At 41.9% G+C, this 247,318-nt stretch overlaps 5 protein-coding genes and 1 long non-coding RNA gene across 11 annotated transcripts; 2 read left to right on the top strand and 4 right to left on the bottom strand.

Moving 5' to 3' along the window:
• Positions 1-5,004: 5,004 nt before the first annotated feature.
• On the bottom strand, positions 5,005-9,981 carry NHLRC1 (NHL repeat containing E3 ubiquitin protein ligase 1). The gene has a single exon (XM_045003209.1). The coding sequence runs from the start codon at positions 9,810-9,812 to the stop codon at positions 8,610-8,612; it is 1,203 nt and encodes a 400-aa protein (XP_044859144.1). The 5' UTR covers positions 9,813-9,981; the 3' UTR covers positions 5,005-8,609.
• A 4,453-nt stretch (positions 9,982-14,434) lies between these two features.
• Positions 14,435-31,693, bottom strand: TPMT (thiopurine S-methyltransferase). 3 transcript variants are annotated; one of them, XM_045003019.1, is made up of 9 exons: positions 31,591-31,693; positions 28,828-29,054; positions 27,120-27,212; positions 25,367-25,499; positions 24,445-24,497; positions 19,806-19,880; positions 16,674-16,759; positions 15,712-15,756; positions 14,435-14,812 (listed from the first exon to the last, which is right to left on the bottom strand). In XM_045003019.1, the coding sequence occupies exons 2-9, from the start codon at positions 28,965-28,967 to the stop codon at positions 14,691-14,693; spliced, it is 747 nt and encodes a 248-aa protein (XP_044858954.1). In that variant the 5' UTR covers positions 28,968-29,054; positions 31,591-31,693; the 3' UTR covers positions 14,435-14,690. The 3 variants fall into 3 exon arrangements, with proteins under 3 accessions (XP_044858954.1, XP_044858952.1, XP_044858953.1); XM_045003017.1 differs by lacking the exon at positions 31,591-31,693 and adding an exon at positions 31,001-31,141; XM_045003018.1 differs by lacking the exon at positions 31,591-31,693 and adding an exon at positions 30,503-30,797.
• KDM1B (lysine demethylase 1B) lies at positions 31,175-69,394 on the top strand. The gene is made up of 22 exons (XM_045003013.1): positions 31,175-31,237; positions 31,759-31,823; positions 35,257-35,359; positions 36,328-36,452; positions 38,212-38,301; positions 39,489-39,600; positions 40,500-40,616; positions 41,879-41,917; positions 43,061-43,265; positions 43,917-44,095; positions 45,245-45,421; positions 46,467-46,541; positions 49,733-49,870; positions 52,357-52,528; positions 54,254-54,381; positions 55,911-56,042; positions 57,961-58,035; positions 59,369-59,485; positions 60,467-60,592; positions 63,159-63,281; positions 65,263-65,415; positions 66,598-69,394. Exons 3-22 carry the CDS (start codon positions 35,270-35,272, stop codon positions 66,679-66,681), a joined length of 2,457 nt encoding a protein of 818 aa, XP_044858948.1. The 5' UTR covers positions 31,175-31,237; positions 31,759-31,823; positions 35,257-35,269; the 3' UTR covers positions 66,682-69,394.
• A 1,823-nt stretch (positions 69,395-71,217) lies between these two features.
• On the bottom strand, positions 71,218-106,757 carry DEK (DEK proto-oncogene). 2 transcript variants are annotated; one of them, XM_045003016.1, is made up of 11 exons: positions 106,588-106,757; positions 104,444-104,583; positions 101,202-101,303; positions 100,511-100,620; positions 89,637-89,731; positions 85,621-85,741; positions 80,696-80,884; positions 74,851-74,986; positions 74,202-74,356; positions 73,238-73,306; positions 71,218-72,104 (listed from the first exon to the last, which is right to left on the bottom strand). In XM_045003016.1, the coding sequence occupies exons 2-11, from the start codon at positions 104,565-104,567 to the stop codon at positions 72,093-72,095; spliced, it is 1,113 nt and encodes a 370-aa protein (XP_044858951.1). In that variant the 5' UTR covers positions 104,568-104,583; positions 106,588-106,757; the 3' UTR covers positions 71,218-72,092. The 2 variants fall into 2 exon arrangements, with proteins under 2 accessions (XP_044858951.1, XP_044858949.1); XM_045003014.1 differs by having other exon boundaries at positions 104,444-104,578.
• Positions 106,758-119,834: 13,077 nt separating this feature from the next.
• Positions 119,835-241,059, top strand: RNF144B (ring finger protein 144B). Of its 3 annotated transcripts, none has more exons than XM_045006375.1 (8): positions 119,835-120,195; positions 197,457-197,655; positions 209,897-210,001; positions 223,000-223,060; positions 229,937-230,141; positions 232,963-233,107; positions 234,817-234,906; positions 235,059-241,059. In XM_045006375.1, exons 2-8 carry the CDS (start codon positions 197,491-197,493, stop codon positions 235,197-235,199), a joined length of 912 nt encoding a protein of 303 aa, XP_044862310.1. In that variant the 5' UTR covers positions 119,835-120,195; positions 197,457-197,490; the 3' UTR covers positions 235,200-241,059. The 3 variants fall into 3 exon arrangements, with proteins under 3 accessions (XP_044862310.1, XP_044862309.1, XP_044862311.1); XM_045006374.1 differs by lacking the exon at positions 119,835-120,195 and adding an exon at positions 170,745-171,024; XM_045006376.1 differs by lacking the exons at positions 119,835-120,195; positions 197,457-197,655 and adding an exon at positions 209,434-209,507.
• Positions 209,707-235,140, bottom strand: LOC123364333. Its single transcript, XR_006577072.1, has 3 exons — positions 235,015-235,140; positions 211,939-212,054; positions 209,707-209,986 (listed from the first exon to the last, which is right to left on the bottom strand). It is a non-coding gene; the product is annotated as an uncharacterized LOC123364333 (long non-coding RNA).
• Positions 241,060-247,318: the final 6,259 nt, after the last annotated feature.

The raw sequence follows: 247,318 nt of genomic DNA, 5'->3' as shown, positions 1-247,318 counted from the left end.
CTGTCTTCCTGTCTGCTACAGAAAAAAAGTAAACTATGCCAGGTTGATATCTGGTTGCAGATGGAGCTAAGGCTCTGCCCTGCCTATTCTGCCCACTCTTGCCCAACTGCATAAGGAGGGTGGTTGGGCTATAGTGACTCTGCAGAGCCTGCCTGAGGTGACAGCCGGACTCGCTGGCCACAATTGGACTTTATAAAATTACTTCTCAATTGTGCATACAAATATGTTTCCCTGTTTGTACTATATGCAAAACTGTATATACCTGTACAATGCAGTGGATAAAGGCAACTATGTTGCTTGGAAAAGATCATTAAAGTCATTCATCAAAAGATTCCATCTAAACAAGCTGAATAAATCCTTGGCTTGAATAGCAGCGTAAGAGGGGGAGGGGATTCCCTTTGTTAAAAAGTAAGTGGGGTCCTGATCTAATGTTCATTGAAGTCAATGGAAAGAGTCCCATGAACTTTAATGGGTTGGAGCAGGCCCTACATAAGTGCACACAAAAATGTTTAACTCATTAAAATTAGAGGGTCATGTCTCTCTGGAGTAACTTTAATTTTACTCTACTATATTAAAAATGATAACATTGCTCTGAACTGTTGCAAATGCTAGTTGGATGTTCATGAATCTGAGATTAGATAAAATCAAAATGTCTAGCAGCCTTAAACACAAGTCCATGCTCTACACAAGAACCAGACCCTGCACAGTTTTCCTTGCACAAAAAGTATCCTAAACCACCCCCCATAACAGGCCCTTCCATTCTCCTCCTCTTCAGAATTTGCAAGAGCAGGCCTGGTATTTATCTTCCACTGACTGCAATTGAGTCAATATAGTCCCCATCTGTTGGTTGCTGAGCAACTACACATCCAAAAGTGAAGATATTCTACTGATCCACCTTAGGGCTGGGTGGGCTACTGTGACCAAGCCAAGGGTTTGTTATGGTAAAAAGGGGAAATGCATAATGAAAAATAAATTACGTTAAATATGTTTGGTGAAATTTTTTTGAATGTTACAATAAATATCACAGCACATTAGGCATGTAAGGATACAAGTAACTGTCCCCAAAAGCTTAAATTCTAAAGCTTGATCTCTGCAGTAAGAATTGTGTGACTTCAGTGACTCTAAAAGTCCAATCCTGGAGTATTTACATATGTGGGTAGTCCCATATGGGGTACTAAGGAGTATTTATATAAATACAGAATGCGGAATCAAGCCCCAACTTAGACAAATTACTGTAAAGAGTTAAAAACCTTTTTAGTAACAGCTCTACAAAACGATGTTGTAAAATTAATGAAAATTGGAGTACAGTTAGCAAAAGAGCTTGTGATTTAAGAAACATATTCTTACAGAGATTTAAAATAATCTTTCCCTAATCTTTTACCTCTCCAACATCTTTCCTATAGATCTCTTAGGCTTGTCTCAAGATATTGTACTTCCTCTTAGACTATCTATGCAGATTCCTTCTACGATTTATGTGCTGTCATACCATACAAGACTTCCCTTCTGCATTTTCTACTTCAACCACACATTACTGAGCTCCATGGAGGAGTCATTGGGTTAAATTATATATCCCATGGTATGCAGGAGGTTTGACCAGATTATCATGGTTCCATCTGGCCTTAAATCTATGAATTATTTATTCTTGGGTACAAAATTTCAGTGATCCACTTATTACAAAATACTTTGATTAAATAGATGTGATAGTTCTTTGCAGATGGCCTTTTGTATTACATGTTTCAAAAGTAACTTTTACTATAGACATTTCACTCTTCTTCTATTACATATTTATAATTTCCTCAAAATAGATTCTGATCAATATGCAGAGTGTATAATATATTGTCTATCATCTGACTACTCTCTGATTAAAATTTTTTAGTTCTAATTTTCCATAGTTAAAAGGGACAACTATATTTAGGCCCAAAATTTATATCAGAGATAAATAAAGGTTTTACAAAGCCTCATGGCTAGAAACATTTTCATTATTTAAAATGTTTAGTGGAAACAGATTTTGTATTTTCACAATACATTACATTGTAGAAGCAACGCTAAAAAGGTGTGGGGGCGGGCGGGGGTTGTTTTTGAATACTTCATTTTTCTTGAAGGATTGTTTATATGAAGAGTGTGTAACTCTAGGGTGCTTACTCTGTCCAAAAACTTCAAGGCCTACACCTTTATTATTACAAATGCTAAGTTGAAATTGATTGATAATTCTCTTATTACTGCCTGGAAAGTGCCATATTCTAGCTGTGAAGTCACACCTGCTCAAAAGTGGGCTGTCCAACTGCCAAAATTCAATACTAATTTAAAGGACAGAGCCCTTATCTTGTCAATTTTCCAAACTGAAATACTTCATGTCTTAAGAATGTTTTCCCTTTAATGGAACTTGGACTGTGCTTTGAATTGATATTGGCCCCCTTGTGTTTAAGCAATGAACATCTATTCACTTAATCTTTCACTCTTCTTCACCTTAAATCAGTTCTCCTCTCTTCCACCACAAAAATAATTAAAAAAAAGGAATTTGCTCACCAGAAAGAAGTTTCACAGCAGTACATCTCTTTAGAGTGCATTCCAAAAATTTGTATAGACTGTGCAGACTGGGAGAGTACAGTGGCTCCAATTATCTTAAAATGTAACATTGTAGAAAGGTATTAATTCACATGATTAAAGGATTTTCACCAGTGAATACCAAAGGAATTAATAATGACAAGATCATTAATGAAATGTCAAACCTCCTTAAAAACAGCAAGGCAGTTTCCAGACAAAAAGATAAGTAACCACAAAATCTTCCTCCCTTTTTTAAGACATGAAACATGGAGCTGGGAAATCTGGATTCTAGTCTCAAAGACTTCCTGTGTAACTTTGGGACAAACTCTGTGCCTGTAATGTGGGGCTCATAATATTTACCTCCCTGCTTACCTCACAGGGATGAAGAATTAATTTATTAATATTTATAAACCTCTGAAATTATAGCATGGAAAATGGTATAAAGTGCACTGCATCATCCACTTTCTTTATACTTCTTACCTTGGATAGCTATGAAACCATCCAGAAAAGCCAGGGTTGTGTTTTATTGAGAAAGCTCTCTATTGAAACCTACATTTTTGTTACCAATATCACTTAACTCAAAGGTTGGAAATATAATACAACATTGTTGAAACAGCTGGCACTCTATGATGATGGAATATCTAGAACTGATAATTATTCCTTCCAACTTATATTTTACCAAATTAGTGTGCGATGGGGGGAGGGAGGGATTGCTTTGTTCTTTGAAATACCATATTTCAAGTTTAGAGGTCTGTAATTATTTAATTTTGTGTGTGGAATTTTCATACACTGTAGGCTGTGGTGTGGATACAACTGTTGGACTGATGAGGCTTCTAAGCAATGAAAACCTGGGCTGAGAGTCATTGGTGGCAGAAAGTTTGTTCAAAGGGGTACTGAAGAAGGGGTAAACATACACAGAGGACATGAACCTACATTCTTTTTTGACAAAGTATAAAATCAAACAAGGCATGTTCTAAGGATGCACCTAAAATTGGCATTTCTGAAACTCCTCGAGGCAAATATTTTACTGCCACATACTGTAAACATACCAGAGTGTATGTTTATATGCAGCTATAACATGAAATCAGGGCTCAAAATAAAACCAAATAGAAGTTGCACAGTTTGTGTGTCAGACAAATATATGGGATCTATCTACCTGGGAACCAAAGATCTGAAATTAGAGAGTAGTGGGAATTCTGCCACTACATTTGTTTGGAAGCAAATTGTTAGAGTATGTGGTTCACAAAGGACTGGACAACGTTTTGTTTATTTTGTTTTTTTTAAATACAAGCAATGGTTATTGAAATGAAAGAGTCTGGGAGAAATAACCAACTAACTAACTTTTAGAAAGACATTCCATATGCTGGGACACATTAAGTCTACGGTTGTATAAAGAAGATGAAACTATGGTTTACCCTATGATACAGTTATATTTGGTTCATATGGACATCTGAATTTGAATTCTTTTCCATTGCCATTCCTCTCCCACAGAGCCAAATGTTTATCCTCTGTGTTAAAACTCCAACTGATTTCAATTAATGGGACCCGTTTTTGACCATTAGGCCTTTGTAAAACAACCATCGTTGTGGTCTCTTCTTTTAAACCAATGGAAGACTGTAGCAGGGTGGACCCTGCTCCAGGGTTTTAAGGGGTTAAAAGTGGCCTGACAGAGCTGAGCTGATTGGGGAAGTGGCTACAGCTGGGGGCCATGCCCCAAACTGAGTAGCAGGGCCTTATAAAAGGCAGGGAAGCTAGGAGCCCAGACAGTCTCTCTTCTGCCTTCAGAGAGAGATGGGCCTAGCTGCTGGGGAATAGAGACCAGGTACCTGAGTGCATCAGGGCTGGGGAAGGCTGAGGAGCCGGGGAGCTCCAGCCTGGAAAGCCCCAGGCTGCGGCCTAGCGGTGGGCCGATAGGTACTGTGGGTCGCAGAGGGCGGCCCAGGGGTAGGACAAAGCAGCAGGTCCAAACCCTCCTTGCCAGGGATGAGTTGGCTGAGACTGCAGTCTGCCCAGAGTGGGGGGCTAGACAATGACTGGCAGTAGCCATACGCTGAGGCAAGGTAGGGATAGAGGGTGAGGGTTACCTAAGGAGGGGAGACCCAGAGAGACGGGGGTTATTGCCAGGGGGCAGCACCCCAGAGAAAGGAGCACCGGGTCCAGGGAGGGACACGGGGGCCAGACGAACAGGTGGATCACCGGCCTGCAGAGGGTGCTCTGGCGCTGAACAGAGTAAGTTCGGAGAGCAACCAGCAGGAGGTGCCGCAGGGGTGAGTCTGACCCGTTTACAAAGACATATATAAAACATGCATGTGACAGTTCTGCTCTATGTATAAAGAAAAAGGAAAACACATGAGAAACAAAATCAAGGGCATTTCAGTTAATTACCTATACAACTGACACCTAATCTCAGGATATACTTAGTTACTGAAAATAATTTACTTATGATCACAGAAAGATTTCTGCCTATTCCTGCATTTTTCCTAACAAATGGAACAAAAATCCAACACCACAGAGGATTTCCCCCCTAAAAAATAGCATTTTATTAATTTTAAGTTTTAGCACACATTTACAAAGAATAAAAGAGCAAACAAGAGGAGAAAAATGTACTGCAGTCATATGGTTACACTGCCACCCAATAACTCAGGCCAAAAGTTCCAAACATGGATGCCTAAAGTTGGTCACCTACATCCATATTTATGCAGTTTCAGAAGTTAGTGGGAGCTGCACGTAGTCAGCACTTTCATAGTACAGGACACTTATTTAGGTGCCTATATTTTAGGCACCCAACCTTAATAACTGAAAACAGAATTTTAAATAGTTTCTCTGCCCAGCGTTTTACAAGGGAAAGCAATGAGATTCATAACACACACAATATATAATTAATCATTCAACTAAAGAACACACATTTGACACAAGCAAAAGTCAGTGTAGTCTGCAGCATTCTAGAATAGATCCTTCTGTCCCAGCTGCCATCTTCCTACTACTGCAGGTTGGGGACAAAAGCAGTTTGTTTGTGAACTCAATCATCAAGCTATTTCTATTATCTATCAAAAGAGAAATACAGTACAAGGACAATTTGTGTTTTGTGCTTGGCTTTTGTGTTTGAATTTTAAAATGGTGTGCATTTATTTAAAAATTAAGTTCAGTATTTCAGCTCCTGGCTAGTTACCATTGTGGCTCTAAGTGATCCAACATTTGTTCATCCACGGGTTAAAGAGTAAGGACAAACTCTTACTCTCTGTTGTGCTGGTGCACAAGAGAGTGGGGTTTTGCAGAGGTGGGTGTGGGAAGGGGTTATGTTGGTTGAAAGGACAAGTCAGTTGATGGATCGCAGCCTAAACTGTCTAGCCCCCTAAACTGTCAAACTGTCTAGCACACTTCATTATTTTACATACGTCTAAGGTACCCTTCCCATGCATTTAGAAGTACATCAATTCTCTGAGGAAGAGGAAGACTGTGTCCTTCTCTCTCCTCTATCAAATCAGTTTGGTATCCTCCACAGACACCACAGTTAATAGTAAGCTCTTGCTGGCAGCAGGTAAAGAGAATCTTTTTCCTACTCAGAGAAGTAACAAAGTGCTCCCTGCATTAGCGTCCTGACCCACAGAGAAATCCCGTTGTGGCCAGCAGAATTCTTCTTATGGAGAATTCAAATCTTGTCACCCTCAGACCCCTTATTGCAGTGGTGCCCAAACTTTTCCTGTCACGCCGCCACTTACCAGTAATGGAATCTGTCCGCGCCCCCCATTACTGCACTGTTGGTCAGCAGAGGAGCTTGGGCGGAAGGTGGAGCTGTTCTGAGGAGCGGAGAAGGAATGAAGGCAGAGCTGGGCTAGGGATGGAGTGGAGCTGCGGCTGGGGCGCACTCCATCCCCACCCGCAGTGGGGGCTGGCCTGAGCCCCCCCACATGCCCCACCAAACGTTCCTCTGTGCCCCCCCAAGGGGGCACGCCCTACAGTTTGGGAATCACTGCCTTAGTGTGTGGCGGGTGGGGTTGGAAAAGATCTACAGTCCAGATCCATAAAATCTCTCATATAATATAAAGTTTCTCTACAACAGATCTAGTGATACCAAAGAAAAATGAATATACAGAAGTAAACTAACAGAAACCCATAATAATTAAGTGCAGAAACTTCATGATACTGTCCAACCCCACCATTATTAATATCCTGGTATGTCACTATTCAGGAAAACTTTTTGAAAATAGCTTATTTAATGGAATTCTATCACTTTCAAACATTTTAATACAAGACAGGTACAAAGATTTATTCAGTCTGAAATGAGGTGCTGAAAGTGCACCGGTCCTGTTTAAAATAAGGATCCGTCAGTTAGGGTAGGGGGTACAGTATTATCTAGTAATTACATGCTCTAAAAGCCTGATCAAGAGCCCGCTAAACTTAATGGAAAAACTCCCTCTGACTTGAAAGGGCTTTGGTTCAGAGCATGTGGAAATACAGAATCTCTTATTCACAGTCTGTGAGGCCAAATAAGAATAAAGGAAAATAAGAGGTATTTATACTTATATCAAAACTGCCGCCACTGTCAAACTACTTAATAATTCAAAGTTATTAAACAGCCTCTTTTTAGCAGCAGAGAAAGCCAAAAAGGTTCAGTGAAGAGTCCAACTAAAGTAATATTATAATCCCTATGTAAGTCATACCAATGTATCTTCAATTTTTGCTATCCAGAGAAGCAACAGAACCAGTGACAAGACACAGCCGGACTGTCTTGGATAAAATAAGAACTGACCCAAAATCTTTTTTGAACCTGGGGTGGGGGGGAGAAATGAGGTTAACCTTCTCCATCCCTTCTCACCCACATCTACACTTAGTTCTGGTTAGGTCTGGAAGCAGAAGTGCTAATATTTCATTAGAAAGGTCACCCAGAATCACAAAGTACTAGAAATCTCATGAAGGTCTGTTTCAGTTTGCAGAGCTGAAAACAAGTTTTTGACCAGATAACTGCCTAGACCTTTGAGCCGTTGGAGTTCTGCCACATCACTGTCTATATCCATGTGCAGAAGCTGCCTTTTATTCCACTATCATTTCATAGCTAGGGTACTGAAATGCAAGCACTCAAACTACAGTGATGAGGTTAGTGTAAGAACCTATAAGAATTCATACAAGCATGGCAAACAGAAAAATGCATAACTGTGGTCAAACATTAAGACACTGTCTTTGTTACAAATTTTAGAACTTTATTTTTAGAAGCAAAGTTAGTGTTAATGAAGAAGTGGTGCATGAGGGAAAACTGACCACCAGAAAATAATTCTCTATAAAGAAAATGTATGGCCCAGACAGTACAAGCTTCCAAACGCTGCACCATCACTATGTCTTAACTCTTCGATGGGTTTACCTCTAGGAATGAGATGGTGCGTCAGTCTCTAGGCCCATTCAGTCACAGTCATAATAGCAGACTTCATGGTGGTTTTTGTAATGTGGAGAAACTACACTTTGACCACCCAATTCATTTCATCCTGGCCATTGAACAATGATCATTACTTTGTCACTACTGATCTCAGTTGGATTAAAGTAATCTTGAAGTGAAATGTTCTACTTCCAGTTACCAGTCCCCTGAGCTAGAGAGTCTCCCTTCTAATAGAATTTCTGAAAATTACTGCTTCTTTCTCATGAGATTCTCACCTTATCAAAAAAACATTTTGTAAGTGAGACTTCAGTCAAGATAACCAAAAGGTGCAAGTCATTCTCTGCTTCATAATTGATCTAGGATCGTCCATTAACTAACACAAAACTATTGTTCATTTTAAGCACACAAAAAGAGAGAGAGAGAGAAATAACAGTCGTATAATAGTTTAGAAGAAATGCCAAGCCATCTGGTTGAGGTCTCTTTGTCTGGTGCTATTTAGAATATGCAGTTTGTCTCTCACACATACTCAGAAGTCAGAATTGATGAGCAAATGTCAACGACCATACAGGATGTCCATAAAAATGATAAGTTTCACACAAAATCATGGCAGAAAAAACCCACACATGCATCCGCTAAAACCATAACAACTTCTTTTAAAATCTGAAATGGAACGAAATTAGTAAGAATCCAAAACAGTTCAGCTAGCAGTATATATTTTAATTGAATGATCACCACTGTCTAAGACAATCAGAGAATTGTTTGCTGTGTAAGTTAATGCCACAGGATAAGAAAGCCCATGGGTAATTATGGGCCTTAAGACAGGAAATTCCTCAGGTTTTCCCAAGCACAATACAACTTGGTTATAGGCATCTGCTACTATTATGTGTCCCTCTCTGTCGAAGGCCAAAGCGGTGGCATATATTTTGGAGGGAAACACTAGGTTCAGACCAAAGCTATCCATCTGGCCAATGAGTTTCATGTCAGCACTGAATATCTTCACTCTTGTGCTGCTGTAGTTTGGTTCCTTAGCTATCAGGTGCTCTATTACAGCGATAATTCCAGAAGTCTGAGAAACTGCCACCTCTCTTGGGTGGCATAAGTTAGACTGGATCTTTTGAACCTTCTTTAGTTCTCCTTTTCTAAAATTGGCTGTCAAGCGAGAAAGAGCACCTGCCTCTGGATCAGACAGGATAATTTCATTCTCTGGGGTGGTATCCAAACCCCATGGTAAACAAAAGGATTCCCTGATAATTAGCTTGCCTCTTCCATTAAAATCAAACACTTTCACAGAGTGATCTCCGCTGTCTGTGACAACCACGTGGCCATCCAATGTAACTGTCACGTCAAGTGGGTATTTAATATCATTGCCTGCATCTCCTCTTTCCCCAAACTGCTGCATACAGCTTCCACTCAAGCCGAAGAGCTTAATCCTTTTTTTGCCATCATGTGCCACTACTACACAGTCAGACCGCCGACACATTGCAATCCCAGTCGGATTGATCAGCGTCCCCCAGCCTCCGAAAGAAAGGTTGAACGTTAAGCCTAGAGATGCTGATACAGCTGCTTCATCACCTGCCCCAGTTGTTGTTCCTGAAGCTAAAGGAATATTAGTTGCAGGGCTTAAGATCTCTATCAGGTGCAGCAATGGTAAGCAGTCACTTGTCTCTGAGGATTTGCAAGCTCTTCTACAGAAAGGGCACTCCAACCTAAAACTCCTTGGGTGTGCTAGAGAGAATACACACTCCAAGCATATAACATGTCCACAGGGCAAGTTCTTCGGCCGGTGTTTCTTCTTCTGGCTATATTTTTCAAAACACACTTTGCATTCAAGTAGACTGACCTCAGTTTCGTTCACCAGTTCTGTCATAATCTGCATTCTATCAGGGGCCCTGGCAGACATAGTTGCAGCTTTAAGAGGATTGTTGATTATACTGTGCTAGCGATGTGACGCTGCCATCTGGTCACATTGGACAGTCACAGGACTGTGTTACATCAGAGGCCTTCCCATAAATGCGGATGGTATGTTCCATTTCAAAGCATTTGCTGTAGTCTCCTGCCCTCTAAAGGAAACTTGGGAAAATGCAATGGGCTCACCAAAATGTATTTTTAATATTTTCTTCTTATCTTCACTTTTTCCTCAAATATTTTGTTTAATTTCATTTGGCATGAAAATATATCTAAACTGTAAACTATAAATCCAGTCTCATATTTCAACCATGGTAATTTAGCATACCAAGAATGGTTTCATAGTCCACATCAGTTTTCAAGAATCAATACGTGATTAAAGTCCAATAAACCACCAAGGCTGCCCAGAGGATTCAGGAGGCCTGGGGCAAAGCGAGGGAGCTGCGGCGCTTGTACTCACCTGGCGGCGGTCCGGGTCTTCGGCGGCGGGGGGCCCTTCAGTCGCTCTGCGTCTTCGGCAGCACTGAAGGGCCCCCCACCACCGAAATGCCAGCGAAGACCCGGACCACCACCGGGCCAGGGCTCGCAGGGCCCCTGTGGGGCCCGGGGCAAATTGCCCCACTTGCCCCCCCCCCTCGGGCGGCCCTATAAACCACGCAAAAGCCAGAGGAAGGGAGAGGAAGGGGGTAGTGGACAATTGTGGGGTAGTTATTCAGGATGCAATGAATGAACAGGGTTATGTTTATCATTTTCAGGAACCCAGGCAAGAGCAGGAATTCAATCTGTTAGAGAGGCAGTTCAGACCACTGGTTTCTTCCACCTCTTATCCTGCTACTAGAGAGGGGCTGGGAAGTTAGACTAGGTCACAAAGACTTCCTGTTCTGACCTCTTGCTGTTAACATTCCTCCCATGCCCACATTGCCCATCCAGGAGGGCCCTTCTCCACATGCTCAAAGAAAGTTAAAAGGTCTTTGGGGTTCTGCTGGAAGTGGACTAAAGCAATTAGAAAGTCTACCTACCTGTTCCTTTTAACACCATTTTACTGAACAATGCGATGACCAAGAGAACCATGTTTAATAATATGTCTGATTGCATTTCTCATTGCTATTACTTGGCTGACCTGCAACTAGAGGCCAAGTCAAGATTCACTCAGTCAGGAGCAATGCGGCCACTGCTGCCTGCCTCAGGAGTGTTTCTATCACAGATGTATGTGAAGTGGCTACATCATGCCCTCTGTATGCCTTTACAAAAGTACTATTGCTTGGATTCAGCCTCCTGGGAATGTTGTTTCAGGACTAGTCTACACTGGCAACACTAAAGCACTGCCACGGCAGTGCTTTAATGTGGCTTGTGTGGTCGCAGCAGAGGGCTGGGAGAAAGCTCTGTCGGCGCTCTAAAAAACCACCTCAACGAGGGGTGCGGCTCCCAGCGCTGGTGCACTGTCTACACTGGCGCTTTACAGCGCTGAAACGTGCTGTGCACAGGGGGGTGTTCTTTCACACCCCTGAGCAAGAAAGTTGCAGCGCTGTAAAGCGCCAGTGTAGACAAGCCCTCAGACTCATCATGTTCCAGAACTTGTTTCCAAGGTAGATGGGATCAAACTTCCCCCATGCCCACAAAGTGTTGATTTTTCTTTAGGGATGTCTCTTACATGGCTTACACAGCCAATTTTTGCATTGATTTTGTCCCTGATTACTGTCTTTTTTGGCAAACTTGAATGTTTGGTCCAACCCTGGACTTTTAAGGAGTAACTTGCTGCTTTTTGTATTTTATTTTTTAAAACCTCCTTGTTCACACTATAGGCCTTGACCTTATTACTGCTGCTCACTTCAGCTTTACTTTCATTTTCATTTTCAAATATCCCTTGAGCATCTCATGGCCCAAGAGTGAGAATCGCACAGAGATAGTATCATTGGAGAAGAGAAAGAACTTCCTTCAACTTCTTCTCTGAAAATATCAAACTGCAGGACACTCACTTGCCTGCCTCTCCTCAGTGCTTGGAGGTTGCTTTTTGAGAGTTGCTTTTCTCTTGATCCTTGTAGTTTATTATTCGCCAAAGCACATTGTTGATCCTCTGTAGTTGGCTTCTCTTTCTGAGAAGAGTGACTCTCTTGCAAGCCAAGGAACTGACTGGGATGCTGGGAGAGCAGTATTTACATAGCCAACCAGTAGGGGTCCTACTTTGCTCTCTATCCTAGGGTTGGGCAAACTTTTTGACCCGAGGACCACATCTGGGTGGGGAAATCGTATGCAGGGCCGGGGCAGGGGGTTGGGGTGAGAGAGGGAATGTGGGGTGTGGAAGGGGGTGCGGTGTGCAGGAAGGGGCTCAGGGCAAGGGGCTGGGGCAGAGGACGGGTGCAGGGTGTATGAGGGGACTCAGAGAAGGGAGTTGGGGTGCAGAGTGTGGGAGAGGGCTCAGGGCAGTGGGTTGGCGTGCAGCAGGGGGCTCAGGGCAGGGAGTTGGGGTGCAGGGTGCAGGAGGGGTTTGGGCTCCGGCCCAGTGTCGCTTACCTGGAGCAGACTCTGGGGTGGCAGTGGCGCGCACAGGGGCCAGGGCAGGCTTCCTGCCTGCCTGCCTGCCCCGGCCACATGGCCCCTGGGGGAAGAGCAGGGAGCGGAGGGCTCCACGCGCTGCCCTTGCCTGTGGGTACCTCCCCCAAAGCTCCCATTGGCCGTGGTTCCCCATTCCCGGCCAATGGGAGCTGCAGGGAGAGGTCCCCACAGGCGAGGGCAGTGCACGGAGCCCTCTGCTCCCCACCACTAGGGGCCACAGGGACGTGGTTTGCTGTAGTTTCCCCGTGAGCTGTAGTTTGCCCACCCCTGCTCGACCCTGTCACCATCAACTTCAAGGTTTAAAAAAAACCAACAACAAAACCTTTTCATTAAAACGATCACTCACTACTGGCTACAACTACAAACATCCTGAAAGCATCAGACCTGAGTCTGCAGCTCTTTGAATACAATGTTTGCAATGAACATCAAAAGCTTCACATAAACAGAAATGGAGGGAAATTACCATGTATTTCAAAAGCCCTGCTAATCTGCGGATATCTGCGGACCATGTTTGCAGAGCACTGATTGGATGTGGATACAAATACACTTCAATGCCATATGAATGCACAGCTAAATCTTTTAAACTGGATAATCTCAATATTTTAAAATAACTGTTTTAACTAGCTCAGTGGTTTGAGCATTGGCCTGCTAAACCCAGGGTTGTGAGTTCAATCCTTGAGGGGACCATTTAGGGATCTGGGGCAAAAATCCGTCTGGGGATTGGTCCTGCTTTGAGCAGGGGGTTGGACTAAATGACCTCCTGAGGTCCCTTCCAACCCTGATATTCTATGATTCTACTCCCCCCACCCCAAAATAAAAAAATAAAAAAGAGCAAGAGACTCTTGATACAAGACATTGCTTCTACTTCCAACTCTAATATTCATAACCCCTGGGTGAAGGGGCACATCCCCATCCCAATCAGGAGAAGGCTAATGAGCTCCTCTGGGCTCAATCCCTACCAAACAGACGTGCCTGCAGAGCCTACGCCAGCCGGAGGAAGCAAGCTTAAAAAGGAGAGCTGCTAACAGGAAGGGGCAGCAACCAGGAGGAAAACTGCTGTGTCTTAGAAGGAGTTGATTCAAGTTATGGAGTAGGTGAGAGGAAAACATCTGACAAGACTTCACCGCCGAAAGACTTCCCAAAACACTTTTGAAAGGGGAAAAGGGCTTTGAAGCTGCCTGAGTGTGACCCCTCAGGAAAGCCTTACCCATCACACGCTTTAAATGTCATGGTGTAATACTGTAAATCAGCTTTGGTTTCAGAGACCCTTCTCAGCATAAGGTAATGGGGGATAGAGAAAGAACATTAGACTGTGTCAGCATCCTGGTGGATTTTAGGTTATTTTAAAAATTAATCTATTATTAGTGACTCAAAACTAAAACTCCCTTTTGCAAAGTTGTAATAGTGTCTATAAACTAGAGATGGGAGACTCTCAAAGATTTGAGCTCAGATAAATATCCTAAAGCTCATATGCTTATCCAAACCGCAGAAGGGTCTCCATTAGGGCCCACAATCCACATTCCCCATACAACCCTTCTTCCTGTGGCCGGACTCATAATTGGTGTACTGAGGGGGAAGAATATCACAGTTATAGAAAATTTCAGGAGGCATCTACTCCCAGTGTCTTCTGCTCTCCTCTCAGATGATTCACTTTCCTTACCCCTCTTGTACATCTCTAGTTGCCTGTGTCCCCCTCATCCAGTCATGGCTGCTGCTGAATATTCTGCTTTGCTCTCTGCCAGCCAGTCTCTACTCTGCATAACACAGAGCAACGGCAGTAGGGAGAAAAAGAGAGCAGCCACCAAGCAGCCTCCTGCCTCTTCTATCCAGCAGCCACTCGTGGCAGGAGCTCAGAATTACAAAAAAACAAACAAAAAAGCTTTTCAAGCTGCAGCTGGCAGCACTGCATAGTTCCTGGGTCACAGGTTGGAACTATGAACAGCTGGGATGGGACTGCAAAGCTACAGACAGACAGCTATGGAGAATGGTCATTTCTTTATATATATATATATATATATGACTTTTTCATTTTAATGATTTGAAATAATACAGGAGACAAAGGTACAAAGTTAAAATGATTGTTTATAAAGAGTTTCAATGTGGTTAAGTGCTACACATCTTAAAATACAGATACTGTAAGTCAAATCAGCTGTACAGTGTAATTGACTTTGAAATCATAAAGTCTTCAAAAGACAAAGATGTTCCATAACCCAGTTTTCATACCCTGAGGTGTTTCAGAATTCCCAAATATCCAGCTCATTTCCAAGTGAGATCAATATAATTCTTCCCACCTTGCTAATAAATTTTGTCTCTCGTTTCATCAAGGAACAGACTTTAAGGTAAGCAGATATGTTACCTCCAGAAAATAATCTAGTCCCCAGGCTCTGTGCTGATCCGAGAAGTCATCGACCTTCTCAAGACACTTAATTTCACAGACTTTTCCTGAAAAGGAAGAATAGCAAGGTAAAGATATGATGAAAGATGAGTATAGTTTGTTTTGCCTTTTTTAATCATCAATTTTTACGCTATTAGGAAAAAATCTCACTGACTTAACTCATTTGTAGACTAGCATAAATAAGGTGAGCAGGATTTAGCCCTCTCTCACAGTTGTATGCCACTGTTAATTAAGAATAATTCATGGTGTAGACACTTCAGAGGTTTCAAAAGGGTGTAAACTACAGGAACTGTAGTACCAAAGCTTAATGTAAGGCATATCAAGGATGAAATGTCAACCTTAACTCAATTTTCTTTTTTCAGTAGCTTTTGATCTTTAATTCCCTTAACACAGTGTTTTCCTATCATCATACCGTTTTTCCTGCAAGTTAAATTTGGTTTCAAAATTATAGCAGAAAGCACACAGGTGGTGGGGAAGGTTCCTGTGTTAAATCTGGGTAAAATGAGCAGATAATGGGGGTTGGGGGGGCAACAAACCAAAATGTTGGAACAGAAAGGACATGAGAAAGTGACTACAGGAGTGAGAAGCTGTGGGAATAAGAATGAACACTGGGACCTAGTTTGAATTATTGGAGACAAAGCGTAGAAAGTAACCTCGGGCCAAAAAGGGACGGTATATGTCTTACTGGTAGCACAGGTTCAAATTTCTTTAAAATGTGTATTTAAACAATGAGCCTGTATGCCTCTTTTCCCTGATATCAATAACCCTGGCGTGAAAAGGATATTTATTTTCAAACTATATGTCTCTCCAGATTTTGTACACGAAACAAACAACCTTACAGGCTTCCCTATCATTTGCCTCAGGATGAGTTAAAACACTACAATATAAACACATTTGTCTGCCACATGTTTTGAGAAAAATCATAACTGCAGTGGAGATAACTTACCAAATAAACTTTTAATTTCAGCATCAGGAACATAAAATGGTGGACCTGTAAAGAAAAGGGAAAGCTGATTGGCAAAAGTCACAATGACCCTTCTAATATGACAATGAAGCAAACATTGACCAAATACAAGGGGAAATGTTAAAATATAAAAAAAGAATGATTATAGGTTATTAATTATAAGACTTTCTTTCAACAACAATTAGAGTAGTTCAAAAAGCAGTGGAAAATTTATTTGTATTAAGTTAATAATTATCAAAGAAAACTTAAGGAGCTTCTGGGTTTAATGCCAATAATTAATCAGCCTGATGTAATGATACTTAATGCTTACATAGAGCTTTTCATCTTCAAAGCATTTTACAAACATTCATTAATGAATTATCATAACACCTGTGAGGTAGCCACGCTACAGTAAATTGGGCAATAATTCCTGATTTTAGGTCAGGAGGTACTGAAAATCCTGAGTTAGTATCCATCAGAAATATAATATGATTTTCAGATAATGAGGATGCAAGTGAGGGAGCAATGCTAGGGTAGGGGAAGGGTACCAAGGAGGTGGAAACAGCAGAAGGGGATAAACAGGACACTCTGTACATTATACGAAAAATAGTGAGGGCAATGTTGTTTTGCATTTTGTTTCACAATTCACCGCCCCCCCCAACACAAAAACAACCCACAACCCTTTGAATTGAGACCAAGCATGAAAAATTTCTGCCTTGTAGGAATGTTTTTCCAAAACTGAGAAGCAAGTGGAAATGGGGTTACAAATCCACCCTCAAAATCACAAATTTTTGCTACTGTGAATGCCAAAATATAGTTAAACAGAAAAACATACCAAATCTGAGCACCAAGCCTGTTGACACGAACTGAGGCAATATTGTTCCCATATATATATAAATTCATTAGCATAAAGGTAAAAAGTGATTTTACTTAACTTCTAAACAAAATGATTCAAAAGTTCTTACCTTTATGTTTATTTGAATCATATAAAACAGTAACCAAGAGATAACAACAGCTTCTCTCCATTAGAGACAACATCAAATCGGCATAGCTAAAAAGAAAAAATGAATATTTGCAATTGTGATTATTTTGTAAATATATGGTACATAGAGTACTCAAAATGTTCAGCAAAAAAGAAAAGTAATGTATTCCTATGTAGAACAGTTCAAATGCACCCTTGAACTGCACATAAACTAATTTAACTGAGGTACTTCTAATGTAAAATTCCATGTGGTAACATGCAACCTATGAAATCCTAAATAAAATTAATAAAAATCTACCTTATACACATTCACACACACACCATTTTTTATATGAACAAAAACAAGAAAACGTAAAGCTGAGATAGTATTTAAGTCTGCAATAGTCTATAGTTACTGTACAGTGGCCTATACAGTATTGATTTTGTTAATTCATGGCTTTTTTTTTTTTTAAACAAAGTAAGGACCATGTATTCAACTTAACTTAATGTCCAGTAGTAGGGGTAAGGTAAAGAGAGAGGGTCATGGGCAGGGGTGAGCTGGAGCCAGTTCGCACCGGTTCACGCGAACCCGTTGTTAAATTTAGAAGCGGTTTTAGAACCGCTTGTTAACTAGCTTCCCTGCGAGGGAAGCTTTGATGGGCTCTGCCTGGGAAGCCTGTAATTCCTCCTCCCGGCCACCGGGGGGCGCTGCGCTGTGCTGCGGGAGCCATGTGAGCTGCCTCCTGGCCCTGTTGCTGCTCCTGCTCTTTGGACCTCTGGCCCTGGGGCTCCGGCTGCTGCTGCCTGGTGAGTCCCCGGCTGCCTCCTGCTGCTCCCAGCCCCCCCCCGTGTGAGTATCTGCGCCCCTCCCCCGCCTTCCCTGCCCCCAGCCAGCCCCTGCCCCCAGCCACCCCCAGCCGCCCCCAGCCAGCCCCTGCCCCCAGCCACCCCCCTGCCCCCAGCCAGCCCCTGCCCACAGCCACCCGCAGCCAGCCCCTGCCCCCAGCCGCCCTCTGCCCCCAGCCACCCCCTGCCCCCAGCCAGCCCCAGCCACCCCCTGCCCCCAGCCGCCCCCCGCCAGCCCCTGCCCCCAGCCACCCCCTGCCCCCAGCCAGCCCCAGCCACCCCCCTGCCCCCAGCCGCCCCCCGCCAGCCCCTGCCCCCAGCCAGCCCCAGCCACCCCCCTGCCCCCAGCCACCCACAGCCAGCCCCTGCCCCCAGCCACCCCCATCCACCCCCCTGCCCCCAGCCACCCACAGCCAGCCCCTGCCCCCAGCCAGCCCCAGCCGCCCCCAGCCAGCCCCTGCCCCCAGCCGCCAGCCAGTCCCTGCCCCACCCCCTGCCACAGCCACCCCCCTGCCCCCAGCCAGCCCCAGCCACCCCCCAGCCACCCCCGGCCCCCAGCCAGCCCCAGCCACCCACAGCCACCCCCCTGCCCCCAGCCAGCCCCAGCCACCCCCCTGCCCCCAGCCAGCCCCAGCCACCCCCCTGCCCCCAGCCAGCCCCAGCCACCCCCCTGCCCGCAGCCGCCCTCTGCCCCACCCCCTGCCCGCAGCCGCCCTCTGCCCCACCCCCTGCCCACAGCCACCCCCTGCCCGCAGCCACCCGCAGCCAGCCCCTGCCCACAGCCGCCCTCTGCCCGCAGCCAGCCCCTGCCCACAGCCACCCTCTGCCCGCAGCCAGCCTCTGCCTGCAGCCCCTGCCACAGCCACCCCCTGCCCGCAGCCCGCCCGTCTGCATCACCTGCCCACAGCCAGCCCGTGTCACTCCCTGCCTCCAGCTAGCCCTGCCCCACGCCCCTATCTGCAGCCAGCCCCACATCCACTGGTGCCCTGCAGTTCCCAGGGCAGTAACCCTGCACACCTGCTTTAATGAGGGAGGGGCAGGGAGCAGCTGGGACCCACACACGTGCACACCCTAGAGTGACCAGACAGCAAGTGTGAAAAATCGGGACGGGGGTGAGGGGTAATAGGAGCCTATATAAGAGAAAGACCCAAAAATTGAGACTGTCCCTGATCACCACCCACACATGTGAAACGGAGCTCATTTCTAGTTCAGCCCCATCTTTTTAAAAAAGAACTTTAGGTAGGGTTAAAATACATCTGTATTTTCCTGGACATGTCAGGCTTTTCGGTTCTTAATCACCTCCTGGGAAAATATGGACATATGGTAACCCTATTGGTACAAAAAATACATGCTGTCGCACATCCCTTAAATCAGAACTTTTTATAGGGAACCCGTTGTTAAATCAGAACTTTTTATAGGGAACCTGTTGTTAAGATTTTGGCAGCTCATCACTGGTCATGGGTAAGATTGGAGAAGGGAAATAAAAGGGGGAAAAAGGAGAATAAAGAGGATGGAGTGAGGCAGCAAAGGCTGAAAATGGTGGAGAACAAAAAAACAAACAAATATGGAAAGCAAAGAGTAAAAGGTAAAATTCAGATCTGCATCCTGCACTATGCAAATCTGCTACTAGATGGGAACAGCAGGTTTAGGTATAGAACATAATAAGCAACATACAGTAGAAGCTCAGAGCTCCGAATGAACACCTCGGGAATGGTGGTTGTTCGTAAATCTGAAATGTTTGTAATTCTGAACAAAACGTTATGGATGTTCTTTCAAAAGTTTACAGCTGAACATAGACTTAATACTGCTTTGAAACTTTACTGTGCAGAAGAAATATGCTGCTTTTAATCATCTTAATTTAAATTAAATGAGCACAGAAACAGTTTTTTTATCTTATAAAAAATGTTTTTAAAAACTTTCCCTATACTGTATTTGCCTTTTTTTTTTTTTGGTCATCTCTGCTGCTGCTTGATTGCATACTTCTGTTCCAAATGAGGCGTGTGGTTGACTGGTCAGTTCATAACTCTGGTGATCTTAACTCTGATGTTCTATTGTACTGTCCTTATGCCAATGGTATTGTTTGCATTGGTGAGACCATTTCCGGAAGGAAACACTGTGTTTCAGAACACAGTGTTTAGTAACTCTAGTTGCCACACGTGGCAAAGAAGGACTGGCTTGGATTACTCAGGGTTTAAGCTAAGCAAGGAATGGCTGATTAGTCAGTGCCAGGAAGATAGGCTTTCACAACATATCAGAAAGAAAACAGTCATAAAATAAATACATTACTTACTGTTCTCTATCACATGGGTTAATGGCTACTAGAGATCCTCTGTCCCAAATCCCATCAAACCTGCCAACAATTGTGCTACAAATAGGGGGTGGTGGAAAAAAAGATTTTATATTAAAAACTAAAATGATCTTGTTTTTTATAATTTGACTGAGATACTTTTGAAAAAGAAGTGAAAAATCTCTGATACGCTGTGCATATACATAGAGGGCTGATATGCTGCTATAGTCTGGCCCCTTTATGCTAAGTCTTCATTTATTCACTCTAACTTAAGGTTTTGCATGCCAGTAATACATTTAAACATTTTTAGAAGGTCTCTTCCTCTAAGTTTATAATATATAACTAAACTATTGTTGTATGTAAAGTAAATAAAGTTTTTAAAATGTTTAAGAAGCTTCATTTAGAATTAAATTAAAATGCAGAGCCCCCCAGACCGATGGCCATGACCCAAGCAGTGAGTGCCACTGAAAATCCACTCGCGTGCCGCCTTCGGCACACGTGCCATAGGTTGCCTACCCCTGCTATAAAACATTTCCTGTGTAGAGGCCTTTTCTGGGTGGCACAGAAATGGTGGAATGATTCTGTTGCCCTTTGGCAAGGGTGTGCCGGGGCAAGAAGAGATCTAGTTTGAGCACCACTGTTCTTGGTTATAAGGCAGTTTCAGGCAGTCATAATTTATAGAAACTCTGGGGATACCACTAATTTATGCCAAGGACTGAAACAATCCTTGGGCACTTCCAGATCCAAGAGGGTCACAGAGGTGGTGCAAAGCAGTTCACTCCATTCTCCTCAATGTGAACTAAGCTCAGTTCACCTGCAACTCAGAATCAAGACCAAACATATGCCCCAGAGGTTTATTCCGAGGTATCTTTTCACTTGAGAAAAGCTAAGACTCATTGCTGCTTGCTTTAATCCAACAAATTGATCAGGACTATTTACGTTCCTAGTGGTGTTGGCTGATGTGGCATTGGCAGCCAAATTCAGTTTGATTAAAGTCTACTGCTAAAGAGAACTGTCCTCATTAGTTGCCGGTGGGAATTAGCAGGGTGACATTAGGTAAGTTTTCCTTCAGGTAATTATGAAAACTGTGATTTAGTGTGCTGTGTAGCAATGGAGTAAGTGACATAATTCCAAAGAAGAGTTTAAAATAAATTTGCCTTAAAACAAAAATATGTGGTGTCCTGAAATTGTGCAGCACTTTCCACCTGATACTGGGCTTCATTTCAGAGTCCACTAGCATCAAAAATCACATTTTCTTCTGTTGTTGTTTTAAACGCAACGTCATTATCAAGTTTTTGGCTTATGACCTGTAGCCCTGTCCTGTATTTCTCTGTCTGATGCAATGAGACATGAAACATTTTAAAAGCTTGTTTTCTTTTAAAGGTCTTCTAGGAGAGGAGATCACACCACTTTGCCATCTACATGCACTTACAATTGGCTTTTAAATAGAACATCTCACAACCAAGACATGATATTTAAGAGCCGCCAATTTAATCCTAGATTTGGATTAATGAGATTTAGGTTCCATTTCCACCTTTGCCACTGGCCTGCTGTATGGCCTTGGGGAAGCCACCTCACCTCCCCGTGCTTCTGTTTTTCCTCCCACCTCTTCACTGTACTGTCTCTTAGACAGTAAACTCTTTGGGGCAGGTGCTGTTTCCCACTGTGTTTGTACTGCACCTAGCTGTGCAGGGGGCTCTGATCTTGGTTGGGAATTCTAGGCACTGCTGTAATACAAATGATAATAAATAAAACAATCGTTTATATCAGGGATGGGCAACTTTAAGGCAGTAGAAGGCCATAAAAACCACTAAAACCCTTTGGGATGAAGGGGTATGTGACACAGGTGTGTGTGTCGTGTCCTGTGCCACCCCTGGAAGCTCTGATGCGGGGAGGGGGAAGATGGGTGAGGAGAAGAGTCAGGTCAGGCCCTGTCCCTGGAGGCATGTGACACAAGGGTCTTGGTGGTTGTGGGGTAGGGTCCTGCCCCTGTGTGGTGAGAGGCCCCAGAAGGGTGGGTTGGAGAGTGAGCCTGCCCTCCACTCACCCTGGCAGAGGTGGCTCCCGTCCCACAGGGCTGGGCCTAGCTCCTCGCTTCAGCCCACTGTTCTTGCCACAATGTTATGTTATGAACCCCTCCCCTTCCTGCCCTTGTCTCTGCTGGATCTCCTGCCCTAAGCTGTCCTGTGATGGGCCAAATGAAATGATGTGGCAGGCCAGATGTGACTCCTGGGCCATCTCTGGTTTAAATATTGTCTTTAGGCCCAATCCTGGAGATTACACTCAAGCAAAAATCCCATTGATTTAAGGCAATATTTGCCTGAATCAGAGCTCGGGACTGGGCCCCATGGGTGTGTTTAGCAAGTACACAGATTATAGCACTCAGCATTGTTATGAGCCACAACTGATTGTTTAGTTTAACTTCTTTAGATACAACACAGCATTCCTGCAAAGAGTAATAATTCCTGTTACTCATTAACTAGCAAAAAAAAGTCTGAATTGTCTCATTCTGACACAGGGCATGAACACATCTAGGTTCCCCTGCCCAAATTATGTTCTGAATTTAGAACAAAAGTGACTGATCACAGGCCAGCTGAGGCAAGTGTGAAATAAGTTTAACTGCCAGAGTTACTAACTGAATATTACCCATACTGTGTGTGGACAGAAGCCACAATAGTATTGATGCATTTCTATACTCAAAGGAGTCTTCCAGTTGTATTGACAGAAAGATGTTCACACTTTCACCACTCTTTTAGAACATTGCATAAGAGCATCTTATTAAAAAACAAAACAAAACAGGAATGTAGAGAAAAATTCAACACATGCATGTGACTCCAGTTTATTTTGTCCTCTGTCGATAACAGACCACATCTCCTCACTATTTGGTCTAGTGAGTCCCACTGACAGCACTGCTAACGTGTTACATATTTTGTTTTACTTTGAAATATAATTCCATATTGGTATGATGGAGGTTATACATTTTGCCATGTTACTTACAACCATATTTAAAAATCATTAACCTTTTGAAAAATTGCTGACAATAAGCTTGAACATTTCCTGGCTGTGCATCCAATGATAGCTAAAAAGTTTTAAAGGTGCCTGTTGTGCAAGCGGCAACATTGCCTAAATCTTTTTCTGTGTTGTCACTTTGGAAGGAACAGAGATATTTTTTATATTAAAACTTTCATTCTTGCAAGGCCAGCTTAATCACACAAACAAAAGAGAATCAGCTAAGTCAGCAAAAGGTTTAGAGACCATCTGTTATGTTAATAACTTTGGATATTTTACCCAAAATATAAAATATCTTAGAGCCAACACCACATTCCAGTCTCCAAGTCTACAAATTATGCCTTCTCTCTACTAGCTCTAACACTCTTATCATTTACAAAGATAAATGATTGATTTTTCTAATAGTTCTGTAAAGCTATGGGTCAATACTGTTCATATTAACAGCTTGCTCCTGTGCTTCATATTGAGACAAAACTAACCAAGCCTAGAGGGAGTTTAATCTAAACAAGACTGGGACTATCCTGCAGATGCGGAGTGCCCTTAACTCCCTATTGGACAGACTTTCTGATCTGGCTGAACTGTATTCAGCACATGATCAGAGGCAAGGAAGGTGGTTTTAAGATTCCTTTGTATCCCTCCCTATGCTGAAGTCTGGAAAGTGGCATAGGTGGCTTTGTATGACCCAATAATTCACTGGCATGAAGGAAAGCCTCCACTGGCTGGATCTGGCAGTTCTGAGCCAGAAATCAGGTGCAAAGCCCCCTTAATAGACTGGTAAATCTGGCCCATTGACTGTTCTGGGTACTGAGAGCATTCAGCATTATGAGGGACTGGGCCTAGTCAGCAGCAAGCAGGCAGGGCTTGATTCTGAGAGATGCTGAATAACTGCATCTCCCACACAATAGCGTGGTGGGGCAGATGACATGCCCCACTCCCACTGACAGGGCAAAGTTAAGGAACTCCTGTGGTCACAATCAGCCCCAACCTCTCACATCTGTGAGGTGGGTCAGGCCTGGAGGCAGGCCCTTAAAAGGGAGGAAATCAGTGCAGTAGAGGTGGCAAGCAGAGCCAGGGTACAGAGCTCCCAGACTGGGAGTCCTGTAGCACTCACTGTGGCTTTCATATGCTGCCTGCTGAGCCCTCTGGAGAAGCAGATGGCCTGGGCTGGTTATCTTTATTACAATTCCATCATGAGTAAGCCCTAACCTTTACTCACATTAAGGAACCAAGAATGCCTGTAAGGCTTGAGAGATTACTTCCTTCTCTCTTGCACAATGAAGGGGGAGGAGGTATCAAGGAAGTATTTTCCTTTTGTATGGACTGCTTTATAGCCCCTGAAAGGGGGTAGATTCATACAAGGCACAGCTGCAGGGCTGTACTCTGTACCCCGGAAACAGACCACAGGGTTGTGGCTGTCTGTAGAACACAGAAGGTAAGCAAGGTGCCTGCTCTCACCCCTAAGGGGCAACCTGGAGATGTTAGCCTGTGACAGACAACAGTCAGAGTTGCAGATGCTCAGTGCTTCTTATAATTTGGTCTGTACTTCTCAAATGTTTTTGGCTAGTTCAGACAAAACATAACCTAACAATATTTGTTTAAAATGTGATTGTCAAAAAATGCTGTTCATTCCTACCTGGACAAATCATAGATACTGCAACAGTACAGAGAAATGTTCCCAGAGGTACTCTACAATGAAAAGCAGGGAAACAGCTTTTAGTGAACTACATATTTTAATATAGATATATTTTAAAATAAAAAACCTAAGTAGGGGAGGAATTAGTAGGAATGTTCTTTCACTTTTTCCTTATTGATGTATCTCAAGGCCCTGTGACTGCTGCTTCACCACTGTCATGTGGCATGGGCTTAAAGGTTCCAAGAGAGAGAAAAGGTGGGTGAGGTAATATCTTTTACTAAAGACACTAGATTTATGGCTTGTTACAACAATCTGTAATCACTAACCCCCCTTTTTGTCCTACTACTACAGGTGTGTTAACAGGCCACTTCACCTTGACTGGTCCCTTAGATGATGGGCTAACTACTTATGCTAAACTATCTATTTGATCTTGTATTTAGCTGTGACACTGGGAGTACCTTTCCCAGACCTGAAAAAGAGCTCTGAGTAGCTTGAAAGCTGGTCTTTCTCAACAACAGAAGTTGGTCCACTAAAAGATATTACCTCAACCACCATCTCTCTCTAATCTCCTGGGACCAACATGGCTACACCACCACTGCATACAACTGATTCATTAGGGCATTTAAGCAAGTGTCTAATTTTAAGCATGTGAGTTGTCCCATTGACTTCAAAGTGTTTAAAGTTAGGCACTTAAATGTCTTGCTGAATGAGGGCCAAACTAAATAACAGCTTGAGAATAATTACCCAATATACAATTCAACTTTAATGCTTCTCTCTCTGAATCCTCTTTAAAACAGGTGAAAGATGAAAGGCAGGGCAAAGAAGCTCTAAATGGCTAAAGAATGGTTTGGCCTGCTCAGCTACCCCTGAAATGCATCCTTAAGTATACAAAAATATTTGACTATGCAAGCACAAAACAAACCTTAAAAACTTTGGCTCCAGAAATCCCTGGGATTGTTTCTTCAGAATAAGAAAGATCGTGTTCTGTGAAAAATTCCTTCACTGCACATTCGCTGAGTTCCACACCAACTACATAGTGTCCCATGTCAGCTAACCTATGCACGGCAATAAAAGTTTTCATGTTTACTTGTGATTCATAGTTCTTATTACATAATTTTGATTTATACTCCTCCATTCTCTACCTCAAGATGGGGCTTTGGTACATGTGTTTTCTCCTACAGAACAGTGGTTTATTACAGCAGTTTTTTCAGAATCCAGGCTCTTGTCAGATAGGTGTTATCTAGGTATTTTTAATCTTGCAGTTTTCACACTTTATTGGAAAAAACACAGTACCTGATTTTAATGCAATTTTACATGGTTAATTGAGTAGATCTTGATATGAACTAAGGAATGCAATTCGTGTGAACTTGATAAGCTTTACGTGCAATTGGTTATTTATTTTTACTATATTAATGGAAAATATGGGGGCCCTACAATGACCAATAATAATACTTCCCTCCCATGGTGGATGACCAAAGGAATCAGTCACCCAGTGGATAAAGTGTTTGATAGAGATTTCACATCCTGTTAAAGTTATTATAACATCAAGGTTTGAAAACCTCAAACGCTGTTGAATAGTAAGAAACTTTCTCTGGCAAGCATGAGGAGCTAGACCATCACTTTCTCAAACACTTAGGCTTTCATTTCATGGTTATGAAGAAAATTTTCCAAATTTGAACTGAAGATGGATGCTGACCCATGCCAAGTGATAGAAGTGAAATCTCTAGTAACCGTGATCCATATTAATACATGACATGAGTTTTTAGATAAAGAGCAATCAACTACTGCATGCCTGAATGACTCAGCATTACTACACTTTACACGTTACTACTACTATACTGTTCTCTTGCATCTCAAGATACATAGCTCAAGACCTATGCTGCTGCCTGGCTTTGCCAAACAGCAGCAAAATGAAATTAACAACACACTGGTCAGGTTCACTGTGCAGAACTCTGTGCAACAGTTAAACTGATAAAAATCACATTTCTTTTCACACTGCTACTAACCAAGAGGCTACCTTGGTACAGAGTAGTAGCAGAGACACTCCCCTCCCCCAATTTTTTTTTTGGAGGGGGGGGGAAGGGAGAAGAAGGGCATGAGGAAAGTAAGCAAAGACAGAGCTTCTCCTCCCTCCTAGTCCCCAGAGATTGAAAAGCTTAAAGTTAAACAAACATCTACTAATCAGCAGATAGTACATACTCTGGTAGGAATCCTGGCATCCTCCCACTTCCTAGCAGCCAGGATGTGGTGCTAGGCTTCTTAACAGGTCATTTTCCTTGAAGCTCATTGGTGCCCACTCTCCCTATTTGGATAATAGGTGCCTGGCAAACTTTTCTAACTCTCAATCAACTTACCATACCAAAAATCTTAAAGAGTTTACTCTTTTGTAACCTAGCTGCTTTTGTAGACAAATTTTTATACAGCTGTTATTTTTCCTACATGAATGTTTGCAAAATGTTTGTTACTATTACTTCATCACTGGAAAACCTGGAAGAATTAAATGCTGCCTTCTTTTAAAATCTCTAGTGAGCATGTAAATGCAAAGGAACTATATTTTATAGTGAAAATAGAGGAATAACTATTATATTCACTTATTTACAGATATGTAGACAGGATAATATGTTTTCCAAGAAAAATAACTTAGAAGATTTCTACTCCTAAGGGCTGTTTTTTACCATTTCATTTCTACTGCTTTGCCACAAAGTGGAAAAAATATCCTGAGTCCACTCCTGCCATTAAGAAGAACATCCAGGTACTTCCTTAAAATCCTGCAGAAGAAAAAGAAATAACTATTTAATATTGGAATTGTTTCATGTTCATAGCTGAAAAGCAAGCATTGCCAAGGATAAAAGGTATAAGGTATTTATAGCTATAAAGGTGAAATATAAGTATGAATTAATGATGTAAACATAAGGCCTACAGGCCTTTGGCTGTAAAATATTTAGTTTAGCCAAATTAGGCTTTAGGATAAGTTATGCTAACTTATCTTTATAATGGAGCTAAGTAAGCTACAAATAAACTTGCTGAGCTTGTGTTTGTTTGTGATACACTGATTTTTTTTAAAGAAGTGCTGAGTTTGGATAAAAACGTCTATGAGAGCTCAGTAGATATCGCAAGATGACCATTGGCAGCCTGGGTGAAATGTTAGAGACTTTCTGTTACTATGGTGATAAGGTGACGTAAACGTTAATGAGTATAAGGGGAACTAACAAGTTAGCCTATGGAAAATGCAACACCCCAGAAGTAGTGAGGTATGGAAAGTCAAATAAGGAAAGGGGCTCCTAAAACCATCATAAATATGTATGAACCCCAGTGAACATCAGCGCAACTGATTATAAAAGCTGCATTGTGGCCTACGTGCCTTGGGTGGGGGGCAGAAACCAGGATGATGACCACTGGTGTGAGGATGAGGAGGATGACTAGCACTTCAGGTTTTTCCACAAGGCATGGTGTTAGTAATGCAAATACTATGTGTTTTGTATTGGTCTCTCTCTCCTTTAACAGATTGCAGTGTATGTATTGTTGTTTGATTGCTAATAAAAGTAATTATTATAGAAAGAGCACTATGCAGACTCTATTATTCACCTTGGGGGTCCTCTTTCTACTGATAACCTCTCTACTGTAGTCATTCTTGGGGGCTGAACTTTCAGAGATTATTAATAACTCACCTTAACTGATCACTCTCGTTAGAGTGTGTATGGTAACACCCAGTGTTTCATGTTCTCTGTGCATATATATATCTTCCTACTGTATTTTCCACTGCATGCATCCGATGAAGTGGGCTGTAGCCCACGAAAGCTTATGCTCAAATAAATGTTAGTCTCTAAGGTACCACAAGTACTCCTGTTCTTTTCACTCAACCCAAGTGTAGTATACTTTGGTGTTTCAAACTGTCTCCATTAATTTACAATGTAACATCCACTTTTTAATAGACATTTAATTACACAAAAAAATGTAAATTCAATTACCGTTATAAATCGGCACAGCCTACTGCTCAGGCAAAAGAATTCCCCAACTCTGAAAGGGCTACTTTAGATTATTAAAACTGAATGAACCTAAAACATCTGAATTTACTCTAACTATTTATTTCTTGTATTTAACTGTAGAAGTGTTTCACATCAGAAAAAACACACCATATATAAGTTTCGGGGCCTAAAGATCTCATTTAAGATGTAAAAGTTTGACAAGCAAGGTGCTCTTTCCATCTCTCCATTATCCTTTTGATGGCAGCTTAAACAGCCATAATTAAAGAAGCTCTGAACAAGGCTAGTACAAAACACTTTGATATTTGTACCCAGGCTGCATTTTTATGACGGGCCTTATGAAAGTCAAATTATTCCATTATCATTCATTACAGCTTAGGTAGAAGAAAGAGTTACATACGGATGTCCTTGTTCCTTATGAAATCCAATTTGTCTCACTTTCCATTTCTGCAGCCATTCCTCTTCAGTCACCACTCTGTCCTGTTGTTGCCCAATATCAGAGCTTTCTTTTATTCTTGGTACATCTGTAAAACTTTCCATGGTCTTGTATACTTATGTTTTCTGTGTAGAGGGTAAAAATATATATTCCCCAACCAATATTTTGTACCATGCACAGAAGTCCTGATCCTGCAATCAAGGAGAACTTTAATTAATTGTTATTATTAGATTCAATTGGAATTTTGTCTGAATAAAAACACTATTAAAAACTAGAATTTAAAAGATCATGAAATTTTTTTATTCATATCAGGTTTGCCTTTAATTTATTAACAGAATTTAAATGTGGGTCCTAACCTATTGACAATATTTCTGTCACCTCAGATGACATTATTTTGAGCAGATATCATCTATGGGACGATCCAGAATTCCTGCATGGGTAGATGTTTAAGGAATTGTGTTCTATATTCTTAAACAAATCTTTACATACCATTTTATGCATTACCCTTATGTTCCATTCATGTGCTGTATAACACAGTAGCAATGAGATTCCAAAGAAATACCCAAGGATTTAATTGAGATTGGTTGAAATGTCTGAAGATAAATTTCCACAGCTTATTTTTAAATTGTCTTTTCACAACGCTGGTGGGACTGAAGGGGGTCAAGAATGGTTTCCATTTTCCTGAAAGGAGGTCAGCTTTCAGATATGTGGAAACCACTAGGTTTAGGAAAATCATTATAAAGAATAGAAAGCATTATAGCAGGGCTGCTCTTCTCAAATTTTTCTCCTTTTTCTAGGTGTGGTCCCAGAAGTTTCTCAAACTGTACTTAATTTCAGTTTACTGGACAGGGCTCTGTAGGAAACAGCTCTATTTAAATGGGGGGCTAATATTAAAAAGGGGACATTCACCCATTTCCCCCATTGGGGAGAGAGGGAGATACTTTTACACTGATAGCTTCCTCTCCAAAGCACAGCTACAATGCCCTTCTTCCCTGCTCAGTTCCCCAAAAAAGAGATTTAATAGCTTACTGAAATCATGCCAAATAAATTAACATGCAAAATCATATTTAATGCTATATTAATGTTGAAAGCTTAAAATATACAAAGGTCATGAAATTAATAACATAAGGTTTCAGAGAAAAATAACATCTAATTTTAAATTACTTTTTAGTGAGAAGGAAAAAAGTCAGTTTTGATTTTTTCCTTAAAAAAAAAAAACAAAAAAAACTCAACAACAAAAAAATGAACAGCAAATGAAAGTTCCGGATTGTAGCAATCTTATAAACAAGAAGTTAAATAATTAATTGCTCAAAGAGTGATCCAAAATACCACGTGAGCAAGTGACCATCTCACAATGGGAAATTTACTAGTAATTTTTCTTGATTTTTATTTCAGTTAGCAATTTCATTCACCTACTTTTTTCCCGGGGGGAGAAGGGGCAGCATCCAAGGAAATAAAACAGTCAAAAAAGAACAGAAATAAAATAAAACAAAGCAGGAAGAGGAGAGATTGAGCTGAGAAACTGTATACTGTATAACGCTACGAGACGATGAGGTTACACAAGCAGTTAATTTGGCTCCTCTGAAGCACGCCACCCTCCTTTAATGCCTTAGAACAATGCGATTTCTCCACACCTCACCTGGTCCCCGGTGCTGTAAACATGTTCATGCTTAATTTAAAGCCCAAACAGTGCCATGATGGACGGCAAGGACAGGAAATTTACTCTCCTGTCTAAAATAGAGCAGCCGCTCAAGCGTTTGCAGGATCAGGGCTTGTCGGTACATGGAGGCTTTAACAGCAGAACAGGAGCACGCCAGGGGACAGCCAGTGCCAGGGCGATGGAGGCTGCAGAGCACCCAAGGGAACCCCACAGAGTGACGCTTTTCTGTAAGCAGGGCCAGGCTGCGGAGCCAGACAGGCCACCAGCGCCCCCCGTGTGAAGTCCGGCCCGGGCTGTTGGCGCTCAGCCAGCCAGCCAGCCCCTCCCCGGCTCCGCGGGGCAGGACCCCGCCCCCCGCAGCGTCTTTCCGTCTCCCAGCGCCAAAGCCCCGGCCCCGGCCCCCGCCCCCGCCCCCTGCCGAGCCCCGGCCCCCGGCGCTCCACGCCGGGACTGCCCGTGCGCCAGCCCCGCGCTGACCTGAGCGCGGCCCGGGAAGCCCCCAGCCGGACAAGCCGCCTCCAGTCTCCCGAGTGCAGCCGGCCCGGCCCGGCCCGGCCCGCCTGGCCGCGGGGGGAGGAACCCGCTGTCTCCGCCCCCTGCCCCGCACGCTACGCGCCGAGCCGAGCGGAAGCGGCAGCGGCAGCGGCGGGCGGGGGTGAGAGGTGAGCGGCAGCCGCCCCGGGAGGAGGATGGTGGGAGCGGCGGCGCCCTGCGGTGAGTGCCCCCGGCCGGGGAGGGGGTCGGGCGCTTGGCCGCGGCAGCTGCCTCCCTTCCCCGGGGAAGGCGGCGCGGCTGGTGCTGCGGCCGCCCGGGGCGGGGATGCGGTGACAGCGCCGCACAAAGCGGACCCGGCAGCCCCCGAGCGGGTCTTTCTTTTGGGGGGGCCCCTAAGGAATCTTTTCCTGTGGGGGGAGGGTCTGGGCGCGTGCGAGCTTAGGCGCGCGCGTGGGATCGGGGACTTGGGGCTCCCCGGGGGTTATTTTGGGGGTAGGATCTGTGGGATTTTTATCTGGCGCGGGGGGAAGGGTAAGGAGGGGGGTGTATCTGGGAGTCTGGTGGCTTCCTACCTGGCAGGCCGTGGGAAGGAGTGTTTCTGTGGGGAGTAGGGAGTGTCTGGGTGGGAGCACCGCGCTAGAGGTGAGCAGGTGTCCGCAGGTTGGTCTCCAGAGTGCAGCAGGGATTATTTCCAGGGCGGGTCTATCGCTTGACCTTATCATGGTTTCTCTTTATTGCAGCTCTGGTTGGAAGTGCTTTGGACACATTAGTTTAATATCCAGCTCCTGGGTGATTTGGATCCAAGGTGAGCAGAAACCAGCTCCTGCAGAGCATAGATAGATTTCTCTTCTTGCAGTTCCCACCTGTGCTCTGTAGCTTCCGGACTCTTTTGGAGCCTGTGGGACCCCAAGATTTAGAAGAGAAACCTCAACCTGGCTATCCCCAGCTCTGGTGGTGATCCCTTGACACATTGCCTTACAGCTGCTTATGTTGTCATGTGTCTAAAAGGAGACTTGTCTTACAAGATACTTGCAGATAATGACATAAAATGTTAAATACGCTAATTTTACCATTTTTTGGTTAATGGGTTGAAATATTCTGTCATGGTTTTGTTGACATGTTTTAGTTAAAACTTCATTTCAACGTTTTTCATAAATAGTTTATTTTAAAAACATTTTTTCAGCAATGGATACATTTAAATATGTGCATGTATATAAAATTTTTGATTATCCAAAATCTTATATTAATGTCATGATCCCCATGTCATTCAGATGAATTAGTTGTTACTGTATGTTTAAACTCTGAAATATTTTCCCATGTAGTAATATGTAACACATTTTGTCACATCATGTGACATTTTTAATGTATCATAAATGTTTCTCTTTCAGAGTTACTTTAGCAGCCAAAAGGCTACTATTAATAATATTAAGATAAATGTAAAGTCTAGCATAGAATAATAGAACAATTTGCTACTGGAAATGAAGTTTTAGTTTTTTTGGGGTGGGGGATTCTCCCTCCACCCCCGCAGGATCCAGTAGTGTAGCTGAGGATAATCTGTTTACCCACTTCTCATTGGGGAATAGGAGTTTAGGATAGTTTACTCACTTAAAAAAAAAAAATCACCACTGGCAGGAGCCAATAAGCAGACTGTTTAACCAGAAATGCCAGTTCTCTGTACATCTGAACAGATTGCTTTTTTCCCTCCTTGATACTTAGTATAAATAGGCCAGCCATTCTATAACAGTGACCTTGTACCCTTCAGGTGTGAAGGGTTATCTGTGCCCTAAATGGTCTCCCCAAACAGTTCAGCAGAGGATAACTGGAGCCGCCTTCTCCATGTCTGTGACCCTGTATACAGAAAGAATTACCTTCTCTTCTCCTCGGCTAGGTCTACACTGAGCGGGGAGTCAACCTAAGATACGCAACTTCAGCTATCTTAGGTCAATTTACCTGGCCGTGAGGAGGGCGGCGAGTTGACCGCTGCCGTTCCCCCATCGACTCCGCTTCCGCCTCTTGCCATGGTGGAGTTCTGGCGTCGATGGCAGAGCGATTGGGGATCGATTTTATTGCGTCTACACTAGACTTAATAAATCGATCTCCAGTAGATTGATCACTACCCGCCGATCCAGCGAGTAGTGTAGACATACCCTTTGTCTCTTCTGGTCCACTAGTCAGCAGTTGTCCAGCTGGTAATAGTCAAGTACCCAATTCAAGTGGGGTTCAGCAAACTCAATGTGTATTGGTAATTTTTCTTCCAGATAATATAGTTTATAAACAGACATGTCTAGCCACGTATGGCAAAAGCTTCTCTGCTAAGGAATTACACTTTGTTACCAAGTAAGACTGTACAAAGGATATACAAGTTACCCCCGCTCCTGAAAGCAGGTTGCAGGAAAAAACAGCACCATGTCACAGAGAGGTGTGCGCATGCCTAGGAAAAGCCCCATAAAAAACAGACTGTGTTTTTCTATATGCAGGTGAGATGTTACCCAGCTCAGTACATCTGTGGTGTGGTGACATTGTTCTTTATTCAATACACTACAGATCACCATGCTTCTATTTATCTTATTGTAATTGATTAGGTTAGGCTACATTTCTACATAAACAAAAGGAGGGTAATATGTTGGTTTGTCTAAACTCCCTTCCCTTTCCATTTCTCCCCCCCCCCTCCACTTCAGTCTAATCCTTTCACCTCAGGGTGAGGTCAATGTGTTGGTTTAGTTGATCACATCACATTCACTTGGTAATAAACAAATCTCATTGTATGAACACCCATTATCTCTTCCTGTTGTCTAACTAAACTTTCTACTCTGCCACTTTCAGTGCTAAAATTTTAGTCATTCAGGGGTGTGAAAAAACACCCCCCCCCCCCCCCGAGTGACAAAAGTTTTAGTGCTGAAAAGCGCCAGTATAGACAGTACTTATCCGGCAATAAAGCTAACACCCCTCCTTCGGGTTTTTTTTTTTTATCGCCAGGAGAGCTCCCCCCGCCCACGATAAAGTGTGACTACATTGCCTGTGGCAGCGCTGTAACATGGGCAGTGTAGACAGACCCACAGCCTTAAATGCCTTCCCAAAAGGAAATTGCTATGAGAATTTCAGTAGCAATTAGTGCTTCATAATAAGATACAACATAAAAAGGGTAGATGTAGAAATGGCGGTGATTGATTATTGGAAAGGCTCACAAGTATAGATACTATGAACTGCATAGGATTATAATTGATTGTCACTTTTATATCTCAATAATACAGACTGAGTTCTCGGTTCAGTGGATCAGTATAGATGTGTCTCTTTCTTTTTCTGTGTTCTCTCTTGTTTGTACTTCACTCACTGGAGAAAAGGACATAGCATATTTTTAAATCTTTTGCAGCATGTTATTATACACCAAGATCTGCACACCTTATAACTTGTGCAATAAATGGTGGTTTCTTCCCCACTTCCAATCAAAGATTTGATCAGGGAGAATTATAGTGAAGCCTCAAGTTACAAAGCCTATTATTTTTATAATGTATGCTACAATACATTTACTGGTAAATTATGAAGTATCATAACTACATATAATTAAAATGCAACTACAATTGTCTAGACTGTAAATGAACAAGTACGTTCATAGGAAAGTGTGCAAATCTTGGAATACATTTAATTTTTCCTTGACTTTAGATTAAATAAGAGTTCAAATACATTATGTTAAAAGTTGCTATATAATCCAAATTCCTCAGCCCTCCCCATAAATTAATAGGTAGTACCAGTGTCACTGAGAGTAACAGTATAAGGCTTGCATTATGAGCTTATGCTTATTCACTTTTTGAACTATAATTATCAGCTAAGTCTTCAGGTGGTGCAAATCAGCTTACATCCAATGAAATCAATACAGCTATAGAAATTAAGGGTTGAAAGGGACCTCAACAGGTCATCTAGTCAATCCCCCCGTGCTGAGGTAGGATTAAGTAATGCCTAAGTAAGACCATCCCTCTGCTGATTTACACTATTTGAGGATCTGCTCTTAAACTACGCTCAATGTGAACGTGTAAAATAAAGTTACTGTTCCTCTTTCCTGCCCACCCACTTTTTCTTTTCTTTTTTCATTAATGGATATGACTGAACGTAGCTTGACTAACTAGCTCTGACCAACGTGGTGGTGATGGGGATGAATGTTCATGTAATATCAAATTAGTTCACTCTCTCAGACCAAACAATTTTGTAATGTTACTTAACAATCTTCTGACTTCATTTTGCAGATCCTATAAGACAATGTCAACTGGAAGGGTACGAACAAAAAAAAAGTCATCCTCTTTGGACCAGTCTCCAGATAACCTTCCTTTGAGGAGTTCTGGGAGACAGGTACTTAAGTGTTAAAAATTATATATTTAAAGCTACATAGAAATAATTATTGGAGTATGTATTTGTTTAACATTTATTATAAAAGGACTCTGCTGTACTGCCCAAAAGGGTTACACCCAGTTACCACAAACAGAGGAGAAGTATTTGGAAGTGTCCAAAGAGAAGGTGAGAGCATTTTACAACTCCAGAAAAAGACAGGAAGGGGGCACTTATAAAGTATTGGACAAGACAGAGATGTAATTTAGGCAAAGGCCCTGATGTTGCAATGGGCTCCACCTCCATGGGGGTGGGGTGGGGATGGACCAGACTATTTTGAGTTCATCCACTTGTAGTAAAGATGTTTGAATAATTACTGGCTATATTTTGAAAATAAAGTCAATGGGTCTTTGGGGTACATCCATACAGAGTAGTTGGCAGGATTGAGGCCTAGATAGACCATATAAATTGGACACACAATGCCCAGAGTGACCAGGAGGATGGTTCTGTATTGGAGTTTTGTTATTTTAAAAATTAATTTATAAATTTTAAGAGCCGATGACAATATCTTTATTAATGTATATTAACATTGATTGGCTTTGTGCAATAAAAGAATTTTAATGAGAGATTGGAATGATGGTGCTAGAAACACTGGGATCCAAAGGAATGTAAATATTAATTTAAACTGGAAGCCCTGTTTTATAAATTATTTAAGGGTGTCAGTTAAAAGACTAAATCAAGAAGCCTTTAACTTAAATGAACATTGCTAAGATTGTTGGATCTTTAAAAGTGACCTTCCTTGACAGTTGTCAAGTTGTCCCACGCTGCTATGGATTCCAAAGATCTGATTTATATTATTTTAGCCATTCATTGCTGTGCTCTGAATTATGAAACAAAGGAATCTTTGGGTGTTGCACTGTAGAAAATTCAGCGCCATTGTCATTTCCAGTGACAGATCCCATGAGAGTTCAATTCTAACTATTCTTTATTAGGTGAAGAAGAAGGTGTCTGAAGCGGCAGAGGATGATGATGATGCATCAGAGAAGAAATATAGAAAATGTGAAAAAGCAGGGTGTACTGCAACATGTCCTGTTTGCTTTGCAAGTGCTGCTGAAAGGTTTGTCTTTCTGTACTTACATACCTATGTTTTTGACAAAATCTCTTAAATCTACAGGCAAAACTGAGAGGTACTAGTGTAATGCTGGTTGTAGTGCTAGTGAATCATCGCAAACAGCATCTCTTGCAGATGACTTTTTGCAGTGTATTGCCAATAACATTTCTCAAGGATAAGGGTTGTCAATGCAGTGTGTCTGCTGTTTCCTGGCACAAATTTTGTTTCTGTGAAATTAAAGGCGTATTTATGAAACATACACAGAAGAGCTTCCCTTTCAAAACACAAAATGAAACCATCATGTACTATCCTATACTACTTCTGTATTGTTACAGTGTTCTGTAATCTCTCGTTAATATGCTGGGTCTGCAAGATTGGCTCCGAAGCCTTACAAAACTATTTGCATTATAACATCCTGTTTTCACTCAGGACCAACTTCCTGTTCAGCTTTTATATGAGTACTTTTTTATTTTAACATTCTGAATTTAGAGGTATGCGAAGTAAAGCATTACTATATCGGCAGGGCTTATAATATGCAGCATGTCAATCTAAATGTATGTGGCAGTGTCCCCTCCCAGTCTAATGTTGTGCTATTAATTTGGCTATGATATACAAATATTTTATGCTGTCTCCAAATTTTAAATTGTGTATGCATTGCATCTTTTTATATTGGGAGGAAATTTCTGCATTATAAAAATTGTCATAGGAAAGCTGGAAGTTTTGGCAACTGAGTACGTGGCATATGGGACTTTTGATACCCAGGAAACCATGGGAAGTGATTTTAAATGTTGGTATTCAGGAGGCAGTTAAGACATTTTAATCATTTTTAAGTCTTATTTTGTTGGTGTTGTTTTTTAAAAATTCTTCCATATGATCATTTTATTGGAAATTAGGTCATTTCATGGCTAGCCAGCTCAGCCACCATTGTGCTTTACATTCATTAGATGAAGCAATTAATCCTACACACCTTATCCAAGCAACAAACCCAATAAAGTCAATTAAATATTGACTTTATTGGGTTTGTTGCTTGGATAAGGTGTGTAGGATTAATTGCTTCATCTAATGAATGTAATCCTTATATATATGTGACAATAAAAGAGAGTGAACACTTGTAATGTGTAATTATATAGATTTTTGTTTTCGGTTAAAATAGCAACCAAGTCAGTAATTTTATATAATTGAAAATAATTGGACAATAGATATTTCATATATCTAGACCTAGCGGCGAGTTGTTCTATATTTATGGTTTAATCAACCTATGAATTTGAGAAGAAAATGTCCCATGCTTTGCTTTTTAATTGTAAGCTCCTTGAGGCTGGGACTGTTTTCCTGTGTGTAGGTAAATGCGTGTTGCCACAGTATAAATAAGAGTGAGAATTATCAATATCCAGCAACCTCCTCTGAGATCTGGCTCAGGGCATGCACAATTGACCATACTAAAGAGAAGCTGTTGCAATCTCAGAGCAGTACATGACATACATTTTGCCACCTTTGCATCTTGTATTGCTCCTGATGAAATATGAGATCTTTGACACAGTTAAAATTATTTTTTAATTATTATTCCTACTTTTGTTACTGTAGTGCTTAGAGGCCAGTGCTCATTGAGCAAAGCACTGTACAAACATAAAAAGAAACAGCGGAGTATCAAGCTCTCTTCTCCCATGCCCTGGCCTTAACATTTCTTTAAATTTTAAAATGAAGCAGAGTCCATGGGATTTTTTTTTAAAGTGTCATAATGCAGTGTACATGTTTTCTTGTGTCGTAGGTGTGCTAAAAATGGCTACACATCTAGATGGTATCATCTCTCCTGTGGGGAACATTTCTGCAATGAGTGTTTTGATCACTATTATCGAAGGTATACTTACTGAGACCATATCTTGTTTACAGAAGTCCTGGAGAGATTGACTGGGTATTAAAAATGTGAAATCTCGTTTATTGAAACAAATATTTTAAACTTTCTCCTCTCTACTGACTTAGACTTAGAGACTGCTGAGTGTAAGTTGCACAAACTGCAGCTGATGTGTGGGCCTTCCATCAACCAAAGAGTGGCAATCTGAGCTGCATGTCAGTTTTTCTGTGACTTATTAAAAAAGTGTTCAGGGCTTTTTGAAAAGAGTGTAAATAAACAGAACAAAACCAACAAGTAATGAATTGTGAGCTGTTCTTTTGGAAAATAACTCAAAAACATCCTTTTTTAAAGGTACACTGTAGTCTTGGAAGAATTAGATTTTTATTGGTAAATGTTAGTAAATGTCAATTTCACTATACACACACAAATCGATGATTTGTTTCCATCAATGAGCATCAAAATTTACAGATAGGCAAAGTAAGAGACATGCTGCTTGAGAACTTGTTAGAGTTTGATTTAAAAGATATTTACTTTGTATATTTTGACATGAGCTGTTAAAACACAAATTGTCAAGTTATAAAGCTTTAACTTTTTTGAATCTCAGTATCTGCTATTAATTAATTAATTATTGTCTGACCCTCCTATAATTTCCCACAACTGTGAAAATTTAAACTAATAAAAATAGAAAAAAGTACTTAATAAACATTGATATTATCTGTCAAAATTACAAAAATAACTAAATAATAGACTTGAATTCTGCCAAGCCTAATTATAAGCAAGCCCAATTTTAACTTAAGTAAGTACACTTGGAGTAAATCTAGATTAGGGTGGTAGGAATTTGGTTTTACAAAGTGCCTCTCAGATTCAAAGTATCCCAAATCAGTGAAATAATTTGATGCTCGAAGTTAACTGCCATGTTAGTCTTTCTAGTCAGTAATGTGCTGAGCTGTAGTTTACCTCAACCTTGCATATTAGCCCCTGTATTTATTATCGAAAGGAAATGTAGGCCTACACACTTCCCTGATTGCTATCACATTTGTTTCTTTAAAGAAGTGCTATCCTCAGCCTTGTGTGTGTCTCTCTCTCTCTCTCTCTTTTTAAACATGATTTTTTGGAATGAGTATTGTACTTTAAAATAGACTGGATCAGTCCACTTGCTAACTGCTTGCCATTTACTTTAACTTTCTTCTTAGTCATAAAGATGGTTATGAGAAATACACTGCTTGGAAAAGGATTTGGACGAGTAATGGTAAAAGTGAGCCCAGTCCTAAAGCTTTCATGGCTGATCAACAGCTTCCTTACTGGGTAAGGAATATAGTGCTGTGTGTGTGTTTTGAATAGTTTCTAGTGTTTGAAGATCAAGTAGCAGGTTCTGCTCTGGGACTCTAGGAGGATTTCTGGTATTAGGAAGGTGGGATAAGGCAGACGCCAGATAATAATCCTGATCAGTTTCTCCACTGTCAGAAATCTTTCGCAATCCTTGGCTAAGTGCTCTCTGTGCAATACTCTGTTTCTCAGTCTAATTATTGAGGCAGCAGGAAGCATTTAGGATGTAGTTCAGATGGAAGCAGATGTCCGGAATGGGCAGGTGGTGATGGCGAAGAGGATGGTAACACTAGGGAAAATGGAGAGAGAGGGAGAAAACCAGCCATAAGGGAACAGAGGGTGAGTAAAATGAATGGGAAGGGAGTATACCTTCACTGGATGGGGATGGAATGGAAGGGAGAGTTCAGGAAGCAATGGACAATATAGATTTAATCCTGAGACATACTGCTTACTTTCAAACCCCATTGAAATAAGTGGGAATTGTGTGTTCAATACATCATAGAATTAAGTCCTATGAGTGAAATTCATCCTCATGCAGAACACCAGCAGAAAGTCAATGCGCAGCTTAAGTCTTATTTACACCCTGTGGTGTTAGGTGGCTCATAGGCCTTGTCCTAGCCATCTGCATAAACCCATAAGGAGTAGGTAGGCTTAAACTGTGCATAACCCTTGAACTGGTCCTCTGCATGAGGATGAATTTCACCTTATGTGAATAATGTATTTAACAACTCCCTTGCATCTTCCTTCTTACCTACCCATTAGTTATGGTCCCAAAATAGATTTCCTATCACATTCCCTTGCTGCTGTTTGTTGCATCATGTAATTGATTCGGATTACAGATCAAGCTCAGTTAAAACATGTTTGTTTTTCACTTCTAGGTGCAGTGCACAAAACCAGAGTGTGGGAAATGGCGTCAGCTGACAAAGGAAATCCAGCTGACATCGCAAATAGCAAAAACGTACCGATGTGGTATGAAACTGAACAATTCTACTAAGGTAACAGCAACACTGTTTGTCCCTACTTAAGCTGCAGTTAAGGTGGTTCTTTCGTTATAGTCATTAACTATGCTTATTTTTTTTCTTTTAACATTTATATTTGTTAGAATGATGAGTTGAATATCTTAGGAGCTGCATAGTTTGTATTCTACAGCAATTTAAACGTTTCCCTCAGGAGAGTGATGAAAGTGCAATATCCAAAACATCATTTGTAGAAATGCCCATGCAATTAGTTGTAAAATCATGCTTCAAAATGCTAAGAGATCAGTCTCCATGAAAGTCACTGCTTCCAAAATGTGTGTGCCTTTCCAATATCCTTTTTTGGTTTGATTTTTTTTTACACTAATCAAAACATCTGAAATGTCCAATGGCTCTTTTTTTTAGTTATTTAATGTGCATCTGTACTGGACAACTGAAATGAAAGGATTCAGATTTAATAGGAAGACAGTAAACTCCTAAAAGTCATTGTAGTATCTTACTAGCAGTACTAGCGTTATGGTTGAGGAAGAACTTTTGTTGCGAGTCTGCTTTCAGACATTTAAGGTGAAATTCTGGTGCTACTGATGTCAGTGGGGTCAGTAGTTCACCCTTTAATTCTTTGGTCAAGAGAATTTTCTCATGGAATCTTCCTGGAATATCTGATAAAATTACATCTGGCTGTTTTTTTTTTGTTTGTTTTGTTTTGTGGAATTTTAACATGAAACAGTTTTTTCACCTGCTGAGACACCTTTAGATATCACTGAAATTGCTATTCAAATAAACAATTAACTTGCTGTTGACATATTTCTCATTGAGGACAAGTGTCTTTAGTATGCATATGAAAGTAGTATACTGTGTATGCACAGGAAGTGATTTTATTGAATGTTTGTACAATGCTGCAGATACATGCATATGTGAAGAGGCAAGTATCTAGATTGCTGAGCACTGAAATGCAGTGTAAGCCGAAACGCATTTTCATTTCCACTCAATCCCCCAGCTAGGTATATGTTAATGTGAGATCATTAGATAGCCAAGACCATTCAGTTCAATCAGCCAGGAACTTTATCTGTGGTGTTTGGCTTTTTAGTATTTTTTTAATATGTACTGTAAAAAAATAACCAAAATACTGCGATATGGTAATTATCTGTGCTATGAAAGATTAAAATAAAGCACTCTTTTTTTAAAATACATTTTTAAGTTGAAAGGAGTTGTATCAGAGTCTGATTTGCTTCTTTTATGTAATATTCTTGTGTGGCTTTAGATAGTTTAAATTTCTCTTTTAGATTGAGGGCTCGGACCAGTGTTCCATGCCTGAGGATCTGGTGAGTTGCCTGTACATAGCTGTTCATTTGCTCTATAGTGTAAAAATGGAATTAAAACATGGGAATGGGGTAGGTGTGTTTTTTCCCTTTCTTAGCCAGAGATCACAACTGCAGCGTCCTCTTTTGGCATGAGTATGTTTCAGCCTCAGGAATTGAGATTACATATGCCTCATCTGGAGGAGGATCTGTTTTAATAATGGGCAAGGGCCGACCCTTCAACCTTCTAATCTTTCTTCTCTCTTAGTATACATGTTCATGTCTCTGACTTGAGGCCCTGATTCTAGGTCTATTCCTGATTCTAGGGTCTGATCAGGCAAAAATGGCATACATTGCCTGCACTAACCATCCAGATCTGGGCAGAAAATTCCCTGGGTTTTTTGGGGGAATCTCCATTTTCTTTCAGGCTGGTGGCCTATTTCGTAAACTGTCTCCCTAAGTATGTGAAGAAATAAACTAATTTTTCCTAATTATTACGAAGGTTTGACAATTTTGAAGTGTGGCATTATATTTTGATTAGACTGGGATGCCATCATGAATGGCATGACAGTGCATTGCAGTTTCTCTGCACAACATTGTGTGCAATAAACTGAAGTTGGCAAGTGTACGAACAGTTCCTTTATGCCACACAATTTGTTTAGGTTAATTCTTGTTAACACTTGTGTGAGTTTGCCTATATATTTAAGCTTTTTGATATGTATTTGTTTTGCATTGTAACTATAGATCTGCAAGACGACAAGGTTCGTTGTTGCAGGAAGGGAAGAATATAAATGAAATTGATCAATTATGTATTGCCATAAGCCTCTTAAGACAGCTAAATTCAGCTGTTTTGAATCAGAAACTATTAAAAATGCCTAGTCTGGACGAGGTGATGAAGTAATTCTCATTTTTTTTGGTTTGCAAAATGGATGCTATGTTTGTGGCTCTTGGCAGCTTCATTTCTGCTGCACATGGCAACAGTTCAGGCTTTCTAAGTCAGGCACAGGAGGGAGAGAAAGGGAAGAAAAATGTCTATGTGATTTAAACTGTCTTGTCTTTGGGGCTGGTGCTTTTAGTGCTCTCAGATTTGAGTTTTGAGGGGTAAAATGGACAAATGGGTTCAGAGTATTGATGCTTGTTCTCTTCTGCCTTCTCTCCTCCATCCAGAGAGTTGCTGAAGTTTCAGACCATTGGTGGAACTCCATGCTCATCCTCCCTCCTTTGCTTAAAGACAGTGTGGCAGCTCCTTTGCTCTCTGCGTACTATCCAGACTGCGTGGGCATGAGTCCCTCCTGTACCAGCACTAACCGATTACTTGGTGAATCCAACGCTGTGAAGTTAGAGCACATAAAGAGTGCACCTAATGTAGCTGGTAAGGGTTGTTTCTGTGTCTGTTTCAGGGATTCTCAAACTTCATTGTACTGCGACCCCCTTCTGACAACAGAAATTACTACACGACCCCAGGAGGGGGGACCAAAGCCTGAACCCACCCCGGGTGAGGGGGCTAAGGCCCAAGTCCTCTCACCCCAGGCAGGGGGACCAAAGCCAAAGCCCAAGGGCTACAGCCCCAGGCAGGGGCTGATGTCAGAGACTGTCTAGCAACTTACTCTTCTTCAATGTATTCTGCATTTCAAGGCGATGTTTTATTTCAGAGAGAACAAAGAATTATATGAATGTCAGACTAGAACATCTATTGGTCTTGATTCCTTCTACTCCATCCATTTGTCCCACCTGTGTGTGTTACCCAGAGAGCCAAAAAAAACCGCTCTAACCTGAATAGGTCCAGATCTCTTCAGCTGGAAGGACAATGTCTGCATTGCAGGACTTGGAGAGTGGAGGAGGGAATAAAGCAGTGAAAACTTGGGACAATCCTTAGAGTTGTCAGAGGTTTGAGGACTTCCTCACTACCACCCCGAGGATGGTCATTGGGCATGCTCAGTGTATAATCTTAGAGTGGCCAGGAACAGACTAGTCGATACAGCAGAGTACAACTGATTCATGGCCTGTCTTTATTCCATTTCAGGGATGAACAGATACTTCCAGCCCTTCTACCAGCCCAATGAATGTGGTAAAGCACTTTGTGTGAGACCAGATGTCATGGAATTAGATGAGCTCTATGAGTTCCCAGAATATTCACGAGATCCTACCATGTACCTAGCTTTGAGAAACCTCATCTTGTCTTTGTGGTACACAAATTGCAAAGTAAGCAAGGCTGAGAGTTAATGGCATACTTTTATATTTACAAATAATGTGCTCTTAGGCACTGCCTCCAAGAAGTATCGGAGTCTGTGTTCTACAAAGAATCTTCATTAGACAAAGTAATTGCACTTTAAAAATTGTAAAAAAAAAATAAAAAACAGCACTAAACAAAAAAATTGCTTATACTTAATAATGCCAAGAAACTTCCTTTAAAGTGATCTGCAAATGTTTTTGAAACATTCCAACTTTAAGATGAAAGCCCTGTACAAGCTTGGTAAAGGGAAACTTCAGAATATGTCTAAATGGCTTTTTAGGGCACTTCAGTACTTTTTGTTTATGTGAAAGTTAGATAAGTACTGATACCTGGGTAAACATGAGAACAGGCTCATGACAAAACTATAGCTGAGGATGACTAAGGAGGAAAAGTAGAACATCACAGCTTCTAGCATCTTAGAAACTTAGTCCAGATTGAGCACGTTATTTGCAACACAAACACCATGTAGAGAATAGGAGTCTTTCAGTCACCTTCTAGTGTATCTGCAGGGGCACAAGTGACCCCAGACATGGTTGTGGGCTTGATTCTCTCTTTGTTTATACTGATTTAACTCGGTTATCTTCACTGGAGTTACTCCTGATTTATAGTAGTATAAATGAGATCAGAAGCCCTATTGGTTTCCTCAAAACTAAGACTTCTCAACTTGGGTCTCTTAATACAAGATTTTTGAATATGATCCTGTTTTTACTTTGGCTGGAGTAGCGTACAACTTGCACAGACCTCTACTGGGTGGATCCAGAGGGCATTCAGTGGAAAAGCTTGAATATCTAGCATTGCTGCAATATCAAAATGTGTGCTTGACAGGCATCATGGATGTAGCTGAGGTCCATTGTACTCTCATCTCATTTGTTCTGTGTTAATTCACTCTGTTTGGTTATGGGAGAATTGGAAGAATCAAATGGCCTAGAGATTCTCTTCCTGCAGTTGGCTGACACACAAAATTGAACTTTACTCTGTTAATCTCTCTTAGAAACCTGTTTGATTAGAGGTTAGACTTCAGCATCTAAATTACGGTTGAAATATGTTTTAAGCCTGGGAAAGCATGGAACATTTTGTATGAACATGTCTTTGTTTTGTTTTTGTTTCCCAATATGCAGGAAGCTCTTACCCCTCACAAATGTACTCATCGCATCATTGTGCGGGGGCTTGTGCGTATTCGCTGTGTCCAAGAGATGGAGAGGATACTTTATTTTATGGCAAGAAAAGGGCTGATTAATACAGGGATTTTGTCTGTCAATCCTGACCAACATCTTCTTCCCAAAGAATACCACAATGTAGGTAACCATAATATTAATTAGTAGATAGAATATGCTGCTGCTTAATTTCTGTTTTCATGTTTGGGCTCTTGTTTCATTCTGTAATTTCAACCGTATTAGCCAGAATCATGTTTAAACCTAGCTTAGCTCTTGCTAGCAAAGTGTTAACTCCCATTGACTTCAGTGGACGCATCAGGCCTATGGTTTCCGTGGCCATTATGGACAGGGATGAACTACATTGTAACCTGTTTTCTAAACCCATGGTATACACTCTGCTTTCCTCCATGGCCTAGCATAGTAATTCACCCCTGTTTACCCAGGCTAGAAAACATGGCTTTCAAGAACTGTCGTCTTCTTAGTGTATGCACAACGTGCCTCAGGTGGCACGTGACCAGGATTCATCACCAAATTTGGTCTGCTGGTTGGATCATTAGCTTTCCCAGCCCGGACCAGGTACTGACAGGGAGCGTGACATGAACGCTGATCCATTTCCCACCTTCAAGAATTGTGATCAATGGGTGTTTGTATGTGACTGTCAATTTGTGTGACACAACACTGAAATGTAGATCAAAAATGAATATGTGCTGTAAGGGCCTGTCTCCTAGAAATACAGACAAGTACAATTTTATGCTACATGTAAATGAAAAGTGTGTGTATTTTAAACTAGTTTTCATTATTTAACGGCTTTTGTGATCAAAGATTCTTACAAGATACATGGTACGTTTGATCTAGGTCACTTAACTTGCTTGACTTTTTTATCAGCACTGTTTTAGTCTAAGTTAATTGAGACATCTGCTTTTAAAGGCCTCAAATAAACCAGTTAGTATCCCCAAAGCAGTAACTGGCCTTCCATGGACTCTAAATGAACCCTAACAAATCATGCCTTTCAAAGTTATCATTGACTATTTTAGAGGACACAGGCCTTATCTCACACCACTGAAATCAGTGGGAGCACAGATGTCACCCATAATGTGCAATGATTGATTTTTGGTTTTGCACCGACTGATTTCTTCTATAAGAACATTTGCTACTTTCCTTCTCTCTCTTTTTTAAAACACAAAAGAAATCTGTCATTATTGTTGGGGCTGGTCCAGCAGGATTAGCAGCTGCAAGACAACTGCACAACTTTGGAATTAAGGTAAGAAGTTTTAGGATAAATACTTTTTTTTTTTTCAACATGTGCAAACAGCAGACCTCCAACTTCATAGGATTTAGAAACTTGTCCTTCAGTAGTGGAAAAATAATATTCCTAATACAGATGCCTCCATAGAAGAACCCAATAAATGTACAAAATCTAGGGTTTAATTAGGTTAAGTAATATCTGTTGGTTGTTTTAGTTCAGGTCAAACAACAAAGCAAAACAGCAGTACGTTTAGTATGTATTTTACATGCTATTTTAAAAAATGACATATGAGAACAGTGTCCAGAACAGAGGGTTGACTGTGGTTCTTAGGTGCTATCATAATGTAAATAATAAGGAAAAATTAACTCTTGTTTATTAAGTTAACTTTACCAGAATTAAAAATAATTGGCATGATCTCTTTATAATAAACAAGTGTACATAAATTGCATATATTTGATTGTATCCCTGTTCCCGCACTCATCTTGATTCTGCAATACTTTGCACACATGAGTAGTCCCATTAAAATCAGTGGAAATACTTCCATGTCTAAATGTTTGCAAGATTGGAGATTGAGTGGGAGTTGAGCACTTAGCTCCTTGATTTCTTTTGAAAATCCTTGTGACCAGATGCTTGGATGGGCCACACTGGGGAGGCCACGCTCAGGGGAGACCCCAAGAAATAGGGCAGACAATCCCCAAAGCTGGTGGTTTACTCTATAATTAGATTCCCCAAGCTATTTTAAAAAATAAAAAGCTTCTGCAGTACCACACTGGTTAACCGGAAGCCAAACACAGTCTCCTTTGGGCATTCCAGCCCTGGGCTCCCATCCAGACAATGAAGTCTAATATAGTGAGAGATTACTGAAAACCTATTTCAGCATATGTGAGGTTCTTACTGATCCCAAAGGATCAGATACTTACCCCAGATCAGGATGTATCTGAGATCCTACCCAAATATGCTGTCAGTCAATCCTTAGTAAACGAACTAAGGATTGATTAAGAAAAGAGAGTTATAAAGGTTAATAGATCATATACATACAAACGATTGCAAAGTCCTTATATCAGGTTTGTAGCAGTGATGGAATAGATTGCAAAAGTCTCTCTAGTAACTTCCAAAAGATTGGAAGGGCCTCAGACCAGAGTTCAAGATACTCCTTTTAGTTGTAAATCCCCAGTCCAAGGAATTAGAGCAGGAAAGAGGCAACCTGGAGGTGTCTCGGGTGTCTTTTATATCCTTTGCTATGGGACAGAAAATTTCCATGCACAAGATGGAGTCCAGGGTCACATATCATTGAATCATAGAATATCAGGGTTGGAAGGGACCTCAGGAGGTCATCTAGTCCAACCCCATTTCCCAACTAAATCATCCCAGCTAGGGCTTTGTCAAGCCTGACCTTAAAAACTTCTAAGGAAGGAGATTCCACCACCTCCCTAGGTAACCCATTCCAGTGCTTCACCACCCTCCTAGTGAAAAGGTTTTTCTTAATATCCAGCCTAAACCTCTCCCACTGCAACATGAGACCATTACTCCTTGTTCTGTCATCTGGTACCACTGAGAACAGTCTAGATCCATCCTCTTTGGAACCCCCTTTCAGGTAGTTGAAAGCAGCTATCAAATCCACCCTCAGTCTTCTCTTCTGCAGACTAAATAATCCCAGTTCCCTCAGCCTCTCCTCATAAGTCATGTGTTCCAGCCCCTTAATCATTTGTGTTGCCCTCCGCTGGACTCTTTCCAATTTTTCCACATCCTTCTTGTAGTGTGGGGCCCAAAACTGGACACAGTCAACTCCAGATGAGGCCTCACCAATGTGGAATAGAGGGGAATGATCATGTCCCTCAATCTGCTGGCAATGCCCCTACTTATGCAGCCCAAAATGCTGTTAGCATTCTTGGCAGCAAGGGCACACTGTTGACTCATATCCAGCTTCTCGTCCACTGTAATCCCTAGGTCCCTTTCTGCAGAACTGCTGCCTAGCCATTCGGTCCCTAGTCTGTAGCAGTGCATGGGATTCTTCCGTCCTAAGTGCAGGGCTCTGCACTTGTCCTTGTTGAACCTCATCAAGTTTCTTTTGGTCCAGTCCTCTAATTTGTCTATGTCCCTTTGTACGCTATCCCTACCCTCCAGCGTATCTACCACTCCTCCCAGTTTAGTGTCATCTGAAAACTTGCTGAGAGTGCCATTATCACATGTTCTCACATGCTTTGCTGACTCATGCAGCTATTTGCCATATTCTTTCCAAGATGTCCACAGGAAAGGCTTACTGGGCAGGATGAATTTCTTTAATGACCCACTGTGAGCTGAGTGTCCTTAATTGGCCATCACACATAGCTGTCTAATCCTGATGTAAATCTACCTGGAGGGTGCCACCCAGGAACAATACACATATTGGAGATACAAATACACAACATTCGTAACTTTGGATACAAAGATCATACGTGGATTTAATCAGGATAATCATGTTTGACAGATTGTAACTTTTCCATTTTGACACCTAACATGATACACTTTGTGCAAGACTTATGGAAATTGTGTAACAGAGTAACAATAGTGTTATAAATGGTCACCTTTCTTATGCACAGCATCACAATCCAGAAGGCTGGAATTCTGCCCCATTTTCAACCCATTCCATGATTGCTAAATCACAAATGCACGTTGTCCTCCATGTGCTTTGTGTCAATCATGCAGAAATCTATTTTGCAATGAATTATATTAATATCAAACAGCAAAAACAGTTTGAATTGAAAATATTGCTTATCTCTTTAGAAAATATGTATTTTCAGTACAGGAAATGTACATTAAATGTATTTTAAAAGAAACAGCAAAAGGTCATCATATATTGACTTGGACAACTGGAGCACCTTTCCCTAAACCTGAAAAATTGGAAGTTTTTTCACCTTGTAGAAGTTGAAAAAAGGAAATGATAATATGCTCAAGCCTAGTTCTATTAAGGTATTAATTTTGGCTAAAGTTTAAATGAGCCCTTGTTTTATAACTGTGTGTATGTATCTCTTTAAAGTAACTTTAAAATTACAATATGAAAAACATGAATAGAAGGTCTGCTCCATTAGTGTTCATTTATCAACAAAGTAAAGTATTACGCTCAATAACATAACTAAGCAGCTTAATTTTGTCTTTATCCTGGAACCTAGATAAATGTTTTTAAAATATCTTCTCTGACAACTTCCTAAGCTATATTTGTGTTACAGGTCATTGTGCTAGAAGCGAAAGACAGAATTGGCGGGCGTGTGTGGGACGATAGGACTTTCAGAGGAGTCACTGTAGGAAAAGGAGCACAGATTGTGAATGGCTGTGTCAACAACCCGATAGCACTAATGTGTGAGCAAGTGGGTTTCTTCCCTGCAATGGTTATGCATTATTGTTAGTGAAAGTGGTCTAATTACAAAGCCATGTAGGCATGTATATATGTGTGAGTGCCATGGTTTTGCTCCACGAGTTAATATTTTTTAATATAAAAGTTACCTTCCAGGAATTAGGTGGGTCAGCCTCTTATAATCAGAGCAATGATTGAGCTAACCTTAAAATAATTTGTTTCTTTTAAAATATCTCCATTTTAACATTAGTCACCTTAAAAAAAAAAAACAACCAATCAAGCCAAATGATCCCTCACAATAGAATTCCTTGTGGTAAGGCTGCTCTTATTTATGATACATTTAAGTCCTTTATGAATTCTAAAGTATAGAAAAAATCCTTGGTTTCAACTACTACCTTTCAGACAGAGTACTATATATGTATTTATTGTCTTGAATGGCTCTTTAAATACAGTTAAGTTTGATCTATGCCACGTTTTAACTAGAAATGAAGCAAAAGACAAAGTGCTTTCTGAGTGCAAATTTTTAATTGAAGATCTTGCAGCACACAATTCAAATGAAATTATTGTCCACTTTGATTCAGGAAAGGAGGTGAAGAAATAACTAGCTCAGAGATATTCTGCTCAAAGTATCTGTAGTCCATCTCTTAGGTGAAACAAGTTAATAGAGAAAGTTCTCATCTTAATGAGTGAGAATAAGAGATTCTGATGAAATGCTAGTCTAACTCATAGCAACCAAATTGACCATAGAAAAACATCACTTTCATAACCATCCTTAGTAGTACTAATCCATATACGGAGAAATGGTCAGTCTGTAAAGCATAAGAGTTTATCAAGTTTGAGAACTTTAGGGCTTATCTGTATTGCAATAAAAACCACATCTGGTGACGCAATTTATGACATGGTTGGTGTGATTTAAAACATAAATCTGCCTTGTAAGTGATAGCTGTGTGGTAACCATGTCTTTGATTAGTGCTACAGCCTTGGACAGAGCAGGGTTTTAGCACAGTGTCAGGTACATTGCTAAACTAAAAATGGCTAGGCACCAGCTGCAAGAAGAAGCCATGTTTTTGCCTGTGACTGCAGATAATGTTGTGACAGTCCCCAGCAGCTTGGTGGTTGTAGTATAGATAAGCCCTTAAACTGGAGTTGGCAATAGTTTTCAACTGAAAGCCCCAACTGACCTTAGTGTGGTTTTATGGCATTGTGGAGATTCATGTATATTGTCTCTCAGTGAATTCCAGATGAAATCCACATAGGCTACCAGTAAAAAGGTGTTTTTTAACTGCCAACATTGCAAACTCCAAAGCAGCTTTATGTTCAGATCCAAGGCTGAGTTTTTGCAAGTGAACTTAGCTAACTAGTCTGCTGGAGACCAGGAGAAAATCCAGCTCATTTTCCTGTAACTGTCCAATGCTCTATGCCACTGGGAAGAATAATGGGGAAAAATAGCAAAACCTTATTTTAATCAGAAAAGTGAGAAGGAATGGCTTCTGAATACCCAGAGGGAGCTCATATGTTGAGTAATAGTGTGTGATCATTTATTTAGGGTATTTTTTACTTTTTTTAAAATAGAACTGTATTTTGAAAAGAGACCTGCAGTGGGAAGCAGCCCAAGGTCTCACAGGATAAGTGGGTAGAATGGGGAAATCTTAGGCCATATCTCTGACTAGGTAAAAGTGCACTGAAAAGAATTTGTGCTACATCTCCAAGTAATTGTTTCACTTGGACTTTGTAAAACTTGTCAACTCTTTATGTGTGACTTTTAAAAAAAGAAAAAATACTGACAGTTGGCCAAGCAAAGCAAGGTTTAACACTCAACTCAGTGGCATCCCTCTGTCTCTCTTTCTGTCTATAATGCAATAATTATTGAATTATTGAACATCTGATCAATTCCAGAACATTCAGGGAATGTTTTAGTCCTCTATGGGCAGAACTATATTAATATTGGTGAAAACTGGAAGGGGCAAATGGTGGAGACACAGAGCTCCTGGCTTCTGGTTGGCAGACTCTGCAGCATGGAGGACACACACAGCCCCTGGCATGAGAAAAGGGGCCAAGAGGTTGCAGTGAGTCTCTGAAATAGAGCGGGACGGAAGGGTGGGACACGGAGAGTTTGCGGGATGTATGTGGAGGAAGGGAAGGAGCTCCTGCTGTGTGCAATGCACTCTGCCTACAGAAGCAACAAAGTGTGCAACTCTCTAGTTTCACCATTTTCTAATCCTTGTATTTTTGTACTGCCTTTGATGTATTGTTGCTTAAAAATCATAGGCTTGGTTTAACTGCTGAGTGTCAGGTTCCATTCAGAACTAAATTTTTGTATTATTTTAAGAGGTTGAGATTCATGTCTAACCTGACCAGTTGTTTAAAGTGTGCAAAAACTCCATGTTCGCAACAGTGCCTTATTCCTAAGGATTTACCCTTCTTTTTAAAATGTACTTGAGCAGCTTATAAAGTGAATTTTCCCCATAGAAATTTTACTCTTATTCATTTCTTTTGAAGCTTGGCATTAAAATGCACAAACTAGGGGAGAGATGTGATTTGATCCAAGAAGGTGGAAGGATAACTGACCCCACTATAGATAAGCGCATGGACTTTCATTTCAATGCCATCCTGGATGTTGTCTCAGAATGGAGAAAAGATAAGACCCAGCATCAAGATGTTCCTCTTGGAGGTAAGAGAGGCGTTGTCCTGGACACCAGAGATGTTGACAATGTTCATAACCATAAGACTAAGGGGGCTTTTATGCCAATTTGCTTTTAATTTCGTACATAATTTGAGGATTCTGAATATTTGTATGTATGGTTGGCCTTAAACTTCTAGGCTCCATTGAAGTCAATGGGAGCTTTGCCACTGAATTCAGTGGAGCCAGGATTTCACCCCTAGATTGTAGTCCAGACCATATCTCATTTGAAGAGTAATTTTTTCCTATATTGATGATAACATAGGAGATTGGTGTGACGAAATGAGAATGTTCTTAAATTTTTTCACTGAATACTGTGTGGGTGCCTCAGTTTCCCCTATGCATTTCTTAAGTATCTAGGTGGTGGGATAAGGGTGTGCGATTGTTGCAGAGCCCTAGAGGGCAGGGGTGTGCAAGGGTCTGCACAGAGAATGGCCGACACCCTGTTTCCTGGCAACTAATGGCCTGGACCCCTCCTCTGCAAAGGTGCCAACTGAAGGTGTTGGAGAACAAAGAGATCAGGTGACCTCCTGGCCTGGAAAAGAAACAAAGGGAGAGGAGGGGCTGAAGAGTTTCAGTTTGAAGCTGGCTGGGAAAATGGAGGGGAGGCCAGACAGACCTCCTGGCCTCCCCTGGCCCCCAAGATGGACCTGACTAAGGGGGTCCTGTTGTTTGTACCTGCAAGACCTGTCTTGGACTGTGTTCCTGTCATCTAAATAAACCTTCTGTTTTACTGGCCAGCTAAGAGTCATGGTGAATCGCAGGAAGCCGGGGGTGCAGGGCCTTGTCTCCCCCAACTCCGTGACAATTGGATCAGTTGTTTTCATAGTTTGGCCATTTTTAATACACCTGTCCTTGGGCTTTGGTACTACCACTAGTTTGTCTCTAAGGATATGTCTACACTGCAGTTACACACCCTCGACTGGTCCATGCCAGCTGACTTGGGCTCAGGTTACGGGGATTTAATTATGGTGTAGATGTTCAGCCAAGTAGCTGAAGCAGTTTTGGTTGGATAGAGATGGTCAGGGCAGCTGTGATTTTATTTTTTAAATTACATTTTCAGAATATAGTTCTGCTCCTTTTTTCTATGATGAGTACACAGAGTAAGGGCCTGATCCAAAGCCCACTGGAAAACAAGGAAGAGAATCCATTGTTGAATTGGGCCCCAAATCGCTCAAATCTTTTGCTTATGTGAAAATTAAACAGAATTCTATAGAAGGTGGCATTCGGAGTAGTATTCATGTTTGCTTTGGGGTTATTTTGTTTTTGTTTTAATTTTTTTTTAATGAATTAACCTTGGGGAATGAGTGTTATTTAAACCACATCACTGCAGCATGATGTACTGATGGTAGCTGAACAATGAATTTCTCTGCTGTCTATGTTGGTTATCCCATATGGCTCCTTTTTTTTTTTTTTTAACCAGACTTTTTTTTCTGAGGTTGACAGTAATATCTACTCTTTTTGAGGGCAGTTCTCAACATACGCTGCCTTATCTATATCTGAAATCAAATTATTTTAATCCTAAACCAAATTAGGGTTTCATCTGATCATATGTGAGAGATCTTGCTGGCATATATTCTGTAGCAGCTTTTTCACTAAATAAGAAATACATTTGAATGAGTATTAATAGCTAACTTACAAACTTGTGTGATTCAGAGAACAATGTACTATGATCACCTGTTTCTACATTCTTAATGTAAATCTGTTTCTGTACAGAGAAGATACAGGAGATCTATAAGGCTTTTATTCAGGAGTCAGGTATCCAGTTCAGTGATTTGGAGGAAAAGGTACTACAGTTCCACCTCAGTAACTTGGAGTATGCCTGTGGCAGTGACCTCCATCAGGTGAGTGCATGATTGATTAAATATGTGATGTAACTTAGAAACAGGTCACACATCACCTCCATATTGGTGCACATAACAAAATTCATTCCGCACATGGAGGTAAAAAATTAGAGGGAACGTTGTTGTGTGGTACTGGCAATATATGTATGTGAGTGCAGGTATGTATTTACATGTATCATTTTACTTGCAGTAGTCAGTTTTCTAGTGTTGTATTAGTTGCTGTGAAATATTATTGGATAAATTATCTGTAGCCCTTGAGAATATAATAGAACCTCAGAGTTATGAACACCTCAGGAATGGAGGTGGTTCGTAACTGAAATATTCGTAACTGAACAAAACGTTATGGTTGTTCTTTCAAAAGTTCACAACTGAACATTGAGTTAATATAGCTTTGAAACTTTACTATGAAGAAGAAAACATGCTGCTTTCCCTTTTTTTTTTAGTAGTTTACATATAACACAGTACTGTATTTGTTTTTTTTGTTTTCTTTTGTCTCTGCTGCCTGATTGCGTACTTCTGGTTCCAAATGAGGTGTGGTGTTGACTGATCAGTTCTTAACTCTGGTGTTCATAACTCTGAGGTTCTACTGTATTGTTATGGTAAAAATGATAATCATGAACATAGCTGCTGCATTATATTTTTACTATTTTAGTAGTAGAATACTTTCATTTTCAATAGAAACCCTATGGATGACATACCTTTACTCTTAGTTCCTGCCCAGTTTGCTGAGAACCATTTCAAACCAACACCTTCCCTCCCCCTAGTATTATTCAGCCATATGTTTTGGGAGTTTTGCTGTTGACTTCAAAGGAGTCAACAATTTCACCCTTTGTTTTTAAATCTCATGTAATCATGCTTGTTAACTTTGTAGTGGCACCAATCTGCTGGCCTTAGAAACAAACCCCAGAGATTTATTTATTACCTCTCTTTGGACAAAGTTTGCCGTTTCAAGCATCTTTCATATTTGATACGAAAATGGCTGTTAGAATCGCACACTCACATTCTGTTTAGCTTTTCACTCTGCAGGCAGGCCCACTGATTGGTGCAAAGCCACAAACAAATGGAGCAACATTTTGAACACTCCCAATCTTTTCTAAGAAAACTAGAACATTCCACGGAGATGGGGGGGATCTGATGCAACTCTTTATATTCTGTTATCTGAGTACTAATGCTTAAAAACTCTTATTGGTATAACAGCATTGTAGCATCTAATCATTTGAGAGATTAGATAGCTGTATACCCTTGTTTTGGACGGAAAACACCTTTTACTGGTACCTAAAATGTGCAGCAGGGTATCGCTTAGTAACCTATCCAGACTGTGTCATTTTGCTTAATTAGACAATTTGCATAGTGTAGCCTCATTTAGATAAAGATTTTGTCTGTCTTTCTTGATATTGCCATGCATCAGGTGGCATCTGATCCCCTGGTATGGAGGGAACCAGTTTGGCTTCCTCTACATGTGTGGCTTTTATAAAGCTTACACATTGTCTCCCGACTGGTAGACACAACCTATTGTATTCTTTCCACAGGTATCTGCACGCTCATGGGACCACAATGAATTTTTTGCCCAGTTTGCTGGAGATCACACCCTTTTAACACCAGGGTATTCTACCATCATAGATAAACTGGCTGAAGGGGTTGATGTTCGACTTAAGCTTCCGGTGAGTTGTAAAATGATGGTGTCAGGGGATCAGTCAGACTCATAGCATCATAAGAGGCACAGCTCCTAAGCTACAACCAAGGAGAGGGAGAGAGGGAGGGGAGAGCAGCTAACTGGAGAGAAAAATGGTAGCCATGTTAGTCTGTATCAGGAAAAAGAACGAGGAGTACTTGTGGCACCTTAGAGACTAACAAATTTATTTTCGCATAAGTTTTCATGGGCTAAAACTCACTTAATTGGATGCAAGCAGTGGAAAATACAGTAGGAAGATATATATACACAGAGAACATGAAAAAATGGGTGTTGCCATACCAACGAGACTAATCAATTAAGGTGGGCTATTATCAGCAGGAGAAAAAATCTTTTGTAGTGATCATCAGGATGGCCCATTTCAAACAGTTGTCAAGAAGGTGTGAGTAACAGTAGGGGAAAAATTAGCATGAGGAAATAGTTTTTACTTTGTGTAATGACCCATCCCCTCCCAGTCTTTATTCAAGCCTAATTTCATAGAATCATAGAATACCAGGGTTGGAAGGGACCTCAGGAGGTCATCTAGTCCAACCCCCTGCTCAAAGCAGGACCAATCCCCAGACACATTTTTACCCCAGTTCCCTAAATGGCCCCCTCAAGGATTGAACTCACAACCCTGGGTATAGCAAGCCAATGCTGAAACCACTGAGCTATCTCTTCCCCCACCCCTGTTTGCAAATTAATTCCAATTGTGCAGTTTCTCGTTGGAGTCTGTTTTTGAAGTTTTTTTTGTTGGAGAAATGTGACTTTTAGGTCTACTCCTTGTTCTTTTTGGAGAGAAAGAGGCTTTTGAAATGCCTGTGCTAGCTTAAATGGGGGAAGAGGAGCACCTGACAACCAATCAGCTGGCTTTGCCCAGCCAGTGGCTAAGCAGAGGACTAAAGAGGGTATTGAAGGGAGGCACCTCACATCCTGCTATACATATCCTCTGGGTTTCTCTGATTCCCTGCTATACAGTCACAGTTGTCCCCAGTGAATGTGACTGGGTATTAGCTTTGAAGCATACAGACGCTGCCTCAGTTACGCAAGCCCTGACTTACACAAATTTGCACTTACAGAAAAAGTTCCATAAACCTGAAATAGTATTTTCAAGTTGTGGAAATTTTTGTATAACGTACGGGTATACGTTTCCGACTTACGTAAAATTCGAGTTATGCAAGGCTTTCTGGAACAGAATGATTGCGTAAGTTTGGGGGTGTCTGTACAAGCATCTCTTCATATTCCACAGACAGATCTGGGTTTGAAATAACTATAACTAGTTTTGATGTGACGGAAGAGGAGGAAGCTTTGTTTGTTTTTTTAATTATTTCTGTATAATTTCAGTGTTGTTTAGATTTCATCTCAATTGTCAGCAAGTGATTCTATTTATAGCAAACCTATGATACTGGAAATGTAGGTGGATATCTGCATCCTAGAGGCATAGTCTAAAATTTATGACTAACCTAATCATAATATTTAGCAAGTACATAAAATTCAGTCTTGAAAAAGTCACTTTTGTAACTAACTTGACTTTAAAAAACATATATTTTCCCTTCTTTCATGTGTCAGACTCCTTAGCTTTAGCATCCTTACTAATGAACTGTTTGACTTCTACCCTTACCATTTCTGGGAACTCCGCAATAATCTTGAGAGAACTGTCTATAACATCGTTATCCCCCTCCTCATATGAAGAGTTGCTTCATTTGAACAGTGAACTTTTGTTTCAGGTTCCCTTTTTCCACCGTGGCTAGTTTTTCTGATGTAATGTGCCCTTCTGCATCAAATATGGGAGTTAACGTATCGGGAGGTGAACTTTATAGACTTGTAATAATTTGCTGTCCTTTGAATGTGGATTGTATTATTTCATAGAATTTTTGGTGTATCACTATTGCTTTCCCTTTGTAAATCAGGTACACAGTGTAGACTATTCTGGGGAAGAAGTCCGGGTCACTACAGCAGATGGAACTGTGTGGACAGCACAAAAGGTAACCAGCATGTTTCAAGTTTATCTATATTTAGATCATAGATTCTTTAGAGGTTTAAAAAAAGCTGTATATTTTTACAACTTAATTGTTCAGTGACCCATGTTTGGTTGATATAGTGACCGTTTTTCACTGGGCATGTTTGAGTTTGGAATGCTAATTTATATAGACTGTGGAAACTCGCTCATTTGAACTAATGACCTCTTCAGAATTACCTGAATTTTGCAAGTGAAACAAACACAGTTTTAAAAATATCTAAGATTAACGGATGATGAAGTGTCCTCTGCTTATTTTGATGATGGTTTTAATTATAAAGATATTTCATAATGCACTAATAAGACTAGTATATTTTTATTTAGCCTTAAACAACTATTTGTAAGAGTCAATCCAATATTCTGATGTGAGTATTAGGACAATATAAAAGAGACAAGATGAAAATCAGCTTGCTTTAGTGAGGGTGGCAGCTGTTTGGTTATAATCCCCACTCCCACGTCCCTCCTATTTTTATGTTATCTAGCTTATTTACTCCTTTTCTCTGGGAGTAGGTCTTTACCCTTTACTACTGAATCGCCCCTCATTTCCTATCACTCCAACTGCTCTAATCTGCCCAGTCTTGCTTCTTCTCAAATGTTGAGGCCGTGTGCAGCTTTGATCAAGGCTAAATTTACACCTAAGAAAAGCCCAGCAGAATAAGACATGAAGCTGTTGTGCAGGGTGTAGAGAAAAGTAATTAAAAAAAAGCCATTTAGAAACGCTAGAACTATAACTATCAGGAAGCATTACTACTGTTAGCATCAGGGGCGGCTCCAGGCCCCAGCACGCCAAGCGCGTGCTTGGGGCGGCATGCCGCGGGGGGCGCTCTGCTGGTCGCTGGGAGGGCGGCAGGCGGCTCCGGTGGACCTCCCGCAGGCGTGCCTGCGGAGGGTCCGCTGGTCCCGCGGCTTCGGTGGAGCATCCGCAGGCATGCCTGCGGGAGGTCCACCGGAGCCGCGGGACTGGCGACCGGCAGAGCGCCCCCCACGGCGTGCCGCCGTGCTTGGGGCGGCGAAATTGCTAGAGCCGCCCCTGGTTAGCATAGTTCCTCTCTGTGATGTAAGTCACTCTGCAGACCACATCTTGAGAACAACTGTACTGAGGAGTCTCTTCTCCCCTGAATGTGTGATATGGCTGCCATTAACGTGTAGTGACAGTAGACACCAAGTTGCCCTGGGAGAATTGTGCCTCCTCATCTTTGTTCTGTTACAAGAACGATGGGTACTTACAATGAGAGATTAGTCTTAATTGCTTTGTAAAGCTTTTGCTATTGTTGTGATCATGATTCTTTATTCTTCCATAGGTTTTGGTTACGGTGCCACTGGCCCTTCTTCAGAAAAATGCCATTCAGTTTAATCCACCACTGCCAGAGAGAAAAATGAAAGCCATTAACAGTTTGGGAGCAGGAGTCATTGAGAAGGTACATAATTAAAATTACTTTTTAGTTAGAGGAAAGAAAATGAGCATCAAGTGCTTTGAGCCTCTTAGTAGGATGATTCTGACTTGCATCTTGGAGCATAATTTCCTTTCATGCTATAAGCATAGAGCTGCTGTGGTATGCCTGGGTATGTATACTGTGGAATTTGCTTTCATAATTTTTTTTTAACCTGCACAACATACATTTAAATAAATAAAAAAGCATAGAAGAGCAAAATGGTATCTGGATCCTGTATGTTCATTTTTCTTTCTCTTTCTTTTTCCATCCTAATTTAACCATGTTTTTTTAAACAAATTATTTTGTAGAAAATCACTGCTGGTCTTTTGATCTTTGTGCCTACATTTGAACAATGTGTATGGTAGTGTACTAAATCTAACAGACGTAAGGGGTGAAATCCACCCACTCCAAGTCCTTTGTCAGGTAAAAGGGTCAGAGTGGCATAAAGGGACACTGAAAGACCCACATTTGCCCTGGGGAGGGTTCTCCCTTCCCCCACTAGTGTGTAAGTCAGACATAAGACTATCCCCTCACATTGACAAATCCTTGTGTGCTGGGGGTGGGGCTGGCAGGAGGACTTTGCCAAGGGCACACAGCATTGCAGAAATTCCAGGCATTGCTGCACCCTATAAGGCAACCGTCCCTCCGGGCTATGAGTTCTGTGTCATGCCTCATAAGAGGTACAGCACAGTGTCTTGCCCAAGGTTTTCTGTAGCCAAATTGATTGGCAACATTACTCAGATTGTGCTTTTTTAAATCTGAGAGACAGCAACAATTTTATACCACTCTTCTTTCTTGATAAACAAAAAGACCCAAATATCCTACTCTGAGGAACCTCTAGCATATTTGGGTACCGGAGGTTGAGGGGAAAGAGAGAGATACATTTTAAATACAGAGGTACAAGGCAGGTTGCAAATTTTGTAATGTGAAATTATCTCTGACTGAATCTTTTCTCTCTCTCTCTAGGTTGCCTTGCAATTTCCTTATAGATTTTGGGACAGCAAAATTCAAGGAGCTGATTTTTTTGGTCACGTTCCACCTAGTTCCAGCAAACGTGGGCTTTTCAGTGTGTTCTATGACATGGATCCACAGGTACCATATGGGGTGGAATGTCAGTATTTTCAATTGATTCTTAAAAAAATTCAGTTTGAAACCCAAGTGCAAGAATTACTGAACAATGGAAGTTTTCTTTGCTGTTTGCTCCCTTGCTATTAGAAAAACGGCACCAGTATTTTTCTGTAGGAAAAGAACAGATTGTGAATTGACAACACTCTTTGTAAAGCATTGTTTTGTAGTAAGTAGGAGACATTTTTCAAGACTGGATGCAGAGCGATCCTTATGCAACTAGGATGTCCTTGTTTTAGGTCTGAAATATTTGGGCTTCTGGGGTCAGATGAAGGCACTGGGGTGATATATACCGTATTGTCCCGAGTATAGGCCGCACTTTTTTCCCCTAATTTAAGTCTTTAAACTAGGGGTGCGGCCTATAAGCGGGATCTTGCCAAAAAAAAAAACCAATAAAAATACTTTCAATCCCAGCCGCGGCGGGGAATCAGAGCGCTCTGGGCTGCCTGCCGCGGCGGGCAGCCCGGAGCCCTCTGAGTCCCGGCCGCGGCTGGGATTTAAAGCGCTCTGGGCTTCCCGCCGCGGCAGGCAGCCCAGAGCGCTCTGATTCCCCGCCGCGGCTGGGATTTAAAGAGCTCTGGGCTCCCCGCCGCAGCGGGCAGCCCAGAGCCCTCTGAGTCCCGGCCGCGGCTGGGATTTAAAGAGCTCTGGGCTCCCCGCCGCAGCGGGCAGCCCGGAGCCCTCTGATTCCCCGCTGCGGCTGGGATTTAAAGAGCTCTGGGCTCCCCGCCGCGGCGGGCAGCCCGCAGCCCTCTGATTCCCCGCCGCGGCTGGGATTTAAAGGGCTCTGGGCTCCCCACCGCGGCAGACAACCCAGAGCCCTCTGATTCCCCGCCGCGGCTGGGATTGAAAGGGCTCTGGGCTCCCCGCTGCGGCGGGCAGCCCAGAGCGCTCTGATTCCCCGCCGCGGCTGGGATTTAAAGGGCTCTGGGCTCCCCGCCGTGGCGGGCAGCCCAGAGCGCTCTGATTCCCGGCCGCGGCTGGGATTAAAAGCGCTCTGGGCTCCCCGCCGCGGCGGGCAGCCCAGAGCGCTCTGATTCCCCGCCGCGGCTGGGATTTAAAGGGCTCTGGGCTCCCCGCCGTGGCAGACAGCCCAGAGCCCTCTGAGTCCCGGCCGCGGCTGGGATTTAAAGGGCTCTGGGCTCCCCGCCGCAGCAGACAGCCCAGAGCCCTCTGAGTCCCGGCCGCGGCTGAGATTTTCTTTAAGTTAAAAAAAGTTAAAAATTTAATTTTTTTAAAATAGCACCAAACTTTAAGGGTGTGGCTTATAATCAGGAGCGGCCTATACTCGGAACAATACGGTACTGGCTGAAGTGCTGTAGAAAGCACGAGGAATTCAGTTTCCATCTTAGGAACACAAGTCTTGGTTCTCTGTTTTCCCTACACCTTGTGTAATCATTTTAAACCAGTACAGGGGATAGAGAATCAGGCTCATAGATTGGACCCATAGTCTGGCACCACTGCAGTTAAATTGGCTTTGCCCATAACAATAATAAGGCTGTAAGCTCAGTTCAAAAGCTATGGATTTTAATACCAACTCCAGCCTGTGATTGACAGCAAGTCTTTCTGCCTCCCTACCCCCCTTCACTCTCAGTGTACCTTGCCCTGTTATCTACTACTTTTTGTGAACAAGTAAAGAGCTTTCTGTAACTTGCTGGTTTTTCCAAGAGACCCTATGAAGACAATGTCCTGTAATCATGTGTTCCTGGATGGCCTTTAGAAAAGGCATCTGCCAGTATTTGAGAAGTTACTCCTGCAGAAAGATTCAGTATGCTCATAGCGGGGGCTCTTGAGGATAAATGGGAGCTTCTGGTGTGATTCTTAGGTAGCAGATTGTTCTCTAGCTTAGTAAATATGGTATATTAATTGCCCCATAAAGATGAGAGGGAGGAATGGCATACTGTGAGCGAGATAAGGCCTTCTGCAATATTCTGTAGCCACTGCTCTTTCACTTTTGAAACTCCTGATAGCTGAGTTTTGTGGTAACAGAGGTAAGCAGGACCACAGCAGGTTTAGGGCAGAGCACTTGGTGTCTGAGCCAAAACCCAATTAAGTCAATACAAAGACTTTCATTGACTTCAGTAGGCTTTATCTCAGGCCCATAATGACTAGAATCCTAGTGGGGCCTCTTCTTGTTTCTGTCTCTTGAAGTTAGCAGTGGAGCTTTAGCATTGAACAGGAGATTAGATCTGGCACTGAGAATGTGACTTGTATGTATGAATGTAAGCATGTTAACATCCTTTGTGTATTTAGGCTGACAAATAGATGGGTTCCAGTAAATTCTGCACAGGTATAAAAAGGACTAATTCTACCCAATGAGGTTCTGTATTGTCCTGACTTTCTTCTAGTTTTTTCATATCTGAGAGTAAAAACTACAGAGGATAAACTTTCTTAGGGATCATAATTGACTTGGTCCAAAAAAAAGTTAATTTCCCCCACTGACTGTCTATTGGGGACACTAGTAATTTAAGTTACTTTCTAGACATTCTTAGTATTTCTGAAATGATATCAAATGTTAATGTTTTGATTCTAGGGTAAATATAGTGTTCTAATGTCAGTAGTTACCGGAGATGCTGTGACAACCATTAAGAATTTAGATGACAAACAAGTACTACAACTGTGCATGACTGTACTTCGAGAGCTGTTTAAGGAGCAGGTAAGAGAAGTGTTTTTCTGTCAAACAAGAATTAACTTGCCACAGATTTAAAGAGGGACTGGCAAAGAATTAAAAAGTTTGTGCCCTTTTATTACTTCACTATGATGTAGAAATAAGACCTGAAATGTGGTGGGTTTTTTTTTTTTAAAGTGTGTGTGGGTTTTTCTGCCTGTCTTTTGTCTGAGAAATATCAGGAATGTCAAGTCTGATCTTCTGTGATCACGGAAATGGGAAGTGGGAGCTATCTTGGGCCTGAATTGAAGAAATAGGGGTGTTAATTTGTAAACCAAATGGGAGTTTTTCTTCTACATGTTTTGGTTAGAGGCATTAACAAAAAACAAAGTTTAAACAGTCTGAGTAAAAATCACTTCCCAGTTAATCAGGTGTCATGTCCTTGATCTTTCTGATGTTATCATCCCACTAGTTCTCCATCCATACAGAAAGTTGTATAGGCTAGACAAGAGCTGGCTTTCTAACGTGAAAACCAAGCAGAATAAAAACTTTTGTCTCCGCCCTTTTCTCCCTTCCCCCCGCCCCCCAAAAGGGCGAACCTTCCTTGTATATCTGTTGGGTACAAGTCCTCTTCCCCCTCTGTCTCTTGGCAGGTCACCTTTGAGATAATAACTAATATCAAAGTTTATTATAAACACTATTGTCAATTCTGGGGAAGCAGGAGATCATTACTTAGCAATACCATTTGCACCCAACCCTGGGGGCTGTACTTTTCCCTCATGATATTCTAGAGCGGCTCTGATTTTGAACAGCTGGATGCTAAGGAAGACTTAGTAGCTATACTGACCTCTGGATTCTTTGAGTTGATGCGTAAAATAAATGTTGCTGCTGTTAATGTCGTATTATTTTGAAATGTGGATCTTGTTTGGAGCTTTCTGTTCTGAATTAGCCATATGCAATTCCAGGAGTAGTGTAATGCATGATGTACATTGGTGGCTCTAATGCTCTGAGTGAGCCCTTCCTAACAGTTGGTGCATACAGAGTCCATGCTCACTTCCAGCCACCACCCCTTTGATGGGAGAGATTTTAATGAAGCAGGCAGACACCGGCAAGGATGAGGCTAATGGCCTCAACAGAAATTACACTAATAGCTAACTTTTAAGTGACTCACCCAAAGGAATCCTGAGTTTTCAGTTGTTCCTCAGAAAATATACTTGCGTGAGCAGCTGTTATAACAAACTATATTCATATTAAAAGTTCACCTACTTGCTATTCTGACCTCTCAAGAACTTACAGGTGGCAAATTGATATTTGGTCTCCATGCCTGTCTGATTGTTTTATCCCCATCTTATACAGCCAGAAAAAGAACCTCCTACAAAAAAAAATATATCTGTAAAACTTCTTTCAAAGTGGACCAGTTACTACAGTTTATAAAGACAAGATGCACCAGGAGTGCTTTCTAAGATGTACCCCACTATTGTAGAAATCTCAGCATTATTTCACAACATTGATCTTTAGTCTCTTGGTTGCAGAAACTTTTGTGCATAATATCGTTGACCCTGAGGTTATCACTGGTAAACTGATGCTTCTTGTACCTGTTCAGAAGAATATACAAAGCATATAGACTGAGGGAAGAAGAGTTTCTTCTTCTCCAAATATAGCTGTATGCAGTATTACAACCCTTGTATTATGCAGACTCTCAAATTTGCTAAATTCAAAGCTGCATAAGTATATCCTGAATATTTCAAACATTAGGTTAAACATTTTAACAAATATAATTCTTCACTGGAGGTTCCTAAAAACTCTGTTGGGGGGTAATATGTTTCACATTAGAAAAAATTACCAGGAATTTAGGCAAATGTGCACATCTCCTGAAAGTGTAGTAATAAGAGGTTATTAAGTGTACACTCTAAACAGGAAACATTTAATCTTGTACAGGAAAACTAGAAGAAGCTGTGTTAATGGAAGAAAATTATAAAAAATGTGTGTTCTTCATTATACTGCATAATTTATTTCCTTGATAATTCAGGAAGTTCCAGACCCAGTTAAGTACTTTGTTACACGATGGAACAAAGATCCCTGGATCCAGATGGCATATAGTTTTGTAAAGACAGGTGGCAGTGGTGAGGCTTATGATGTTATAGCTGAAGACCTACAAGGAACAATCTTCTTTGCTGGTGAGGTAAATGTCATCATTATTGTCATTCTAAAATTGGTTCAAGAACTTAGTTTTTGTTTGTTGTAAAAAAGAGATTAAGTGCTGGGTAAAGAAAGACATAGAGTGGACATACATTTTGTAAATATCCCCATTCCCAATGCACCTTGATTTTGACCTACAGCACTTCCTGGCTTGTTGAGCTGGCACTGCCAGTTGTACTAAATTGTGGTGTGGCTTTCTGGAGTGGATAAATGCAGACTAGGATGAGGCCACAAAATCTACTTACATTTTTTATCTAATTGCGATTTGAACTTCTCTCTGCAGAAGTGTGTGTAGTTGTAATCTGTCTAGCCATATGAGCCAGAGCCTCTAGTTTTGAAAATCTGCACCAAAATTTATAGCCAGAACAAGCTGCAAAATGGAAAACTGTTATGTTGGCGTGGATATAACTGACTTCAGTCCCTGTGGACATGTTTTTAGGGATGTACAGTAACTATGATCTTGCCCTATGGAATACAGAAGAGCAATAGGCTCTTTAAAAGACAAGCCCCTGCCTATGCATGGAGGAATGTCACACAAGTGGGTAATAATGATAAATTGTAGTTTTTCAGGCATGTCCATTATTGTAGTTATGTTTTGCTGGTTTTGCATAATTGTATTTGGATACATATGGTCAGTTGCTGATTTTATAAACAAGACAAAATGCATGTTCATATTGTAGATTGAGACTCATAATCGCCCACTGCATTTCAGATGGACTGCATAATTGACTCTACTTCTCCATTGGTCACTAATGCAGCTGTAACAAACTCATGCCCTTGATACTATTGTGTATTGATATATGAAAGTGTATGAACAATCTCTCTGAAGTATTGTTCAAACTAGCAAAAATGACTACCTCTGCCAAGAGTCAAACTTCTTAGCTTTAATGGATGTATGACAATTTCAGAGCTTACCTTTCTGCTAAATGCAATACTTGCTTTTTTTTTTTTAAAAGGCTTTTCTTGGGTTCATCTTTTTAACAAGCTATTTTTAAAATTTGAGAGTATTTAATAGTTTGAAAATTGGTAACTGCTTTAGAAAATATCTGTGTAAAAACATGTATCAAACACTCTTGCACTACACAGAACTTTGTTTTGAAGCAGAATTTTATTTTTGTTCTTCTATAGCTGTTTCAGAAAGTATGTAATTTTTATTTTATTATAGGCCACAAACAGGCACTTTCCACAGACCGTTACTGGAGCTTACTTGAGCGGCGTTCGAGAAGCAAGCAAAATAGCAGCATTTTGAATACTGACATTTGTGTCTATATATTTTTTAATTGTTTTCTGTGGGTAAGACTTTCTTCAATTTCCCCTTTGCTATCATTCCCCCAAGTGGTACTAAAAACAGTATGTGGTATTTGAGGATAAAATCGTCATCTTTAATTTTCTTTTTCTTTCAAACCCTGGTGCTACATGAAGTCATAGTTTTTCCTAATGTCATTTTTCCAACAAAGATATTAGTAACATGTCAGCACTGACATTGGCGTTTCTTGCTACTGTGGCATACACAGGTCTACTAACAAAGCCTGCTGTGTGAGGCCTTTTTCTATATGGTTCAGCCCACGCTATTGTAGTAAACCACCTGTATTGAAGAAGTTCAGAATAAGAGAGCCATTGATTTCTATACAGTATTAAAACATGGTGGATTATGGTGGGGCTCCTAAATTCATTTTGTTCTCAGGTTGATCACGATCAGAGTAGCACTTGAACAAACAAGCCAAATCATGGAATGACAATGGAGATGGTTGTAAGAGAGAACAAAATCAGTTCCATCTCCCCCCACCAACCTCTTCTGACATTTTTCAGTGTACTTACTGTCCACCAGTTTGGCTTTGGCATCTCAAATGTGTTCCTTTTTAAATAAAAACTGCTGGAACAGTTTATAGTGCAATCAAAAGGTTATTGAAGCTAAAGGATTTTTCAAAAGGAAAAAAAGCTTCTATGTTACGGTAAAAATGTCTCTGAAATGTTCTCCGTGCTGCATATTCAGAGTTGTACATGTAGAGGAATGATCTTTATGATAAGAGTAAGTTTAGGTTTACTCGGTATTGCTCATCATGTAAGTAGAGTAGCGCAAAAAAATTGTATGGGTTTAGATGTTTTTCCTTTGAAAGTGAACTTCCAAATTCACTTGAGCTAAGTAGGTGAATCACTTACACGTATAATTGAGAGCTTAACTGGGGATAAAGAGGGTGTAAGTTATTAGTGGCTCATTCAGCTTTTGTATTTAAAATAGGTGAAGATGAATGAGGTAAAATATTCATGCTTTTTATGAAGGGCTGAAATAAAGTGGCTTGCACTTTGATTTAGTTTATTATTTGATGGTAGTATAAAAAAAATGACTCTGGAGTAATTCAGTAAAGGATAAGCAGATACCTAAGAAGTTTTTCCCACAGGGGAAGGCAGCAAGAAATAAAACACACAGCATCCCCACCTGCCTTAACATCCCATAGAACAGGGTAAATGGAAAATGTTTTAAAATAAAATTTAAAAAAAATATATTTTTCCTCCTGTGATGTTACTGCAGAGTTCTGTGCGATTCTGGAAGGAAAATAAGCACTTAATTATTTTTCTTAGTCTCAAGCATGCACTCTTTAGAATGCTCTGTGTGTGACAAAGCAAACCTTCTTGAGTTGCAGGGCCTAACTCCAGAAAGGTTACCTTTGGAAAAGAAGCCTGCTGAAGAAAAGCAATTTTTTTACTCTTCTTCAATACCTAATTTGTTTTCTAGGGCAGAAGTGATGTTCAGATGTTAAATATTTTTATTTAATCTTTAATTTACAAGGTTGAAGATGTTTATATATGTAACTAGATCTGGTTTTCAGCTAAATATTCTGTTTTAAAATTGAATTGAGGATGTGACTGAAAGTGTAAGTAAGTGTTCATTCTTTTTTTGCTCTAAAGAATGCTAATATTTACAGTTCTGAAATACTTCCAAATACTAAATTGTAACTGGCTTAAAGATTATATAGAGCAAGGCTTGAAATCCTTTGCTTATAGAAGAAATGGTAATCAAGGTTTACATTTTGCTTTTGTTAAATCATTGCTACTTTGATAATTCCACATTTTATAGACCAATTTATAATGGAAGAGAGAGATTTCAATGGGAAATTAAAAGCATCCATGGTGGGCAAAAGTGAAAGGAAGAGCTCCCTGCCTCTCTCAATGTACTATACAAGACAGCAAAATTTTAATAGGAAAGCAGCTTAGAAACAGAGTTAAATAAAAGAATAATTGGTACAAGCTCAGACTATAAATTTTATTTACAGCCCACATCTACAGGCCTTGGTCAAAGCTCCAATCAGCTTCATCATAGCATGGAAACAGTTAAGAGCCTGACCTTTCAGTTAACCCTTAGTGTCTTAGATCTTAATTCAGCAGTCTATCCCTCTTCAGCAAAGTATTTCTGTACATGCTGAACTTTAAGCATGGGCCCAAATCCTGTTGACAGCTGCATTGGAATTTATATACATTCTTAACAATAGGCACATGTTTAAATGCTTTGCTGAATTAAGGCCTTATTAAAAAGGCAAAAAATGAGGGATAAATGCAGAGCATTATGGTAAATTTTAAACTGTTTAGTCCATTCTAAATGTCTGTTATTACTTTGGTAATCAGGCATTTAGAATGTATTGTGCTGCACTTCAGTTGTGGAGAAACAAGCATAAAATGAGTGTTCCATTTTGTTTATACTAATTTAAGACTTTAAAAAAGTTAAACCTTAAAATTGGTCTGACTTAAGTGTTGGAGAAGTTCTTGGGGACTAATAATGTCAAATTTAATTAAGCATGCCAGTTTTTCTAACTTATGTACCATTTATTCCCTGTAAACAAAGCCATTCTCCAGTTTAAGTAAATTTGTTTAAAATATGACCAAAATGTCTGAAGGCAGAGCATGATCTGTTACACTTCAACTGTGTGACTGTGTTATGGCAGCAGAATAAAACTGGAAAGTGTCCCCTGGATGTTGCACATTGTTTTTGAAACTGATGCTAAGGATGTACTGAGCAACATGACACACTTTACTAATATCTAGAGGTAGAATCTTATTATAGTTGCTGTTCTATAACTGTCTTTCAAGTGCAAGTCCTGATTCTATTATATATACAGTTATGGATCCAGTGTCTTTCAAAGGATCACAGAACACTTCACAAACCGATAGATTATTTCCTCACCAAGCAGTGACTGTGGTCGGGTCAAGAGATGATACTCTACACACAAGCTTCACACATAGACCATACCCCTAGTTAAGAACCAGGGGGGTAGAGTTAGATCATAGCATTAACACTTATGCACTCCAGCTTTCATTAGCATTTTCCTACACAAGGATGAGGAAAAGCATTTGAGGAAATTCAATAACTTCTATCTTGTCCACCTCATTCAAATAAGGTGGTGACTTGGCCACAAGTGTTAAGGTTTAGAAGTACAATTTAAAAATAACCTAATGTAACTATTGTAGTACCACCCAAGGACAAAACAAGATTCAGTGACTAGTAACTTACTGCTTTACCAGGATTTTGAAATTGCCTGAATGCCTTTGGTAAAGCTGGTAAGATTGTTCAAAGCAATTGCACAAGGGTCATTTGCTGTAGTCATATTTTGATGGCATGACATGTTATAGCACCTCTAAAGCAGAGAAACCTTTTCCAGAGTTTTGAATAGCTTCCTCTAGATGACTAGGTATACATCTGAGACTGTAAAATTTCACTGTACAGGTAAGTGAATATCAAAATTGATTTAAGTTTTTCTGAAAGACATTTATTGAGTACAAAACTGAAACATTCAGCCTTTTTTAAAAAAGGATTACATGCAAAGAAGTCATAAAAAGGTAAAGGTTAATTAACATCCTGACTGGCTGAACATTCAGAATTTAAATTATCTGACTCCTAATTTTGCAAATATAGAATACTAAAATTTAAAAAATGTTTTGCTCTTGAATACTGGAGTCATTAGAGGATTTGTTTTTCATAGCATTGATAGCAACACTTTGTTTGGCCTGTTAGTATTTTACATAAATTACAAATGTGACTTTCTATGATAGGACAAAGGTATATGGTGCACAAAAAGACCTTACATGAAAATTTCCACTTTGAACCAAAAGCAGTTGGCTAAAGTTTGAGATGTGATTCTAGAGTACCATAGTTCAGAGTGGTAGCCATGTTAGTCTGTATCAGCAAAAACAAGGAGGAGTCCTTGTGGCACCTTAGACTAAAATTTATTTGGGCATAAGCTTTTGTGGGCTAAAACCCACTTCATCAGATGCATGGAGTGGAACATATAGTAGGGAGGTATAAATACACATCATGTGAAAAGATAACTCTTTCCACTCCTTGTCAACTGTTGAGAATTGCCTACTTCCAACTTAAGCTGAATTGGCTCGTTAGCACTGACCCCCCACTTGGTAAGACAACTCCCATCTTTTCATATTCTGTGTATTTATACCTCCCTACTGTATGGTCCACTCCATGCATCTGATGAAGTGGGTTTTAGCCCACAAAAGCTTATGCCCAGATAAATGTTAGTCTCTAAAGTGCCACAAGGACTCAAACAAAAACACAGTAGTACCATAGGCCATATTTAAGCTCAGATTTAGAAAAGCATTCCGATTTGGAATAGCACTTAAGTAAATGATTAAGTACTATCCCACTTGGGCTCTTAAATTTGAGGCATGATTTTCAGTTGTTAAGCCTGTCAGGTGTTCATCACTTTAGGCACCTACTTCTGAAAGTTTTGGCCATAAAGTCCAATATCCAAATAAGCATTATCAAGTCAGTTACTTTTCCTCCCTATAGCCTTCACTTTGAACTTTATTAATGTATTAGGTCAAGCCATTGGAACAAATACAGCTGTAGCCTTTTATATAAAGTTAAACACTGAAAAGCTTAAGTATAAAATTACAGGTAAATCTTCCTTACAAGGCAAGATTGGACAAACAGTAAAACTTCAACTCTTTTGTATAAACTTTTATGGAGCCTCCCACTTTTCATCCCAGCATCACTGCTGAACACTGAAATGTCTTAAGATAGAGATTTAAAAAACTGATTTGCACAACAGAAATCTGCAATAACTTTATATACAGAGTCTTTAAAAGTACAAAAATAATATCTGCTAATTAGTAACCATGCTTTGATGGTTCTCAGTGCATACACATGCAAGACAGTAATGTAGATTGAGTATTCTGAATTTATAGCATGTAAATCAGAATATAAACACTAGCTTGAGATTTTCAGAATGATGTATTCAATATTTGTATAACCCAATACTGCAATATTCCAGACAATCTCTGCATGTATATGTGCAAACACTTAGACAACTTTTATCCTACTTGATTCTTAAAAAAAAAAGGTAAGGTATTAAAGCACATTAAAAGCTATGATGTCTTAATGAATCTACTACTACAAAGCAATTCAAAATGTACAAAACTATAAAAAGGGAACATTTATTGCCATGCAAAAAAAAAAATTAAGCAAGTTAACTAAAACCTGCATCAAATGCAATTATTAAAAAAGGTACACAAAGCAATTTACACTGATACTCGGTCCGCAGAATCAGCGCTGACTAAACATAATATATCAAACATTCTTTTTGCTGGTGTCTATCATCTTCAAATCCATGGGAACGTAAGTCAGCAGTTTTCATTTCCTCCAGTCAAATTAGATCATGAAATCAACTGAAATGAGACAGTTTCTTCTTTAGCCGTAATCAATTCCACACCAGTCTAATATTAATATTTTTGTGCATGTTCTTGAACAGTGTTTATCTTAATAAATATTTAAGATCATTATGCTCTTCTCTCAACCATCCCATTTACATGGTAGTGCCACCACAAATAAAATTCTTCAGTGCCATCTTGTGATAGAGTATTCTACTATATTTTAGCTGGCATACATGACATTTGAGGTATGTGCATTATTTTGATTCATCTGTAATTTGGATTAGAGGGTTTGAAATAAAAGAAAATAACTTACAATTTTTCTGCATTCTTACTAACAGAAGTACTGATTCCCTTACTTCATCCCATTTTTATTTTAGGGAGAAAAAATGAATGCACTTGAAATTATTCTTAATCATTACTAGCTATGGACTGGATCATAAGCTCTGCATTAAGGGTGGCATATTGCTGTAGCAACTAAAGAAAGCAAGATTGCAATTCAGGGAGTCAGTTTCCTTCCTGTTTCCCCTACTGCTGTGAGGCAGGAGTACGAGGTCTACATCAGATGCAGTGTCCTCTCTTCAAGGCAGCATCATAACTCTCCCAACCAGGTGTGTGGCTGGGGATATGTCCTGAGCCACAGCTCAGCCTGCTCTCTCCCGACTCCCACACAGCTGCATGGAGAGGGGACTAGCAGTTCCGTGAAGCTTGTGTTCTCTCCTGTGCTATTACCTATGATGCAAGTAGCTAGTGTTTGGATCCCTAAATTGCTGTGTGGCCTAGGCCACGATTTGGCCCTTTCAGAGCTGTGCATATTAATTATGCTAGTTAGATTAATAGAGGCCATGGTGGCTTTAGTATTTTAGTTCTTCCTCAATAGTAACTCATATTTCCTGAAGATAAAGAAATTATTGAATCCACATGTGAGTGGAGTTCAGGTTTGACTGTTAAGAAAAAAAGAGACTGTACCAGCTTTTAGATGAAGAGCACATAGGGCAAAGATCCAGCTCGTGAATCAAGGTTGGCCCGAAAAATGTTTTTGGTCACTTCCCATACTAAAACCAAGCTTTTTGAAACTAGTACTATATAGTGTCCCAACTTCTGATAGAGGTTTAAAAAAATACCATTTTTTTTTTCAGATAAGTTTTTACCTCTTTAACTGTCTTTTTGATGAAATCTTTCCTTTCAGACAAGTCATAACTGGGATAACTTTCATATACCTAAAGCAAGCAATACAAAAGAACTAGTGTGAGTGAGAAGTCTGTTACTTTTAGAACATATTAACTTCATGACTTTAGTGCAGAGGAGATGGAGTTGTATAATCCAAATGTAGGCTGTACAATGTCATTTGAAGTGTCAAGCCTTAGTTCCCACATTTTGCTTAAACTCAGTTTTTGAAAGTTTGTGTAGCAGTTTTAAGTCACAACAGTTTTCATATTAATAAAGCACAGTGTGTGGGTGACAATACCCTGGGGTCAAGCAACTCAGCTGTTTTCCAGTGGGTGCGTTATATTCTCTAGACCAGTGGTTCTCAACCTTCTCTCATTTGTGGCCCCTAAGAAACTTTGAATAGAGATGCAGACACACACGGCACATAATGAAATTTGTTCAGTCAGTTTTCAAAGTCAAAGTCTTTCACGGACCACACATTGAGAACCACTGCTCTAGGCTGTCAGCAGCATTCCCTGTAAGTATGAAAGATACTAAAAGAACAAAGACCAGGTCCACAGTAAATACAGTTCTGGGTCTTTTAAATCAATGACATAGTGCTGTTATTAAAAATGGATACTGTTTTACCACTATCAGTAGCCAAACTGTGGAAAAAAGTAATCACTAAACTGGCAAATAATGGATTTTTCGACTTGCTGGCAATTCTGAAAAATTGAAAGTTTAGTTTCAGGTCCAGCTGAAAAAATTTTTTTGGGCAAGTCAAAAAATACTTTGACTCAATTTTTTGTTTTATTTTAGGCATTTTGACAAAAAGCAAACAAGGACTAAATTCACAAAAGGGCCAGGGCAGGTGTGTGGGGTAAGGGGGGCTGAGGGGAAAGAGGCACCCTCTGTTAACCAACAGAACTGCTGCTTTAAACAAAGCTGTAGAATTATTATACATACCTCTTTGCAAATCTGTTTCATTGTTACTTCCTCCAAATTTGCATTGGCCAATAACTTCTTGACAGTTTCCTTAAGATCTTCATCTGTAGGTGGTTTCTTCAACTTTTTAATTAAAGGTTCGTCATCTGAACTATCCTCAGACTCACTTTCTAAATCTGGAAGATTTACTTTATTAGAATGTTTGACATCTCCCTGCTGCTTCCTTCCTCCAGAAAAGAACACAGGACAGTTATCTCCCACAGAACACCATCACCCTGTCCCACATTATTCCTTGACAGTCTGACAGAGCATGTTTTGCTGATTTAGTTTTAAACACTTTGTTTATGAAATACCATCTAGTATTAATTTCTGCCCTAACCCAGAATACTGCAATTCAGCTTCTCCCATCAATCAGGCTGAAGTATTGCTGCAGACCAGGTAACAAGATTCTGTTAAATCACTCTACAGGTCCTGTTAAAGATCTTGCAAAGGCCCCCCAGCAGAGAGGGGGGGTCTCAGCCTGATATTTCAAATCTAAATTAGCAAAGCAAACTTGTGATTTCTACATCAGAGAAGCAGTAAAAAGTATGCAATGTTTTGCTGGACAGTTAACCTTAAGACTCATCTTCTAAATGAAGCAACACAGTAAAAACAAGACTAAAGCCTTTACCTTTTTTCGAACTGTTCTGATTCTTCTTTGTAGTGCTACTATCTGCTTTCTTGACATTAGCACTTTTCACAGCTTTCTTGTTTTTCGAAGTCATCTTTTGCTTAGGTTTTTCTTTTTTAGATGCTTTCTTCGGTTGCTGTAGGAGGGAAAAGAATGGATTGAATCCTGACTTCTAGCACAACAGCTCTCACTCCCCACCAATATGCTACATGGGTGCAAGAAACATGTAATAATTCAGTTTGCAATGACATTCAGATGTAAAATACTGGCAAGTTATAGCTGTGTACCATAGTTGATAGTAGTGAGGAAAATGCATAGGTACTGTGAAATTAAAATCTGGACTCTTCAAGATTAGATTTTAATTTTGCATAAACTCTGGAGCTCAAACCAAGACAATCAAATTCTTGACTGTTTTAACAAACAGCTAGAACTTTTTCTAGCCTTCTGGGTGATTGTGCTAAGTATCTCCATTCATAATTATGTCTGATGATATTAGAGGGCATTTTTTCCCCCTGGAGGCAGGTATCTTCATAGGCCTGGTTAAAGTGCAATTCTACTCTGAAAAGGGACTACAATGGGAGAGGGTTCAATGGTTATTGTAACCTGAATTTATCTGTGAAGCAAGAAGCACTTTCTAACCTCCAATCCTACAAACATACCCAGGACTCATTCCACCTTGGAAAATCATGAAAGCTACATTTTTTTCCAGCTCACAGCGCATCACCAGTAATAAAGCTTTTGCCAGCCAAATTTCCATCCCCACATACCTGAACAACTCCATTAGTCTTAAACAAGATTGTATGGGTGTAACTGAGGATCTAATTTGATATACAAAATATTTTATTGGTGACGAATCACCAGAAGGAAAGAATCCTGGTTACATTTGTAGGTCTGGCAGTTAGAAAGTGACATATGGGATCAGTTCACACAGCGGTGGCTCCAGGCACCAGCACTCTAAGCGCGTGCCTGGGGTGGCAAGCTGTGGGGGGCGCCCTACTGGTCCCTGCGTGGGTGGCAGTCAGGCAGCCTTCGGCGGCATGCCTGCAGGAGGTCCCCCAGTCCTGTGGCTTCGCCGGTGGGTAAGCCAAATCCGGGGGACCTCCCGCAGGCAAGCCGCCGAAGGCTGCCTGCCTGCCATGCTTGGGGCAGCAAAAAGGCTAGAGCCGCCCCTGAGTTCACAATAAATGGTAGTCAGACACTGGAATTAAAGGTGCCATTTTAAATAATTTTAGAGTAGAATTGCACTTAATACAATAGTGTCCCATCAATGAATATTCCAAAGCAGATTCTATTTTTCCTTTAAGTAGTGACTATCCTTTAAGACAAAGCAAGTAGTATGCATAATTGCTCCAGTCTGCCAAAAATAAGCAGAGGTGCTGCACCTAGAAGGCATTCCGTTAGTAGTGGATTGCTTACTCCTATCCCTTCCACAAGGTTATACTTACCTTCCTTTTACTTTGTCAGTTTTATCATCCCAATACTTCAGTCAATTCCTTTTAGAGGAGTACCAACCACAATGCTATGTCATCTGATTTCTAGAACACCCTAGGCACCATCTGCCCTACTACAGACCCCTTGAGAGTCTGATTAAAAACTAAACAAGCAAACCATGGTATTCTATAAACAATCTAGTTTGAGTTTTCAACCTTGCCCACAATACTGCAACTTAGCATCCCTTCTCCCTTCAATCAGGCAGAAGTATGGCTGCATGGCCTCTAACTATTATACATGAGTGAATTTTTACTAGTAGAAATGAACTACATTAATGAATGCAAACAACTGGCTGAGTTATGATGCTTTAAAAATAGACAAACTACAACATGTTTGCTGAAGTCAAAATCAACTGAGTGAATAGAAGATACATGATACACAAACAATGTGTTTGCTTTATTTACACAAGTTAAACATGTTTTAGGATCAGAGTCTAATAGCCAGCCCTAAAAAACTCCCTCTGGAAGTTACTGAGACAAGCATGGAACCCCACAACACTGTTTAGCATCAAATGATACTGCAGAAATAAGAACTTGGGAATTTCTCAAAGGAAAAATCAAAAGTTAAGCATGTGATGAAGTCCTGTAAATTGTAACTAGTAATAGTGCAAAACAATTTGATGCGAGTCAAAATCCAGTTTGGTTTTTTTTTTTTTTTTCACATTACCAGTAACTACTTTCATTTACACCTGTGCAACCCATAAAACTTAGTTAATTGTGTTGGCGCCCCAGTCAGACTAGAATCCAGCTCACTGCTTCAGAGCTGTTGGCTTTGCAGAGGCAACAGAAACACTGAGAACTTTGTCACTGTAGTCAGCAGGAAATACACACAGATCATATCCTTAAGTATCAGAGGGGTAGCCGTGTTAGTCTGGATCTGTAAAAGCAGCAAAGAGTCCTGTGGCACCTTATAGACTAACAGACGTTTTGGAGCATGAGCTTTCGTGGGTGAATACCCACTTCGCCGGATGCATGTAGTGGAAATTTCCAGGGGCAGGTATATATATGCAAGCAAGAAGCAGGCTAGAGGTAATGAGGTTAGTTCAATCAGGGAGGATGAGGCTCTCTTCTAGCAGCTGAGGTGTGAAAACCAAGGGAGGAGAAACTGGTTTTGTAGTTGGCAAGCCATTCACAGGTCTTTGTTTAATCCTGAGCTGATGGTGTCAAATTTGCAGATGAACTGAAGCTCAGCAGTTTCTCTTTGAAGCCTGGTCCTGAAGTTTTTTTGCTGCAGGATGGCCACCTTAAGATCTGCTATTGTGTGGCCAGGGAGGTTGAAGTGTTCTCCTACAGGTTTTTGTATATTGCCATTCCTAATATCTGATTTGTGTCCATATCCTTTTCCATAGAGATTGTCCAGTTTGGCCGATGTAAATAGCAGAGGGGCACTGCTGGCATATGATGGCGTATATTACATTGGTGGACGTGCAGGTGAATGAACCGGTGATGGTGTGGCTGATCTGGTTAGGTCCTGTGATGGTGTCGCTGGTGTAGATATGTGGGCAGAGTTGGCATCAAGGTTTGTTGCATGGATTGGTTCCTGAGTTAGAGTTACTATGGTGCAGGCTTGCCAACTACAAAACCAGTTTCTCCTCCCTTGGTTTTCACACCTCAGCTGCTAGAAGAGGGCCTCATCCTCCCTGATTGAACTAACCTCATTACCTCTAGCCTGCTTCTTGCCTGCATATATATACCTGCCCCTGGAAATTTCCACTACATGCATCCAACGAAGTGGGTATTCACCCACGAAAGCTCATGCTCCAAAACATCTGTTAGTCTATAAGGTGCCACAGGACTCTTTATTGCTTATCCTTAAGTAGTTACTGTTCAAACTAGAATGCTTTGGTGTTGTAAGTGTTTGGCTACAGAGCAAGGTTAGAAGTTTAAATGGAACTCAGTCTGCCTTATAACGTATGAGAAGTGTTTTTTCCTCAGATCCAGATTGTTTTCTTGAAATTGTCTTTGAATCCTGATAATTCTAAGAAGCTGTCTTTTTGGAATCTCAATCAAGAGAAGCATGCAGGTGTCTGCATCTGTCCCAACCACTCCTCACCCATGACTCCAACAGTTAGGCTATTCTGCTCTCTGTTGAGCTATCTAAATGAGGGCCATCTAGCTAGTTCTTATTGTGCTGTTAAGCACACAGCAAACAAAACAAACAAAAATACCCACTTTTGTTGTTGTTTTAAATATATAGGTAATTCTTTCCTACCTTTTGCCACAACTAGGCTAAAGAGACATCCAGTTTCAGTTGTCAATAAGCTTCTGTTCCAAGCAGGTTCATCATTTCAATTTATTTTCAGTAACTTCATACATTATAGCCTCATTCATCTATAGACTGTTTGTGAAAATTTACAATCAACTTGAAGATCAAACTAAGTGTCTGACTTCTCACTGTCTGGGCAGCTCTGGTTTGAATCTCATGGAATTTGGGGTAACTTGAGCGTGTTTACTTGGGTCTGGTCTACATAATGAAATTCTGTCAGTATAACACTGCTCAGGGGTGTGAAAAATCCAGTTAAACCGATCTAACCCCCAGTGTAGACAGTCTGTTGGGGAGGTGGATTACCTGTGCTGACAGGAGAACCCCCCCCCCATCAGCATTTTAAATGTACACAAGCCCTTGGTTTGCTGAAACTTTTCCTTTAACACCCTCAATCAGCAGAGTTGCCCATGCAGGCCATAAGAGGTAGAATGTTTTAAAAGCAGAGTAGTTTTTCCACAAGCTAATCAAGTTTCCTTTGAATTTCTTTAACATTATAATCCCTCGCAGGTGGGTCTGTAAACACTCCTTAGGAGTGTCAGCCATCTAAAAGTTTTCAGGTTTTGCCTGACAGCTTGGAAGGAACAGAGGGTTTAACTCCTACCTCTTGAAGAAAGGCAAAAAACTGAGGTGAGTGGGGCTTACCTATCTTTTATAGGCAGCTGAGCTCTTGGAAAAAGGATTTCTAAAGAAGACTCCTGCCACAGAGAGCCAGATTCCTCTCCTCACAGCAGAAAGACTGTACTGGTGAACAGATGAACAAAATATAAAATTAGCTTTTAATACTCTAGCCCTCTTTCAACTCACCAGCTGTGAGTACCACCAAAAAGTGGCAAGTTAAGAATTAAGAATGTGTAGTTCCAATCTTGTTTTATGGAGACTGGTGGTGGAATATCATTTGCCATTTTATGACTTTCATTTTGAAGTTATATAAATTTGCCTTCCAACAAAAAGTTTTAATGATTAACTACCTTCCATAGCTCAGACAACATATGGCCTACCACACTTGTAAATCATAAATTTGGGTCAGTAGTGGCTGAAGTTTTATCATCCCCTGTAGTTCAGTGGCTTACATGAAATGCTGGTCTCAGTCCTGTAATTAGTGAATTGGTGTCCACATCACAAAACCCATAGCCATAACTGCCAGTAATAAACGATCTCATCTAAGAAATCAAGATGTCAAAGGATACGAAGCCTGAAATCTCTTCACTGGTATACTGGAGGGCTGAGTCAATGTGAAGATGCTTGTATTGCCACTCCACATTTTGTACCTTTTCTGAGAATAGGTGGAAGAAAGGGATGAGGGGAAGCTTAAGCTGTGAATGTATGAGGAAAAATGCTAGTGTTTGAAGAAAAAATTTAAGTTCTGAAAATAATAAACAAAACCGTAGAAAATTGAATGTAGTGGGACTATCACCTTTTGAAATTTTGAAGAAAACCATTTAAGGTTGCTTAGTTTTGTACTAATATTTGAGGGACCACTACAGAACTATACAAGAATCTGGGAACTGATGTCCCAAGACCAATGCTAGATAAGTAGGAGTGACTTTACTTACTGAATTCTACAATGCTTACTTCAACTGTAGCTCACTAACAGTAATCCCCAGTCCAGCAATAGTGTTTCACCATAAAAATGTCACCAGGAGATACAGGAAAGGCAATGTTTAAATTTCTACCCTGGGTCACACTGCTTGTTAGAGATGTTTAAAAAAAAAAAAAAAAGTCCATCACATGCAGCAACCGATTTTACAAGACCCACATAAGCATCTGAGATCAGAACCAGGTCCTCTGATTTCTGTTTTTTCATCCCTCAAAGTTTTAGTTCTTGGATCACACCATATTTCTGACAGTGAAAGAAGTCAGCTCTTCCTGACATATAGTACCTTATGAACTTTTGTCTCAAGTTGTCCACATGGGAAGCAATCTTTTCAATTAACTATAGCTTACTTTCCACCTTAAAAAAAACAAAAACACACACCACCACCATAACACTATATTGAAACCCCCTTCCAGTAACGTAACCAGTTAGTTACAAACTAAGCAAGACAAACTCATTCATTTTTTCTTGAAAAGGAAGTTTTGTTATATTTACCTCCTCTTCACTCTCTTTATCTTCTTCAGAAGATTCGGCCTTCTCTTTCTTTTCATCCTCCTCCTCACTACTAGATTCATCCGACAAAATCTCAGGACATTTGGTGCGTTTTACTTTTCGTGCAGTTCCTGAGCTACTGCGTTCTTTTTTGCCGCCTTTACTGGGTGTTTTTTTGGACTTTGGCAATGGCTGTTTAAGATAAAAAGTATGGGTTAAAAAAGTAATAACATTTCATTAGAATTTTTTAAATTTCAAATTCAGTCAAGTCATATGAATCAAGAATAAGCAAAGCTAGAGCCACCATTGACCCATAAAAAACTTAAGTATGTGCTTTTGCCAACCCAGACACCCGTTACTAGGGTCCATCATTTTAAAGTGAACAGTTTACACTACTTTAAAAAATTCAAGCGATTGGTTTTATTTAAGTTCATGACAAAAACCACAATTTAGAGCATAATGAAACACAATTACATTAAAATTGTAGCCACATAGTGTCCACCTGATTCCCCCAAACCACAGGCACCGACAACGGAGTTAATAGTTTGTTGTGTCTATTTCCTCCCTGTCCCCCCAAAAAGACAGTGTCATTCATTGTGGATGAACATCTTGCCCTCCAATCACTTCAACCCATTATCTCAAAAATGGACTCAAATTAGAGGCATCTCTTTTCAGATTTAAAAAGCGAGACTCTTAATCTTAAGTATTGCTCCATTATTTAAAAATACAAACATTTTTGACAAGGGCACCCTGGATTCTTTCAGTCTCTCCACCCCTACTAAAATGTCTAGATGGCTATGGCCTAATTTTTTTCTGCCAATCATTAAAAAATGATACATCTTTTTCTTGCCAATAAAGACATTACCAAGCATACTGGCTCATTCTGGAGGTGAGAAAGATATATAGTGTACTGTATTTTAGAATTATTGTTGAAGACCATTCTGAAGCCTCAGCTAATATAGACTGTGATAACCCTCTTGCCTAGAAGGGGGTTAGTATAAGCACAACACACCTGCACTTCATTTGCTACATTGAACTTCCAGCTGATTTAGATGCAAATCAAAATATTGGTTATAATCTAAATGCCTAGACTGATTGTGAATTGGCATTAAAGACTGCCTCTCTGAGTCACAAAAACAACAGAGAACCCTGTAAGCCTTCTGCTGACAGCATTTAACTGTGACACTGACAACATTTCCCAGACTTGAAGAAGAGCTCTGTGTAAGCTCAAAACCTTGTCTCTCGCACTAACAGGAGTTGATCCAATGCAAAATTACCATCTCACCTGACTTGTCTCTTTAAGTGCTCATAGAAGGATTCTTGAGCACCAGAGATGAACATTTTCAGTAGATGATCCCCTAATTGTACAATTCTCCCTCTGGCAGTCTGGTCAGCATTTAATAGCTTTCAGAGTGTTGTGTAATCCTCATTTTTAGAGGGAGCTTTGCCTGACAGGTTTAGGTTGGGGTGGGCAAACTATTGCCTGCAGACTGGATCCGGCCCATCAGGGCTTTGGATCCAGCCCACAGAATTGCCACCCCCATGGAGTCACGGGGCTAAGGCAGGCTCCCTGGCCCCGCGCTGCTCCCAGAAGCAGCCAGCACCACATCCCTGTGGCCCCGGGAGGGCTGGGGGGGGGGGGGGAAGGAGAGGGCTCCACATGCTGCCCTCGCCTGCAGGCATCGCCCCCCACAGCTCCCATTGGCTGGGAACAGGGAACCGCAGCCAATGGGAGCTTCAGGGGAGGTACATGCAGGTGAGTGCAGTGTGCGGAGTCTCCCCCCGCAGACTCCGAAGCAGCGGCAAGGCCAAAGCAGGCAGGGAGCCTGCCTTAGCCCCACTGCCACCCCAGAGCCACTCAAGGTAAGCGGCGCCGGGCTGGATACTGCACCCCAAACTCCTGTACCCTGCATCCCAACCCTGAGCCCCCACTGCACCCCAACCCCCTGCCCTGAGCCCCCACTATACCCCGTTGTCAGAGAAAAACTCAGTTATCGCTTTTTCGTTTGGGTGCAGCAAAATAAAATACTTTATTATTTCTCCAGTAATTACAATGGAGGGAGAGAGTGCCATAGGACACAGGGTCGCCCCAGTCCCGGACAGGTCTCTCAACTGGTAAACAATTACAGCAAGCCTTTATACTTTTGTTACAGACAATAACTAGCAATAATACAGACAATAGAGAGCAACAACTACATTTTGTTTATACATAAGCCATTCTGCTATCTTATTTGTCTCACTCCTAGGAAAAGCAAGCCTGCATATTTGGTTATCAGTTACAAGGTCGTAATAACTTTGTACACAGTTCTTTCCCTCTGCCTCACACTATCCTTGCTTCTAGAAGTCTCACGTCATTAGGGTTACAGCTGGGCTAACTCTTGCTAACTAACTGACATGCATTAAGATCCCCTTCAAATCCTTATTAATTCTTTCCCTGCTTCCACACCGTACCCCTCCCTGCACCCCAACCCCCCCTGCCCTGAGCCCCCCTGTACACCTCACACCCCTCCTGTGCCCCTTCCTGCACATCACACCCCTCCAGCACCAACCCCCTGCCCCAGCCCTACATTCATGGCCCTGCATGCAATTTCTTCACCCAGATGTGGCCCTCAAGCCAAAAAGTTTGCCCATCCCAGTTTAGATAAACATTTGTATTCCCTAAGAATGTGTTACTGTTGCTGCCTAACATGAACAGTTTTAGCGCTTACGTTTGGTGAAGCTACTTTGATGGGTGTTGCTGTAAATTATTTTACCACCTACACATTTCTTCAAATATGTCCATCCAATAATCTACATTAGTGTTTCTCAACCAGGGGTACGTGTACCCCTGGGGGTACGCTGAAGTCTTCCCGGGGATACATCAACTCATCTAGATATTTGCCTAGTTTTACAACAGGCTACATGAAAAGCACTACTGAAGTCAGTACAAACTAAAATTTCATACAGAAAATGATTTTTTTTTAATTTGTTTGTACTGCTTTACATTCTATATCAGTGTTTCTCAACCTGGGGGTCATGATTTTTTATAATTATACAGTAAAAATAAGAAAGCAAGCAATTTTTCAGTAATAGTGTGTTGTGACACTTTTGTATTTTTATGTCTGATTTTGTAAACCAGTAGCTTTTAAGTAAGGTGAAACTTGGGGGTATGCAAGACAAATCAGCCTCCTGAAAGGGGTACAGTAGTTTGGAAAGGTTGAGAACCACTGAGCTACACTGTAGAATCACATGCAAACAGCAGTATGTGTTGGCTATATAATGGAAGTTCCTCATGTTGGACAAAACTCCAGATTACATATTTTACCTATACATATTCCTCCCCCTGCAAACTGAGTCAAAGTTAATTTAATTCCTCAGCCATAATTCTACAAAAGCCCAACTTCAGTTATTGTTGAATTTTTGTTCTCACTGTTAAGACTAACAAACTTCACAATGCCTGCCAACACAATGACACAAACCAGCTCATTTAACAGTGTGTAGAAAGATGTCAACAGGGGAGGGAAAGAATTTTGATCCCCATTAATATGCAGACCTCTAAAGTTAAGCATTGTGAGGTTGAAAGTACACACAGTACATTTTAGTGATGTGTGCTTCATTTTAGATTAACCTCTTCAATGTGTCAAAAGACACTTGTCTTTGAAGACTACGAACATGGTCATTTAAAGTTTATTAGGAAGAGCTCCATATTTTCTGCTTTGAACAACAAGCATCTCTGTATGGGGCACTAAAGTATTCTCTCCTTATTTAATTTGTAATCCCTTCTAGTGTGGTTCTACCCTGGAAAAGCAACTTTGAAAATGGTATTGGGGGATTCCATGTTTCTTTTAAAAGCCTTCAGTGTAACTGCACAAAAAGTAATTCAAAGCAGATTTCATTATTATTATTATTACTACTACTACTACTACTACTACGGGAGATGATGCACAAGGAGGAAAGAACCTAGACTGACTTGTAGGTCTGGAAGCTATTATAAGATAGATTTAATTTGCTCAGTTTATGAAGCGTGGGAAACTATTGACAAACAAACATTAACTCCCCATTGAAGATAACTTATTGAAGTGCTGTTCTATCCTGGAAAGTTAACTGTTAACAGAAATGGAGCTGTCTGGGTTGCTTCCCAAACAAAAAAAAGCAGCATAGACAGAGAGATTCCTTATTCACTTCTGTATATGACTTCAAAATTTGTAGCAATTATGATAAAAGGACATTTGATAAGCAATGACAGCCTTTGACTATTTCTGTATTGCTCTTAGGTTAAAAAAAAAAGGTGGAACAGCAGGAGCCTAATTAAAGTATTTTGTGCAGCTGGTTTTAGTGCATTGTTACACACACCAGTTCTAATAAAGCCGTGATCTGGTGATCCCCTCCTTCCCCTCCCACTTTGTGATGAATGGGTTGAAGGGTGTTTCCACCTTCAATGAGCCCTCACATCATTCCCTGATACAGTTGCCACCCTTTTTCTGTCCATTCTCATCTTCCTCCCTTCCCCCACCTCATTTCTATTTTTTTTTTTTGGCTCACATTTCACAGCTCCCTTTCTGTTCCTCAAAGCAAAAAGGCTACATGCTGCTTGGGTAGGGATGTCCAATGGTAACTCCATGAGCTGGATACATATGCTTTTCCAGCCTATCCAAGCATGATGGGAAAAGATAAAAGAAGATCAAGCTTGTGGCTTCTGCCTAAGCCTGCAGCCCTATACATGTGATCTGCTATGGTCAGCTACATTGAGTCACTATGGGAGCAAATTTAGAAAGATTCACTTTTGAGGAGCCACCCACTTTTTTAGCTATGGTAGCAGAAGCATATTTAGGAGGAGCAGCATACCACATAAGGCAACATTGTATGTCCCCATTGGTTTTTTTCCTACCCACATCCCACCCCAAGTTGGAATCATAACAATGAATAAGCATAATAAAATTTTGCCTCACCTTGCCTGAAGGTTTTGGATGCATTAAGAAGTTTAAGATTCTGGTAACCAGTTCATTATTAACTCCCGATCTTTCCAAATCAAGAACCTCACAGATACTTTTCAACATGGCATTCCTGAATCTGAACAGAAACAAAATTTAATTATCTTAACAGGTTATTTAAAAAAAAAAAAGTTAACATTTAAGTATTGTGAGTTTGAGACACTTTTGGTTAGACATTGATCCTACAAACACATGCATGGGTAGGCAACTTAAGTCCTCCTATTTGCACGTATACCTATCTGTAGATGTTTACAAACACAGGTTACGTAAATAGGTCAGCATCAAGAATAAATGAAAGTAAGTCTCCCTTCTCAACAATTTCCCTAAACCCAATTCAGACCTATATACTGTGGGATATAAATACATCTACAATATAAGCAGGAGAAAAAAAAAAAAGTTACAATGTAAAGAACTTTTTTTCCAGATTTGAAGTTATCCACTCCAGGGCATGGTGAACATAACTTATTAAAAAAAACTTGCAGGCAAGCCCCACCAAAAATGCCTCTACTATTTCTTCTGATTGCTCCTGCCTTTCCATCCAGCAGTTATACATGCCCCAAATATACAGTAGACACGAACACATTGTCTACTTTATCAGCAGTTTTGGATAAAGAGACAATAGAGCTGGGTGTCATGTTACAATTTAGGGTTTGCAGGATCAGAATGTTTTGCCTTTTTTAAACATAGTGGTCAATGAAATTTTCTATCCAGAAATTGCAACTAGATTTATGCAGAATAACCAGAAAGTGAAACTCATTGTTCTAGCTTCATTGTACAAGATGAGCAAAGAGAAGAGTAATAACCAATGAAGACAGATTTGAGCCGAGAATTTCTTTGAACCTAACAGGGTCCTTTTAATTTGGCTCCCAAAGTCCTTAAGGCAGGGTAGGCAACCTATGGCACAGGTGCCGAAGGCGGCACGCAAGCTGATTTTCAGTGGCACTTACACTGCCTGGGTCCTGGCTACCAGTCTGGGGGGCTCTGCATTTTAATTTAATTTTAAATGAAGCTTCTTAAACATTTTGAAACCTTATTAACTTTACCTACAACAATAGTTTAGTTATATATTATAGACTTCTAGAAAGAGACCTTCTAAAAACATTAAAATGTATCATTGGCACGCAAAACCTTAAATTACAGTGAATAAATGAAGACTCGGCACACCACTTCTGAAAGGTTGCCAACCCCTGCCTTAAGGTAACAGGAAAAACAGTATTATTTCCCACTATACTTACTGAGTTTTGAATGACAACCAAGACTAGATCATGGCTAGATCATACTGGAAGAGACAACAGAAAGTGTCTGTTTCTACCTTTGCAACATTCATTCCAAATCCTTCACCCACCAGACAAGATGGTAAGTAGATACAAGTATGCACCTAGCTACTAGTGCTGACAGCATTCCAAGAGTTTAGATTATCCCTGGTTTAGAAGTATTAGTAGTAGCCCCAGCAGCTATTTTTTTGGGGTCAGGGTCCACATTTTTTGGTGAAGATATAGTCAAGGTCTAGACTCCAGAGAAAACAATACAAAAAACTACAAGATTTTTTTGGTCCGTTCAAAAGCCTCTGATGGTTTGGATTTGGCCCCCGCTCCGCCCATTGCTCTAAGCTATCACTACAGAGCTAAAGAGAAGTATATTTATGACAGGGTTGACTTAAGTTCTCTAGTTGATACACTGTACTGATAAGGAAAACATGAGTAGATACAGCTTAAATACACTTGTTGCATTAGTGTTGATTTTTTTAGCCTCACAATAGTTAGAAAACTGATGAAGGCTTCTATGGCAATGAGCAATGTTATTGTTGGTATGCATTATATTGGAGCCTTTCATGATATGATCAAAAACCTCAACAACATATCGACAAATATTTCATCAACATGGGATTAAATGGTCTGTTATGAAATGATTCTGAATAAGTGTAAACACTTTTAATGCAAAACTTCCACATTACTTATTAATTACATAACTCCATATAAGTGTTTATACTGTACTGGATAAAGTAATTATGTTTGGTAGGGTGCAAGACAGTAAGTATTAAAGTGCAGCTGTATTATGAAGAGTGTTGAAGAGGTCACCGAGATTCTATGCTCATTTGTGTCAGTACCTTCCATACCAAGTTCAGCTTATAAGTAAAAACTCCAGTTGCCTGTACTGTCAAACTCAATGTGCTGTTTGAAGCTCAAGCTCATTCTTTCTGCTTTGCTTTACCCTTCTTCACCATATGAAATTCTGCAGACCAAATATTGTACTCAGTTATGCTTGTCCAACCCTGTTGAAAATAGCAAGGTTGCAAAGGTGTACAGAAGGCAGAGTTTGGTCCTGCAGTCAGAAGGTAATTAATATTACAGTAGAATTTCCCCACACAGTTGTATGTATAGACTCTTCAGTGCTGAAGGGTGTAAAAACATGTCAGTAGAGCAAGCAGACAATCAGATGTACTTAGACCTAAAATAACACATGTGCAACTGCTTTTTCAGAGGAGGATTTTAAGAATTAACATGGAAATTTTGTTGAAGAGGATTAGCACATCAGATCAAACGTACTTCAGCTGCTTTTCATATTAGTCACGAGTGTGAATATGCAAAAGTGTTTATACCCTATAATATTTTGCATATCTAGGGTAATGTAAATGTTCTCCAAATCAACCTGTTAAAGATTAAGATTTTCATCTTTAGAGTTTGCCATGATTTGTTATGTAGGTCTATGAATATTTGATAAGTACTAACTTTTAAAATTAAACTCTTAGAAAACTGCATGTCCTAGGGAACAAGAAATAGAGAGAGAACAAAACTCTGCAAGTTAAGGGAGTCGTTCCACTGATTTTCTGCAGACCGAAGAAAGTAAAGGGCAAAAACTTTCAATTTAAAAAGTCTGCTTGCTCTTTCCACTTACCAGAACTAACTTCTAAATATAAGCCAGTAAATTGTCTTGAATTTGAAGCCAGACTGAAATAGCAGCACAAAGTAGGTGTGAACTTCTCCCAGTCTTAACAGAGGAGTTATTACAAATTTAAGTGTTAAAAATCAATCATTTTACAGTTACATTTCTAGCAGAAACATGCAGCTACTGTTCTTATTTGCACATATTTTCAGGTCTTGGCATACATTTGAAAGGAATAAGGCTTCAATTAAATATGCAAATAACCAGAAATGTTTTTTAGCCCTGAAAAGGACTTCCCCATTCAGACACAGAAGGATGAATGGCGATCCCTTTGGAGCCAAAGGAGTTCCTCGCTCAACTATAAGGGCTAGTGAACAATATAGGTGTACCCCTTGTCACGAGTTACATGTGGTGCCCTCAAAGCATTTTGCTTAACCTTGGGAATTAAACCTGAGTCTCTCACTGGTCATACCAACATGCTACCCACAGCAGTCTTGCCATTCCTCGTGAAATAATTAAGTGGAATGGAGAGCACTGGGGCCAACTAGACCTAGAAATGTGGGGGCTGCATTGTCCAAACCCAACATTTACAAGTGGTACAGCGAAAGGAAGATCAGAGCTACAGAAAACTAAGGATGGCAGTTTTGCTTTTTGGTAGACATTTGCTAACATCCAGAGATGACATAAAATACAAGAGGAAATTATTTAAAGCCTTCTACATGAAGTTCAAGCCACTCTGGTGTTGAAACTTCATTACGTAATTTTTTTCTAGAGATTAGAAAAAACATATAATACGCAACAGCAATTGTTTTTCAGTACAATCCTACACCATTAAGATTAAATCTGAATCTGAAGTTAAAGAGAGCGCATGCCTAATGAAACTAGTTCTTTAGAAATGTTTAAATGTGATTTGAAACAATATTTAGAACCTATTAAGAAATCAAAATTGTTTAAGCTGAGCTCAAGGACAAAAAGCAGAGCTCTAGAAAACAATCCCTCATCCTAAAATGTAAATTACCTGGAGCAAACCTTAGAAAATAAGTGTAACCAGCATGATTTAGCTATATTAAAATAGTTATAGAAGTCATTACTTTTTTAGCATTTCTTCCTTTTTTTTATACTGATCACTTCCTTTTTCAAATGGAAACCCGCTGAACTGACCCACGTTCTTCTTTAGTGAGGCAACCTAAAACAGAACACATTATGTCTCATTAGAAACAATTTAATAGATTACATCCAGCAATGTTTATTCAGCTAATTGTTATTACTATATGAGAAAGTTTGTTCAGATGCTTACATTCAAAAAGGCACACAGAATTAGGACATTATGATCAGCCATTGTATAGTGTTGTAAAATGTATGAAAATACTTGAGTATTCCTGTATTTGAGACAACGTGAGTGAGGTAATCTTTTATTGGACCAACTCCTGATACTGAAACAAGCTTTCAAGCTTATACAGAGCTTTTCTTCAGGTCTGGGAAATTTACTCAGGCCAGGTCTACACTACACACTTCTATCAGTATAACTACGTCGCTCAGAGGTGTGAAGCTATGCTATGGCTTATGTTAGAGGAGGTCAGATCAGATGGGTCTGATGGTCACTGCTGGCCTTCAGCTCTATGATATATGGAGATATACCTATCTCATAGAACTGGAAGGGATCCTGAAAGGTCATCAAGTCCAGCCCCCTGCCTTCACTAGCAGGACCAAGTACTGTCCCTCACAGATTATTTTGCCCCAGATCCCTAAATGGCCACCTCAAGGATTGAACTCATAACCCTGCGTTTAGCAGGCCAATGCTCAAATCACTGAGCTATCCCTCCCCGCCGCCAATATGCATCTCCTTGTATAGGCACCAACTCCAGAGCTGGAGCTACAGGCGCCAACTTTCCAATGTGCCGAGGGGCGCTCACTGCTCAACCCCTGACTCTGCCACAGACCAGCCCCCACTCCACCCCTTCCCACGCCCTCTCCTGATCCTGCCGTGCCCTCACCCCGCCCCCCACCCGAGACTCCTGCACACCACGAAACAGCTGATCGGGAGGTGCGGGGAGGAGGCGCTAAAGGTAATAATATAGGTAATAATTGGAGATATACCAATCTCCTAGAACTGGAAGGGACCTTGAAAGGTCATCGAGTCCAGCCCCCTGCCTTCACTAGCAGGACCAATTTTTGCCCCAGATCCCTAAGTGGCCTCCTCAAGGATTGAACTCACAACCCTGGGTTTAGCAGGCCAATGCTCAAACCACTGAGCTATCCCTCCCCCCTCGGCACGGCTGCCAGTGGGTGGGAGGTGCTGAAAGTAGGGTGGGGGGAGTTGGTGGGGGGCCTGCTGACGTATAACTGTGGCTCTTTGGCAATGTACATTGGTAAATTCTGCCTCCTCAAGCTCAGGTTGGCCACCCCTACTCTACACTCACACTTAAACAACTACCCAGAAAGAATACACGTGCAATATGTAAAGTGTACAATGTACATAAAATGTACAGCCATTTTACAGAATGGGTGGTATGATTCTGCTTGAGCTAGCATGCTAAAGATCAGTACATCAAGGATAGCACAGGCGGTGGCTTGTGGTAGCCACTTGAGTACAAACCCACCCAGACCTCCTGGATACGTACTTGGGCAGCTATCCTGATCAGCTGCCTCCGCTATTGTGGTTATACTGATATTTTTAGCATGCTAGCTTGTGTACATCTACGTGAGCTAGGAATCAGATCTCCTGCCTCAAATGTAGATATACCATTACTGACAGGATACCATCTCAATCTACACTTTCACTTAACCATCATGACTTAATTGCCATCACAAAGACTTGGTGCGATGAATCTCATATTGGAATATTGGTATAGAGGGGTACGTATTGTTTGGGAAGAACAGGCAGATAAAGAGAGAGGTGCTTTTGCAATATACATCAAGTATACATAGACTTGTTCTGATATCCAGAAGGTGAGAGGCAGACCAGTTAAAAGTCTCCGGGTAAAGATAAATGGTGAAAAAACAGAGGTGACATCATAGTAGACATCTGCAGACCCTCAGAACAGGAAGAGGAGTTGGACAAGGCATTTCTAGAACAGACAAATATCCAAAACACACGATCAGCCCTCAGCTGTTTTCTTTGGAGTAATATGGCCTTTGCCACTTTATGAGTTGTGCAGGCCTGATCTACCCAATGGGACTCAGTGCTCAGTCTAGAAGATACCATCAGAGGTGTATAGTTTTGCAGTTCTCAAACTGTGGATTTGTGTCTCCAGAGATAGCATGCTTGTTAACAGCAAAAATGGTTTTAAATAAATAAATAATAGAGGTGAGAAATAACAGACCTCAACCCTATTGTCCCTCTGTAAATTTGTGTACACAGAGTCAATCCCTTTCCTCTCTCAAAAAGTGCAAAGTTTCAAAAAGTTCAACAAACAGAAGATTGTTGGGGATGGAATAGATCTGGACAAGAAGAAGTATGGCAATAAATGTGAGAAGGGAGGGAGGGACAGGCAGTAGAAACAAAAGTGAAACTGTTTGAGCAGCATATTCCAGAACTCTTGAGATCTTTCTGAGCGTAGCCTTCATTGATTTGAGATCTACCATACCATTCTCTCACTAGAGGGGAAAACCTATAATGGCAGCGGGCTGTAAAAGAGACCCAGTTTGGGAATATTTTAATGAAGTTCCTCTACTTGTGGGTAAGACAGGCACACATGCAAAATGCAACAAAGAAATGCAAGCCCTGGTTGCCCGAATGAAAAAACATCATGAGACGTGTTCCTTCTTAGGAGGAAGCTGTGTTGAAGATGATGAAAGGAACATGTCTGAACACGCATGATCTTCAGGTTGGTAAACTTTATTTCATACTTTTTTTTCCCTTAAGGACTGCCTGTCTTCCTTCTGGACTATTCTTGAATTCTCATGTTTGAGCAAAAAAATATAGTTGTTACTCTATGGTACTATCATTTTAGATGCAGTTGTGATAAGAATCCATCCTCAACAAACAAGACTATACACCTTCAAGATCACCATCATTTTCTATAGTTTGAGTTATCTGCCAATGATAGTGTTTCAGTCACATCATGTAGGTCACATAGCCACAGTATATCACTTGTAGCAAAAAAGAAAAAAATCTCCATCATCCAGAAACAACCTTAGATAAGTGTGTGATAAGAACCAGCAGATTACAAAAAGGAGGTAATGGATGAAAAAAACTGCCTAGTTTGTTTATGCAACAAACTCTCCTTTCTGTATGAATGAGAACTCACACTTCATTAACATGGTTAAGTCATTAAGACCAGGATACAGTCCACCCAACAAAGCAGATGTCACAGGCAAATTGCTGGATAAAGTGTATGAAAGAGAAATTGCGCAGTGTGCAAAAGGTCTAGAGGGTGAAATTGTTAACCTGAGTCTTGATGGGTGGAGCAATGTCCACAATGATCCTGTTGTATGTGCTTGTGTGGAATGTCTTCCTTACAGAAACAATTGATACATCAGGAAATGCACACACAGCAGAATACTTACAAGTAGCAGCAGTAAAAGCTATCACAAACTGTGAACAAAAATTCAAGTGTCTAGAATGCAGCTTGGTCACGGACAATGCTGCAAATGTATCCAAGATTAGAAGAAATTATTTAGAAGAGAGTCCCAAGCTAATAACATACGGTTGCACCTCCTAGCCAAAGACTTCAGTGTTCCAGAAATAAAGGCTAATGTTATTAAAATTGCAAAATACTTCCGTAACAACCACTTTGCAGCCACTGCTCTGAAAAAAGTGGGAGGAACCAAGCTAAACTTTCCCACAAGACGTGCAATGGAACTCAGTAGTGGACTATTTTGAGCACTATATCAAGAACTGGCCTAATTGGATGACAGTTTGTGAATAAAATCGTGAAAAAAAAAAAAAGATGGCATTGTCACAGCCAAAGTTTTCAAAGTTGGGCTTAAGAGAAATGTTGAACATATGCTGAGTACCCCGAAGCCTATTTCTGTAGCCTTGAACAAAATGCAGGGAAATAGCTGTTTTATTGCTGATGCTGTTGAAATTTGTAAGTAACTGAGGGCTTGGCTACACTTGCGAGTTACAGCACAGTAAAGGAGCTCCAGGTGCACTAGCTCACTACTCGTCCACACTGGCAAGGCACGTAGAGCGCTCTGACTCCATGGCTAGAGCACTCCTGGTACTCCACCTTGGCGAGAAGAATAATGTTTGATGCGTCCCCGCTGGAGTGCCCCAGCATCAGTGTGAATGGAGTGTTGCATTACTGCGCTCTGATTAGCCTCCGGAAATGTCCCATAATCCCCTTAAGGCAAGTGGCCACTCTTGTCATTGTTTTGGATATGCCCTTTGAAAGCTCCATTTGACAGCCGGCATGCTTATCTGCTCCGAGACAATGCAACCATTACTGTGGAATGCTGTGTGAGAGAGAGAGGCGGGGGGGTGGAGAGGGAGAGGTCTGCTGCTGTCTGAACTTACAAGACAGCATGCTGACATGCTCTCAGCCCCCAAAAAACCCACTCTTTCCCCCCCAGCATACACACAACACACTCCCAGTCACACTCCACCCCAGCCCCCCATTTGAAAAGCACGTTGCAGCCACCTGCATGCTGGGATAGCTACCGCAATGCACTACTCTCTGTGGCCGTTGCAAGAGCTACTAATGTGGCCACACCAGTGCACTGGCAGCTGTCAGTATGGACAGACTACAGAGTTTTCCCTACTGCGATCTACGAAGGCTTGTTTAACTCAAAGCGCTCTACATCTGCAAGTGTAGCCATGCCCTGAGTGAGATCTTAAAAAGAGAAATATGCAATGACAGAGTTAAAATACAGGCATTAAAAAAACGAATGGGACAAGCACTATCTCCAGCTCATTTTCTTGCAAATATTCTCAATACTCGGTACCAGGGTCAAACCTTAACTGCTGAAGAAGAGGATTTCGCTATGACATGGACATCCAGCAATCATCCCTCCATAATGCCAACTATAATGAACTTCAGCGCTAAGGGTGAACCATTCAAGAAATACATGTTTGTTGATGTTTTAAAGAAAGTCACACCAGTGAACCGGTGGAAATCACTTAAACACTTGGATTCAGAGACTAGTGAAGTGATGATCTCACTTTTAACACCAGTAGCTTCTTCTGCAGGTGTAGAAAGAATATTTTCTTCCTTTGGACTAATTCATTCCAAACTGAGAAATCATTTGGGACCTGAAAAAGCAGGAAAGCTTATTTTTCTTTTCCAGAACAAACAGGAAAATGAAGGTGAAGATGACTGAGTTAGCTGCAGAAGCCAATATTTTAAGTTTCTCATGTTGACTTGGTTTACATAGTCTATTTAATTTGTTTGGTTTTTTAAAAAAAAATTCATTTAACTATTTTAGTTAAGAACAAATTTTAACAAAAACAAACCTGATTTAAAAAAACTTGAATGTTTAAATAAATTCAAAAATTCATATGCTCGTTTTGCTAAAATTTTATGTTTGCTGTTGAAGAAAAAATCCAAAATACAAAATGTTCTTTTAGTTAAATAAAACAATTTAAATGTCTGTATGGTGATGTTCTTCTCCTGATACAGCATGGCAAGAAAATCCTCCAAATATTAATGATTAACCTATTGAATTGGAGATAGTTCACCTCCCAATGACTTCATAAATATCTGCTTCAATTACCTTTGGTAAATGAAATAACCAATCATTCATTTTCTGATATAGCTGTAAAACTAATCTGAAAAGTGTTCAAAATAAATCACTTTAAAAATGTGTAGAGTGTACCTTCTAAAAATGAAACCTACATCTATCTCCAAGCTGTAAAGAATATGTTTTAAGGTTACAACAACCAACAAGAATGCACTTTTATGTAGAAATCCATGACTAAATCGAGCCTTCCTGACTAGTGATTTAAATCAAATCCACTCTGAAAGAGAAGAATAGTAAGAGGTCAATATGGCTCCATGGGCCCTCTTTAATAACCTGAAAAATCAAAGACGAATCCTACAAAAAGTGGAAACATGGATGAATTGCTAAGGAGGAGTACAAAAGAATAGTGCAAACATAGGCACAAAAATCAGGAAGCCTACGGCACAAAGAATTATACCTAGAAAGGCACATAAAAAGCAGGAAAAGCTTCTCTGAATACATTAGGAACAAGAAAAAGATGAGAGAAAGCACAGGTCCTCCACTTAGTGGGGAAAGAGAGTTAACTGATGACATCAGGAAGGATGAAGTGTTTAGTGCTTATTTTGCTTCAGTCTTCACTAACAAGGTTAACGGTGAACAGATACTTGACAATTAACAATGGGGAAGTATGACCCAGGAACCTCTTGATGACAATTGGGAGAAGGCAAAAGGGATGCACAAAGTTTTACAGGGACCGCCCCCCCCCCCGACCCGGATCAGATATATGAATAATAATTCACGAAAGGGTGGCATATGAGGTTTCTACCAAGAGCCATTTAACAACTAGTCATCATAATCACTTGTGAAACATATGTATGGATAACATTTAAGTCGTTACATCTCTAAACTGAAAATTATGTTTGTAAGGCAGATAAGCAAGTGAAACCTATCTAAGGAATGTTCGTTTCAGGCAGGGTGTAACAGATATTTATTTCCCTATCTGGTGTAGCGGGTATCTTCCACCTCACAATTCATGTCTATTTGCATTCTGAGCCAAAGGCTAATCAGGAGTTTGCAATTTCAATAAGATATGAAAACTACAGGAAAACACAAGAACGTGCTCCTGTCGACTCCAGAACTCCACCACCGCAAATGGCGGTGGCGGAGTCGACGGGGGAGCCGCAGACTTCGATCCCGCGCCGTGAGGACGGGTAAGTACTTCAAACTAAGGTACTTCGAGTTCAGCTACGCTATTCGTGTAGCTGAACTTGCGTACCTTAGTTCGAACAACCCCCCCCAGTGTAGACCAGGCCTAAGACACAGAAGTATCTAGTCAGCATTTGAAACTCTATATTTTGTTAAGTAAACTTTACTTGTTTTCATTACCGAATATCTAAGTGCTGTGTGTGTAAAACAGAGCAGTGATCGAAGATGTAACTGGTAAGTTGGGTTGTACTATTCCCCTGGGAGCTGAAAATCTGTAAATATTATGAGTGTCCAGTGGATCAGGGGCTGGACACTCAAGGGAGACATTTGGAGGCTGCCTATTGCTAACTTGTAAAGGGCAGTGAGGTCTCTGTAGGTCTAGTTGGAAGTGCTTGTGTTGCCTGTGGCTGCTGGAGTTGGGAAACTGACACCCAGCAGGCAGAGACAAGGCTTCCTCATGATAAGGGTAGGTGCCTCACAGCTCTGGGTACCCCCCAGGAAGCGTCACAGAAAGGAACGCAAGCTAAAATAGGGAAAGAGCAAGTTTTAAATGATATGTAGATAAATTAGATGTATTCAAGTTTGCAGGACTGGATGAAATTTATCCTAGGATACTTAAGGAACTAGCTGAAGCAATCTCAGAACCCTTAGCAATTATCTTCGAGAACTTATGGAAGGTGGGTGAGATCCCAGAGAACTGGAGAAGGGCAAACATCATAACTACCTCTCTTTAGAAAGGGGAACAAAGAGGACCCTAGGAATTATTGAGCAGTCAGCGTAACTTCTATACCTTGAAAGCTACTGGAAAAAACTAAATCAATTTGTAAGCGCCTAGAGCAGGGGTTCTCAAACTGGGGGTCAGGACTCCTCAAGGGGTTGTGAGGTTATTACATGGGGGGTCAGCAGCTGCCAACCTCCACCCCAAACCCTGCTTTGCCTCCAGCATTTATTATGGTGTTAAATATATATATTTTAAAAAGTGTTTTTAATTTGGGGGGCAGGGGGACTGTCGCACTCAAAGATTTGCTATGTGAAATGAGTAACCAGTAAAAAAAAGTTTGAGCGCAACTGACCTAGAGGATAGCGTTATTAAGATCTGTCTAGAAAAAAAATATGCCAAACCAACCTAATTAACTATTTAGCAGATTACTGGCCTAATGGATGGGGGAAGGGGAGGAGAAGCAGGAGACAGAGATCTTAATTTTAGTAAGTCTTTTCACCCAGTCCCACATGACATTCTCATAAACAAACTAGGGAAATGTGGTTTAGATCAAATAACTAAGATGGGTGCACAACTGATTGAAAGTCCGTACTCAAACAATAATTATCACTATCAAACTGGAAGTATCTAGTGGAGTTCCACAGGGCCAGTCCTAGGTACGATACTATTCAATATTTTAATTAATGGATTTAGATAATGTAATGAAGCGTATGGTTATAAAATGTGGTAAAGACACCAAGCTCGGAGGGATTGCTAGCATTTTGGCAGACAGGACCAGAATTCAAAACAACCTTGACAAATTAGAGAAATGGTCTGAAATCAACAAAATAAAATTCAATACAGGCAAGTGCAGAGTACTTCATTTGGGGGGGAAAAAATCAAGTGCATAATTACAAAATGAGGAATAACTGACTAGGTGGTAGTACTGTTGAAAAGGATTTGAGAGATCACAAATTGCATACAAGTCAACAGTGTGATACAGTTAGGAAAAACACTAATATTCTTCAGTTTATTAACAGGAGTGTCGTATGTAAGACAAGAGAAAACTGTCCTGCTCTACTTGGCACTGGTGAGGCCTCAGCTGGATTACTGTGTCCAATTTTGGGCTCCACACCTTAGGAAATATGATAGCCTCCAGAGGAGAGCAACAAAAATGATTAAAAAGTTTAGAAAACATGATCGATAAAGCAAGATAAAAAAATTAGGCATGTTTAATCTTGAGAAAAAAGATGACTGAGGGGGACTTTCAAATATGTAAAGGGCTATTATAAAGAGGACTGATCGATTGTTCTCTATGTCCACTGACGGTAGAACAAGAAGTAAGGGGCTCAATCTGCAGCTAGGGAAATTTAGGTTAGGGGAGGTTCTGTAATCTCCATCGGAGGGTTTTTAAGAATAGATGGTCCAAACACTTGTCAGGGATGACAGGGTTTACTTGTCCTGCCTCAGCACAATGGGCTGCACTTGACCTCTCAAGGTCTACTCCAGCCCTACATTTCCATGATCATTAAAGCATTATAATCCTTTCATATTCCACCAAACTGCTGACAATATAACTTTGTAATAAGAGATTTATGCCCTACTACTGATATAATGCACAATTCTTTACTGAAATTATCCATACTGGATCCTAAAGGTAGACATACAGCTCCTCTCTCAGAAGGTGCAATACACAGATTTCCTCATATAATCACAATTCTGTCAAACACCTCAAAGTAATCCACAAATGTCCTTGTATCAAACACACTTTTGCCAAGCAGGCCCAACTAATGACTCCATCATTCGCTGTAGGTACTCCTAACACACTGACTGCACCTGTAGTGTATGCAAATAAATCCCATTGGCTACTGCCAGCTCCAGGGGACCAGAAGAAAGATGGTGTGGGCAACCTCTACCCTCACCCACTTTTTGTGCTTTAATGATGTTAGATGGAATCCTGTGGGTGAAAGTGAATGGGATGTAAAAGGCAGTGAAGGATTTGCACGTTTCAGCAACTCTGGATTTGGCAGATTAAAGGTATGTGTGTTAACAGGGTGTATTGGGACATTGCTGGAAGAAGGCAGAGTTAAGGTGGCATGGACAACCTTAACTTTGCATTGCCTGATCTTCTGTAGTTTGAGTTTTGCTCAACTCAGCGTTCTGCAAGGGATGACATACCAAGCAATCTTAAGTCTGTGTTAATGCATTTTTATGCCATTTAATGATGGCAAGTTTTAGACTTTTATTTTTCGATTCCTGGATTCATGTAAGTATTTTTCACATACTTTCTTGCCCTTTAAAATAGCATTAAGTTTGACTTTCAAACTTCCATCAATAGCCTTGTCTTCACTAAGGAATTTTTGCAAATGTTTCCCACCATTGCTAACACCAGTTCAGCTACACCATTGGTTACAACATTGAGAGCTCTACTTTAGACCAGAAGCTGGTCTTTTAAACATTTGGTCATCTACATTTGCTTGAAGCAATTGTAGTCAACTACAGCATCTTGTCCACACTAGGTCTCCTTCAACATTGCTACCATCAATGAAGCTGACTCCAGTGTTAGCAACGATAAGAAATCTTTGCAAAAATTTCCCCAATACATGAAGCTTAAGAATAAGTGCTTCTTCCATATCTCAAAACATCTCCTTTAGAAATAAAGTCTAAAGTATTAGATTGATCTCCCTTCTTATGGGTGATGCTCCCCACAACATGAGCCATGACCCAACCCTCTTCGCACCCCCACATAAAAACTGAATGTATGATCATTAGCACATAAATAGTTCAGAAACAAATTTGCTACTGATGAAAGTTAAGATCATTTGGAACATTTTCTGCACTAGCAAATTATTTTTCAAATTTCAAGTTTATTTTACTTTTGTATTTTCTCTCTTTAAAGAGAGTAGTCATGTAAATTACATTAGTTTAACGGGGTAACATCAGCTTGAAGTGTGATCAGCCTCAAAAGGCAAGTTAAGTTGTTTCAGGTACTTCATCTACCCAAGTCCTGCAAGTTTTTGTGTGTTTTCAAACAATTCTTTGGGGGGGGGGGGGGGGGAAAGACTAGGCTTTTGTTTTGTTTTAAATAAAAAAAGTGTCCTCTTCCCCTCAGTTGCTGTATGAAAGTGTCACAAAATATGCAGAGACCACAGTGAAACCAACTATGCATGTAGTGCTCTCAAACGCATGGGGTAAACAATTTGAAGAATTGAGAAAAAAATTTCTGTGTTCGTAATCTTAGATGTTATTGTAACAATGGTAGATAATTATAATTATGTGTGAAATCCTTTAAGTGACTATGTACCTTAATGCTAACATTCTGTGGGCACGCATTGTAACTATGTAGCTTTTAAAAAGACACACATGTCCACTTGGAAAAGCAAGGATACACTATACATGTTTTACTCTACCAAAAGAGTGTTAATATCATGCAAAAGATGGACTTAAAGGACTTACTGTGCCTGGCCTGTTGTAAAGGAGTTTGTGTAGATTTCTGAGTTCATCTGTTTTCTTCTTACTAAAAAAAAACTGTATCCTTTCAATTTCGCAAAGTTTTTGTCCCTTTCCTGAAAGGGTTAAAGCAAGTTATGTTGTGTCTCTCATTCATGTTCTTCAAAATGACATTTGTTTATAACTTGTAGTATCTGTTTTAAATACAAGTGTTTAAAATTGAAATATTTGAGGTAGAGGAGGAAAGTTATTTTACTACTAGACCAAAAACTTCAGATGGCAGATGACTGCCTGTTTACCGTGTCTATCATAATTAAATAACTTGCTAGCCACCTTTATATTATTCCTTTGTTACCCAATGCTCTGTGTCTAAATAGAGGTTACACACACTTGCACATTTATTCTCAGCAGCTCTTGCATTCACAAATGGTGGCTATATATCATGTGCCTGCCTGAGATCAGGTAAAAATTTACTTTGTTCAAATATTTCAACATTGTTGATGGACAGTTACACAAACCTCTCCACATTGGTAATTTTAATAGTCACTCTTTCCATAAAAAGAAATCAACACCCTATTTTAAGATTTACGGTGGCTCAGTTATCTTATCTATGATTCATAATTTAGTCAACTTAAGAAATTTCACTATTCACTATAGTTAGAACAATTATAGTTCTGAAATAAGTGAACAAACTTGCCTGGTGCAATTGTAAAAGGTTCCCTTTGTAACGAGGATACCTGCATGGTCAATCTCTCTACTTTTTTCTTCTCTCTCTTCCCTTCAACAATGAGACTCTTTTCTGCAAAAGACAATTTCCCTTAAGTATAACATTTCGCAAATAGTGAGACGAACACTGCAACTGCATTGCTATCATATGGAGAGAAGGAGGAGAATTTCAACATATCTCAAAGTATCAGCTATAGTATCCTAACATGCAGTAGAAGCACCTAATTAACTTAAGAGAGAGATTGCACAAAATTTTAGTGTAAAATGCTAGTCTGAACTAACAAGAGCAGCCCCAAACATCATCTTATGATTTACGTAACCAAGAGACTTTACAGAACTGATTTACAACTAACTGGAGCCACACAAGCTGAACTATACATACAGATATGATAAAAGTAGGTTTGGATATAATCTCTTTACAAGCCTATTGATGAGATCTTATTTTAATTAAGTTGTAGCATCCCAGCCACACCCCAGGATTTAGACTCCATCTTGTACAGTAATTCCTCACTTAATGTCGTCCCGTTAATGTTGTTACGTTGCTGATCAATTAGAGAACATGCTTGTTTAAAGCTGCGCAATGATCCCTTATAACGCTGTTTGGCAGCTGCCTGCTTTGTCCACTGCTTGCAGAAAGAGCAGCTCATTGGAGCTAGCTGGTGGGAGCTTGGAACCAGGGTGGGCCAGCAGCCCCCCTAAGTTCCCTGTGTGGCAACCTCCCGGCAGTTCAGGTGTCTCTCCCACCACTGCCACGTGCTGCTCCTGCTCTCTGCTTTGGAGCTGCTCCCAGGAGCCTCCTGCTTGCTGTGCTGTCGGGTAGGGGAAGGAAGGGTGCTAATGTCAGGGTGTCCCCCTTCCCCTGTACCCCTTCTCCACAAGGCAGGGAGGGATGGACATGACAGGGCTCGGGATGGAGGGAGCTTGCTGGCAGCAGCTGCTGCTGCCTCAACTTGCTGATCTATTTAAAAAGGCAGTGTACTGAAAGTGGGGTCAGCGTACTTAAAGGGGCAATGAGCGTGTCTCTCACACACACGGTGTGTCTCTCTCTGTCCCCCACACACATGGTGTGTCTCCTCCCTCCATTTGTGCTGCCTTGTAGAGTGTGAGGCTACATTAACAACGTGTTAACCCTTGATGGCTCAGCCGAGTCCTAGTTCGCCATTTAGCAGTAAGGCATTCCCTGGGAAATATCCCACCCTCTGACTTCACCATCTCAACCAAGCTTCACAATCATCATTGCTGTGTACAGTATTAAATTGTTTCTTTAAAACGTATACTGTATATATTAGTCTTTTATCTGGCAAAAAAAAAGTTTCCCTGGAACCTAACCCCCATTTACATGATTTCTTATGGGGAAATTGGATTCACTTAACATCATTTCACTTAAAGTAGTATTTTTCAGGAACATAACTACAATGTTAAGTGAGGAGTTACTGTACATCCTCTTGGGATGTGGAGCCCTATAGCGCAAGGCCCCATAGAACCAGTGCTGACCTCCCAAGTCTCTCCCCGGAGGCACACCCATAACGGGCACTACTGTTTAAAGTTTAACTGTTCAGAGATCACGATAGTCAAAGCAAGGAATTCATAGACTTTGCAAAGGAACTTATTAACCATATACACTTTGTTCACAGAAAAGTACAAGAGTTACAGATTTATGGATAAACAACAAATATCTGAATGGAAATCCCTCCCTCTAGTGTCCTCACCACTCCCAAGTCTTTTGGGTTTTTGGTCAGTGTCCTCGAGGGGGTCCAGCACCATTTTCTCTTCTGGCAATGGTGTCTCCCCCGCTTAGAATGCCTCTCTCTTAAAGCCAACCTGAAACATCTTTTACTTTCTCACACAGTGATTTTCCATTATCCAGATCTTGAGTTGAACTTACACATTCAAACCTGCATGGGCTGCTGGTTTAACAGTTAGTCTCTCTGCTGGTAGTCTCCATTGTCCTGCCAGAGTAATGCCATTGAATAGTTAATGGCCAGAGATGACGCCCTCATTCAGGGTCAAACTCAGAGGCACAACGCTCTGCCTAACACAAGAGGACTGATGCAGTCCCACATGACAGTTACATTGTACAGTGAAGCACATAATCAAGCTGACACTCAAAATTAAGGCTGAAATACAGCATAGTATTCACAAAATCAGACTGGAGACCCACAGAACTTCCAAACTGTCAGATTTCAGATGCCAGCACAGTCTGACACATGTCTATGTCATTTCAGTTACTGCTCCTGCTGTTAATTCCCCATGCTAATTTGTGATTCTACAACATGCTGAAGAACTATTCCACTTGGAATTATCAGTCCTTGTAGAAGGCTTCTAAGATGCAAAGAGGATATAAGCTAACTCCTCAGGGACCTCATGCCTACAGAGCTCCACCTTGTCAGGAAACAAGAAGTAAGGTAAAATGCTCTTCAGTTTGGGATGGAGTGAGGTGCCTTGGTTCTGAAAGATTATCTGAGACTAGATTTCCAGTCTGACTGTATCAATATTGGCCATCTACAACAGAGTTGAGGACCACACTGGTCCAGAACAGTGTGGAACTATTAGGATTGAGCCTTAGTCAATACCTATCATACCATAGGCAGTAATGGTGGGTAGAGACACATGAACTTTCCTTCTCGGCAGATGAAGAAGGCATCCCCTATTAATGTGGCCTTCTCTTGACAACAGAGAAGTAACTTTTTGTTCAAGTGAGCTGCTCCTTATAGCTTCCATTGGATTCCCAGAATAGAAACTACTTGTAAGGCTCCATCATGGAAAGACTCATTCTGTCTTCAACTGTAATCTCCTCCTCTGCCAAGTACATAGCAACCAGGAATTTCTTATCCCTGGACTGCCCACCACAATAACATCCATTACATGGATACAATGTAAGAGTCCATGTGATGCTTGCTTCCATTGCAACAACAAGGTCCACTAAGACTCCTCTCATGTGGAGATTGCCATACAGTTAGTCACATTAAAAAAGGAAATTATTTCCCAAAATTAAGTTCTGGGGAAGCTTAATAAAATAAACTTAGATTTTCATATGTTAGACATTAGGAAATATCTGCACATAGAGCCATGCCCCCTTTTTCATTCCCAAAGCTATTCTAGTTTGTTACATTTCCACTCATCCTTGAACACTGATTACTCCAAAGAATTATGGCCGAATATAATCTGATACTTCAACCCCTAATTCAGCCCTCTCTTTGCATGTATACCTACCTTTTTCTTCTTCCTCCTCCTCCTCCTCCTCTTCCTCATCACTCTCCTCAACTTTGTTTTCAGTTTCAGGTTCTCTCTCATCTGTTTGTTCAGCAGACATTGTATCATCTTTTGAGGAAGACATGGTGGGTGGCTCTGTGGAACACAAGGGAACTGTCATTGCTATTACAACATCTAAAAAAAATTCTTGAATCTATATAGGCAAGGCAGAACTCATTTTTTTTAAATAATTTTGATGGGTAATATTGGGTTTTAAGCTTTATTTTAAACATTTTCAGTTGTGGCAAATTATGGAGGGTCAGACAATTATGTAATGACAGAGATTCAAAAAGTTAAAGCATTGTAACCATTAAAATACAAACTGTCAACATTATGTCAAAATATACACAGTAAATATCCTTAAATCAAACTCTAGTACATTTTCAAGCAACATTTTTCTTACTTTGCCTATCTGTAAATTTAAATGATTATTGATGAAAAAATATTTCTATCCCTGTGTGTTTGTACAGTGCAGCTGAGGTTTACTGACATTTACCAATAAAAACCTAATTTGTCCAAGTCTAAATGTATCTACCAGACATTTTTGTTGGATAAAAGTCCTGTCACAATATTACTGGGATGTTTGAGTACTTTAGACTGACTATTTGATGCTATAAACACAAATTCAAGTAACCTAAAGAGGAATTTGGACAATTTTTCACATCCTCCTAATGCAGGTCTGGTAATTTTTTGTGACTCTGCAGATACCCGACTAAAGAACAGCTCATTTGAAAGTAAGTTTTAGTTAGAACAAATGGCAATGTATCAAATCCTTCCAGACAGGAAGGGCTCATAGTCTGCATCCTGAACTATACAGCCATACCTACTGAAAGCAGTAACATTGCATTAACATAGCTTAAAGCTGCTGACAAAATATCAAGAATTAGAAAATACAAATGCTTAAAAAAAAACCCCACAATCTTCATTATACCACACTTCAAATAAGGAATATTTACTTCTGCTTTTGGTTAAACATGAATATTGACCTAAGTTTATGTTGTCATATAGTAAGTACACACTCACATAAGGTACGAACAAAAAACAACTTAGAGGCGTACATGCTGCTTTTGGAACAACGATAACTGGGTGAAATTCTAGGTTGCATGTGTTATATACAAAAGATCAGATGAGATGATCTAGTCTGATCCTTCTGGCCATAAAAATCTATGGCTCATCAATCATGTATTAGTGCAGAAGTGGCCAACCTGAGCCTGAGAAGGAGCCAGAATTTACTACTGTACATTACCAAAGAGCCACCGTAATACATCAGCGGTCCCCTATCAGCTCCCGCAATCTGCTCCCAGTGCCTCCCACCCACTGGCAGCCCTGCCCATCAGCACCTCCCCCTTCCTCCCTATCAGCTGTTTCCTGGTATGGTGGGGGGGGGGGTAGCAGCGAGGGCACGGCAGGCTCAGGGGAAGGGGCAGGAAGGAGGAGAGTGGGAGCAGAACCTGTGGCAGAGCCAGGAGTTGAGCAGTGAGCACCCCTCCCCACATTGGAAAGTTGGTGCCTGTAGCACCAGCCCTTCTGCAATACTCGAGTCACTGGCGGTTACCTTGCTTAACTCAGCTCTGGACAGCGACCAGTGGCGGGGATGGAGAATGACCCACACGCACGGACACGGCGGGGTGGCCGTTGCAGCGTGCGCGCAGCGGGACTGGTGGCCCTGGCCCACGGGGATGCATCCGCTCTGCAGGGCGGCACGGGAGGGCGCAGGGCGCCCGGACGCTGCAGGGAAGCGCAGGGCGCCCCGCGCTGTGGATGGGGAAGCAGCGACCCCGAGCGGGGCGGGGGCCGGGCCCGGGCCAGGACTGGGGCCCCCAGGAAACCCTTCAGGCGGGACCCACAACTGGCCGCAGGGAGACATGAGGGCGGCCAGGCCCGGCCTGGGGATCAGAGACCCGGAGCGGAGGAGAGGCCCAGCTCCCCCAGGCTCCCGCGCAGGGAGCAGGCCCGGCCGGCCGAGGTCCCTGCAGCGAGGCCGGCCAGTCGGAGTGACTCCGCCCCCGCCAGGGATCCGGGGCTCCCACAGGCCTCTCGCCCCAGAGCCCCTGGCTGCGCCCTGCGATCACAGCGGTCCCTTGCCGGGGCCGCGATTCACCCACCTCGGCTCGGCGCTGCCCGGCGGGGTCCGGCTCCTCTCGCCCGTGTGGGCGGCGACGGCGGCTGGAGGCGACAGTTCACAGTTACCGGGATGGGGGCGGGGACAGGCGCGCGCTCCCGGTCTCGCGCTCACACTCCCCCCGGGGCCGGAATCAACACGGTTTTCAAAATGGCGGGTTCTCGGTGGGGGGGAAGGAAGCGGGAAGGCGGCAGCCAATCAGCGCCCAGAACCCAAGTCCTCGGCTGGAGGGAGTGAAGCGAACGAAAGGCGGGCGAGCGCGCGCGCGCGCGCAGGTGGGCGGGACGATGGCCGATCAGAGCGCGCGGGCGCCTGCTGCTTGCTGTAGGGGGAGGGGGACAGGAGCAGAGCAGCGTGTCTGATGCTTCACCCGTTAACATCTGGGGGGATTTGTCACTAGCTTAATGGAAGCAATGAAATTGTGACTCTGTGTCGAGCCTGTGGAGATTCTCGGGGAAAGGAATGCAGGGCTGCCCAGAGGGGGGAGCAAGTGGGGTAATTTGCCCTGGGCCCCGCAGGGGCCCCCACGAGAATATAGTATTCTGTAGTATTGCAACTTTTTTTTATGGAAGGGGCACCTGAAGTTGCTTTGCCCCAGGCCCCCTGAATCCTCTGGGTGGCCCTGGAGGAATGATGTGGGTGTACAGTACAATGAGGGTGTATCAAGGGTGCGCACTTACCCCTCTAATATCCCAGGACTTGTAAGGTGGAGCAATCTTTTCATACCCCTTTCAAGCCTGGATAAACACGGACATAGAAAGAGGTAGTGCTTTTCCTAAGATCCTGCAGCCAGTCAGTGCAGAGTGGGGAACAGAAGCTGAGCTCACAGTCCTACACCTTAGCCACAAATCCAGCCTTTCTTTACTGGTATCTAGTTTTCAAACTGTTTTCTTGCCTCTCTCTCTTTCCCAATCTCTTTTGTCTTTACCTTCCACTTACTTGTTTTCCCCCTTTTCAACTGGCCTTTTTTCCTACAATGGTTCTGTTTCCCATCCACCATGGTTGCTTCCTTGGGATAGCAGCAAAGAATCCTGTGGCACTTTATAGACTAACAGACGTTTTGCAGCATGAGCTTTCGTGGGTGAATACCCACTTCTTCGGATGCAAGTAGTGGAAATTTCCAGGGGCAGGTATATATAAGCAAGCAAGAAGCAAGCTTGGGATAGATTGTGCTGCTACTCAGAGCCAAGAAGCAGTCACATTTTATCTCCTAGTTTCTTCCCTAAATGTGCTGTATTGTTGGCTCAAGTGACCAGGCAACATGTGCAGTACCGTGGGGGTGGGACCTACCTCATGTCTAGCCCTCTGGACATGAGGTAGGTGCACTCTTGCACCTTTGTCTCCCTCCTTCTAATAAGAGGGAGACAGAGAAAGGTGCAAGAGCAAAGCACCTACCTCATGTCCAGAGGGCTGTGGGGAAGAATTGCTCCATAGAACCAGGTCTTTCCCTCTGGCTGCTATCTGTAGCCAGGGGTAGGGTCAAGCTCCTTAAGAAGGAATAAGTAGCCTGGACAGGACAGTGCAAGTGCTACTCCTGAGGGCATTCTGTGCCAAAAAATTAAAAATTCTGCACACACAAAATTCTGCAAGATTCTGCAAATGTTATTTGTCAAATAAATGTGGAGGCTCCAGCATGGCATTGGGGAGCACAGAGCACTGGCTGAACAGAGGTGGGAGATCACTGTGCAGCACCCCCCACCCCACCCTGGGACATGGACCCAGCGGAAAGGTTGCACCCAACCCTGACACAGCGCAAGGACCAGGCCTGCCCCAGAAACACCCCAGAGCCCTGTCTCTGTGTGCCAGGTGTACCAGGTGTGGGCAGGCAGGCTCAGTAAGGCAGGATCCAAGTGTGGAGGGGCTTAGTGTGGGGGGAATCCAGGCAGGGCCGGATTAACTTTTTGTAGGCCCGATGCCAAACATATTTGTGCCCCGCCCCCGGGGAATGATTGTAAAAGGGGCTGGGGGTAAAAGCACAGTGGGGCAGGAGCTAGGGTTGGTCTCTGGAGCAAGGGAGGGATAAACTGCAAGCACAGCAGGGCTGGGGAGGGGGTAAACAGGATCCCCCCTGCCCCTGCCCACAAGCGGGTACCTACCTGGTTCTAGCCCATTCTCTTTGTCTCTCTCTGCACCAAGCTGCCCCTCCTCCCACAGCAGCTGGACAGGTTCTCTTCCAGCCCTCTGAGGTGGGTGGGAGGAGTGGAGGCTAATGTGGTTATTCCTATAACCAGACATTTGAGTCAGCACTGCTAACGGGACACTCAGGTCCCATTTTCTACTGGAGTTTCCAGTCTAAAACTGGATACCTGGCAACAGGGCTGCCAGAAAAGCCTGAGGGGGGGAGAGGGGCAAGCAATCATTTTTAAAAGTAAGAGGGCTAAACCTTAAGGGGGGGAAGTGGTGGGTGGGCTAGGGAGTGGAGAGGAGCTAGTTCTGCTGGCCATGTCTGCTGTACTGCCCAGGTGGGGATCATGGGCTCAGTATCCAGGGCCGGTGCAAGGATATTTTACACCCTAGGTGAAACTTCCATCCCCCCCCCACACCCGGGAGGGCACGCAAGCTGATTTTTTTTTTATGGCAGGCTGCAGGTCCCAGCCACCGCTGAACCTGCTGCCGGCCTGGGGTTCCGTTCACTCAGCTCCCAGCCAGGGTCCCAGCCGGCAACTCCGCTCAGCCTCCTGCCGTTCACCCAGGCCGGCAGGAGGCTAAGCGGGGCCGGTGGCCGAGACCCTGGCTAGCAAGGGGCCGGCAGCTGGAACCCCAGATTGTCAGTGGGCTGAGCAGGGCCGGCGGCTGGGACCCCGGCTGGCAGGAGCCGGTCCACTGCTGTCCCTGCTCAGCCCGCTGCCGGCTAAGTGAACAGTACCCCAGGTTGACAGCAGGCTTAGCAGCAGCCGGGACCAGCAGCCTGCCATTAAAAAAAAAATCGGCTTGTGTGCCACCTTTGGCATGTGTGCCATAGGTTGAGGACCCCTGTTCTAGTGTATACTGTACTTTATGGTAATTTTCACTATAAGCGATTTTCCTCTTATGTGGTGACTTTAGAACCTAACACTAACTCCACTGTAGTGTAAAAAAAATTTTGGGGCACCGCTTTTTGGCACCCCCAAATCTTGACGCCCTAGTTCGCCTAGTGGTTACACTGGCCCTGACAGTATCCCCAGCCCAGGTGACGTGACAGCCAGTGGTGGATTTAGAGTTAGTGGGGCCTCCCGGCCCTGTGCTCAGCTTCATTTTTGGGACCCAACCAAGAAAAAGAACATTTTCTCGTATCTCCCCCTGCGTTTTTCATTCTTTTTTTCTTCATCCTCCTCCTATAAGTAATAGCAAGTAAATGTAAATAAAGTGAGGTACCTTGATTGTTCTTGTAGTCTAACTTATTTTTCCACAGACCACTTGAAAATCACGGAGGGTCTCGACGGACCACTTAATGATCTTTCCAAATATTGTAAAAAAATGTTTGGGTGTGGGGTCTGGCCAGTAGCTTTGGTGAGGGAGGGGGCTCAGGTTGGGGCAGGAGGTTGGGGTGTGGAGCGCTTACATGGGGCAGCTCTTGTTTGGTTCTCAGGATGGGGGGGGTGCAGGAGTCAGGGCAGGGGGCTGGAGGTGTGTGAGGGGGGGTGCAGGTTTCAGGGCACGGGCTGGGGGGCATGAAGGGGGATGCAGGAGTCAGGGCTGGGGAGGTGTGGGGGGTGCAGGGGTCAGGGTTGGGAAGGTGTGAGGGGAGTGTAGGGGTCAGGACAGGGTGCTGGATGTGTGTGAGGGGGTACAGGGGGCTGGGTGTGTGTGGGGGACGCAGGAGTCAGGACAGGGGGCTCAGGGTATGTGAGGGGGGTGCAGAGGGCTGGGGGTGTGTGAGGGGGTGCAGCGATCAGGGTGGGCAGGGGGCTGGGGGTGTGGGCTGGGGTCCTGGGGGTGCTCACGCAGCAGGCTGGAGGGGGTATGCCCCAATTCCAGCCCCTTCCCCAAGGCCTCACCCCCGCCTCTTCCCCTCCTCCTCCTCCCCAGAGCGGTGAGCGTGCTGAGGCTCCCTCCTCTTCCCCCACTCTGCCAGCAAGCAGCTGATCCAGCTGATCGGTGGCGGGGAGGAGGGAATGTAGCACACTGGGGAAAGAGGCAGGGGAGGAACCAGGCTGCTGCCGGCAGAGGCTGCCACAGAGCTGCAGCAGCTGGCAGCATCAAGCTTCTCTGACCTCACAGGAGAGAGTGGGGGGGCGGAGAAGAGTGGGCCAGGGCCCCTTTCAACCGTGGGCCTGGTGCCAGTGGCGCCATTGTAAATCCGATATTGAATCCAGGTGTGGATTGAGAGGTGTCTGTGTGGGGCAATGTGGCTGCGGGCAGCTCAGTGGGGGACCTGGATGCACAGAGGCTTGGGGGGTTCTGGGTGCAGCGGTAATGGGACTCTGCAGGGGGGTCCAGGTGAAGGTGGTTGGGGCTCAACAGTGGAAGTCTGAGTACAGCTCAGCTCCCTGTACAGTGATCCCTCCCCCTGCAGGAAGTGCTGGGGTGGGAAAAGTTTGCAGAGCTTCCTACAGCCCGGAGAGAAATCTGGAGGTGGGTCTGACCCTGCCCCAGATGCCATGCTGGGGAAGAGGAAGTCCTGTCTTCCCTAGCCCAGCCAGGACTAGCAGCTGAGCCTGGTGCAGGATAGGAGCCACCAGCCATGTCTTCCCCAGTCCCGCCCCCACCCCACAGTTATTTACCTCTCTGCCACCTGCCCTGGGCACCTGAAACATACTGCTGGGGAGGGTTGCATGACTGCTTTTGTGGTTTCCTTTGCTTCCCTGTCAGAAAGTCATTTTTCTGCGGGAAAACAAAGACATCTGTGGGGGGACATAAATTGTGTGCATGTGCAGTGGTGCAGAATTCCCCCAGGAGTAAAGTGCTAATGAGTGTCAAAGCAAACTCACATTTGTGCTTGCTAAGGGATAGAAGGAAGTTGGCTTTCCATTGCCCTTCTCCAACAGGGCAAACAGATTGCTAAGCCCCACAGGATCTTAATGAGCTGTTGAGGCCAAATTACTAGTGGAGCAGGAATGTATAGCATTAAGTTAAATTATTTCTATGTTAATGAACCAGATCCCCAAAGGGGTGTTATTGACTCACATGACAGTGTGGATGCAGTTATTGAGAAGACCAGAATAGGAAAACTGAGGCAGGAGTTGTGACAGATAGTATCTTTGGGGGCCATCATGTTACATTTATAAATAAGACAGTAAGAAAGTTGTGATTGTTGTTAATCTGAAAGTTGCGGCCAGTCTGTTAAAGTTGCGCTTGGGTTGAAGGTGCATATTGGCAGCTGGAGGGACAGGCTGCAGGGGATGGTGCAGGACCTAAACTCTTGTTCTGTAACTGAATAGATGTCAAGTTGGTAGCAGGTCCTTTACCCTCCCACAGGGGCTGCATAATCCTGGCCAAACCTTCAACACTCAAGGCAGAATGCGGGCCCCAACACCCCCGAACCCTAGAGGCGGCCCCAGCTCAGAGACTGGAGAGGGCTGGCGCTCCCCTGTCCCCTCCCGTACGGGAGGCATAAGCCGCAGCTTGTGCCCAGCCCCACTCACTGGGGCCTCCCTGAACCTGTGCACCAGCACAGCCAGGCAGCCACAAAAGATGAAGTCCTCAAAGTTGCACAGGAGCCACTGCTCTTCAGCGGCCAGCCCACACAATCTGAAGGAGATGGAATTGCACCTGGGCAAAGGGTGAGGCCAGCACCAGCGGGGCTAAGTGCAGATGGTGGCATTTGGTGCAGAGTCGGGGCAGCAAGTGGGACAAGCCTGCTGTGGGGCCGGGCCCAACCCACATGTGTCCTGGCCCCATCATCCTCCTGGATTATGTCAGATGGGTGGCCAGGCCAAATTTGACTGAATGGCATTGTGAAAAATTTGCAGTGAATGTTGAAAGTTCTGGTTTCTGCAACAAAATCATGGCCCACAATTTTCTTACAGCCTTATTTATTAATGGTTTATGTATGATTATGTTCTTCTCCATGAAGGTGGGTTACTACAGCTTTCCAGGAATGAAAAAAAATGCAGGTTGTAGAACTGATGAATTCAATTGTTTTTAATTGTTCACTTTATTAATGTAACTTCATAAGTAAAGTTTTATGAATGAAAAACAACATTCATTCATAAAACCAGTTACCCCAATAACTGGCTAATTGACAATGAAGATGCTTGTTAAGAGCCATAGCTGTTCAGTCAGCTGCCTTTGTAAGTTTCACTATCAATCCAGTTTCTGCTTAAATCACTGAGACTTGCACTGTTTCAGTATCTCAGTATTGTAACTTCTGTTCACCATTTATTACACTTGCCTACATTGTAACTTCTGTTCACTGTTTGCCATCCACTACACTTGTCTATATTGTAACTTCTGTTCACTGTTTGCCGTATTGTAATTCAAACACTTTTTAAATTTTAAAACACTTACTCCATTTTGTAAAAGCTTGCTCCAACCTTCATTTTTGCAAACCCGGCTGTAATCTTATTAGTTTAGTTTAGATGTGTTATGTGTAAATGAGATATGTATGGATGATGGAATCAACCTCCAGCCCCAGCCTGTCCTGATGAAATAAAGTTCAAAACACCAACAGCTGAAGATGCAGACAAGAGCCCTAACAAAGTAAAAAGAGTCCACTCTAAAAAGAAAAGGTACAATAGAAGGAAGATCAAAGCCAGGTCCGAGGCTGAAAGTCATGTCTGCAATTGACGGGTGATCAATCACCAAACCCAGAGGCAGAGTGACACAGCAAGACCTGCAAAGAATCCTGTGGCACCTTATAGACTAACAGACGTTTTGCAGCATGAGCTTTCGTGGGTGAATGCCCACTTCGTCTGATACAAGAGTGGAAATTTCCAGGGGCAGGTAAATATAAGCAAGCTAGAGATAACGAGGTTAGATCAATCAGGGAGGATGAGGCCCTGTTCTAGCAGTTGAGGTGTGAAAACCAAGGGAGGAGAAACTGGTTCTGTAGTTGGCAAGCCATTCACAGTCTTTGTTTAATCCTAAACTGATGGTGTCAAATTTGCAAATGAACTGAATGAACTGCTCATGCTGCAAAACGTCTGTTAGTCTATAAGGTGCCACAGGATTCTTTGCTGCTTTTACAGAACCAGACTAACACGGCTACCTCTCTGATACAGCAAGACCTGTAGACTCTGGATTCAAACTAAAGCCTACAAAAAGGATGGGTGAGATGGAAGACTTTGGAGGGTAACATTCTGCTGCCAACATGGAAGGGCATTGGTGCATGCCCAAACAGAGACCCAGCTCGTCCATGTGCCTGGTTTTCCTGGCCAGTTAGCCGCCACAAGCTATGAACTCAAGCTATATTCAGGACTGGTAACTATGCAGCAGCTGCAGAACATCTGATGGATGTGTGGATGTGTGTGTGTAGGTATTAGGTATAATGTGTGCGTATAAGAATTAAGATATTAGTTATTGGTTATAAATCAAATTGTTATCATAATAAATGTGGAATCTTTGTCTTGCCTCCCGAAAAGATCCTGTGTAGTTTTGTCTGTATAACAAGGTGATCCACGTAAGTTGCTCAGACTGTAAACAACTCCAGAGAAGAACCCACTGGGCTGGTTCAAACTAGGATTTCCAAAAACTCAGGAACAAAGGAAATGCTAAAAGGATGAGTTTAAACAGACACAGAGCCTTCATTTTGAGTGAGGAAATGGACAGGACGTTATGTCCAATCCTGCTGAACAGTTGGAATGACTTTGGCCTACTAGGACCCATAAGACTGATGGGCAATTTATAGTACAGTACATTTATTAGTAAATGTGTAGGACCTGTGTTGTTTATATGTTTTCTCTGTATGCTTTTATCCTAAGAATAAATGTACTCTGCTGATAAAGAGCCGTGTGGTAACTCCTAAGTGTTGGTACACACTAATTATAGCCAGTGCTTAAGTTGTGCCAGGACTGAGCCCTGGCACCTCGAATCTTGGCAGTTCATAGTCCCAACATCTCTGGGCTTGCTGCACCAGTTATGAAAGTAAAAATATTGCTTGAGCCCAGCACCTCTTTCATTACAAATTAAGCACTGATCATAGCCCTTGAAGAGAAAGCAAATCTCAGGGGCTGGCCTTAAGGCAGACTGGCTTGCTGGGAATTTCACACTTATGGCAGGGGACTGTGAAGCCTTAAAACCCTGCCCAGAGACAGGTGGTGGCTGGAGATCTGAGACCTAACTGGGGACTCATGGAATGGATGGGTGGGGGGAATACAGGTGCAGTTACTCTGAAACTGTGGTGGGGCAATAGCTGATAGTGGGAATGGGGACACCACTGTTACAGAATGACATTTTAGCTGGCATTAAATGACAGCAGAGGAAAGCATATGATTGTCACTTTAGACGGGTGCTTTGCAGCTATGGGGATAGTGAGGTTCAAAGAGGGGAAATGACTTGCCCACCATAAAAGCCTCCATCTTATATTTTTATTTTAATTATCCATATTTTAAATGTGCAATAAAAATGTAACTGATCCAAAGCATCAATAATAAAGGTAGATCAAACCAGAAAAACAAATATGTAGTTGTAAAATATGACAAGGTCATAGCAGCTAGAGAAGGAAGAAACCTGTGAAATAATAAGATTCACCCACCAGCAGGTACACGAGATGTGATCCCAAGAAAGGATGTATATTAAACTGCTATTTAAATTGCCAAAAGGGGATACAAATTCTGTTCTCAATTATACCTGTGCAATCCCAGATGCTTATTACCTCATTTAAGAGAAAAATGTGAATTGTTCACCCATAATACAGTAATTGAAAATTGTGAAATGGTTAATAAAAATATAACAAGAGTGTTCAATCTGATCGTGTTTGGATATGTACACCCTGAGTGCTAGGTGAGAAAGCATGATGAAACAGCAGAAAGAAGAATATTCTGAAGCGTGTTGATAACAAAACACATCCCTGTTTGAGATTGCTGTGGATTTCAAAGCTGTCAGATTGACTGTCATTGTTTTAGACTGTAGCCTTTATGCCATTGCAGAAGGATTGAATCAGCCTGAGGACTGGGGGGAAACCTATGCTCTCTAGCAATTGGAAAAGGCCCTTTCCGCTGACCAGGTAAAAGCCTTTGAAAGATCTATAAAGGCCACGTAGAGAGGCCTTGTTCTTGATGCTTTTCTTGCAGTTGCCTTCGTCGATAGCTGATGTGCTGGCATGGAAGTTATAATGACTCGGATATACAGTCTTTACTTGCCAATTACACTGAGAGAGATTCCTCTGTAGTTGTTGCAATCACTCTGATCTCCTTTGTTTTTATGTAATGTTATGACGTTGGCATCCTTCATGTCTTGTGGTACCCCTCCATCCCTGCAGCAGGCAAGCAAGATATTGTGCAGATGGTTAGTTACAATTGTCCTCCTTGTTTCAGTACTCCAGAGGGAATTCCATCTTTTCCTATAGCAAATCCCGGTGCTAGGGAAGTGATTGCCTCTAGAGCCTTGGGAACACATATAGTGCTATTTTAGAAACAGTGGTTTCATGCGCATAGAGTTAAAATGATAGTGTTTCACCTGGTGTTGCATCTGTTTGCTTCTCTCAATGATGTCTCCATTAAGAAATTTGAGTCGGGCAGTCTTCTCAGCTGAAGGACCTATTGCTTTCTTGATTTCATCATACATTCCTCTTAGATCTCCATTCTCAAAGGAAGTTTGTATCTTCTTGCACAAATCAATCCAGTATGATAGAGCACATTGCAATGCGCTCTTGGCCATATGTCTCCAGAGAGGGTCATGTTGTGGTGGAGATATGCTGTGCATTTTTGCTTTAGTAAGAATTTCTTCCATTTGCTGCAAATCAGTCTTTATCTTGTACAGTAGTTTTACCAAACGCTAAGGTTGCAGCTATATAGAGGCATATTCTGAGTGAGTTCCATGCTGCATCAGCATTCAGGGGAGAGACAAACTGTAGTAGTGAAGTTCCAAGGGAGACTGTGGAATCCCCATCGCTGGAGGTTTTTAAGAATAGGTAGGACACCTGTCAAGGATGGTCTGGGTTTGTTTGGTCTTGCCTCAGTGGAGGGGGCTGTACTTCAATACCGCTTGAAGTCCCTTATAGCCTTACATTTCTATAAGAAATGAAAGACAGAAGTGCCTCTTTATTAAGCCACAGGCCACACAAATGGTAGGGAGAGATGGTTGAAGCTAATGTAACACTTTCCATTTATTGTAGGATGCGCAGGTTTGGACTTGATCTGAAGTAAGATGGAGGACTTCTAAGGGAGGTGCTCCAGGAAGTGTGACAATTTAGGCTCTAGTGCTGTAAACACACATGTAATTATTCAACTCACTTGACTAGGGCAGTGGGAGTGATCCACCAATGTCTTCCCCTTCTGGCAGTCAGAGGTTTATGGTCGCCCCGAGCATAGGGTTGCATCCCTGGCCATCTTGGCTAACAGTCATTGATGGACCTATCCTCCATGAACTTACCTAGCTTTTTTTTGAACCCAGTTATACTTGTGGCCTTCACAACACCCCCTGGCAATGAGTTCCACAGGTTGATTTGCAAAAAAAGTACTTCCTCTTGTTTTGTATTAATTGTGTTGATGCTTATTAATTTCATCAGATGGGCCTCTTGAACCTGGTGTGAACCAGTACGTGCAATTCATCCCAGAGGGTGGTATTTCTCTGGAGTTGTTTACCAGCACCATTACTTGTGACATGAAATTTAAATATCACTTAATTGTTATACAGGTTATAACATAACTGTTACGTAAACTACTAACATAACTGTTATACAGGTTATGTTGCTATAACTGTTTTAAATACAGTAAATCAATACCACTTTATTTTATTTTGTACGTAAGAGGTAGATGGGAATGTTGTTAAATAGTCTAGGAAAAATATTTGGCCTTGATTATAAAAACTGCCTGCCTGAAGTTAAGCTCCTAAATCCATATTTACATACTAGAATAAATGGCCAGATTTTCAAAATACTAAGTACCCATCAGTTCCTACTCGGAGATTTATGTATAGAGTGAAAACCTGCTGCAGTGGGCAGTGTGATATTTCTTTTTAATAATATACATACAATAAATACCTTTACTCCTTAATCTGACTCTGATCCCCTTCATGTCCTTGTGTGAGTCACTTAATCTCCCCTCCATCAGTTTTCCCATCTGTAAAACAGGAATACAAATACTTGTTAATTTACCTCACAGAGGTGTTAAGAGAATTAATTAGTTAATGTCTGTAAAGTGTTGTTAAGCACTGAAAAAATTTAAAGACTCATATAAATGCTAAGAATTATTATTAACATTAGAAGCTTTATATAGCTTTTTAACCTAAATGTCACATAATTGTTGCCAAAATAGAAATCTAAACATGAAAGAGATAATTGGTTGACTTAACACAAATAATTTTCAAAACAGTAGAAAATAGAAAATAATTGAAACACTAGGCAGTATATCATGATTAATCAATAATTGCCTAATCTAATAGCACAACTGCTCACTGTAGGCTTATACAGGATAATTTAAACTTGTTTTGATTGTCAAGAATAATTGATTTGTGAAGTGTTTCCTCATGAGATTCACCTGGACTCTAACAATGTCCTGAGAATGTGCTGTGTTTTTCTCCTACATCCATTGTATATTTGTAGAACAACAGAATATAGTTGCATTCAAACTGTTCATGTGTATGTAGGTATTATCATTTACATTAAATAAGTAGTAAAACATAAACTGATGCAAGTGGTTCCAGCTGCAGTTGCTCCTTCTACTGCAAAGGACAAAACATAGATATGTACCACATTTCAAGATAAGCACATCCAAAGATCAAACTAGATCCTAAAGCTGTAAGAAACCCCAGATATAGATAATGAATCAAAATTGAAATTGAACTGGATTTTCTCAGTAGATGCTACAAACCTTTCATTAGATGATATGATACATACACTGAAAATGAATGACAACACTAATTCTGGCAACCTGAGCTATCTGTGCTTGGGTGGTACCAGAAAGTGGCTATATATAATGTCATTGGCTCTTGTAGGATAAAGTGAAATTCAATCATATACTCTGAAGTTTGGAGATTACTGTAGAGTGTGTACTTCAAAATGAACACAAATTAAAGTAAAAACTCTGAAACTGTGTATTCAGGGAAAGCACATAAAAGTGTTATTCAGCAGGTCTGATATTGAGAGCTAAATCTACTGTTAGAGAACTCAGCACACAGATTTCAGTACAGCTCTCTTAAGAAATGCATAGCAGTGGAAATTATTCTGAATCCCTCTTTGTTTGCTGTAAAGATCTGGGTGATGTGGAAATGGCTGAGAAATTGGTTTCTAGATCTGCATGGTTCAACACAAGGGATCAAATTCTGTTCTCATGTGCATTGGTGCAACATCATTGCAAACAATGCGGTTTGGTTAATGCAACTATGGTAGGAACAGAATGCTGCCCAGGATGAGCATTCAACCAATTGCTAGCCCCTTGTCACCTTTGGCATAGTTTTTGTAATGAATAGTGTGTTTGTATGTGTGAGTCACATGTGCAAACATTATGTAACCTGTATTTAAGATAAAGGGACACTGTCAATTTACATTTGCCCCTTCATTTAGGGGTATTTACCCTGATTCTGCAAATCTTTATTCACAGATACTAGGCCTTTAGATTTTCTTACATAATTATAGTTAAAAAAAAAAGGTTTTACTAAACCTAACACCAATAGAAAAGTTTCCATTATTATTATTGCAATCAAACAATTCAGTGCTGAGAATCATTACACCAGCTGTAATTCAAAGTGAAATTAACCAAATTGATTTTCATTGTCCAAAATGAAAGACATACATGAAGTCAACAGTGTAAAGAATGACAATCTGGATTTTAACAAGTCCTTAGCATTTATAATCTAAGGTATGATTAATAACAGGGACCATAATAAATGGTTTGCTGACAATACATGATTTAAGCTGACATTCTCCAGAACACAAAAGGCTTTTCTTTCCAGAGTGAGCCTCTCTCTTTCTGCTCCCCCTCAAACATTCAGTAGCTGTGGAATCCTCAGACACTGACCCCGGCCTGGTTTCTATACTGTACTCATGAAATGTAAAAAATGAATTTCCCCTTTGTAAGAAGAGAAGGAGGAGGAGGAGGCGGTGCTTTCAGACACACACCGCATGTATGAATTGCAATGAGCAGACCTTGGCGGTTGTGTATCCCTTCCCCAGACTTGCTCAGGGCATAACTTTAGTCCAAGCCACAGAGATGTAGGTAGGCAGAGGTGGTCCTGCAGCCGCCCCACCGCAGCTCTTGTCAACTGAGATCCTGAACTTGCTGCTAACATCCTCCTCAGGAGAGGAGAAGAGAGGGAGCTGAGTTAGGGAATGATAGGAGGAGAGAAAGAAGTGAACAGAATAGAGGAGTGAGGAAGGGGAGAGAAAGGGAGGGGTATCTGCAAGAGAGAGGTTTTTCTTTTATTACCTGAAGCTGTTGTCAGTTCTCTCGCTGTTGTTACGCACCAAGAAACTATTGAAAGTGCAAGATAACAGGAGCCGAGTTAAGGAAGAAACAGCCTCAAAGCTTAAAACTTCATGCCATCCCCTAACTGCTGGGGCAGAGGAAGAAAGGTAAGAAACTAACGGGGGTTATCCCTATGCAGCTGGGCATTTCATGCTAATGTAGACCTTTAAACGGGCTTTTCGAGAGCTGCTGTAGTATGAATCCCCCCACGTCTGTAAAGCTCCCTTTTGCAGCATGTCAGCTTCACACGGCGTCGGAAGACATTGCATTCATACTTGTGGCGAAGTGAGTTCGTGTGGCGGAGGGGTGCAGAGGCTTGTTACTGTTACACCACTGGCTCAGTGCTGCAGCTGCGCCCACAAGCGCTTGCCGCCTGTGGTGTCAGCATTTCCATGGGCTGCTACTCAGCACACACACAGCGTCAAGCCAGGATTTTCTCATGAATTGGTTGAAGGTAGGTAGGAAGCCAGGGACATTTCTCTCTTCCTTCTCCCCCCCCAACAAACAAACAACTTTCCCCTGGCTTGTAAGTAAACAGTGATTTCCTATTTAAGGAACGTACCTCCCGTCCTCCCCCCGATTTTTCCATGGTTTGCATTATTATTTGCAAAATATGTGCCTTTACTATGGTCTGCAGCTTGGGGATCTTTGCACAGCTTCCTCCTACTCTAGGAATTTTGCAAATAAAAGATGGATTTTCCTTATGTATCTGATGAGTACATCTATAGGCTCGTTCTTTTTTAAAGCAGTATACTGATTTGGAGATTTTATTCAATTGGGAATTTTATTTTACATATTTATAATAAAATATTTAGATTTTACATTTTAAGTTCAGTTTAAAAATAGCTTTGATTAAAAGTCCACTTACATTTTGAAACACATATTTAAAAATATAAATGACAGATATTTTACATGTGTTTTGCATATGCACTCCCTGCCTTTTCAGTTTGCTTTTGTTACTGCATGTGCAGTGCCAAGTTAGGACCTAATCCTGCAAACGCTTCCTATCTGGGGCGAGCGGCAGACACCACTGTTTTGGTCTGCTTAATGTATCCTCTCTACACATATGCACACCATATATAATTTGAAAGCTTATTATGCCTATTTTAAGATGACTGTGGAGTTGTTAAGTGGTGCTGCTACCATGGAAATGGGGGTAAATAATGAAACCGTCAACATGTTAAAAATGACCACTTTGAAATATTTGCATTCATTTCTGCTAGTTTAATGACTATATATTATTTCAAGACATAAAATTGGATTTCTTTGTGACCCCAAAATATCACAACAATCTAAAGGCTAAAACAAAATTAAATAATACATTTGTATTGGTATCATTGAATGTATTAGTGCTGGTAACATTGCTAGTCAACATCATTAACATCTAGTTCCTCATTATGATCTCTGTCAAGAGTGCATGGGTTACCACAGTCTTCATTGCCTTGGCATGTACAGAGTTCTGTGCAGAGAAGATTGAACTGACTACAGCAACAGTTGCTTGTGCAGTGATCCCTACTTGTAGAGGCACAAAAAAGGTCTTGTAGAGGCTCAGAGGCTATTGGGCCCTTGAAGAATACGGGAAGAAGCTCATCATCCACATTTTTTTCCATCCAGGTTGCAATGGTGATCCAATATCTGGCTTACCTATGGCAAGAACATCCAAATCTTTGTTTGCCAAGATATTCGTTTGACATGCTCTTCAAAACTATCCTCACGCGGTGGGTGTTTGGCCACTGTCTTGTCCTTTTAGATAGTTAGATTGAGATGCAAGCAATTCAGGTCTCTGTGTGGCTCCTTTTTTTCTCATTCTGGGCATACAGCACTGCTACCAACTTCCTTGCTGGAGAAATTGCAGTTTGTCAGTTTCCCTCTCCCAATTTGGCAAGATCTCTAAAGAGGTAAGTTCCCTTCATTGTGACAACATTAAACACATTTTTTTCCCAGTACCAAATAGGGATGACACAGAGTCAAATGCTGTTAATGCGTGTACAGCAGGAAGTATGTTATAGTAGTCAGGAGTGAGTGCATCACAAATTGCATGCACAGGTCTGAAGCAATGCTTGTCAGTTGTGCTGGTAATGGTGCCTGTTTCAGTCCACATGTTATCTAAGTGTTCCATATGTGATAAATAGTAAACAGCAAGGACCAAACCATCTGTCTAAGGTGATCTAATTATAGCACGACCAGATAGCAAGTGTGAAAAATTGGGAGGGGGTGGGGTGTAATAGGCGCTTGTATAAGAAAAAGCCCTGAATATCAGGACGGTGCCTATAAAATCGGGTCATCTGGTCACCTTACCTAATTACTATGGTTCCTTTAACACCAAGAGCCCCAAAAGCCATATTGTCACATCCAGCATGCAGAAGCATACTTATGTCCACTTTCTCTTGAGTACTGTACAAGTCTTGGGCTTCTTCAGCATCTTTATTGGTGATAGACTTTGCTACTTCACCATTAGAAAAGCCTCCAGCAAGAAGGAGTGTTTATGTTGGGAGTGCTCTCACACTCTCAGATGCATTTTGAACCATATATTCACAGAAGAATTTTACAATTGACTGCTTATTGGATGTCAAGTTTAGAAACTTTTCCCATGGAGACACAGGGTGTCCACCAATCACCTGACATTTCTTCCATCCAACCTTAGATCCTGTCTTTCTTCAGTTTTCACTGAGTAACTGTTGTCATATCTGTCAAAGACTTCAGTTACGGAATGAGCTTTGTGAAATCCTTTAGGACCCGCCTCAAGTACTCAGCAGCCAAATTCAAATGTGTGGAATTTGTTAACAGCCATCATCATGGCACCTCTGAATGATATACACTGTGGTTTCTTTGTTACATACTCTTAGCTCATGGATTCTTTCAGCTTGAGCTTCCAGCTGATGCCCTAATTCAGCTTTGTCTGTTCCTCTCATTGTTCCATCAGCATGGAAGGAGGGACATAGGCACAGGTCCCGTTAGGTGACTAATAACAGTTATCACTGAAACATCATTTCTGCATCTTGCAAAGGAAAACAGTTTCTGGAGTGATAGCTGCTGTGATTGTCCTTCCCTTGTCAGACTTAAATTTGGTCTTCTTGGCCATGTCGGCAAATGTTTTTAGGCCAGATTTCTTGACTAGGTTGAAGAAGCTGCATGTCCTATCAGAATCAAGTGCACCACTCACAAATCTCTCCATTTGCTCTTCACCAACATCTGCTATTTTCACTACACACTTTTGTACATCTTATGTTACATGCAATCCAGTAGATATGTTGACAAGTACCTCTGGGTGTGATTCAGGGTCTGGGTTTGTCCTGTGGTGGGTTAATGCATGGGCCCATGGGCCATGCCCAGAGGCCCCGGCCAATCTGGGGGCCCCTGCAGGACTGCCAGAACCTATGTAGAAGTGTGTGGTGGGGACCCAAAAGTTCTTTATGCCTGGGACCCAATAAATCTTAATTTGCCTCTGGGTTTTTCATATTGTTGATGAGATCTGTAACATGCTCCTCATCCCTTTTCAGTGTGCAGGCAAGGAATTGCTTGTTGACTTTTGTCTTTGCTACTTCTTGTTAGGCCACTGCTTTCTCTCTTGGCTTTTTTCATATTCATAATACGAAGCTGTGTATTCCCATCTCTAACACTAATACTGACTTGTGCATAAGTGTCACTGAATTAAAAAACTAGTTTCTAGACTATTTCAAAGTCTAGTACTGCATGCATAGGCAATTACAAATGAAAACAGTGTATGTACAAAAGCTCACAAATGGAGAAGCATTACATTAAGAATTCACATACATTTATATCTACCCACTATGCAGTATAAACTATGGGCATGCAATCTCTGCTGCTGATGCACAACCTTCAGCGTGAGCCTGATCTGATCAGCAAATTTCAGTTGAAAATGTAGAAAACTATTGTAATCACTTGTGAGATACTTTAACATTTAAGAAAATGCGACGTGAAAACATTTAATGGTAGTATTTTGCAAAATGTTGATATGTACCATTTTTGCCACATGCTAAAAAGCTTAATCATTCCTGAAAAAAATACCTGCCCATGCAAATCCAATCAATTTTTTTAAATATATAGTTAAACACCAGATTGAGGTATTGAAATGAACTTGAACTCTAGTCATAGTCATGTTTCAGTATTTCTGGAACTGTGCAAAAATTGGCATTTTCTCATTTTGGGTTCCATTGTTTCACATCTCCTGCAGGCTTACAGCACCATTTGACAGCTCCACCTCATACCTCATCTAAACATACATAAAATAAGCTTTCAAATGATCTATGATGTAGATGTGTGTAGGGTGCATACATTAAACTCCAAAAATATGGCCCTTTTTGGAGAACTGCCACACGCCTACTCAGGCAAAGAGTTTATTGCTATGACTAGTTCCAATGATTTTGCAGGACTCCACTCTTCATGTGCGTTCAGAAATACATAAACAATAGATGATGACAGATCTCAACATTCTGAATAATAAATGCTTGCTAAGATTGTCTAAAGTCATAATACCTATATATGATAGAGTGTACATGTTTCTTTAGTAACGTCATGGCCTGTCATATAAATTTTAATCTGAGTCTTTTTTTTTAATTAATGCAATTTCCCAATGGATTTGTGTTCACTCATGTATTAAACTAATTTTAATGGTTTGGTTTAAACCAACAAAATCCAGAAAATTCAGCAAAGAAGCCAGAACAGTATCCTTAACTTATCTTTTTGTACTATACCTAAGATTTTGCTTTTAATATATTATGTAAAGTTATCCATTGTTTGATGACCCTTGCAGTACTTTAGATTTAGTGAAGTAAACTAAGGGTAGTCAGACAAATTCTGCTCTCACTTACCATGGTATAAATCTGAAATACTGTAACTCCATTGGTTTCAGAGGAATAACTCTGGATTTATATTGATGTAACTAAGAGCAGAGTCTGGCCCAGAGCTTCAGTCATATTTTCTGGATTTTGCCAGTTTAAGCCAAACTCATGACATTATTTTAGTATAGGATTTATGTGTAAATTTAGTAATCCATGAGTTGACTGGTTCTCCTCTTTGGTAGTCTGGGACTTACATAATTGTGAGTACACATGTAACACATGTTTTTAATAGGGACAAAAAACCACAGTATTGTTTTGTGTGGCTAAAAGCTACAAGCATTCTTTTCTGAATACGTTTCTTCAATGGAAACTCTGATATGACAGGACTAAACGCTTTAGGGAAACTATTATATATATTTTTGCCTGAAGAAAAAACCCTTGGCAAATCCACATCTAGCAAATCAAGATAAGATGGACTCTTAAAATATAAGGGTTTTTTTGAGAATCATTATAATAAGATCCTAGACTAGAGAAGTACCTGAATATAAGGACAGCCAAATTTGCCTTGGTAATTGCTGCACCTCAAAAGTTTCACAAATTTCTGACATCTAGCTGCCTCATGGATCTCTCTGTATTGTGCAAGCGGTAGAGTTTCTCAAACAGTGGATCACCATCACCAAGGGTGTTATGGTGGGTCTCCAGGGACCTGCATCATGAGATAAAGTCACAGAGTTCAGAGTCTTAGAAATCAGATCCACTTTTTGGTTCCTGTTCTATATTAGTTCATCTTTAAGAAGTGCTCAGATACTACAGTAATGGTGCCAGATAAGAATCTATATAGGATGTAGGACTAGAAAGGATTTACTGGGTCATAAAGTCCAGTCAGCTGCTATCACAGGCAACTCTGCCATATAATCCTGTTTGAAAATTTATCAAAACTAGTTAGGTTGTTTGCCCCTACTATGCCTATTTGGAGGCTGTTCCAGAACCTCATTCCTATGATGGTTAGAAACCTTCTTCTAATTTCCAGCCTAAATTTATTCATGGCCAGTTTCTACTTGTTCCTGTGTGAATATTGTTTTGAAGCTTAAATAGCTCTTCTCCATTCCTGGTGTTTATTCTCCTGATGTATATAAAGAGAGCAATCATATCCCCTCTCAACCTTCATTTTGGTAGACTAAACAAGCCAAGCTCTTTTAGTCTCTTCTTGTAAGATCTCCATTCCCCTGATCGTCCTAGTACCCAATCTCTGCACCTGTTCCAATGTGAAATAATCTCTCTTGAACATGGGTCACCAGAACTGTACACAGAATTCCAGATGAAGTTTTACCAGTGACTCATACAATGGTAGTAATACTTCCCTATTTCTATTGGAAATACCTCTGATGATAGTTCCTAGGATCACATTTGCTCTTTTTATAGCCACATTACAGTGGTGGCTCACAGGTATCTTATGTTTGACTAATGCATCCAGGTCACTCTCTTCCTCTGTCGTTTCCAGTTGATAAGATTTTTGCTATAAACTGGAAATTTATTAGTCCCTAGGTGCATGACCTTGCACATTGTACCATTACATTTTATCCCATTTCTATTATTCCATTTCTCTGGGTCATCCAGTTCTTCCTGTACAATATTCCAATCCTTCTCTGAGTAGATAATGCCTTCCAACTTTGTGACATCAGCAAATTTCATGAGCACACTCCTATTTTTTGTGCAAATGTCATTAAAGGAAATATTAAGTAAGATTGGTCCCAAGACTAATCCTTGAGGAACTCCACTAGTAACTTCCCTCCAGTTTATTTTTCCTTTTTAAAGGAGAATCTATTTTATACTCTATTTAGAAAACAAGATATGTGACCTTACTTGGCCCAGAAGATCACAGATCGTGGCTCTTCATCAGGCCAAATAATTCATCTGAAAAATGGGCCTAGTGATGGAAGTGTCTTTGTCATTGCTATGAGCTCTGTACAAAAACATTAGCCTGGAAATGCAGTCATTATACACTTCTTCATAAGACCCTTCCTGCCTGATGGATTAGTGCTAAAATTGGTTCTCTGTCTTCACTGAACTTTATATCTATTAGGGAACTCAGAGAAAAACTGGATTAACTGTCTGCAGATTGAGAAACAATGGACTGTTCTCACCTGGAAAACACACAAAATATAAGTTTCATTATTTAAAATAAAAATAAAAAATTAAGTACATGTTTTCCTGACACAGAGAATCCTTCTCTATTCATTCAGGGGCAATATGCCCTTGAATATCATTACACACTTTCTAAATACTTTGAAAGCCCTTTGAAAGCCCTTTAAGAAGGATCCTGATTAGCTGACTTGCTATCAGCTTTAGGATACTCTTCTTCCCAGTGTTGATATCACTGAGGTCATCAAAGGTGTTCATTTGGGGAGGCCATTCTGCAGGTATTTTCTGAATAGTGACAGTAGTGCATAGAAGATGGAATCCCAAATGCAGTTGATGGTGTAGTAAAGGGAAACACGTTTCCTCTCTGACACTGTGATTAAGTTCCACGCCTGCTGATTTGGAGAAAACTGTGGAGCTTTCATGGCCAGAACCCACACAACTATAAACATTTTGTACTTTTCAAAATCGGTACAGTATAATGTATTAGTACCAGTGTAGAGAGGGCCTGTGTCGTTTTTAGCACAAATTTTTGAGACTGGTGTTTTTTGCTGTGCTGGGGGAAAAGGGGCAGTAGCTTCCCTAATATATTGCTGCTACAGAAAACTGAGGGATCTGTGTTGTGATTCAGTAATGAATAGCTCTGTTAAAAAAAAAATCACCATAGCAAGTCAGCATGGGATACAGAAACACACAAAGAAGTTACTGTGAAACTAGACAACTTTTCAGACCACTTATTGCACTTTTCATTTCAAGGCATAAAACAGTAAATTTTGAGCAGAGAAAGCCAATCTGTATCAAGAATACTTTAACAAATAACATTCATAATAGAAAATGTCACTTGCTAAGATCCATTAGTTTTAAGATATAACATATTGCAACTACTGGACATTTGTTCTTTCAGATCATATCATTGTTAATAAATGTGTGCTTTGAAAACAGGAACATAAAGCCCAAACATAAAGGTTTGACCTTTTTTTTTTTTTTACAAGAAGTACAAATATAAACACAAGGATGTTATTTATCAGGCCTTGCGGTATTATTTAAAATGTAGAGACTGTGCCATATATTGCCCCATATGTCATATACTGCCATGAGAAGCAAGGCTGGCCTTACCATGAGGCGAACAGAGGCAGCCGCCTCAGGTGCCAGACTATGAGGGTGCCACTAGGACCCAGAGTGTAGAAAATTGTGTCTGCTGCTGATGCATATGTATTCTCTCTGCTCTAGATGCACAGAGATAGTGGAGTGTTGTGCTGGAGGAAGGAGGGTACAAGAGACATAACAGGCAGGAGAAAAAGTGAGAGGGAATAACAGAAAGCAGCAGGAACTGCTGTGGGGAGAGGAGGAGGAGCCTCCTATGTACCTCTCTAGCACCCACAGGCGCCTGGACTGATTAACACCAGCTTCTCAGGGAGCTTCCTGTTTCCTGCTGCTTCCCTGAACCCACTTGAGGAGAACAGGCAGTCAACTGAAGTAGTAGGAGCCAGTTAGGCCCTTAAAACGCTGATATCTTCTCTCACTCAGGCCCTGCTACCAGCCTGCTTATTTGTCCCCTTCAATTGGGTGTTGCGAGCCACTATAGCTGGCACAGAACAGCAGTCATGAGTGAAAGAAGAAAACGGCCATCTAGCCCCAGTGAGGATGTGAGTGGTGAGGAGATGCCTGATCTTCCAGTTAGTCAGAATGCAGGTGACCTGGCAGCTACTATACATCCATATCTCCATTTCAAATGGATATAACCATGCACATTCCTGAAGAAAAGTGTATATGGCCTGGTCTACACTACGCGTTTAAACCGGTTTAAGGAGCGTAAAACCGATTTAACGCCACACCCGTTCACACTAAGAGGCCCTTTATATCGATATAAAGGGCTCTTTAAATCGATTTCTGTACTCCTCCCTAACGAGAGGAGTAGCGCTAGTATCGGAATTACCATATCGGATTAGGGTTAGTGTGGCCGCAGATCGACGGTATTGGCCTCCGGGCGGTATCCCACAGTGCACCACTGACCGCTCTGGACAGCAATCTGAACTCGGATGCAGTGGCCAGGTAGACAGGAAAAGCCCCGCGAACTTTTGAATATTTCCTGTTTGCCCAGCGTGGAGCTCCGATCAGCACGTGTGGCGATGCAGTTAAAAATCAAAATAAAAAAAGAGCTCCAGCATGGATCATGCGGATGTGATCGCTGTAAGGGCAGGCAAATGTGTTCTATCAGCACTCCGTTACAGAAGACGAAATTCAAAATAATTTTTAAAAAGTCTCCACACAGACGCCATAGCAGGGACTCAGCGCACTGCTGCGTGACAAGCGTAACGGAACGCCAAAGAATCAAATGGACGCTCATTGAGGGAGGGAGCGGGGCCTGGAGGACTCAAGCAATCCCACAGTTCCTGCAGTCTCCGAAAAGCATTTGCATTCTTGGCTGAGCTCCAAATGCTTCTAGGGTCAAACACAGTGTCCGCGGTGGGTCAGGGCATAGCTCGGCAATTTACGCCCCCCCCACCCCCAGAAGTGAAAGGGAAAACAATCCTCTCTTGACTCTTTTACATGTCACCCTATCTTTACTGAATGCTGCAGATAGACGCGATGCTGCAGCACTCAACACCAACATCCTCACTCCCCCCCACCCCGCCATTGGTGGCTGATGGTGCAATATGGCTGATATCCATCGTCATCATCAGCCTTTTGGCACATGGGGCAGTGCAAAAGGACTGGTAACCATGCTGACTAGCATCCAGTGAGGTCGACCATGGGCGCCTGTGTAAAAAACTCTTGATTTTTTATGGTAGATGGTGCAATATGGCTGGTAACCGTCTTCATCATAGCAACAGGGGGCTGAGCTCCATCAGCCCCCACCCTTCATGTGTAAAGAAAAGATTCAATTATCCCTGGACTAGCAGTGGGATGCTGGGCTCCTCTCCCCAACACTGCTTAATGTCCTGTCTGGACTATCATAGCAGCTGGAGGCTGCCTTCCACTCATTTCTCACTAACAAGTCACTGTGTCTTATTCCTGCATTCTTTATTACTTCATCACACAAGTCGGGGGACACTGCTATGGTAGCCCAGGAAGGCTGGGGGAGAACGGAATCAACAGGTGGGGTTGTTGCAGGAGGACCCCTTGTGAATAGCATACAGCTCATAATTTCTGCGGGAACTGACACAGATCAGCTGTGCTCTCTGGTTCTATGATACACTGGTTCTCTAGTACACTTGCCCCATATTGCTTGTCTGCCGTTGCTTTCCCAGAGGAAGGAGTGACTGACGACATTTACCCAGAACCACCCGCGACAATGATTTTTGCCCCATCAGGCACTGGGATCTCAACCCGGAAATTCCAAGGGGCGGGGGAGGCTGCGGGAACTATGGGATAGCTACGGAATAGCTACCCATAGTGCAACGCTCCAGAAATCGACGCTAGCCTCGGACCGTGGACACACACCACCGATTTAATGTGTTTAGTGTGGCCGTGCACACTCGATTTTATACAATCTGTTTTGCTAAACCGGTTTATGTAAATTCGGAATAATCCCGTAGTGTAGACGTACCCTATCAGAGAAGAGTGTGATGGAAGCGCAAGAAACAGCTGCTGCTGAGTTTAGTTCCTTAAGTCTAGATGATCCAGGACTGTGGACCCACTTGAGCAGTAGCCTGAGGGGCTTCCTTGTACTGCATGGGCCACAGCAAGTGAAAAACTTCCATGTTCCCTAGAGACAATGAAAATAGAAGTTTCCATCTAACACATTACTGGCATGAAATCCCCAATGGTGACAAAGTGGAGAGGCTTATGTACTCAGAAACCCAGAATGCTGCATACTGTTTTTGTTGCAAACTCTTCCAGTCCAGTCTAATGTTCCAGCCACATTGGGTTCTACAGGAACAAAGGACTGGAAAAATCTGGCTAGAAATCTGGCATGCCATGAGAAGGCAGCAAATCACCGGAGAGCATTCCATAGGTGGAAAGAGCTTGAAATGAGACTAAGGTTAAAGTCCACCATAGATGATCAGCATAAAGAGAAGATTGCATCAGAGTCTCTTTACTGGCAAAATGTTCTGAAAAGGCTCATTACCATTGTGAGAATGCTTGCTACCCAAAACCTAGCACTGTGTGGCACTTCAGATCAGCTGTATGTGCCAAACAATGGACACTTCCTTAAAATTGTGGCGCTGATGGCTCAGTTTGATGCTGTACTACAGGAGCATCTAAGAAGAGTCACCACCCAAGAAATGTATACACACCACTACCTTGGAAAAACAATTCAAAATGAGATCATACAGTTACTGGCAACAAAAGTCAAACAGAAGATTGTGGCAAATCTGAAGTCAGCAAGATATTACTCCGTTATTTTGGACTGCACACCTGACATCAGCCATACGGAACAAATGACTTTAGTGGTGCATTTTGTAACAACAATAGAACCTAGTGAAAATGTCCCTGCAATGGTGACTGTCAGAGAGCATTGTCTAGAATTTATTGACATTGATGGTACTACAGGAACTGGTATGACAAATGTGATTCTTAAAAAGCTGGAAGATATGGGAATTGCGATAGCTGACATGAGAGGTCAGGGCTATGATAATAGTGCCAACATGAGAGGAAAGAACAGAGGAGTGCAGACACGGATCTGAGAGTTAAACCCTCAAGCTTTTTTTGTCCCATGCAGTTCTCATTCATTGAACTTGGTGGTCAGTGATGCAGCATCAGCTTCTAGTGAGGCTGCTGAATTTTTTAATGTAATTCAAAGCATCTATGTATTTTTCTCTGCATCAACTCATTGACGGCAAATTTTGAAGCAACATCTGGGAACATCCTCTCTGACACTGAAACCACTGAGTGCCACACTATGGGAAAGTCAAGTGGAGGCGATAAAGCCTATCAAACACCAAATTTGGAAGACTGATGATGCCATAGTTGCTCTTATGGAGGATAATGCTATGACAGGAACTGTTCGTGGGAGAACAGTGGGAGAGGGAAATGGAATCACCAGAAACATACATAACTTCAAATTTCTATGTGGCTTAGTGTTGTGGCATGACATACAGTTTGAAATAAATGTTGTAAGCAAGAGACTCCAAGGTGCTGACCTTGATATATCTGGAGCAATGGAACAACTGGACAAAGCAAAGTCATACCTATAGTCTTACTGGTCAGATGAGGGATTTCAAAACGTTCGCAGAGAAGTTGGCAGAGGAACTTCACACTGAAGCTATTTTCCCACCAATTCAAGAATACAAGAGTCACCAAAGAAGAAGACATTTTGATTACGAGGCATGGGATAATCTCATAAGAGACCCCAAACAACAATTCAAAGTTGAATTCTTTAAACAGGTGCTAGATTGTGCAATACAGTCAGTTGAAGAAAGTTTCATGCAGCTCAAGGAACACAGCAGTATATTAGGGATATTGTATGATATTCCAAAACTCTTCACTATACCTGAAGAAGTCCTACACCAGCAATGCAGGGCACTAGAGACAGTATTGGCACATGATGACATGCGCGATATTGATGCGAGTGATTTAGGTGATGAACTGAAAGCCCTTTCAAGATACATTTCAGCAGGATCAGCTCCAAAGGCTATTCTGGAATAAATGTGCATATGTGCACAAATAAAATGACCACTCTCTTTCCAAATGCTTTTGTTGCTCTGCACATACTTCTAACACTTCCTGTAACAGTTGCCAGTGGAGAAGGCAGCTTCTCCAAGCTGAAGTTAATAAAAACACATCTGTAAGCAGAGTCAGGAAGGGACAAATACAAGTACAAATCTAAGACCCGGAATAAGAGGAGGCCTCCAAAGCCTCCTGTGCAGAGACACTATGGCCCCTTCGAACCATTTGGGCCACGGTGGGATGAGAGATGTGAGAGGGCTTTTCGGGAAATCATTACTCGCCTAACTCATGCTCCCATACTAGTCTTTGCCGATCCAAGCAAACCATTTATCCTGCATACTGATGCCAGTTTGGAGGGTCTGGGAGCAGTACTGTATCAGGAAGAGGAAGGCCACCACAAACCTGTAGCCTTTGCTCCACAATGACACAGGACAGACTGGTCAGCCTTGCAACCATCTCAATAGAGCATGAGCTGGCCCAGACTGTGGACCTTCAGCAGAAAGCAGTTCAAAACTTTGCAAGCAAGAAGGCACGGAAAGCACCACTTTCATTATTCAAACTGATAAAAATGCCAGTGTTTACTATGCAGACAAAAAAGGTTAAATTTGCTGTTCAGGCGTTTGAAAGTTAAGTGTTACTTACAATTTTTGAACAAGGCATTTAAGTTGTTAGTTCTCCTTTATTGGGGTAGGTAGCAGAGCAGTACTATGAGAGGAGTAGAACAGGAAGAAGGCAGAATTGAGACCTTTCAGAGTTTTGGCCCAAACGAGAGGGCATGGCTCCCTGCCTCAGGTGCCAAAATGTTGTGGGCCGGCCCTGATGAGGAGGAACGTTGTGTATGAAGGGAACGAAAATTGCACTGATCTGAAATCTGTGCCCTGCTCTAGTCAGCCTCTGGACCAGTGCTAAAAACCACTGCTAGACCAAGAAGCAGGGACCATTTAGAAGACTGATACCACATGCACACCTTCTGAGACAGAAGGCTTTGATTTATAGATTCCCAGTGGCATATAATTATTATTATAAGCCCTAGAAGATCATGAGATGTTAGGTTTTAAAATCACATATTTCATTCCCATTTCAGTGTAGTATTGCTGGATTCCCACTTGAATTCTGCAAAGGGTTAGTGGCTGCTGCTTAAAGAGCTGCTGTGAATAGAAATGAATGCTCTGTATCATTGGAAAGCTGATAGCTGGAGTGTCTCATGATATCAAATGATTCATAAGATATCTGTTGCTAGAATTATGTTTCAACTGAAATGGAAGAACTCCCTCCCACCCCAAGTTGGTAATCAGAGTAACATGCTTTTAAAATACTATGTGGTCTTCAAGGGGTAGGAACATTTGAGGACACCAGTGTAAATGCTCATAGGACCAGAAAACTTAACTCTTTTTAGCATTGGTCCTGGATCAGTGATAGGAAAGAAAATATTCTAATCCCTGAAATGTCTTTTTGGAAAGAGGGGAATGAAAAACACAGTGTTGCACATGTAGTATTTGGGGTTTGAAACAGACAGCAGTGGGTTTAGATCTGGACAATGACTTCTACTTAAAGAAATTTATTTTAAAATAATTAAAGAATGGAGCACTATTTATCTTTGTAGGACTCCTATTACTACTGGTTTTCTCTTTACATTACAGTATAAACAAATTATTTACTCCAGTGGTCCCCAACCTTTTTGTCTGGCGGGCGCCAGACGAAGGACCACTGCGGCGGTGGAGCACCCGCCGAAATGCTGCCAAATTTCGACGGCATTTCGGCGGCGACGCCTCTCGATGATGCCGCTTGCCGTTGACAAGCGACGTCATCGAGAGGCATCCCTGCCGAAATTCGGGAGTGACGCCTCTTGATGATGATGTCACTTGTCGACGGGAAGTGGCATCATCGAGAGGCGTCGCTGCCGAAATTTGGGGGCAATGCCTCTTGATGATGTCACTTGTCGATGGCAAGCGGTGTCATTGAGAGGCATCCCCGCCAAAATTCGGGGGCGATGCCTCTCGATGACATCACTTGTTGGCGACAAGTGTCGTCACGAGAGGCGTCGCTGCCGAAATGCCGCTGAAATTCGGCGGCATTTTGGCGGGTGCTCTCCCACGGGCCAGGACGCGGGTGCATTAAGAGGCGCCCGCGGGCACTGCGTTGGGGACTACTGATTTACCCTATTCATCCTAAATTGATTTCACTTTTAAGGTGAAAGAAATCTGCTTGCTCACTTTATTTGCTGGTTCAAGAAACACCTTGCACAGTTCTCTAAAGCATGTATTTCCATCTTTCCCCAGTCTGTTGTATTTAAGAGGAGAATAGTATCATGTATTATTTAAAATTCTTCATATCCCAGGGCACAAACTTGGTGATAATTCTGGGCTATGTCAAATTTAAAGTGAAACCTGCATTTGTGACATGTGACTTGATAACAGCTGTATGATATCAAGTCATAGAAGGTATTTGAAAATGTTCCTTTCAAATACTGTCTTCCAGAGTTCATTCCTGACCTTAGAGAATAATATGTATTTTAATAGCATATGCATCTTGCTTCTACAACCTCAAGAAGGAGGACCAATATAATCTTTCAAAGTCAATCTGTGAAACCCTTCTAAATTTTCTTTTTAGACAGGATTAATCATAACTTAAAAAAAAATCTTTAAAGTTCCTTAGTATTTCAAGGAAGTGGGGCCGGGGGTGTTGATATTATAACAATTCTGTTTCTTAGCTCCTACAATTTTTTTAATTTACACAATCTTTTGTTAATTTTGTATAAATTCTCTTAATTTCACAGCAACTGTTTGATCCTATGATTTGTGATATTTGCTATATTTATAGCATAAAACAAATGTATAATTTGTTTATTAAACAAATTATTGCACAAGAAAGACAATGGCACCATTATTACTGAAAGCATTAAACTAAAAGCTTCACTGAGCTCAATCCTTTCTTTTCTGTGTAATTTGTGAAATGTTTGGTTTCACAATCAACAAGAAATGATCTTGGAACTAGAAGGTAAAGATTTTGACCCTTCTTCACTGATTTACTTAATGTCTTTCTTCACTAATTGGTAATGGCTTAAGCATCTATTCACCAAGCATTTACCCCTATGCTTAGGGGTCGGGGCCATGGAACAATTTAAGCATGTGCTTAAGTACTGTGCTGAATAAGGATGGATTGCTGAACTGGGACCTTGCAGAATAAAGTATTTTATTAATTAATTGTGGCAGTAGTTGTTTAATGATTTTGTCACTGCTTCAAGTGTTCATTTGCTTAAGATCCAACTGGCAGTTGCATAAAGGTACATCTGAGGCTCTGGAGTCTTTATAATTTCTTTTAGCACTATAGTCACCGCTATTAAATATGCATCTCCATGGTTTGGGTTTATCCGTACATTTCCACTGAAGCTACGTGATTTTACCAGCTTGGAAGCACTCAGCTGAGCTATACTAACATCTCCATGGCACTACATAGGCAATTCACTTGAATGGGGAATGGGGCAACAGCCCAGGGTAAAAAAAGTGTCTGTGAAAATGTACCACTCATTTTTTAAGGGTCTCCGTGGCTTTCCACCCTCAGACTATTTTTCTCCTATAGGACTTCATTCAAACAGTGAATACTTTAAATACACATATTTTTTTTCTTCATCTGTAGAACAATAAATATTAAAAAGCAATTCTTGTAAATTATTTTCTACTAATTCTTGTAAATTATTCTCTCCTGAAAAGCAACTGCTAATTCTTGTTTAAATATGTAATATATAAGTGGAATGTTAGCTATTTCAATTTTTCACCATAAAAGAGTTATTTTCCTTCTTCTATATCATGATCTTTAGAGAATTAAAAGCTAATAGAAAGTAATAATTCATATAATAAAACAGAAATCCTGATCTATCATGTGGAAACATCATAATTCTTTTGTTCTAGCATCAGTCTACAGTCTCCCATGCTCATACTAATCTTTCATTTTCCAACAGAGATTTCAGGAATAGGAGAAGTGCCTGAGAATCATAACATGAATCTGTGAACTCTACCATAATTTACATTGTAAAAATATAATAGTTATAAAGTAGAACTGAATTTCCTCTGGGTATACAAACTTACTCTTTTGGTTCTATAGCCATTCATAAATTTTGTGAGCTCTGACCTTGTGGTTAATGACCACAGCAGAGCCCTATCACAGACTTGTAATCACTCCAGGGCTATATATATTATTCTTGCATGTTATGCCATGATAAATATTTTTATATTATGGGAAACATAAATTTGGTTTACATTTTGATAATGAACTTGTATTAAATCTAGGAAGATGAAAATCTGAAAGCTATTGTAGAAGTGCTACAAAATCCAGGTAATTGAATTCCCATTTTCCACACTAAAATGAGTCAAATCCTACTTAAAGCACAAGCAACACACATGTAGCCTCCCAGATCCCTGCAGTTAGAATCCTTTAAATAAATGCCTGGGTGCTAAGATAGTGTCTCTCTTGCTCATTCTTCCATCAGTGAGAGTGAAAAAGTAGTTATTTAAATACCCTTTCATGTCTCTGGCTTACTGAACAGGAACAAGATGAAGGCTCATGTTATGTTACTAATCCCATGATTTTAGCTATATTGCTGGTCATGCATAATATATCATTAGGCTGTACTGAATTCTAAAGGATATTTGCTCCCAAGCAGTAATCTTCAATATACTATAAAGCATCCTGGAAGGAAATATCATTCTTGTCACAGGGGATATCTTTGTCATCAGACTTTTAGACTCAAAACCTCTTACCATGGTAAAAAAGTAGTTAGAATAATCTATCATCAATTTTTATACCACTATTAAAGGTGTGAAATTTTAATTCATTTGCAAGGTCACAATTCTTATTCATTCACAGCTGCGATTAGCATGCAATGGGTGTTAAGAAATAGTAAGCATTATAAGGAAGAGTGGAAAAATGAGTTGAAAAGCCACCCTTGCTAGTTCTTGAATTATATTATTAAAGAACAACTTGTGATGCATCCAGAGAAATGACCCTTGTGCTGGGACGCCACAAGGACACAGAGAGAGTGGTTAAGTTCAGCGTAGGTGAGGATTCCAAGTAAAGGCATTACATCATGGACAGGGTAGGACACCAAGGACAGGATAGGCCTACTGCTCAGTGAGGAGGGAGAAACAGTAACAGGAAACTTGGAAATGGCAGAGATGCTTAATGACTTCTTAGTTTCGGTCTTCACCGAGAAGTCTGAAGGAATGCCTAACATAGTGAATGCTAATGGGAAGGGGGTAGGTTTAGAAGATAAAATAAAAAAAGAACAAGTTAAAAATCACTTAGAAAAGTTAGATGCCTGCAAGTCACCAGGGCCTGATGAAATGCATCCTAGAATACTCAAGGAGCTAATAGAGGAGGTATCTGAGCCTCTAGCTATTATCTTTGGAAAATCATGGGAGACGGGAGAGATTCCAGAAGACTGGAAAAGGGCAAATATAGTGCCCATCTATAAAAAGGGAAATAAAACCAACCCAGGAAACTACAGACCAGTTAGTTTAACTTCTGTGCCAGGGAAGATAATGGAGCAAGTAATTAAGGAAATCATCTGCAAACACTTGGAAGGTGGTAAGGTGATAGGGAATAGCCAGCATGGATTTGTAAAGAACAAATCGTGTCAAACCAATCTGATAGCTTTCTTTGATAGGATAACGAGTCTTGTGGATAAGGGAGAAGCGGTGGATGTGGTATACCTAGACTTTAGTAAGGCATTTGATACGGTCTCGCATGATATTCTTATCGATAAACTAGGCAAATACAATTTAGATGGGGCTACTATAAGGTGGGTGCATAACTGGCTGGATAACCGTACTCAGAGAGTAGTTATTAATGGTTCCCAATCCTGCTGGAAAGGTATAACAAGTGGGGTTCCGCAAGGGTCTGTTTTGGGACTGGCTGTGTTCAATATCTTCATCAACGACTTAGATGTTGGCATAGAAAGTACGCTTATTACGTTTGCAGATGATACCAAAGTGGGAGGGATTGCAACTGCTTTGGAGGACAGGGTCATAATTCAAAATGATCTGGACAAATTGGAGAAATGGTCTGAGGTAAACCAGATGAAGTTTAATAAAGACAAATGCAAAGTGCTCCACTTAGGAAGGAACAATCAGTTTCACACATACAGAATGGGAAGAGACTGTTGTCATAGGTCTCACCCCCACTTGGAGCTGTTGGGTTCCAATGTGGGGACCTGCACTGGTTTCCCTCTAAACTAAAATCCTAATTTAGATCTAGTAAAAGCTGCCACCACCCAATCAGGAAACGTGGTTTGGGACACAGTCCTTCCCCAAAATCCTAGGGGATTCCAAGAGCCCCAAATCCATGGAGTTCTTACACCCAGGAGAAATAAACCATTCCCCCCTGCTTCCTCCCCTCTCCCTTTTCCTAGGAGAGACACCGGGATTTAACTACAGAGGGATACCGCCCCCTCCCCTTTCCCTGAGAATCCACCCAAAGAAAGACCAACCAAGTCCTTAATAGAAAAGAATTTATTAAAGAATAAAAAAGAAAGTCACTGTCTCTGTAACCAAGGTGGAACAATATACAGGGTCTAAACTTATCAATCTCTGGAGAGAATTCCCCCTCCCCCTTTCTCAGTAAAAGCAATATCAGCAAACAGGAATAAAGAATTTCCTTTAGCAAACACACAATTGCAAATATAGAAAGCAACTCAAAAGACTAATCCGCCTTCCTAATTAATACTCACTATTAAATAGTAGAAACTACTCCAGGAGAACTTGGAGACATGACTGACCTCTCTTAGATCCAAAGAGAGCTCTCTGAGCTAACAAGGAACACAGACAAAGGCTTCCCTCCACAGAGATTTGAAATTATCCTGTTCCTTGATTGGTCCTCTGGTCAGGTGTTTCTCAGGTTACTGAGCTTGTTAACCCTTTCCAGGGAAAAGAGACCTTAACCCTGATCTGTTTATTTATGACAACTGTCTATGGAAGAAAGGGATCTAGGGGTTATAGAGGACCACAAGTTAAATATGAGTCAACAGTATGATGCTGTTGCAAAAAAAGCAAACGTGATTCTGGGATGCATTAACAGGTGTGTTGTGAGCAAGACACGAGAAGTCATTCTTCCACTCTACTCTGCGCTGGTTAGGCCTCAACTGGAGTATTGTGCCCAGTTCTGGGCACCGCATTTCAAGGAAGATGTGGAGAAATTGGAGAGGGTCCAGAGAAGAGCAACAAGAATGATTAAAGGTCTTGAGAACATGACCTACGAAGGAAGGCTGAAAGAATTGGGTTTGTTTAGTTTGGAAAAGAGAAGACTGAGAGGGGACATGATAGCAGTTTTCAGGTATCTAAAAGGGTGTCATGAGGAGGAGGGAGAAAACTTGTTCGCCTTAGCCTCTGAGGATAGAACAAGAAGCAATGGGCTTAAACTGAAGCAAGGGAGGTTTAGGTTGGACATTAGGACAAAGTTCCTAACTGTCAGGGTGGTTAAACACTGGAATAAATTGCCTAGGGAGGTTGTGGAATCTCCATCTCTGGAGATATTTAAGAGTAGGTTAGATAAATGTCTATCAGGGATGGTCTAGACAGTATTTGGTCCTGCCATGAGGGCAGGGGACTGGACTCGATGACCTCTCGAGGTCCCTTCCAGTCCTAGAGTCTATGAATCATACTCATAGATAAGAATCCTATAGGGAAAAAAAAGGTTAATGCAAAGTTAAGGTTGAGAATTTAAATTTAAATCTGCACTAGTGAATTTGAACTGTTCCTAATTAAACTGGAGGGATAGTACCAGTGTGTAAGCATAGTGTCCATACTGGCCATGCTGTCCCAGGACACTACAGTGTTTGACCTCTGCAAACACTGTTTCTCTTCACTGTTTCAGCTGCCATGCCCTCTAAGTACAAACATGCTGCAGTTCCAGGCACAGCTCCTGGAAGCAATGGCTTCTTGGAGGTTTCAAAATGAACTGTGGCACCCAGGGGAATTGTGACAGAAGAGGTAAAACTCCCATGTTCTCCTGGGAAACTTCCATAATTCCCCTGCTGATACTACTTCCAAGCCTTTTTTCTCAGAATGGAGGCCAAGGTGAATGTTCAGCTCATGTTTCTTTCTCAGTAAGAAAACTTTCTTCTGGAGTTTTTGAAAAGCTATTGTGAGGCATTTGAAGTGTGTGCGGCCAGGCAGCGGAATGTTTCACAGTGCCTGTGGAGAGTCAGAAAATAGGATGACCTCATCAGGGCTGTATTTGTAAGTCAAGTGCACCAAATGGACCATTACCACAGACTAGGCATCTACTGCTTCTCGGGGGAGTGCTCTAACCAGTGGGCTACAGTATCTAACTAATACAGTATCTAATCGCTCTAACAATGTGTCTGGCTCAACTAATATTTAATTATTCAAGTATGTAATTAAAGTGGAACAACTTCAACAGAAGACACTGAGAGAGACTCACATCAGAATATCCCATACTTGAGTGGTTAAGGCACTTGCCTGGGAGGTGGCACAGCCTAGGGCAAATCCTTTTTCCTCATCGGCTAGAGGGAGGCATTGAACTGGCAGGGGCTGTCTCCCACATCCCAGGTGAGTTTCCTAACCACTGGGCTAAAGGTTTTAAGGGAGGTCCTCCTTCCACAGCTCTTATGTGGAGTTAGGAGGTCTCTGACTGCACCCACTGGATTGGGCCCCACATGGAACTTAGGTGGCCAAACCCTTATCTTCCCCCAGTTCATGGATAGTTAGCAGAGAGAGGTGTTGAACTTGGAGGGGGCGGGACTTAGCACCCCTCTCACCAGCAGGGCCGTATTTACACCTTACAAGTCCCTAAGCCCAGCATCTTCAGCACCCCATTGCCTACAGCTGACCTTCATGTTGTACACAGTTTTAGAGAGGTAAGACTGGCACCCTAGGCACGTGCCTACTGTGCCTAAATGGAACTCTGGCCCTGCTCATCAGTATCTTCCATTGGGTAGCTCCCTGCTTGGTGTGCTGGCTTTGTGGATCATAGTGTAGGCACTATCTCTTCTTGTTCATTGTATAGGGAGCCTAGGGTGGCCAGGTGTCTGGTTTTCAGTGTCTGGTCAGATCAACTGACTGGACACCCAAAGTTCGGTTACTGTGAACAGGAGAGATGGGAGGTGCTGGGTCATCACCCATGGCATCCCTACTCATCTGGGGCCGCCTTCTGCCTTGGTTGGGCAGCTGCAGCTCCCAGCCCCGGCTCCACAGGAAAATCTCTCCTGACCCAGGTGGGAGGGGAAAAGCAGTGAGCGACGGGGGGAGAGGGGAAGAGGAATGGATGGGGGTGGGACCTCAGGGGAAGAGGCAGGGCAGGGCTACAGGCTCAGGGGAAAAGGTGGGGCAGGCGAGGTTCCAGCACTCCTGCTGGCGTGTCCGGTTTTTAAATATTACCAAGCTGGTAACCCTAGAGAGCTTAGGCAATGAACTCAGGCTTTGTGGATCACTTAGGGTTGCCGGTCCTCCAGGATTGTCCTGGAGTCTCCAGAAATGAAAGATTAATCTATACTTAAATATTGTGTCATGTGATGAAACCTCCAGGAATATGTCCAACCAAAAATTGGCAACCCTAGCATTGTTCCTGTGATTTTCTAGGTGCCTAAAAATTAGGTGTTGCAAGACATTCAGTGTCAAAACACCTAAGTGCCTGCAGCACTCACCTTTTTATTTATTTATTTATTTATTTTTTGCTGCTCCGCTGGCAGCACTCACCTTTTTTTTCTTCTCTCTCTCTCTCTCCGCCAGCAGCACTTGATTTATGCAAAGTGGAACATCTTGAACAAGAGAGATTGGGAAAGTCCCACATCAGAATATCCCTGAACCCCAGTAGTTAGAGTGACCACTTGAGATGTCTCCTATCATGACAAATTTAGAACAAGTAATGCTGATTTCCTTCCCCCCACTCGCTGCTCCGCCAGCAGCACTCGCTTTTTTTTTTTTTTTTGCTCTGCCGGTGGACACCCCACCCATGTGTCCCGATATTTTCTCCCTCTCATCTGGTCACCCTAGCGTTGGCTAGGGGCCTTCCATGGCCCTGCATGCACATCCAACTCTGGGAGGAGATGCCACTCTCCAGGGCACATGGCTCCTGACACCCGTCCTTGTTTCACCATCCCATGCTGGGCCCGGCTCCTCCTGCTGCAGTGTGCATGCAGCGTGCTTGTCCAGTGTGCCGCTGTTGTCCCTCCCGCTCTGGTAGGGCTGTGTGTGTGTGCACCTGGCATGCAGCATCCTCCAGGTCTGGGCAGGTCTAGCGCTAGAGCCAGAGCAGAGTCGGGGCTGGGGGGTGGGCCTGGATTCTAAGTGGGTGGGCCGTGGCTCACCTAGGCCCACCCGTGGCTATGCCCCTGCCCCATATTCCAGTGGTTAGGGTACTCACCTAACAGGTGGTAAACCCATGATCCTCATCAAGCAGAGGGGGGAACTGAACTGTGGTCTCTCCATAGCCTGGGTGCGTATCCTTGTCACTGGGCTAAAGGTTATGAGGGGGTTGTTCTCCTCCCCCAGGCAGGCCATTAAGTGTGGAGTTAGGCCTGCACTGCTGCCATTCTTGCTTAGGTGCCTGACTCCAAGAGAGGGTTTGTGGCTCTGGATCCCAAATGGAGAGAGGTGTTTTGGTTAAGGACCATTTTTAATCCTATAATTATATAGTCTTGGGTGTGATTTTTAAAAGGACACTATCTTAGTGTCCATGAAATCATATACAATATGAATATATAATATTCTGGGATATAGATAGCCTCTATGATTTGATGATTTAAGGTGAGACCAGTCTAGTCTTGCAAAGTCATTATACAAATGTATCATACCCCAATGTCTACAATCTAGTTTCCCACCCTTAAACTAAGGATACTTTCCTCATTTCAAGAGAGTGAGTAAGTACAAATTTGCAAGGAGGTTGTCGTTTACCACTTGAAATAGTTGATAAAGAACTCGATATGTGACCACTAGAGGGCTCTTTAGACTAATATAAAGTACAATAGTAGAATATAGTGTTTGCATGTAAAAATCTAACACACAGGTGACACTCTGGGTTCTGTACTTTTCCCAGACCTGAAGAAAACCTCTGCGTAAGTTCAAAAGCTTGGCTCTTTTTCACCAACAGAAGTTGGTCTAATAAAAGATATTACCTCACCCACCATGTCTCTCTAAGAAAAATCTAAGGTATTTTCTCTCTTATATGTTACTCTCAGTAATTCAATAGCTAAATGATGATGTAATTAGCCATCTATATTGATATATAATTATCTTCTTTCATTTTCAATAAAAACAAAACCATGGTCTTTAAGTAAAGGAAAGAATGGACTTTGCTGTCCTGTAAACAAATTATATTTGGGATCTTAGAGCCACTATATATCCTAGTCTGACCGGGTTTATCCAGTATTTTTATGCAATTTCCTGATCACTGTTTGTTCAAATTTCCTTCATGTCCCAATTTCAAGCAACTTAGCCTAAGGCAGGTACACTTTTACATCTCATTCTGTTTATCTGTTCTACCCCATCTGATTTCTTTTCCAATATAGTGGTTGGATTTTCAGTAAAGCATAGATTATGAGGCCTGAATCTCCATTGCTTTACACCATAGGGAGTCATTGGCACACCTATACAAAGGGGGTTTAAAATATTACTACTCTGATTTGGTAGTATTTTACATCCATTTTACAGGTGTCAATCATTATTTAAGATGCAAGGCAGTGGAGAATGATCCTCAGCTGTATAAATTGACATAGCTTCATTGAAGTGAGCTGTGTTACTTTAGCTAAGAATTTCATCTATTGTATTTATTTCAGTCTTAACTGATACTATTGTGTGTGAAGCTAAAATAAAAAGCACTGCTTTGGTAGGAAAATTCATGAAACCAGAGCTGCTGTTGTACAAGTTTTAGCAGAACAGTGTTCTCATTGCCACAGTTTAAATAGTGCTTGGCATCAGAGAGTATTTGCATCTGTATTATCATTTGTACACCTTCTTGGGGTTTTTCCGTGCTTGCTATACATCAGGTGTCCTAATGTTGCTTCACTGATACGGATGTACTGTAGGAAATGATTAATGTTAGAGAGATGTGTTACAAGTTGAAACTAGATATTGTAATATCACTAAATTACATTCATTGTAGGAAACAGATTTCAGTGCTCACCACTGCTTTACTCCTTCAGAGGAGGAAGGCCTAAGACTATGCACCAACACTAATAAACTATCATTTGACGTCTGAAACTTGTCAATAAGTTTAAGGAAAACCTTGCGGAGAACAGCATGTAGATTACTGAGCTGTATAAAAGACTAAGGGCAATTTTTTGCCTGCATAAGAGATAAAAACAGTGAAAAACCTAATGAAATTGAAGGGCTGGTCACGAAATAGTCACTCTGTGGTACCAGCCCTATAAACCAATGGAGATTTCCCTGCATTAAATAATGATTGCCAATGGTAGAATTATCTTGCATGGGATCTGACTACATGCTATCAAACAGTCCCCAATCCCTTAGAGTTTCTTGGTTCTTCTGTAGTGTTTTCCCACAGAGGGCATGACTTGTCCCTACCTCTTTGTAAGATTGTTCTGTACCCTAAATTCAGTCTCTAAGCTGAATATTTTGGGTTGTGAAGAAATGTAACATGAAGTTGAGCATACACTTAGGGAATCTATTTGAACTCTTTTAATGTAAGAAGATGTATGCTTCTCTATGGAACTTGAAAACTTGCTTTTTCAAAATACCTATTATCCAAAAGAGGGTTGTATCTTACCACAAAGAACAACAAATTCTAGCCAGGTATTGGGCATAATATTACCCCACCAGAATAGCCAGCAATGGGAGCATGGTGAGAAAGTTGTCCATCCCTTTTGTGGCTCCTCCCAAGTCCCACCAAGGTCACATTACAAGTCCCACATGATAGGAGCTGTAGAGGATCATTTTGCATTGAGGCCATGGACATATTTATTTGTGTACACATCTAACCTGCAAATGGCCCTATTCAGCATCTACCATAAAAATTATTCCTGCTGGTGTGTGTGTGGCAGATTAGTACCAGACTGTACTGCTTTTGCAGTGTAAATCTGAGTTTGTTTGGGGACGTGGCTAAACCCTTTTCCTTGCATTTGTGGACATTTTTGTTTAAATCTGACTAGCATTCTTATACAGGCCCATTTTGTAGCAGTCTGACAAATCACAATCATCCATTCTGTAACTGAGTGGTCAAAGGGTAGCACTAGTTTAGATTGTTAACAGTATTTTTCCTCAAAGTGCTAGAATTGCAGTAAAAGCTGTGACTATTGAGATCTTCTTACAGCAGCGGGTTTCCTTGTTTCACATTTATAACAGTAAATAGATGATTCCCAAGGACATTACAATTTCTCTTTCCTTATATAAAATTGAGGTCATGCCTAACAATTTCCACCAGCAAAGCAATTAGTGCAATGTGGGTATATGTAAAATACACTTTGCAAAAGAATTTGAGATATTGCTCTTTGTTTTTTGGTTATGAAGTCACCTGAAAACTGAAGGAGCACAAATTTGATTCAGCCTGTACTAAGAGAAGGGCAGCTGTTATATTTCTACTTGTCCCCAAATGATTAAATATGGCGCAAGTGATGACTTAGATTAGAAAATGACAGGCTTAGGTCTGTCTCAGATGGCTCTCTAGCCATCACAAAACCAAAATAGTATGCATTGTGGTACAGTTCATAAAGCTGTAAAAAACCCAAACAACAAACAAGCAAACAAAAATTTGTCTAGTGAAAATGCCAGTCAGGTATCAAATCATTTGGCAAGTAGAGGGCTCTGTGGCAAAATCAATGGTTGGTCCCATGAATGTTTAGGCCAAGATTTAGAGAGACCCTGTGGGTAGAGCCCTATGAGGATACAAAATTTGTAACCACATCCGATCCGCAAACATGGTGTGAAGATATCTGCAGATGTAAAGCAGGTATCCACAGATTTGCAGGGATCCTCTATCCGTGTGGTGATATTAGACAGGAAAAAACAACCAGATGGGGTCTGATGCTCTGTACCTCAGGGGAACACCCTTCACCCCCATGTTCATCCTTATGATTGTATGGTATCCAATGCAAAGTTTGTCATGTTGGGTGTCTTCAGAAGGCTCATGATGCACTGAGCATTGTTGTTATAGTAATGTTATAGATTATAATTTCATGTATGTAGTTATGAGGCTGAAAATGTGTCCTCATGGCTTAAAACAAGCCCAGGCAAAAACTCTCCAAGAGCAGAGGGGCAGTTCACACCTCATGAAGGCATGTATGGGACAAAGCCAGCCCAGTCTCACAGGAACAAAGGACACTGGCCGAGGCAGCAACAAAGGATCTGTTGGAGTCTCCAGTGAGTCACCCCCTTCCTTTGAACAGTTTGGGATTACAATGAGGTAATGCTCACCTGACTTTGAAGGGGTGGGGGTGGAGAGCCAAGAGGGAAGAAAGAACATGATAAAAGGGAGAGACCTTTGCCATGTTCTTCCTCTCTCTTCCACCTCCATCTACAGACACCACCACCAAGCGACCGAGGCACTGATCAAAGGGGAGAGCCTGGCTGAAGGGCAACCAGCCAGCCTGTGGTGAGAAGCATCTAAGTTTGTAAGGGCACTAAAAGTGTTAAGATCAGCTTAGAATGCATTTTGCTTTTATTTCATTTGACCAAATCTAACTTGTTGTGTTTTGACTTAGATTTTAAGTGATTATATCTTTGTAGTTAATAAATTTGTTTGTTTAGTCTACCTGAAGCAGTGCGTTTGGTTTGAAGCATGTCAGAGACTCCCCTTGGGATAGCAAGCCTGGTGCATGTCAATTTCTTTGTTAAATTGACAAACTCATATAAGCTTGCAGCATCCAGTGGGCATAACTGGACACTGCAAGATGGAGGTTCCTAGGGTTGTGTTTGGGACCGGAGATATTGGCTAGTGTCATTCGGCTGTACAATCCAAGCAGCTTACGTGCCAGAGGCTGTGCGTAAACAGCCCAGGAGTGGGGGTTCTCACAGCAGAGCAGGGTAAGGATTGGAGTCAAGGATTGGAGTGACCTAGCAGGTCACCGGTCCAGATAACACCAGGGGAACGTCACAAGGGAGCATCCTATTTATGAGTGAAGACTATGGATGTGGGGGGGTATTACTGAGGTACTGACGTACACTCTGGATCCTTCACCTACGGGACAAGCTGCCAACATGCTTTTCTTAGGACTGGATGTCACAGCTGGTGGCCCATGGACTTGGGGAGCTGACCTAGCTCTATTTGATTCGCTTTAGATTGAATACAATAGGCAGAGGTTTTGGAAAGCTTGAGCTCAGAGAGTTTAACCCTTTTCAAATTTTTCTAATGTCAACTAAAATACACACTCCCCATTTGAAATATTTAAATAACTTTATTTTTTGCACTTGTATAACTCAACAACTGGCTGCAGGAATAGATTTTAAAATTGGCAGGAATTGTACTTCTCCAGGAGAATTTTGAAAATGTTCAGTGATTCAAATTATATGGTCAGAATGAATAGCCATGTAATTATAATCTGCTAATTTGTTCCAGGATTAGTTAACAAACCTATTGTGCATCATGATTTGGCACAAATTACTTATCCTGCATTAAGTAATGCACAGTCTCCCTTCATGGAGGAAGTGGAGTCACTGCATTGCTTCTTCCATACCTGGGATCACATCTCAAAGAAGGTTAAAAATATTTTTTTTAAAAAGCACCTCTCCAGCAACTATGACAATTCCCCATCTAGGGACTCTACCTCCACTTGTGGGGAATAGAAGAAAAGCCCCTCTGTGATAGTTTTCCTAACCAGTGACTTGAGTGGTGTGAACATACAGAATATGGAGGGATAGTAGTGGGGTGCATGAGTCCCACCCACATAAATAGGATAGTAAGAAGCTACCCTTATTCACCCAAGAGGTTGTAACTACGAGTGATCTAATCATCTGGCTGGGACCAATATGTTTGGCTCAATCATCACCACAAGGAAAAATGACAAGCATTCTAGGAGAAATTCATTAGGAACCTTTAAAAAAAAAAAAGTTAGGGAATCTCTGTTTTTTCCTCTCTAAATTGTAACACAATTTAACATTTAATCTCTTGATTTTTAGGACAACTATTACTACTGTTGTCTTTTGAGAACGTCTTTCTTGAGCAGGCAAGATAATGCGTTCTACAATTGCAAAAAATGAGTCAGGAAGACAGTTTGTATCTTGGCTTTGATGCATGTATGGTGCAAAGCAGTGTGTTCAAATTGGACCCTGACTGCATGCCAATAAAACTGGAGGTAGCTGTCAGAAAAGATTTCCTATTACTTTCAGATTTACTAGTGGGAATGGAAAGGCTAAATGAGTTCTGTGGTTTTGTCAAATCAATCAGTATCCGCTGGGTCATATGAACAGCAATGATTAGCACTAACCCTTCACTACTCAAATGCAGCTTTTTGAGGCTCTAAAGAAGAGAGTGTTGGCTTCTTTGTGTGGGAGCGATCCACAAAGGTATCTAGGTGCTCAAGTCCCTTGTTGCCTCTGCTTGCAATTTAGACTCCACTGTGATCTACAAAAATTCCACTCAGCTGCTGCCTAACCCTGTAGGCACCTAGCCTCCTAAGGCTATGTCTACATTGCACTTAGACATCCATGGTTGGCCTGTGGTAGCTGACTTGGGCTCCTGGGGCTTGGGCTAGGGGGCTGCTTAATTACAATGTAGATGTTTGGGCTTGGGCTGCAGCCTCAGCTTTTTAGACCCTCTCACCTCACAGGGTCCTAGAGCCTGGGCCCCAACCTGAGCCTGAATTTTTGCCTCTGGGCGTGCACCATAGGTACCTACTCCGTGGAAAAAAAATTAGTGAGTGCTTAGCACCCACTGGCAGCCAACTCCCTTCCCTCCCCCCCAGCACCTCCCACCCGCTGGCAGCCCTGTCAATCAACTCCTCCCCATCCCTCCCAGCACTTCCCACCTGCCGCAGATCAGCTGTTCTGTGGCGTGCAAGAGGTGCAGGGATGGAGGGGGAGGACTGGGGACAGGGCGTGCTCAGAGGAGGGGGCGGAACTGGGCGGGAAGAGGCAGGGCAGGGGAGGAGTAGGAGTGGAAAGAGGTGGGGTGTGGGTGGGGCCTTAGCGGAACAAGTGGAGTGGGGGCAGGGCCTGGGACTGAGGTGGGGTTGAGCACCCCTGGGGAAACTTGGAAGCCTGTGATCCCCTCAGTGCAAAGCTGTGCGGGCACTTGTCCTATCTAAGGCTGGGAATGGCCTCTGTGGCCATTTCTCTGCTCTTGCTTTCTCCCACCCCCTAATTCCTCTTTGAGGGATGAGTTGGCCAAGCAATCCAAGTAATGCTGGATCCTCTGAGCTCTTCCCCCAAGTGGCCATTATATATGACTGTGCCAAAAACTCATGGTTTTTTATTTTGATTTATATTCTCATTCCAGAGAAGCCGCCATCCTTTGCCCTAGGCATTCCTTGGTCCAGTTTAAAAATGCAAATATAAAACCTGACTATTCTAAGAACTCCTTTGACAGTTAACATATATCACAAGGCAGCAGCCAAAAATGTGTTAAAGATCTTTACAACCTCCATGCACTGTTTTCCCAATCCCTCAGAGCCCTGGGGGGAAAAAACAGGCTTTGCAGGAAGCCTTGAATCCTCGAGGAATTGTGCACTCCTTGCAAAGGCTCCTAACACCTTCCTTCTCCCATGCAACCACAGCTATTCCATCATGCTAGAGCCATTCACCATCTTCATAATGAATGCACAGCAGTGTGAAGCTGGTCTTAGGCAGCAGCACTCATGACTTCAGATGACTTTTGAAAGACTATCATAAGCAGCCTTCATCCAGGGTTAGGGTTCCTAACTGAGTTGGTAATGCCCAGAACTCATCACACACTCACTGGCCATTTTTTTTAAAGTCAAGCATGAGCACAAGCCTCCTGAAATAGCCGTGGGCCAACGCAAAGTCATTGCATTATGACACTGAAATGCAGATGTCCTGATAACTTTGTGATGCTGTTGTGATTCCCTAGATGGCATTCTAAATATGGAAATGTTTATATTACATGTTTTAAAATTTCCATTGCATATCTGAATGCCTTTGTATGTTTTGTTTGGCCTTGTAGAGATGTTTTCATCCTCATAGTAAATAGGGTCACTGAGCTGGTATAGAGACTTTAGGGATTATTTAAGAAACCACACTGGTACTTCATGTAAATTGTCTAATGCATATATCTAATCTATTGGCATTAGTGTTTCAAAGACAACAAAGTTAGAAGTCTACCCAGATGTATTGGTGATCTAAAGGAACTTACCATTAAAGCACTAAATTAATTTTTCAAACATTTCCATGTTTCCTAAGATTTATTGCCCACATAAAATATATATAATTGACAACATAAGAAAAACTATACCCAGCTGTATGATATGACTGTTATTTAGTTAAATGTATCTGAAGCCAATATACAAAAAACTCACCTCTACTTCTCAGTTATTGACAACATCTGTTGTATGATTCAGGAATCTGATCATCTTACTGGTTACCCAGACAAGTACACAAACAAAAACATGTTCTTTATCCTCCTGTTCTGACTCACTGGTTACCCTGTAACTCACTCCTGAACAACTAGACAGTGTAATTAAACTGTTGTCAGGTTCCAAGGATTTTAAACCTGAAGTTCCTCTTCTCTAGGGTGAAAAGGGTTATTTACTTTAGTCAACAGAAGTCAGAAGATGTTATTTAAAACACAACATTTATGTACTAAGTCTCAAATATCTATTTAAGAATAGCTATAACATGCTCAAATGTGTTTGATCTTCTTGCCTGACAGACTTCCCTGTATTATGTGTTTGATCATTATTTTTTTCCCTCAGTAGATACATACTGTATATTTATATGATCTCTGGTTTTACTGGCAATAGAATATGCATGGCTGAAATATGTTCCTGTTAGTCATTACTGTATATGTGGGGGATTATTTGAAATTATCTCCATTAGCTAATACCTTTTTGGCAAACCTTTCTTATCTGTTGGATTTTGTGCTGAAACTCCTGCTATAAGAATGGAACTAGTAATATGGTACATTGCAAATTATGAAGTTGTGAGAAAGTAAATGAAATAGGACATGTATACTGGTGATGGTTATTACCATTATTTATTATTTTGTATTTACCTTAAGGGTTTTCTTTGTGCTAGGGTTCATACAAACATACAAGAAATCATGATCTTTGTCCTGAAGAGCTTGCAGTCTAAATTGCAAGCAGAGGCAACAAGGGAATTTAACAAACAACAGGAGACCAAGCTGATGGGAGGAAAAGTGTAACAGTAATAAGATTTGTATGTTTCCATAGACTAGTTTTGTGAAGAGAGTAATGGTTCAAATGATTTGGAATTTGTTGTCACCCACTAAAAAATAAATAGCCTCTCTCTTTGATTGCTGCGCAACCTAGTTATTGTAGTTGGCTGACTTTTTTTAGGCATCACACTAACACTGAAGGATTTAATGGAGGAGATGGTATTGGCCTTATGAATTAGTATTGAGAGGGTTCTTGTGTATAAGGGACAGTTTAGAAAAAAGCATGTAACCATGGGAAGAGTGGACAAATGGGAGTTCAAGGCAGGCATCACTGGTGAAGTGGAGAGGTCTGAGGGCAGCAATGAGTTGTGAAGGACCTTAAAAATGACAACAAGAAGCACAAATTCAATGCAGTGGAAAACAGGCGGCCAATGGAGGGATTCAAAGATTGTGTTTGTAGGGGTATGTCATGAGGTCAGAGCGACAGACAAAGTGTAGGTTTCTCTGCTGAGCGTTACCTGTAAGCTGATGGAAAGACTAATCCTGATGCTGATGAATGAGGTAGTTGAACCTCAGCTGCCTTGTGTTCAGATCGGATTCAGGTGGGGTTGTTGCACCCAAGATCAGGAATGTTGCCTTACTTAAGACATAGAAGATGTATTTGAGTGAGGAAATAAAGTTGCCATGGTCTTTATTGATTTGACAGCATCTTCTGACACCGTGTGGCACATCAGGCTGACTGCCAAGATGCTGCAAATTATTCTTTGTAGGCTGGTGGTGCAGTTCATCCAAGAAATGACTAGCAACCAAAGTTTCATCCTGCAAGTCAGGAAGAAAATCAGTCACCTTAAATGTCCCCACAGTGGCCCTCTATAAGGGTTGGTTTTAGCTTCCCCTTTTGTTCAATATATACACAAATGACCTTCCTGAAATGCAGGCCAAGTAGTATGTGTACGCTGATGACATTGGAATTGTATTGTTGACAATGGAAACGACATCCACAGCATCAAAGGGAATCTCAGCCAAGACATGGCTACTTTAATCACTTCCACCAATCAGGGCGGCTCTAGTAATTTCGCCGCCCCAAGCATGGCGGCATGCTGCGGGGGCCGCTCTGGCGGTCGTTGGTCCCGCGGCTCCAGTGGACCTGATGCAGACGTGCCTGCGGAGGATCCGCTGGTCCCACGGCTCCGGTGGAGCATCCGCAGCCATGCCTGTGGGAGGTCTCCACTGGAGCCGCGGGACCAGTGGACCCTCTGCAGGCACGCCTGCGGGAGGTCTACCGGAGCCGCCTGCCGCCCTCCCGGCGACAGGCAGAGCACCCCCCCGTGGCATGCCGCCCCAAGCACACGCTTGGCGCGCTGGGGTCTGGAGCCGGCCCTGCCACCAATGGAGACTAATTCTCAATGAAACCGAAACAGTGGCAACTGGTTTCCAGCAAAACAGTCATCTTGCCCATGAGTCCATCTCAATCCATGTCCAAGGACAGCTACTGCCATTCCATCAAGTTTTGTTACATACTTGAAAGTAAAACTCAACTGTAGCCTGACATACCAGCCTCACCTGGAACACCTGAAAATGAAGATCTCCTCCCGTACCACCTTGCTTCAAAAACTACCTGGAACTTCCTAGGAAACAGACCCTTCAGTGCTTCATACACCTGAATTGGCCCTGGTTTTTGCTTCGGCTTAATACTGGTCTGGGGATGCAGCTGCTATAGTCAGCTTGTTGACGTTAAGCTCAATTTGGCCACTTGTCTTATTAGTGGCTGTTTGAATTATATACCAGCTTCTACATGTGCCAGCACATGTAGCTCCACCACATCTTTGATGAGATGCCATTGCTGTTAAATCTGTCTTGGAGAGCTGTGACAAATTAAACCAACCTGTTGCATCTCCAGTTGACTGATGCCCCATTCTCAGACAGGGAACAACACACTGCACCGACTTGAAGATCTGCTTGTATTCAGGGGTGGAATCCCATTCCTGTGGTCCAGGATGTGACAGCATAGCTGGTCTCTTGATATCCTTTTGCAGCTCATGCACTCTTGGATAAGTTTGCTACTGGCCTTTTACCATCCATGGAAGATCAGTGCCACACAGGAGCCAAAAATTATGCCCTTACAGTAAATTCAGGAGTCCATTGTTGCACTTGCCTGCTTGTCCATTTGATCATAGATCCTGGTCCAGGCTCAACAGGCTACTCTCTGGCTTGACCAGTGTTGCTGTGACCATGCAATGGCTTGGACTGGTTTCCATCCCATGCTGTGACTATGCGGCACCATCACAGACAGCTCAGGTGGTGGAAGAATGCCTAACCTGACATCTGGAGGGTGATCTACAATGTCTAGCCTCCCTTGATACAGAGGGCATCCTCTGGTTATGGAACCTCGACACCGAGCTCTGATGTCTGCAGATCAGAGAGAGACAAACCTTCACCAGAGATTTCTTTTTTTCATAGGTGACTTCTTATTTTTCAGTCATCCTTATTTGATTTATTAACTTCTCTGATGGGATTATGTGTTATGATGGCAGCAGTACAAGTGCAGTGGTGAAGTTCAAGTGGTTGATGCCTGAGGGAATCTTGCTAGCATAAGATGATGTTTTTCAATGGTGGTTGTGGTTGATGCATTAAAAAATAAAAATAAATAAAAATCAATCACAAACTAACTATTAAAGTAACATTAAAGGTCTCATAAACACCTGCCCCCCAAAAACCTGGAAAGTTTGAGAGTTTAATGTACATTTCTGTACACAAGCAATATTTTCAAAAGTGATTAATGATTTTGGAGGCCTCCATTTTTTTTGTGTTCCCAGCTTGGAATACCTTTAAAAAAAGTGTAATTTTCAGAGGACGAGTGCAGAGCACTTTGTGAAAATCCAGGCCCCTTTTAAGGCATCTCAAGTACCTTTCCACAGGTCTCTTGGTACTTTTAGGCTCTTAGACTCTCCCACAAGCCCCGATGTGGGATAATCCTTCCCACCTAACTAGTGATCCCACTGTCTGCGTCATCTGAAAAGCCATATTTCCTGCTTTCCCATCCTGTCTCACTGAGACACACCCTTCTTACAACCCTCACTCCTTCCCACCAATCCACAGACCTATAGAAACAAAGACAAATTACTCAATAGTTCAGCTATGGAACACTTTTTTTTTTTAAACCCCTTGTTTTAAATAACAAAAATAGTATTGCTTTGCATTTGTTCCTTGTCTTCCTGTGGTGGGGTGTATGAACCCTGCACTGGTGACGCAGGGGTTGGAAAACTGCTTTGGGCCCAAGAGGTCACACCCCCTTGCCCTTGTTGGGCATGCGCTCAGTGAAGGGAGCATATAAAAGGAAGCAATTCATCTCAGTCTGGGCTGGCTGAGGAGGGGAGTGGACATGTGGTGCAGGCTCCTGCTGAGAAGCTGATGGAACTCCAAATCATTGAGGCTGAGCACACTGACTATGCTGCAGGAGCCCAGTCAACTGCGGCAACTGAAGAGGATGATGAGCTGCTACCAGCAGAGGAGATTCCAGAGCAAAGACTAAGGGTAGGAAGCCACCGAAGGGACACGTTTGGGGATACGGAGCCCTGCAATGGGGTAACTGGTTTTGAAGGGCTCTGGGTTGGAACCTAGTGGAGTAGGGTGGGCCAGGGTTCCCCTACCTTCCCCGCTATTGCCATGAGGCACTACTGCCATTAGAGAGGGCAGCTCTTTGGACTAATGCTATGAGGCACTAATGCCACCAGAGAAGGCGGCTTCTTGGACTACTGCCATCAGGCACAACTGCCGTTAGGGAGGGTGGATTCTTGAACTTTCGCCAGTAGGCACTGCTGCTGCCAGAGAGAAGGCGGCTCCTTGGACTCTCATCACTAGGCACTGCTGCCGCCAGAGAGAGCACAGCTCCAGAGACCTTTGCTACTTACACCTGCCAGAAAAGGTGCCCTCTTAGATTCCCGCTGCTGGGGCACTGCTGTCCCGAAGCCACTCAGTGTCTTGAACCCCCACTGACCCCCTGACACTTCCAGACAAGAATTTCAGAGTAATTTACAATCATTAGTTAAATAAGCTTCACAATGCCCTTGTGCGGCAGGTGAGTATTATTATAACCATTTATAGGTAAGAAAATTGACTCAGGCTGAGATTAAGTGACTTGCTCAAGGTCACACAGGAATTCTGTGGAAAAGCTGAGAATAGAACCTAGAATAGAATCTCCTGCCTCTGAGTCTTATGCCTCAGCTGCAAGACCTCTCTGGTTTTTGCTAGAATGATGGGAGGCAGTTGCACCCTGACCAAAACCAGATCATCAAGGGAAACGCAAGCTCTGCTTCTTTGCTTATCATACTGCAACTGTATGTGACAAAACCCAAGTACAAATACACAACATAATAGCTATGTGCATAAATAGCTACAAGTCTAGTCAGCCCTCCCTTGACTTCAGTAAAGATTACTACATTATTATGAAATCACTTAGCTTTTTCATCATTATTGACAATGCCAAATCATTTGCTTAAATCAACATTAGGATCAAGCCCTTAAAATTGTGAAACTGTATTGTTTTTTTATATTTAGTTTTATATAAAAATAACTATATCATTAATAAATCTTCAAGCCTGAGGGAAATAACTTCTGATTGAGGAAACTCTTGTTGTTCGTTTCTTTTACTACCACATTTCCAAAAACATTTGGATGCAGAAATATTAAAGGGTTTGATTCTAATTTTGTTAGCATTTTGTACCATTTTTTAACTTGGAACTTTAAACCTGAAAGATAAAAATGCTGAGCCACCCTCTCTGAAGATGTGCAAAGGAAGCAGAAACTCTCTGGAGTTCTCTAGCTGGGGATAACCCACATGAGGAAGTTCTCAGCAGGTTTAGCGCCACTGCAGGTGTCACGTGGCATGGTCTGGGACAGGGAAAACTAGTGGCTGGAGAGGAATCTGGTATCACCAGCTGGCAGATGGTTTTTTAGGGACTCTTGCCAGTTGAAGCAAGTTAGAATAGTCCCAAGGCTGTTCTAACCAACACTAGGGCCGAGGGTGGGACAGAGAATCAAAGAGCTGTAAGTAGTTTCCTCCAGTCACCCCACGTTCTGCTGTGTTCAGTGGAAATTGACTGCTGTCCTTTAAAACATACATTTTATTGGTTCTCCCTACTATATTCTTCAATTCCTTTCCTCTTTACCAATCTCATTCATATCAACTTGAGTGACACAAAGAATTGACTTTTTTATGTATGTTATGTACAACATTACATCAAAATGGTGAGTCCCTAGCAATTAATGGGATTTCCATGATAGACATACAAAAAAAAATCCACCCAGGTTATAAAAACAAAAGTATATGACAGTCAGCACAAAGGAAATTATGTCAGTATTCAAGCGGTTTTGTTCCCCCCCGCTTCCTGTCATTTTGCTTCAAAGGAGAGAAATGTATGTTTTCTCCTAAAAGAGAAAAGAATGAATTGAGGAGATTCAAAAGCTGTGCTGTGCCTCCCAACCACCAAAACTGTTAGAGGATATGATCAAGAAAAGCACAAATAAATTGGTTCCATTTTTTTAAAAAACCCTGTTTTTTATGTAATTGCATAGTATTCAGACACTAAATAACTAATCATCCCACATTGTTCTTTTAGCCTGAAGAAAATAATTCAGTACTGCAATTAATACCATTTCTATGGCACAGTCCATCTAAAGCATGATTGGAAAGGATCTAGGATATTTGCAGAGGCTGTCTGTTGCTAGAGAACACCATTCAACAAATAGTAGACAGTAGTTTGCAATGTTATCTGTACAACGGTCAAAAAATGGAAACACACTTAGCAAAACAATTGAAATGTCAACGTTGTTTCCATTTTACAGGAGTTGAAATAGAACAATTTTTCATTTTGGGTAATTTTTTACAAAATATTAATTCAAATTTTCCTCCCTTGTCTTCCTCTCTTCTTCCCCCACCTTTGATGAATATCAGAGTTTAATTTTTCCTTTTGCCGTTTTGTATCTTTTCCAGTGTGTGTGTGTGGGGGAAATACATCATTCATTTTATTGCATTAAGAGGTAGAAGGGAATAAAGGAAAAAGGAAAAACAAGGGGGAAGAAGGAGAAAGACCTTGAATATTCAAAAATTTTAAAATGTCAAAATTTGAAATGTTTTAATTTTGGGTTCTTATGAGAAACAGTAAATAGTGAAAATTTTGCTTAAAAAGGCCATTTTTCATCAAAAATTTAAAAGAAAAATTTCAACCAGCTCTAGTTATTTGTATCAGGAAACAGTGCCTTGAGCGCTGGACAGATAATTGCATATCTTAGGGGGTTTCTACTGTAAAATCTTCTGTTGAGCCATATCTCCCATAGAAAAGTAGAGAAGAGTTAGACATAGCCAGCATAGATTTTTCAAAAGTGAAGTCATGTTTCACCAACAGATTAATTCCCAAGTCACTTCCTCAATGACAGCAGACAGTCGTGATGCAGAAACATTATTTGCTTGGTCTTAAGCAGTGCTTGAACAGGAAAAGTAAATGTTACGCTCCCTGCCCTTTTGTTCCACTGGGCCTCATACAGCTCCAGCCCTGCTCATGTCACCTTCGCTTAGCTTCAAGAACCTCTCTCTGCCCACTAGGACAGCCACTGACTTAAAGAAGAAATTTGTTAAAATGCCATGTAAAGACTGGTATTTTTAATGAAATCCAGTGGATTGAACTCAACGATAGCTAGACTCTACTTAGTGTGAAGTGAAACTCCCACATTGCTTCAGTGCAATTGAAAGGGTCCTCACTCAATTTACAGTGAAGCTTCCATCTGCTTGATTGTGAGCTTCCACTGTGGTAGTTTTAGGAATGCAGCATTTACCACCCACCTGCCAGGTGGTGGGTGTTAAGTGTCTCATTTCAAGGAGATTAGCATAATTTCTCCCTCCTCTGAGCAGGGGCAGGGAAGAGATGTTACCACTACCCAGCAGGGGACAGGGTAATGATAAATCCCTGGATCCTGTTCTTGAGACAATTACTCCCATAGGGGAGTGAAGAATAGCTGCATTAATCTTGTCACACCTGTTTTCAGTATAACCGAGTAGAGGGAAATTGGGGGATGGGGGAAGGAGGACTGAGGGAGCACAGTAAGAGAGAGGGCAAGTGTGGGCGAGACAAAATGGGAATCCAATGAGAAGAAGCTTGGGCGAGAGGGGGAAAATCCTCCGTTTTCTGCCAGGGGTGAATCCTCAGCTCTTTAAGCCAAACTCACTTCTCTGACAAATGTCATTCAAGGAGCTCCTCAGAACTTGGCAGCTACATCCAATAATAATGAATTACAGGTTTGGTCCCTATTCAGAACTGGATACCAGAGAAACAGCATCACTTGTAGGTGACTCAAAGATTTGTTATGTCCTGGTCCTGCCCCAATGAAGGTAGTGGGGGATCTGCAACTGGTTTTAATGAATCAGGCCTCTAATTTCTCCTATAGGTAACCTGCTTCCCCCTGGAGGTATTGATGTGGACACAGTGGCAAAATGAAGAGACACACATACATGGAATTAAGCGGCAGGCTTCAACTGCTATTAAACTTTAACACAGGGGAAGGGTGCTACCAGCCCATCACCCATACTCTCCTATTATACTAGGCATTTAATTGATTCCAGTGTGGGGGTTACTAGGCTCCTTACCATATGACCAGTTAACTGATGCCAGGGTTACAGGGCTCCATACCATATAACCCATATTACCCAGGCTCTCCTCAGTATACCCTACCCCCCGCAGGACTCAGCTCTTTCTGAGTCCTAGCACCCTCCCCACAGTGAGGGAGACAGAGGGTGCAGCAGAGTGGGGCTTTGGCCTACGACGGACACAAGGTCTCACCTCACCCTGAAAGGCCACAAGGTCTCACGCTATCACCAAAATCCAAAGGCCCATCACAGGTCTTTTACCTCTGGGAACCATTCATTTTATTCTCTTAACTGCACTGGAAACCGTCCACAAGTTGTGACGAATAAACACCACCCTGCAGTATGTTAATTAAGTACTAAATGTGTTCCTGCTGTGGCTTTTAGGTGCTACAAAGAAGGCAAAAAAACCCCAGTCCCTCCCTGGTCTGCTGCAAATTGGCCCATGGGAGAAAAAATAGCATCCTGACCACCTATACAGGTGTTGGCTAGATCTGCAGGATTTGTCAGGCTGGGTTCCCATTCCTAATGTGGGTGGATAGGGTGGCCTTCTGGAATGGGGCCGAAAGAGGCTCCACATGGCCCCTTCATTTGCCTAAATCCTGGGAGCTGGGGAGTGCTGGCCCATCAGCACCCCTCTCTACCAGGTGGCCAATGGATGTCAGAGACTCCCAGGGGGAGGAGCTACTTATTGTCCCTTGGCAAGTGTCTCCCTCACTTGCTATTCGGACTGTCCGCCTTTCTCTGCTATCCTCATCAATTTCCCCACCTACTGAGCGGGTGGGTGGCATTTATTTCTGACAGGTGAGTAACTCAAAACAACAAGGTCTGGGCTGAAATGTATCACTAAGCTGCCCTCCACCTCCTAACTACCTTCTAAATTCTAAAATATGGCCCCATCAGGCTGAGATAAGACAATCGTCCTATGAAATTGACTTGGTTTAGAATAAAGCTATATTTTCATAAAAAAAGGTCACTGAAGAACATCAGACAGATAGAGAAACAGAGACACAGGTTTCAGAGTAGCAGCCGTGTTAGTCTGTATCCGCAAAAAGAACAGGAGTACTTGTGGCACCTTAGAGACTAACAAATTTATTTCAGCATAAGCTTTCGTGGGCTACAGCTCACTTCTTTGGAGACACAGTGCACACTTGCTGCCTTTAGGTTTCTTTTTTTAAAGGGCAGAAAAACTTTAGTGACTCCTTATTGCGAGAATGGGTGTGATACCCTGAATGCTAAGGTTTACAAATTGTTCTTTCCATCTGCCTTAAACTTGTAGATACATGTTCTTATACTAGATTTCATTTATGTTTGTTGTACAGTTACAGCTCTGTGATCTGATATGAATGAATACGTGTCTATAAAGAGGTCACATTTCCACTCCAGAACAAACTATACACACTGTGCAGAGTCAACACTCACCCCTTTCCTTGTATGTGGCTTTATTAATGTGGCAACACAAAATCAACAACTTAACCTCCAGCCCAAGCCTTTTTCCCAGGCTTGGTTGTCTGTAGGGTTCCTGTCTTGTGACATATCAGCACCACTGTCAAGAGGACCAATCCCTTCTCTTCAGAACTATTGTAGAATTACATATCGACAAGCCAAAGTGAGTCAACAGGGCTCAGTCAGCAACTGCCTTCAGGGTTTCAACACCTGCTCTTAGGGTGAGTCCACAGAAGAACTCAGCAACTCTCCATAACAGTGCGTATTACATGCTTGTGTTAGAGATGAACAAACAATGTGACGATTCTAGCCCATTTTTCTGTTGGCAAACTATTCATGAAAAACATCTGATTTTCAGGAAATAATGTTTAGTCATTAACTGAAAACTCATTAGCATTTTATTTATGGCGGTTCCATCCCAACTTGGTTTGTTTTCCCCTCTTGCTAATTCTTCATACTGCTGAACAGCCATTAAGAGGAGCTACGTTAAAAATCCCAGAGGGATGTTGCAGAGCTGTTGAGTTGCTGAGGACAAAAAGCCCAAACCTGCAAATACCTCCTACCATAAGTATTCCCAAGGGGACTTCTAATGGAAGTAAGTACTCTTATGAGTAAGTCCCTGCAGGATCCGGCCCCAAAATTGTAATGGAATCCCCATATTGTGGTTTCAGTCTCTACACTGGATGCCAAGATCTCTGTGAATCTGTCTCTGAAGCAAGCATTCCACATAAAGCTGTCCCTATTTGCTGATGGAGGTATTACTCTTTACATATGCTAACTCTTGCCACTTTCTAGCGAGACCTCTCGCTGGCTTGTTCTTTGGCTATATCTCTTCTCTATTTAGCAAATACGGATAGTTAGTATCTTCTTTGTGAGAAAGTTCTATTTGTATTGTATTTGTATTTGTCACATCCTTAGGAGAAATACTGGCTCTTGTGGGAATTACACAACTGTGTTATGTTTGCATGGGGCCCCACATACCAACATCTCATAACAAATAATGCATTTTGGTTTATTTATGGAGCTGGGGTGATTTACAATCACTTCTTCCTATTCTTCATTGTGTCTGTGTGAGGCACATCCACATATTTTTGAGGTCCTGTGAATCATAAAGGTTCAGAAGGAAACTTCAGTCATTTTTTAATCAGATGAGGAATAACCATGCTGTCAATGGCAGTATGCCATGCCCTTTCACTCACATTTTTCACTGTTGGTATGTTTCTTTCCCTGTTTTTTTTTTTACCCGTACTTTAAAAAAAATGTCGACTTGATTGTATTATACTTCACCACAAAACATTTTTATAAATAAAGTTTGATTATGTTTTAGCCAAAGAGAATTATTAAGATTTCAAGCCTGGTATATCAGTGAGTGACCTGCATACCAACTCAGAGTTGTAGAACAATATAATAGGAAAAGGCAAAATCTCGATTTTCTTGTAACAAATCAAAATAAACCTTGGTATGCAAAAAATGCTTACAAAATATACCATGTAGCTTTGCATTTTTTTGTGCTGTCATCTGATTTCTAGCACCACCTGCATGATACATATAGCATAGAACCTCATGGTGAGGTGAATAAAGCCACTGCTATTACACAATAACTAGGATGAAATCTCTCTTCTGAAAACTATTTTCTGTTGCTATTTTGCAAAGGACCATTATTATCCCATGACACTAAAAACACTGCTCTTGCAATGACATCAGATGCACATTACCCATTTCACACGCAAAAGGCATTTGTTTTCTTAAAAATTGATAGTAATATCACACATAAGCACCCCATTTCCTTGTGAAATTGCCCCTTTTGAATATATAAATACACCGCTACCTCGATATAATGCCATCTGATATGACACGAATTTGGATATAACGCGGTAAAGCAGCGCTGTGGGGGGGAGAGGGGGGTTGCGCACGCCGGTGGATCAAAGCAAAGCCGGTGGATCAATATAACACAGTTTCACCTATAACGCGGTAAGATTTTTTGGCTCTCAAGGACAGCATTATATAGAGGTAGAGGTGTACTTTTTGTGCATGCAAATATGAGATTTACACATTCAGTGGGTTAAATACATGAAGACAATTTTTCGTGTGTGTGTGTGTAAGTGGGAGTTAGGTTCTGGCATTAAAAAACTTGTCCCACAACATGACATTGCTTTTTATAACATGAGTGGTAAGCCATTAATTCTTTTTGTCATTCTTAACTTATTGGTTGTACAATTCTCAGTCAGGCTGAGAACTGGAAGCAACATTTATTTCTGCAGGCTGATCCTGGCTCTTTATGCAGAGTTATAATAAGACTTTTAGTATTACACTAACTTGACATATTCATTTGCTCTTAATGGGATTGTTTTGAGATGCAATTCTGGTTATGGTATTTGAGAAATGATCAGTGGTCATGTTATTGCTTTATTGCTAGGCTACCTCATAAATTAATAATTAGTAATTGCAGTGACATATTTGTGCACCGATAGTTCAGTGATGGACATGTTGGAAATACTTACAGTAGATGGAAAGAGCTGTTTATAGTTTAACTGTGTTAACATTTACTCTTCTAGAAGTTTCAAACTCATCTAAAATTTCACTTGGAGGCTGCATCTTGGCTTATAACATCTCAGTCAAGAGGCTTTTTTCTTTTCAGATTTAAAAGGTTAGTGTGACACTCCATGCTTGTGTGACTCCATCACCATAATTTTAAAAGAAATCTAATTTGGGAAGTGTTTAGTTTGTGAGAGCTGACATATGACATGACATGCCTTTGTGATTTTTTTCTTTGTCAATGAACAAATAAAAAAAATACTGAATGCATTTGGGTTGCTGTGGGAGACAGGGGAATCCAGCTAGGTAGCAATTTTAGCATGACTTATAACACTTCACAAAATTAGCTTGACCTAGAAGATGGGTTTCTGAACAGTTCTTATGTACTGTACTAGCAGGCTTGAGGAATGGCTGGTAGGGACTGTAATTCTATAAAATAGACCAGAAGTATTTGAGAAGGATGGTACAATGGGATAGATTTGGACTTTCACTGGTGTCATTTGAAAGAGTCACCATGATAGATCAAAAATTCAGTGCCTGAGCAAATACACTGTCTAAGATGCTGTATTTGCGATCATCTCATGGACATGTTTTCTCTCACATTCATGTGGACCACTTCCCCTTCTATGCAGCTATGCAAAAAGTAATATTAGGAAAGCACTTATGTGTGTTAGCTGTCTTTTATGCTTTTTTCCTTTTAGAAAAATGTAATCACATTGTCTCCTTTTGCTCTTTATTTAATCTTTTCCTTTTCTATTCATCATATACAACAGTCTGATGGCCACAATTTTAGCTGACATACACCACAGATTGAACCAAGAACCTCTAGATCTAAAAGCATGAGCTGTTACTCTTGAGCTAAGGCTCTTTAGCTAGGGTTGTAAGAGACTTACATCCTCTGTGAACCAGACACAGAGATACATACACTTATCAGGCTATGGGGGCTTATGTGTATGTTATATGTATACATGTGATGACGGGGCCTGACAGAGTTGCCAACTGAGTTGTGTGTGTGTGTGTATATAATGTCTTATGATCTAGGGATGATTAGGAACACACTTGTAAAGTTTTTCCTTTTTTCAAAATGGCCACTAAGCCATACCTCCCAACAGTCCTGGGTTTCGTGGGACTGTCCTGATTTAACCCACAAAACCTCCTCTCCTGGTTAAGTAGAACACTTTCTGCATTCAGTGGTGCCCACAGCCATATGCATGTTATGCACATTGGCAGGAGCAGACCTAGGGAGGCACAGGCACTGACTTTTGTTTTTGTGAGTGGGTGCTGTGGTTTTGGGCCCAGATGCAGAAGGGGCCTGGCATCTGAACCGTGGCCCAGCCTCCTGCTGCACCTGTGCTCTGCCCCGAGGCCCCACCATCGCTCGGCTTCTTCCCCCTCAAGCCCTGCCTGCGCTCCTCTCCAAGGCCCCACCCCTTCTTGGCTCTTCCCCGCCCCGAGGCCTTGCCCACCGCTCGCTCCTCTCCACCCCTCCCCCTGCTCACTCTTCTCTGCCCTCCCCAGGGCCGGCTCCAGAGCCCAGCGGGGCAAGCACCCGCGTGGGGCGGCCCTTTCCCGGGGGGGTGGCAGGCTGGGCCAGCGGACCTGCCGCAGTCATGCCTGCGGGAGGTCCACCGGAGCCCCGGGAGCAGCGAACCTGCCGCAGGCATGACTGCGGAGGGGACGCTCGGCCCGCGGCTCCAGTGGACCTCCCGGAGGCATGACTGCGGACAGTTCGCTGGTCCCGCGGCTCGGCTGGACCTCCCGCAGGCATGCCTGCGGCAGCTCAGCCGGAGCCGCCGGACCAGCGAACCGCCCGCAGCTGCGGGAGGTCCAGCCGAGCCGCGCGACCAGCGGACCCTCCGCAGTCATGCCCGTGGGAGGTCCGCTGCTCCTGCGGCTCAGGGGCGCCTCTCCGGCATGACTGCTTGGGGCGGCCAAATTTGTAGAGCCGCCCCTGGCCCTCCCGCCATGCGAGCGGTAGGCGGGGCCTCAGGGGAAAGAGGCTGAGCAGGGGGTAGGGCCTTGGGGCAGAGCACGGGTGGAGCGGGGGGTGGGGCCACAGTCCGGGCCCACAAAAGATTAATTTAACCTTGCAGGTTTTTGGTGGGTGCTTGAGCCCTAGAGCACCCATGAAGTTGGCACCTATGTAGGAAGCACAGCAGGTTTAGCTACTCCTGGGCATGCTCAGTGCCTGCAGGAGAGCTCAGGGTGGGGACTAACATTGGACCTGGGTGGGCTGGACTGTAAGGTGGGAGCTGAGCATGGCACAGACTTGGTTGGTAAGGTGCTGGGACCAGCAGTGGGGATGGCTCTACAGGCATTAGCAGTGACCAATTGCATACTGCGTTAGCTACTTGAAATATTGCGTGGTATGCCCATCACCCATGATTTTCAATGGGATTTAAGCCACAGAATGCCCATAGTGAAGATGACCACTATTTCCCTACAGACTTTACAGGCGGCAGGTAGTCTGCCCTACTAAAGGTGGCTTCCACCTTGCTTTGTTTCCTATGGGAATGGAGGCCAGGCTGCACTCTGTGAAGATGGCCACAGGCTGTGCTGTCAGGAGAGAGGCAGGAACACTGAGAGGGCCAGGTGACTGTGGGGCACAGGGAGGTAGGGTGACCAGACGTCCCGATTTTATTGGGACTGTCCCGATATTTGCTTGTTTGTCCCGCGTCCCGACCCATGTGCGGTCGGGACACTGGACAAACAAGCAATTTTGCCCTCCCGGAGGGACTCTCCCCCCCCGCCCTGACTCCACCCCCTCCTTCCCCTACAGGGGCGAGGAGCTGGCCGGGGTCCCCCCCAAGCCGATAAACTTTACATGACCCGCTCGCGCGGCCCCGAGCCACTCTCCCCCTCCGCTGCCGGGGTCCGGAGCCCCGCGCCTCTCCCGCTCGGCTGCGCTCCAGGTGCGGCTCCTTCCCGGCAGGGTGGCGGGACATGCCGCATGTGCTTGGGGCCGCGGGGAGGGCAACAGCCGCGGTGCGGCCGGGGCCTGCTAATTTCCCCGGCCCCTGCGAAACGGCTTTTTGGCTCCACCCCCGCATCCCGATATTTCATTTCTATGATCTGGTCACCCTACAGGGAGGGTAAACAAGGAGATCAGGTGATAATGGGTGGGGATAGGGAGCGAAGCCAAGAGGGCAGGAGGTGAGAATGTGGTTTGAAGAAGGATTGGAAGTTAGAAGGTTTCTTATCATCAGAGTGATGAGGTTCTGGAATAGCCTCCAAATAGGAGTTGTGGGGCTAAACAACTTAATAAGGGGGTCAGGGAGGAATTTACCCCCAGGTCAGATTGGCAGTGACCTTGGTCTTTTTTCTCTGCTGTGTGTCTGTGTCAGTTGCCAGCATTATCTGGGTATAGCTCACCTAATCATTTCCCTGCCATTTCAGGGGCCTTGAGCCCTGGTGTACCTTGGTCCCTTCTGTGCTCTGCCTGTGGCACATAATAGTCTAGTCCAGTGGTTCTCAGCCAGGGGTCTGTGGCCCCCAGGGGTCTGCGAGCAGGTTTCAGAGGGTCCATCAAGCAGGGCCAGCATCAGACTCTCTGAGGCCAGGGCAGAAAGCCAAAGCCTCAACGCATGGGGCTGAAGTCCGGGGCCCTGAGCCCTGCCACCTGGGGTTGAAGCCAAAGCCTGAGCAACTTAGCTTCGTGGGGGCCCCTGTGGCATGGGGCCCCAGGCAATTGCCCTGTTTGCTACCCCCTAACGCCAGCCTTGACCTTTATATGCAGAAAATCAGTTGTGACATAGGTGGGCTGTGGAGGTTTTATAGCATGCTGGGGGCGGGGGTCAGGGCTCAGAAAGAAAAAGGTTGAGAACCCCATGTCTAGTCTCCCATAGAAAGGATAGAAAGGAGCATAAACTCTGGCAAGTCAAGTATAAAAGTATAATTAGTCAGGTCAAAAAAGAATTTGAAGATCAACTAGCAAAAGACTCAGAAACTAACAGCCTCAAGGAACACAAGGCCATTGCGGGGAAGCTAAATGAATTCTTTGCATTGGTCTTCACTACAAAGAATGTGAGGGAGATTCCCACACCCAATCCATTCTTTTTAGGTGACAAACTTGTCCCAGATTTAGTTATCAATAGAGGAAGTTCTGGAACAAATTGATAAATTAAATAATAATAAGTCCTCAGGACCAGATGGTATTCACACACGAGTTCTGAAGGAACTCAAATATTAAATTGCAGAACTACTAACTATGGTATGTAACCTATCACTTAAATCAGCTTTGTACCAGATGAAAAGAACAGGAGTACTTGTGGCACCTTAGAGACTAACACATTTATTTGAGCATAAGCCCACTTCATCAGATGCATAGAATGGAACATATAATAAGAAGATATATATATACAAACAGAGAACATGAAAAGATGGAAGTTGCCGTACCAACTCTAAGAGGCTAATTAATTAAGATGAGCTATTATCAGCAGGAGAAAAAAAACTTTTGTAGTGATATTCAAGATGGCCCATTTCAGACAGTTGACAAAAAGATGCGAGAATACTTGTTAAGCATCTGATGAAGTGGGCTGTAGCCCACGAAAGCTTATGCTCAAATAAATGTGAGAGTCTCAAAGGTGCCACAAGTACTCCTGTTCTTTTTGCAGATACAGACTAACACGGCTGCTACTCTGAAATCTGTACCAGATGACTGGAGGATAGCTAATGTAACACCAGTTTTTAAAAAGGCTGCAGAGATGATCCTGGCAATTACAGACCAGTAAGCCTAACTTCAGTACCAGGCAAATTGGTTGGTAAAGAACAGAATTATCAGACACATAGATGAACATGATTTGTGGGGAATAGTCAACATGACTTTTGTAAAAGTAAATCATGTCTCACCAATGTATTAGAGTTCTTTGAGGGGGTCGACAAACATTTGAACAAGGGTGATCCAGTAGATATAGTATACTTGGACTTTCAGAAAGCTTTTTACATGATCCCTGACCAAAGGCTCCTAGGCAAGTAAGCAGTCATGGGAGAAGAGGGAAGGTCCTCTCCTGGTTCAGTGACTGGTTAAAAGACAGGAAACAAAGGGTAGGAATAAATGGTCAGTTTTTAGAATGGAAAAAGGTAAATAGTGGTGTCTCCCAGGGATTAGTACTGGGATTAGTGCTTTGCAACATATTCATAAATGATCTGGAAAAACAGGTAAACAAGGAGGTGGCAAAGTTTCCAGACAATACATAATTACTCAAGATAGTTAAGTCCAAAGCAGACTGTGAGGAGTTACAAAGGGATTGCACAAAACTGGGTGATGGGGCAACAAAATGGCAGATGAAATTCAGTGTTGATAAATACAAAGTAATGCACATTGTAAAACATAATCCCATGTATGCATACAAAATAATGGGGTCTAAATTAGCTGTTACTATTCAAGAAAGAGATCTTGAAGTCACTGTGGGAAAATTCTCTGAAAACATCTGCTCAATGTGCAGCGGCAATCAAAAAAGCTAACAGAATGCTAGAAACCATTAGGAAAGGGATAGATAATGAGATAGTGATATCATAATACCACTATATAAATCCATGGTATGCCTACAGTTTGAATACTGAATGCAGTGCTGGTTGCCCCATCTCAAAAAAGATATATTAGAATTGGAAAAGATACAGAGATGGGCAACAAAAATGATTAAGGATATGGAACAGCTTCCATATGAGGAGAGCTTAAAAAGACTGGGACTTTTCAGCTTGGAAAAGAGAAAACTAAAAGGGATATGACGGAGGTCTATAAACTCATGAATGGATTGGAGAAAGTGAATAAGGAAGTCTTATTTAATACCTTCACATAACACAAGAACCAGGGGTCACCCAATGAAATTGATAGGCAAAAGGAAGTACTTAACACAACACACAGTCAGCTTGTGGAACTCATTGCCAGGGGATGTTGTGAAGGCCAAAATTATCACTGGGTTCAAAAAAGATTTAGATATGTTCATGGAGGATGGATTCATCAATGGCTATTAATCCATCCATCAATGGTCAGGAATGCAACCCCATGGTCTGGGTGTCCCTAAGCCTCTGACTGCCTTTGCAACCTTAATAATGTAATTTTAACAAGATTTTTTTGTGTGAATAGGTATACATTTATAAATGTACACAAACCCACAACTGTATTAGCTCTTAAAATTTGAAAGTTAATCTTTATCAATTTTTATAAAAATTCATAGGATGAAATATAACTCTGAAAATCAACTCTGAAAAGTCTAGCAATGAGAGGGATACACAAAAGGAGAATGAGCTTACATTCAACAGTCCTCCCAAATAAGTATGAAGGCATATTGCCAACCTGAATTACATGATGTACAACACATTTCATCATAAAGAGAAGATTGCAGATTAACTTTGATAATGTCTCTAGCTTGTTTCTTTCTCAATTTTTTTTCACACCCATTAAGACATAGAAATACCATACCAGATCTCATCTTTTCCTTCAGCAAGGCGGAGAAGAGTACTAGCTGGCTTTATGTCACAGACACCTCTCAGGGATGGTCCAGATAATACTTAGTCCTGCCATGAGTGCAGGGGACTCTTGAAGTCCCTTCCAGTTGTATGATTCTATATGGTATAATATGTACCACTGCTGGTTCACTGGATGAACAGAGCACTTGCGCAGGGAGTATGGATCCTCTGAATTCATCACCTCTGTTGCATACAATCTCAGGTTAAGGAGTCAGAATCTAGTTTTGCAGCCTTCTTTTCTGCAGCTCTGTCATGCCCTTAGTTGTCCTAATTAAGCAAGCTGAATAAAATCAACAGCATAATAAGATTCATATTTGAAGTTGCACCTGCAATTTCTATTTGTAATTTCAGATATTTTTCCTCATGGGGAAATAACTTCATATTCAAAACATTTCATTCATGTGAGGGGATGAGCAGAAGCAGTAACATTTCAGGCAACATGTGCCAACAAGTCAGCTGCTATACAATCCACTATCCTAGAGCTGGTTAAGTGGCAACTGGAGGGCTGTGTATGAGTGTCACATACACCGTTATATCCCTCTTTCTTTTATCTTGTCAGGAATCAGATGGGAATTATAATTACAAATAGCAGAGATGTCAAAATAAGAAGGTTGGGATATGTATTGGTTGGAATTTGACAGGGTTAAAGTAATCACCTGCAGTTCAACTGAGACTCAGATGGGAAGTAGGAAGTGCTGTGCTCAAGCTTCCTGTATAAATAAATGCAGCTTTCCCACAGCTACTGCATACAAGCTCTGACGTGCTTTTTAAGATATAATGGCAACATGCTCTTAATAGCAGGGAGGAGATTATTCATCAGAGTGGCGAAAGGGCTGGGAGACAAGTCCTGTTACAGTCCTAACAAAGTGTAAAGCTATCAGCTGCACGGAGAAAGAGAGGACGGGTGAGGGAGAGAAATCTATTTTTGCTTCAAATTGTATATCTACAGCGATTGTGATATTATGAATCTTAGGAGCACTGAAGTGTGAGTGAAGGTATTGAAAAGTCAAACAGCTGGGAGTGAACAGTACTCTCCTTGCAAGGTATGTTGGAAGATAGCTCTCTCTTTTTTAACCTACTTTTCCTTACAATGAGAGATTGAAAAGCCTAAATGATTCTGTATATAGTGCTTGTCAAACAAGAGAGAGGAAAGAAAAGGGAAAGGTTAAATAACTAGAAAACATTTATGCATTTTAACTGAAATCTGTAACCATATGGTGCATAGAACCATCTGAGTCAAAGAGAATTGTTGGATGCTTAGCTATTACAAGCATAGAAAATTAAATATGCATTTGGTTTGCTACAAAAGAATGAAATTAGTTTTGACAGTGTAACTTTTTAAAGCATCTGCATGATGGGTTTGTTTGAAAATGCTGCAGTATTAGGATGTATTTGTGTATGTAAAAGCAGTGGAGAAAATTGTATGATATCATTTAGGCTTATCTACAATAGCTTACATACAATAACTCATTTCACATAAAAAACATACATCTGAATGAGCTGAAGGGAGGCTGGGCTTGAAATGCACAGATTTCCTGCTGGTTTAAAAACATTCCGTATGTCACAGCATCATGTAGCTCCTACCGGGAAAACGGACTACAGATCTGAATGCTAGGTATTGGTGTAGTCTTCTAATTCCATTCAGAGTTTAAGGATACCGAGATTAGGCACGTAAATGCTAAATGAACAATACATGTGGATCAAGTTTTTTACACTAAACAGAAAGGAAAACTGTATGTTTACCAATATAAAAATATAGTGTTCTCCTTTTCTCAGTACAAGGGTTTCTCAGTACAAGGCTACCTCAAAAATAAGGATGCTGCACTCTAACTTCTCTTTATAAGGCTCCATATTATAAAAAAAAATATGAAGGCATTCTGCCTTCTTATGTGTGTATAACCTTTATAGCAAACCCTTCACTGTAGAATGCAAAAATCCACCTCCAGGGAGCACTATAGGTAGTTAAATATTTAGAAGGACTATAATTAAGGAAATAGTGTAACATGGCTTGCCATTCTTTTGGTAGATAGACACTGAATATTTTTGAAGAAATGGATTTAGCATAGACACAGGCCAGGACTGAAATACCTACATGTACCAAAATAACCTACCAGGAGTAGGTGCAGTAACATGACCTGTCAGGTAACTCTCAAGCTAAAGGTGAGTGCTTTGGTTGGGGATGCCTTGCCTTAGAGGTCTAAGCATTAGATTTGGAGTATCTAAATACCTTGAAACAAAAGTTTCAAAAAATCTGGCTGAGTTGGTGCAGCCTTTTTATCTCTTCTGAGCTAGATACATTGGCCTGATTCTTCTCTCACATAGGGTTTGCATAGGAAACTGTATAACCCCTTCCCCCACTGTCTGGACATTCTTATTCCAGTGTAACAGTGGCTTTTTTGGTACAGCTTAACCCCCTTAAACCCCTCAAACAACATAAGTTAAATAAAAAAAAAAAAGCACTTTTATATTGTAATTAGAGTGCCCATATGTGGAGGCTGGGAGGGAGTGTGTGTGTCGGGGGGTTATACCGATGTAACTATAGTGATTTTAATTCACAACTTGGATTATAGTGAAATCTTTTTCTCTATAACTGTTGGAATTGAGGAATTACTCCATGAAAGTAAATGGAATTATACCAATGTCAAACCAGTGTGAGAGACGAATCAGGTTCATTTTGTTCCATGCAGTTTACTATTGGTAGGATATTAAAAAACAAGACTCTGTCTACTCTGTATGAATGTTAGAGTTTCTATGGTACTTTCTATATGACTAGGGTTTGGCTGATGGCTAAAATTTCTATTCTCCCCCTTGTTGAACAGAATTCTGTGTGCTGGTTATCGCCCACAACTCATTCTCCACAGCAGAGACGGCTGCATTTCAGTAATATTGTGTGTGTGTGTGTGTGTGTGTATACAGCTGTGAAATGTTCTGGGTGAAAGGTGTAAGTATAAAACACTGGTATTGTTTTATTGTTGGTTCTCTCTCTAGTCAGGTTCCTGTATTGTACCCAGTGCCACAGCATATAAGGCCCAGATCCTTAAAGGTATTTAGGCTCCCAATGTCTATTGATTTTATAGAAGTTTGGAGCCTAAATACCTTTAAGGATCTTCCCTGAGTGCCTCGCAAGTATTAGAAAAGTGAAAGAGCAGTTTATCAGTGTTTTCCCTCCTGTTGGGAGAAGTAATTTCTCCTTATTATGATTCTAATACATTCAAAATAGTCCAATGGAAAGAAGTGTGATACTTCATAAAGAAACAGAAAGAGCTATCATTTTAAACATGACTCCCAGTTCAATAGAAAACCTCAGGCAATACCCATAACATGAATCCTTGTGGCTTCTTCCTGTGAGTATCCATGTAGGGAACTGCCATTGATTTCAGTGGGAGTCCCAAACACAGAGTGCCTAGAAGAGCAAGCCTGTGGAGTGAGGCCTCAATCATCCTTAGAGCTTTAACTTCCCCCCTTTTATGTTCTTTTTGGGCCAGGGGAATAGAATGTGGGGGGATAAAGATTTACTTAAATATGTCTCAAACTACATAATGTCTAGATACGATCCAGATCAGATACACAAATACCTCCTGGGCTGGTAGCATAATGAAACCTAGAGCCATTATTGCAGTCTCACACTCATACTTAGTCAGGGGCGGCTCCAGGCACCAGCGCAGCAAGTGCGTGCCTGGGGCGGGAAGCCGTGGGGGGCGGTGTGCTGGTCGCCATGTGGGCAGCAGTCAGGAAGGCTTCGGCGGCATGCCTGCGGGAGGTCCGCCGGTCCCGTGGCTTCGGCGGCAATTCAGCGGTGGGTACGCTGAAGGCGCGGGACTGGCACATCACCTGCAGAACTGCCGCCGAATCTGTGTGACCAGCGGACCGCCCGCAGGTGTGTCGCCGAAGGCTGCCTGACTGCTGTGCTTGGGGCGGCAAAAAACATAGAGCCGCCCCTGTAATTAGTTCACCTGTTCTTGTGGCAGCCATCTACAATGTTGAGTCGTCTCCGATGTGGAGCTGGCCCATGTTCAAAGGGGCTCCCCTGCACAAATCAAAACAGAGGCTACCTTACCTTTCACAAGATTGTGAAAATGGCATCCACTGTACTCCCTCCTCTCATTGACGAACCCCTGAGGAATGGGGACAACTTGTGCTTGCAGGCTCCATGCTTGCCTAAGCCTGACTGGGCAGTGCACTTTGCTATGGTGAGGAAAACCTGTAGGGCTAGGAACCTAGTTTAAAAATAAGCTGCTTTTTGCAAATAAAGGGGAACATCAAGCTAAACAAAACAGAATAGGTCATATAAGAAAAAAATAACCAGTGACATTGGACGCAGCCTGTAGAAATATGTTTTCTATTGCAGCATAACTGAGCACCAGCACTGGATTTATGAGTCTCCGTACCACACAGAGGGAAGTACAAGCTTGAGGGCCATCATACACTGCAAATTTACCCACTGTTTCACAAATATTTGCAGAGTTGCCTGTGCCAAATAATTTTGTGCTGATCCATGAAGAAAATTCAGTGTTCAGTTTTCCCTCTCTACTTCTCTCTCAGATAACTGGATTCAGTTCAGAGGGAACAGAGTGGGCATCAGTGCCGGCAGACATTAAAACACTCATTAAAAATAATAAACTATATGATCTCAAAGCATAAAGGGCTGGATCCGGCAGTCCTTACTCTAGCAAGACTTCTGTTCATCTAAGGTAAAACTCTCATCAACGTCAATGGGAACAGAGTTAACCAGACCTGAATGCTTCTGAATATTCCACCTCAAAGTGGAAATTTTAACTAATTAAGGAATGTGGGATCAGACCAAACACAATTACATTCTAAATTAAAATTTCTGAATACCCGTTCCTGCTTTGCTGAGATTGTTTCCTCAATATATAATGTGACAGGGCAAGGCCAGATGGCTATAGAAAAGTAGTGGGAGATAGGTCAGCTACCATAGCTGATACTATTAGGGTCCCTGGGCTGGAGCCTGGAGTAGAGGCAGGGGTGGCTCCAGGCACCAGTGCTCCAAGTGCGTGCCTGGGGCGGCAAGCTGCGGGGGGCGCTCTGCCGGTTGCTGCTAGGGCGGCAGGCAGGGTGCCTTCGGCGGCTTGCCTGCGGAGTGTCCGCTGGTCCACTGCGGGAGGTCCGCCGAAGCCGCGGGACCAGCGGACCCTCCATGCTTGGGGCGACAAAATGTCTAGAGCCGCCCCTGAGTAGAGGGCAGGCTCGGGCTCCCCCCACCTTGTCCCCCTGATTAATCAATGAGACTGGGAGACAACAAAAACTGTACAAGGGAGGTTAGCTTCTCCTCACCTCCCTCGCTGGCTTATGGTGATGATCACAAGACTGTGACCCTTGTCTCTAGAAAGAGAAGGGTTAAGTGGAGGGTCACAGGCCTGGTCTACACTACGCGTTTAAACCGGTTTTAGGAGCATTAAACCGATTTAACGCCACACCCGTCCACACTAAGAGGCCCTTTATATTGGTAGAAAGGGCTCTTTAAACCGGTTTCTGTACTCCTCCCTAACGAGAGGAGTAGCGCTAATATCGGTATTACCATATCGGATTAGGGTTAGTGTGGCCGCAGATCGACGGTATTGGCCTCCGGGCGGTATCCCACAGTGCACCACTGACCGCTCTGGACAGCAATCTGAACTCAGATGCAGTGGCCAGGTAGACAGGAAAAGCCCCGCAAACTTTTGAATATTTCCTGTTTGCCCAGCGTGGAGCTCCGATCAGCACGTGTGGTGATGCAGTTAAAAATCAAAATAAAGAAAGAGCTCCCGCATGGACCATGCAGACGTGATCACTGTAAGGGCAGGCAAATCTGTTCTATCAGTGCTCCGTTACAGAAGACGAATTAAAAAACATTTTTAAAAAATCTCCAGACAGACGCCATAGCAGGGACTCAGCGCACTGCTGCGTGACAAGCGTAACGGAAAGCCAAGGAATCAAATGGACGCTCATGGACTGGAGGACTCAAGCTATCCCACAGTTCCTGCAGTCTCTCTGAAAAGCATTTGCATTCTTGGCTGAGCTCCAAATGCTTCTAGGGTCAAACACAGTGTCCGCGGTGGGTCAGGGCATAGCTCAGCAATTTATGCAACCCCCCACCCACCCCCAGAAGTGAAAGGGAAAACAATCCTCTCTTGACTCTTTTACATGTCACCCTATCTTTACTGAATGCTGCAGATAGACGCGATGCTGCAGCACTCAACACCAACATCCTTGCTCCCCCCTGCCATGGGTGGCTGATGGTGCAAAACGACTGGTACCCGTCCTCATCATCAGCCTATTGGCACATGGGGCAGTGCAAAAGGGCTGGTAACAATGCTGACTAGCATCCGTCAGGTCGATCAAGGGCGCCTGGCCCTAATTTTTCCTGGTAGATGGTACAGTATGGCTGATAACCATCATCATCATAGAAACAGGGGGCTGAGCTCCGTCAGCCCCCACCCTTCATGTGTAAAAAAAAGATTCAATTGCCCCTGGACTAGCAGAGGGATGCTGGGCTCCTCTCCTCCACACTCCTTACTGTCCTGTCTGGACTATCATAGCAGCTGGAGGCTGCCTTCCACTCATTTCTCACTAACAAGTCAGTGTGTCTTATTCCTGCATTCTTTATTACTTCATCACACAAGTGGGGGGACAATGCTACGGTAGCCCAGGAAGGCTGGGGGAAGAACGGAATCAACAGGTGGGGTTGTTGCAGGAGTATCTCCTGTGAATAGCATACAGCTCATAATTTCTGCAGGATCTGACACAGAGCAGCTGTGCTCTCTGGTTCTATGATACAGTGGTTCTCTAGTACACTTGCCCATATTCTAGGCAGGACTGATTCTATTTTTAGATACCAAAAAGGAGGGATTGACTCAGGGAGTCATTCCCAATTTTGGCTTTTGCGCCCCTGGCTGATCTTAGCCAGGGGCACTTATGACAGCAGCAAATGGTGCAAAAGGACTGGTAACCATGATCATCTTATTACCAATTTATGGTATGGTAGATGGTACAGTATGGCTGGTAACCATCTCTGCTGTTATGCAAAAGTAAAAGCATGCTTCTGTGTAGCGCTGCTGAATCGCCTCTGTGAGAGGCATCTAGTACACATACGGTGACAGTCACAAAAGGCAAAACAGGCTCCATGATTGCCATGCTATGGCATCTGCCAGGGCAATCCAGGGAAAAAAGGCGCAAAATACTTGTCTGCCGTTGCTTTCCCAGAGGAAGGAGTGACTGACGACATTTACCCAGAACCACCTGCGACAATGATTTTTGCCCCATCAGGCACTGGGATCTCAACCCGGAAATTCCAAGGGGCGGGGGAGGCTGCGGGAACTATGGGATAGCTACAGAATAGCTACCCACAGTGCAACGCTCCAGAAATCGACGCTAGCCTTGGACCGTGGACGCACACCACCGATTTAATGTGTTTAGTGTGGCTGCGCGCACTCGATTTTATACAATCTGTTTTGCTAAACCGGTTTATGTAAATTCGGAATAATCCCGTAGTGTAGACGTACCCACAGTGAGCCTCTGAGGCTAGCGAAATCTGTCAGGAAACTCAGGACCCAGGGAGACAAGGACAGAGCTTTGTCACTATAAGTATCTGCACATACTTCTGGTTTCTTTAATTGTATTGTATTTTCTTAATGATAACAGACTAGGCTTATTGAAGGAGCAGGTAGACTGTATTGAACCTCTGTTTAACTAACAAACAAATAAACAAACAAACACCACCCGATACCGCTACTGAACAAATGGTTAGATAAGCACTGTAATTAGAAAGCAATTCTGGCTTTAGATGTGATTCTTTAAAAGTACTGTGAGCCTATGTGTGCTACTAATCCTTGCTGTTTTAATTCATTTACAGTTTTGTGTATAGAATTGTTGACATCCCCAAAGTATGCTGTAATCTAGGGCTGTATTTTTATATAAATATAACTATAGACTTCAGCATTGCTCTGACTCTCTGTGCCTTTCAAATAAGATTTTGGGACTGATCCTGCAGTGTTTACTTATGACTTCAGTGGAATCCTTCCTGTGAGGGCTCCAGGATCGAGACCCATTAGGTAGGATTTTCAGAAGAACTCAGCGTTGCTCTAATTCTATTCCCATTGAAGCTAATGGTAAAACTCTTATTGATTTTAGTGGGAGCAGAGTTGGGCCACAATGCTGAGCATGTTGGAAAACCCAAACTTTTATGTGTTTATACCCTGTTATTTGTTAAAATACATCAGTGTGATGCTGTAACTAAGTAGGCTTCCTTCCTGGAGGGATCTCTGACATGCCAGGCAGAGGGAGTTGTTCTGCAGGCTGTCTCTGAGTCTGAGGGAGACATGATCAGAGTATACAATTACTTTTTCAAGAAAAAAAAAATCATTGAGCTGTCATGCCCACATTCACTCCTACTTACACTGAAAGTCAATCCTGGTAGAAAAGCTCACAACAGATTTAATTACACCCTTATCAATCTGCAATAGTAATGAGAATAAATTGGGGAAAGCATCTAGGAGTACAAGACATGAGCCATTAATAAAAGAAAGAACGTTCTCTGGATGGGTGACAAGCTTTTATATTGATGGTGGGTGATTTTTATTGTAATACAGATTATTATTTCATGACTTGAAGTGAGTAACTTTAGAGGCTTGAAAACCCTATGTTTATGACATGATATGATGCATTATTACATTTTTGCAATGACTTCTCCTTTTAAAACCAAAGAGCTGTACCCAGTTTTGTCAGGGCTGAATTTTGTCCTGTGAGGCTGTCTCTATTTATGCTTTAATATGGTGCCTATCACCATGGCTAAGGGGTAACATTCTTTGTTCTTATAATTATGGTTGCAGATCATGAAAAGACTGTTAAAAAATTAAATTAAATTATCTTTGCAGTTTCCAAGACCCTATACGTATACATTAAAACAAAAATACAAATTTTGAAACAATTAGGGTAGATGCTAATCACTTTTGGACAAAATAAATTCCCAGGCTATTTAAAAATGATAAATTTAGGGACAGACCATCAATGACACAGGTTACTCCTAAATAGGGGATGAGAAACTCCATGAGATTGCACTTGTGGAAACTTGGAAACATTCTGATTGTGGGGGGAGGATGTGGTTTAACCCCTGCAGAAGTTGCAGGGGATTAAACTGGGGCAAAATAAGCAAATCCTGGGGACCATTTACATTTACACTCCCTCCCAGCACAGCCCCATTCTGCTAAAGTATTCCCAGCTAGCCACTGACTCTGAAACCTTCCGCAGTGGATTTCCACAATACGGAGGAAGACAGGATAAGATAACACTAACAGAATGCCAGTCATAGTCAGACAGTTGCAAAGAAAGGTGTTTCTGTGGAAAGAGATGGATGCTCAACTTTCTGACGATCAGGGATTTAGGGTTGGATCCTTGAAATGTGCGTGCTCCCTTAACTTTGTTCTCCCATGGAAGCCAATGGGAATACTTGCATGAGCAAAGTAAACGTGCACAAAAGCTTGCAGAAGCTGGCTCTTAGTTAACAAACACTGTGAGGCTTTCAAAGATGGAACCTAGCATGTGCAAATATGTACCAAACATCTTTCTGTTTTCCTTTGATACTAGGTTCCTAGTGTACCCCCAATTTGTTATTTATTTGCATTGCGGTAGCACCTTGGAGCTCAAATCATGGACCAGGATCCCATTGTGCTAGGCACTATACAAACCCAGAACAGAAAGACTGTCCCTGTCCCAAAGAGCTTACAACCTAAGTACAAGACAGGAGACAACAGCTGGATACAGACACAGATGGGGAGCACAAGGAAACAATGAGATAATGTTGGTTGCATGCTCAGCAATGGTCCCAGCACACTAGCTTCCTAATCATTGTCAAATTCTTTAGATGAAGTCTGATAGGAAAATGTCAGGCCTTTCTGTATAGCTGATAAAATGCAGAGCAAAGTGTGTCTTGGTCTGTAAAAGTAAAAAAGTAAAAGTAACTTGCTTAATGTTGTAGTTATGTTCCTGAAAAATGGGACTTTAAGCGAAATGATGTTAAGCGACTCCAATTTCCCCATAAGAATTAATGTAAATAGGAGGGGTTAGGTTCCAGGGGAATTTTTTTCACCAGACAAAAAGCTATTATATATATGTACACACACATACACATACACACACACGGTATAAGTTTTAAACAAACAATTTAATACTGTACACAGCAGTGATGATTGTGAAGCTTGACTGAGGTGGTGAAGTCAGAGGTGGGATATTTCCCAGGGAATTCCTTACTGCTAAATGATGAACTAGTACTCAGCTAAGCCCTCAAGGGTTAACACATTGTTGTTAATGTAGCCTCACACTCTACAAGGCAGCACAAATGGAGGGAGGGGAGACAGCATGGCAGACAGATAGAGGCACACACACTGTGTGTGAGAGAGAGAGACTGCACATTACCCCTTTAAGTACGCTGACCCCACTCTAAGTATATTGCCCTTTTAAGTAGATCAGCAAGTTGAGACAGCAGCTGCAGTCAGCAAGTTCCCTCAGTCCTGAGCTCTGTCGTGTCCCCCCCCCCGCTCTATGGAGATGGGGTAAGCGGGGGACAGGAGCAGGGGGAGGGGGACACCCTGACATTAGCCCCCCTTTCCTTCCCTCCCACAGCAAGCAGGAGGCTCCTGGGAACAGCTCCAAGGCAGAGGGCAGGAGCAGCACATGGCAGTGGGGGGAGGGACAGCTGAACTGCCCAGCAATTGAAAGCCTTCTGGGCAGCTGCCGCACAGGGAACTTAGGGGAGCGGGGAGCTGATGGGGGGGCTGCTGGTCCACCCTGGTTCTAAGCCCCCACCAGCTAGCTCCAACAGGCTGCTCTTCCTGCAAGCAGTGGACAAAGCAGGCAGCTGCCAAACAACATTATAAGGGAGCATTGCACAACTTTAAATTAGCATTTTCTCTAATTGATCAGCAACGTAACAATGAAACAACGTTAACCGGGATGACTTTAAGTGAGGAGTTACTGTATATAAAAAAGGCAAGAAATTGCAATATTACTATAGTACAACAGTACAGTATTTATCAGATTTACCAAAGAATAATTGCTGTTAGGATATGCATGTTTAATCTACCAGTTAACATCTCTCTTTAGACATTGTGTTTTTTCACAATCACAGCGTTCTTCCAACAATGGATTGCGTATGCAGCTCCTGCGAGAGATTAAAGATGCCTTGCCTTGGCAGAACCGCTGAGGGAGGGTGATGGATGGAACCATGCTCCTAGGAAGCCAGTGTGCTGGAACAATTTGGATAGAGGGGGTGCTGAGAGCCATTGAACCAAACTGTAAACCTGGTATATGATGGATACCACTTCAAGCCAGGGGGTGTGGCAGCACCCCCAAACCCATAGTTCCAGCACCCCAGTTCCTATGCTAGAAAGCTAGGGGCTCAGAATTGATGCACAATTGGTGCCTCTAGCAGAACAATCTCCTTCCCTCTTCCTAGGATCCATGGTGTTTGAGGGCTGGACCCATGGGTTCATTCCACAGGCAGGCTGGGAGGGAAAGGGAGAAAACTGCAACTCAGACACCTGATGGAACAACGAGAGGGAAGCCTTAGTGAGGGGAGCCTTACTGAATTTTTCTCCTCTTATCCCTTCCTGCAGATTTTATCATGGAAGGGACTGATCCCTCCCTCTCTCTCATCATTTATTTTTTTACTTAGGCAAATTCCTGTTGAAATTGGTAAGAGATTGACTGAGGAAAGATTTCAGGATTTCCTAAGAGCAGTTACAAGAATTGGGGCGGGGTGTGTGTGTGTGACACTGGTTGTTTCCATAAATGTTCAAACATTTAATAGAAATGTATCATTTTGTAGCTATCTCAGGGCCAAAGCTTACAATATCAACCCCCTTTTAATGGGCTAAATTCATTCCCAGTCAAATCCCACTGTGGTCAATGGAGTTACCCCAAATTTTTGGCATAACATTTTCAAAAGTGCTTAAGTGATTTAGATCCCTAGCTCCCATTTTCAAAAGTGAAATAGGCACTTAGGAGCCAAAGTTTCATTGAATGGCAATAAGACTTACGCTCCCAAGTGTCTAAGGGTATTTTCGCGCTTCAATTAAATACTGCACCCCGTGAGGGGGAGGGGTCCCAGAGCTTGGACGCCAGCCTGGGCCGGAAAGTGTGCACTGCAATTAAACAGCCCCTTAGCCTGAGCTCCACAAGCCTGAGTCAGCTGACACGGGTCAATTGTGGGTTTTGAATTGCAATGGAGACATAGCATAAGTCACTTGGGCACTCTTGAAAATGTTGCCCTTGATCCAACGTGTTTAAAAATAAATTAAAACTTCCATAATATATTAAAATATACCACTCATTTTTTTGGACAAAAGGACGCTGTTCAAGGTAATTTAGGAGAACTATAATTTGCTTTTGTTAATTATAAAAACAGAAGTCTGAATGGTGAGTTCTTTGGGTAGTGAAGTGTTTTTTTGTTTTGTTTTGTTCTTAACACTCTGAGTACATTAAAATAATTGCTTGGGAAGTCGTAGTTTAGCATTAACAAATATTATATGGTGTCAGGCTGGATTGATTTAGTTCTAATTTTTAGGTTTGAATCATATTCCTATGAGCAATTCTTAGAATTCCTGTTGTTATGAATTTGTTGTTACTTCATATTTAGAAAATACTTGGAAATGTTATGTGTATATATTAGTTTTTTCTGTTTGCTGCATATCCTTCTGGCCTTGCTTCTTAGTCACTGAAATACAGGCTGTAGGAACAGCACGAAATATGATGGACTTGCTCCTATTTCCACGGAAATCTCTAGGAATTTTACCATTGATTTCAGTGTTAGTAGGCTCGGGCCCATAGATACCTGCCACATGCTGCTTTCACTGCAGAGCATTATGAATATATAGATATGCTCTAGTTCAGTGGTTTTCAAACTTTTTTCTCTGGCAACCCAGTTGAAGAAAATTGTTAATGCCCGCAACCCAACAGAGCTGGGGATGAGGGGTTTGGGGTGTGTTAGGGGCTCAGGGCTGGGGCAGAGGGTTTGGGTGCGGGGGTGAGGCCTGCAGGGTGGGGCTGGGAATGAGGGGTTCATGGTGTGGTAAGGGGATCTGAGCTGGGGTAGGGGGTTGGAGAGTGGGAGGGAGTCAGGGGTTGGGCTGGGGGCTCAGGCTCTGGGGTGGGGCCAAAGATGAGGGGTTTGGGGTGCAGGAAAGGGCTCCAGGTTGGGGGGGGGGCTCATGGCTGGGGCAGGGGATTGGGGCATGGGGTTGGGGCATGGGCTTACCTCGGTCAGCCCCCGGTCAGCTGCGCAGCGGGGTTGCTAAGGCAGGCCTTCCTGCCTCTCCTGGCATTGCAGACCGCGCTTTGCCCTGGAAGCTGCTAGCAGCAGGTCTGGCTTCTAGGTGGAGGCGCGCAAGCTCCCATTGACTGGTTCCCGGCTAATGGGAGTGCGGAGCTGGTGCTCAGGGCAGGCACAGCACGCAAAGCCCCATGCCCCCCCCCCCGCCTAGGAGCCGGACCTGCTGCTGGCCACTTCCAGGGTGCAGCGCAGTGTCAGAACAGGTAGGAACTAGCCTGCCTTAGCTGGGCAGCACCGCTGATGGGACTTTTAACAGCCCGGTCAGCGGTGCAGACCAGAGCCACCGTGACCCAGTGCCTTCCATTCCGCGACCCACAGTTTGAAAACAACTGCTTTAAATCAATCACAAGGTTATTGGTCTCCATTCAGGAATTACTGGATGAAATTCAATGGCCTTTGTGTTGGATGAAATGATTGTAATGCTCCCTTCTGGGCTTAAAATGCGTGAAGAATGCTGTTTGGTGACTGTTCAGTAGGGAGATGTCTTAAAGACCATTTTCCAGATATGCAATTCAGTTTAGTAATAAAAAGAAGCCTCATTTTCTTCTGGCCAATTACCGACGTTGTGGGGCAGTGATCTGGAAGAGCTTCTCTTAGCTTTCTCTCTCAATTGCATAGTGGCAGCTCTCTTTTAATGATAGGCTACTGATTAATTTTTAAAATCTTAAATAAAAATAGGAACATAAAACCAAACTGCCTAGGTTTTCCCTCTGATTCCTAGTGGCAGGTATAATAAAAGATACCCTCCCCATCATTATAATGAGCATTAATTGGTACCCATGCGGTTGCATCTGTTATATGAATGCTGAATTTGGTTCATTATGTTCAGTCAAGATCAATTATCCCCTTCTCTAAATAGGTCTTGAAATGATAAGTTGTTACAAGTTTCTATGAAGAATCAGTGTTCTAAAATTTCCTATGTTATGGACACCCTTATAGAAAAGCTATAGTACTCTACAGTTATGCCCACAAATACTGCAGCAACACTGTTGTGGACTGTAGTGATTTGGATAAATACTGTATTATTCTTCCGTTTTAATTAAAGTATATCTACTTGTTTGCAAGGAGGCCACATCCCATTGGGATTCGCCATGATGAGGGTGATGATATCTATTTGTTCACAATGGCTCTGAAACTAGGAAGCTGTTAAAATGCATGCTTCAGGTATCCTAAAATGCTAATAGAACAATAGAAGAATTGATTATCTATCTATCTATCTATCTATCTATCTAATCTCATATTGATTTCATATTTTATACCTAGCAGGAAGCTAGTTAATGTAACAGACTGTGAGTGAACTAATTCAAAACACTTTCAGTGTCAGAGCTTTCCCACCCACTGCATTCTTTTTAAAGTATTTTATTTATTTTTGGTTGCCAGCACAAAATGAAAATATATCTAGTGCCTCTTGAATAGCAGCTGAAGTGCTTAATTTTTCAACCATTCCCAATGGAAACAAATGAGACTAATTGCTTTTGTTGTATTATTTTATACCAGGCAGCATGTTTTTGTAAGCTCCTTGATCTTTAAACATCTTTTCTTAAAATAAAACTTTTACAGAGCAAAAGACCCATCATGAAAGAGATTACAGATCTGCTAGTTTTGATTTCCTAGCACTGCATAATAAGAGGTTTAGAACGATTTCTTTTCCTCTTTTTTGTTTGTTTGTTTTTAAATATTACTACGGTCTTAGCAGCATTTTACAGGATCCAGAAAAGGAGCTGTTATGTATCAATGCTTGCTGTATTTCCAAGGCACAGTTTTAAGATGCTAAATCAGTCTGAATGCAATCGTTTACAGTTTAAATCAGACCTTCAATCTGTGGTGTCAGTTGTCTTTTTTGAGGCCCCCATTCAGCAAAGCACTTATTTAACTTTAAGTAGGTCAGGGCATGTCTACCCTTGAAAGCTGTTGCAGGTTCTGTGAATCTGTGTGGTATGAGCAGTGCACCAACCATATAGTTATTCCTGGTTAAGGTACTTCCCTTGGTGATAATTGCATCCACAAAGCTCTGTGTTGTTTCAGATTAAGTGCTCAGCATTCTAGGCAGTCATCCCATGATGCAGCTAGGCTGTATGGGTTACCTACTGGAATGCACCAGACTGGAATTGTGGGACTTGGGGTCAAAGTAAATAGTTCCCATGATTACTCTTGTTTCAGCTCAGCATCCTTGTTGTTACAAGCCAGCACCATTTTCAAAGCGCTGTCAGACAGCATGGAGGAAACATTGCTGAGTGTTCTGATCCTTATGGTGCTTAATATAAACAGGATGCTGCCATATATCTCAAGACATTCAATGACTTTAGAACCAGGGTGATACAGCACCTGAGAAGGCAGTGGCAGACAGTTTTACTTGAACTTTTCCTGGAGCAGCTTCACTCTTTGGACCATTGCTTTTGGTTTCAGACAACTAGCAGTGACTGGTGGGACATGGTAGTGCTGCAGACCTGGGATGATCCGCATCAGAACTAGGATGTCAAAAGCAACTTTCCTAGAAATTTGTGCAGAGCTTGCCCTGGAACTGCAGTGGTGGAACAGTTACATGAGAGCTCCCCTCAATGTAGAGAAGTGTGTGGCCTTTGCAATTTGGAAGCTTGCTAGTGGAAGCTAGTGCCTAACCAGTTTGGTGTTGGTAGATCAACCATTGGGGTTGTTGTAATGGAGGTGTGCACTTTGCTATCAAGAAGGTGCTGTCTCCCTGGCTCATAAGTCATGACAATGCATAGAATATTATTGATGGATTTGCACTGTTGGGGTTCCTGAACTGCAGTGGAGCCCTTGATGTGACCCACATGCCTTTTCTTTGCTCCCCCACCAGGCTCAGCATTCATCAACAGAAAGGGCTATTTCTGTAGGGTGCTGCAAGGCCTGGGTGATCACCATGGAAGGTTCACCAATACTAATGCGGAGTGGTCTGGAAAGGTTCTTGATGCCAGGATCTTTAGAAACTGTGGACTGTTTTCTGCAATGAAAAATGGAATTCTTTCTCTGAGGATCACTATGGACATTGAGGGTGTTGCTCTTCTTCTTGTCATTCTGGGAGATGGAGGTGCCTGATGTCAAGACTGGAGACTGATGAGCAATATCTGCCTTGTATGCTAGGTTGCAGAAAACACAGCAAGCAGCTATGTGAGAGTGAGGAAGAGAGCCTTGCTGATGGGTGGGAGGAGGGAGTGGGCAGACTTGCTGAATGTTTTGAACACCCAGAGAGGTGGCCTTTACGAAACACTGCAATTTGTCATGGGTGCAGGTTCAGGGATGTATTAGGGTCCTACTTTGAGGAGAAAACTAGTGGGGATTTTAGTGCACTGTGCAAAGTATGAAAGTAATGAAATTTTCAATGACTTTTAAATAAATAAAAATGACACCAAGCTGAACAATGTTCAACAAAGGTTTTTACAATACACAAACATACCATGATGCAAAATTAAAAACCCTGTGCAAAAATGAAAAAAGGAGAGAGAAAATCCTAACTCTGAAACATGTGCTTTTGAGGTCACAGATTTGTATACCTGGGGAGGTCCAAAATGTTCTCTACATCTTATGGTATGAGATGGTGGTAGAAGGGCCTTTCCTTTGTGGATGTGGGGGATAAGAGGTTCTCCCAGTATACATTGTTCTCCTTGTTGCCTTGTGGCTTGGAATGAGGAGGAAAGGCTCTTTTCCTTGGAGGTGGTAAAGTGAAAGGGCATCCCAGTGAGCAGAGGAAGAGGGAATCAGGAGACATCTAGGATGTGGCACTATCCTTGGACATGGTGCTACTGTGTGCTCCATCCCAGTAGGGTTCTCCATCATCCCCAGCAGGTGTTCCTAACAAGTCCTGGCCTTCTCTCACTTCTCTTTATCAGACTTACTCTCCTCTCTCTGATCTTTTTATACCACTGCGGGATTGTGGATGCTCGGTTGGTAAACACTTCATCTCTTGGCTTCCTTTTCCTCTTGCATAGATTGGACAGGCTTTCACTCAGTATTAGCACACTGTGTTTGCTGAAATGTGTCAGGTGCTATGGGGGATAAGGGAGGAGGAAGAGAAAAAGAAAAAGTAGTTATTCTCCAAATCGTAGTCTTTGTGCCAACAATGTTTTTTCCTTGATTTTTGGAATATCATTCTCATAGGCTCTTCCCAATCTTGGGTGAGCCTGGAGATGGTAAGACACTTTCTAAAGCTCTTGCCCATTTGTAGAGGAACTCTAGGCCTGTGGTGGGATGGAGGCAGGCATTGGGGCACGTGAATGGGTTGTTAATAATTCCATGAGCATGCTACAGGTGATTGATGGGTGGGAGGAGGGAGGGTGACCAGCAGAAACAGGCCTTTAGTTGCATGTGTAATTTCAGATTGACAGTGGGATGGGTGTTGGTGGTGGGTAGGCAGCAGAGGCAGGCTAGTAACTGCATGTCCTCCTCTGTGGGCCATCATTATGTCAGAGGATGTTACCCTGAGATACAGCCCCAAAAGGCAGAGAAGGATTGGCAATGGGCAAATTGGGAAGATATGCCACATTTCCATTTGCCAGCGTGGTGCCCACAGAGCTGGTGCAGGAGTGGAAGGGAACCACAAATTATACAGGCAGTGCCAAGAGAGCTCCATTGCTGTGCAAGCTTCATGCCCAATTAGAACACTATCTTTGGCTTAAGTTCTCTTGTTTTAACACTGGTGGGTTATCATGAAATGCACAGTAAAATAAATAGAATTCTGCAGTAACCTGAAAGGGAGAGTGAATGCTTTAAAATCTCTTTGCTATTTGAAATGTGGCTGTCACTTGAGATGGATGATTTTTTACCTCATAATAACTAGGTTGGCTCAAAGTTGAGGTCATTAATGCAACTATGAGCCAAAAATATCTAGAGCTTTTTCTTTCTCTATATACTGCTACACTAAATGTGCCTTCCATTCAATCCATCTAATGTTTAACCCATATTGTTCCACCATCTTGAACAGTGGGAGGCTTGGGCCATGTGGTCGACCGGCAGGAAAAGAAGCAATAAGCACTATGGTAGCGGGGTTATGAGTGGCACATGGCACGTTTCAGCTGGAGGTAGTGTTTGCAAATTTCCAAGACATAAATGGGACTGATATATTTAAACTGTCCAGCACAGCTGCCATTTTGAGAAAAGGTGTGGAGGAGGTGGAGGGAAGGCAGACATGGTGGTTCCCTGATGATACCCGGAACTGTGTTGTTCATTTTCCCCTCCCACAGTTTTACGGTAACAAATAATACCTCCTGGAAGAAGTCCCCTCCACTGTTTGGTCCTCTGCCTGTGATTCGGGAGAGTTTGGGATCTCCAGCACTGTCTGCCTCAGACTTCAGTGAGTTGTGCAGGTCTACAAGATCCTGGGTTTCAGGATCAACCTTCTTTGGCTCGGTCCTGGTCGGCATCTATGGAAGTGTCCTTGGTAGTGTCCACAAGATACCATGATTTAGTGGTGACATCTCTGCCAAAAATAGAGTCCAACTTCTCCTCATAGTGCAGACCATGCTGAAAAAAACATGACTACCACTTTCTGTGTAGTTAACAGTTCCTGGAGCCTCATTTCTCCCGTTTCCTTATTCCCCTTTCATGACACCCTTTAACTGCAACCCTGGGTAAACACATACAGCTCCACTGACTTTAGTGGAATAACGTTTGCATATACAAGGACTGACTTACGTCCTGTTTTTGGACATTGAATGTAAAAGATGGACAAATGACTTGTATACATGAGTATAATCCATTTAGACATTCAGCATCAAGGCAGAAGGTTTTCACAGTTCTCCATGATGTTCTTAAGTCCTGCAGGTTGTATTTGGATCTCTGATGTAGTGGAAAGATGTATAAAATCACATGTGTGCAGGCAACTCCCTATTGACAATGCATTTGAGGAGACTTTTTGTGAATTGTTTATTTCATGATGCATATGGAATACGATGCGCTCAAGAAATTTGGAGTCTGAAGGTTCTGGTTTGCGATAGCAAACTCTGAACATTTGGGATGTATGATTAAGGTTGCTCACGTGAAGTCAAACACATTATTTGGGGTGGATCTTTAATTATTCTAATGTACAATTTTTAGGAGTTGAGGACCCCTCAGTTGAGTGTGTTCATCTGTATGGCTCTTTCAAAACACTGATTACTTCACTTCCTGTTGATATCCATGTGCATATCCAAACCCAGGATTTGACCTGATAAATAAATACTTGCCTATTAACAGCAATATGCTTATATAGTCTTTAAAAATGGAATACTGCCGTATATACTCGATCATAAGCCGGTTCGTTTATAAGCTGACCCCCCCCCCCGGCAGATGGATACGTAAAAATAGAAAATTTTTATGACATGTTCATAAGCCGACCTTATAATTCAGGGGTCAGCAAACCTTAGCTCCCGGTCCATCAGGATAAGCCCCTGGTGGGTTGAGATGGTTTGTTTACTTCGAGCATCCGCAGGCACCGAGGAAAACCTAAGTAAACAAAGTGTCCCAGCACACCAGCTGCTTACCCTGACGGGCTGGGACAGCAACTGGTGGGGAGATTTTTTTGGGGGGAGAAGCTGGGAGTCAGGGGAGAAACCCCGAGACCACCCCCCATATGACCCCACCCCTAACCCGAGACCGCCACACTCTCCCCATCACATCCCTTCCAACATTATCTGGGGAGGGCCAGGGGAGGATGTCTCTGGCCTGGCTGGAGCTGCTCCGGCAGCCTGGGCAGCGCAGCCGCAGCCTGCTCCGGTGAGTGAGACTGGGCAGTGCAGCCTCAGCATGTTCCAGCGGGCTGGGCCGGCGAGCTGGGCGGCGCGGGCTGGGCTGGTGGGCTAGGTAGCACAGCCACAGCCTGCTCTGGGGGGCGGGGCTGAGCGGCATGGCTGCACTGTGCTCCAGCAGGCTGGGCGGCACGGCCACCAGGGCCGGCTCCAGGCACCAGCCCAGCAAGCAGGTGCTTGGGGCGGCTAACGGTGAGGGGCAGCACGTCTGGGTCTTCGGTGGCAATGAAGAAGAATGAAGTGGCGGCGGTAGAGCTGCAGATCGCGATCATGGCTTTTTTCTTTTTCTTTTTCTTTTTGCTGTTTGGGGCGGCAAAAACCCTGGAGCTGGCCCTGGCAGCCACAGCCTGTTCTGGGGGGTGGGGCCGAGTGGCACAGCTGTAGCCTGCCAGCCCTGGAGTTGCAGCTGCTTTGGAGGCTCGAGGGAGCGCAGCGTGGCCAGAAGCAGAGAGCTCTGGCCCTGCCTCTTCCCTTCTGGCTCTGCTGGCTGTGCTGCCTCTCCTTGCTCCCTCTGTTAGGGGGAGGGGCTGTATCCCACCTCTCCCTCTCTATACCTGTTCATAAGCCGACCCTCTTCTCTGGTGCTTCCCTTTTTTACTAAAAAGTTTGGCTTATGAACGAGTATATATGGTATATTGATTTTATTTTTTATAATTTCAATGAATATTGATTATTTTTAGCTTTTTTCTATTTGTATTGATTTAAATGTTCACAGTTCCAGGAAATTAGAACATAAGAATGATCATACTGGGTCTGACCAATGGTCCATCTAGCCAGTATCTCATCTCTGACAGTGACCAGCGCCAGATGCTTCAGAGGGAATGAACAGAACAGGACAATTTCAAGTAATCCGTCTCCTGTTGTCCAGTCTCAGCTCCTGGCAGATGGACATTTAGGGACACCTGAAGCATGGGGTTGCATCCCATTTTGGCCAATAGCCATTGATGGCCTATCTTTTAAATTATGAGGAGTCAGATAATGGAGGAAGGGGGCTGCAGAGCTCAGACTAATTATTTAATAACTGCAGATGTTGAGATTAAAAAGTCAAAGCTTTATAATTGTTAAACCACAAATTGTTAACCTCACATGTCAAATACATACAATCCTTAAATCAAACTCTAATTTCTTAAGCAGCATTTTTCTTACTTTGTCTATCTGTAATTTTTGACCTATCAATGGACATATTTTTTTATCTGTTTATTTGTGTACAGTGAAATCAACCTTTATCTACATTTACCAATAAAAATAGAATTAAATCCTGTGAACATGGACTGCATATGTTATGGTGAATCAGATGACGAAATGTGACATCGTACTTGTTCCTACTTTTTCATCTGAGAAATAGAAGCTTCTGTTCTTGTCTGTGATTTGGATCAGATGTCTTTTTCAAATTTATATTGATTCCAGAATAGAGTGTTTGAAAATAATTATTATTGATAATTAGCTTTATATAGTTAAATTCAGAGGGACGCATTATTGGTTGTGATAACAATGAAGTTGGTCCAATAAAAGATATTACCTCACCTACCCAGTTATGACAAGTCAAGCAATAGATGTTTCTGACATATTAATATAGAGCCAGATTCACCCCTGGACTAAACCAACTTTAGCCTCTAATTGTAGAGTTCCTATGAACACAGTTTGAAGCTTCTGTCCTGTAACCCTACAGGTTAAATGCAAATGTAGAGCAAATGTTATCTGTCCTCCTCTCATGGTGAATTCTTGATGTGAAGTGACATTAGGAGCAAATGATGTAATTTGCCCTGCTCTGTGCCCACAGGGGTGAGGGGGGCCCATCGGGTATGCCTCCAGTGATTATTCACCATCTCCCCCACAAACATTAATATCAAGACTTGCCACTGGCAACTAAGTCAGGAAACAGACCCTAGGCAGGCTAGGTAAATTCCTGAGAGCAGTTAGTGGATTTTAAATTATTTTTTTCACCAAGCTCAGGCAGTTTTCTAAGAACAGGACCCCCCATTGCCAGAAAATCCCCAAGACAAACAACAACTATGCACCCCTTGAATGCTTCTGTTTGTTTGTTTGTTTGTTTTTATTACGAACTCCTCCACTATTTTTTTTGTCTGTATTCATTCATTCACCTCCAGGCCATCTTTGTTCTGCTTTGAGGATGCCTTTATGTTTTCTTGCTTATGGGTTCTGTTGAGATATTTCAGTGTTGCTGTGAAGCACACAGCTCTGTCACATCCCAGATACAAGTGCAAGTGTCTGCAGGCAATTGAATGAAACAGTCAAAAACACTGACTGCACTGAGCACTCAGCGAATTGCACTCCTGGTGATTGTGCAGTTTACCCTCCCCTGAGCTGACCTTTTCTATAGGACCTCCATTCACATTCATTGCATTTGCAGGACATACCTGCTCATGTTTCAGAGTAGCAGCTGTGTTAGTCTGTATCCACAAAAAGAACAGGAGTACTTGTGGCACCTTTCAGACTAAAAAATTTATTTGAGCATAAGCTTTCATGGGTTACAGCCCACTTCATCAGATGCATAGAATGGAACATATAGTAAGAAGATAATACATGCATACAGAGAACATGGAAAGATGGAAGTTGCCGTACCAACTCTAAGAGGCTAATTAATTAAGGTGAGCTATTATCAACAGGAGAAAAAAAACGGTTGTAGTGATGATCAAGATGGCCCATTTCATACAGTTGACAAAAAGGTGTGAGGATACTTAACATGGGGGAAATAGATTCAATTTGTGTAATGACCCAGCCACTCCCAGTCTCTATTCAAGTCAAAGTTAATGGTATCTAGTTTGCATATTAATTCAAGTTCAGCAGTTTCTCGTTGGAGTCTGTTTTTGAAGCTTTTCTGTTGCAAAATTGCCACGTTTAAGACTGTTATTGAGTGACCAGAGAGGTTGAAGTGTTCTACTGGTTTTTGAATGTTTTGATTCCTGATGTCAGATTTGTGTCCATTTATTCTTTTGTGTAGAGACTGTCTGGTTTGGCCAATGTACATGGCAGAGGGGCATTGTTGGCATACCTGGTCATGTGGCACCAAAGCTGTTACTCTTAGAGACGTATGGTTATGGAAATTTGAGCACATCTGACAAAGCTGGTGCAATTTAAGGAAACACACCATAGTTCTTGAAAAGTACATACGCTGTAAAGAGAATAGACGACTTAAAAAAATAGTCTAGATCTCTTGCCTTTTCCACTTGTGAGGTAGCCATTGCATATAGTAGCTCAAATACATCCCTGGCATAATGCCTCTGATTTACATCAAGGAAGAATTTAATGTAGAATCTCTCTTGGGGTTAGAGCGTTCCTGGAATACTGTAACTGTGTTCAGAAAACAGCTGATAGTCTTTATTGTTCAGTGAAGCAGTTTATTGAACAGTTATGCCCCATACTCTAGTCCACTCAGCTTTCAATGATACTGTTATGAGCTGGGTGAAACCCTGTAATGGGGTTGATTTAAAATTGGCAGGTGTGAACATATTCTTCAATTAACATAAGCCCAACCTAAAACAAAAGGGTGTGTGAACCCACACAGGAGTTTTTGGCTGAGTATTGTTTTCAGTAGGTGGGAAGAGATCCAGGGGTGAAAGTAACGTACAGGATTTACTGGTACTGCCGGAGTCCTGAGGGGGGCGTGGCCTCATCCGGAAAAGGCAGGGCCTCTCAAGATTTAAAGGCCCTCAGGCACCGGCTGTGGCTGGGAGCCCTAGGGCCTTTAAATCAACCCGGGGCTCCCAGCTGCAGAGGTGGCTGGGAGCCCCTGGGGCTCACAGGCAAATTTAAGGGCCCGGGACTCCAGCCGCTGCAGAGCTCCGGGCCCTTTAAATCCCCACCGCAGCTCCAGCTAGGATTTAAAGGGCTCGGGGCTCTCCGCAGTGGCAGGGAGCTCTGAGCCCTTTAAATCCAGGCCCAGCCCTGCCTCCGGAGCTGCCCACCGCGGTGGGGAGCCCAGAGCCCTTTTAATCCCGGCCGTGGAAGCCGGTGCGGTCCGGCCCGGCGTACTGGACCGGACCGGCTTACTTTCACCTCTGAATAGATCTCACAGAAACCGAGGTCAGACAAGAACAGACGAAGTGAGAGAGACAGCCAGAAGGAACAGCTAAAAGCAGTTGGCTGACTCTGGAAGAAACCTGGGGAGAGGGTTTTTTTTGAGTTGGGGTTCAAGCTGAAAAGAGTGTTTTTGATGCTGTGAGCAAAATAAACTGTTTCCTGCTACTTTATTCCTTCTGTGTTCAGTGACACAGGGCTTGTACATTCTTCGTAAATAAACAAAATTGCATCAAAGAATTACCTGAATGCCACCAATTTGTACTCCCAACTGGACCACCACCTACAGGTCCCCAAACTTTGACTAGTCCTCCAGTAAAAGGGGCAACAATACATTTCATATTGACGTGGGTATCCTATTTTAAATGGGTTAAAGTATTGTGTAAGAAAAAGGCAGGAAAGGAAAAGTTGGGAAGATAGAATGGATCAAAGTGCTTACAGATTTGTTCAGTCTTGTAAAATCCGTTTTCAAAGACCTTGTTTGGGTGAATGACATTGAATTGGTGACAGCAGCTCTTCTGAATTTCTTCAGAGAGCTATATTTAAAATTTTTATTGACCAAAACATGGGGCACCTTCTTTTTCTTCCATCTACTTTTTTTCATTTCAGATATGTGTTGCTGTTGGTTAATTTATTTGTGTTGAATTTGAATTTTTGGCATGTGCTTAGTAGACTTGGGGGCAGTCTACTTATTGATTATAATGTGAATTTTAATCTTTTGTAAAGGCACTTTGATGGGCCTCTGTTATTGTTAACTAAAATAATAAAATAAGCCTACAAAACTTTCATTGTTTCTAGTTTACCTCTGTGCCAATTAGAAGATTGTTTATGGATTGACTGCTCTGCGGAGGCCTAAATGTTGCATAGCAGGAATGTGGTAGGTCAGGATTGAGGTGTAACGTCAGGGTTGTCTGAGGAAAGCTTCCACAGTGCGGATGTGGACACTGGATGAAATCCTGCTTCCTTTACTCACTTTCAGAGTCCCACTGACCTCATTATGAGCCAGATTCTCTAGTCCACCAACAAGTTCACTTTGTGTCACTGGCCGGAAATCCCCACAGGAGAATTCCCCCAGGTATTGGGAATCTCTGCCACAGCTGCTTCCTGCATCAGCTGCTGCTCTACCCCTGGTGTAAGGGGAGGCATGGGATGGAGTAGAAGGGGGCAGTGGTAGAGCCAAGGTCTACTAAGCCTTATCTGCAAATGACAGAGTAGTTCCCATTCTATCTGAGTGCCCGCCTGGGCGAGGCAGCTGGGAACCAGGGAGCCACAACCAGCTCCCCTGTGGCTGCCATTCTCTACTACAGTGGTCCCCAACCTTTTCCGGGTGGCGGGCGCCGGACGACGAGCCACTGAGGACTGTGGCCAGCAGACAAGCATCCGCCGAAATGCCTCCGAGAAGCAGCAATGTGAAGAGGCGTCGCCACCAAAATGCCGCTAAAGTAGCGTCATCAAGAAGCGTCGCTGCCGAAAGGCTGCTGAAAATCGGTGACATTTCCGTGGCAGTGCCTCTTGGTGACACCGCTTTTCAGTGGCATTATAGCAGATGCATGTTCGCCGGCCAGTACGCGGGCGCACATAGATGCCCCGGCGGGTGCCATTGCACCCACGGGCACCGCATTGGGGACCACTGCTCTACTACATCCAAGCCCAGCCCAGAATCAGAGGAGAATCAGGACTGGTGTGTTTACAGTCGCTAGTGCTGCTTGTCTGTCACTTTGCCAAATTTTGACCATCTTTAAAATTAATAAATAATCTGTTAACTCCATGACCCATGCTAAGTTTCATTAACCGCTTTTCTATTTCATTCATACACAGTGCAAATCCAGCGTCACAGCCCCCTTTAGAGCTAATTGGAAATCTGACCCTGGAAAAGATGAACAACCATTTCTGTCTTGCAATCCCAAACCTAAAATATTCCTCCTCTTCTTTTCCCCTTCTAGTTCCTATTTCCAGTCACATCTTTCACTATAGGCACCAAAAAATTTGGAAATTCTGCATGGTACTGAAGTGAATAACATAGCGTATGGTAAGAGTGTAATACTGTGAAGGTACAGTTGCAGTAGAAGTGTCTGTGTATCTGTGTAAACGTATGTTGTAATTCTTTAGATATTGGGTTAAGACCTAAAATGTAGAACTAAGTAACAGGTAGGTAGTTCTTGATCCATTATCACAGTTCCAGTGACTCACTGATACATCACTGTTGCAGCAATTACAGAACAGCGTATTATAGATCCTGACTCAGAGAGGTGTTTTGTTCCAAAGGCTTCCGGCAACAGCTATAGTCCTAGCTCTACCGTTATGAGGAGCTCATTGTTATGGATGGCATGGTAGCATAAAGAGTCTGAGCTAAGGATAACGGAATGAGGTTTGGACTTAGTGAACCTTTAAAGGAGAGCTTTGCTTTGGATAAGCACCCAGAAGTTTGGATTCATGAACCTTAGCCACGTTGTTTGGGGCTGCAAAATTGGGCCCAAAGACTAACAAGAAAGGCTCTTCTTATGGTATTTCAGGACATCACTGCCAGACACAACCGGGAAGTATAGAGGAGTCTAGAAATTAAAAATAATTTATAAAATAACCTAGACTTTTTATATCTCCAAAAAGGTTTTCAATGGGTTCAGTTCCATTTTTCTGGACAAAAATATATATTTTTTCTCATTCACACATGCACACATGAATACTGGACCTGATTCTCCATTACCATAGTGATTTACACCTGTGTAAAGTGAGTGCCTAATGCTGTCATTCTGATTTGCCAAAGTTTTACCATTGCTTTTCTCTGGTGAAAATGACTACACACATTGCAAGCCAACAGAGAATCAGGCATCTAGTGCTGGGAACACTCTCTAAGGTGTGCTGTGGATAGTCCTGCACCCAGGGTTGTATAACAAATCAGTTTAGAACTCTGAATAGATTCCAGACCTTTTGACTCTCAGTCCTTTGCTTTCATCGCTGCACCCCATTTTTTTCTGTTTAGGAAATGGTAAGACGCTCTGAATAAAATCGGCATATTTACTTTCCACCATTTCACATTTCAGAATTTGAAATGCTCCATTTGACATGAGGATCATGAAACAGAATAGTCAAATGAAATTATCCCCAGTATTGTGCAGTATTTTTTTAAACGCCTCACTCAGAAAACATGCACAAAACTAAGTAGAAGGTTTTTGATCAACATCTAGCAGTTCAGCCGACAAGGGCTTTCATCCAGATATACGATACACAACTCTAAAATGAATTAGGAACTACAGGTAGGTTAGAGTAAGCTCACTTTACCAAACCCCTTAGATGGCTTTACACTGGATTATTATGTAAACTTTTTTGCTACTGGCATTGCTTTTGGGGAGTTTCAGCTGTTTTCTTTCTGCAGGTTGAGTGGACCAGAGTAAGATATTAATGAACGGATGGACTCTGCTGGTAAGATCGGCCATCACACCATGACAGCTGACATGTCAGAAGCTGGGGAATTGTCTCTGGAACCTCTAGTCACTTGCAAGCTATGTCTCTGTGAACATTCTCTTGATAAGATGACTACTCTTCAAGAATGCAGCTGCATCTTCTGTACAGCGGTAAGCAGAGGCAGCACCTTAACCAAGAAATAGAGTAATAGACTGTGGAGGTACAAGGGACCTATTATATTGTTATGGTGGGAGTCAGGCAATGATGTAATTTAATCCCATCCATGCCAATACAGGATAGTTTCCTGGAGTATTCTTGCTACTGCTTTGTCCAGTCTTGCTTAAAAGAATGCTGACATTAATGAGGCTTTCATCAGCTTGGAATTCTAACAAAGATGCTCTCATAGCCAATAAAATGCATATTGGTGGAATCATAAATTACAGTAGGACACTTTCTCTTTTTATGGTTAGCTGAGCAAGTAAACAATTCATATTCAATCAGCATCTTTATTTTTCCTGAAGAAAAATATTAATACCACCATAGAATTCTCTTTTTTAAATGCTTCTTCCCCATAAATATTGTATAGACGCTGTAAAGAAAATAGGCCTCAATCTTCAGGTGTAGTCACACTGTGGAGGTCCCAGGTAGCATTTTTTGTCAATTAAGTGTTGTTTTAAAGATCTAATTTGTCAGTAAGGCTGACTGAGGTATAAGGACATAAGGATAAGTGGTTAAGAAGTATAAGATTAAGTGACTTGATAAAGGTCATACAGTGGATCACCAAAAATTAGACCTCAGTATTCTACTGGTTTCTTTGCCACTAGGCTAAACAAGACCTTTTATATAAGTGAAAACTGTAGAGCATGCGTAGAGACCATTGGACGATATTTTTTTAACAAATGTCTTTATTGATTTAAAATCAAAGATACAAATCTATTCAGAAGAATAATTAATAATGCGTAATTACCAAAGAAGCACTTTACTAAAATAAAGATCTGCACTACTAAATCATTTCACCTCATGAACCAGATTCTGATCTCTGTTGTGTTGTGTGAATCCAGAATAACTCTAGTAATTTCAGCTGAACTAGTCTACATTTATGTCAGGGTAAATAAGATCAGCATCTAGCTGCATGTTTTATAATGGACAGTATTCAACGGACTGAAATAGAATCTGTGAATGTGTTTTTTAATTACCAAAAGTCCAACTGCACAGGGCTCAGAAGGAACTATAGAAACTTCTAAAAATCACCATTGCTGTATCTCAAAATGTTACTTCAAATTCCAATGTCAGATGTTGCAAGGACTAGAAGTGATTTCCACATCCAGTTAGGAATGTGGGATTGCCCCTTCCCAGGGCTATAAAACTCCCGTGTCTAGTCCTGCAAGGATATGAGATACCAGATTTCAAAATGGAGTTTTCTCTTTTTGATGCAGAAAAGCTGCTAGTAGCCAAGTACCAACAAAATCAGCCTACAATGCTACACATAAAACCTATTTTGGAATTGTATTAGAATTCTAAACATTTTAGTGAGCCAGTTGGAGGAGTGGGTGACAAAGACTATTCCCATTAAAGGGTTTGAAGCCAGTCTGCCTTTGAACAATGACTAAAAATTGCCCAATATAGCTTTTCTCTCTATAAAATATACCTCTTTAAAGGGTTAGTAAAGAGCACTGTGTATACCGAGTTTGGCTATCTGGAAACAGCCACGGCCTTACAGAAAATTATGGAAGAGTTTGTAGCCTAGTAGTGTTCTCAGAGATGGGTTTTTTCTCTGCTATCTGGTAAGGTCCATGTTTTCCTGGTGGAAATGATGACAGCTGAAAGCAATTACTGTTGAGGAGGATGCAGGCTTTACGGGGGATCTAATAAGCAGTGGTGCAAGTAGAAATCATTTCTTGCCGGTACTGCACTCATGGGAGGGACACAAGCGGGGGGGTACGTGACCCATGTGATGCTCCATGTGACTCCTCCCCACCTCGCCCCCAGCCCAGGGTCCCCACGCTCTCCCTGTCCCCTCCAACACTCCCCTTTGTATATACAAATATCAACATGCTTAACTTCTCACTTTCCCCTCCACATATGCAGTATTCAGTCTGTTTATATGGAATATGGGAGTTGGGTGAGGAGCCATTTCAGCATATGTATGACTTATTAAAAGACAAATTTTAAGTAGAACTGTATCCTAAACTGCTTTATGGTATTGTATCCAAACATTGCATTTCAATGGGAGATTCAACCTCCTTTATAGGAACAGACTCCTGAAACTCTTACCAGTCCACAAAAGTGGTCCATAGTCATGCAGATAGTCCCATTGTCTTCAATGCGATTGATCAAATGATTAAGGGTTTACAGGATTAGGTTCCAAATTTGTAAATTGTTCTGGATGAAACTGACAATGCCTGAGCTGTCATATTAGAGGAGCTTCATTGGAATAAAGGTGGGCAGATGTGTGATAAGTCTTAGTTCTGCTGCTAAGATCAGGAACATATTTTCAGCAAAGTTCTTGGCAGATTCCTGAGGCAGCTGGTTTAAGGCCATCAGTGTCCGGCATTATAATCTTCACTTATAGTTCTCTCACCCACAAAGATGGAAAATGAGGCACTTGTTTTCTTTGTTTTGCTGCTCCAATTAACAAAATGCATATTAGACTAGGTTGTGTGCAAAGAAGAATTCTGTGTACACTGTTGACAATATCTGATTCTTGTAAGGCTGCAGAACAGGGCTGACATCAGAATCCAAATATCCTCTAGTCAGTGCAAGCAGAGGCATTCCTCTAATGATTTGGACTTGATGTGATGCGGTATGGATGTCATGGATAATTCAGACCAATGGTGAAAAACAGAATAAAAACCACGGTTTAAACACCTTCCGCCCCCACCATCTCTTCCCTCTTGAGGACTCCTGACCAACATAACAGCACAATACATATGCTAAGAAACTTTAAAAAACCCTTTTTAAAAGTTTGTTAGCATATTTATTGTGCTGTTAAAACCATTTAAAGAATGAATGCTCTCCCTAGCAGCGTTCTGCTCCTTTAAGGAGCAGATTGCAGTCCCACCCTCACTACAGAGGATGGGGGGAGGGAGGGCCTAGCCCCAAGTCTTTCCAGTACCCTGTACCTGCTAAAAATCTTTTGCTGGTAATGCGTACTGGTGAGTACCACTGTACTTGCATTCCTGCTAATAAGAATGTCAGAATATCAATGCCAAATCCTGCTCCAATCCCCTCTTCAACTTTTTTCCCAAATACTCTGATCTTCGGTATTATATGAGTGAGTTTAACTGCAAATGACATGCCTGCTAAAGTCACCAACCAGCTATTAATTTCAAGTTGTATGCTATTCACCAGAACAAGGTTTGAGCTGTCTAATATCATGCACAATAACAGACCAATCTTGCAAAAACAAAAGATAATTTCACATCCTAGCTTCTGGGTGTTGGCACATGTTTATGCAGCAATGGTATGACTCATCGTTCATGTGATATTATGTTTTTGAGAAGTGTGTGAATTAACTAAAATGGAAAATGAGAGAAACAAATGCTACTATAACAATCCATGTGTCATATCACACACTGGTACAATAGTTCTGTGTAAAAGAGAATAAGATTTCCTCTTCTAAGGTCTGGGTGACTTTAATAGACTATGCCATGCAAGTGAGAGTACATTTAACCTCTCAACTTTTTTGAACTATGGTGAGAAGAACCTTCTACTTTGGGTTTCATTTCGAAGGGTGTCGTGACAGCCTAGCTTGAGACGGGCCCTGAAGCCATTCTATCTTGTTGTCTTTCCCCGATCTCAGTTTCCTCCACTATACTGCTGCTGTGTGCCACTATGCATGTATGAGTTACTGCAGAGACAAAGGGGCTAGTCATTTTCCCAGGACTCAGCCCACAGACATGGAGACATCTTGATTTATGAAACACTCTGTGCATCTGTTGCTTGATTTGCAGGTGTTTGAGAGAGGAGAATTTTCTGCTGTAGCTAGTGCATCCCGGCCCGGGCAGCATTGAGCAGCACAATGTGGGAAATGGATGTGAAAAGACAGCTGTGTGTGTGTGTGTGTGTGTGTGTGTGTGCATCTGTGTGTGAGTTTGAGAGAGAGAGCAGAGTGGATGAGAGACAACTTAAAAACAGGTGAGAGACAACCAAAAGGTGGAGGTGGAAAATGAAGAGGAGGAAAGACAACACAGGGCGAGGGAAGATTTCTACTTGGACCAGTGTTGACCCTCAGTCACACTCTCTTTTCCACACGTTGTTTCTCTCTCACACAAGAAAATAATGGCCCATCTCCAAAATCCACACACCTATGCCCCAGTGAGAGAGTTTTCAGTTCCTAGCAGTAGGTAAGGGTCTGATTTCCTCTTGCACCAGTGTAAATCTGGAATAATTCCATTAAAGTTAATGGAGTTTACAGGATGTAAAACCAGTGTAAGATGCAAATTAGATTAAAAAATCCAATTATTAAAGACCATCCTCTTTCCTCTTGATAATTTCAAGAAAAGATTCATTCCCTCTCCCCACGCACCACTTTCTTATACTCCTCTCTTTAGGTGTAGGCAGATCAAACATTCAGTCCCTGTGCCGCAATGCCCCAATGATTTTAAATAAAGCGCACCTCAGATTGTTTTCCATGTCTAATCACCAACTGTCATGTTGTGGCATTTGGGTTTCTTTCCAAGCTTGAAATGCCTCTGAATAACTAGTACATAAAAAACGTGATAAAATTGGCATATATAAAATAATACTTAGCACATGTTCAAATCACTTTATATGTCCAAAGAACTTCGCATAACACCTCTTTGAAGTAGGTATTATCCATTTTATAGGTGGTGAAACTAAGACAGAGACATAAATAAATTGCCCAATACCCAGCAGTAAATCAGTAGTGGAGCCAGGCCTAATAGATCATAGGTGTCTGGCTCCAAGTTTTTTGCTGCCCCAAGCAAAAAAAATTTCCCAAGCCCCCCCGGCCCCGCCCCAACTCCGCCCTTTCCCTGTCCCATTCCAACCCCGTCCCCAAATCCCCGGCCCTGCCTCCTCCCCCAGGCGCACTGCATTTCCCCTCCTACCCCCACTCCCGCCCAGCGCACCGCCGCTGCTCCGCTTCTTCCCCCCTCCCTCTCAGGCTTGCCGCAAAACAGCTGATTCACGCGGCAAGCCTGGGAGGGAGGGAGGGAGGCAGTGGAGCGGAGGTGAGCTGGGTGGGAGCGGTTCCTCTGCTCCCGCCAGGGTTACTTCCTGCGGCCCTCCCCAGGCCCCCACCGGCGCAGTTCACCTCTGCTCAGGGCTGGCTCCTGGCTTTTTGCGCCCCAAGCCAAAAAAAAAAAAAAGGGAGCCAGAGTGCTGCCCCTTGGAAGTGCTGCCCCAAGCACATGCTTGGAGCACTGGTGCCTAGAGCCGGCCCTGTGTCTGGACTCAGTCCTTAGTCCAGAAAACACTGGGACCAGCTCTAATATGACATGTCACTTTGTTCATGACCTCAGTTATTCACTCTCTGGTGCTTAATGATAGCGATCCCACCACATTTGGGGTACCAGAAGCCAATATATATTTTTACAATATGGCTCTCCAGACTTTGAGTAGCATAAACAAATCAATTTAAAATTGCATCTAAGAATGGTGGTTACTATAAGCAGATCCAATGAAGGAACAAATCCCAATAACTGCATTTATCATGTTGGGTGTCAGAAAGAGCCACTAAACAAAATACTTGTTGTTATGGAATGATGAGCTAGAAAGCAGCATACACTGTCCTGTGGTCACACTTGCCTGTTGACACTTCAATTGCTTTCAACAGTTGGTGTGCCATTTGTGGCCAAATGGTCACCAAAAAAATGTACACAGCCACTGATTTTTCTGACCACAAGACCACAACGTGCTCACCAAACTATAAAAGGATTTTTCACTCTTTTTGCATGTATCTTACTCCGTAATATTCTCTTATAGGGCCTCATCCATTGTTCACTGGTGTCAATGGAAATGTTACCAGCAACTTGAATGAGCATTGCATCAGGCCCTTAACTGTTAAGCTACAGAGGTGGAAAATGAAATGGTGCTGACTTTTTAACCACACTTGCTAAATCTATCTTGACAAATACTTTAAATTGTGTATTTTATAATAGCTGACCATATATATACCAGGCACTTGAATAACATGATGACAAGCACATTATAAAACCTTAGATAAATATACCTATTATTCCACACACTGCAAGTACTTTTGAATGTAAGTGTATATGCACTGGCACTGACCAGGCACATCTGGTGCCAGGGTGCAAACCCTAACTCACTGTAGTGAATATTCATAGAGCTCATATGAGTAGACCCATTGACATCAATTGCACTGCACATGGGTATGCACTGAACAGCTGGGTTCTCTCTTTAATTCTTTCCATTAATAAATAAGCATTATATCCTACATGATAAAAATAGATAGTGAGTACAATGGAGCCTTGCTCCCTGATTAAAGCCTCTACATGCTACCACAATACAAATAGTAAATACATTGTAACTTGTGGAGCTGGTTGGGAAGTTACTCCCCCTACCCCTTTTTTTGTTTTTGTTTTTGCTGAAAACTTTGACTTTTTTTGGTTTTAATCAAAAGACTAAAAACTAAAATAATAATTAAAAAAATCAGTTTTTGGCATATAAACATTGAAACATTTTAGTTTAAAATGAAAAATGTCAGTTTTGTGGGTTTTTGATGAAAAATTGATTTTTTTTTCATGAAAATATGAGTTTAGTTGGAAAAACCATTTTCGGTCTAAATTGTTCTGGCAGAGCATGTTCAGTGAGTTCTCCTAATTTCTTTGCATTTCCACTACCTTACGCTAATGTTAAGCACTCATCATACTGTGATCCCAGTCAGTCTTTTAAATGACATAATAATTGCAGTGAAATTTTGTACAATTACATATTCCAAACTCACTACCCAATGTTAACTAGATACAGGGGTCAACAATACTGCCTATAGGACATGATATTGAAGAGGCTGCACTGATTTCCTTCCCACCCTCATCCTTTAACTGACTGTCTCTTTTATTTTCCTTAATCCAAAACCAAATATTAAAATTTGTCACATGTCAGGTTTGTGGTTTCCTTTCCTGTTTTCTATCAAAAGCAATAAAGGTTACAATTAGTGAGCTGGAAAGCTTTGTACAAATTGGAGTTGAGAAAGTTAATAGAACACACTGAATGTGCTTGATGTACTTGAAAAAGCAATATGCAGTAATGACTGGGACCAGTCTTTTGTCTGTGGCAAGGAGAAGATTATTTGAAAGTGGCCTTGAATAGAAATATGGATTCATAGTGAGAGGAATACAAGTGCCCTTGTCGTGTCATTGCCTAGCAACATGAGATTTAAATACATTGCCTGAACTAATTTAAAAATCTAGAGGTAAAAATGTGCAACTGTGCTAATGCCCTATATAGACTAAAGCCCACACTAAAAACCTTTATCTCTGGCAATATTTTGTTTAATCCTGTTGTATATATTAGTGAAACCAGTGAAGTTGGAACAGTTCCTATGGGAAGTGCTGTACTTCATAGTTACTGTATAAGCACCTATTTCCAGAGGTACATTGAGAATGTTATCATAACAACTCCCTCTAGGATGAAGCTTGCGTGAAATGTTTTACTGCAAATGAAATTTTGTATGTTGTTAGTCCAGGTTGTAGGACAGATCTTTTCAGTGCATCTCTTAACAGTTTCTTTGTTTCTGAAAATAAATGTCATATTGTCTCACTTGAGCTGTATGTATATAATGAGTATCTGTCTGAGTCTATATGCTCCCTCTCTCTCCTTATATTTATGTATATGTATATAATAGAATATAGTGGAGTGTTTATATTAGACATATATACCATAATATAATCTCTCTCTCTCTCTCTCTCTCTCTCTCTGTAATGTATATGTACATAAAACAATATATTTAATCAAAGCACTCTTATAAACTTTAACTAATTAAGCCTCACAACATCCTGGGAGGTAGGTAAGTATTTATTATCCCCATTTTATAGATAAGAAATCTGAGGGAATGAGAGGCCGAAATGCACTTATGGGCAGAAGAGTGGCTCTGCAAAAATGGCACATCTTGCTCAACATATTTGCTTGGTCTCTGTGTGTCTTTTGAGCCATAGCTGCTTGCTTTAATGAGAAAATATTTTGTCCCCTTCTTTTTTGGGTAAGATTTTCCCAAAGCACTAAGCATTGGCCTAACTCTGTTTCCACTGAACTTAATGGAAGTGCCTCTGACTTCAGTGGGAGCAGTTAGGTTAGCAGCAAACTCTTTCAATAATCCCACTCTTAAAATTTATCTATCTTCTGTCACCACTGCAAAATTATGGGAGAGGGAACTAGATTTTATTTTAGCTCATGTATCATGAACATACATGTCTAAATTCCATTTTCTGATGGTAATATGCAAGCCAGGAAGAATACAACTTGACCAGGGTGAATTTGCAGGTCTGGCAGTTCATATTTTTTCATTAAATTGTCTCTTGCTGAGAAACAATGCTATTCTTAGGAAGTTACTTTCAGAATAGGGGGTAAACATGCTTTGTGACTTGCTAATGTCACACACAGGGAGAAAGTGGCATGGCCATGAATACAACCCAGAACTCTTGACTACCTGTCATGTGCACATGTTTAACCACTGCTTCCTGTGTTTCTGCAATGATCCTATCTTTAAAGAACTGTATTTACTCGAACACATGTTTTCTCTCTCTCTGTGTAAGATGCTTTAAAGGGTTCTAATTTTCAAAAGGGGTTGGGTGCCCACTGCCCACTTCTGAAAATCTTGGCCATAGTTTCCATACACAGGAAATTTTATGCAAATGCAAATAAGTATTTTACTGTATAAATTTATAATTCTCTTTGCCCTGTCTTCACGACAGTCATGGCTTACATCAGTGCTTCATTTTTTCAGCTACTTTATAATTAAAGTAAATTAGCGGCTGAGTTTTTAAATAAATAATAATAAAAGCTTAAAGAAGTTCTGCTGTGCTTAAAGTTACAGTACATTTAAAAAATGTCTTTACTGCTAATTTTGGGAAGAGGAGAGGTGAGGTTCTATTCCCGGTTCCCAAACAGACTGATGTGTGATCTCTAGGCAAGTCACTTAAGGCTTTGTAATGGAATGTGCTGGGTGTCACCTGGGTAGCATTCAGCGCCTTCAACTTCCCATAGCATCTGACTGCATCGGGCCCATGGTCCCTCAGCCTCAGTTCTGTGATCTGTACAAGATTTAATGTTTGTAAAAGTTATGTTACAGGGCTGTTATTTGTAAAGTACTTTTGAGATCCTCAGCTATTGGCTTCAGATCTAAAGCCCGTTGAACTCAGTCTGTGAAACTACAACTTAAGAATCAGAGGGGTAGCCGTGTTAGTCTGGATCTGTAAAAGCAGCAAAGAATCCTGTGGCACCTTATAGACTAACAGACGTTTTGCCTCATGCTGCAAAACGTCTGTTAGTCTATAAGGTGCCACAGGATTCTTTGCTGCTTTTACAACTTAAGACACACTAGCCTTTGTTGACCTGATCTGGATTTGAACCAGCAAACTAGAGGAGAAAGATTTCATATCATATTATCAGGCTTTTGAACTATCTAGTCCCTTGAAGATGAATCCCTAAAGGTATATTGTATACAGAAATCAAATACAAAGTCTATACATGTATAGAACTGTTGCCCTGCTTCATAAAAGCTGCACACACATTTTTCCACAGGAAAATAATTGTTAGTGCTGAGGTCAACTGGCCCTAGCAGTTTAAATTAAGAAAAAGCCTTTGGGCTTCCATGAGTCCTGCAGTAACTTCTCAGCCTTTGTCCTCTCTCCTTTAATGGGGTGGCCTGAACTGACCCTAGAATCTGAGTCTACTGTATCTTACTGTCAAAGTAAATTACTAAACATAGTCACCCATCCCAGAAGGGACAGGAGCGGGGGTTGCAGTCAAAGAGAAGGATTGTTTTCCAACACTAACTGAGAGACACACTGAGGAGAGTTCAACTCCTACCCTGAAAGGGGAGAGATGAAAATCTACACTCCCCAAAGTGTAGGTAGTCTCTGAACAGTGGGAGCAGGATGCAGGGAGCATGTGCTGGGACCATAGCACTTCCCCAAGAGTGCTCAACCCCTGCTCAACTCCAGGCCCCACCCCCACTCCACCTCTTCCCCCAATGCCCTACCCTGCCCCGCCTCTTCCTGCCCAGTTCCGGCCCCTCCCCTGAGCACACCTCATCCTTGCTCCTCCCCTTTCCCCAGCACCTCCTGCACGCTGGGAGCGGGAGGAGTTCATTGGCGGGCCACTGGCAGGTGGGAGGTGTTGGGGGAGAGGTGGGGAGCTGGCTGCAGGTGGATGCTAAGCACCCACAAATTTTTTTCCGTGGGTACTCCAGGGCTGGAGCTCCCATGGAGTTGGCACCTATTGCTGGACTGTCCTATCCTCATGAGCTATGCAGCCTCCCTCCACCCTACTGCATGTGGATTTTTGGGGGCAGACTTTGGAGCAGAGAGTTTCTTGTTGGGGTCAATCATGACTGTTACTTTCTCTTTCCATCTACTTTTCTATGCATTAGCTAGGCCATTAAACCCACTTTATGTTTCAATTACTGACTCTTTATGGTGGTGTTCCTAGGTGCTTTTTGGCAAGGAGCATTAACTATATTATTTGAATGAATAAAGGGGCAGTGTCTGGTTAAGTCTCATTAAATTCCTTGTGTTACTAATAACACTTTAAGTTATTAAAATTGTTAGAATTGTTATATTGCTTATTTACTTTTTGCTCTTTGCTCACCTTGGAGCGTGAAAATAGACTAGCCAGTTCTATTCTTATATCTACTAGTATCACTTTCTAGTTCTCATGCAGAGGACTGTTTAAACAAATAAAAGTTGATTGAAATTTAAAACAAAAGTCATAAACATATGGGGCTAGACTGAAACCCAGGAACAGGGCAGGAACTAGAGTATGTCCCCCAGGGTCACATTTAGTCCCTTCTTCCCCCTTGATTGGGGGGCAGCCTATTGCTGGCACAGATTACTTCATCCTCTGTGCCCGCTCAGTTGTACTTACCAGCGCATTGGGGAGGGGGAGAGCCAAGACTCCCACCTGATGGGCGGAGCAGTAACAGTCCAGTGGTGGCCTAACCTTCAGGCTCTGGAAATGCAGGTAGTCCATGCAGGGACTTAAAGGGGCTCCTTATACCTTATTACACTCCTGCAGGGGCATGTGGCAGGGCTTATAATTTGACCTGTTGCTATTAAAATTAGGCTTTTGAAACTCTTAAAAAATTAAATCCCTAAATTCTGGTAATAAATTACCTGATGATCTCCCTTTAAATACAAATTTTAAAAAAAGTTAAATGCCATGCCATTTGGTGGAAGATATATTCATTTTCATTTAAAATGAACTGTTTAAGTGACTACAAGGATTTGACAGGTGTACATTTTGCTGGCATGCAGGGTAGAGTTGAAATTGCATCATTTTGAAGTATACATTGTTACATCACTTTTACCTGGAACATTGGTCAATGTTTTTTTACAGGACATTTTGGGTTCGCTACTTCCTGTGTATTTTGGAATTAGAAACCTCTGTTACACCAGTTACATACTGGTTTAAATTCTTTGACTTCAGAGCAGTTGCACTGGCATAAAACTAGTGTAACGGACTGGAGAATAGGGCCCTTAAAATCCAAATTGGATATGTCATAATGGGGACAAAACAGTCATGATCTGCTCTTCCTAATCCCAAGAAAAAATACCACACAATTATTTTTGTGCAGCGAAGTGATGTGGACACATGCAGGAGGGCCTCTCTGTTGGAAACGGACTTTGAACACTTGCTCAGTAGGTCAGTGGTTGATGGCAATTGATGGAAATGACACAATCTATTTAGAGGAAAGTTGATAGCCTCACTATTTCCAGATCCTTACTCTGCTAGCCAATCTATAAGCTGCCTTCATTGCAGATTGCTGAGAAAGCAACTCTACTGCTTGTAAATGAGGCCCTATAATGGTGGCCACTAGGTGAGAGACTGAATTAAGAATACATGAAGGGAAAATAGAAGAGTAAAACCTGTTTTAATTAGAGTGAAATATAGCCTGTTCTTTTCCAAGTCTAGGCTTAGTATAGAGAAAATGTATTAGCACAAAAGGACTTGACTTGCTGACTTGAGTAAACTTCATATGCGATGGATGAAGTCATACATAATTAATTGTTCTTTGCTGCATTCTTCCCAAAGTAATGGTTCTTAGCATTCACACATGTGATAATTTATGTTTTCTCTATACTAGTGCTCTAGGAGAGCCAATTAAGGAAGCGGAGGTGGCACCTGCGTAGTGCGGTGTTAACATCTACGTGTTACTATCATGTGGGTTGTAACTTTCCATCATTTTTTTTCTTTTCTCCTTTCTAGTGCCTAAAGCAGTATATGCAGCTGGCAATTCGAGAAGGCTGTGGTTCTCCCATCACTTGTCCAGACATGGTGTGCTTGAACCATGGGACCCTACAAGAAGCAGAGGTAGTGACACTTGTCTTCTCTCCTCTTTTATTTCCACCTTCATTTATATAATAAATACAATATTATTCTGTTTCCTCCTCTTAATTACCTTTCATGAGTCTGTGACAGGAAGCCTGCCTGACCGTACGAACTAGAGACAAATAGATGTTTTTCTTTACTTTTCTGTCTTGAGGAAATGCTTACTTAGGATCCAGTCAATTTCTGAATTACCCATGCAGGTGATTTAACCAAAATATCCTGCATCCAGGAACCACTAAATATTCATTAGCAATGACTGTTGGAACGGCTTTGATATGGATACTACTGTGGATGAAATCCTGCCAAGCAAATGGCAAATCTCCCACTGGTTTAAGTAGGGTAAGGATTTAACCCAGTGTGTTTATATTGGGGTGAAGCAGGAAAAATGAGGACACTTTCTTGTGTGTCAGTCTTTCTATAAATTGTGAGGGAAAGCTGGGTGGGAGTTGGATTTGACAAGTGAGAAGAGTGAGAGTCTCAAAACCCAAAACAGAGAACTTTCCAAGAGATGAGACTTTGGGAGCCCTGAGGCTGAACAAGGAGGTTACACTAGTGTGTGCACACAAACACTCACAAATACATATAACACACATGCAGAGGAACATGCATATGCACTTCTAAGGTTTGAGATAAAGAAACTGAGGTAGCATCCAATTCTCAGTTATATGATGTCCCCTTTATGCCATTCTGTCTGTGTAAAGTGGTCAGAAATGGCCCCTGGTCAAATGGCCTGCCTGGCTATTGTAGAAATGATGTAAGGTTCCTAGACTGGCCCCCCTCCCAACCCATGGCACAAGAGATGGGTCAGCAGTATGGCTGGAGTGTACTACACTGCAGCAATTCTCTGCTTCCCAGAGGCCATGGGAAACAGAGTCACAGAGAGCAGCCCCAAGGCTGTTCTTGCTTACATGGCGAATACCGGGAGAATACAGGAAAAGCAAACGTGGCTAAAAGCTTTAAATCATCTCTGCCCCAAGTGCAGGAATGGAATAAATGAGACCCAAGCCCTGAATTTTCTCCCCTGAATTGCACAAAAGCAAATACTTATTTGTTATTCTGTGGGCATCCTACAGCCCTGTATGCAAAGATGGCATAGCTGTGCTCGCTATAACCCAGTTCAAACATGGGCATTGCCAGTGGAATTCTGTTGTGGATCCCCCACTGAATGTGACCTGTGAGTGTCTTTGTTTAGAGCGTTTGCACTGTACAATAGCCAAGGTAGTGAACCCTGCTTCCTAAGCTAAGCCAGTTTGACATCCGTTTTAAATGTGGTTTATTTTGTAATGTAGACAAGGCATTAAAGTAAACTTCACTCCACCTGTGGTAACATGTCATTCTCCAATAAGCTGCTATTCTAGACCTCTTGGAATGCAGAAACTATAACTTAGTATGAGAATGACAGTGGCACCCTCCCCCTACATCTATTCGGAGTGCGCAAAGGAAGCAGAAGAGAAGGCTTGGGGCTATGGGGCAATATGAAGAAGACCCAACTCTATGATGTTGCTTCCCTGATGAGGGAGGTGTGGAGAGGAGCCTGCACCCAGAGGATGAGAGAAAAGGAGCTGTGCTCACAGCTGAGGAGTGAAGAAAAGACCCACGGGGTGTTGCTCTCCTGTAACTCATCCTCACTCCTATAGGAAATGAGGATGAGCCAACCTAGTTCTATGACTGCCCTCTCTTACTAGCAGACTGGAGATGGTATCCCAGGTCTGCTTTCCTCTCCTTTGAAAAGCCAGCCTGTGAATATTGTAATAGGAGCATGTTGCAAGGCCCCAGTTCAGCAAAGCACTTAAGCACCTGGTTAAGTCCCAGTACATGCTTAAATTAAGCATGTGCTTAAGTGCTTTGCTGAACTGCAGCCTGAGAACCACACCTGGGGTTCTTACAGCGTATGGGCATATGATGGAGTTGTTCTTCACCTTCCACAATAGCTGGGAGCAGCCAATCAGCATCTCCTCTTCTCCTCCTTTCCTCTGCATGGAAATAGGTGGGAAACTAGTGGGCCTTCTCTCATCTTGGGAAGTAGGCAACCAGCCTTGAACAGAAAAGAATGTTTGCTTTAAAGTTGTATCAAAACACTTAACAAATGTTACAAAGAGTTTTATTCTGTTAAGCTCTGTTTGTGGAGCTGCAGAAATTCTAAAGACTTATTTCCCATTAGCTAATCAAGAGGCCACTCCAGGGCATGCATTAACGGCCATTAACGTATTCCTTGGGCACTTTGTGCGGCTAAAGGCTGAATGACTAAACAACCCAAGAAGTGCATTAATGATCCATGAATGAAACAATGTTCTGAAACTCCCTGTTGGCATTGCTACTAGAAAAACAAAACTTTTGCATTTTAAAAGTCTGTTAAAATGAAATGTTTTATGGGTTTCATTGAATATATCTTTCTGCTATGAAAAATAGTTCATAACAGATAGGAGAAAATATTAAAACTATTCTCCTGTTTTCTTTAGTGATCTAAAAAGTTATTTTGTAAAACATGTAGGTTATATGTGGAACCTTTTATTTCTGTTTCTCTTTCTCATCTACAGTGACTGTACCACTTAACTATTTTATATTTTTTTTAAAGTAAATTTGGATAGTATAGCATGCTTTTATTCCAAACTGCATGCTATGCATTTAAATGACAGTACAAGTGCATTGTACAAACAAGAATATTGAAGGTGTTTGGCATGAAAATATTAATCAAACAGTACACATGATTCAATACAGGATCTAAAATGCAAGTTCCCATTTCAGGCGAAAAATGATAAAATTCATGAATTCACAAAGTGGAATATTCTAGACAGTTGATCTCCAACTTTGCCTATAAAGACTCAACCCTGACATAAGTTCATTATGTGAGACCATGTGACTCAGTTGGCCACACCCTCTCCACCATTTGGTGGAATAGACCTTAATACAATTTATTTCTCATTTGAGTATATTCTTCTTTAAAAGCACCAACAAAAGACAAATTAAAACAAAAAATATTTTATTGAACACTTGAATAGCCTTTGTCTAAACCAGGAAAAAGGATTTAAAACAAATCATGTTAGTGGACATTTGAAACACCATTTAATACCTAATCTAAACACAGGTTTAACCTCACAGTCATCTAACATGGTTTTAAACACGTAAAACTGTGTCTACTCTAGAGGCTAAGTGAGATTTCTATAGCTAACAATTAACCCCCGACCCCATCTTTTATTATAGACAAGGTCATGCGGTGAATTTAGGACTCAATCCAAAGCCTACTGAAAAATTGATGGGAGTCTTTCCATTGACTTCAGTGAGTGTTGAATGAAGCCCTGAATGCTCATGAAATGGAGGGACTCCATAAAACAAGCTATAACTTGGCATAATGCAGGCTAGTGTTATGAATGTGTCCCACACCCCTCTGTCAAGGTACTTTATCTTCTTGGTGTGCAGCATTTCTTTTATTCCAATCCATAGCCTATTCTGTTTTCAGTATAAATAAGCGATCTGTTTTATATTTCAGTAAAACTCTCCAGGGTGTGTAACTGTATTTTTAATGCATTTACAGCCTTAATCTTTGTTCTGAGTTGCATTCTGAAGCCTACGCCCTGTCATGTTTTGTTGCTTTCTATTCCGGCAAAAGTTAAAAGTTGTATTCAAGTAAAGTGTTAAACAATGTTGCATTACTTGTTCCTCAAGGGTTTTATATGTGCCATACTAGCTTAAAAACAAAGAAATGAAAATAGGAACATGTCTTTTTTTTTAAAGCACAGCTGAGCATTTCAGGTATGTTTGGGTAGAATGTACTGCTTGTTCCCAGCCTGAGGGAGGTGTTGGGAATTAGATGTAGAGTGAAATGGAGCTCATTGGGAGAACATCAGGGAAGAGTAGTTTTCATACAGGAAGGAGGGGTAGCCATGAGGATTCATTACAGATCCATCCCCACCCCCCTTTGACCAAAAGCCTTATTTCTTCTCTGACACAGCATCCCCTATTGCTCCAAATCTGGAAATTCACCTAATAATCCTCAGTATTAACTGCTTTCCAAAGGGTTGACATCAATATAGGGTTTACAGTTAATTGATATGCTGACAAAAATGTTCAAATTTCCTAGAGAATGATTTTTATTCATTCCAGTCTAAGTGGCATGGGAAGTATGCAGTTTATAGAAATTATAGCAAGCACTGTTTTGCTGATGGGTCAGGGATACTAAATCCAAAATGGAGCAGAAGTGAATAATTTTTCAAGATAAATAGTGTTGTGTGAATTGTTACTCTGGATGAATACTTAAAAAGATTGTTCAAAAGTTTTACCTGTAGTTTATCATACAAGAAGGTCATTGGCAGCCTGGAATTACAGGCCACAGAATCAGAAGGATAATCCTGATGGCTATTTAATATGTTGTCATACTATATTCAGCAAGCAGGACACTTGCAATTTGAAATGTTACTTTTAGGCAGCTTGCTCCCTGCTCTCATTGGTATAACAGTGGTTGTAGTAGTGGTGGTGGAACTGGTGCTCTGGAAAAAACAACTTTAATTTTCTTAGCCAAATAATCAGTTTTCACCAAGACATGAAGTATATAAATAGTTGGCCATATTTTGTCATAAGGTATGTCTTAGGTAGATCTGTGCTGGAACAAGAATTTTTATCCATGAATAATTTCAATACATTTGAGTTTTGTTTGTTTTGATTTGGAAACTTTGAAATTTTCTGCAAAACAAAATTTACATGTTTTTTGTTTTGGGTTGATTGGAACATTCTGATTCAATAAAATAGAAATACCTCAGTCTGACTTTCTAAAAAACTTTGAAATGAAAAGGAATTTCAAAATAAAAAAAAGTTTTTAGTTTTGACCTTATTTAACCCCCTTTAAAAAGTTTTTTCCCACCTAAATTAAATTTCATGTAAATCAACACATTCTCTCATCAAGTTTTGATTTTGATGAAATGGCACTTTCTGACAGAATAGAATAATGTTCTGTTGGAAAATTTTCTACCAGCTCTAGTCTTAGATCAGATCCTGGGTATTGTATTAAGTCAACAGTTGGTTGTAGTGTAGCCATTTTAAAAGCACATATAGATAAAAAAGCAATATTTGATAAAGGAAGGGCCTGTTTCAAAATAAATAAAAATCATTTTAAAAAGCAAACCAGTTATCTTCTCAAACAAGACGTTTTATTCTTTAAGAACCAATTTCGAAAACTGCTTGGAGTCATAGGTGTTAGAGATGGAAAGGACCTAGAATGTTATCCAATTCTTCTCTCTGCTGATGCAGAATTGTCCCATCCAGGATGGCATTGTCTATGCTGAGGATTTCCCCTGAAATACACCAGTGAGTGACTGAACTGTACTAGTGCACAACTGCTGGTGTAGACAATTGTGCAGCTTACTCCAGTTTGCATTTGTGCAGCTTACTCTGGTTTCAAACAAAAGTAAGTTCTGATGGTGCTGCAATGACCAGAATCAGAGCAAATCCCCAGTGTAGGCAAGGCCTATATTTTCTAGGTCCTATCCTATCTCCTAGAACTGGAAGGGACCAAAGGTCATTGAGTCCAGCCCCCTGCCTTTACTAGCAGGACCAAGTACTGATTTTGCCCCAGATCCCTAAGTGGCCCCCTCAAGGATTGAACTCACAACCCTGGGTTTAGCAGGCCAATGCTCAAACCACTGAGCTATCCTTCCTCCTTCAGGAGTTCTCCAACTAGAGTGTCTGGAGGACTGTCCCTCTCCCCTCTCAGCTTCCCTCCGCTGCCTTCTCTTCCATTTGTGCTCATGTAGCATTCCTCTGCCAACGACAGCAATCACTATATTGAAAAGTAATAATAGGATAGTACTTACGGCATCATTAGCTATCTTTTAATGCAGTTTAGCAGCTGGAAACAAGGAGGTGAGCCAGCATCATATGACCAGCTAGCTCTGCACAGACTGCTAGCGAGTGGTCAACGGGCCACGATTAGGCCACAGTCTACAGTGTGAGACCCTCTGTTCATGATTTGCCTGTTACTTCTGATTCTTATATAGTATGAAGTTTGTAGAACTTGGTATCTGTAGGCCTCATGTATATATGATTAGAGCTGTAAGAGTCGTGTTTTCACTGCGGACATAAATATAAGTCTGGCCTGACTCACCTCTCACTCACTGCAGTTTTGCATCAGAGTCACTCCATTGATTTCAGTAGAGTTTCTTCTGATTTACATGATTGACACCAGTGTAACTTAGAGCTGACTCAGGCCCATCATCTATCTTCTTGTAAAGAGATGCAGGGATGGGCTGAATGATTTTTGGTAACATTGGCCCAAATCTTTAAAGTTCTTACTGATCATATATCAGTTCTTATTTGGGCAAAAATCCAATTAGCATCCACTTAAAAAAGGTTAATTATTTTATTTCATTTTAATTTGGAAACTGTTTTGTCATTTGCCAGCAGTGAAGTGTAAGAAGGTAGGGAACCACTGCCATCAGATCTTTGTTTTCCAGCATCCAAATTATTTTATTTTCCTCTTTGTCATCCACTGGTGCTTTTAATAAACCTGAAGGGAGCAAGTCCTGTTTGAAATGAGCGAGCTCTTTAATGGAGAAGATTAATATTTTCTGATGAAACTAGTGTATACTGTATCTGGTGCGGGGAGGAGTGAGGTTAGTCTCAGACACTGAGTAGACTGAGACCTCCCTCTGCCCATGAAAACCCAACCCAAGCTATGCTGTTTGGTCTTGACTTACACTTATCGAAGTGTTTCCTGTAGCTATGGTGTCAATAACGTTCTGCCATAAATGCTAGGCCATACAATGTGTGCTTTTAAATATTTAAAGTGGCCTTTTTAGGTGAATTCTCTGTAGAAGTGACGTTTGCAGGCTGGAAGGCTATGGGGAATTATTTTGAACTTCTCTCATATACAAAAGTATATGTTGCCTCCAGACATGGATTTAGGTGTTTTTGCAGAGGAGATTACTTGCTGGTACAGCTCCCTGTGGTAGCCTGGTTCATGGTGTTTGTGGTGGTGTTCTCACTTATTGAAACATCCATTTTACTAGAACATCATCTGTTGTGAGGAACCTCTCTCTCTATGTGCAAGATTGTGGTATGGTCCACATGGCTGCTCAAGGACATAAATGGAAGTAAGATCCATTCCCCTCTGGGACCTTCCTGAGTCTCCATTAAAAGCATGAGGGCTTAAGCAGCGGCTGTGTGTCCGGTACACTTCCTATGTGGTGCATCTCTTGGGAGAGTAGATGGAGCTTTGGCTCTGCCTCCTCCAATGTGCTAGCCACTGGAGTAGTGGGTGGTGAAGGGCACAAGAAAGGACTAATTTCCAGCTGTTTCAATGTGCAGTCCTGTGCTCAGGGCTGTAAATAAATGGACAGTCTAGCCTTGTGTGCATTGAACCTCATTCCTTTCATCCTCCTTTCTTTGCCTCAGGGACCTACAGGGTCTCCCAGTTACTGTAACCTTTATAGAACTCATTAAGAATCCTATTGTTGGACACTGTGCAAGGGCATCACTGGGTGTTTTGACTTACAGCATCTCCATATGTTTACTGAGATTTCCTATAAATCTTTCTGCTTTCTGAGAAAGGCACTATCCCAACTACAGTTATATTTTTATAACAGTATCGTATAAGTGCACAAGAGCCTAATATGTGTAGAAAATCTAAAACTTACTTAAAAGCCAGAACGTATGATAAATCTCAAATGTGATGCTTGACAGCTTTTCAGAGGAGAAGAGCATTTGGCCTCTTGTTATCCATTTACATTTTCACTAGACCTTTAACATAATTAAAAACAGCCCTGAAATATTTCCTTTGGCATTTCTCAACCAGCCTCCTTAAATTGGACGATTTCTTAGCCTGGAACAAGCTTTGGTATTTTCCTTCCTGTCACATACCTGCTCTCCTTCCTTTGTCACTTTTTAACCAAACTTGTTACAGCTTTGATTCCCAATGGCTTTGGAAGCTCTGGGTGTGTATAGATATGCATGAGTGTGGTGTTTGGATGTAGTGGATGGGATTATCGGGAGAGAGTGGGAGGGTAGATATGTAACAGACATGTAAGGGAGCAGTTAAAAGTCAGCCTGAAAAAATGCCAGGATAGGAGGAGACAAACATTTCATCTCACAATGATCCCATCCAATGCTTGTCATCTTTGCTTTATTAAATGTAACTGAGATTTAAAACTTCTTGTGTCAGGGATGTGCCACTTTTATTTCCCTATGAAGTGCCAAGGGCTGAATAAATAATAATAATAATGATTTCATTACTCTCTTTTTAATTCACAGCACTAGCAGCTATTCAGATGTCATATACACCAGCAATGATGATATTTCTTAAAATAATCTATTTGGGTGTTTCTTAAAGGCGCCTGGAAATCTGGGGAAATTGTGGGATAGATCCTTGGTCCTATTTAGCCAGCTTTGTGCTCCAGTGGTGCATAGGCACCAGAAACTTGGTGGGTCTGTCCGAGTGAGGATTCCCATGGAATGGGGAATTGGCTGTATGCCACCTTCTTTCCAGGCCAGTCCTGCAATCCCCAGTAGCTAGAAAGGCCCACTGAACTAGTCAGCTGGATGTAATTAAGTTATCAGAAGGGCTGGGCTGGGACTAACCAGCCCCAGGGTCAGGGTGTTATAAAGTAGACATAAAGACACCCTTGCTACTCCCCTGCCCGTTAAATGTATCTTAGTCACAGCTGAGGATCTAGCCCTGTTTACATAATGAATAGGATTATGTTTTTGGTTGCAAAGTAAAGCGTGAATTGTTCTTATATATGGAAATTTCCAATGGTCAATATTCAGAAACTTTTTTATTTTGTACTTCTATATCACATTTCATTTAAATGCATTTTACAAACACTGAGTCTCACAAGACTCCTGAGAAAATAATATTATCTCCATTGTAAAGATGGCAAAACTGGTAGCGGTTATGTGAGTAGCTCAAGATCTGAGTGAGCCAGTGACAGAGCTGGAAATGGAACTCAGGCTTTCTGACTCCTTAACCCATCATCTAGCTACAAAATTTCTCTCCTTTCCCCTCTCATAACATAAGGCATGAGTCAAACCCATTGAAACCAATAGGATCAGGCCCGCATTACAATTTTTCTCTGAATTTACTCTATAAAGAAATTTCTTGTACTTTGTATTTTCTACAGGATGAACCTTTTAACTATAATATCTGTTAAAGTTTTAACACATTTTCTTCTCAGAGTTAGGATTTTTTTTTCAAAAGAGCAAATATTTATGTATTACATGGAAGGAGTAAAGTCTTCAATGAACTTTGGCACATTGTGCACTTCACTGTATATTCATTAACTTTAAGTAGAGCTATTAAAACAGCTTCTTTTTTTTTTGGTTCATGGAGGTTCTTGTGAATGGGGGGCAGCTGGTCTTTAAGGCTAGTAGGGATAATCCCCTCAAATATTGACATCCCTATCAGCTGTAGATATTGGGTTGTGTAGCTGATGCAATATCATCTGCTGCCACCAGGGGACTCCTGGGGGGGCTAATGCTGCTCCAGTCCTTGGAGTAGGCAGAACCCGCCCTGCATTGCCACTGGTGTTTTTTAAAATTCCTGCAGCATATAGATTGCAGACAGCAGAGGGAGGAGGCACAAAACCAGGATTACAGGCTGGTATGGGGCTATTTCCTGTTAACTCCATAGAGGCAGAATATGGGATTCCCTGAATACATTCCCTGAAGTCATCATCTGTCCTGGTTACCTCTGCTCCTACTTCTCCAGGACCAGCAATTTATGAGCCTAGTGGTGGTAGATATCAGAGATGAAGGGGAAGGGTTAGCCATGGTGCTTTAGGTCAGACTGTAGCAGTTCATGTCTTTCCTACCTCACAGGGGTATATTGAGGACAAATACGTTAAAAGACTGTGAGCTGCTCAGATACTGTGACAACAGGGGTCATATTAGTACCTAAGATCTGAAGGATTCTAAGCCTGGAGATGGGTTTTCAAAGTCCTGATGGGTTTGTGTGTACAGGGGTGTGTGCTAGTTGGGGTTCTGAGCTGGGAAGTGATGGGAGGGAGAGATTTCAGAGCTGAGAGAGGTGGTTCTGAGCTGTGGAGAGGTTAGGCAGGAAAAGACAGGCTGATTAGATGGAAGTGAGGCAGGCTGCATTTGTGGGTGCATATATTTAAACAGTCAGCTCTCAGCTTTGATGTAACTCTGCTCCTGCTGAAATAAGTGGTAAAATTCTCATTCAGTTCAACGGAAGCAGCATTAGGCCAATGTTGAATGCATTTGAAAATCCCAACCTCAATAAAATTGCGCACTCAAGAAACTATTTGTCAAAAATCCTCAGTGCTAGTGTAGTAAAGGCCATGTTTAGGAATCACCGATTAATGCATTAGTGATGGCACACATTTTAAAATACAGTAGTTGTCAGAGCCCAAATGACTAGAGAGGAGCAGCTGGACTCACACTTACTTTCTCCAAACTCTGTTAAGATTTCAAGGCAACCAGGAGGAATATGGACAATGCTGAAATTGTACCTTTCTTTTTTCACTCTTTGGCTTCATTCTTTACTGAAATTCCTCAGCTACTTTTTTTTTTTTTTTTTAGTTCGAGCTATTTATGTTGTGTTACTAAGGGCTTGGCTACACTTGAAAGTTGCAGCGCTGGGAGTTACAGCGCTGGTCGTGCAGCTGTGCAGGGCCAGCGCTGGTGTGTGGCCACACTCACAGCTACCAGCGCTGGTGTGTGGCCACATTTGCAGCATTTACAGCGCTGTTGGGAGTGCTGCATTATGGGCAGCTATCCCAGCATTCAAGTGGCAACAACGTGCTTTTCAAAAGAGGGGGGTGGAGGGTGGTGTACTGTGACAGGGAGCGGGGAAGATAGAGAGAGTGGATTTTTGGAGCCAACACTGTGTGTTAGCTTCCCTGGATTGAAAAATCACAAAATGTTTGCGAACCCTTAGTCTTAATTGAAAATAGCCTGCATCCAACGCTGTTTCTCTGTCAAGCAAACTGCTTGCCTCTCATTTGATCGTTCACAGCCAGGTACAGATAGCTCCTGTTTGCTGTGATCAGTGTTTGTTTTTTAGATAAGCAGTTCAACGGAGCTCCGATCGGAGTTCACAACAAAACAAAGAGAGGCTGCATAACAAAACAAAGAGAGTAATTTAGTTAAAAGCATTCTGGGATATCTCCTTATTCCCTGGAGGCCAATAAAAGCGCTGGTGTGTGTCCACACTTGATGAGCAGCGCTGGATCACCAGCGCTGCAATCGCTACACCCCAACCTGGCCAGGTGTACAGCCAGCGCTGCAGCCAGGGAGTTGCAGCGCTGGATGTGCCTTGCAGGTGTGGACGGTTACTAATTGCAGCGCTGGAAAGCCTCTACCAGCGCTGCAACTTGCAAGTGTAGCCAAGCCCCATGAATGTTTCAGCTAATTTTTAATGAACAGATGAAAATGTCTTGGGATGCTCATATTACCCTAGAGAACTGTCAGAGGAAAAAGGTTTGTCCCTTGAAAAGACAGTGTATAGTAATTTCTGTTCAATCAATCTCTGAATTAGAAAGAAAAAATATTTTGAACCTTAAGACTGTGACTGATTAAGCTAAGAATGTATCTTGTAAAAACTTGCTAATGTTTCTAAGTCTGACATCAAATCCTTTGATTTCCTTGGTTAGAAATCTTTTAAGCATCTTTCAAACACTTAAATCCTGATGTCAGTGGCATTATATTTTTGTATAACATGGGTTAGATCAAATAAATGATCCAAACATCTGCTTTTGAAATGCAACTTTATATTCCAGACTGATTTGTACCTTGAGTAAAAAGACAGCTATGATGTACAAACAAACACATTCTTTGCTCCTTCCCAGTGGCAAAAACAATCCACATTACAAGCAGAATAACTTGTATTGTATTTTTGTCTGTATTATATTGCTTTTCACACTGGTGCAACAGAGAGCAAAGCAACCAAGAGTTTATTACTGCTTCAGTGAGGACACGAGAGGGCTCACTGCTAGATTCCGGGAGTGTAATGTAGGGCCTCATGTGAAGTGCAGAGAGCCCTCAACTTCCTCTGAAGCTGTTCATTTATATCAGTGGGAGTCGAGGCACCTCAGAAATCGGGTCCTTAATTTTCCTGTTAAATTAGGAAGGTGGGTTTATTCTCAGGAGAAAAGAGAAGAAACTGAGGTGGACTAATACCATTTTTCAAAATGATGGAAGACAATTTACAGTGGTGGATAAATACAGCTGATTGGTTCAAAATCTAAGATCCAAAGAGCCATATCCTCAGCTGGTATAAATCAATGTAACTTCATTGACTCAAATGAACCATGCTGATTTGCACCAGTTGATGATCTGGCTATTAATCTTAAAAATTAGGGTGACTGAATGTCTTTATAGGGGTTAATAATGGAGGATACAGCCCTTCACTTCTAGGTCACCAGTTCAAATCCAGCCATGGTTGGTAGTGACTCAGACATGCTAGCTAACGTCTATGTGGTTGCCTATATGAAATGAGTTGGTAATTTCAGTCCAGTTCCCAGTGGACAAGGGTGCACATCACAAAATCCAGCAACACTGTTGTCATCAATCTTAGCCTAAATGACAACGAATGGAGACTAAACTCCACTCTCAGTACCCTAGAGGTGACTCCTGTCACCAAGATTGAAGGACACTGGCAGAGGGAAGCTTCCATTGTTGTTGTACTTCTGTACGTAAATAAGACAGGGCTGGCAATCTATCACCTTTCATTAATAATAAATCCACATGAAATAAATGGGGAAGCTAGAAGTAAACAAAGCACTTATGAAGAACTATTTCTTGTGAAGGGTAATAAACGTATGGACTACGTTACTGGAATGTGTGACCTGAAATACAGGTGGTCTAGAATTAGCTAGATTTACATCTGGAGAAGGAAGGGATTGAGGAAAATGGTGGGGGGAAAAAACTAGTAAAGGAAGGTTGGTTGAGATAAGACTCAAAAGAGCAGGCATGTGGGGCTGGCTGGGTTTTTCTTTTCCTAACAGTTCTTCTATTCTTATGTTTCATTTCAGATTGCCTGTTTGGTACCTGTTGATCAGTTTCAGTTATACCAGCGACTGAAATTTGAACGAGGTGTGAACCATTTATTTTATATTTATCTTACCATGGCTTAAAATATGGGGCGATGAGTTTCTACTGATTCCTAGAAGGCACTACCCCGTAGGGAGGGAAAAGGCCTTCATTTTGACATAATTTAACTTCAAGGAGTCGGCTGGATTCTACTCCTACTCAAGTCAGTAACAAAACTCCCATGGACATCAACAGGAGCAGGACCGACAGGGCAATTTTTTTGAGTAAACTTATTAGTGAAAATATTCAAACTTGTGTGCCTAAGATTGGATTATCTTTCCTCGGGACAGCTGCAGCATCCATGACAGAATGGGTGCAGTGGAGCTGTGCTGCAAGGGACCAGGTTGCATTTGCATTAGGTTAGGACACCAGGAGCTGGGGTTGGTATGGAGCATCCAAGTGGATGTCCTTTGCCTTTCGTGCATCCTAGAGGATCTGCAATGCTTGGGCTTTTCCATGTGAGGAAACCCAGTTTGTATGATAGGACAATAAATGGAAGGTGGGGAAATCTCTGCAATGGAACCCTCACAAAGATCTTCTCCCCTGGTTTTTACCATGGGAGGAGATCTGGGTCATTATTATTGACTACAGCAGAGGTCCCCAAACTGTGCGGCACACCTCCCTAGGGGGATGCAGAGGAACATTTTGGGGGCAGGGGTGGAGCCTGAGTCAATTCCCATGGGGGGTGGGGTGGGAGTGCCACCCAGCTCTGCTCATGGCTCTGGCTGTCAGCCTCGTGCCCAGGGCCCTGGCTGCTGGCCTTGACCCCCAGCCTCAGCTCTGCCCCCACCCCAGCTTTGGCTCCGTCCTCAGCTCCCTTAACCCTGTCTGCATACCCCCCAGCTCGGGGAGGAGCTGATAGGGATAAGGGGGGCACAAGGTAAAAGGTTTTGGGACCACTGGACTACAGCTTTGTCATAAAGAAGCCGATGACATTAAGAACATAAGAATGACATACTGGGTGAGACCTGTGGTCCATCTAGCCTATTATCCTGTCTTCCAAGAGTGGCCAGTGTCAGGTGCCCCAGAGGGAATAGTCAGAACAGGGCAATTGTCAAGTGATCCATCCCCTGTCATCTAGTCCCAGCTTCTGGCAGTTGGAGGGTTAGACACCTGGAGCTAAGGGGCTAATAGCCATTGATGGACCTATCCTCCATGGTTTCTTGAATGCCGTTATACTTTTGGCCTTCACAACATCCCCTGGCAATGAGCTCTGCAGGTTGACTGTGCATTGTTTTAAGAAGTACTTTCTTATGTTTGTTTTAAATCTGCTGCCTATTAATTTCATTGGGTGACCCCTGGTTTGTGTGTTATATTAAGGGGTAAATAATACATCCCTGTTCACTTTCTCTATACCATAATTTTATAGACCACTATAATATCTCCTCTGTTATCTCTTTTCTAAACTGAACAGTTCCAGCCTTTTTAATCTCTTCCTGTACAGAATCTGTTCCATACCCCAAATAATTTTGTTGCCCTTCTCTGTACCTTTTTCCAATTCTAATATATCTTTTTTGAGATGGGGTAACCAGATCTGCATGCAGTATTTAAGGTGCGGATGTACCACAGATTTATGTAGTGGCATTATTTTATCTGTCCTTTTCCTAATGGCTCCTAACATTGTTAGCTTTTTTGACTGCTGCTGTACATTTAGTGGTTGCTTTCAGAGAACTATTCACAATGACTCCAAGGTCCTTCTTGAGAGAGAACAGCTAATTTAGACACCATCATTTTGTATGTATAGTCAAGATTATAGTCTCAAATGTGTATGACTTTGCACTGATCAACACTGAATTTCATCCGCCGTGATTTTGCCCCGGGTGTACCTGTACCACAGGATAAAGGCCAACTGAATTTTTGTGAGATCTTTTTATGCTTTCTTTTATCACTTAACCAAGGAGGAGAGTAGTTCAGGTAATCATTTCCAAACTAGTTCATTTTAATCTTATCTATTCTGTATCCTCTGAAACTATAGGGTGTTGTAGTGGGTGTCGATTTAGTGGGTCTAGTAAAGACCCACTAAATCTAGTAAAGACTCTGGTACTCCACCGGAACAAGAAGAGTAAGGGAAGTCGACCGGAGAGCATCTCCTGTCAGTGCAGCACAGTGAAGACACTGGGGTAAGTCGACCTAAGCTATGTTGACTCCAGCTACGTTATTCATGTAGCTGGAGTAGCGTAACTTAGGTCGACTTACTCTAGTAGTGAAGAAAAGCCCTCCATTCCCCAGATATTCTTAACTGCCCACCAGTTTTTAAATGCTACCAACACACAAGAGCGCTGGCAGCCATTTTGGTGCCCTAGGCGGCGGAAGGTCCCACCCCCGAAATGGTTCCCCTAACGGAGGCGGCGGAAGGTCCCGCCCCTGAAATACCACCGACGACCACAGCGGCCGAACATCCGGCTGCCGCGGTCGCCACCCCCCAAATGTTAGTGCCCTAGGCGACCGCGTAGGTCGCCTAATGGGCTGCGCCGGCCCTGCCAACACACATTCTTGTAGATCTAGGTTACAGTCTTTTATCTACAGATCTGGTTGTAAAGGTTAAAGTATACAATGCTGCTCTCTCAGTATGTAAATCTGTCACAAATGAGCCAGAGTCTCTGCCCTTTCTGTAGGAATATTTTTGAAAATACTATTAGTCAAAACTCCTATGCCAGAACCACTCCACTGGTTACGTGCAGGGAGCAGGCAGGAAATCCAGCCCTCTTTTCAGCTTTGTAGCTACTGAAGATGCACAATTTTGCACAGTTAAACAATTTTCTTTAGAGTCTAAACTCTTGCCATACTGCCATTGGCTGCCCAGAGTGATATGGAAATCAAAGAAAGATTATTTTATTTCAGAAATGTCTAAACATTTTACCAATAAGCTTTCCAAACCTTATACATTGATCACAACCAGGGGCAGTGTCTGATGATAAATTCATAGAAAAGATTATTTGATTCTGTAGATACATTTGAAATCTACCAAGATTTTCAAGGAGAATTCAAAAGTCCGCCCAAGTAATTGTCCTGTGAAAACCATCCTGGGCCTGATTCCTCTCGGGCACCAGTCTTTGTATAAGAGTTGGAACATAGTCCCAAAGGGCCTAGACTAGAAGCAGGCTGGTCACCAAACTCCATTTCCACTGAAGATAATGTCCACGCCCCCCACCCCTCCCCAAATCCATCCTTTCCCCTCGGCAGTGGGGTTATAAAGTCTGTAGTTTTAGAATGAGCACAGGAGCAGGTAGGAGCAATTGTGGTAGAGGCAGAGGTGCTGCATAACCAAGATTTATGGGCTTGCTGATGTGCTGATGGGTTTTAACCATTGCTAGGAAATTTAGTTAATTCAGCCCAGCTCCTTCTGCCCTCAAGCCACTCTTTCAGCCTATGACCTTTTGCTGTAACCAAAATTTGCTCATGAGTAAGGATACAATTTAGTCACAGATTCCATGACTTTAACACTCCACCGTGACTTCTTCGGCTTCAGTCCCTGCAGCTGCGGCTCTGGCTTCAGTCTTCCGCAGAGGTCAGTTCACCCCCAGTTATTTTTAGTAAAAGTCATAGACAGGTTGCGGGCTTCCGTGACTTTTTGTTTATTGCCCACGACCTGTCCGTGACTTTTACTAAATATAACCGTGATAAAATCTTAACCTTACTCACGAGCAGTCACCCATCACCTAGGTTCCTACCTTTATACCAGGCACAAACACTTTAACCCCCACACTCCCAATCAAATCTATCTCTCTCCAGCCAGGAACAAACAGATCCTCTGCTGCTACCAGCAGGACCCAGGCTCAGAGAAGAGGCACCACCATCTCGCCCTGAGGACGGCATTCCACTCCTCTGGCACAAAGACCCACAACCTCCTTCTGGGGGCCCACTTCACTGCTCAGTGGGCCCAGGAGCTCACAGGTGTCAGTCCTGTGCAATCTGCCAGTGCTACTCCACTGGTCCTTGCCAGGGTGGGGTCTTCTTTCCCATTGGTTGCACCAAGCAGGGGTCTGGCTCCCTTTATGGCACCAGGAAGCTTCCCTGCTCACGGGACCTGCTCCCAGTGCCACTGTTGCCTCAGTTTCATCCCTTCTCACATTGCAGCCATGCTCTCCAAGCTCCTTCTTCTCAACAGCCAAGGATGTGAGTTATTCAAGGCTGCCCCATGCTGCTGCCTCCTTCTTGTGCTGCTCCTATTTCTGGTGCTGGCTCTGTTTGATATGAATATCATATTTTTGATTGTATCCCTATCACTCTACTCTTCCTCCTAGATTGTCATCTTATATTGTAAGGTTTTCATGGCTGCGAGCAGGTCTTCATATATATTTGTACAACATCTAGCAGAGTGGGCTCCCAGTCTTGATCCAGGCACTACTAAATATTTAATTATATTAAAAAAAAAACAAATCCACCACTTGAGTGCAGCTGCCTTTGCAGTGAAAGGCAGCTGCTATTTTATAGTGCATAGTAACACTATGCAACAGCTTAGGACATGAATTAAAGAATATTGTATCCCAACTGAGATAGGCACAATGCAATTGGCTGAATGGAATTTGGCCAGGACAAATGGGTTATGTTCCTATTTCTGTGAAAAATGCCATGGGATCTTTAATGACCACAAGTGACCAGAACCTCCATTTTATGTCTAATCGAAAGCGAGGGACTTAACAGTACACTGTCCCCTAACACCATGTGAAAGGCATTGGTTTAGTACCAATTCAAAGGAAAAAGTATTACCCACGGAATCAAAAACACCATTCTGCATTTTCGTAGGCTGTCTTCCAGATCACACCTGACTGTTCGTATTGTGAGAACTGACCAGAGCACGGCCTCTGGTATGCAGTTTAGGGAAACCTCCCTGCTTAGAGCTGAATCTAGTTGGCTGCCTAGGTTGTGGTGAGTCAGAGGAAAGGTGAAGGAGACCAGGAGAGGAACCACTACCTCACTAGAAGTATTCAACAACCTTTTAGGGTTGTGTTTGCTTCATATTTTTAGCTGCAACTTTCTAGGCTTGGTGGGCTTTTCTGGTTTCATTGTGCTCTGTGCTCAAGCAAATAGCACATCACAGCAATGACGGCAAAGTACCATCTGTATGTTCTTTGTATACTGGTTGGGCAGGGAGTTTCATTTCATTTATATCTTGCTGCAAAGATTCCACAAAGCCAATAAGCTTTAAAAACAGCGAATGCCAAAGACAGACATTCTTCTATCTTTCTCCCATCTTATTTTTGAAAGAACTCAAGTTTCCAGAGCTTGGCACATTAGACACTGCAACTTGTTTTGCTTTCTCTGCACTACAATGCTAGAAGAAAACACTTTTGTGTTGCATTTCTGTAGCTGCAAAGGCTAGACATATTGGACAATAGGCTAGTACAGGGGTCGGCAACCTTTCAGAAATGGTGTGCCGCGTCTTCATTCATTCACTCTAATTTAAGGTTTCGTGTGCCAGTAATACATTTTAACATTCTTAGAAGGTCTCTTTCTATACGTCTATAATATATAATTAAACTATTGTTGTATGTAAAGTAAATAAGGTTTTTAAAATGTTTAAGAAGCTTCATTTAAAATTAAATAAAATGCAGAGCCGCCAGGACCTAGGCAGTGTGAGTGCCACTGAAAATCAGCTCGTGTGCCGCCAGAGGTTGCCTACCCCTGGGCTAGTATCTATTGGGGACTGATCTTATCCTTTGCTGTGCCCCTCTTATGAAGTGCTGAGCACTCTGCTGCCAACGCGGGCTGCAGGTTGCCCACCACTGTATCAGAAGCTCCCAGTGGAACAGGAATTGCAGGTGACTGGCAGGTTACCTGCTCCTAATAGACTTTTTGCATAGATTTTGGTCTGCAGCCTGGCTTCCTCCAGTTTGTGCCGGAAAGCAGTGAAATCAAATCAAATCTATCAGAGAGTGAAACTCTATCATCATGGTCATATTTTAGCTGGGTTCTCACTGAAATTTCTCTAGGCAACACAGGGGCACAGTAGCAAAAGTCAACATTTGTCACTCATTACCAAATGATAGTGTGTATAAGATACCACATTGATGCCCGGGTGATAATGGCGATATCACAGAAGCTATTGTGTGGTAACAGCTGACCAATGTTATTTTTTTTAAAATGATGACCACTTAGTGAGGAGAATAAATATCACTATTCTTAGTTTCTAGATGGGGAAAATGAGGCCCAGAGAAATGACTTTACTCAGACCTGAGTGGAGCTACTCCTGATATAAGTGCAAGATCATAATTGCTTATATTTTTAGAGGGATATTAGGTAATATTAGGTATATATTCATGTTGACATTTTTTCACAATGTCCCACTTTTAACAGACCTATTAGCTAGCTGTATTTATTCCTATTTTTGTAATTCAGTCCTGTTGCCTAAGACTTCAAGGACATTGCTAACAAGCAGTTTAAATTTAGAATAGCAGCAGTACAAATGTAGCTAAGTATTTATTTTTTGAAGTACTATCATTCCAGCCCTTAAGGAAGAACAGTTTTTCATTTAATTTGCTTTTGCAGAGTGTACCTTCAATGGATAAGCCCGCTATGCAGCAGGGCCTGTAACAGTGCAACAGAGACAAATGTTGTTCGAGGCAGAGATGTGTATGCCCTTCTAGAGAGAGATGGGGAGACTATCTAACATTCACTCATTAACTTATCACCAACTTCTCACGGTGAAAGACTGAAGTTTGTCTGACGATGTCTGACAAATTCTCATCATTTTAATTATGTGTTCAGTGCAACACTGTTTGCACTGTGGCCATAGTCTTAGCAATACAGAATCCTTTAAAGATCTAAGTGGCCATCAGCTCAGGCCTTGTATGACTAGAGAAATGGTAATTGGAGTGAAAAAAGGAATATATAATGAAAGCAGATGTAAACCATTTTGTTTCCATATTTATGTTTCAGAAGTCCACTTGGACCCATGCAGAACGTGGTGCCCTGCTGCTGACTGCCAGACCATGTGCCACGTTGAACTGAGTGACTCAGGACAACCAGTGCCTGTGGAATGCCCAGCTTGTCACCTGAAATTCTGTTCATCTTGCAAAGAAGTATGGCACCCAGAGCGCTTGTGCCAGGACAACCAACCCATTGTAATACCAACCGAGCAGGGGTAAGAGCAGAATTCAGCTAGGCTGTGCCATCTTTCAGCTCTGCTAGCGGTACAAAATGGATGTCCAATACCACATATACTTCATGGACCTGCCTTCTCCATATTTTAGACTTCTTTCTAATACATCATTAGAAATGTGTTTCTAAATATAATTCAGATGCTGCTGTTACTCCTGCATTAAGCAGCTACTTATGGAGTTGGAAGTTCCATGGTCCTCAGTCTGGGTTATCCTGTGCTTTGCACCTTTGTGTGTGTCATTCAGGCCTTGTCTACACACACAAATTATACCGCTTTAACTATATCAGTGTAGTTAAATTGATGCAACCTCCCTAGTGTGGGTGCAATTACTGTATAGCAATATAGCTATTTCCACAGGGAAGGGTGTCACAGCTCCGCTCACCACTAGTGCACCTCCTCCTGGTCACTCTGGGGATTAACTGATTCCAAGTCCAATGCCTCCTTTTCACCTCTCATTGCACATCCTACCTTCTCTTCCTAGCTCTCAGTGAAGCAAGATGCTGTGTTCATGGCTTAATCTTCCAGCCAAGTCATGTGTGTCAGGCAGTCTTCTCATTCACGGCCTAGCTAGTGCCACTTCCCCAATGGCTGGTAGAGGAGCCTGGGCCCACCCTCTACTCAAAGTTCCACCTCAGGGACCCTGTTATGGGGTGGGACTCACCCCTGCATCGCCTCCTGCTGGTACCTTCTGGGAATTAGCTCACCAGCGCCCTCTGCAGGCTGGTGTCCCCTTGCCGTTGGCCCCCATGTCCCTCCTGGACCACAGTGCCCCTTTACCCGGGGTGCTGCCCCCCTGCAGTGCCCCGCACAGATCTGGGTCTCCTCTTCCCAGGGAACCCCCACCTTCTATTCCCACCTTGCCTCAGTACATGGCTGCCTCTGCCTAGCCTTGGGCTGTCCCCTGCAACTCCAGTACCTATTTGGCCGTATACTAGGCTGAGGCCTGGGGGGTTTCCAGGCCAGAGCTTCCCAGCTCCCTTGGCCTTCCCCCAGCCCTGCTCCACTCCAGGTACCTTCTCTAGCTCCCCAGCAGCTAGGCCCATCTCTTTCCACAGCTAGAGGAGGCGGTGTCTCTGCTCCTGGCTTTTATAGGGCCAGTTGGGTCTGTTTGGGGCGTGGCCACAGCTGAGGCTGCCTCCCAGTCAGCCCAGCTTTTCCCCTGCCCCAGCCCTCTCCCAAGGCTGTTTAAAGCCCTTCCAGGCAGGAGCAGGTGACCACCCCACCCCTACAGACCCTCTGATCAGTAACTACAGAGGGGAGGGATAGCTCAGTGGTTTGAGCATTGGCCTGCTAAACCCAGATTTGTGAGTTCAATCCTTGAGGGGGCCACTTAGTGATCTGGGGCAAAATCAGTACTTGGTCCTGCTAGTGAAGGCAGGGGGCTAGACTCAGTGACCCTTCAAGATCCCTTCCAGCTCTAGGAGATAGGTATATCTCCATTATAATTTCAGTTCAGATTTTACTGCCTTTCCTAACTTTCTAGCTCCCCCACTTCTCTGGGTTTGCCCACCCCAAAACTCCCTTCTCTCAGAAAGCAACTGGAGTTACTCTTCTCTATTGCCAGTTTCCTGCCTTTATAAAACCCACCCCAGCTCATTCCTTCTCAGCTGGGCTCCTTCATTATTCAGTCAAAGGATTACTTAAGCTGCCTGATTCCCTTCAGCCCTGGCCTGTCTGGTTAATTGGCCCCCTTCTTAGCCTACAGTAACCCCTTCAGGGCCAGTGTTGGGGTGAACAACCTGTCACAAAGCGGAATAAACGATACCATCATAAGGCACCTTTAAAACGACATAACTCCGTCTATACTAGGTATTACACCAATTTAACTCTTTTGGTAGAGAAATCATACCTCTTAACCATAAGAGTTGAACTGGTATAAAAACTGTACATAGACTAGGCTTAACTCTTGTGCTAAATAGGTGCCAAATTCGTCCACTGGTGTGAGTGGAGAATTCTGATTTGGTAGCCATTTATACTCACTTTGCACAGATGCAAATGACTGCACTAGCTGTGTCCTTACAGCAGCCTATTAGTGAGGATGCATAGTTCTGGCAATGGCTGGATGTCTCTGAATTCTGTAAATACTCTTATGTTTACATTATACCAGGTCTCTGGCTAACCTGTGCTCACAGAAACAGAACAGCATTCGCAGGCATGCACAGAGTAATCTTTAAACTTTCTATTGTCCTCTGTGGTTTCCACCACTGTGAATATTTTTGCAAGAGTTGAAAGAGTTAAAACTAAGCATTCTGGTCAGCAGGGGGTTTCATCAAACAGGAATTGCCTGTGAGATCTTCATATGATTTTTGATCTTCAAGCTAGATCTTTGGCTTTGCTTGAGGTTAAAGCTGTCATGCAGAAGCAAAGACAGTACTTTGAGTTACACAGTCCAGTCATCTTAACAAAATACAGAAGCTCTTTTCCACATTGTCCAGTGCCATTCTTTTAATGTTATATCTGTTACATGCATGGTTGTAGTGAGTCTTTACTTTGTACATTATGAAAAATCAGTGGAATTGAATGTTTAATTTGTCTCTATGCTGCATGAACAGGTTTTTTTTTCTCTTAGTATATGTTTTAATGCATTCCCTTGAATATGAGATTTTATACTTCCAGTACATTAAGAAGCTAACATCAAGCAATCTTGAAACTCATGGCGCATGCCAGACCATGGAGTTGAGTGTGAACTAGGGGACCTACAGAACATAATGATGCATAAAAGACTTGACATTAGTACTTGAGTCATACAGCCACAGGTTTTGCACTGAAATTTCATCTTTCATATATTTCCTTACTCTTCTAGAGCACTTACCAGGACTGACACAGAGGCTCCAATTAAACAGTGCCCAGTGTGCCGGATCTATATTGAACGAAATGAAGGCTGCGCTCAAATGATGTGTAAGAACTGCAAGCATACATTTTGCTGGTACTGCCTACAGAACTTGGATGTAAGTGCCATATGATGAAGGTTCTAGAGCAAGGCTAGTTAAGGATTTGGGGGATAAGTCCCATATGTCATAACCGGAATCATGTATGTTCTAGTTCTGTCCCTTTATGCCAAGGATAAAAGGATCTTTACTTGAGTGAATGCCATTATATTTAAATGGAGCCTCATGGTGGCCAAAGCTTAAATGTTACTTCTGCTTCCAGTGAGCCTCAAAGAGATTTCTTTCTTTTTTTCCTAAATTGAAGTGGATTGTAGCCAAATCTCTTGGTCCAATGCTAATTCTCTTGGGGAAGATGGATTTTCCAATACTATTGCTAAAGATAGGTGGGTTGAGAGCTATTTAGCTGTGTTCCCCCTTCCTTTCCCCTCCCCCCAATTCACTGGATTCCAACCTGTTAAATATGTTCTGATTCGGTCTGGTACAGATAAAGGCTACAGTTTCAAATTGGGGTCAATTCAGAGCTCATTTAAACTAGGTCACTTCTCCATAGTCAGTCTCTAATGCTGTATTAGCAGAAGAGAATGATCCAGTTAATAAGTTTGAGGATGAAAGTGTTTTGGAAACTACTTTCCATGTTCAGAATCTTATTAGAGATACAAAGAGCTCAAGAGGAGGGGAGAACAGGAAGTCTGAACTCGGAGGACACTATCATCATAAAAAGTGCCCAAATCTGCAGTTGCCAAGCACCGCCCCAAAACATCAAATATTCTCCACTTGCACTGACTTTGAATTCCAAAGGAAGGTCCAAAAGAAGGAACATACTGGTGTACAATGATAACATCAGTTTTTGGCGCAGTCAGTAGTAATATTTGTGGGAGGTGAGGAAAAGAACTCTTTGTACCAGCAATTGAGGTAAAGTAAAGTTAAATGGGTTTTTGCTACACAGTTTGGAAATGATGAAACTTCCTTGTTCCTCTTTATTCTCTATATGTTAAACAGGGTGTGCTCAACTTTCTATCCAGGCTGTTTATGGGTGCCGTTTTTTCAAGTCTGTTTTGGAGTACATAGTGTACACAATCATTGTGTAACACTATGAAAAATTGGAGCAGTGTCAAGTTTCCATATTAGTCTAAACATGTGAAGCTGTGATAGTTGTCTGTAGATATGCCTTTAGCTGGTTTTAATCAGTTAAAGATAAGTCAATTAAATGATTTCTTTGAGAAGGTGTAGTCATTGCATGGTTACAATATAGCTCTTATAAACCCACTAAGGTTTCAGGCATTCAAAGTTTACTGCAAGGTAATGCTTGTATAACAAAAAAGTTAGGTTGAAGAATGAATGGAAAAAGCCAGGCTCAAACTACAGGGGAATTGTCAGGGAGAGGGTGTTTGGAAACTGAGTGCCACTCATCTTGTTGAGATAAAGTAATTAGTTTGATAAGTATTAGTTTGATGGGGGAGAAAAGGAAGGTGGGGACTTTCCATTTTAAAGAGCAGCCTATTAAGCCCATGGAAGAACTGACTGGAGAACAGAGAAATATTAGGAATACAGAAGATAAACAGGGATATGAAATATCTTAGACACTGTGTCTTATAGATCTAAAGTTTCCCATTTAATTTCTCAAAGTAATTAAGTAACAGGCAGGCAAACTTCTCTGCCAGAACAGTTAATTTTACTGCACTGTCAGGAATGTGGTAGTTCTACTCCTATCCTGTTAATCTCCCCACATTAATGTGACCTGCTCAGTATAGTTTTTTTTTATCTTTCAGAATGATATCTTCTTAAGACATTATGACAAAGGCCCCTGCAGAAACAAACTGGGTCATTCTCGAGCCTCGGTTATGTGGAACAGAACACAGGTATGCTGATAACCAGCTCAAACAGAGCAATCACACACACACACACACACACACACACACACACACACACACACTCACTCACTCACTCACTCACTCTCACTTACTTACTTTATTTTCTTGTTGGTTAAATTTTTTTTCTTTAAACTTTGCAGGTTGTGGGGATCCTGGTGGGATTGGGTATCATAGCGCTGGTGACTTCTCCCTTGCTGCTTGTGGCATCTCCATGCATCATCTGCTGTGTCTGCAAATCGTGCAGGGGCAAAAAGAAAAAGCATGACTCACCGACAACCTAAAACTCTGTGTCTGTTTCTGCCTCCGTCTATACAGTAGATGTATGTAAGAAAGCACAAAGATTGGATTTTGGTGTCATACCTACCAAATAATTCTCCCTCTATTTGTCAACTTTGAGGATAAGTGCCTATTGTTTTCAGGCCACTGTATTGCTTGCAGGTCACAGTTCAGGAAATGACTGGGAGATTGTAGTGTGTATATATAATTTTAAAAGGTCACTGTCAAGTAATTCAGCCACAAATATGATCCACCTTTAAAACTGTTAGAATCTTATAGAAAGAGGGATCTTCCAGAACCTGGACATGTATTTATTCTGCCATATTGTTCTTCTGCTTCTGCAGAACCAGTCATGCAGCCAGTGGAGGGAGTACAGGTAAATGAACAAGCCCACTTCTTAGTACTCTGCTGATTATAAAGTAAAAGAAGAAGAAGTATGTTGCTATTATCTGCTGTGACCTATTAAAAATAACAAATATATATTTACATATATTTGATAATTTCCCTTCAACCAGATGCCACAGCATTTTGTGTTGAAGGGGTAAGGTGGGGGAGCGGAATACTAGAAAAATAATGAAGAGGATATTTACCAAGAATGGATTCTGGTAATTATCATTTTGTAACTATACCATTGTGTTGAATTGTATGGATTGTACTTCAGTGAACACACACACACTCACTTATGCCACACCAGTGATTTTTGGTGTATTACACCATTACCAGTGATCTACACCACACTATAAACTATGTTTAAATTATATTATTTAGGTGTATTACCTAACAACTGTGAAAATACCATGTGCATCTCACAGTTGGCACAAATATAAAACCAGATGGTATAGCTATTGCAAACTCTGATCTTAATTGGATATTCATTACTATGAAAAATGGGGCCAAACTAGCTGCTGTTGATGTCAGTGGTATTTTTACTATTGATCTCAGTGGGAGCAGTAGCAACCCATAAAATATTCTTTCCTGTAAAAAAAAAAAATCTCATTTGCCAATGTCTCAATGGGAATCATTGTCTTGTATATGCTGTGTTAAAAGGTGATGCTACAAGTCAACAATGCCACATCTTTCTTGAAATGTTAGGTTTATATACATGACATGGCTGCTACATTCTTGGGCTGACCGTTCTACCTACTTGTGGCTCCATTTCCCTCTGCCTTTTGTGAGTACCGTGGATGTTGTAAACTTGTGGAAACAAATCTAATGTTTTAGTGAAGGCCATGCTACATCTCCCATAGAATGTGCAGTAAACCATATAAAACGCATGTATGTATGTGTATGGTGTGTATGATAGTACATAATATTTAATATATTTTGAGTGTATATATACACACTCAGAGTTCTTTATACATTTTTAACAGTTTATAAAGGGTAGCAACAAGAACCTTGTAAAAATTACTCAGTACAGGTTAGAGATGTGGCCAGCGCATCCCATCAAGCAACTTTTTTAGAACTGTGGCAACTAACACAAATCCCTGGATAAAAATTAGCTGTATTCATTGGTAGTTATTATTTCTATCCCCCAAAAGGGTAAAGAGCACTATTATTAATGATTTATTGGTAGTTACTTTATATCTCTAAAAGGCTGTCATTTAATGCTCTAGTTTAATTTGGTTCTTCACTGCAAGCATGATTCAGATCCTGATCTCAACTACACCAATGTACATTCAGAATAACTCTTCTGAAGCTCATGGACTTCACTCTGGATTTGCATGGGAATAACTGAGATCAAATTCTGATCCATAGTGTTTATACCACCATTAGTTGGTGCTTACTTGTGTTCTGGGCTCCTGTTTGTACATTTGATATTTGTGGGAATTTACATGAGTTTTCTCTACAATCAGCAGTAATTCCAACCCCAGTTGACAAGGGCTGTAAGGAGAATGAAATGTGATGCAAAGTCAGAAAAAGATATCAGGCATCCAGTCCTCTAGCCTACCCTCCCTCCCAGGCTACAAAGAGAAAACTAAAGTGAACATCAATTTTATTTTGTTTGGCTAAGCCTCAGGAACTTTGCCTTCTTGGCAGCTGTAAATGTGACCTTTTTGTTCAACTTCTCTCTCTGGCTGCTGAAACAGTAGTAAACATCTTATTTTAAGGAAGCATAGTCTGCAGAGCAGACTAACAGGGACAAAGACCTTAAATGATAGTGTCAGCTGCTCTTTGAACAAAATTAATGTTGAATGAATTTGCTACCAGTAATGACTGGAAGGTAGACAGTGTACTAGTCTGAAAGACTGTATTTATTCTCCATCCAGAGCTTAGTCTAAGCGAAGCAGGAAGGTAGTCAGTACATTCTAAATATAGAGTACAATGCAAGCCAATGTGATTTATGATAAGCTGAGAGTATTTTATGTATGTGTTTTCTTTAGGAGCGGTAATGGTCGTGTTGGGGGTTACTCATGACAAATTAAAATGTTCGGCCTTTGGCCTTGCACTGTTTTTCTACCTACACTTTTACAGCACCACTGTCATTTCCAGTTTATCCGTGATCTTCTAGTAGAGAAACGCACTTGAACAAACTCCAAAGGACAAATTGTTGGAGACCTGTAAAGTCTTTAATCATAAACAGTGCTATGATATTCAATATCCCTCACCTATTAAACCTCATGGTGTTTTTCATATTTTGTATGTATTCATTCTGTCCAAACAACTGTCCACGCAGTGGGGTTGGTACAATTCTTCCCCTCTTGCTATGCTGGAAGTCAGTGTTGCCTAACAAATGAGGAAGTTCCTTTCTTAATGATAAACGTTTTGTCATTAACGCTGCAGTTACAAAACAGGGGCTAAATTCTGCTATCAGTTGTATAGTAACTGAGGGCAGAATTTTGCCCAATGTATATTGATGGCTATAAGGTAATTGCATTCCTCAATTATGTAACAGAATGCAAATTCTCTCCCCTTTCAGTGTTATAGAATTATCTAAATTTAATGTGAATCTCTGGTTATATAACAAACATCAAATTTTTATAAAATGGTTCAGAATCTAAAATTTGATTTCCTTATGATGCAAATTCAGAATCCTAGTTTTGGTTAATTGAAATAAACACACACACATGCCACAGCACTGAAAAAACAGATGATAGAATATCCTTTTACTTTGGGTCTATTATTTTAGAATCAAGGTAGTTTATTTCTGAAGCAATATTTTACACAAAACTCTAATTACTCTAGAACAGCATTTTAAAACTTAAAACTATGAACCTTACCAGCCTGGTTTCCCTTAAAAAGGGTGTGTGTGCTGCATCAGCCCATCTTGGTTTTTGAAAGCAGTTTATCTGAGGCTGTGGAACAACTTAAGCATGATTCTGCCAGCTGTTAGCCCATGTGCTAACTTTGCTTGAGTAAAGTTACACGAATGCTTAAGTACTGGTAGCATTGGGGCTCTTTTGCTTGATGTAGCTGTTGCTTAGTTATTCTGCACACTGGCCCGATAATCAAGCAGTCACAGTGAAACTGTTCTGGGATTTCAAAGAAATAACTTTAGGCAGAAGATTTTTAAAGTGTTTGTTTATGAATAAGCATACACTAAATGGCAAATACAGCAAGTTATATAAACAAGATAGTAGCGCCAAAAGTCCAAAGGGGTCTGGGACACAGGGTACATACGACTTCTTTAAGTAATGCCACCGTGAATGTCTTACAACCTTTTACAACTCCAAAAACTCTCAATGAGTGTTGGACATTAGAAGCAGATTTGATTCATACTATGCCAGAATTTACTTCTCCTATTATTGTCAATCTACAGTTTTTCCCCGGTGCTTTTGATCCTGTAGTGACTAACATGAAGGCTAGCATATTCAGAGGCATTATGGATTAGTAGACTGAGCCTGGGATTTATGGGATGAGCTTTTCTTCATTTAAATCTCAACTCTAACACTGACTTGCTTTGTGGCCTTGGGAAAATCAGTGTAGTTTACTGTGTAATTTCACCTAAAATTACTTGTCAGTTTTGAGAACGTAGGCCCTGGAGTTCGGTTTAAATTTTGGTTGCTCAGCATCTCTGAAATTAGGCTCTAGATGTCTGAAGAGCGGCATCTAAAATTAGAGGCCACTTTCAGAGAATTGGCTCTTAACTTCAATGGGCCAAATCTTCAGCTCATGTAAATTTCATAGTTCCACTGCAGTCAATGGAGCTACGCTAAATACACCAGATGAGAATCTGCCCCCGTGTCTCTCAGGTCCCAATTATAAAATGAGGATAATGCCTGCTTACAATAAGCACCATTACACGATAAATATTTACCATGTTTATGGTATAAATGCTTCTCTGCAGTATCTATTTTAACTTTAGAAGATACATAGTCAATGCTGCAGTAACTGATTATTTTTAATGGTGCATGTTTTATTTACCTCACAGAAGGGGATGAGGATTAACAGTAGTTAATGTTAGTACAGTGCTTTGAGGATGTTAAGTGCTATGTACTACTGTTTGTCCAGGAACATAACATAAAATAAGAAGTCCAAAGAAAATCTAAAGTGTACATAATGTTTATATTATTAAATTAAAATGAACGTTAAACCATATTTTCTTATTGTATGTGAAAATATGTAAATTAGCAAAGATCAGTTTCACCTCTCAGTTGTCACAAAGAGGTGGTGATAATATGAACATTTGGCTGATGTATTTGGGTATCAGTGGGTGATTGCATGGTAAGTGTCTGCTACTTTTTTGTTAAGCTTGTGTTCCAGCTTCCATTGTAGTCCTTCCTTTTCAGTTGCTCTTATCTTTCTCAGACAGATTTCTTTTTCGCATTTTTCACACTTTGTTTGAGGCTAGATATTTTAGAACAATATAAGTGGAGCTGTTTAGCTACATGAGGATGAAAACCCCCAGCATGTTATCGTAAGTTATAATCAGAACTTCTATATTCAGGTAATGATTGAAGCTAGAAATTTCATACTTGGGTTGTTTTGTAAATCTTATTAAGATTTAAAATTTGGTAATGGAATGCATAGACTAACTGCTGTGGTGGTGATATCAGGGCTAAAAGCCACTGGTGCTTATGAGCTTCAGATGAGATACAGTTGTCTTTAGTCTTTGGGGATTATGATGAAAAAAATCCAGATAGATAGATATTCATTTTAAATACATGCAAACATGATTATATTCCACTGCTGAACATCCTAGGATTCCAATTCCCTATAAATGTACTTGGAGTCCTGGTACACTTACACAGAAGATTGAAGTCTGATCCTGCATACACTCTCACATGCAAGTGACATTACTCACAAGTAGCATTATAAAATACTTTAATAACTCGGTGTCTTATTATAACTTTAAAAATAAGCAGCTTGTAAAAGACATAAAAATACCTCTCTTGGAAGTGTCATCTCTCACACCATTCCAAACACTGCTGTATGATAAACTTACTGCTAAGATTTTGGAGAACTTCAGTATACATTTAATTTTTAAATAACTCTAGTCCTTAATCAACAAAATATTTAGGCATATGCTTAAGTGCTTTGCTGAATAGGGATAGACTGCTGAATTGAGGCCTCTAAGATTTATTTAAATTATGGCATGGAGCTCAGTTATTCATGATGAACATAAACTAAAGGTCTGATTCCACAAACACTTACACTCATAATAATCTCATACATACATCATACAGCAAGTTCCTTACTCTGATCATCATGGGACAACTATTTTATTTTCTGTGTAAATGGTCTTTAACTTGGGTACATTTAGCAACAAGTTAAAATACAGTAGCATGTAAACATGTTTTGTTTAGGACTGTCAAGCAATTAAAAAATTAATCGCAATTAATCGCGCCATTAAAAAATTAATTGAGATTAATCATGCTGTTAAACAATAATAGAATACCATTTATTTAAATATTTTTGGATGTTTTCTACATTTTCAAATATATTGATTTCAATTACAACACAAACACAAAGTGTACAGTGCTCACTTTATATTTATTTTTTATTACAAATATTTGCACTGAAAAATGATAAACAAAAGAAATTGTATTTTTCAATTCACCTAATACAAGTACTGTAGTACAATATCTTTATTATGAAAGTTGAACCTACAAATGTAGAATTATGTACAAAAAATAACTGCATTCAAAAATAAAACTGTGTAAAACTTCAGAGCCTACAAGTTCACTCAGTCCTACTTGTTCAGCCAGTTGCTCAGACAAACAAGTTTGTTTACATTTGCAGGGAATAATGCTGCATCCTTCTTATTTACAATGTCACCTGAAAGTGAGAACAGGCATTTGCATGGCTCTGTTATAGCCGGCATCGCAAGATATTTATGTGCAGATGTGCTAAAGATTCACATGTCCATTCATGCTTCAGCCACCATTCCAGAAGACATGCATCCATGCTGATGATGGGTTCTGCTTGATAACAATCCAAAGCTGTGTGGACTGATGCATGTTCATTTTCATCATCTCAGTCAGATGCCACCAACAGAAGGTTGATTTTCTTTTTTTGGTGGTTTGGGTTCTGTAGTCTCCGCATCGGAGTGTTGCTCTTTTAAGACTTCTGAAAGCATGCTCCTGTCTTCATCCCTCTCAGATTTTGGAAGGCACTTCAGATTCTTAAACCTTGGGCTGAGTGCTGTAGCTATCTTTAGAAATCTCACATTGGTACCTTCTTTGCTGGGTCATCATCTAAGACTGCTATAACGTGAAATATATGGCAGAATGTGGGTAAAACTGAGCAGGGGAGATACAATTCTCCCCCAAGGAGTTCAGTCTGAAATTTAATCAACACATTCTTTTTTTAACAAGCATCATCAGCATGGAAGCATGTCCTTTGGAACGGAGGCCGAAGTATGAAGGGGCATATTAATGTTTACCATATCTGGCACGTAAATACCTTTCAATGCTGGCTACAAAAGTGCCACGTGAACGCATGTTCTCATTTTCAGGTGACATTGTAAATAAGAAGCGGGCAGCACTATCTCCCATAAATGTAAACTAACTTGTTTATCTTACCAATTGGCTGAACAAGAAGTAGGTCTGAGTGGACTTGTAGGCTCTAAAGTTTTGCATTGTTTTGTTTTTGAGTGCAGATATGTAACAAACTCCATATTTGTAAACTGCACTTTCACGACAAAGATTGCACTACAATACTTGTATGAGGTGAATTGAAAAAGACTGTTTCTTTTGTTTATCATTTTTACAGTGCAAATATTTGTAAGAAACAAAGTATAAAGTGAGCACTCTACACTTGGTATTCTGTGTTGTAATTGATATAAATATATTTGAAAATGTATAAAAACATCTAAAATATTTAATAAATTTCTATTGGTATTCTATTGTTTAACAATGTGATTAAACTGTGATTAATCATGATTAATTTTTTAATCACAATTAATTTTTTTGCATTAATCGCGTGAGTTAACTGCGATCAGTCATCAGCCCTAGTTGTATTCCCCAAAGTCAGTGTGCAGCAAGCCAACATCACTGACTTCAATAGTTAGACAAATTTACTTTCTTATCAATAACTTTTTTGTCAGCCACAAAATCTGACTATTCGTGATACTGTTGGCTCATGCAGTGTCAGCAGCTTTTAAGCAGAATGTTGGGTAGATTTCAATAGGGAGTGCTGCTTAAAAACCAATGGCATCATTTAACTCTCTCAGCCCCTTCCATAAGAAATGAGAGAGCCAAAGTTCACAGCAAAGTATCTTATCCCTTCACTTTGAATTCTACTGATGGCTACTGGCCCATTCACTTAAAAAAACCCAACAGATTCAATTATTTGAAATGTGAATAGTTGTTTAAGCATGCTATATTTTAAATGAACAAATTAGAAAGAAAAAAGTATACAAAGCAGTTATTAACATTGCAAATACCAAGCATGACATTTATACTGTGAGAACTGTTATTGAGATGCCCCATAGTATTAGATATCTTTTTAAAAAAATATTTTATTTTAAATGTATAATTTAATTAAACATACAAATAAAAAGAGGGTGTAGCTCTACCAGTAATGTGAATTGACACCAGTCATGTGTTCCAGTCCTGCAATGATTTATGCATGTAATTAACTTTACACAATGTGAATAATATCATTGACTTTGATGGGGTTGTTCACAATGCATAAAGCTAATTCTGCAAAACTCTTTGCAGGATTGAGGTCTCATATTGGGACATAAGGCACAACACTTTATTTTCATATCCATCGTCATGTAAATTAAAACATGTTAAAAATCTGTTGGATAAGGGTAGGAAATGGGGCACTGAATTATTGTATCTGATCAATAGTATGTTAAAGAGGAGTAGTTGTTTCAGAAATTAGGGGTAAAATTCAGCCCTTTGCAGAGGGCCAACAGTAGCCCACCCACTACTTAAGTCCACTGAAGTCTTAGGATGTGTTGGCCTTTTGCTGGCCTTCTGCCTAGGGCTGAATTTCACCGAAGATAACTAGATATTGTTTCTTTGGTACCTATTCGAAGTTGTATTTTGTTTTTGTTTTTCTAATTAATACACTTTCTTCACCACCCTTAACTTGGTGAAGGGCGAAAGGCTTTGATCTTTGTAAGATTCACTAAACTATTTTTATGTTTAAAAGAAGGTCAACATGTATAAAGAAATTATAAATGCTTTTGTAAATTTTGTTTATGATTCAGCATTTAAATGTTTTACAGATGCAATTTCCTGCACTCTGTGCATATATTCATACAGTCTGTATTTATTTTCTGCCTCTGAGGCTTACTTCTGTGTTTCCCTGCCTCCTTCTAATGCCATAAAATGCAACATTAAAAATGTAATGTACAGACATTTGGCTCACTTTGTGTGACTCCTCAGCTAACTGTTTTTTAACAGATTCTATGAATGTTTGGTAAAAAAAATGGAAACAGTTTAAACACATCTGTGGTATTTAATGGGCATTGTGGGGATGTGGATAACGGACTATGGGTAAAAGAGGGAGGTTCAGATATAGTTCTTGAATCTTAGCTGGCTTCTTTAACAGAAAATAAACAAAAATATATGCATTACCACCGAGTCTTCCACTGGACTTTGATATAACAGAAAAGGGCAGGTTCTGTTTCCTATACATGTTGCAGTGGTGTACAGAAGTAGGGACTATGGCGCAAGAATTCCCTGTATAGGCAGAGCATTGAATTGCAGGGGGTATGCTGAGGCAGGGACATATCAAGAGTCGATGGGATGATTCTGGGTTACTCCAGACAGTGGAGCAGCTCAAGGAGTCCATGGGAGGTTGCTATAAATTAGCACAACTACTGGTTTAAAGCCACATTTACACCCACTCTCCAGGAGCTACAGTACAGCACTTCAACCAATCTGTGTCAAGGAAGGACCTTACTTGCACCCAGCTATGTAATCTCAAGTCTATGTGTCTGTGACAGTGTGAGTAGCTTTAGGCTAACTCATCACTCTACTTCGGAAGTTTGCCCACATGAGGTAAATTGCTGAGGTAATAGTTTAAGTAATAGGTGATTAACCAATTAACAAGGTGGCTCAGCTCATCGGCTGAGGACAGCTAAAAGAGGGATAGGAGGAGGAGAGAATGGGTAGTTTGGAAGAAGGGACTAGTGAAGATGTGGATTTCAGAGAGGTGAGACACCTACCCCCACACTCCCTCTGGAGAATGTAACTGTGGGGAACTGCTATTATAGTCACACTGTAAGTAAAAAGAACAGGAGTACTTGTGGCACCTTAAAGACTAACAAATTTATTTTAGCATGAGCTTTCGTGAGCTACAGCTCACTTCTTCTATGCATCCGAAAAAGTGAGCTGTAGCTCACGAAAGCTCATGCTAAAATAAATTTGTTAGTCTTTAAGGTGCCACAAGTACTCCTGTTCTTTTTGCGGATACAGACTAACACGGCTGCTACTCTGAAAACTGTAAGTAAAGCACTTGGTATTAAGTTTGTCGTGAGGATTGTTTTCAGTAAGGAATCCAGGGAGTCCTGCCCTGTGACAGTGCCTTTCAACTCAGATCTCATATAGCACAGCCAGATATATGCCAGACTTCAGACTTTAAAAGTCATTCATAAATATACTCATGATCAGACACTAGAACATATTCACTTTTACACGTTTCTGTAACTATGGCTATACAAGTCTCTCCCAATATCACAACATAGGATTTGTCATAAAATCTATTCAGCCTGGTGAAGTAAACTTGTAAATGCAACACGTTTGAGTCTTTTCCTCTCAGTGTGGAAACCTGATAGGGTTTATGCTCAAATAAATGTGTTAGTCTCTAAGGGTACGTCTACACTACAAGACTATTTCGAATCTACTTAACTCGAATTTGTGGAATCGACCGTATGAAGTCGAATTTGTGTATCCACACTAAATACACTAATTCGACTGTCTGAGTCCACAGTAACGGGGCCAGCGTCGACTTTGGAAGCGGTGCACTGTGGGAAGCTATCCCACAGTTCCCGCAGTCCCCGCTGCCCATTGGAATGCTGGGTAGAGCCCCCAATGCCTGCTGGGGGAAAAAATGTGTCGAGGGTGGTTTTGGGTAACTGTCATTCAACCGTCACTCCCGCCCTCTCTCCTTGAAAGCGCCGGCGGGAAATCTGTTCACGCCCTTCTCTGGTTGGTTACAGCTCGGACGCCACAGCACTGCGAGCATGGAGCCCGCTGCGATCATCGCTGCACTTATGGCCGTTGTCAACTCCTCGCACCTTATCGTCCACCTCTTCCACAGTCAGCTGCTGAGAAATCGGGCGAGGAGGCTCCGTCAGCGCGGTGAGGACAGGAAGTCACAGAGTGGCGCAGACCTCTCACAAAGCAGGGTACGCCGCGCAGTGGAGATCATGGTGGCAATGGGTCAAGTTCATGGTGTGGAACGGCGATTCTGGGCCCGGGAAACAAGCACGGACTGGTGGGACCGCATAGTGCTGCAGGTCTGGGATGAATCACAGTGGCTGCGAAACTTCAGGATGCGTAAGGGCACTTTCCTTGAACTCTGGGACTTGCTGTCCCCTGCCCTGAAGCGCCAGGACACCCGGATGCGAGCAGCCCTGACTGTGCAGAAGCGAGTGGCCATAGCCCTCTGGAAACTTGCAACGCCAGACAGCTACCGGTCAGTAGCGAACCACTTTGGCGTGGGCAAATCTACCGTAGGGCTTGCTGTGATTCAAGTAGCCCACGCAATCGTTGAGCAACTGCTCTCAAAGGTAGTGACTCTAGGAAACGTCCAGGTCGTCAGAGATGGCTTCGCCACGATGGGATTCCCAAACTGCGGTGGGGCTATAGATGGGACTCACATCCCTATCCTGGGACCAGCCCACCAGGCCAGCCATTACATTAACCGAAAGGGCTACTTTTCTATGGTGCTGCAAGCACTGGTGGACCATAGGGGACGTTTTACCAACATCTACGTCGGGTGGCCGGGCAAGGTTCATGACGCGCGTGTGTTCAGGAACTCTGGTCTGTTTAAACGCCTCCAGGCAGGTATTTTCTTCCCGGACCACAAAATAACGGTTGGGGATGTGCAGATGCCTACAGTGATCCTCGGGGACCCAGCCTACCCGCTAATGCCCTGGCTCATGAAGCCCTATACAGGCGCCTTGGACAGTGAGAAGGAACTCTTCAACTACCGGCTGAGCAAGTGCAGAATGGTGGTGGAGTGTGCTTTCGGACGTCTCAAGGGGAGATGGCGGAGCTTACTGACTCGCTCGGACCTCAGCGAAAAAAATATCCCCGTTGTTATTGCTGCTTGCTGTGTGCTCCACAATTTCTGTGAGAGCAAGGGGGAGACCTTTATGGCGGGATGGGAGGTTGAGGCAAATCGCCTGGCTGCTGATTACGCTCAGCCAGACAGCCGTGCCGATAGAAGATCCCAGCGGGAAGCGCTGTGCATCCGGGAGGCTTTGAAAGCTAGGTTCCTCGGAGAGCAGGGTAACCTATGACTGTCCACTTGATTTACAGAGAAGCTGAACCTGAGCCTGTTTCAGTGACTGTTGACTTCGATCTGCGGTTACATACCCCGTTCTCCAGGTTTCCCCCCTTCCAACACACGTTTTAAAATAAATTTAATGGAACACTGATTATTAACAAAGTTTTCTTTAATTATGAATTCCTGTTCAAGGGTTGAAACATGGACGCAGACTGTGGTGGGTACGGTGTGCACTGATGTACAGACCGCTTCTACACTAGAGGAATGACAG

Source organism: Mauremys mutica, chromosome 2, assembly GCF_020497125.1.
Source record: "Mauremys mutica isolate MM-2020 ecotype Southern chromosome 2, ASM2049712v1, whole genome shotgun sequence".
Taxonomy (NCBI): Eukaryota; Metazoa; Chordata; order Testudines; family Geoemydidae; genus Mauremys; species Mauremys mutica.
The sequence above is the reverse complement of the archived record's forward strand: the minus strand, read 5'-3'. Positions and strand labels throughout refer to the sequence as shown.

Excerpts from the sequence above, each read along its gene's own strand:
- NHLRC1 (XM_045003209.1), bottom strand. The coding sequence starts at position 9,812 with ATGTCTGCCAGGGCCCCTGATAGAATGCAGATTATGACAGAACTGGTG.
- RNF144B (XM_045006375.1), top strand. The coding sequence starts at position 197,491 with ATGGACTCTGCTGGTAAGATCGGCCATCACACCATGACAGCTGACATG. Across the intron at positions 223,061-229,936 it reads GCGACTGAAATTTGAACGAG|AAGTCCACTTGGACCCATGC; the intron begins GTGTGAACCATT and ends TTTATGTTTCAG. Across the intron at positions 230,142-232,962 it reads GTAATACCAACCGAGCAGGG|AGCACTTACCAGGACTGACA; the intron begins GTAAGAGCAGAA and ends TTACTCTTCTAG.
- DEK (XM_045003016.1), bottom strand. The coding sequence starts at position 104,567 with ATGTCTTCCTCAAAAGATGATACAATGTCTGCTGAACAAACAGATGAG. Across the intron at positions 100,621-101,201 it reads ACCTTTTACAATTGCACCAG|GAAAGGGACAAAAACTTTGC; the intron begins GCAAGTTTGTTC and ends TAACCCTTTCAG. Across the intron at positions 74,357-74,850 it reads TCAGAACAGTTCGAAAAAAG|ATTTAGAAAGTGAGTCTGAG; the intron begins GTAAAGGCTTTA and ends TAAATCTTCCAG.
- TPMT (XM_045003019.1), bottom strand. The coding sequence starts at position 28,967 with ATGGAAAGTTTTACAGATGTACCAAGAATAAAAGAAAGCTCTGATATT. Across the intron at positions 24,498-25,366 it reads CTGGAGCCAAAGTTTTTAAG|AGTACCTCTGGGAACATTTC; the intron begins GTTTGTTTTGTG and ends TTTTCATTGTAG. Across the intron at positions 19,881-24,444 it reads AGTATCTATGATTTGTCCAG|CACAATTGTTGGCAGGTTTG; the intron begins GTAGGAATGAAC and ends CCCTATTTGTAG.
- KDM1B (XM_045003013.1), top strand. The coding sequence starts at position 35,270 with ATGTCAACTGGAAGGGTACGAACAAAAAAAAAGTCATCCTCTTTGGAC. Across the intron at positions 35,360-36,327 it reads TGAGGAGTTCTGGGAGACAG|GTGAAGAAGAAGGTGTCTGA; the intron begins GTACTTAAGTGT and ends ATTCTTTATTAG. Across the intron at positions 39,601-40,499 it reads ATCAACAGCTTCCTTACTGG|GTGCAGTGCACAAAACCAGA; the intron begins GTAAGGAATATA and ends TTTCACTTCTAG.